Source organism: Geotrypetes seraphini, chromosome 3 (genome assembly GCF_902459505.1).
Source record: "Geotrypetes seraphini chromosome 3, aGeoSer1.1, whole genome shotgun sequence".
In the NCBI taxonomy this organism is placed as follows: domain Eukaryota; kingdom Metazoa; phylum Chordata; class Amphibia; order Gymnophiona; family Dermophiidae; genus Geotrypetes; species Geotrypetes seraphini.
This window is the reverse complement of record NC_047086.1, coordinates 198,868,720-199,157,077: the sequence shown is the minus strand read 5'-3', so window position 1 is coordinate 199,157,077 and position 288,358 is coordinate 198,868,720. Positions and strand designations below refer to the sequence as shown.

At 43.8% G+C, this 288,358-nt stretch overlaps 3 protein-coding genes across 5 annotated transcripts; 2 read left to right on the top strand and 1 right to left on the bottom strand.

The window, feature by feature from the left end:
• Positions 1–16,693: 16,693 nt before the first annotated feature.
• On the bottom strand, positions 16,694–35,495 carry LOC117357037 (aquaporin-2-like). Its single transcript, XM_033937164.1, has 4 exons — positions 35,042–35,495; positions 28,965–29,129; positions 19,814–19,894; positions 16,694–18,105 (listed from the first exon to the last, which is right to left on the bottom strand). Exons 1-4 carry the CDS (start codon positions 35,399–35,401, stop codon positions 17,890–17,892), a joined length of 822 nt encoding a protein of 273 aa, XP_033793055.1. The 5' UTR covers positions 35,402–35,495; the 3' UTR covers positions 16,694–17,889.
• Positions 35,496–61,103: 25,608 nt separating this feature from the next.
• FAIM2 (Fas apoptotic inhibitory molecule 2) lies at positions 61,104–207,030 on the top strand. Of its 3 annotated transcripts, none has more exons than XM_033937159.1 (12): positions 61,104–61,157; positions 105,303–105,495; positions 131,801–131,898; positions 133,227–133,291; positions 142,283–142,336; positions 152,484–152,534; positions 162,568–162,607; positions 165,667–165,704; positions 167,401–167,488; positions 177,038–177,133; positions 180,490–180,543; positions 201,112–207,030. In XM_033937159.1, exons 1-12 carry the CDS (start codon positions 61,107–61,109, stop codon positions 201,259–201,261), a joined length of 978 nt encoding a protein of 325 aa, XP_033793050.1. In that variant the 5' UTR covers positions 61,104–61,106; the 3' UTR covers positions 201,262–207,030. The 3 variants fall into 3 exon arrangements, with proteins under 3 accessions (XP_033793050.1, XP_033793052.1, XP_033793051.1); XM_033937161.1 differs by lacking the exon at positions 61,104–61,157 and adding an exon at positions 82,307–82,356; XM_033937160.1 differs by lacking the exon at positions 61,104–61,157 and adding an exon at positions 93,476–93,603.
• A 14,139-nt stretch (positions 207,031–221,169) lies between these two features.
• BCDIN3D (BCDIN3 domain containing RNA methyltransferase) lies at positions 221,170–244,838 on the top strand. The gene is made up of 2 exons (XM_033937162.1): positions 221,170–221,531; positions 243,002–244,838. The coding sequence occupies exons 1-2, from the start codon at positions 221,271–221,273 to the stop codon at positions 243,626–243,628; spliced, it is 888 nt and encodes a 295-aa protein (XP_033793053.1). The 5' UTR covers positions 221,170–221,270; the 3' UTR covers positions 243,629–244,838.
• Positions 244,839–288,358: the final 43,520 nt, after the last annotated feature.

Genomic DNA, 288,358 nt, shown 5'->3' with positions numbered 1-288,358 from the left:
TGATTGGAGAAAAGTGCTATAAATGGCTTGAATGGAGGGAGAGAGAGAGCTGACAGCTGGGAGGAGGAGAGAGTGGCTGGACCCTAGTTTTTGATTTGTTCACATTCCAACGTTTAGATATAAGTTAGTCATCACTACCATTCACTAGTATCTTGTTGTTTTCCTTTTTTTTTTTTCTTCTTTCTTTACTGAGGAAGGGAAAATTTGGTGTGAGTTATGAGTTGAGCCCCTCCAATCATTTTCAAAAGTTGGCTCTTCTGTTGCCTGTGTCACACAGCATAGGAAGAAGGCTTTTTCTGCAATTAAAACAGTGGGTTTCAGCTGTGGGAACCACCTTTTTTTTTAAATTAAATTCTCTTTAAGTATGTAATTAGCTATTTAGGAAATAGGTTCATTTTCTATGACCCAATTAAATGATATCATTGTCTTAGAAATAAGTGATTATGTTCTTAAGTTCTTATATCCTGTAATTTGCCAAGGTTGGGATCTAATTAAGAGGTATTTACAACACTATGTGTAGCTTGTTATGGACTAACTGCCCTTATTTATTTTGCCCCTCCTATTTCAATAACATGGCATCAAACTGAGACATCTTTACTCTTTCTTATTTACTTAGGCCCAAATTCTGTAACCAGCACGTAATGTTAGGCACCTATTTTGGAGGCGCCCATCTAGATAGGCGCCTATCTAAATTGAACAACAAGCCCAATTAAGCTTTTTAATCAGCAATAATTGAAACGTGGGCGCCTATCAAGAAAGAGTGATTCTGTAGCAAGGCGCCTCTAAAAATGTAGGCGGCCTTCAAAAAAATAGGTGCTATGCACATTAGGCGTGGGCGTGACTACGTGTTAGGTGCTTGGTTGCAGAATCGCTGCTCTTAAGCGTGCTTAAACACTCGCATGGCCGCCTAACTTTTAGCTGTGCCTAGAGTTGGCCTATTTATTGGGTGCCTCCAAAATAGGTGCCCAAATAGGTGCCGCTCAGCGCGATTCACTAAATGGCACCCAACTGTACTTGAATCGCGCTGAATAGTGCCTATATCGGCACCTAACTTTTAGGCGCTTCTTATAGAATTTGCTCCTTATTCTCTTTATTGATTTTCTTTTTCCTTATTTTACATGCTTGATGTTCAGCCAAACATTTTGTAGGCAAAAATAAGCAGAAATTGTAAACAAAACCAATAGGAACAGAAGGGAAAAATGTTCCAGAGGAACAATGTTCATTCACTCCAGGTTGAGAAGGAGGGGAATCCATAGACCAAAACAAAAGTGTCCTGAGCAAATAGAATGTTAGGAATTATTAGGAAAGGAATGGAAAATAACAATGGTGAAATCATACCTTGAATATTGTGTGCAACTCTGGTCACCACATCTCAAATAAGATATAGTGGAATTAGAAAAAGTATAGAGAAGGGCAACGAAAATGATTTAAGTGATTGGATAACTTCCCCATGAAGAAAGGTTAAAGAGGCTAGGGCTCTTCAGCTTGGAGAGGAGATGACTCAGGAGAGATACGTGGTGCGGATACAAGCAGGCACATGGTAAGCATTCCGATGAGGATGGCTGCTGGAGGAAGATTCTCGGGCCTCACTTCGCTTCAAGAAGTCTCTTAGTGCCCTCTTCCTTAGTTTGTGTGCCCGTGGAGACAGGCGAGCACAGTGCAAGCAAACACTGTTCCTCGTGCGCTGGGCCCAAGCAGCGAATGCACAGATCGTGAGGATCCAGTGTACTCATCCTTTTCCTGCAGCCCGGACATTTCTTACATGTTTCTGGCATCTTCAAGATGGTAAGTAGAAAAAGTCTTGATTGTAGACAAAATGGTGATGGAGAGCAGTGGAAAAATCCGACCGATGGGAGTAGGCGGAAACTAAAGACTGGGGATTAGGGGGAAGCAGGGGGAAATGGGTAGGGCTCAGGCATGCTCAGTGGGGCCCGGGCACTGCACGTGCTCAGAGAAAAAAAAAAATCTCTCTGAGCTATTGGAGAGCTTATCCGCAAATTGGGAGCTGTTGGGACAACACCCATATGTGGCTGACTCATCCTGCTTATCCTAGGAGAACTCCTCCTCTCCCTAAGAGATCCTCCTCTCCCTAAGAGATGCCTGTCCCATGCTTTCTTAAATTCAGACAGTCTGTGTATCTCCACCACCTCTACTGGGAGCCTATTCCATGCATTTACTACCCTTTCTGTAAAAAGTATTTCCTTAGATTATTCCTAAGCCTATTACCTCTTAACTTCATCCTATGCCCTCTCATTCTGGAGCACATTTCAAACGAAAGAGATTCACTTCATCCACATTTATCCCATGTAGGTATTTAAACATCTCTATCATATTTCTCCTCTCCCGCCTTTCCTCCAAAGTATACATATTGAGATCTTTAAGTCTGTCCTCATAGGCCTTATGATGAAGACCACTGAACATTTTAGTAGCCTTCCTCTGGACCGACTCCATCCTTTTTATATGTTTTTAAAGGTGAGGTCATCAGAATTGTATACCATATTCTAAATGAGGTCTCACCAGAGTCTTATATAGGGGCATCAATACCTCCTTTTTCCTACTGGCCATACCTCTCCCTATGCACCCAAGCATAATTCTAGCTTTCGCCAATGCCTTTTCAACTTGTTTGGCCACCTTAAGATCATCTATCACACCCAAGTCTTGCTCCTCTTTCATACACAAAAGTTCTTCACCCCCTAAACTGTACCATTCCCTTGGGTTTTTGCAGCCCAAATGCATGATCTTGTATTTCTTAGCATTAAATCTTAGCTGCCAAATTTCAGACCATTCTTAAAGCTTCACTAGGTCCTTCCTCAGATTATTCATACCATCAGGGGTGGCTACTCTATTGCAGATTTTGGTATCATCTGCAAAGAGGCAAATCTTACCTGACAACCCTCAAGCAATATAGCTTACGGCCAGTAGGGACAATGTTTTAGAAATATTTTTAAGCGATTTATTGAAAGGTATTTTAAAGAATATCAGCTAAAAAAAATTGCTGAAACACTACAGATATTCAGGGAATGTGTTGGATGTATAATCCACGAGTATGCAGAAGCTGTTAGCCAAGTGTGTGCTGAAATGTTTGAATGCTGATGAGAAACAACATCAAGTGGACACTTCCAAGTTAATTTTGCAGCATTTTTAGCAAGCTGGTGCCAACTTTTTGGAACGGCTAGTTACTGTTGATGAAACATAGTTACACCACTATGATCCTGAGAAAAAACAACAGTCCATGCAAGTATGGCCAGTAGGAAAAAGAAGATATTGATGCCTCTGTATAATACTCTGGTGAGACCTCATTTAGAATATTGTGTACAATTCTGGAGGCCAAACCTTCAAAAAGATATAGAAAAGATGGAGTCGGTCCAGAGGAAGGCTACTAAAATGGTGTGTGGTCTTCGTGATAAGGCATATGGGGCAGACTTAAAGATCTCAATCTGTATACTTTGGAGGAGAGGCGGGAGAGGGGAACTATGGTAGAGACGTTTAAATACCTACGTAATGTAAATGTGCGTGAGTCAAATCTCTTTCATTTGAAAGGAAACTCTGCAATGAGAGAGCATAGGATGAAGTTAAGATGTGATAGGCTCCGGAGTAATCTGAGCAAATACTTTTTTACAGAAAGGGTGGTAGATGCATGAAAGTCTCCCGGAAGAGGTGGTAGAAACAGAGATTGTGTCTGAATTCAAGAGGGCACATGAGGGCACATGAGATCTTTTGGAGAGAGAAAGAGATAATAGTTACTGTGGATGGGCAGATTAGATAGGCCATTTGGCCTGTATCTGCCATCATGTTTCTATGTTTCTAATCACGGTACTCAGGTTCTCCAAGGCCAAAGAAATTCAAGACTCAAAAGTCAACAGGAAAGGTCATAACCTTAGAAGGGCATAATAAAAAAAAATGTCTAAGTCCCTTTTTGGCCTAAGGCCCTAAATGCTGAAAGTAGCAGCAGGAAAATATCCATTCTCAAAAAAAACCCGGCCAAAATGAGTTGTTTTTGAGAATGGCCTACCTCTACATTCAAGAGTTTAATCGCCCAGACCACCACTACGTTTAACCTTAGAACACATTATCAACCCCAAAATTGCCCAAATCCCAAACGCCCAAAACAAGACCTTTTAGGCAAAGAAGGGGACAGCCCAGCCCATGTGCCTAAGGCCCCGCCCAAAGGAGGGGCCTAAGGCAACTGGGCCAATTCCGGTTGGACCAGGCACCTAAGGCCCCCTCCTATAGGCGGGGCCTTAGGTGCCTGACCCAATCAGGCCCTAGGCCCACCATTCGGAGAATGGCAGGCCTGCCGGCTGGTCGGGCTTGAAACCCATCCGTCCATCCAACTTACCATAAGTTGAGGGGGGTGTCTGGAGTTGGGGTGTCGGGAGGTTGCGGGGTTAGTGGGAGCCTTTTGGGGGCAATCGGGGGTTCGGGGAGTGGTCACGGGGGTGCACCATGGGCAGGAGGGCCTGGAATCTCTCCTGCTCATATTTGAGGGGGGGGTCGTGGGGACTACACCTTGGGAGTAGGGGAGTAGGGGAGCTCGCATCTTGGCGGGAGGGGATGGGCTCCCTCCTGCCAGTATTGTTGGAGTTTGGGGGTGAATTGCGATCGAGGCAGGAGAAATTGGCCATCTCTCCTGCCACGATCGCAATCCCCCCCACCGAACTGCTGTGAACCGCGGCAGGAGAGATTAGGCATCTCTCCTGCCGTAGTTCACGGCAGTTCAGGGAGGGATCGTGATAGTGGCAAGAGAGATTAGGCATCTCTCCTGCCGTGGTTTGTGGCAGTTCAGGCGGGGGATCGTGATCATGGCAGGAGAGATTAGGCATCTCTCCTGCCTCGATCGTTGCGGTGGGTGGTGGACAAGTTACCAGGGCTGCTGAGCTGATCGCGGGGGTAAATGGACAATACTCGGACTGGAAGAGCGTCACCAGTAGGGTGCCGCAGGGCTCTGTTCTTGGACCCATGCTCTTTAACATCTTTATAAATGATCTGGACATAGGTATGACGAGCGAGGTGATTAAATTTGCGGATGATACGAAGTTATTCAGAGTAGTAAAGACACAGGGGGATTGCGAAGATCTGCAACGTGACATAATCAAGCTCAAGGAATGGGCATCGACATGGCAGATGAGGTTCAACGTAGATAAGTGTAAAGTGATGCATGTCGGTAACAAAAAGGGCAAACAGAATGCTAGGAATGATAAAGAAGGGGATCACGAACAGATCAGAGAAGGTTATCATGCCGCTGTACTGGGCCATGGTACGCCCTCACCTAGAGTACTGCGTCCAGCACTGGTCTCCGTACATGAAGAAGGACACGGTACTACTTGAAAGGGTCCAGAGAAGAGCGACTTTGATGGTTAAGGGGCTGGAGGAGCTGCCATACAGCGAAAGATTAGAGAAACTGGGCCTCTTCTCCCTTGAACAGAGGAGATTGAGAGGGGACATGATCGAAACGTTCAAGGTACTGAAGGGGATAGACTTAGTAGATAAGGACAGGTTGTTCACCCTCTCCAAGGTAGGGAGAACAAGAGGGCACTCTCTAAAGTTGAAAGGGGATAGATTCCGTACAAACGTAAGGAAGTTCTTCTTCACCCAGAGAGTGGTAGAAAGCTGGAACGCTCTTCCAGAGGCTGTTATAGGAGAAAACACCCTCCAAGGATTCAAGACAAAGTTAGACAAGTTTCTGCTGAACAGGAACGTGCGCTGGTGGGGCTAGTCTCCGTTAGGGTGCTGGTCTTGGACCAGAGGGCCGCCGCGTGAGTGGACTGCTGGGCATGATGGACCACTGGTTCTACTCAGCAGTGGCAATTCTTATGTTCTTACCCCCTCATAGCATGGATTTGGCAGAAGTATTGGCATTCAATACAATTCTATAATAGAGGGGTACTTATCTTTGAGTGGTTCCCAGTGGTTATAGAATAGCATTGAGTTTTCAGCATCAATTTTTGAGTGCTATTTACATAATCTAGCCTTTAGGGCAGGGCATCCGGAAGTTTGCCTCCCACATTACGCCCCAGGTACATTTTGCTCCCGGAATTTTCACCCCCACATTTCACCCTCACACATTTTGCCCCCCAGCATTCACTGCTGTACTAAATTGCAATATTGTAATCATTACTGACCCAACATTAACCTCTCATTTTGCGAATGTTTGTTCATTTGAACATGGCATTATAATCTTTGTTCACTTGACCTAGAATTTTTGACCTATTCATAATAAAGCCAAAATTTTATTTTTCATATCAATGCCGCTCCCCTCCATTACAATGAAATTTTATTTTTCTTATATTGGGAGGAGTGGGGGCCATTGCCCCCCCCCCTCACATAACCAGGAGGGGTGCACTGGTAATACTGCAATGGGGGGGAGGGCAGGGAGGAGAATCAGATTCATCGTGGACAGTTCATCGCGCTGAAAAAGCCATGATGAAACTGTCTAAGACCCTCTACTATATATTTTTTTACTTTTATGATTTTGTTACTTGATTGTAGACTTTTTGATGAAAAATAAAATAAAATTTCATTATGAATCAAAAAATATTGGAAAAGATTTGAAATGCACATAATAAAAAAAAGCTGTGTAGCCATAAAAATTCACTTGGCATATTCAAATGAGCAAGGCCAACAAAAATGGTAATGATCATAATGCCAAAAACAAGGAAAAAACTGCAGAGCGGAATGTACAAGGTGCAGGAATCTTTATTGAAAGTCTATACAAAATTGTAATCTATAAAAATGGTTCTCGTATACATGAAGTAAGGACCCAACACGGTCCGTGTTTCAGAGAAACACTCTTTCCTCAGGGGTCCAGGATGTCTGATGTATCACATATAGAGAGTCATGCGGAGAACAACGTTGTAATATGAAATAATCAAAATTTTTGAATTGGAGACAAGAAAATCTCCTACTGGGTTAATGCACAGGCTGAGTACTGCTACTGAAAGTGAGAGGTGATGATAACGCTTAATGCTTATGATATTGCAATTTAGTACTGCAGTGAATATTGGGGGTGAAAGTTCCCAGGGGCAAAAGATCCCGGGAGCAAAATGTGTGGGGGCAAAAATTCTGGGGGCAAAATGTACCTGGGGTGAAATGTGGGGGGTGAAAAGTCCTACAACCTTAGGACAGTGTTTCCAAAACTGTGTACCACAGCGAACTCATAGGGGTGCTGCAGAGAAGATGCAAATGACCTGTCAGTTCAGCTCTCCATCTTCCTTCTCCCAGCAGGAAAACTCTTTCCCTTCCCCATGCTGCAATTTATAATCTCTGGGCCACTGGCAGCCTAAACGAGTTGCCTTCGATAACCTGGAAGTTCTCCTCTGCTGCAGTGTTCTGCCTCTGTGAAGGCACTGTGTTTAATCTGTCAACAATCTAAAGATCACAACTTGCAGTGTAGGGAGGGGAGAGATACCAGATCACGCAAGGAGAGAAATGCCAAATTCCCTAAATTCAGGGAGGGGGGGGAGGAAGGAAGGAGATGTGCCAGACCAGGAAAGGAAAGAGAAGAGAGAAATGGCTCTCATTTTCATGACGTCTTCCTACTAGAGGTCTGCAAGGGAACGGGGATCGTGGGAATCCCGCGGGTCCCACGGGGTTCCTGCGGGAATCCCCCTAACCCACGGGACTCCCATGGGGACCCCCCTCTGGCCCACGGGTCTCCCACAGGGACCCCCTCTGGCCAACGAGACTCCCACGGGGATGGAAGGCTTTGGAAGCAGGGTTCATCCATATAATATAATAGACATGTCAGCCTTAGTAAAAGAGGGGGTTTATAAGTTAATTACCTGAACAGAAAACAAAAAAAGGTTCCACCAAAGAGATTCCACAAGGAAAACAGCAGCGGAAACACAAAAGAAACTGTGGAATTGATGATCCTGTCAGAAGTAATTGCTGCTTTTTATGGGGACGGGCGGGGATGGAGGAAATTCCTTGCGGGGATGGGTGGGGACGGAGAGGATCCTGATGGGGACGGGTGGGAATGGAGAGGATCCTGGCGGGGACGGAGAGGATCCTGGCGGGGACGGGCGGGGATGGGTGGAATTTCTGTCCCCGTGCAACTCTCTACTTCCTACTCTGATTTAAGGCACGCTGTGCGTTCTGCCACAGACAGCTCTGCCTTCCTCTCAGCTGGCTCTGTGTTCCAACTGCTCGTCGATCTTAATACCGTTAGTAACTTTTTGCCTCCAGATTGGCATCGGGTTCCTGATGAAGGGACTGCTGGTCTCTGAAACCGAGCTTGATTGAACCTGATATCCAAGATGTACAGCGAATTTGTTGCCTGCTTTGATTACAGATCTTTGGATTAACTATCAAGCTAAGTCTGAGTTTACTATTTTTTGGAGTTGGCTGGGGAGGTTCTTCAAGTGGGACTCCTGCTTTCGTATGGCACCTGTGTGATTGATAAATAAATTTATATCACTACTTAAGTTATTTACATAATTAGTTGTTTTGAGCACACGAGAGGTGTCCAGTGATGGTATGCAGACACGGGTCGGTTAAGCTGTGTCTTACATGTTAAGCGCTGGAGATTCTTCTCCCTTCGCTGACCTTACACACTGAGAACACCCCGTTTCACATATTTTATTTAATTTATTAACTTTATTAAATTATCTGCTCAGGTGCTCTAGTAAGCGACTTTGTCCCCCCTTTAAGAACCTATTGACTTCAACTGCCTTTTGGAGTTACTTCACAGGATGTGCCATAGCAGCAGTGGCGTACCTAGCATATGTGACGCCCATCATTTTTTGGCACCCCCCCCCATCTGTACGAAAAACATGATTTTTAGTAACAAGCCACACGTCACACATGAGTACCTAGGAAAAGGCAGCATCTTACATATTGCAGTGAGCAGTACATCAATACACCCAATGCAAAACTAAACAAGCCAAACTAGTACAGATCAATCCTACATTGTCAATCCTAACGGAAAGCCATGTCTTTCGAACACACAGAACACAGAAAACACCTTCGCCTAGTATGGAATATGTCATCACAAACTAACCCCTCCCCCTTTTACAAAACTGTCAAAAAATGATGGGCCCCGGGTGTCACATATGCTAGGTACGCCACTGTAGCCACGGCGGTAACAGCTCTGAGGCTCATAGAATTCTGAGCATCAGAGCTGCTACCACCACGGCTGGCGCTAAAAAATGCTCCACAGTTTTGTAAAAGGGGGGATAAAATAGAAATACATAGACAAAGGTTAAATTGAACCAGCAAGAAGCTGGGCTTTAAACTAGGTAAGTTGGGAGAGGGTACCCACTCACATACCAGTGCAGTAAGGAACTATCTTGATGAGGTGAGTTGAAACTCCGAGGTAAGTACCCACACTGCAAATAGTTCTCTAGGGGTCACACCAACTCAGGTAGAAAAAGTATCAAAGGGACTTAGCAAACATAAAGTGTGGAGAGCTATGTATGTTAATGCACACAGTTTAGGCAATAAAATTCTGGAATTGGAGACTGAAATAAGGAATGCTGAACTAGACGTGGTAGCGATATCCGAAACTTGGTTAACGGACTCTCATGGGTGGGATATGGCTATACCGGGATATAACCTACTACGTCAGGACAGAGTGGGCAGGTTAGGTGGTGGGGTAGCACTATACATTAAAGAGGACATCAAAACCACCAGGATCACAGATGTCAAGTACACCGGGGAATCCCTCTAGGTAAACCTGACAAGAGGCAGAGAAAAGTGCCTGTATCTTGGTGTGGTATGCAGACCCCCAAGACAACTGGATGACATGGACGCAGACTTAATTGAAGACATTGAGAATATCACTCTACGGGGGGACACTGTACTACTAGGGGACTTCAATATGCCTGATGCAGACTGGAACACACTTTCAGCGACAACCAGCGCTAGCAGGAGGCTATTAAACTCTATAAAGGGAGCACGTCTCAAACAAATGGTAATGAAGCCTACTAGGGCCCAGGCGATCCTCGACCTGGTACTCACCAACGGGGAAAGTGTCTCAGAGATCTCGGTAGGAGATACGCTAGCCTCCAGCGACCACAACATAGTATGGTTCAGCCTGAAGAAAGGCTTCCCAAGATCAAGCACAAAAACAAAGGTACTTAATTTCCGAGGCACTGACTTCGCACGCATGGGAGATTTCATCCATCGGACGCTGCAGGACCAAGCTGAGACAGGTAATGTGGAAACTAGGTGGTCAACCCTGAAATCAGCCATACACGAAGCAACTGATCGCTACGTAAAATCAGTACATAAATGGCTAAGAAACAATAAACCCCAATGGTTCACCGCAGAGATCTCGTACCTTCTTAAGGAGAAGAAAAAAGCATTTCTTTCCTACAAACGTAAGGAGACAAGAGAAGCTAATATAGAATATAGGACCAGGTCTACAGCGGTCAAAACAGCAGTTAGGGAGGCCAAACTTCGTGTGGAAAAAAACTCTAGCAAAAACCATTAAGAAGGGGGACAAATCCTTCTTCAGGTATATTAGTGATAGGAAAAAGAACACAGACGGGATAGTATGCCATAGCAAACGGGAATTACGTGGAAGCAGATTCCGATAAAGCCGAACTACTGAATGAATACTTCTGCTCAGTCTTCACATGCGAGGCACCAGGACACGGTTAAGGGCTAATACAAGCGCGGAAGACCCGTTTCAGAATTTTGAGTTCACACCAGGTGACGTTTACAGCGAACTGACAAGACTAAAGGTGAACAAAGCCATGGGACTGGACAATCTGCACCCAAGAGTGCTCAAAGAGTTGTGTGATGTCCTGGCGGAACCGCTAGCCGTGCTCTTCAATTTCTCCCTAAGTACGGGGACAATACCCTTGAACTGGAAAACAGCCAACGTCATTCCTCTGCACACAAAGGGTTGCAGGGCAGAGGCTGCGAACTACAGACCGGTGAGTCTCACATCAATAGTGTGTAAACTCATGGAAACATTAATTAAGCGCAAATTAGACACAATCTTGAATGAGGGGAATCTACGGGATCCCAGTCAACATGGATTCACCATACGGGATCCCAGTCAACATGGATTCACCAAGGGTAGGTCCTGCCAATCCAATCTCATCAGCTTCTTTGACTGGGTGACAAGGAAGCTGGACTAGGGAGAGTCTATGGATGTCGTGTACCTGGACTTCAGTAAAGCTTTTGACAGCGTCCCACACCGCAGGCTATTGAGCAAGATGAAATCAATGGGGTTAGGAGAGACACTAACTGCATGGGTCCATGATTGGCTAAGTGGAAGGCTTCAAAGGGTGGTGGTTAACAGTACCCTCTCTAAAACATCGGAGGTGATCAGCGGAGTTCCACAGGGCTCAGTCCTGGATCCACTCCTTTTCAACATATTCATAGGGGATCTGACTCAGGGGCTTCAGGGTAAAATAACATTATTCGCCGATGACGCCAAACTATGTAACATAGTAAGTGAATGCAATTTGCAGGATAGTGGCACAAGACCTGCTTACATTGGAAAGATGGTCCTCGACCTGGCAGCTGGGCTTCAACACTAAGAAATGTAAGGTTATGCACCTCGGTAGCGGTAATCCTTGCAGAACTTACACCTTGAATGGAGAAACTTTAACTAGGACTTCGGCAGAACGAGATTTAGGAGTAATCATCAGTGCAGACATGAAAACTGCCAATCAAGTAGAGAAGGCCTCATCTAAGGCAAGGCAGATGATGGGATGTATCAATAGAAGTTTTGTCAGCAGGAAGCCTGAAGTCATAATGCCATTGTACAAAACTATGGTGAGACCTCATCTGGAATACTGTGTACAATTCTGGAGGCCACATTACCGTAAAGATGTGCTCAGAGTAGAATCGGTTCAGCGGATGGCCACCAGGATGATCTCGGGACTCAAGGGTCTCTCGTACGAAGAGAGACTAAACAAATTACAGCTCTACACTCTAGAGGAAAGTAGAGAGAGGGGAGGCATGATTGAGACATTTAAATACATCACAGGACGTATCGAGGTGGAAGATGATATCTTCTTTCTCAAAGGACCCTCGGCCACAAGAGGGCATCCGCTCAAACTCAGGGGCGGAAAATTTCATAGCGACATCAGGAAGTATTTCTTCACAGAAAGAGTGGTTGACCGTTGGAATAAGCTTCAGGTGCAGGTGATCGAGGCCAGCAGCGTGTTGGACTCTAAGAATAAATGGGATGCCTATGTGGGATCCCTACGAGGGTCGATCTGAAGAATTGGTCACTAGGTATAGACTTAAGAGGATGGGTCAGTAGAGTGGGCAGACTTGATGGGCTATAGCCCTTTTCTGCCGTCATCTTTCTATGTTTCTATACATAAAATGCAACACCACAGAAACAGTGACACAAGTCTCCTAAAGCAATAAATAAATAGAAAATTTTTTTTCTACCTTTGCCTTCTCTGGTTTCTGCTTTCCTCATCTTCTTGTTACTCTCTTTCTTCCATCCACGGTCTCTCTTCTCTCTGCGTCTTCCATTTGCTCTGTTACTGTGCCTCTCCCTTTCTCCCCCTTCCAAATTGGTCTGGCACCCATCTTCTTCCTTCCGCTTCCCCCATAGTCTGGCATCTCTGTCTTCTTCCTTGCCAGCATCTTCTCCCCTCTCTCTCTTCCCCATTTCCCTTCAGTGTCTTCTCCCCATTCTCTCTTCCCCATTTCCTTTCAGCGTCCTTCTCCCGCCCTCCCCCCGTCCTGTCAGCGTCCTTCTCCCCCCATTTTCCCCATGTCCTTTCAACGTCCTTCTCCACCCCTTTGTCTTCCCCATGTGCTTTCAGCGTCCTTCTCACCCCTCTGTTTTACCCATTTCCCTTAAGCGTCTTTTCCTCTCCACTCCACCTTTCCTCCCTTTCTCCCTTTCTGCCCCTTACCTTCGTGGCGCTTCCCTCCGCCCACCCAACCGACTGACAACAGGCCCGGTCCGACAAATCTCCCTGCCCTGTGGCCGCGAGTCTAAATTACCTTCTTACAACAGCCAGAGCATTGTAGTTGCATATAGCTGCCGTAAAGGTCGTCTCTGATGCAACTTCCGGTTGTGTCAGAGATGACCTTTAAGGCAGCCACACGCAGCTTCAATGCTCCAGCTGCTGTAAGAAGGTAATTTAGACTCGCGGCCACAGGGCAGGGAGGTTTGTCGGACTGGGTCTGCTGTCGGTTGGTCGGGCGGTCGGGGAAAGCGCCACAAAGGTAAGGGGACCTGGCCGGCTGTGCACTCCCCCCCCTAAGGCTGCACCTGGGCAGACCGCCTCCCCCACCCCCCCTTGATACGCCACTGCATAGCAGTAATAAAACAAAATAAAAGTTTTTGAACCTGGAGTTCTAGTGTGCTACTGATGACTCTGCTGGTCCTACCTCCTCTGATATAGTCTTGCTGTTTCTGAGAGGGTGGGATCAGCCAAACCTTCAGCAGCATGCATGAGTTCCAAGGTTCTGTGGCTTTCTTCTGTTTTATTATCGTGCTGCATATTATGGGAAGTGGAAGCAAGGGTGGTCACCAGAGGATTTTTACTCATGATCCTTGTTTTCTTCACCATTTATCATCACAGCTCATGCTACAGCACTTCATGAAAAAGATTTTTTATTGGAGACTCTTGATAAAGGCGTAATTGCCAAAACACTGTCAGTGTCGATTCTACAAGTTTACATTGTGCTGTTATCAAATAAAGTGCATTTTGGATAGTCCATTGCTGAGTGATCGACATCTGTTCTTCACGACTTTTGGATTTGGAGAATGATGTGGAGTTATGAATCTTACAAGTTATCTACACTTTTCTTGACACTTTTCATTTCAATGATATGAAATGAAATGAAAAGTGTCAAGAAAAGTGTGGAATAACTTGTTCAGCTTCATGGTTCCACATCATTAGTTGGGCTGAGAACTTTTCAGTGACTCCTTGTAGAGGGTTTGATAAGGGAAAGATATTGAAAATTAAAGGCAGATGCAGAAGAAGAGGCTGGATAGTAAAAACAGAGGGGTAAAATCTGAATAGATAAACAGGCAGAAAAATAAATAGCAAAATGCTGAAAGGGAAAAATCTATGCAAGAGATGGATACAGGGAAGGAAATGAAGAATACAGGAGATGAGAAAAGAAATGCTAAATGGACAGGAAATCATGCTCAGGGAGGAAAGCAGACACTAGAGAATGGAACCAATAAAACAAAATGCCAGCCAACAAAGGTAGAACATTTTTTATATTTAATTTAGCAATTGATGTATATCAGCATTTGGATAGTTACATTTGCTAAATTTATATTTTACACAGTAGAGGGAGAATGTTTCACTGTTCCTATTTTGCTGGTATTGCCTTTCATGCAAAGTCTGGCTTCTGTTTAATTTTTGCCTACGTAATTTTATTCTTAATTTTCGATTACTTACTGTGTACTTGGTGAGGTCTTTCTTTGTTCAATATGTGTGACTGAGGCTAGGTATTCTGTTAGCACTCAGGCTTGGATTCTCTATAGGACATCAATATCGGCAGCCGCCTAAAAAGTGACCTCTGATCGCGTGCCAATCACGCAATGGCGCCCTATAGAGAATCGCGCCTCCGCAAAAGATAGGCACCGGAAATGTAGGCCTGGGTTTTCCGGCCTACATTTCCAGCACCTATCTATGTTGTGAATTGTACCTACATAGGCACTTTAGGTTGCCTAACGCCACTTCCGGCATTAGCCATGCCCATAGTGGCATTCAGTGGCCTAATGCACCTACATAGGCATGATTTTGGTGCATATTATTTAGTCACTGGCAGGAGCTTTAACAGTAAGATAAACTCGGATATGTGAAAACTCAATAATGTTCCAATACACACTTTCACAAGAAAGATGCAAGAAATGTCATATACAACGTAAACAGTGCTGCTTTGGTTTAAATAGGATGTGTTTCAAAAAATGGAGGAAAAGCCTCAGACTGAAGCCCTCCCACCACCACAATGGTGGTCGGGTGATAACCTCACTGGCAAAAAACCTCCACTGCACTCCCAAAGTATAAAAACCTTAAGCAGGGCTGTCTGTGCAAGGTGATAGAAGAAAGAAACTTTCAACTTATCTTCAGTTGATCGGAGATGCGTTTTGGCGTCCCGTTTAAAAGTTTGATCGGATCGTTTTACACCCTGAGGCAGCAGACTCGTGAAACGCTGGCCACCGTCGGTGTACCGATCAACTGAAGATAAGTTGAAAGTTTCTTTCTTCTATCACCTTGCATAGACAGCCCTGCTTAAGGTTTTTATACTTTGGGAGTGCAATGGAGGTTTTTTGCCAGTGAGGTTATCACCCAACCACCTTGGACCACCATTGTGGTGGTGGGAGGGCTTCAGTCTGAGACTTTTCCTCCATTTTTTGAAACACATCTATTTAAACCAAAGCAGCACTGTTTACGTTGTATATGACATTTCTTGCATCTTTCTTGTTAAAGTGTGTATTGGAACATTAAGGAGCTTTAACAGTACCATTATTTGCCATTTTAAACAATGTTTTTTAATTAACTTAGGGACTGGAAGGGCACCTACCTAGGATTGCCAGATTTTCCAATCAAAAAATCCGGACCCCCTAGACCCGCCTAGTTCCGTCCCTCCCTGCCCTAATCCCACCCTAGCCACGCCCCCACTGCCTGTTCTTGTCCTAAGGGACCTTCAGTCACAAGGGGGCACCCGCTCAAACTCAGAGGAGGGAGATTTGGTGGTGACACCAGGAAGTATTTCTTTACAGAAAGGATCACTGGAACAAACTACCGGTGCAGGTGATCAAGGCCACTAGCGTGCTCGACTTTAAGAATAAATGGGACATCCAGTAGGATCTCTACGTGGGTCGAGAAGCACTCTGACTTAATGGGGTGGGACAGTAGAGTGGGCAGACTTGATGGGCTACAGCCCTTTTCTGCCGTTATCTTTCTATGTTTCTATGACAGGTGGGAAGTCCCTGCATGCGCAGATGCCACACGATGATGTCACGTGCGCACGACGTCTTCGCGTGGCATCTGTGCATGTGCGGACTTCCTCCCTGCCCTAAGCGATTTGAGGAGGCTTTTCAAAACCCAAAGTGCCGAGTTTTGAATCTGGTAACACTACGCCTACCAGCCTCTACATTTAGGTGCCATTTCTAGAATTTCCCCCTGAATGTCTCTGTAGGGATCTGCAATAGCTTCTCCATTAAGCATTGATATTCTTTGGCCCACATTAATAACTGTGCCCCTCGGTGACAAAACAACCTGTCTTAATGGCAATCCAAGTTGATAACTACACCTCTTAATTGGCTGCTCCTGCAAAAATGTTCATAGTATTGTGGATAAAGCCACTCTTTCTAAAGATTGCCTTCCAGATGAGAAAGCCTTTTAATACACCTGATCCTAAATGTTCCTCTGCTGGCGCCCTCATAGCAGTCGTATTAGACCAAGAGAACTCTGCAAGGACCCGCAACATTTATTTATTTATTCAATTTTCTATACTGTTCTCTCAGGGGAGCTCAGAATGGTTTAGGTCAGGGGTATCCAACCTGCGGCCCCATGAAGTATTTTGTGCGGCCCCAGTCGAGGATGATGCAGTGTTTTCCTCTGCTGCCCCTGGGTGTTTATCGTCTTGCCGGCTCCCTCCTCTGTCTTGCTGCAGTGTTTGCGCGGCCCCAGAAACATTTTTTTCGGCCAATGCGGCCCAGGGAAGCCAAAAGGTTGGACACCCCTGGTTTACGTGAATGTATTCAGGTACTCAAGCACTTTCCCCTGTCTGTCCCGGTGGGCTCACAATCTATCTAATGTCCTTGGGGCAATTAAGTGACTTGGCCAGGGTCACAAGGAGCCGTGTGGGTTTGAACCCACAACCTCAGGGTGCTCAGGCTGTAGCTTTAACCACTGCGCCACACTCTCTCACTCTCTGGGTCTCTTAGTCCTGGGTGTTTCCTATCTATCAGCACTGTGCATTTTCATACAGGTAAAGCATAAATGCTGACAAAAATATCAAGGAAAGCTATCAGCAGCCCAACCAGCAACCACAGAATACAGGATGGACCATTCAAAATCTACAGTTGTTTACCACTGCTTCTTGTACAAAGATGCCAATAGATTGGTTTTAGGTTTCCACAGCATGCTTGCAACTGGTTAGCTATCTGTGCTGTAAATTTAACAACCTGATTCAAAAGCTATTTCAATGTTAAACACTGGATAGAACACATTCTTAAAGTCTAAGAGGAATGCCTCTAATAATTTCTCATTTAAACAGTGTAGATATAACCAACTTAGTGATGGTGCTGCTGCCCACTTCCATATGCGAATGGGGACTTGTATACTGCCTTATTGTGGCTTTGGCATTCAAAACTGACATTCAAAGTGGTGGGCACTGGGGGATTAAGTGACCTGCTTAGGGTCATTAGAAGCAGCACTGGGATTTGATCTCACAACTGCTGGGTGCAGAGGCAGCAGCTCTACTAGTGAGCCACGCCTTCTTTCTGCAGGGTTGGGGTTTAATTCTCTGCTCAGGTCTTCCACTAAGTCAGAAGGGGATAATGGATGCTAAAGAAGCAGTATTCATCACCTCTTGAGTGATTTTTTCAAGCTCATGACTGCAGGATTCTAGAAGGTGCCCTGCTGCATTAATCCTGCCTGAGGACTACAAATACAGGGAAAGATCCCGGAGAGTTGTAAATGGAGGCTAAGGGTGCCAGAACCCAGCCCTGGTTCCAACTAAGCCAGAAACCCTAAGGAGCAGTAGGAATCCAGAAAATGTGGCTTGGCATAGATCAAAGGTATAAAATCTATGTCAAACAAGGAAAAATGTGAAAAGTACAAGACTGAGGCAGGTTTAATGGGCTCAGCCACTGATAATATCAGTATTTCTGGATTCCTACAGAACAGTCTAAATGACGCACTATCCACAAAGTACCACAGATAATTCTGATGCATATCATTTAAAGAGTTCACCATTTGGACTAGGAAAGGTGCTTCAGGCTTTTACTGTTATTCTGGACAGGGTTGGGGGAGAATGAAGCTCCATGGATTGTCTTCTGCGAGCATCTCTTTCATCCCACTCTTCCTCTTGTTCAAATGTTCCCCTCAGGATGGCTAGTCTCTCGGAAAAAGTCTTTGTGTTGGGGATCAAGATGTAGTTATAAATCAGAGATCCCAGGAGAGCACCACTCAGAGGTCCCACCCAGAACACCTATGGAGAAGGAAACAAAAAACATTGCAGATCTTTGGTTAAACACTACCCTGCCATGGAAATATATATCTCTTTGACTCAGTTAAAGCGGACATGGCCCAGCATTGAATATCTAGGCTTAATTCAGCCCACGGCTGTCTGTGGCTTAAAAACTGCTGACCACTGTGGACTGAATATTGGACTCTCATCTTTTTTCCTCAACTATTGAAAACATAATCACCTTTATTTAGAAATATACTAGCAGAACTGGGGAAAATCGGATACAGATCTCTCCCCTGCCTCCTATCCACTGATGCCACTGCTTCCTTTGCTCCTCTGTTCTCTCTAGCCACTGTCTTCTCTTGTCACTATCCTTCATAATACAGTCACTGCAATATTAGAGCAACTCCCCCTGCATACAGCTGTTGCTCTGACTTATCCCTCTAGGTGAGAAGAAGGCGATGGGTAGAGGGTGAGAGGAGGATGGCGAAAGTAGCAAGACAGACAGGAAGGCTAAGGGAAGCACTCAATGGCATTGCGTGGGGTTGGGAGTGAGGAGTGGACCTATCGGCAGTGGAGGAGAGGATTCTGGAGGGCTGTGGCTGGACAGCAATACAAGCAGGGTTTCCATGCCATTCTGTGTCCTGAGCCTGCCTGAAGCTAAAGAAGGCAAAGCAGGCTTTTGTACTCCCAAATTTCTGTCCCAGGCCCTAGCTTGTCTACAAATGGCCTTAGGATGTGGGAGAGAAGGATGGTATTCAGTTATATCAGTGTGGTAGGATGATGGGTAAGAGGTGTCTGCAGAAAATGGGAAGTATGGGAGGGGCATGATGATGGCAATTCAGTGGAACCGGTGTAGGACTTTCTTGGCAGGCATCAGGGAGTTAGAAAGAGGAGGCAGAGGTCAGCAGAGTCAGAAGAATTGAGCAGGAAGATGTGACAGGTCTTGAATAGAGGAAGATATTGGTGACACATGTGCAAAGAAGGGAAGAGGAATAAGAAAAGAAAGGATAGAAAGAAGATTGACTTAATGGACGGAAAGGGAGGAATCTGCTGAAGGAGCAGAGGTTGGGCTCATTGGCATGAAATAGGAGTAGGGTGACAAGGTTGGTCTTGGCAGCATTAGGAGAAGATTAGGGTTACCATATGTCTGGGAAAACCCAGACATGTCCTCTTTTTAGAGAACTGTCCGGGTGCCCAGATAGATTTCCAAAACCCAGAAGTTGTATCACATCTGCACATGCTCCGAGGCCCTCCAGATGTGGCCTGGACTCAGGGAAGAAGAGATGAAGTTTGTGTGGAGGCGGGGCTGTTGCAGAACGGTGGGGCTGGAGGTGGAACAGGGCAGGGCTACATGTCCTCTTTTTCGCATGAACAACTCTGGTAATCTTAGAGAAGATGGAATCTATGTGGTAGAGCAGGGAGAGAAAAGGCAACAACTGCCACTTTGGACAGGAGATGAAAAGTCTTAGCAAAGCACTCTCATGAGCCTTCTGAATTTTTCCCAGGTTTATGAAATCACTCACAATCCTCTTTATGAAAGATTTATGCATTTCTACTCATGGTTCTGAATTTCTAGGGGGTAGGAGTGAAGCAAAACTAGAGCTGGCCTGAAACTACCAACCGTAATGAAGAACTATCACTGTGATTTATTTTTCTGTGTCTCTTCTTCTCATTACAGTTCTTCTTCCAATAGTGAATTGCCTGAGGCTTGATGTTAAAGACCTACCCATTGATCATCTAGGTTCCCTGTTATCACTGCTGGAGCAAAGGATCGGGCAGGGTTCATAGAGCAGCCTGTGTAGTATATCTAGAAAAAAAATAAGAAGATTTCAGTTAATTGAGACAATTCTCCACCCCCCTCCTCCCCCACACAATTCTTATGTTCTCTCTGCTCCAACATGTGCAGTAGCTAATCCCTTTCACTTTTTCCTAGCCTGCTCTTTCCCTAACTTAAGATTTACTTGTTCTCTCCTTGTCACAAACCACTGAGGGCCACATTCTCTATGCTCCGACACCACGGTAAAAAAATATTGTGGTGGGAGTGATTTTTATTATACTGGCGATTCTCAAATTATCGCTGGTAAAGGGTAGGAGGAGCTGTGCTCAGAAAAAAAATTGCTAGCACAGCCCCTCCTCCTGCCTGCCTACCTGTCAAAAGAAAAAGAAATGCAGCCCTTGATTTCCCTGCCTGAACCGGCAAGCAGAGAGAGCAGGGGCTGCTTTTGTTTAATGGGCGTAGCTGTTGTGTGTTTACAGCACACATACAAGAACTGTGCCTATAAACTCCCCTCCCAACAGCAAGCTTCCTCCCACCAGCCCCCACCACATAAGCCTGGTGGTGTAATAACGGGCCATCCTCCTCCGAACCCCCCTTGTACCTTTTCTCAAAGACCGGAAGGAAGGATGCTCACTCTCTCCCGCCGGTAGGCCTGCCTCTTCAAAACAGTGGGTCTTCCCCTTCCTGGTGCATCCTGGGATGCACTGGAGAGGGGCCCTAAGGCCTGATTTGCCCAAGTGCCTCAGGTCCCTCCTAGGGGAAGGGCCTTAGGCCAATGGGCCAATCAGGGCCTTAGGCCCCTCCCCAGTGTATCCTAGGATGAACCGGGAAGGGGAAGGCCCATCATACTGAAGAGGTGGGCCTGGAGGTGGGAAGGAGTGAGCATCCCTCCTACTGATCTTCGGAAAAAGGTATGAGGGGGGACTGGAGAGGAGGACACCAGGTGGAGAGTTGACGGGGGAAAGCTTGCTGTCGGAGGGGATTTTGTATTATAGGTACAGCTTTTGTGTATGTGCTATGCACACACAACAGCTGCACCCATTATAAAATTCCTGTGCAGGAGGGAGTGGGCATCCCTCCTGACGATCTTCCGCATGGGGTGTGGGTGCATCAGCGAGGGGGTGGCAATACCGGTGGGGGGTGGAGGGAGTACTAGACCACCAGGCTTTTTGGGGACTCCATTTAGGAGGAATAGGGGTAATTTGTAGTTGTGGGTCTGAACTGCTTTATTTTCCTGACGGTGCCTGAGCCAATCAGCACTCAGGCACTGACAGGAAAGTAAGGCTATGCCAGCTTAGACCCTGCCAGTAAATATTGGCCCCAATTCCTCATAAATGGAAGGGTGTTCCTTTTTGAGAATCACCCGGAAAGGTCATTTTAATATTAATGACCTCATTATGCTACAGTTTTAATATTAATGATCTCATTGTAATACATTTGCATAGTACAATTGGAGACTGCTAGAAAGTACGGAAAAAACCACAGTGAGCCATTTTAATAATCAGGCAGTAAAATCTGTGCATTTAACAATGGTTTAGTGCCATTGTTAAATGCACAGTAACTTCAGAGCATCGGCTTCTAAACAACAATTTTCCATTTCCTGAAAGTATCCCTAACCCAGAAAGAGAGGTTCAGATTTGATAACCATTTTACCCTCAGATCCATATTAGAAGAAAAATCCATTTGAATCAGACCCTGAGAGCAGTGATGTAGTAAGGGTGGTTGGGGAGAGGGTGGACTGGCCCAGGCGCCATCTTGGTGAGGGCACAAGTACCTCTCCGTCCCTCCCTCACTATGCTACGCTCACTCACCCCCATACCTCTTTAAATCTTTGCCAGCATGAGCAACTTCTCAGGTCTTCTGCTCGTGATGGCCTGGCTCCCCTCTGAATCACTTCCAGGTCGCAAGGCCAGGAAGTGACATCAGAGGGAAGGCCAATGCCAGCGCAAGCAGCAGGCCGGAGAAGCTACTCACACTGGCAAAGATTTAACATGGTGCGGGGGGGGGGAGGGGTAAGGGAGCACACAAATGTGGCGTGGGGGCGGGGAATGAGGGTGAGGGGGCACCACAGCCCCAGGAGCTTCTCACCCTCGCTACACCACTGCAAAACAGCAAAGGCAAACAAAACAAAAAAGCATCCATGCCATTCTAGTTGGGCATACAACAGTCAGGCTGAATTTTCAGCTACAGTGCTTCTGCGTGGCTACAAATTCTAATGCAATTATTACTGACGTGATTAGTCGCAGGGGTGTCCAACCTGCGGCCCCGTGAAGTATTTTGTGCAGCCCCAGTCAAGGGCAATGCAGTGTTTTCCTCTGCTGCCCCCAGGTGTTTACCATCTTGCTGGCTCCCTCCTCTGTCTTGCTGCAGCATTTGCACGTTTGTGCAGCCCCAGAAACATTTTTTTTCGGCCAATGCGGCCCAGGGAAGCCAAAAGGTGCTTTAGGCCTAGATTCATTAAAGACAGCAACTCAATAGCTGTTGGCCGATTCTCAGACTGATTTTCCAACAGCGATTGAATCACTGTCGTTTGCATGCAAATGATGTGCAAAGCCCTAACAGTAGTAACAGGAGAAGCAGCCTCCTGTCACTGCTGTCAGGACTTCTGCTTTTCTTTTTAATGGAACAGATATTCTGCATGACTTAAACATGCACCATCAGTTCCATTAAACCCCCCCCCTCCCCGCGCTAGCACCCCTGAGCCACGGTCCCCCCGAACCACAAAAAGATGGCAGGAAGGATACTCTTTCCCTACTGCCAGGAAAGACCTCTCCCCTATCCCGCCACCCAAAAAAAAATAGCAGGAGATGCCTATTCCCTCCTTTCTGAAAAGACCTCATCCTCACCCCCTGAAGAAACAGGCAGGAGGGATGTCCACTCCTTTCTGCCACTGGAGACCCCCTCCCCTTCCAGGCCCCTGTGCCCCGTACCTTAAAGTTGGGAGCAGGAGGTACTGAAAACATTTCCTGCTCCTCTTCATGTGATGCACAGGGAGGGGCCTAAGGCCCTGATTGGCTCAGATGCATCGGGCTCCTCTCTTGGGAGGCGCCTGAGGCATCTGAGGCAATCAGGGACTTCCTTAAGAAGGAGCCTAAAGAAGACCCTGATTGGCCAATCAGGCCTTAATCAGCGACTTCCTAAGGCTGCTTCCTAAGGAATCCCTGATTGGTTCAGATTCCTCAGGCCCCTCCCAAGGGAGGAGCCCGAGGCATCTGATCCAATCAGGGCCTAAAGCCCAGTGTCGTCACAAAGAAAGGAGGAGCAGGAGGTGTTTTGAGTACCTCCTGCACCCAACTTTAAGGTATGGAGCATGGGGGCCTGGAGGGGGAGGGGGCCTTCAGTGGCAGGAGGGAGTGGGCATCCCTCCTGCCTTTTTCTTCAGGGGAGGAGGGTAGGGGGTAGGTCTTTCCTGGAAGGAGGGAGTGGATATCCCTCCTGTCATTTATTTTAGGGTGGGTTACTGCATTTGTCGTGGGGGCATGTGATTATTGGGGGTCATTGGTGGAGGGCACTGGTGGGGGATTTTTTTCCTTTTTTTTATGGGGCAGATATTTTGCGTGTGTACACGCAAAATATCTGTGCCAATGAAAAAACAAACAAACAAGCAGACCTGTCGGTAACATAGTTACCAACAGGTCTACAGCAATCAGGTTTTAGAATTGGTACAACCTGATGCTAAATAGCTAAGCAATGTAAGTCAATCAGTTGCTTGGCTATTTTGCAAGGGGTTTTACTAATTTGCATGGCCGGAACAATGCAATGGGTGATCGAGGGGTAAAACACACGGTGAGCCATTTTGTGAATCGAGTCGGTTAGCAGAGATCGTCGCTGAACCTGTGAAAACAGGTTTAGCAATGATCTCCGACTTTAATGAATCCTGCCCTAAATCACAGGACTGTTTAAAGACTCCTTTCTGTTTCCTGCTCTGTCTGTATGTGACCCTGGATGATTTGCTCAGGACACTTAGGGGGAAAGCTATCTATGTTGGCTACCATTAAGATTTGTTATTTTACTGTTAACCATTAATAACTAGGGGAGCAATATTCAATCAGTGGTGATCAGTGATTTTTTTTGGTCTGCTGGCAGAAATGTGCCTGCATAGTGCTTTAACCTTTTGGTCCTGCATCGCACAAGAGCATTTACGGTTATTCACCGCTGTTTCCAGATTTTATACAGTTGTTATCCATCAGGTTACTTTGTTCTGATATATGTTAGGACCCCTGAGGAAGGAGTGTTTCTTTGAAACACGGACCATGTTGTGTCCGGCCTTATCAGTCCTTTTGGAAACAAACTGTTTTATGTTTTTTATGATTGTCTAAATAAAGTCTTGGCATCCTGTATATCATCACCGCAATTTCTGTTTTTAGTTTCTCGTTTCGATTTTTTTTTTTTTTTTTAATTAAACATATTTTTATTGAAAGTGAAAGGTTGGATCTTTTATTTGTTGTTGCCTGCTTAGTGAATGCCAGGCCATGTCCAGGTACCTTTGTAAACACTGAGGTATGTGCAGATGGCCAGGACTTATCTGGTTAAGTGCTGATATTTAGCCATTAACTGGATAAATTGAAGCAGAATTTTACAATACACGAAAAGTAAATTTTGCAGTAACTGCCCCAACCCTCTGGAACTCCATACCACTATATCTCCGCAACGAGCCACGAATAGACAAATTTAAGACAGGACTTAAAACCTTTCTCTTCCGCGATGCATTTGATATCATTTAGAGTCTCACTTACCCCCTCTTTTGTAAACAATAAATAGCTCTGAAATTATGACCCCCCCTCTATGTTTTATCCAAACCCCACTGTCACCCTTTTCTATCTCCAATATGTAACTTTTAACCTTCCCTCCCTAGTACCCTCACTTTCCAGTTTGTCTTGTAATGTTATTTATGTTCACACAATACTGCTAAATTAATTATATATATACTTTTATTTTTTATTTTTTTATTTTTTTTTTAAATAATTTTTCTATCCTGTAATCTTATTGTAAACCAGCTAGATATTAATTTGATAGTTGGTATATCAAAATCAATAAAACTTGAAACTTGAAACCACGAAGATAAGACTGATACTTATGCAGATAAGTGCCAATTCCATCCCCCGGACTGCCACAAAATAGCCAGTTTCTCTTTGACTGGTCAGAGGGGATATTCAGTGGCACTGCCCGGGTAAAAGTGACTAAATTTCCCTGATTAGCCAGCTAAGCACCATTAACTGTGTAAGAGATATGATAGAGACATTTAAATATATCCATGGAATAAACTTTTGCAGAAGAGGTGAGTCTCTTTCAAATGAAAGGAATCTCAGAGGGCCTAAAAGTTAAAGGGGATAGACTCAAGAGCAGTAGCATAGTAAGGGTGAGCGGCGCTCGGGGGAGTGGTGCCCCTCCCCCCTCTTTCCCGCCCCCCCCACCATGCATGCTCCCCTTCCCTTTCCCCTTTTTAATTTCTCCAACGTGAGCAGAATGCCCCCGTTAGCATCGGCTCGCCCTTTAACATCACGTCCCAGGCGCAGGTCCCGGAAGTGACATCAGAGAGAGCACCAATGCCAATTCAGGCAGCAACCTTATCCCAGGGAAGTAAAAAAAGGTGTGGGGAAGGCAAGAGGCGTGTGCACTGCAAAGAGAGGAGCAGGGGGGGCGGAGAGGAGGAGGGTGCCGCGCCCTTATCAAGACGGCGCCCAGGGTGGACCACCCTCTCCCCCTCCCCCTCCCCCTCTTACTATGCCACTGCTCAGGAGTAGCCAAAGGAAATACTTTTTTTTTTTTTAACTGAATATGTGGTGGATGCAGGAACAACCTCCCAATGGAGATGGCAGATATAAAGATTTTTATCTTGAGTTCAAGAAAGAGAGGGACAAGCACATGGGATTTCTTAAGGAGAGGAAGAAATAGTAGATGGTATGGATGGGAAGACTGACTAGGCCATATGGCTTTTATCCAGGGCCGCCATCAGGGCAGTACTACCAGTCCTGCATTCAGGGGCCTGGAGCTGACAGGGGGCCCGGGCTCCCCAGGGTCCTAGGCAGTGTTCTAAGGCAGGGGCGCCAGTAGCTCGCCAAGGCAAAGTGAGTCGATCACCCAGGACTCACTTTGTCTTGGAGATCTAATCTATCGGGCAAATTGCAGCTCTACACTCTCGAAGAGCGTACGGAGAGGGGAGACATGATTGAGACATTTAAATACATCACAGGACAGGTCGAGGTGGAAGATGATGTCTTTCTTCTCAAGGGACCCTCGACCACAAGAGGACATCCGCTCAAACTCAGGGGAGGGAAGTTTCGTGGAGACGCCAGGAAGTACTTCTTTACGGAGAGAGTAATTGAGCATTGGAACAAGCTTCCAGTGCAGGTGGTCGAGGCACGCAGCATCCCAGACTTCAAGAACAAATGGGATACCTATGTGGGATCCCTACGAGGGTCATGCCAAGGGATAGGGTCACTAGGGTATGGACTTGAATGAGCAGGTCAGTAGAGTGACAGTATAATTACAATTATACTTTAGGGGGTCAGTAGACTTAAGAGGGTGGGCAAATGGTGTGGGCAGACTTGATGGGCTGTAGCCCTTATCTGCCGTCATCTTTCTATGTTTCTATGTTTCTATGATCAGTCTTCCTCTCCCCAACGCCAATTCTGCAGTCGGAGAGGAAGTTCGGGCCAGCCAATTGCTGCCTGGCTGGGCGGAACTTCCTCTCCGACGGCAGATTTGACGTCGGGGAGAGGAATGCTGGTCTGCCCGAAGTAGGGAGAGCATGTGTCGGCGTTGGCTTTGGGGCCTGTTATCCATTGGTGGGTCCTGTTCCCCGATGGCAGCAGCAGTGGCAGTGGCTTGGGGAACGGCAGGGAGAAAGAAAGAAAGGGGACAGGCAGGGAAACAGAAGGAAGGCAGGGAAACAGAAGGAAAGAAGAGAAACAGAAAAAAAGAAAGGGGGCATGAAGAGAGGAAGAAAAAGTTGGGGGAGGGAATGAGGTGTGGAGAAGAGGAAGCATACTGGCTGAAAGAAGGGAAGAAAGATTGGATGCACAGTCAGAAGAAGAAAGTGCAACCAGAGACTCATGAAATCACCAAAGAAGGAAAAATAATTTTATTTTAAATTTAGCAAAGTGGAGGCAGTATTACCACAGTTTTCAAAGGAATTTGCCCAAATAACTTAATAGTTAACTGGGTAAATTCCCAGAGATGAAAACTTCCCTTCACTTACTATGCACAGTTCTGAATTTATATCTGCTGTCTATATTTTACAATATGGTCCCCTTTTACTAAACCGCAATAGTGGTTTTTAGCGCAGGGAGCCTATGAGCGTCAAGAGCAGCGCTGGGCATTCAGCGCAGATCCCTGCGCTAAAAACTGCTATTGTGATTTAATAAAAAGGATGGAGGGTATATTTGTCTATTTTTGTATGGTTGTTACTGAGGTGACAATACATAGAGACATCTGCCTTGACCTCTTTGAAAAAAAACCAGAAAAGGAATGATAATTAACATTTTCTCAGCGTATAGTGTGCTTTATGTTTTTTAATTTTATTGTTGGTAGATCATTTTGACTTGGTCATTTTAAAGTAGCTCACAAGCTCAAAAAGTTTGGGCACCTCTGAGCTAGAGCGTTGAAACTGTGTATTTCTATTTTATCCCCCCTTTTACAAAACTGTGGACTGTTTTTTAGCGCCAGCCGTGGTGGTAGCAGCTCTGATGCTCAGAATTCTATGAGCGTCAGGGCTGTTACCACTGTGGCTAAAATCCACACTACAGTTTTGTAAGAGTGAGGGGTTAGTTTGTGATGACATATTCCATACTAGGCGAAGGTGTTTTCTGTGTTCTGTGTGTTCGAAAGACATGGTTTACTGTTAGGATTGACGGTGTAGGATTGATCTGTGCTGGTCTGGCTTGTTTAGTTTTACAATGGGTGTATTGATGTACTGCTCACTGCAATATGTAAGATGCTGCCTTTTCCTAGGTACTCATGTGTGACGTGTGGTTTGTTACTAAAAATCATGTTTTTCTTACAGATGGGGGGGGGGGGTGCCAAAAAATGATGGGCCCCGGGTGTTACATATGCTACGTACGCCACTGTATGTAAAGATACCAGAAAGCTGGCGTAGCAAAAACTTTAAGTAAATTGTTATTCTTCTAAGTTTTGAGTATTTAACCCTCCCACAATCTCACGGTCACTCGTTTCAAGTTTCAAGTTTATTGAGATTTTGATTTAAATGCAATATCAAATATTTTCAATGCATATAACAAAAATAAATTTGGGGAAATAAATAAAACCATTTGAACAATAAACATACAAACATATCAATAGATGATTAAAATTACATAAGGAGTATAAGGATAAACTACATTTGTTTAAAAATGCGTTCTCCGCGCCTGCTCATAAATTTGTTGACTGGAAGGATCCAGCAATGTGGCCAGATGTCATTCAGGACAAAGACAGAGAAAGAATTGTGCAATTTGGATTAATGATGGAAGATGATTTAAAGCAAATGGCACAGTCTATGAGTAAAGATCTTGACGGACGTTCTTTTTATGAATATCTCCTCTATGCCAAATCACCCAATGAACGTGAGAAGATTTTAAGGGACTGGCTTAGGTGGAGCATTAGCAGAAAAGTATGTGTGTATTTGGCCCATGGAAGAAGGGGGAGGGCGTCGGGGGGGGGGGGGGAAGGGGTGCGTGGGGGGCCCAATAGGATTGCTCAGTAAGGGGCCCAGAAATTTCTGATGGCGGCCCTGCTTTTATCTGCCACTAATTTCTATGTTTCTTTGTTTGTCCTGATTCACTTTACCTGCAAGATATTAGGGCTCCAATTTATTTTCATTACATGCCTTTTATTTTATTTTATAAAGCTTCTGTTATGGAAATTCAAAAATTTATTTTTCCAGTGCAGATGACAGGTAAGAAATACGTGATAATAACCAAACACTGACACATAAGATAGACATAAAAACTACAAATTCACAGCATTTAAGCAGGATAAGACAATTTAAAGATATAGAAAGCTAAATTACCACTAGCCACATCTCAGATACAGTTGAAAAGCACTGGAACGCTGGAAAGTGCGATGGCTATCAAAACACACTCCATTTTACCTTCATACTCACCCCTAGCAAGTGCCCCAGAGCAACTGACAGACCGATGGATATAGATGGGGAACCCACATGATCAATTCTACGATCATCAGTTGAAGCAAAAATACAGAGGATCAGCTGGAGGGTGAGAAACAGCTCCATAGTTGCAGCTTTTCCTGAAGTTGTGCCATTGTTCAACTGCAAGGCAAAGGAAACAAGGAAGTAAACGTTCTCGCCAGAATTCAGATTCCTGACCAACGGTCCTCCCTGTTCTCAGTCAGGTCAGTGGACCCACCATATATAAAGACAAACAACAAACCTCATAGCATACCCTGAAGAAAGCCATAGCATGATAGCTGAAACATCAGTTCTACCTACTCAGATGCGGCAAGACCCAGACAACATCAAAAGGCGACTCTTTAACTGTGAGCCTGCAGTTACATGCAAGGATGTGCATAATGGAATAGTGTGCATTTGCTAGGGGCAGAGCATGGGTGGGACACGGCCATGTCCTCAACTTATAGAATAACATAATTGTGTGTGCTGCTTGCCGCACCCATTTATGCTTGCCGTAGAACTAACATAAATAAGCATGCCTAGGTTTACATTCTGTAACTAAATCTAGGTATCCAGATACTGTTACAGAATAGGCATTATGGCCCTGATTCTATAAAAATAGTAACCAACCATACTTCTATTTGTCATCAAAAACAAAACAGGTACATATGTGTTCCAGGGGCACTGGAACAAATGCCTAAAGGAAAAAGAGCAACCAATAAAATGAAAAATGAGGAGGAAAATGCTTCAGATCCCAACCTCTAGCTTAACAGTGGCAGGTATAGAAGGATTGACCTCAAAGGCATAAAAAAATCTCCTCATATGAAAATTAAATTGATGCTCTGTGCAATACAAGTAAATCAACTGGAATTTCAAAGAGCAACAAATAACAGGCTTATCTGCGTTAGGAAAGGTCTGTCACACCGACGACAGCCAGTGTTTCACATTCACAGCCTGTGTCGTCAGAAACCACCTCAGTGGTGCCTTGCCACTTCACAAATGTGGCTGCAAGATGCCATTCAGAACGAAAAAGATACCTAAACTTATGCACTTAGATCAGCACACCTCGCCGATCTTGGTGTCCAACTCAATTATTTAAAAAGCTTAATCCGCCAATAGCAAGCAAGTAGCACCTCACAATTAGCGTAAATTAAAATTAATTGGATGGTAGGCAATTACTGTTAGATCAGTAGGTGCCTACCACTTTCAGGTAGGCGCCTAGTCAAAGGAGCATACTAGAAAGTAGGAGTGGTTGGGGAGATTCATGGGTGTGTGGCACAGTGGTTGAAGGAGTGTGTGGCGCAGTGGTTGAAGCAACAGCCTCAGCACCCTGGGGTTGTGGGTTCAAACCCCGCACTGCTCCTTGTGACCCTGGGCAAGTCACTTAATCCTCCATAGCCCCAGGTACATTAGATAGATTGTGAGCCCACCGGGACAGATAGGGAAAATGCTTGAGTACCTGATTGTAAAACCGCTTAGAAAACCTTGATAGGCAGTATATAAAATCCTAATAAACTTTAAACTTGCTTTTCATGTAGTTGCCTGTTTTGGACTTAGGCGCTGATATTTAGCCAAGAAAACCCTGACAAATAGAGTACGCCTACTGGTGCTTATGTCCACTTTAGGCGCTACTTAAGATTTCAGTTGTTGGCTCAACCCTCTGGAAGGGGCGGGGCTATGTGTCTTCTCTTTTCCCATGAAAAATATGGTAACCCTACTACATAAGGGAGATTGACATGTCTAGTACTCCCATTCTGTGCAAATCTCTCTCATGCCTATTCATCTGGAATTATCCTGTAAACCTGACACATTGGCGGTCCTCGAGAAATGGGAATGAATACCAAATGTGTAAGCTCTGTACCAAAAACACTATAAGGGGAATGGGACTTGATATACTGCTTTTCTGTGGTTACAATCTAAGCCAGGAGTGTCCAACCTTTTGGCTTCCCTGGGCCGCATTGGCCGGAAAAAAAATTTCTGGGGCCGCACAGACGCTGCAACAAGACAGAAGAGGGAGCCAGCAAGACGGTAAACACCTTGGGCAACAGAGGAAAACACTGTATCGTCTTCGACCGGGGCTGCACAAAATACTTCACTGGGCCACATGCGGCCCTCAGGCCGCAGGTTGGACACCCCTGGTCTAAGCAGTTTATATATTATATATAAGTATTTATTTTGTACCTGGTGCATTGGAGGGTTAAGTATGGTTACCAGAGGACTATCCAGGGTCCCAGACGTACTTTCCAAAACCCGGTACTATGTCCGGGTTTTGGAAAGCCTTGATGAGTTCCAGCTGCATCTGGAGGGCATCTGAGCATGCACGGATGATGTCACACACATCCATGCATGCTCCAGGCCCTCCAGACATGGCCGGAGTTTGTTGGGGGAGAGGAGGTTTGTGGGGGCAGGGAGGGGCTGGGGCAGAATGGGACAGGGCAGAACAGGGTGGGGCTGGAAGTGGAACAGGATTGGGCCATGTATCCGGATTTTTGCGGCCCGAAAAATGGTAAACCTAGGATTAAGTGACTTGCCAAGAATCACAAGGAACTACAGTGGGAATTATAAGCACATAAGCATTGCCTCTGCCGAGTCAGACCATAGGTCCATCACGCGGTGGCCCCTCAGGTCAATGACCTGTAAGTGATCTATTACTGTATACCGTATTTTCATGCAAATAACGCGCACCCGTATAAAACGCGCACACGGGTATAGCGCGCAGAAATCACGATGATATGTACAAAAACTTTGGTATACCGCGCTCACGGGTATACCGCGCATGCTGCCCGACGCTCCTTTCGCCCGCCCTGACTTTCCGTGCGCTGTCCCGACTCTCCGTTCACCCCCCCTGACTTCCGTGCACTGTCCCCCCTTGAAGGTCTGTCCCCATCCTGAAAGCCTAATGCCCCCCCCCCGACGTCCGATACATCCCTCCCCCCGAAGGACCGCCGACTCCCCAACAATATCGGGCCAGGAGGGAGCCCAAATCCTCCTGGCCACGGCGACCCCCTAACCCCACCCCGCACTACATTACGGGCAGGAGGGATCCCAGGCCCTCCTGCCCTCGACGCAAACCCCCCTCCCCCCCAACGACTGCCCCCCCCAAGAACCTCCGACCGCCCCCCCAGCCGACCCGCGATCCCCCTGGCGACCCCCACGACCCCCCCACCCCCCTTCCCCGTACCTTTGGTAGTTGGCCGGACAGACGGGAGCCAAACCCGCCTGTCCGGCAGGCAGCCAACGAAGGAATGAGGCCGGATTGGCCCATCCATCCTAAAGCTCCGCCTACTGGTGGGGCCTAAGGCGCGTGGGCCAATCAGAATAGGCCCTGGAGCCTTAGGTCCCACCTGGGGGCGCGGCCTGAGGCACATGGTCGGGTTGGGCCCATGTGCCTCAGGCCGCGTCCCCAGGTGGGACCTAAGGCTCCAGGGCCTATTCTGATTGGCCCACGCGCCTTAGGCCCCACCAGTAGGCGGAGCTTTAGGATGGATGGGCCAATCCGGCCTCATTCCTTCGTTGGCTGCCTGCCGGACAGGCGGGTTTGGCTCCCGTCTGTCCGGCCAACTACCAAAGGTACGGGGAAGGGGGGTGGGGAGGTCGTGGGGGTCGCCAGGGGGATCACGGATCGGCTGGGGGGGCGGTCGGAGGTTCTTGGGGGGGGCGGTCGTTGGGGGGGAGGGGGGTTTGCGTCGAGGGCAGGAGGGCCTGGGATCCCTCCTGCCCGTAATGTAGTGCGGGGTGGGGTTAGGGGGTCGCCGTGGCCAGGAGGGTTTGGGCTCCCTTCTGGCCCGATATTGTCGGGAAGTCGGCGGTCCTTCGGGGTGGGGGTGCGAGTGGTCCTGCCGGGGGGGGGGATGTATCGGACGTCGGGGAGTCGGCCGGGCAAGAGGGCTTGGGCTCCCTCTTGCTCCGATCGTGGATGCGGGTGCGGGTGGGAGTGCGTGCGAGCGGTCGTTCGGGGTGGGGGTGCGAGCGGTCCTGCTGGGGGGGTGAATCGGGCGTCGGGCGGGGTGGGAACTATGTTTTAAAACTTTTGTATACCGCGCTCACGCATATAACGCGCGAGGGGTATGCGCGGTAGGTAAAAACGCGTATAACGTGCGCGTTATATGCGTGAAAATACGGTAGTAACCTTCTAATTGTATCCCTCAATCCCCTTTTCCCTCAGGAACTTGTCCAATCCCATTTTGAAACCCAAAGTCGTACTCTGCTCTACCACCTCTTCTGGAAGCGCATTCCAGGTGTCCACAACCCTCTGAGTGAAGAAGAACTTCCTAGCATTTGTTCTGAACCTATCTCCCTTCAATTTTTTTGAGTGCCCTCTAGTTTTTGTTGCTCCTGCCAGTCTGAAGAATCTGTCCCTCTCTACCTTCTCTATACCCTTCATGATCTTATAAGTTTCTATCATATCCCCTCTAAGTCTCCGCTTTTCCAGGGTAAAGAACCCCAGCTTCTCCAGCCTCTCAGCATATGAAAGGTTTTCCATGCCTTTTATCATTTTTGTTGCTCTTCTCTGGACCCTCTCGAGTATCGCCTGGGTTCACCAGGTTCTCAGGCCAGTGCACTAACCACTAGGCTACTCTTCTCTCTGAAGTGTGAAACTACAATCCTAGAAACATGACAGCAGATAAAAGCCAAATGGCCCATCCAGTCTGCATGAGAGAGATTTACATGCACTACCTCCCCTATATGCAAACATATTTCATGCATATTCATTAGGGCTATCCTGAAAACCTAACTGGTCTGTGGTTTTCCAGGATTGCAATTCATAAAATGAGTCTGAAGGACATCAATATGCGTGCCCTAGAGCAGTGGCTCTCAAACCTGTCCTAGGGGGAACAACAGACAGTTAGCTTTTCAAGATATGCATAATAAATATACATGAAATAGATCAAGTCTTATGAATATTTATCATGGATATCCTCAAAACCTGACCGGTTGATGGTCTGCCAGGACAGGTTTGAGAATCACTGCCCTAGAGGGGAAAGAAATGAAGAGAATATGATAACTGACATTTGAGGGAAATCTACTTCAATGAAACAAAATTTTAGAACGGGAGAGGGGGGTCATAATATGAAGCTCCAAGGGCGTACACTCACAAACACTATTAGGAAATGTTTATTTCATGGAAAAGGGTGCTGGCTGGCTGACTGGAATACCTTCCCCAAGTTGCTGGTGGATGAAATTCAAAAAAGTGGCTCTCTAAATTGTGAGAGCATGGAATGGCAATTACGGTATCTTACACATCTGGCCAGCTCTTCTTTTGGTTAGTATTGGTGTAGGACGTTTCCTACATGAGTTATTTTAAATTACAGTAATTGACATCATATGTCATCACATGTAACACACTGTTTGCCTTCTGGTCAATTGCTGGATGTTTATTATTATAAAGAAATTGTAAATTTCAATAAAAATGATTGAACTAAAAAAAACCAAACAAACAGCCCCTTAAGTGGCCAGGTCTACCACATAAATGGGACCACATAAAATTCTGTCCTATTTATATACAGTATCCTATGGCTGCTTAATTGCAGAATAATGACTTAAGCAGCTACGAGGGTTCCTTAAAAAGTTTTCACACTTTCATATTTTCGCACTCAACCCAAAACATTCTTTTCTGACGGCATTAAGAAGTTAGTAGAACGCTGGGAAAAATGTATTGCAAACCAGGGTGATTATGTGGAAAAGTGATGTAATTTGCTTTTGAGATATTTAATAAATAGTGTTTACAAAAAATAAAAGTGCGGAAACATTTTGAAGATCCTTTGTATGTGAAAGCCAGTTTAAAATAATGGGATATTGAAAGCCAAAGCCTGCACATGCCCCAGCTTTGAAAATCTGAGAATAACACCGTTGGTGGTGAGCAAAATGCTCACTGCTAACAGTTGAACATTGACCCCCTTAATATTTTTATATACAATTTGCTTTCTTAGCTCTTGTTTTATCATTATTGATAAAGTGATCACTGATACTGGCACAGCATTGGGCAGTTTCCTGGTCCAATCTGCTATTATTTCTGCTGCCAAAACCATGGAAGATGCTGATAGAATACTTACAGTATTAATGGCCAAATTTCCTCGGACATTTGGAGGGGTGATCTCATGCAATATGGCAGCCCCTGCCACGGCTCCCAACAATTGGGCGGCCACGTAGAACGCAGCTCTCAGGAAGGAGATATGGGAGCCAATTAGAAATGCTAGGGTCACAGCTGGGTTGAGATGTGCTCCGCTGACGTGCCCCACAATCTGAACCAGGGTGCCTACAGCCAGGCCAAAGGCTAGCGCAATCTGCAGCATGCTCGGAGGTGCCGCTGGCCAGTTTAGGGCAGATCCTAGCCCAAACAGAATAAGCATTAGTGTGGCTAAAAATTCAGCAAAAACTGCTCGAGTGAAGGCAATTGAGCGAAGCTCCCACATTCCTAGGGACTGGGGAAGGAGAAGAGCTAGCAGTCTTCACCTCTTGGGGGTTCTGTGTTGTATTTCCATGTAGACGTCTGGGCTCATGTGTGTGTGTATATATATACCGAGAAACAAAGATACTTCCAATGTAGAGGAGGAGCTCCAGACTCAGGAAACCTGATGCTTCCCATTTAAGATGGAAAATGTTCCAGACCCTGAATTTCCTCACTCTCCCACCCCCTTTACAATCATAGACCTATAATAACTTGCAGAATAGACATTTATTAACAGCATTATACACTTCATCAACTGGCATTTAAATGCTGGGTTTCATAATCAGCACAAAGCCTTAGATATTTGTTCAACTGATAAACAAATATCTTAGAACTCTTTCTTCTGGCCTCATTTGTTTTAAGGCAGGGGTCCTAATCTAATGTCTGGGAGAGCTACAGAGTTGCCTGTTGTAAAATCATGAGAACCACACACGCCATAATAACACAGTTAGTAGATGTGCTGCAAAATCAGATCCTTTTAACATTTTGATTTTCTGTTCAGTGTTTTACATTTCCATTCTTTCACACTTTACATGTGGCACTGCTTAGGGTTGTGCACAAAACATTTCTTTTTCATTTCCAGTGGGATATTTCATGTCGTGTCATTTGAGTTATATATATAATTTTATGCAAGGAAACGTTTTTTCAGAACAAAAACCACTGCTACAAAGCAATAAATGTGAGGCCATATAACATGCTAAAATATTTGAGTGTTGTACTATAAGCCATTTCCAGCTAGTTTCTAAGGGCTCCTTTCACAAAGGTGCGCTAGCGTTTTTAGCACACGCACCGGATTAGCGCGCACTAGCTGAAAATCTACCACCTGCTCAAAAGGAGACGGTAGTGGCTAGCAAGCACGGCAATTTAGCACACGCTATTCCGCGCGTTAAGGCCCTAGCGCACCTTCGTAAAAGGAACCCTAACATATGCTACCGTATTATGCACCCGGCTAACACAGAAGAAAATTCTATAAAGGGGCATCTAATTGGAGCTTATTTTATAAGGAATAAAACCCTTTATAGCAGGGATCCTCAAATCCAGTCCTTGGGGTCTACATCCCAGCCTGGTTTTCAGGATTTTCACAATAAATATGTAAGTGATCTATTTGCATTATATAGAAGCAGTGAACAGACATAGATCTCATACATGATTAAATTGTCTCCTCTCAACAGACCCCCTTTCTTGCAGTTCCAGCGATTATTTTCTCCCCTGTTACCAGCCTCCCCCCTTGAAGATCCATTGATTCTCCATTCCCCTGCATGACCAACACCTCCACGGCTTCTTTTTCTTTTCTCTCCCCTACCACCACGGTACACTTTGCTTTTGGCCTGTTCACACAAGCCTGTTCTATCACCTTCCCTCTGCCGCTGAGGAAAGACCCCAAGCAAGCCTGTATGAAGCAGCACTGAAAGCAAAGTGCATCACGGTGGCAGGGGAGAGAAAAGAAAAGAAAAAGCCGAAAAAGTGCTCGTCATGTGGGGGAAGGGAGCCCGAACTCCCCCTCCCCCCCCCCCCACACAGATTTTCACTTACCACTCTGCCCAGTAGTCGGCCAATAGGTACACTGCTTCTGGGTGGGACTCAGATGAAAGTGGGTGGGCCTAAACTCACCCATGGCTACACCCCTGGATTCTTTGAGTTCACCGAAGCAGGGCCTGAAGCAGCACTCCGAATTTTGATTGGTTGAATAGTCAGGAAGCAGCCAGGAGTGAGCAGTGCACAGTGGTAAGAAGGAGGAGATGGAAGCAAGTAGCTAGCAGCCCGCAGTCAGGGCCTTCACTGAATACCCTGAAGGTCCTGACCTCATGAGAGGCTGCTGAGAACATTAAAAAGTCATGGGATAGGAGGCAATGTTCTGTTGTGGATTAGGAATTGGTTATTAGACAGAAAAAAGAGGGTAAGCTTAAATGGCCATTTTTCTCAATGGCGGAGGGTAAATAGTAGAGTACTACAGAGTTCTCTACCAGGACTGGTACAATTTAACATATTTATAAATTATCTGGAAATCAGAATGACAAGTGAAGATGACACAAAATTATTCAAGGTTGTTTAAACACATTCAGACTGTGAAAAATTGCAGGAGGACCTTAGGAAACTGGAAGACTGACCGTCCAAATGGCAGATGAAATTTAATGTGGACAAATGCAAAGTGATGCACATTGGAAAAACTAATCCAAATCATGGTTACCTAATGCTAGGGTCCTCCTTGGGAGTCAGCACCCAAGAAAAAAGATTTAGGTGTCATTGGAGACAATACGCTAAAATCTTCTGCCCAGTGTGGAGTGGCAGTCAAAAAGCAAACAGAATGCTAGGAATCATTAGGAAGGGGATAATAAGTAAGACCAAGATTACTATAATGCCTCTGTATCGCTCCATGGTGCGACCTCATCCTGAATATTACTTTCAGTTCTGGTCGCCATATCTCAAGAAAGATATAGTGAAATTAGAGAACGTTCACAGAAGAGTGACAAAAATGATAAAGGGGATGGAACTCTTCGCATATGAAGAAACGCTAAAGAGGTTAGGGTTCTTCATCTTGGAAAAGAGATGGCTGAGGGGAGATATGATTAAGGGCTACAAAATCCTGAATGGTGTTTGATATTTGATAAATAAAAAAATTGTGAATTGTGTAGAATGGGTAAAAAAGGCTAGGGGACACTCAATGAAGTTACAGAGAAATACATTTAAAACAAATAAGAGGAAATTTTTTTTCACTCAATGAATAGTTAAATTGTGGAACTCATTGCCAGAAGATGTAGTAACAGCATTTAGGTTGAAAAAGGGTTTGGAGAAGTTTCTGGAGGAAAAGTCCATGTTTCTATGTCTGCTATTGTGATACACATGGAGGATGCCACTGCTTGTCCTCAGATTGGTAGCATGGAATGCTGCTATTATTTGGGTTTCTGCCAGGCACTTGCAACCTGGATTGGCCACTGTTGGAAACAGTATACTGGGTCTGGTGTGTAAAGATTAAGGCTGCGGATGCAACCCCAGAAACGTAGAAAAAAGAAGCTGGAAGGGATTTCAAGAGTTCTTTTTTGTGTTGCCCAAATTGAAGGCTCAGTAACACCGCTGTGTTGTAATACAGGATTTAGATTCCATTATCCAGGCTCTGGTGCTTAGATAGTTGCAGCTGGGGATGTGTTGAAAGCAATGCTCACTATCAAGAAGTGTTACTACAATGGCTGGTTGTAGAGGGGAAGAATACTTAAAGTACGGTAGTTGTGAGGGTCTGTGGTGCCAGATCAGAGACTTGGTTTCAATTGAAGTAAAAGCCTAGAGAAATAGGAGGAACCTGCAGAGCCAAGAAAAAGATATTTAAAAAAAGAAGGAAATTTAGAGGACTTGAGCTGAATTTAAGCTAAACATTTATTTTTATTTGATTTGATTATTATGCATTTTACCTATGAGTATTATTTTCCTGCTTTTCTTCAACTTTCTGTACAAGTGGATACTTGATTTATAAAATGTTAAAATTTGATAAATAAAAAATTAAAAAAAAAATAAAAAGAAGGAAAAGTGTGAGAAGATATTTCATCTGGTTAATTGGTATATTTACAAATGTAATGAGCGAGATATTTCAGTTATCCAACTCCTTACAGGTATAAAGTCATTTATCTGTCAACATTAATCTTTCAAGAATACAATTTTATTTTTACCTCACCTGCGTATCAATGGATGATGACAGACCTGTTTCACGCTGCTTTAACGCTATCCCTTCCTTCTTCACACCCAAAGCCCAAATCTCAAGAGGATTATACAAGATTATATCAAAATTAGCTTAGCTGTGAATACACAAATCTAATTATCAAAAGATCAGCATATGTCTTGTAGAATGTACAAAATATCAAAAAATAATAAATTAAATATATGATGTGAAAAGTGCTCAGTGCCCTTTGTCTTCTGTACGAACGGTGCCGCTAAGAGAGCAAGTTTGGGACCATCATAACACTCCTCCGTCCCAATACAGAAATGTTACCACAGCAGCTACTAATAAAATTAAAAGAAGGTAGCACTTATCTTATGTTTGAAGTGGTTGATCTTGTTCCTTCATTATAGCTATGTAGCAGCCCGGCAGGAATTTTTTTTCGTTTTATACCTTTGCTATTGTGCTTCAAAGTGACTGGTGTGTGCTTATAAAATGTGCATAAAATAACTTCTCCTCTACTCAGATCCAAGTTTCACCCGGAAAGGGCTTCCTCAGAAGGAGGTTAAACTAAAATAAAAAAATATATAATAAGATTAGAACAAACACCCCACCACAGAACAAAACAAAACACAACCCCACTTCTTTATCTAATAAAGGGCTAGATTCACTAAACAAACCGTTCATGTACCGATCGGTTTGCGACCCCTTTGCGGCCTGATTTTACTCCGGACCGATTCACTTACCTCTCTGCCGATCCGATTCCGATCCGTACATGCAAATGAGGGGAACGGCATGCAAAGTAGGCAGGGACCTGATTCACTAAAGAATTCTAGCAAACAGACTGAGCTGGCCGATCAACACATGAAGCGACTGCTGGGGACCAGTCGCAAACATCCTTTCTGACTCTCCAGCTCTATTCCCGCCCTGCTCTCTGCTGCCCCAAATATTTATCTCTCTGCCCCGAATCTCTCCTGTCCCCCAAATCTCCTGCCCTTCCTCGCACTGTGAGCACGTGGTTTTAACCCACGAGTTTAAAGCGGGATAAAACTACGGGTTTGCTGGATTAGTAAAACTAAAATTAAAATTGTGGCTTTGACGGCTCTTAGATGCATGCGCAGACCATCTACAGATGGTCTGCGCATGCATCAGGATTGCTCTCTAGTGATCCGTGCGGTGGGTGTGGGGGGGGGAACGTATCAACGATCGTCCCCATTTGCATGCAGGCCTTTTGTGAATTCGTCGGCCTGCATGCAATCGGGCATGGATCGGACACGGAATCGGGGATAAGTGAATCTAGCCCAAAAACCTGATACACCCTCACATCAAAGTTTTAAAACCATATTCCCACCCTGCATCGCATTTAAAGTATGTTACTTTATTATATCTAACCAGCTAACTGCAAGGAAGGAAACCCACAGGAAACCTAAACCTCCAAGGGAAAAGTGAAAGGAGGGAACTTCTTCATCACTTACTGGACCGGAGCAAGCTAAACAAATCAAACAGCATAGACGCTGGAAAACGAAAGTTAACTGACAAAACCACCAGGACTGGATTTTAAAGGACTGCACATGCACAGAACCTAAACCCCCACCCACTTACTGCAATACAAATTTAGCACATCAGGGGGGGATCCACGCACAGCTGATCGTAAAGTCCACCAGCCAAACACAACAAACAACCACATGTACGCCATCACCCCATAAAAAAAAAAAGTAGTCAAACACTGCAGCCAAAACTGGTCACAGCAAACTCACTCTGCAATCCGAATTTAAATTTAAAACATGTTATCATTTAAATTTCAGCACCTACAATCATATTGTTGAGAATCCCCCTATCCAGATATTTCAGCTCCCTCTCCTGATTCTTAGTTATCCAGTGTTCTACTATGGGTGACTGAATGCGCCTATTCCTAATACAGCTCAAATGTTCCGATATCCGTATCTTGACGGAACGCTTTGTTTGTCCTATGTAATAAAGATTACAAGGACAAATAATACAGTAGACTATATGTGTGGAATTGCAGTTAGTAGAATGTGTGTAGTAGTAGTGGAATGTGGGACGGAGGAGTGTTATGATTGTCCCAAACTTGCTCTTTTAGTGGCACCGTTCGTGCAGGAGACAAAGGGCACTGAGCACTTTTCATATCATATATTTAATTTATTATTTTTTGATAGTATTTTGTACATTCTACAAGACATATGCTGATATTTTGATAATTACATTTTGAAGAGCATATTAATTAACCTTATATACTCCTATTGCTGTTTAATACACAAATCTATTCTTGAATTTTAACTCTTGACACTGGAACTGGGCTTCCTTGCTTTCACTGGGTTGGCCCAAAAGTTGTGCTGTGTGATGGTTTGTCTTATGGGAAGAAGACACCAGATCATATGCAAACAAAAGAAACATGTTTTATTTTATGAAGCATGCATTGCATAGGCCACACAAAACAATTCACTTTAAGTCTAATATTGAGCTGGTAGTAATCAGCATCTTGCTCTTTTAGTGGCACCGTTTGTGCAGGAGACAAACTGATGAAACTGAAAAACTGATTAAACTTCAGAACCAGAGGGGCGGCTGTATTGTCTTGCATGAAATTCAGTGCCAGGCTGTGAGCCCTACAGTTCAGGGAGGTATGATCCAGAATTCCAGCACTGCCTCAGTGGAAGATATTACAGATCGATAAAAGCCACAGAGCACCCGGTTGCCAATTCCTCATGGACAAGGTCATAGTCCAGAGACAAAGTTTGTTAGTGTCCAGATACAGAACAGTTTCTGCCCATCAGCTGATTGGAGGCACGACATCCAGGAAAAGACTTCTCTTGTTTGCTTCGTTTCTCCTCTAATTCACAGGAGAACACTCCAAGTTCAGACCCAAACTTGTCTGAGTCCTGTTTCCACAGGAGACACACAGGATTTGTCCAGAAGGGTACTGTTGGACACTGAAGAATAGTGAATAGGCTTCTTGTAGAATCTACAGGTGAGACAGCATGTCTTACCAAGATGATAAGAGCACAAGACACAGTTTATAACATAGCCTACAAAGCACACTCTCCTACACATCTTCACACAACAAGAGAGGCCCAGAGTTGGTAAATGACCTTGGCTGTGAACACACATCTTATAAACAAGTCCATAATGCTCCAGGAGAGAAAAGATGGTTCATGGCCTAGGTCAGGCCTCAAGCCTTTAAAAGGTAAAGCAGGGATACCCCCTACAAGTGAACCCTCCAAAACCCACCCAAAACCTACTCAACCCAACTGCACACTACACCATTATCCCTTATGCCTGCAGGTGCCGCCTATATGTAAGCAAAGTGGGATTAGGATGGGGTTTGGAAGGCTCACTTATGCCATCATTTGTAGTAGCTAGAGTGGAGTCCCATCTCTATAGTTCATCGCCCATCAAGCTACTCCAAAAACCTGTTTGCTGCTTCACTAGAACTGTCCAGAACATCTAAAGCTATCATATAGGTAGTCAGTGTGGACAACAAGTAAAACAGGTCTAGCCCCAAACGCTCAAATTGTGTCCTTGACTTATTCTAAAATGTTTGGTTATGGTAGAAAAATGTCTGGGTCATAAGCCTTTCCTAGTCTCACCCACACCATGCCTTTAACACGCCCGTTGAAATTTAGATAAACTGTGAATGAGCATCAAAGAAATCCGTCTAGAAAATATAAGTGGTTTTGAAAATAGTGAATTGGAAAGGTTTGGCAAGAAAAATGTACACAAGGGGACGTACACATATGGATCCAAAATTGGCTGGCGGATAGGAAGCAGAGGGAAGTAGTAAAAGGACACTACTCTGACTGGAAAGGGGTCACGAGTGGTGTCCCACAGGGGTCAGTGCTGGGACCGCTGCTGTTCAATATATTCATTAACGATCTGGAAACGGGCACGAAGTGCGAAGTTATCAAGTTCGCAGACGATACAAAACTCTCCAACAGGGTCAAAACTGTTGAGGAATGCAAAGAACTGCAGAGCGACTTGAACAAACTGTGTGAGTGGGCAAAAAGATGGCAGATGAGCTTCAATGTGGAGAAATGTAAGGTCTTGCACATGGGGAAAGGGAACCCCATGTACAGCTATACGATGGGAGGAAGGGTGATGGGGAAAGGCACCCTAGAAAAAGACCTGGGGGTTTTGGTGGATACAACAATGAAGCCAGCGGCGCAATGTGCAGCGGCCTCAAAGAAAGTGAACAGAATGCTGGGCATTATCAAAAAAGGTATTACTACCAGAACGAAGGAGGTTATCCTGCCATTGTATCGAGCAATGGTGCGACCACATCTGGAATACTGTGTCCAATACTGGTCACCGTACCTTAAGAAAGACATGGTGATACTTGAGAGGGTCCAGAGGAGAGCAACTAGGATGATAAAAGGAATAGAGAACCTTTCATATGCCAAAAGGTTAGACAAACTGGGGCTCTTTACCTTGGAAAAGCGGAGACTGAGAGGAGACATGATACAGACATAAAATCATGAGAGGCATAGAGAGGGTGGAGAGGGACAGATTCTTCAGACTAGCAGGGACAACAAAAACAAGAGGTAACTCGGAAAAACTGAGAGGGGACGGATTCAAAATGAATGCAAGGAAGTTTTTCTTCACTCAGAGGGTGGTGGACACCTGGAACACGCTTCCAAAGGAGGTAATAGGACAGAGTACAATACTGGGTTTCAAAAAGGGACTGGATGACTTCCTGGAAGCGAAGGGGATTGCAGGGTATAGATAGAAGGTTACTCTACAGGACAAAAGCGAAAAGCGTATGTGAGTTTTAGGGTAGGAGCACTATCAGGTCCTGGACCTGAGGGGCCGCCGCGTGAGCGGACTGCCGGGCACGATGGACCTCAGGTCTGACCCGACAGAGGCAAGTCTTATGTTCTTATGCCCCTTTATGTCACTTCTGAATTTTTTTTTAATGAGCCCCATAGCCATCCTACAAACACAACACATTAATTAACCTATAAACATTTGTTTGGCAGCTTGATCCCTAGTGGTGTTCCACAAGGTGATCACTAGAGTTCAACCAGGGCCATTTTGGACTCCATCACCTACCTGGCAAGAGTGTCTGGGGATTGTTTTTGCCAGCACCACAAGACCAAGGAAAGTGTCAATAAGTGTGGAGTACTCATGAGGGGGTACAATGAGGGGGTTTACAGGGGTCTCTGGGGCAGGATGGGGTGGGAAATATTCCATTTAAAGATGAGGGTTTGTCAAGGGATTTGTGGGGGGAGGGGGCAGTGACGGCAGCAGCGGCATGAGGGAGTGGGCATCCCTCTTGCCTATCTTCAGTTTAAAGATGGGAGATCAGGAGTGTAGAGGGTCCGGGTGGCTGAGGCAGGAGGGAGTAGGCTTCCCTTCTGGCAATTTTTTATTTTTAAGTTTGGGGACGTGCGCTTTCATTGGGGAGGGGTGTCCTAGCACAACTATTTTTTTAAATTGACACAGATGTTCTTCGTGTATAAACACATGCACATCTGTTTCCATTAAAGAAACAAAAAAACTACTCTTCCTGCTCTGAACAACTAAGCGGCAGGAGGCTGCTTCAGGGCTTACCTTGCCACTCAGCTGTTCAAGGTTTCCCCTGCTGGCTCTGCGTATGTGTCAGTCACCTTCTCCAATGGCTGATCATATGGGATTACAGAGGACCTCTGGAAAACTCATTTGCATGCAAAATTGTTTGAACACCGATCGCCGTTTTCAAATCGGCCTATTTACCGGCCCCACAGCGACCCGCAGGATTTTAACAGCGATTTTAGATCATCCAGGCAGTGGTGTAGTAAGGGAGAGTGATGCCCCTCACCCACCCTCTTCCCCTTCCCCCTGTCGCGTGTGCGCCCCTTTCCCTCTCCCCACACCTTTTTAACTTCTTCGGTGTGAGCAGCATGCTCACATCAGTGTCGGCTCGCCATTTGATGTCACTTCTTAGGCGCAGGTCCCAGAAGTGATATCAAAGTGCCAATGCTGACATGGGCAGCAACCTCGCGACAGGGAAGTAAAAAAGATATGGGGAAAGGCAAGGGGCACGCACACGCGGCAAGGAGAGGAGGGGTGCTGCGCCCTTAGCAAAACAGCGCCTGGGGCGGACTGCCCCCCCTCGCTCCTTCCCCCTTACTACACCACTGCATCCAGGCCTGAGTGTGGTGATTGAGACCCCGGGAAAAGTATCCTCCAGCCTAACAGATTATCCAGCCCCAGCCTACAGAACTTTTTTTTTTTTTGCATGTGTGAATCCTGGTCGCAGTCCCTGACTTAAGGAGCAAGCTGATGTCCGAGTCTGGTGTGAGTGAGACCAAGGTTACAATTAAAATAAATGACTTCTGCTAGGTGATATTAGGCATCTATAGCGCTTCAGACATCTATAGCGGTCTTTACCCTGTTGTATTCCAGAAGAGGTCATTATCTTCTCTCATCTCTAGACTAGACCTGAATATAGCACCTCTCTATATAGTGTCACAGGGTAGGCCTTGCGACTGAGTAGGGTAGTGAAAGGACATCTATGCCTAGGGATAGGCAAGGGAAAATACTCGCCCAAAGAGATAAAACACTACCCACAGCAACACCTCAGCCCAGAACTACAGCCAGACAAGGAAGGTTCAGTGAAGAGCAGGGAAGTACCTATTTGTTTTTGCCAGAGTTAGAGAAGGGAGAACAATGGGTGAGGGGAACTAAATGTACTCAGGATATTGTTCCTAGGGGGAGGATGCACCACACATCTCCTAACCTTCATGGGGAGACATAATTCCAGGCAACACCACTGCCACCAACAAGCTTATCACCGTGTGCTCTGGGCTCTTTCAGTCACTCCCGCTTGGGCGCGGCCCGGCCTAGGTGATACATGGTGACAATAGCAATCTCTCCTATATTCCCACCAAATGCCTTGGGAGTACACATGTACTGAGCATCAGATCTTCTCAGACTCTGCATGCATTTTAGAGATTTTATTGCAGAAATGTCAAACCAGCACTACATTGCATCAACAAAATAATAGTGTGCTTAAACATTAACTTTCATTATTGCTGTTTGATTTAATCTCTGATGCTGGGTTAGGACCTGTAAAGTTATATTCCTTTTACTAAAGATCAGAAAATGAAGATAAATGGGAGAGCGATTTCTTCTTAAGGAAATGTTGCGATGGCATAGCCAGTCAATTTGGCACTATTAAGACATTTGATCAAGAGATGCATTCGGGGTCAATTGCATAACTAATGGAGATGCAAAGAGGGGCATAATCAAAACTTTGAAACATCGAAAAACCTAACCTCCTAATAGCAGGGACATCCAAGTGCCGATAATCAAAATCAACTTTCTGGATGTTCAGCAGCACATCTAAGCTGCTGTGCATCCAGAGCTCAAAGTGGCATGTTGGGAAGTGTGTTATGGTCGGGAATTGGGCAGGCTTCCACCTGGATGTCCTGAAGCAATAATTGAAGCTTTTCCAGGACATCCTAGACGGAACTTACATGCTGAGACTTAGACTAAAGTACATAAGAACATAAGAATAGCCTTACTGGGTCAGACCCATGGTCCATCAAGCCCAGTAGCCCATTCTCATGGTGGCCAATCCAGGTCTCTAGTACCTGGCCAAAATCCAAGGAGTAGCAATATTCCATGCTACTGATACAGGGTAAGCAGTGGCTTCCCCCATGTCTTTCTCAATAACCCCAAAGGTGACCAAACTGATAAGATGACCCTGGAGGGTTTACGGCATGACCCTCTCTTACTCCCCTAGTAGTCACGACTCCCTCCCACTACCCAGAGATAGGTGGAATAAACCACATCGAGGGCTTGCCATCAGCTGATCGAGGCAGAGGAATCCCCATCATTTGAGCCAGTTTTGGGGATCCCTGCTGGCTCAGCTGATGGGGCAGGAATTTTTGAATATTTTCAAAAATAAAAACATCCACATGAAAAACACACAAAAACAAGTTTTGTAGACGTACCCAAAAACCATGTCTGATGGCAGCAGAGGAATCCCCATCAGCTGTGCCAATCTTCTCCAGAAATATTTATAGTCATTGTGGATATCCTGAAAATCTAAGTGCATTGGTGTCCACAGGGACTGGAGATTTTCTACCCCTTAATAGAAAGAGGGAAATAACTGTACAATAAGATGCTTGTTTTAGATCAACACAAATATAAGTAAATTCATGCAATGTAAACTTGAGCATTCCTAGTGATCCTTCCCCGCTTATGCACGAATTCTACTGCTTGTACCCAGACATGATTTGGTTGGATGGGCCATGTTCAAAAAATAAGATATAAGACTATTTCTTCATAAACACTGATCTCTGGTACCATAAATTTCATAATTCTATTCCCATAATCTAATTTTAGAGCCAGAGCATATTTAAATATCCATTAGACAGGGTAGTTGGGTATGTCTACAAAACTTGCTTTTGTGCATTTTTCACGTGGATGTTTTTATTTTTGAAAATGGCCAAAAAAGATAGATATCCTAAGGACCAAAACTTATGCATAGCTCATTTTCAAAAATAAAAAAAGAGACATCTGACAGTTTTGAAAATGGACATTTTTTCTGCTGGGTTTGTGAACGTCTTGCCCAAAATGTCCAACCTCAGACTTAAGACATCTTATCAAAAATGTTCCTCCACATCTCTTGGAACTTTTGTATTATCCCAACTTGTACTGAGTAGGATTTATTAATTTACCTTTTAAGCACCTGTAACTCTTTCCTGCCCAGCTCATTATTAGCTGAGTAATTACATAAAATATATTTGTATTTTTAGGTGGGTCTAGGTCACTTGTTCTCAATCTTTCTTCCATTGTGATACACCAAACACTAAGGGCCTCTTCTATCAAACTCCGCTAGCCCACCCCCACACTACTTAAGCCACCTCTGTGCTACTCTACTAGGCTTTGCTATGCCAAGTGCTGATGCTCTGGAGGCAGGTATGTACATTTTTATTCCAATTTTTATGGTGTTGTGTGTGTGTGTGTGTGGGGGGGGGACAGTGATCACTGGGGCAGTGTGTAGAGATCTGTACTTTGTGTCTGCAGTGGTTATCTGGTCACTTTGGATACCTTTTGGGCACATGGCCTAAGTCACAAAGTGCAAGTTCCGTCCAGGAAGCCTCGTTAAACTTTCGACTAAGTTTAGATCAGCCCACGTCCCGCAGTGCAGTACGACTAAGTTTAGATCAACCCACACCCTGCCCAAATCCCGCCCTCACCACTCCTCCTAAAACACCCCTTTTAGCTCTGGTCGTACAGCAGCACTGAAAAGGCCTAAGTCATTTTTAGATACGTCTAAAACCCGGTTTGATTATCAGCACTTGGACGACTTGTCTTACTGATTTTCCAAGTGCTGATTTAGGCTGGTTTTAAGATGTATTTCCGTTTCGATTATGAGCCCCTTACTATCTATTCCACCCTTTAGGCAGCTGTTTTTAGATATTTACAGAGACACTAGTTTCTATGTAATAGCTCCAGCTCTCTGAAGTCATTTAAGTCTCACTTGAAGGCCTATTATTTAAAAATGGCATTTGAACCTAGTTCCTAATAGTTTGTCATTTCGCAACTTTTTGCCATGTCTTGTGACTAGGGAGTCTTTATCTCTGCAATATTTTCTGAATAATTCTGAATAGGTAGTTAATTTCCTTGTAACTTTTTCATATTACTTGTGACCAGGTAGTCACTATCTTATGCTTATCTTTACTTTTCTTTTTCTTGTTCTTTCTGCATCCTATCCCCTTGTTCCTATCCTGCTTGTATTTCCCTTAAGATATTGTAAACCTTTCCTGCCCTTTTTGTCCTCCTGTATTTAGTTTGGTTAATTTGTTTGTGCATATTCCCCTTTTTATATTTTTATTTTAAATATTGTCCACTGTTTTTATTTATTGTCTACTGCTTTGATTTGACCTTTTTTTTTTTGTTGTTAAAAATGGCAGTACAGTATCATGTATATCAAATCAAATCCACCAGACCCTCAGCATTTGTCTTCATCTCCCTAAAACTCTAGAACAAAAAGCCAAACTTTTTTGTAAATTTTTTAAAAAAATGTTATAGCTCAAATGTAATATGACCTGGATTGGTTTCTGGGCTTTAAATAAGGATAATTTGCATTGATTCTATGTGATGTTAGACTAGGGTTTAAGATGGTCCAGTGGCATTTTAACTTAGCACACAGCCGTATGGAAATGATAAAAGCTAAGGATGATCATTAAGGAACTTTGGAGTGTGATATGGGCCTGGGTTCCCCTCTCTAAGGTTCACTACACCATCCACCAGGTTACTCCAGACACCTGTGTGCTGCTCTACTAAGCTTTCCCATACCAGGTGCTGCTATTCTAAAGACAGGTATGTACTGTTTCATTCAGATTTTTTTTGGATGGGACAGGGTTAGTGGGGGGGGGGGGGGAATCATTACTTACTCCATCCAGTGGTCATCTGTTCAGTTGGGTTCCTTTTTGGCACTTAGATGCTTTTAAAATAGCTCTAAATTTGGATGTCTAAATTCCGTCCTGGACATCTTGAGAAATGTTTGATTTATCGCCGCAAGATGTCCAAGTGTTAAGCATGCTCAAAGCTTGCCCATAACGCCCCCAACATGCTTCAAAAATTGGCGAGAAAAATGTCCAAGTGCCGATTTATGCTCCTTTTTTAGGCATCTTAATGTTCTGAAAATGCCTCTATTAGTGAAGTCTACCATATCAGCAGCCAACTGATCTGGCCTACAGTGGGGCATTCCATAAGACTCTATTAAAATCTAGCTGGCTGCACAGAGTAAATAAATAATTATTTCTTTCAAGTAAACTGAAGGTCTCTCCCTCATCCAAATTCAGGGCACATAGTTGGCTTCTGATAGACTGCCTGAAGCACTCTTTAATATCGTATGTGCAATGTAAGGAGATGAGAGTGTAACCGGCAAGCTGTGCCAGGGTTTTACAAACTCTGACAGACATAAATGTCAGGTGGAAATGAGGTGACCAGGCACATTATGTACCTACCGCATCAAAAGTTCAGAAGGAGTTCAAATGAAACTACAGATTCTTCCATGCTAAATGAATAGGTAAAATAAAAGACTGTAAGATCAATATTCTACATAACAGGCACATATAAGCATTACTTGCCCATCCTTATGTGAATGTTCAGTCACAATGTACATTTATGTAGAATTACTGAATCTGATGTCCTACATTTAAACAAATAAGTTATCTAATTAAGTCAGGACATCTAATTTTTTTCTTTTCTTTTAGAATCTATAATAATAAAACCCTAGCTGCGCATGCGCACTTAAAACTCCGTGCCTCCGCATGCGCAGTAGAATAGAAGGAGCCTGCGGCGGTTTACCCTACGCTCTCCCTCAACAACGCTGCAAGCCTGGAGCCACTGCGGTTCCCCTATCATGCTCCCTCAGCGAAGCTGTGAGCTCGGAGCCACTGGGGATCACCATGTCGGCGACTCCCCCCTCCCGCCCTCTCTGTCTGCTGAAAAAAACTAAAGAAACCAAAAGAAAAAAAAACAACATTCGCTAGCACAGAGGGTGAAAGGGGTGCTTCCGGTTGCGGCAGGAAAGGGCGTGGCTTCTCCCTTCTCCCCCCCCCAAGCAACATAAAAAACTCTCGATGCCCGCGGCTGTGACGCCCCCAAAATAAACTCCTCTGGAGCAAGGGGGGAGGGGGAGATCACTCCCAACTGTCCGAAGAAGGAACCGGCAGGTTAGATGGTCACCTGGGGGCAGGAGCATGGGAATCAATCATGAGACGAGGGTGGAGGACAAGGAGGAGAATGATATTTGGGTGATGCCTGATTGGGAATTGGGGCCTGGGTTGGTGAGGAGAAGAGAGACATAGGATAGCCACTAGAGAGAGAGGCTTTGGGTGGGTGAGAGAAGCAGGCATTTGGAGGGAAGGTAGGAGAGAGAGAGAGTACACGGATGGGGTGAGCCACCCCCCCCCTCTTCGAGCGAGGGCTAAAGGAGCCCTCCCCCCCTGCCCCGGAGAAAGTAAAAGTGCGAAGGAGTGCGGAAGTGCGTGCTGGGGCTTGGTTCGGCTTGCCATGGCCCAGCAGTTTGCGAGCTTCCTGTGGAGCAGAACAGGGTCCAGAGGGGAGACGAAACGCGTTTGCCCGTTGTGTAGCTGGGTAGGTGTGTGTGGGCAGCTGGCCACAGATGGATTGAGGAAAGGGCAAGGGATCCCATAGCTGGCACAGCTGGAAGGCGGCTTTAGTGAGGGTCTGGGCAGGGAGAGAAACAGAGAAAAAGATAGAAAGAAAGATAGCGGGAATGAGAGAGAAAGAAAGAAAGACAGCGGGAGGGAGAGAGACAGAAAGAAAGAAAATATAAAAAGAAAGAAATAAAGAAAGATAGACAGCGGGAAGGAGAGACAGAAAGAAAGATAGAAAGATAGACAGCAGGAGGGAGAGAGACAGAAAGAAAGGAAGAAAGAGACAGGGGGCAGGGAGAGACAGAAAGAAAGACAGACAGACATCTATTCTAGCACCTGTTAATGTAATGGGCTTAAACACTAGTTCAATATAATATTCAAGCATTTACTTGAAAAAGAAATCAGAAAAGACATAAAAATATAGGGAAAACCCTTAATACAGGAAATAAATATCTTTCATTAGTCTACAATATTGCTGGAGTCAAACATACATATAGAAAAAGGGGAAAACCCTAACTACAAGGCAGATGAATCCTATCCATCGACAGCTAGATTACATGTAAACCAAAGGGAACCATCATCACAGTTGGACCTCCGTCCCAAGACACCAAAAATTCCAAACAATTGATTGAGCTCAAGAAATAACAAATCACCTCTGGTTTACCCTGTTGCATGTAGGGACTAGTAGTTCTGATTTTCCCATTCCAGAAAAGCAAGACTACAAAAGTCCCTGCATGAAATGGGGTAAACTCATGACTGAATGAACCCTATCCTGTGAATCTGGATCCATTTGGCAGCCTTAAAATACCAGCACTGTCTGCATAACGTTTGGCCTGTCCTCCCACCTAGGGTTACCATATTTTTGACCTGAAAAAAAAAAGAGTGCACATGACATCGCCCCACCCCACCCTGGCCTCAGTCCCAGAAGCTGGTTTAGCAGGGCCGGTTACAAAGAATCTGGTGGCTTTTCCCCTCTTACCTCCTCGGCAGTGCAATTCTATTTTCTTCGGACTGCTAGCAGCTCAGCAGCGTGAGCCTGCTGCTGTTGAGCTGCACCCGGAGCCTTATCTCTGCAGCAACTTCCTATTCCTGCAGAGGTGGGACCTGCAGAGAGGCATCTTCTGGGGCAGGCCAACGCCAGAAAGCTCACATCACTGAGCTTTCAGCGGCCCAAAGAAAATTACAGTACCAAAGAGGTAAGAAGGGAAGAGCCACCGGATTCTTTGTAACCAGCCCTGCCAAACTTGGACAGACACCACAATTTTATAAACCTGTCAGGACACCCTGACAGTCCTCTAAAAAGAGGACATGTCCGTGTTTTCCTGGATGTATGGTTAACCTACTCCCACCCCCATCCTGGAACATTTGGCCCTCTTCTTTCTAAATGCCTAACTTTTGACTATAAGTTACGTACTATTTGGCCCAGAATTTTAGGGGGGGGGGTCACATATATTTAAGCAGCCAACTCTAAATATCAACATCTTCAAGTTTTTATATTATTCTGTCCTCACTGCATTTGATTCAAGAAGACAGAGAGTTAAACCTGAACTCAGTTTGGCATAACTTCCACATTATTGAACAAGTAACAGGAACTGGAAAATATATAACTTACTGAAGAAATTGAATCAAAAATTAAAGTCTCAGAATCCTTATTCCTTTCCTTGAGGAATCCTGAGAGCATATTTGCTAAGTTATTGGAGTATGACTGCTGAGCTGCTTACCCCAGTAGCACACAAATGCCCACACACAAGTCCTTCAAGCTAAAGAACCCAGAATCGCAGAACACCTCAAATACTGAGCAAAAAATAGTTCTTAGGAATATGATGTGTAAGAGAAAAGATTCCAAATTATGACTTTGTATTAAAATTTTTTTTTAAATATTGTTTTTATCAGGAGACCTCAGTGTGGATTGTATAAGTCAAACAAACCAGCTCATCATAGCGTCTTCCCTTGTGCATTTAATTGTGAGAAAGTGTAAGCATGTGAGGCAACAAACCCAATCCCTTAAACATAAATATAACTGCACAAGCCTAAAAATATCAAAGGACTTATCTTATATTAGAAAGTCGATCAAAATCATCATAGCTGTTTCAAAATCATTCTTCTGCTTGTCACTGGAACACAGTATTGGTTCTACTAAACTTCAGTTTCGGAAAATCCTTCTTCAGGAACCTCCTCTTATTGCGGCTTTTACAATTTTTCAATTTTTTCAGAGCAGCCATGACAGAAGATGTCATCGGTGCATGAACCGCTGAACTGAGCAGTCCTTGGCATGTTGCAAGTTCTACGGTGAGTGTTAGCAGTAATTTTGGGAGATCGAGAGCATACTCCACATATCCTGGCTTAGGAGTGAGGTTCATTCCTGTCATGTTATGTGCAAACCACACCCATTTGGAGAAATTGACCCCATAGAGACAGACCTCTAGTGGCTCTACCAGCTATAGAAGGTGACCTTCTTTGTTACCTTGTATTTTCGAGAATTGGGAAGTTTCCCATAACAGTATGATAATGGTAAAAGGCATCTATATAATGGTGCAAAAATTTACTGGCATAAATATTACAGCCCAAAGGAGTTTCTTGGTTTTGGCTGGCTAAGCCGTTTTACCTCTACCATACTATGTGCTTTGGCTGGCTAAATCAATACATCACAATTTATCAGTTGTACTGAGGGGTGAAGGGCATAAAAATACCTCTGGCCAAAAGGAGAGCTAAGGGTTCCCCTGATCCTGGAAAAGAAGGAGAGGACAAGCCTAGGGGTAAGATCTAGAAAGGCTATGGATCTATGGCAGTGTTTCTCAACTTGGTCCTGGAATACCCCCTTGCCAGTCAGGTTTTCAGGATATCCACAATGAATATACATAGACTTGATCTGCATACACTGCCTCCATTATATGCAAATTTCTTTCATGCATATTCATTGTGGATATCCTGAAAACCTGACTGGCAAGGGGGCATTCCAGGACCAAGTTGAGAAACATTGATCTCAGGGAAACGATGCCTATTGTCAGAACCTGCATCCAGTCTTCCACAACTTAGAGATAGCTGATCAGTGGTCAATAAGGAGACAGAGACTCTCTTTCCCTTGGTAACATTCCCAATGGTAGATGAGTTTCTCATGCCAAGGACAGAGAAAAAAGTGAATGGAACTATGACTGAATATTTTCACTCTGAAACCAGTCATAAATGTCCACTTTTTTCAGCTATTAAAAGAGGTCAGTAAACTGTGAGGTTCAGGACTGAAACCTGGACTACATTTTGTGGAAGTGGTTAATAGTGCAGTAAGAGATCCCTGGGGCTAACAATCTCCCAATCTTGCTGATCCCAGTTCTAAAAACCCAGGATTTGTGGCTCCAGTTTAAACAGAGACCCTCCCTGAAGTCTGTATCATAGGCCTCCCCAAAGGGCTTAAATACCTCATGAGGGACCACAGGGCCAAAGAGAACTACAAATGTATACCTGCTCTGAAAAAGTATAAATGTGTTTGTGTTCTATCCATGTATTTAAGTAACTCCATTCTCAGACAAATTGCTCCCCAATTCCAGACTTTGTTCCTTTCATCTTACCAACCTGTATGCCTGGAGTAAACCACCTCAGTCTGTATGCCACGCCCCTTCCCTTTTTCAAAAGTAAATTGAAAACCCTTTTTGAGACAGACTTTAGCTCATAACCCTACTCCCTACTGTCCTCTGCTCACCACGCTAGCCAACAGTTTAACTATCCCCTCTATCTGTGACCCTCTACCCTGGCATCCTGTTTATCTGCCTTGTCTGTTTAAATTGTAAACTCTGGCTCCTTCGTGAACCTGTACAGTGTGTGACCAGTCAGGCTTTGTGCCTGCCAAGGTCCCAATGAGTGCCGGGAGGAAAGGAGATAAGAGACCCAGAAAGGGGATAGCAAGGGGCCGGCCCAGTCACTATGTGAATTTCCCGGAGCCTACTAACCACCCAGAGTCAGGGGCTGGGAAGACTTGGCACACACATAGGGAACACAGTGGAACGAAGAGAACACAGAGTAACCGGTATCCAGGTCACTACCGGGGGAGCCATAGAGAGGAGCAGTTCCCTGCTGACTCAGGCAGAGCAGGGCGTGTCCCTCCCCTAGATAAACCAGCAGTCTGGAACAAGCAGTTAGGCAGGATAGGGAGAAAGTTGAAGTCTCTCTCCCATGATGACCTCCCTGGCTCAAGCAGGGGTGATGGCTGTACACCCATGGAGGTAGAAGAAGCTGGGACACCTCCAGAACTAACAGTGCCTGAAGGGGAGATTCCCATGGAACTTCAGGGAGAACTACCTGAGGAGGAGTTAGCTGAGTTTCCTGAACCCATGGAAGTAGGCTTGTTAATCAGGTGCAAGGACTAAGCCTAAAATGTGAGTTTTTGTTTTTGGAAATCTTTTGGACTCTTTGCATTGAGTTTGTTGAATAAGCTGAAAGTGCCTTTTTTGGGGGGAGATGTTTGCTAACACCCAGGGAAGGATTTTGAAGGCTGTGTTGGAGCTTTTGACAGGCAAACCTAGGGCACTCTCCTTTTCCCAGCAGTGCTCTAACAGCTGCTGGAGGCTTTGTTTCTTTGGAACTGTGAATATTGTGCAGCAAAGCAGAGGACTGTATTTTCTGTTACAACCTGCTGGGGAGCAGGCTGTGAAGGCCCTGAGAGGAAGAAGCTCTGAGGAGAGCAGTATCTCAGAGCAAATAACTGACTTTGACTGGAAAGAAAATCCTGAGTTTTTCTCAGTTTTCCTTTTGAGTATTGTTTTGTTGGATTTTGGCAAGTTGCATTATTTACTTTGTTTTGGCCTTAGATATTCTGACAATTAAATTTTCATTATTGCCAGGCTACCACTGTGTTGGTGGTTTTGGTTGATTTCAGTTCCTTTTTTGTAAATCCTGCAGGGTGACTCCAGTCCGGGTCACACGCTGGTACACTTTTTGTGTATAGCCACTGAGATCGCTGCTGAGCCCCGGCCTAGGGCTGTGGTGTGGCTACAAGTGCTGCATACATCTGGTGGTGTTCTAGAAATAATAGTAGTAGTAGTATTTTATAAAATATGCAAGTACATTGCAACTGCACCTCTGCTCTGCCCAGTGGCATAGCCAGGATGAGAGGTACCTGGAGTGGTGGCACCCTCTTCTCCACCCCCACCCCCACCTGCTCTTTCCCCATGTGCGCGCACACCCCTTCCCTTCCTCCATCCCTCTTTAATGTTCCCGGCGCGAACAGCATCACCAACTTGCTGCCTGCATTGGTGTCAGCTCTCCCTCTGACATCACTTCCTGGACCCGAGGAAGTGATGTCATAGAAAGAGCTGATGCTGGTGTAAGCAGCAGGTTGGGGTTGCTGTTCGCACCAGGAACATTAAAGAGGTACCGGGAAGGGAAGACCTCTGCTCTGCCCAGTGGCATAGCCAGGATGAGAGGTACCCGGAGTGGTGGCACCCTCTTCTCCACCCCCACCCGCTCTTTCCCCATGTGCACGCACACCCCTTCCCTTCCTCCATCCCTCTTTAATGTTCCCGGCGCGAACAGCATCACCAACTTTCTGCCTGCATTGGTGTCAGATCTCCCTCTGACATCACTTCCTGGACTCGAGGAAGTGATGTCAGAGGAAGAGCTGATGCTGGCGTAAGCAGCAGGTTGGGGTTGCTGTTCGCACCAGGAACATTAAAGAGGTACCGGGAAGGGAAGAGGCGCACGTGCGTGGTAGTAGGAGGGGTGGTGAAGGAGCAGAGGTGTTTAGGTGGACTGCCAGTCTGATTTTCAGTATATCCACAATGAATATGTATGAAAGAAATCTGCATATAATGGAGGCACTGTATGCAAATGAAGTTCATGCATATTTACTGTGAGTATTCTGAAAACCTAACCGGCAAGGTGGTACTCCAGGACCGAGTTGCAAAATACTGTCCCAACAGATTCCTTCTCAGCTTGGAGCATCGTTTATAATAGCGCTTAGGCCCAGATTCTCACTGGGATGCCGAAAGTTAGGCGGCGATAGGCGTCCTACCTGTTGAGGCCCTGCTGTTCAGGGGCCTACACTCGATATACCTCACACTCGATATACTGCTCTTGAATATTAGATATTTTAATAAATCAGTAACAGCTTGCAAGAATAAATCTTTCAGCATATAGAGTAACAGATCATATGATCATCAGGCCTGAGAACCCGTGGCTGTCCTATTTCCATGATCAGAGAAGCTGTCTTTATACAATTCTTGGTAGCCAAGGCCACGTTGGTACAAGTGATATGATTACTTTTTATTGGTTACTTACACAAATCATTACACTTATTTGTTCATTAATTGGTTTACAATATTTGTGTCATACTATACGTCCTGTTTACTGGAAAATCACTACCTTTTCCCATCAAATGTCATTTTAACCATCAGGTCAGCAATTTCAGGCCAAAGGTCCAGTAAGGGTCCGCCCATTACAGGATATTTCTTGCAAATAATGTATTTTTATATTCTTGGTCAGGACATGTCCTAATCCTTTTATGATATCATGGCAGATGTGGCACCAAAGAAATTTACCAACTGCACAGATGATATGGCCAAGGAAAGTAACTTCCTATTGACAATACTGCATTTTGTCAGCATTAATAGCGTAGCCTTTAGAAATCAAGAAGTGTAGGAGATCATCAATGAGACGCTGACAGAGAGGTTCTGTGTCAGCAGACAGAAGAATGTCATCGACATAAACAGAGAGGATTGGGAATCAGGAGGCATGGTATCCCAAAACCCCTGTAGGTCATGTAAATTGACTTGGGAAAAGATGCCAGGACTCTCATGGAGCCTCTGGGGAAGTCTTTTCCACATGTAGCAATCAGTACCAACAGTGAATGCAGTGAGGGGTCGTGAATCAGGGTGCAAGAGAATAGAGTAGAAGGCATTTTTTAAGACAATGACAGAAAACCAAGAATGTAAAGTATGAGAGGTGAGTAAGGTGACATGATTGGGGGCAACGGGAAACTCCTGCTGTATTAGGCAGTTAAGGCCTCGCAAATCATGTACTAAATGCCAGGTTTTCCCATCGGCTTTTTGGACAGGAAAAAGGGGCATATTCCAAGGGAACTCAGTGGGCTCAATGATGTCATTCTCCTAACTTAATTATTTTAATTAGTGCTAAATGCCATGGTAATTGTGTTGTTTAAAACCAATTAAAAAGTAATTACATAAAAAGAGCCATTACACAGCCTCAATGACCAATGCCTAGGTCCCTGGTGGCTAGCGGTGCATAGTGACTCCAAAGCCTGGAAGTGGGCATGGTTATTGGGTGGCACTAGAATTTGGCATCATTATGCACCACTGGCCGCTATTCTGACAGGACCCTAGGCACCAGGAATATAGGCTTGTGAAACCCTGGCCTACATTTCCGGCGCCAGCCCCTTAGTGCTCATTTTTTTCTGTGCCCAAATCTGGGTGCCGTTTACTGAATTTAGACCACATGCTTTATAACACCAAAGAACTATTATGATAAGGCATGCAGGGGATAACTTTTAAAGATTTTTCCTCATCTAAAGCCCATTGTATGTGCAGTAAATAGCTGCAAACACATCTGCATGCAGTCATTCCCAGGAGCGTCTGTAGGGAGAAGTGGAAACTGAATTGTGATACACGTCTCATATTATACACAGTGGTGTACCTAGGGTATGTGGCACCCGGGGCCCATCATTTTTTGATACCCCCCCATCTATATGAAAAATATGAATTTTAGTAACAATCCACATATCGCACAACAAGAGTCTACCTAGGAAAAGGCAGCATCTTAAACACTGCAGTGAGCACTAGAACACCAACACATACATTGTAAAACTAAACAAGCCAGATCCCGCACAATCAATTGATCCTGTAGTTAATGCCAACTGAAAACTATGTTGTTTTCATACACACAGAACAGAGATGCACCCTCGTCCAATATGGAATAATCACAAACTAAAAATAGAAATATGTAGACAAAAGTTAAACTGAACCGCCAAGAAACCAGACCCTGGATACAATGCAACACCACAAAAACAGTAACACATGTCCTCTAATACAGTGCAAAATATAAAGACAGTAGATGTAAATTTGAAAAAACTGATACATAACAATCACCACTTTACAAATTAACAAATAAAAATAAAACAAATAATGAGAAATAAAAAATACCATTTTATTGGACTAATCCCTGTAAGCTCGGTCCCCATCCCCGCAAACCACCTGATTCCTTCCACACAAGCCTTGAATTGTTTATATTAAAGTATAAAAATAAACAATATTCAGTACAATTGTCAATTTATAAATCAGCATCTTCTCCCCACTCTCTCTTCCCCATTTCCCTTCAGCGTCCTTAGCCCACTCTCTCTCCACTTTCCTTCAGCGCACGCACATAAAAACAAGCAATTTCATTCTATTCATTCATAGAAATTAAAGTCTAAATAATGCCAGTCACATAACAAAACATGATTTTACAAAAATAATTCCCTGCACAGTCAAGCCTGCAAGGATTACTAGATGTCTTTCAGCAGCTCCCCTCCTTCCCTCCCCCTTACCTTTGTGGCCAAGTCAAAATGATCTACCAACAATAAAATTTTAAAAACACAAAGCACGCTGTACACAGAGAAAATGTTAATTATCATTTATATTCCGCGGGTTTTCAAAGAGGTCAAGGCAGATGACTTTAGGCAATGTCACCTCAGTAACAACTATACAAAAATAGACAAATATTCCCCCTCCCTTTTTACTAAACCGCGAGAGTGGTTTTTAGCACAGGGAGCTGCGCTGAATGCCCCACGCTACTTTCGACGCTCATAGGCTCCCTGCGCTATAAAATGCTATTGCGGTTTAGTAAAAGGGAGCCATAGTGCAAATTGTAGACAGCATATATAAATTTTCAAAACGGACACATTTTGATCACTAAATTCAAAATAAAATCATTTTTCCTACCTTTGGTAATTTCATGAGTCTCTGGTTGCACTTTCTTCTTCTGACTGTGCATCCAATCTTTCTTCCCTTCTTTCAGCCTGTATGCTTCCTCTCCTCCTGATCTCATTCCCCTCTTCCCAACTTTTTCTTCCTCTCTTCCTGCCCTTTCTTTCTTTCTTTCTCTCTTCATGCCCCCTTTCTTTTTTTCTGTTTCTCTTCCTGCCCTCTTACTTTCATTCTCCTTGCCCTCGCCCAAGCCACTGCCAATGCCACTGCCATCGGGGAACAGGCCCCAAAGCCGCCGGCCGCCACCCCCCCCAGCTTTCCCTACTTCGGGCCGACCAGCATTCCTCTCCCCGATGTCAATTCTGCCATCGGAGAAGAAGGCTGATCAGCCCAAGATCACAATCGATTGGGGGAAATGTTGCCGGGTCCTGCCTTCGCACAAACTGAAAGTAGGCAGGACCCGGCAGCAAGAAGAGCAAATGGAAAGCTTCACTGACCTGTCTCCCGCCTTAGCCCGTAGCGAATTTATGCTTCGGGGATCTAACATGTGTATCACATAATTGTCCTTTTATAAAATCAAGCCGTACATGTGCATGAGAATGTATGTATGTATTTTATTTGGTTAGTTAGTTAACTTCTTATTCTGCCTTTTGCCTAGGGCAAAGTCACAAGGAGGATGACATAAAGGATGTGAAATATGCTGTGTAGAAGAAAAATGCATGCCTAATCAAATAGAAATACACTGAGTGCAGGAATGAAGCAAGAACTCTGGGCGGAATGATTGTAGATAAGTACACTGAGTACAAGAACAAGAAAGATGCAAGGTACACTGAGCACTCAAGTGGGGACAGAAGGAGTTACAATAAAGGTGAACCTTGGGTAAGGAATGTGCGGTTACAACAACTGGGGGCAAACAGTGAAAGTAATGAGGAGAAGTCACGGCAGAGCTCAGGAGAAGGGCAGCTGAACAGCCTCACTTTGATGACAAGGTGGGCCTTTGCTATGCTGCGAACCAGAAAGGAGCTTGTCAAGGTCAGAACCAGATATTTCTCTCCCCATCAGAGTAGTTTAGAGTGGTCAGGATTGTACCTTTTGTAGATCAGAGGGTTGTCTAAGAGTTTTCAGTGCCCTGCTTGAGATTTTCCTGGAATTTTACTATGGTTCTGCTGCTTTTTGTTTAGAGATTGTTGGGGGCATTTTTAGTATTTATACACTGCTTATAGCCTAAGTGGTTTACATTCAGACACTCAAGTATTTCTCCTTATCTGTCCCGGAGCTCTCAATCGTACCTGGGGCAACGGAGTGTTAAGTGTCTTGCCCAGGGTCATAAGGAGCAGCGCTGGGCTTGAACCTGCACCCTCAGATGTCTAGCATCTCTCCTTCCCTCCCACAACCCACCATGTTCAGTATCTCCTATTTCCCTTCACCCTGTCCTATTCAGATTTCCAAGTATTTCCTTTCTTCTGCTGCTGCTGTTGCTGCCACCACCTTCCTACTTCCTACCTCCAACTTCCAACTATGCAGGAATCACAGCACAAGGTTTTGAGAGTCTGAGTAGGCTCCAGGCCTGCATCATTTTGTCCCCACCCAATGCAAACTTCCTTTTGATGGCAGGACCAACCAGCTTTGAGTGTGCATAGGTACTCAAAGGTCTCTTGCTGTGCTGCTATTCTCTTGCCTCTCTTGCTGGCCATGCTGCTGCCCTCACCCCCAAATTCTGCTTTCCAGGATCAAAAGCACAGCAGGCCCCCCAAAAAGGAGGGAAAAAGGAGGAAAAAAAGTCAACTTAAACATAAGACAGGGGGGGGGGGGGCGGCAGTGATGAGGATTAATATTCATGTGTCCTGCCAGGATCTGTGCTCTGCCTCCCTCTCTCACTTTCTCCCCTGCCAGGCTCTGTACTCAGCTCCCCTCACTCCCTGCCAAGCTCTGCACCCAGCCTCCCCCTTCCCTGCCCTGTCAGGCTCTCCACCCTGTCCCCCCACCCTCCCTGCCAGTCTTTGCACCCAGGCCCCCTCCCTGCCTTGTACCCTGTCCCCCCCCCCAATGTTCTGTAGGCCTCCACCGGACCTGCCCTATATCTTGGTGGGCCAGAACAAGAGGGATTCCTCCTGACTCCTGCCCTGTCTCCCGTCCCAGCTGACTGTTAATTTTTTTTTTACCTCCCTCCTCCCACCTCTCCTCGCATACCTTTTAGAATCCCTGGTGTTCCAGTGGTATACTGCCCAGCGCTGAACTGCTCACTGAATGGCTGTCCTGAGTTCTCATGGGCTTGTGAGAACTCATGGTACACTGGGCTGTGAGAACTTGAGGCGGCCATTCAGGGAGGGGCTCAGCAAGGGGCAGGAGCGACGAAAGCTCACTCCTGCCCGGTATACCACTGGACCACTCGGGATTTAAAAAGGTACACGGGGGAGGCAGGAGGGAAGTACAAAAAAAATTGGCAGAGTCAACTGGGACAGGAGACGGAAGGGATCCCTTCTGTCTCGGCCCACCCCACTAGGCCATACAATCTGGGAGGGAGGCGGGTGGGTGATGACCCGAATATAAGACGAGACCCCCATTTATGGGCCATTTTTTTGCCCAAAAATCTCATTTTATATTTGAGTGTATACGGTAAACTAATGTAATCTTCAATTTCTGGGTTGCTCTATGCCTATCTAGGTTTAAGACTATTTATAAATCAAGAAGTTTACATTACTTTTAGGAGTTACAACAATGAAATATAAAATAAGCAGTATACTATGAGGTAGTTACTAGAGATAGGAGATATAGTAATCATTCATTAGAGGGAAACACTGAGCTGTCACTAGAATTCAGTACAGTGGTCTGAAGTCCAATACAATTGAGTTAGATACAAGTAGATTGCTGTGATTATGTTATGTACAGTAGAATTTAGGGAGGGATCACTTGTGGTTTCTGGAAGGGTGAAATGCTGTGTAGGTTGAGGTGGAAGAGCATACTTGTTATATTCTCTAAAATGAAAGTCTTCAGTTTCTTTCAAAATCTAGGGTAGTTAGGTTCTGTCTTTATAATTATTGGAAGATTATTACAGATCTTGGTGCTGAGGTATGGGAGTATCAGATTCTGCTCTTCCTATTGCTTAGACACTGGCTCTTTCCAAAATAGAAATAAGATTCACACCTTGCTTCCTCTTTAATAACGTATATTGAAAGGACACACCAGAAATCTTGTCAGCCTGGTTGTGATGAAGTCACCATGCAGAAAAATTGGCACTGGCCCTATGGGACTTTCTGGTGTCTTCAAGTGTGCCACAGAGATGATGCTTTTTTGATTCAAGAATGTGGTGAGATCCTCATGAAATGTTCGTGTTCCTCCTCTATTTATTCCAAAGCAAGAATGGCCTCCCATGATATGGGCTTGTCTGGCCATGGCTGCTGCAATTCTTCCAACATAAAAAGATTATAATTGTATCATTGGATTACCTTCATTATAATTGGCTAGTACAAAGATATCACCAGCTTAACTTGCTATGACTAATATTAGATAAAGGAAAACCAATGAGTTGGATAGTGATGATACTTTTATAAGGCTAACAAAGTGTAGAAATGCTGGAAAGATGTTGTTATGAAAATAAGGAGATATATGTAATAGGATGAGATATTTATTGTTGTGCATTACTGGGTATAATAAAATGTTTAAAGTGTTTGAGGAAGAAGGATGGGGGGAGGGACAGATTTCATGTCAGATTAATTGTATTATCAAAAAGGGATGTATAATTATATATAAATTTGGAAGGAATATTTTATTGATATGGAAAAGGGTGGGAGGTGGGGGGGAATAAAAACATGTATAATAATATTGTTTAAGAATGCCAAGTGTGTTATGTAAATTAATTGTAATAATACTGTACACTTGTTGAAAGAAATAAAAAGGAATAAAGATTTAAAAAAAAAAAAAAAGAAATGCTGAATAAGAGTGTGCACGTGGGAATTCCAAGTGTAGTGTGCATGTGAGCATTCCTAACTGTTCTGGAGAGTCAGTTAAGAAGAGTCAGTCGAGGTCTTTCCTTAGAGCTAGGTGGTTGCTGACGATTTGACTGGTGTAATGAGTAACTATTTGAGGATTAATGGGCAGTAAATGGAATTTTAAAGTTAATTTTAGTCTATGGAGTGTTGGCTTCAGAAAAAGGTAGCTGCTGCAAGTACACTTCTCCCTCCCTATTCACGGGGGTTAGCGGCAGAGCCAGCCCGCGAATAGGGAAAAATAGCGAATAACTTTTGGCCGGCTCTGACCCATCCCCGGACCTTACCTAGTGGTCTAGTGGTGATGCTGAGCAGGAGCGATCTTCCTACACTCCTGCCCCGTGCAGAGCCGTGCTGCTGAGTTCCTGGACTCCCTGTTGTAGTCTCGTGAGACCACGGGAACTCACAGCACGGCTCTGCACGAGGCAGGAGTGTAGAAAGATTGCTCCTGCCCCGCGTCACCGCTAGACCACCAGGTAAGATCCATGCTCCGATCACCCCCACGTCAGCTCCGATCTTCTCCCTCCACCTCTGAAAGCTCCCCTCTGCCTCCAATTGCCCCCCCCCATGCCGCCTCTGATCGCCTCCCTCCAAGTCCCAGGACCATTTTTTTTCGATGCCAATGAGCGATTCTCGGGGGGGGGGGGGATGGGGTGCCTGGGGAAAAAAACGTGGATAATCGAAACCGTGAACATTGAAACCGCGAATAGGTTGGGGGAAGTGTAATGCTAATAAGTGTGAGTTTCTGGTTTCTAAAGGAAAGGATTGATTGATTGATTGAAAGTTTATTTGAGCAAGAATTTAGCTTGAACTAACTGATAAAGATTTTAAGAGATTTTAGATTAAATTACTGATGTTTATTTTTGGCATTATTTGGTTTTAATGACTAAAGGTACTCAGAGGCTGCTCTGAGGGAACTGACTTGAGTTAATTAATTTTAGAAGCCTGACCATTGTGAATTTTCATTGCTGAAAAGTGGTAACTCAAGAACAGCCCTTGTAAAGAATTAATTTTGTTTAACAGTTTGCCCCCTGATATTGTATGGAATAAAAGGGGAGGTTGTTTTTGAATTGAGCTCTGATCAAGCTGAAGTTACAGGAGAAAACTGATATTTGTAGAAACATCAGAGAAGCAGTTAATAAATTAAACTCTCCTTTTACAGAGTTGCTCCTGATGTTATTTCTGTGAATTAATCCATTAGGGAAAAAACAGTTTTAAATTTAGAAGTGTCACGGAATCTTGAGGAGCACTGCTGCAATGGTGAGCTGGGCTGCAGTGGCTCTAGAAATCTGAGTGCCAGTGTTCCAGAGCTGCACTAGTAACATAGAGAAATTGAATTGCACTCAGTTTAATATATTTTGATAGTCTGGAGGGCTAGTGAGATTGCTGGCTGTTGTATTGAACAGAAGGTGCTTGAATGTGAGGAGCAGTTTACCTTATTGCACAAGGTGGGAGGTCTAGCATTGAGAACTTTATGTTAGTTAGAAGAACACGGCCTGTCTGCCTAAGAAGAACACTGATGAGGTAACACACACGGAGAGAGTGAGGGTTTTGCTTCCTTTTAAGGAAGAGTAATCCAGTTCCAATGCTAGCCAACGCAAGACAGCCTTCAAACAGAAAAGAGGTTTTCTTTAGTTTTATTATTTTTTTTTTCTATGTGTGCACACAGTGAGGCAATGTAATTTTTTTTTTTTGCTTACCTGGGACATTATACTTACCTGCTTGGAAGTATTAATAGTATTACCTTCAATACTCCTGATTGTTTTTCTTGAATAATTAATATGTTTAAGTTTATTTTGTACAATAAACTATTAGTTTATATATGTATTCAAAGTATTGGTCTCTTTCTTTACTGGTATTTTTGCTGGAGACTACACGTACCCTGAATCTCAAAACCTCGGTAGCAATCTGGTAGAAGTGAGCCTTGCCTTAGGGATTTTAACACCACACATTTTCTATTTCTGTGCGTTAAGACAGGGCTGCGCTGAAACTAAGGGGTCCTTTTATTAAGGTGCGGTAGACGATTTAGCTAACGCATTGTTGGCATTTAACGCGTGCTAAATCAGCTACCGCACCTTAGTAAAAGATGGGGTAAGTGGTGCTACACTTACATAAGTCACTTGGACTAATAAAGCTATGCTCCCCCCCCCCCCGCCATGCTGTACAAAAGAAAAGCTATCGGTAGTCCTAAAAGCCTGCATTATTAAACTCTTATCCAGAGCGCCCTCTATTATCGGTTCCTCAACCAGCTGTTCTCTACCTCAGTGGTTCCCAACCCTGTCCTGGAGGAACACCAGGCCAATTGGGTTTTCAGGCTAGCCCTAATGAATATGCATGAAGCAAATTTGCATGCCTATCACTTCCATCATATGCAAATCTCTCTCATGCATATTCATTAGGGCTAGCCTGAAAACCCGATTGGCCTGGTGTTCCTCCAGGACAGGGTTGGGAATCACTGCTCTACCTGATGTAACATTTACCCCATTCATATTTTACTCCTAGAAGAATTCTGCGCAGAAAATTCCAAATTCTGTGCAAAAATTTCCTAATTCTGTGTACAACCCTCGCCCCCCCCTTTTTCAAAACCGTAGTATGGTTTTTAGCATTGGCTGCAGCAGTACATAGGAACTCCATGAGTGTCGGAGCTGTTACCGCTGCAGCCAGCGTTAGAAACCATGCTACTGTTTTGTGAAAGGGGGGGGGAATTTGCAATGTCTGCAAGTTTATTTGATAACATTTAAATAATATTTTTGCTAATTATTATCCAGAATTTCATTACAATTCCGTATTTTCATTAAATTATACTAGAGAAAACAAAGGGCCATCCAGTTTTTCTCGCTTAGTGACTTTCTTCTAGCAGCACACCTTTGTAAAAGTCCACCTTAGTGAAGTTTGGTTGATTTGTTTTCATAGTACTTCATTTTATGTTGTTGAAAAACATTTCTAAAACTGACATATTTCAATAAATTCAGAATAAAAATACATTTTTCTATATTTTGTTCTTTGAGCAGTTTATTTTTCCATTCACTTAGGTCCCAGTCTCTTTTTCTGCTTTTTTGGGGTTTTTTTCATAACTGTCTTCTCAGGATTGCCTGTCCATTTTACATTTTGTCCCTATCTGTCCTGTCCAGCATCTGTCCCCCCTGGTCTCTATTCTGAGCTTCTCCCCTCTGTATCTCTCTCCATTCCCCTGCATTCACCATCCTTCTGTCAGAATCATCCCTTTTCAAGCAATGTCCCTGTGTCTAGCAGTCCTTAAACGCCCCTGTCTCAATGCACTCTCCCTATCAAGCATTCTTCTCCATGTCTGTCTCTCTTCATGCCCAGCATTGCTTCAATGTCCCTGTCTCTACACTCAGTCCCCATCTAGGATCTCTTCTCTATGTTTCTGTGCCTCTAGCTGTGCAGGATCTGCCACTCCTGAGCAGGGCCGGATTAATAAATAGGCCCAAGAGGCACGTGCCTAGAGCCCAAAGTTGTCAGGGGGGCCCGATGAAGAACCAAACAAGACTCCAATTTTTTTTTCCCTTTCGGCAGCGCTTGGCTCCCCAAGGAAAGATTGGCAGTGCTGTCCCCCCCCCCCCTGGAAAGTTTGTCAGCGCCGGGTCCCCCTGGTAAAGATCGTCAGCGCCAGGCCCCCCCCGGAAAGATCATCAGCGCCGCCTCCCCCCCCTGGAAAGATCAGCAGCGCCATGCCCCCCCCTGGGAAAAATCGAAGTTCCAACAACCGTTCTTGTAAGCGGTGCTCAGCAAATAGCTTCCCCTCTGACGCAGCTTCCTGTTTCTGCCTGGGCGGTGCGCATCAGAGGGCAGCTTTGGCCGAGTAGCAGCACCACATGGAACAGAACGGTTGCTACCGGATCAGCAATCCCAGCAATGCTGCCTTGCACTCTCCCGGCTGCACGCGCACTGATCGCTGGCTCAGACCATCCAGCTGGAGGCAGCGCGCGCGTGGCAGTAGCAACTGTTGCTGCTGCCCTCTGACTTAGCAGTAGCGCGGGTGCAGCTCCCGGTCACCTCGCTCGTTTTATACTTAGCCTCTTCCATCCTGGAGAGCCTTTAAACTGATGGCACCACCAGCAGGGTTGTCGTGGCAACAGAGGAATTGATCACCTAGGTGGGAGAGGAAGAGACTAGATTGCCTGTGGGGTAGGGTTCTTATGCCCACCCACTTGGATTTCTGGCTACCCAAAATTGGATGTCGGGAAGAGGGTGTAAAAGAGATGGGGAAGATGCTAGGTGGGGTAAAAAGAGAGAGAGAGAGAAATGGGGAGCAGGGGAAAATTCTGCATATGGATAGGAGGACAGGGAGAGGGGAAATGCACATGGATGGAAGGGAGAAAGTCTGCATATAGAGGGGGAGGAGAGCAGTATAGTTTACTGACCTGAAGAAAGAGGTTTTAATCTCAGAAAGCTAATTGAGAACTGCATTAATCTAATAAAATGGCGGGCACTGAATTTTCTTTCTGCCATGTCCCATGCCACCTACCCAAATGCAAAATATAAATTGCTGGGCTTCCCAAAGCCCTGCTAACTGAAGATCTCTTCCTCTAGGAAGGAAGGGTGGATTTGGTCAGAGATGTTTGGAGGTTGCATAGAAGAAAAACTGTACACTGGCACTGGTATAGCATCTTTGTTGTTTGTTTTTAATTTTAAAATAAAAGAAATAAAGTGGAATTGAAGAAGTAAATAAGAAAATGGGTACATAGGGGCGCTAGTGAGCTCTAGCACATATGGCAGCCTAGGGAAAGAGCTCCTGAGGAAAATAAGCTACAACTCGAAAATCATCGTGTTTTTCCTTCAAATTTGTTTATTATTTTTATCAAATCCTGTTCGTTATTATGGCTACATCGAAGCCGGGCAAACGCAAAAGTGTGGAGCCGGTTTCTCCTAATAAAAATAATCCTGGCAAACCTGAAGACGAGCAGGCCTCCATTTTGGAAGAGCTTCGAGGCATTAAAGATCTGCTAACCGACACCAATCGGGATATTGCCGAGATGAAAACCGATATCGCAAATCTAAACGGTGAATTCGCTAAAGCACTTACCAGAATTGAAGTTCTGGAAAACAAAGCTTCAGCCACAGATGAATCTCTTAAACTATTGCGCCGCCAGGCCTCACGCACTGCACATCTTGAACGTGCGTTGGAGGACGCGAACAACAGGGCGAGACGCAATGGGTTTCGTCTCCTTGGCCTTACGGAAGGCCGAGAATCGTGTGACCTGAGCGAATTTTTGGGTGCTCTCCTGCCGCAAATCCTGAAGCTGCCTGAATCAACTAAGCTGGATTTTGACAACGCATCCCGGGTACCGCATCAACGCAGCCACCCCACCCGCTACCCGCGCCCGATTGTGGCCTCTATGGTCCGCCATGCTCAGACCATGCTGATAATGCAGCATGCCAAGCTACATGGCCCAATCGTGTTTGAAGGCAGTAAGTTGCTTTTTGTTCCGGATCTATCACCAGAAACAGCAAAACGAAGAAAACAACTTTTAGCATACAGACCTGCATTGAAAGATCTGGGAGCAAAGTTTGGTATCCTGTTTCCGGCGCGCATGAGAGTCACTCTAAAGAACAAAACAACAGATTTTGCCAATCCAACAGAGCTGGCAGAATTTATTGAATCTGAGAAACCATCTGCTATTGATAAAACCTGATCTTGCTGTTGTGTGGTGTTTTGATACTCCATGCTATCTGTTCTATTCACATGTTCTTTTATACCTCATGTCTCACTGCCTTTATACTGTGTTGTTACATGACAGGAATATTTGTTATACTCTGGCTTGTCTAACATATCACTTCGATGATTTCTACTATCACTGTGTGTTTTTTCCTCTGTGGATCTCTTGTTCTGGGCTGTTAGTGCAGACCATTACCCCCATAGGGCATTGTTAGCTGTTGCTAACATGATGTTCATTACAGTCTGTATTTTTCTTGCTCTCAATCACAAACAGATTGTTGTTGCTGCACTGTATGCTTCAATCATTATAATAGGGATCATTATTTCATGCTTTGATATGCCTAATCTTTATCCTCTTGCATCATGTCTATAACATGTCTTTCTCTTAATGTCAAGGGGCTCAACAATCCGGTGAAAAAGACCAAAATATTACGTTATGTTGAAAAATTTACACCTGATGTCATTCTACTACAGGAAACACACTTGTCCTCGTTGGAATCCTCCAAACTCACACTGAAGTGGTGCTATCCTGTTTTATACTCGGCTGCAGTCAACAAAAAGGGTGGAGTAGCTACCTTTATTCGCCGAAGACCAGATTTTGCCATCTTATCTCACACTGCTGATGTGGAAGGCAGGAGGCTCAGAGTTCATCTTAAACTCAATGGAGATTTTATTTCCATATTCAACATCTATGCACCTAATGTAGACTGCCCTGCTTTCTTTGATGCTTTGGCTACTGAGATCTCATCGGTTGGAGATTCCCGTGTTATCATAGGCGGCGACTTCAATTTAATACTGAATCCGCTTATAGACCGAAAATCTACTGTGCCCTACCGGAAATCTAGATCATGGTTTAAACTCCAAGACCTACAGACTCAGTTTAAGTTGGGAGATCCCTGGAGGACCTTGCATCAGTCGGACACGGACTACACTTTTTTTTCTGCACCTCATGCATCTTATTCTAGAATAGATTTCTTTTTGATCAGCTATGTTCTAATGTCGAAAGTCACTACAGCGACGATAGGTGAGATAGCTGTATCGGACCATGCACCCATACTCCTTACTCTCCAAGATCTGGGCACTCCTATCAACAAAGGCGCATGGAGATTCAATTCTAATTTGGTGACCGACGACACTTTTTTGCTTGAAATTCGGAGTCACATCTCAAATTTCTTTGAATTAAATAATCCGGAGGATACCTCTTGGGTAACTACCTGGGACTGTTTCAAAGCCTTCATACGAGATATGATCATTTCCTACACGGCACGTCGGAAAAAACTTCTCACTGATCAAGAATCTACTTTACAAAAGAAACTGAAACAGGCGGAAAACTATCACATGCTTCATCTACGGGATGCAGACTCCTTGTCATCTCTGAGGAAATTACGTTTTGAGTATAATTTACTACTCAGTTCGGCTGCGGCCAAGGAGGTATTCATGAAAACGGCTCATTACTATTCAACGGTTAATAAATGTGGACATCAACTTGCTGAGTATGTGAAGGTCAGATCGGAACGGACTACGATTCCAGCTATAAAAGATGATATGGGCAATCTCTGGACTAATACTGATGACATCTGCTCCCAGTTCAGGAACTTTTATATTGATCTATACACTTCTGATGTGCCTGACCCTCTCTTGTTTGAGCCTTTTCTAGCTAATTTACCACATTCTACTATTACATCTAAGGACAATGACATGTTATCGGCACCTGTGCATGAATCACAGATAAGAGAAGCCTTACTTTCAATGGCTACAAAGAAAGCCCCTGGACCTGATGGTCTCACAGTTGAGTTTTACCTCGCATTTCAAGATCTGTTGATTCCGACTTTATCGAAATTTTTTGATTACCTCATTGCTACTGGAGATATCAGAGGAACATTCACTGAAGCCACAATAATAGTTCTATTGAAGCCAGAAAAGGATCCTTTGGATGTAAGGAGCTATAGACCTCTATCGCTGATTAATTTAGACGCGAAGATTTTTGCTAAAGTCTTGGCAATGCGGTTGCAAGCGGTACTACCCACAGTGATACATACTGATCAATGTGGCTTCATGTCTGGTCGCCTCTCCTCGGATAATACCAGACTCTTCTCTCACATTATCAATCAAGTTCAGCACTCTACGGACCCTTTGGTGGCTATGGCTTTAGATGCGGAAAAAGCCTTTGACCGTGCGGAATGGTCCTTTTTATTCCACGTGCTGCGTTGGTTTGGATTTCATATGGATTTTATAAAAATGGTTCGTATTCTCTATGCCAATCCATCAACCAACCTAAGGATCAATAACTCTTTATCGAGGGCTTTCCATCCGTCTCGAGGGACCAGACAGGGCTGCCCTCTTTCACCTTTATTGTTTAACTTAATTTTGGAACCACTGCTTATTGCTATCAGATCAAACGCACACATCATAGGTTTTCAATACGAGACCTTTCAGGTGAAACTTTCTGCGTACGCAGACGACATCTTGCTGTATTCAGAGCCTGAATCTCTCAGCAACATTTTTAACACCATTGAGTCATATGCTAGGGTTTCTGGATACAAGCTCAATATTTCAAAAACAGAACTCATGCCTCTTAACAGTGCTGTGTGTCATGACTCCCTGAAACATCATGGGGTCAAACTAACGTCTCAGAAACTGAAATACCTGGGATTGGTTTTTGGCCCAACTCTAGAGGATACAAGTAGCCTTAATGAGGATCTGTTGCTTCACACCGCCAAAACATTGACTGAGCGTTGGTCACCACTTAAATTGTCCTGGTGGGGCAGATTGGACACCATCAAAATGATTTTGACCCCTAAGATAAATTATATTCTCTCGATGATTCCGTTTTTATTCTCATCGGGTGTTTATACCCGACTGGAATCAATATTGGTCAAATTTCTTTGGAATCAAAAAACACCTCGCATCGCTCTAAAAAAACTGAAAATGTCCAAGGAATGTGGAGGTGTGAATTTTCCAAGCTATTACGAATACCACTTAGCATTCCTGTCCAGACAAGGCTCTAAATGGATAGTAGAGTGTCCAATACTGCGTCCTCCTGCATGGCTTCTTTTCGAAAGAGCCTTTCTTTCTGAATATCATCTGCGCCTCTTACCCTTTACAAATCCTTCTGCTAAAATCAAGCATAACGTAATCATCTCTTCCACCAGGAAAGCGATACAGATCTTGGATGAATCAGCTGACATTAGATGGAACTTGACGACCCACTCATCTATATGGAACAATCCACATATATTGATTCAGGGCCAATACATTGAATGGCAATCATGGATCAAACTGGGCGTATGGCATGTTCATCAACTAATAGAAGACTCCAAACCACTGTCATTCACTACCTTGCAAGCAAAACACAATATACCCGCGAATCATTTCTTCCGCTGGTTGCAACTACATCACTGTATCTCTTCTAGCCACTTACTTAAAACTCTGACACATGTTGCTCCTACACTGTGTCTTTGGTGTTCAACATACAGCGGTGAAAAGAAGGAGGCCTCTGCATGGTACCGTATTCTACGGAATCATAAATTCTCATCTTGTAGGTCACTACATGACGTTTGGAGTCATGATATTAATGTTGTATTTACACCTATTACTTGGGAACATATATGGTTAACTGCTAGAAAGTCTCTCAAATCCTCATCAATAGCACAAATGATGTTTTTCATCCTACATAGGGCGTATTGGACCCCACATAGACTGTCAAAAATTGACAGTAAACACTCGAATAAATGCTGGTCCTGTTCCATTAATGTGGGCACCCTTGATCACATGCTATATCACTGCCCGAATGTCAGGTCTTACTGGTCGCAAGTGTGGTCAATTATATGTGATATTTTACCTATTTCATCTGCACTTTCTTTTCCAATTGTTATATTTGGTTCAGTTGTGTTATCAGATGATCTTGATATCCACCAATCCAGGTTATTGTCCTGTCTATTACAATTGGCGATTAAACCTGTTCTAGCTAACTGGAAAGACTCTTCCACCTTGGACTCTAATATCTGGTGGAATACAGTATGTTTATTTGTCAAATTTGAAAAAGTTGCCGCTGAAAAATCGAACTCTATACCTACTTTTAACAAAATTTGGGGCCCTCTTCTGACTGAGATATGATTAACGTACTTTTGGGCATCTATACTTTCCCTTTTGCAACATATATCTACTTGATTTGTCAATATGTTTGTGATCAAGCATCTTATTTGTGATACAGTTCTGTAATGTTAGCTTTTCTTTCCTTTTTTCTCATTATTCATGCATATATGGTTCTTTTTAACTGTATTTTGCTTAAAATATAATAAAAGAAATTGAACTTAAAAAAAAAGAAAATGGGTACATAAATGGGGGCGTGGTGTGGCAGGGGGCCCTCATTTCCAAAAGGTTAAGAAAAAGAGGTACATTACTCACAATGGCTGTGCTTCAGAGCAAGTGGATGTGTCTGATGCACAATCTTGGCATCAGTGTGACATCATCAATATGCACCTAGAGGCCCTCATTTCCAAAAGGTTAAGAAAAGAAAAAGAGGTACATTACTCACAATGGCTGTGCTTCAGAGTGGTGGTCTGGGCAATTAAACGCCTGTAGAGGTAGGCCATTTTTGAAAAAACAACAACAAAGCACATTTTGGATGTTTTTTTTTTTTCAAGAATGGACATTGCCCTGCTGCCTACTTTGGGCACCTAGCACCTTAGGCCAAAAAGGGACTTAGACTTTTTTTTATTATGCCCCTCCACGCCAAGATTTTACCACACATTAATAAAGGGTCTCTTACTTTTTATCTGCAGGTTTCTAGCAATTCTCAAAGCAAAATTTTATATGTACTCTCACACTAAAATTTGCCATTAATATAAAGTATGTACAGTAATCTCTAAATCTGAATTTTTTTTCCAGTGGATTTTTTTTGGGGGGAGAGTTGAAACTGTAATATTTTATACATTTCCTCCCCAGTCTAAATATGTCCTCAAGAACACCTGTGGCATTGAGGGAGGGCAATTTTCATTCAGCAGATTAACAAAAGTTGGATGCTTGTAATTCATATAAATCACTTTAAAACTTGTCCTCTCTGGTCCTCAAAACAGACAGAAAGCAAAAAGAAGTGGGATAAGTAAAATTAGGAATCCAGACAACCTTTATTGTCAAAAAGCTTGATTGCAACATTTAATATATGCACAAGATCATCAAAAATAATGGTTGATGTAAAAAGGATCCCAAAAGATCTGTATTTTGGCATATAGTTCCTTCCTCAGGAGTCCCGTCTTCTTTGATATCTCATCAGACAGATTGAAACCAGTTTGTCCCGTATCTTTTCATGCTAAGGACAAACCCAATAATTCAGTATACAATTAAGTGGGAAGAGGACATAGACAAGACCTTTGAAACTGTTAAATGGAAATTTGCCTTTAAAAATCTACTACAAGTATCTATAGCTAGCATCATAAATGAAAATGGACATAAAGTCTTATATAAGTAGTATTACACTCTGGAACATTTTGTTTTGAATATATCATGTAGGATCTGTTTTATGCTGGATCTTACATATGTGATGAAGTGGGTAATTGCTAGAAGTAGAAAGGACACTGGGAAACAGCGATCACAACATGATCCGCTTCGATCTGGATGCAAGGGTGAAACATTGGTCTAGAACGACAGCCACGGCATTGAACTTCTGAAAAGGGAATTACGAAGAGATGAGACTCATGGTGGGGAAGAAGATTAAGAAGAGGATAAGCACTGTAAAAACGCTAGAGCAAGCTTGGTCCCTTTTTAAGGACACAGTCACCGAGGCGCAAAATCTATATATACCGCGTATCAACAAGGGATCCAAGAGGAAAAAGAACAAGGAACTGGCGTGGCCCACTATAGAGGTGAAGGAAGCAATCAGAGACAAGAAAACTTCATTTAAAGAATGGAAAAGGTCAAGAACAGACAAAAACTGGAATAAGCACAAACAACATCAACGCAGGTGCCATAAGGCGGTAAAAGGGGCCAAAAGAGACTACGAGGAAAAAATAGCCAAGGAGGCGAAAAACTTCAAGGTGTTGTTTCGATATATTAAGGGGAAACGACCCGTGAAGGAAGCGGTGGGACCGTTGGATGACCTTGGAATAAAGGGAGTGCTAAAGGAGGACAAAGCAATCGCCAACAAACTGAACACATTTTTTGCATCTGTATTTACCGAAGAGGATATACACAGCATACTGGAACCCATCAGGCTATATGCTGGAAACGAAGATGGGAAACTGACAGGGTTGACAGTCAATCTAGAAGAGGTATGCAGGCAGATTGATAGGCATAAGAGCGATAAATCCCCAGGACCAGATGGCATCCATCCGAGGGTCATCAAGGAACTGAAAGGGACTATAGCTGAACTGCTTCAACTAATGGCCAATCTGTTGATCAAATCGGGAAAGATTCCAGAAGACTGGAATGTGGCGAATGTTACGCCGATCTTCAAAAAAGATTTGAGGGGAGATCTGGGAAACTACAGACCGGTGAGTCTGACCTCGGTACCGGGAAAGATGGTAGAGGCGCTGATAAAGGACCGTATCACTGATCACTATGACAGACATGGTCTGATGAGAACCAGCCAGCACGGCTTCAGCAAAGGCAGATCATGTTTGACGAACTTGCTGCACTTCTTTGAGGGATTAAACAAGGGCGATCCGGTCAACATTGTATATCTGGATTTTCAGAAGGCGTTCGATAAGGTTCCACATGAATGACTACTTGAGAAAATTGTGAGCCATGGAATCGAGGGTGAAATACTCACGTGGATTAAAAACCGGCTGAAGCATAGGAAACAGAGAGTGGGGGTAAATGGACAATACTCGGACTGGAAGAGCGTCACCAGTGGGGTGCCGCAGGGCTCGGTGCTTGGACCGGTGCTCTTCAACATCTTTATAAACAATCTGGACATTGGTACGACGAGTGAGGTGATTAAATTTGCGGACGATACGAAGTTATTCAGAGTAGTGAAGACACAGGGGGATTGAGAAGATCTGCAACGTGACATAATTAAGCTCGAGAAATGGGCATCAACATGGCAAATGAGTTTCAACGTGGATAAGTGTAAAGTGATGCATGTTGGTAACAAAAATCTCATGCATGAATACAGGATGTCCGGGGCGGTACTTGGAGAGACCTCCCAGGAAAGAGACTTGGGAGTTCTGATCGACAAGTCGATGAAACCGTCTGCGCAATGTGTGGTGGCGGCGAAAAGGGCGAACAGAATGCTAGGAATGATAAAGAAGGGGATAACAAACAGATCAGAGAAGGTTATCATGCCGCTGTACCGGGTCATGGTGTGCCTCACCTGGAGTACTGCATCCAGCACTGGTCGCCATACATGAAGAAGGACACGGTACTACTCAAAAGGGTCCAGAGAAAAGCGACTAAAATGGTTAAGGGGCTGGAGGAGTTGCCGTACAGTGAGAGATTGGAGAAACTGGGCCTCTTCTCCCTTGAAAAGAGGAGACTGAGAGGGGACATGATCGAAACATTCAAAATACTGAAGGGGATAGACTTAGCAGATAAAGACAGATTGTTCACCTCTCCAAGGTAGGGAGAACGAGAGGGCACTCTCTAAAGTTGAAAGGGGATAGATTCTGTACGAATGTAAGTGGTGGAGAGTGGTGGAAAACTGGAACGCTCTTCCGGAGTCTGTTATAGGGGAAAACACACTCCAGTTGGACAAGTTCCTGCTAAACTGGAACGTACGCAGGTGAGGCTGGACTCATTTAGAGCACTGGTCTTTGACCTGGGGGCCGCCGCGTGAGCGGACTACTGGACACAATGGACCACTGGTCTGACCCAGCAGCAGCAATTCTTATGTTCTTATTTGGTGTTTCCTCAGTGGCCAATCCAGGTCAAAGTACCTGGCAGAAACCCAAATAGAGAATGTCGTGTCCAGTATATTCTGTATATCGCCTTATATTTCACTTGCTTACAGCTCATCACCACTGACCATCAATGTGAATATTTATAATACTCCATGCACTCTTCCTTCTCCAGAGTGTGGCCAAGCCACCATGTCTGTGCTTTTTTAAGTAGCAAATCTTTCTCCTCAGACATTTTATATACCCTCTTATATAGGCTGGAGAGTATGTTGCTCCTCACAGAGACATTTCTAATATCCTTCCAGTGCTCCATCCACATGACAAAATAATATAACTCAAATTCTGATATATAAGTATCCTCCTAATTCCCATTTACTACTACAGTATACCTAAATACACCGCCCTGTACAAAATCTACCAACTGATCCACTTCTTGATCTTCCAAACCTGCATTCAAACTCCTTACTTGCGTTTTAGTAAAAGAGTCCTCCAGTTAGGAGCAAAGTGGCAGTGCGAAATGCTATATCTGTATTCATGGGACTGGTAGAGTTATTTCTTTAAGCCTCATGGCCAGAATGTCAATGTTGCCTCATTTTGCCCTCTCGTGCTTTCATGCCAATGTTTCCAATTAAAAGAAATCAATTATTAACTTAAACCAGACAGCCTACCATTGAAATTATTTTCTTTATGAGGAACCCTTCAAGCAAATCAAAATACGTAGTATAATAAGAAATATGCAATTATGGGCTGTAAATAAGGTCTTTAATATTATTGTACATGAAGATAAAATCAATGTTAAAAGCACAGATGACAATAAATAAAAATTATATACTGGATAGTATGTTCGTGCAAAATTCCTGTAACTTTTTTGACGGTACTTCAAAATATGACTAATGTCCTAAAATGCCCTTGCTAAAAAGAGTTCTATAGTCTCCCTTTGAAGCATTTTCCTTCCTTAATAGCACAGCCTATAAAAGGTTCTATTGGTTGAACAAGGGAAGTTTCTTCTGTGCCTCTCTATCAATCTGTTGCTATGGAAACATGACCCGTAGCAGTGGTTGCTATGATTACTGGACCGCCAGGTTCTGGGCACTTAGGCCCTTGCTGTTGGAGGGGGGTCTGCATCAGGGGGGAAGTATAATCAGGTCTGAGGGATCAGAATCTGGGGTGGGAGATTGATCAAAGTGGGGAGAGTGTGATTGGGGGAGAATTCAGGATGAGCACTACAGCCCCTTAAAGCTCTGAACTAGGAGCATCAGGCCATGGCTTTGAGGCCAGTTGCTCCCAGGCCACTACAATAATATTATTCAAGCAGTGTTATTTATTTACCACAGTATTCAGCAATTGGCAGGACTGCTATACTGCAAGTTACTGACTCAGGTGGAAAAGCTTTCTAAATAGTTCTGAGGAGATTTATGCAATATTCAGTGGTATACAATATTTAGTGAAAGAGAACAAGTGGGGAGTAGGACTGAACACATCAACCTTGGAACCAACAGATTTTATTCATATAAACTCAAAACACAATTAAATACATGGGTCCAGGGTTTTGGGAAGTCCTGTCAGCCCAACTGATTAGTGATTCCTCTGCTGTGATCAGTTTATGGCAGGTTGTGGACTATTGTCAGGATCCTCCAGCAAAGATAGGCGCCAGGAATGTAGGCCTGGGTTTTCTGGTCCTACATTTCTGGTGCCTATCTCTGTGTGAATCACATCTACAGAGGCACGTTAGGCTGCCTAATGCCACTTCTGGCATTGGCCATGCCTACTTTGGCATTCAGCGGCCTAAAGCGTTTATTTAGACGCGAGTAGGCACCTCAACCTTGCCATATTTTGCCTTTTCTAATGGCATTCTTCAATTAACTTAGGCGTTGGTAAGTTTAGGCACCAGTAGTTTTAGAATTTCCCCCTTAGTGGCTAAATCCAAATATTCAGTGGTTATCTCTGCTTTATATTTGTGGTTGGTGGCTAAAATTTCAATTGTTACATCATGAGATAACCGGCAATTTTCAGCACTGAGCAGCTAAGTTTAGCAGCCAAATCAGGCTGTGTAAATAGAGGTCCTATCTTTGACTGCTATAAACGTAACCAGTCAGCACTGAATATTGACTTAACCGGTTAACACGTTAGCAACAAAAAAAAACCTAAGATATTCAATGCCAGTCACTGGAAACAACCCAGCATAGAGTATCCACAGTTGGTTTGACTATCGTCCACTGTATCTGTTTAATGTGGGTTTCTGCAGAGTTCAGTATTGTCACCACTATTTTCTAATCTATATGTATTTAAGTCCTATGGTTAAAGTGGTTAAAAATTGGGATTTCATATATGCTGATGATATCCAACTATGGGGGGTCTTTTACTGAAGATTAATTAAAGCATGTTATCCTCAGCAGGGTCCCTTAACAATAAGTTGGGACCTATGGCAGATAGCATGTGCTAATCTTTAATAAAAGACTCCCATAGTTGGAAGCTGGGGAAGAGCAAGGTCAAGCTTTAAAATCATTACGCCAATGTTTTTTCTGTACTCTGCTTAGGTATAAACAGAATATAAGTTTTTTAAATAAGTAAATATTTACAAGTAAAAGACCCTTATATAGTAGTTTTCATTAGCTGAGGCTATTTTGCTTGGAGATAAAATATGGTCTTTCATTATTTAAATTATTATACTGTATATATTCTCGCTTGGATACTATTTGGATGATTTTAAAGAAGTTCTAGGCTCCATTGGGCAATTAATATCATTTATTGATTGCTAACAGCTCTTTACCTAATTTGTTTGGGTGCCCAGCTTTGGGTGAATCCAGGGGACAGTGCTACAAAAGCCCTTTTCCACATGGATTTACCTATGGGAAAAGCAGGATTTACAACAGGATTTACCTATGGGAAAAGCATTATAAGATTACACTCCTAGGGCCATATTCTAAATATGGTGCCTAAAAAAATCAGCGCCCAGCAGAACGATGCTTAGCACGATTCTATAAAAGGTACCCAATAGCAGACATAGATGGTATAACATTTAGGTGCACACATTTAGGCTAAGGAAAATCAGGCCTAAATACCTGTGCCTAAGTTGTACGTGGATTGGGCATATTCTATAACAATGCACCTAATTTTTAGGAACACCTATAATCTACCCATTCTCCTCCCCCCCCCTAGCCACACCCTCTTTTGATTCATGCACCATTTTATAGAATGTGCCTACACAGTTGTGCACATAACTTCTAATGAGTGTCAATTTGTGTCAATTATTGGCTTGTTAAACAATTCAATTGCACTTGTAAATCAGAAATGTACACAGATTTGTGTGTGCGTTTTAGGATGCCATATACAGAATTTGGGCCTTAGAAAATAACTTGTTAGGAATTACCAAGTTGGATTTAATACATTATTTGATCTAAAGGTGCTATATTTCCTTAGCAATAGCTCTTTAAATAAAACTCCAGCACGGATATCTTGTATTATTGCTGTGTAAGATATACCACTTGAGATTGGTTTGTTACGATTATTGAATTATGAATGTGTGAATGGACAGTAGCCAGGTTTGAAGCCTTGATGACTGGTGCTTCAGCTAACAAATTTAAAACTTGTGCCAATTCAACACCTTTTTGTGCTTTTATTCATTATGATAATTTCACAACTAGCTCTAAGGTCCAGAGCATTTTTCTCTGAACTGAAGACGTGTGGCAAACTGGTACAGGAACAGCTGGAAGCACAACTTTTCCGAATAGATGCAATGCATGTTTTCTGTAATAGCTGGGCTCACATAGAGCTACACAGGATTAAAATCAGGCTCTTCTAGTGGTGTCTCACTGCATAAAGTCCATCCCAGAAGATTATCTATGTCATGACACATCTCTGTAATCTGCTATTCATTTCTCAGATTGCTGAGGTAAATTTTCAAGAGAGTGGTCAACAAAAAAAAAGTCATAAGGATACTTTATTTAACTTTAGGTGGATTTTTAGCCTGGTTATGCATTCAGGCATTAACATTTAAACATAAGCTACACTGCGATGATTGGGAGAAGAGCCGTACATTAGTGGGCTTACCGCTCTCTTAATGGTCTCTAAGCTTAAACAGCTCTGAGCACAGAAGAAAGTGTCTTTATGTATTGGTTTTCCTAAATAGGACTGGTGCGTGTATAGAATAGTGTGTGTGATTTCTTTTGAACAATTTTGTGCACCCGGTGTGTATGAAGTTACTTTCCCATATATATAATTTTTGATTAACATTTAAATTCCAGCAATTCTTTATACGAATAGTTTATTCATATAAAGTTTCTGCATCCTACCTCCTGTCTGCCCCAAATTCTTCCCTTAAATGTTAGCCAAATTACTTTTGACCATATAAGACATTATCCCCCCTGTTTACTAAGCTGTGATAGAAGTTTCTATCACAGCCTAGAACGCTAAATACTCCAACGCTCAAAGAATTCCTATGAGCGTCGGAGCATTTAGTATTCCAGGCTGCGGCAAAAACCTCTACCGTGGCTTAGTTAAAGAAGGCCTTTATGATCAAAATGTTACATCAAGATTAACAATAAATAATTAGGGTGGAAAAGATCATTTCTTAGTCAGGAGTGACATAAATGAGACGTCAGCAACCTTATATTTACTGATCATCTTTGATGCTTCTTCAATAACCATATCACCAAAGCCTTTTATATATTTTTTACACAGAGAGATAAAACAGATAAGATGACTTGGCTTTGGCAACATTACACATGCAGGTACGGTTTTATTAATTTATGTACTTACAAATAGAAATTCAAGTTTCCTTTTCATAATATAGTAGCCAGCCTGTGCTACATATATAGGAAAGCTGGCAGAAGCAGGCCATCTGCCGCGGCTTGCTCCAATCCCCTCCCTTGCTCTTTTTCCCACTGGAAGAAGTTATACACACCATCAGTAGCATATAAACTGTTATCCCTGAAAGGCGGGAACAGTTTTCAAAGGGAAAATCTCCAGGGCCAAACTAGCTATAGAAATTTCCTTCACAGTTGCAGAAAGAGATTAAAAATCATGGAAAACCTCAAGTAACCGTGATGTAAGGTGCTCGCAATGCAGCTCCAGCGAGTGTAGGGTTGGCTGCAGCTTTGGAAAGTATCCAGTTTGCTTCTGTCCTGGATGACCCCCCCTCCTCCTCCTTCCTGCAGACCAACCTCTCCACTTTTCACCTCGCTTGCTGCCTCTGACTGGTGTCTACTGTTGGCTTTAGCCCCGCCTGCTAACTGCCAGTCAATCACTCAGGTGACTTCACAAACCTACTTAAACCCCTGTCAGGGTGGCATGAGCCGCTGGCGCACAACGCATCCATCGTGTGACGAAGAAACACATGCCCCTCTTGCACCTCCTGAGGGCGCCTTGCCTATTCTTACTACCACTCTTCCTTTATACATTTGTTTCCTTTCTCTATTCCTCTCCCTATGGCTCCAATTCACTTTCTGCTTCTCATACTCATTCTCCCAGTCTCTTCTACTACATCCCATTAGCCTTCATTATTCCTCTCCTTCTCCTTTCTCCTCTCCAGCCATCTTATCTACCTTATTCTCTGCTCTCAAGCTCATTTTCTCCCTTTCATTCATCCACCTCCCCTTTGCATCGAGTTTCAAGTTTCTTTATTTTTGATATACCGTCTATCAAAATAAGTGTCTAAACGGTGTACAATATAAAAAATTGCAAAAAACCCCAAAACAATTAAAATAAATAAACAAAAGTAATATTTTATCAAATATTAAAAATCCTAGACGAATTTAGGTTAACGTATATGAAACAGAAGGAAAGTAGGGGAGGGAAAGATTGTTTAAAATACATTGAAGTAAAATTAATAAAAAAGGATGGTAAACGGGGAGTGGTAAAAAAATTAGGATGAGAATCACTTCAGAGGAAGCATTAGATGTTTCAAAGCTTCACTAAGGGCTCCTTTTACGAAGCCACATTAGTGGTTTTAGTGCATGCAGCTTTTTAACGCGCGCTAAACCCGCGCTACGCGGCTAGAACTAACACCAGCTCAATGCTGGCTTTAGCGTCTAGCGCAGTCGGTAGTTTAGCGCATGCTATTACGCACATTAAACCGCTAATGCAGCTTCGTAAAAGGAGCCCTAAAATCAAGGGATTAGAGTAAAGGCATCTTTAAAGAGGAAAGTTTTAAGTTTGGCTTTAAATTTTTCAAGCAAGTTCTCTAATCGAATGTCTAATGGGAGGGCATTCCACAGGGAATGCACTTTCCTACTCCTTCTCCTGCTCCCTGAAGGATATTAATCCCAACCCTGGCCCTCCACACCATCTGCTTAGGGATACCAGATGTCTGGGAAAACCTGGACATGTCCTCTTTTTAGAGGACTGTCCAGGTGCCTGGACGGACTTTCCAAAATTCAGTAGTTTGTCTGGGTTTTGGAAAGCCCCAATGAGCATAGGACACATCTGGAGGGCCTCTGAGCATGCACGGATGATGTCACACACATCTGCGTATGCTCCCGGCTCTCCAGAAGCAGCTGGAGCTTGTTGGGGAAGAAGAGAGGAGGTTTGTGGGGATGGAGCTGGGGAGGCGGAACGGGACAGGGCGGAAGGCTGAACTGGGAGAGGCTGGGGTGGAACAGGTGGAGCCAAAGGCAGAACTGGTTGGGACCAGGTGGCACAGGGCGGGGCCAGAAGAGGAACAGGGCAGGGCCATGTGTCCGGGGTTTTGCGGCCCAAAATATGGTAACCCTACATCTGCTTCCCCACATGTGTAACTGCCCCAACCTTATTCCTATTCCTCTAAAAAGAGGACATATCCAGGTTTTCCTAGACAACTGGTAACCCTAATCCGAACATGATGTAGTTTGTTGAATGAGAAACGTGTGTGGCGGTGAAATCCCCCGAGGTAGGACATTTGACCAAAACGCTGGGAGGATCAGTGTAACAGCTGTACCTGAAACGTCAGCATCAGGAGTTTTTGATCAAGAACGGTGCTGGGGTCTGGTTGGCTAGATAAGTGGAACCTTACACGTTTGAATCATTGTTGTCAAAAATCTTTATTATAAACATTTCTTGCTTGAGAATTTTTCAAAAGTTTTAAATAATATTTAACATATTTGGATATTTGAAGGAAGAATTATCGTTTTGAACAGTTAGAATAAAGTTCATTTTAAATAGGGAGGGTAGGGGAAGATGCAAATGATTATAATAGATCGGTGAAGTGGGTACTGGACTATCAGGAGCTATAAGAGGCCCCATGATCCCTTTCCAGTCTTAATTCTGATGCTTCTTTCCCTTCAGGTCCTAGTTTAAATATTGCTATAATTATTCAACAAAACAACAAAAATCTTTCTAAAAATGTTTTCTTAATATGGATTCAGGAATTTTATTTTTATACTTAGCTTCAGTTATTGTATAGTTTATTAATTATAGATAAAACACTAAGCACACTTTTTTCAGGATTTGATACTACCTGTTTGCTCATGATACAAAAACCCAAATAGTAGCAGCATTCCATGCTACCGTCCCATGTCTGCCTCAATGGCAGACTATGGACTTTTCCTTTAGGAAATTGTCCAAACCTTTTTAAAAATTAGCTACATGAACTGTTCTTACCACATCCTCTGGCAGCGTGTTCCAGAGCTTAACTATTCTCTGAGTGAAAAAATATGTTCTCCTATTGGTTTTAAAAGTATTACTCTGTAATTATGACCTATGACACTATGACCTTAACCATCTAGTACCAGTTAAGTTTATTCACAAAATTTTTCCTCCATTCTACATCTGTGTGAAATAGGCTTAAACTTATATATCACTATGCTCACAGTACCCCTCTCCTCAAGTCACTTCATTGGCCCCCTCTCTATTTCTGCATACAGTTCAAACTCCTCTTATTGAGTTACAAGTGCATTCACTTTGCAGCTCCTCAGTATCTCTCCTCTCTTATCTCTCCCTCTGCTCCTCCCTGGGAATTCTATTCTTTGGGTGTCTCTTATCCGTAACCTTCTCCTCTACTTAGGGTTACTAGATATCCGGGAAAACCCAGATGTGTCCTCTTTTTAGAGGACTGTCCGGATGCCCAGAGGGATTTCCAAAACCCGGGAGTTTGTCCAGGTTTTGGAAGGCCCTGAGCTTGGGGCTACATCTGGAGGGCCTCTGTGCATGCGCGGATGTCAACATGATGATGTCACATGCTTGTGCACATGATGTCATCGCATCGACATCCACATATGCGTGGAGGTCCTCCAGACGTGGCCCCGAGCTCGGGAAAAGAGACATGAGGTTCAAGTGGGAGCAGGGGCGGAGCGGAGTGGGGCTGGGGTGGGACAGGGCAGCGCCATGTGTCCTGTTTTTTAAAGAGGGAATCCGGTAACCCTACCTCCATCCCTTCTATCTTGCTGCACCATATGCCTGGAACAGACTGCCTGAGTCAGTATTCAAATCTAGGCTAAAAAATCCACTTTTTTGAGACTGCTTTTAACTCCTCTCATCAATGTCTGTTTTATCATTCCCTCTGTGAGAAATTCCCTAACCCCTATTTTTCCCCTTAGGGCTCCTTTTACAAAGGTGTGCTACGGGTTTTACCGCACGCACCGGATTAGCGCGCGCGCTAGCCAAAAATCTACCACCTGCTCAAAAGGAGGCGGTAGCGGCTAGCACACGCGGCATTTTAGTGCGCGCTATTCCGCACGCTAAGGCCCAAGCGCGCCTTTGTAAAAGGAGCCCTTAGTCTTTTTTTTATTAGATTGTAAGCTCTTTCAAGCAGGGATTGTCTCTTACATGTTTAATGTACAGCACTACATATGTCTGGCAGCACTATAGAAATGATAAGTAGTAGTAGTCAATCAAGCTGTAGATGTGTTTGCAAAAGTCATGATACTATCAGTGGCTTTATCAAATATCTTGTTTGCTTTCTTTTATTACATTTGATTATAAGAAGATAAAATGTTCTCTGTTCCCTTGAGAGCATAAAATATGTGATAGTGATATGACCATCATGCATGAAATTCTTGGCAATGGTATTTCTTTTTTGTTTGCATGGGAATGGATAGAACTGATAAAGAGCAGGAATTTCACATCTCAGGCACCAAAAAGGCAAAACACATGTAAGTCAACCTGCTAGCAAAACTGTCTAGTAACAGAAAACCTACGCGGGACTTTCAACTAAAAGTCATTTGGGCCCTTTCGCTAAAGTGTGGTAGATTTATGCACCATCTGCGCTTTAACAGCAAGAATTAATGAGGGGTTATTAAAAACAAACAAACATCCAAGTCAGAAGTGGGACGTCCTGCTTATAATATCCAAAAAAAAACCCACTGTCCATATCACAGCCATTTTTTAACAGGAAAAACGTCAGGATTTCCTGTTTGAAAATATGTGAGAAGGATGTTCTTGTGCTGAAAACGGCCAAAATGAACAGCCATTTTCCAAAATACGAATGCCACAAAAACTCCCAACATGCACAAAAACATCTCTTTGGCATCATTTCTTCAAAAATGGTCACACAAATGTCCTTACAGAGCAGAGGGGCAGCCTAGTGGCAGTGCAGTGGATTTTAAACAACAGGATCCAGGTATAAATCCCACCTTAATTCCATTATATATTATTGTGAGTACTCAAGGACAGATAAAAACTTACAGTACCTAAAGTTACACTACTATAATAGCCATCATTCTTACAGTGTTGTTGTTTTTTTGCAAAAAAGGACAGAATTGGGAAGGAAGCCATATACATTAACCTGTGGCAGATTTGAGTTTCAAATATAACACAGTCCATATAACATATTCTTTTGTGGATCCTTTCAAACTATCTTATAACCGACATGGTCTGTGTTTCGGCTATGACACTGAAGTCTGCATCAGGGGTGTGGGTAAACAATCCACTAGATGGCATCTATGGGAATACTGAGTCGGACAGTGAAAGAAACTTATTAACTTTCACGAAAGGTCTAGCCATAGGGTCCTTGAGCGATACGTTGGGTTTTTTTCATTCATAGATACGTTAGATTTATGACCACACAGGCTCTGCAGTATATATTGAACTTCAGGAGTTAATAAGTTTCTTTCTTCTACTCAGTATTCTCATAGATGCAAAGTGTTTCAACGCCATCTAGTGGATTGTTTACCCCACCCCCCTGACGCGGGCTTCAGATTCATAGCCGAAACATGGACCGTGTTGGGTATGATATATCATATGGACTGATATTTATTTGATATATATGTTGTATCTAATAAATGATTTGAAACTTAACACTGCCAAAGGTTGATGTGTACGGTTCCCTCCCTGCTTTCTTTCTTTTGTTGAAATTAACCGTGGGGTTGATGGCGCTGTTTTTTGTATTCACTTTTTTTTTCTTTTTTTGCCATTTTGATATGTACATCTGCTTCGCAAATTTGTGCCAATGTGTGATAAGTGCAAAGGCAGTGCAGGTGGGGTGCTTCCCATGTTCTTTGAAGCTCCAACACTAAAATATTCTCTACTGTATACTGGGACTTTGTACAGTTAGCATGGACGCACTTACAGAAGGTGGTATGTGCACTTGCTCTAATTGCCCACAAAGTGTGAAGAAATATTTTCTATGGTTTGTTTTAAATCTGCTACTTAGTAGCTTCATTGCATGCCCCTTAGTCCTAGTATTTTTGGAAAGAGTGAACAAGCGATTCACACCTACCCTTTCCACTCCGCTCATTATTTTATAGACCTCTGTCATATTACCCCTGAGGCATCTCTTCTCCAAGATGAAGAGCCTTTAGTCTTTCCTCATAGGGAAACCGTCCCATCCCTTTTATCATTTTGGTTGCCCTTCTCTGTACCTGTTCTAATTCCGCTATATCTTTGATGAGATACGGTGACAAGAATTGCATGCAGTATTTGAAGTGCGGCCATATCATAGAGCAATATAAAGGCATTATAACATTTGCATCTTTGTTTTCCATTCCTCTCCTGATAATCCTTAACACTCTATTTGCAAGTGTAGCCTTACTTTTCTCCAAGGAAGCAGGTTTCTCTGAGGAAAAGCACAATCTGTATTTTCTATTGCAGCAGCAAAACTGTGGAACAAATTGGCAGGTACTATGCGGTTACATAAAAACTGTGGTCAGTTCCGTAAGATACTTAAAACATATTTATTTGTAAAGGCATTTATGAGTTAGTTGTTATTAAGAAACATTTGTGTGTGTCGGCCTTGGCAGTGGGCGCAACCTTCTTCTTAAAATTTCCCTGTAAATGCCTTATTTCATATGCAAGTGATAAGTATGTCTTTTTAGATCCAGTCCAGTTAGAAGGTTTTCTGAAAGATAAACCGGTTCAAACAATATCCTAGATTTATTTGGTTATCTTTATTTATTTATTTTTTTAAAATTCTTTATTGAATTTCAAATTTTGATAGTGTAATACAAATATATAAATATGAGCATTATACATAACGCACTTAAAATACACAAAATTAATACATTACCAATCCTTTTCTCCCTCCATTCCTCACATAACTATTACACTGCACATGCATATATTATTACAATATTATAGTTAAATACCTTTAGCAATCCCAAATACCTTCCCTCCCCACCCCCCCCCCCCTCGGATGTGTAGGGAATCTATAAAAAGGGAGATACCTGACATTCATTGCAATTCAACATAAAAAAGTCAATGGGCTCCACACCTTATTGATATCATACTAGACCCCAAACACTCCGCATTCATTCTCTCATATTTATACGTGGAACAAATATTTGCCCACCAAAATGTGTAATTATTTGGTTATCTTTAAACAGGGAGGATAATTGAAGAAATGTATATGTTGCTATATAGAAGGTACTGCCGGCCAGTTAATGTGGGCTAGATCATTGAATGATTTTATTTTCCTTTTTGTAAATGTTTATGATGATACTTGTGGATTTTCCTGAGTTTGTTATATACATAATTTGTAACAAATGAATAATAATTAAAAAAAGAGAAACATTTGTGTATGGCGATGAAGAAACAATTGTTGAAATGAAATGTGTGGAATATTTGTCTGTGTAGAATGTAATGTTTGGTCTATATGGATTTTATGCATGTTGCTTATATAACTCACTTAGGCGTTAAGCGGGCAATAAATTTATAAAATAAATAATTTCCCTTCAAGACAAGTGTAGATTTCCCTCCTCACTACAAATATCAGATACAGAAGGTTTTCAAACAGGAAATAGTCAGGGAAATACCCGTAGGTCTGAAATCAGAGACAATCCTTGAAAATCAGGAATGTCTGGCAATCTGAACTCTGCCTCTGCATATCCCCAGTCTGCAACATTGTTCTGGATAGCAGGTATTGTGTTCCAGATAAGTGTCAGGTACTTGTGACGTGAACTGGCCTTCCTTGGAAACAGGATGCCAGGCTTGATGGGCCCTTGGTCTGAAAGTGCATATAAACTTTTCTTGGACAGTATTATCTACCCATTTCTGTTATGCTTGATCAGGCCATGACAGGCTCGGTGTCTGATACTGGCACTACCTTGTACAAGTGATACTTGAATCACTGACATACCATGTTAAAGTGATTATTAAAGCATACTTGTTATTATTCTGTTCTGCAATTAATAATATAGTCCACATGTATAAACTATGAGAAAACAAACCATGGTTACTCCTTTAGCTGTTTCCCAGACATGAAGAATAGTCTAGGATGCATCTCTTTCTGATGTTTCCTGTAATTACTGTAAATACCTGGTTAAATCATTCACCCTTAAGACTCATACATCTGAAATATGAAGGGTATTACACCACACTGAGTATCTGCTATCATGACCTTCCCCTGCCTTATTGCCAGTACCACATAGATACCTTCTAACAGTACTTGCATTGCATTGGTATACCTCCTTTCGCTTCAAGTATAGCTTCTCCTCCTATATCTGAGTCACTAGGGATATGAGTGAAGGAGCTTCTATGGCATGAAACTTTTGCCGCTGAATGATGTAGAACTCTCTTAATATTCCACAGATATCTAAAATCCATATACTCTTTATATCTTCAACTCTTTTATCCTAAGTGGATACAAAATGTTAAACTTCTGTACTTCAGCTGATCGTCTTTAATCTGGAACCAAAACTCAGTTAATATACCCATTGAAGACTTTGTCACACTATCTTCCATCCTTAGAGAAGAAATAAACCAGTAGAAAAATACATTCACTGCACATACAGATTTCACTATTCTGGCCAACAACATGAAACTGTGATCACTTAGCACATTGGTTCTTTCTTTTTTCCCTTAATTTATTCAAGAATTTTCCAATAAGAGTTTTTAGTAGCAGTAGCCTTGACCAGAAAGGTGTCAGGGAGCCTTTTCTCAGATTCTCAGACACTGGTGTTTCACTAAGAACAGTTCCTTCCTTTTTACCGAAGGTAGTTTTCAGTTTTCACATAAACCAAGTGCATCTCCCAGCCTTTTCACCCACTAGAGCAAGGAAGGAAGACAAAGTTCTAAAATCCTTGGATGCTCAAAGAGTCCTCTTTTAGTACTCGGAAGTAACAAATGAGTTTCAACTTTCCGATCATCTGTTCATGCTCCTGGGGGCTGCACGAAAAGGCAGGCTGGCATCCAAGTCAACCATTTCCAGATGGATTTGTATGGCGATTTCTTATATTGGGAGTGGAAAGCAATCTCCCGTGGCACTGAAAGCCCACTCCACAAGGGGCATTGTGTTGTCCTGAACAGAGGCGAGATCAGTCTCACCTGAAGAAATTTGTAGGGCAGCCACATGGTCCACCCTTCATACTTTTTATCAATTATTTAATTTTTTAATACATTATAAGATGAAAGCCAAAGAACCCTCCTCCCCCCCCCCACACACAAAATTAGACTACAAAGCATCATATTAGAGGAAAAAAAGCATAAATTCAACTCCACCATGGAGATAGAATACAGAAAATATGAACATTAAATCAATAAATAAAGACATTTAGATACTGATTCGTATTGGATGCCTACATTAGATGCCACTAGGTGCCCTAATTGAGGATATCTAGCGACGACTAATTTCAGAATCTGCGCTCAACTTTTTAAAATTGGCTTAATTGGCACGGTAATTGTCTGTGCCAATTTTCAACCAATAAAAAAAAAAATTAAAATAAGTAATTAAGAGTTCAGCACCAAACTCATAGGATACCTAGTGACACCTAAGTGGAAGGACCCTCTGATGCCTAACGACACCTACCTGGAAAGTAGGCATGGTTAGGGGCAGAAAATAGGCTTGGTTGACTTAGATGTCACTAAGCATCTGACTTAGTAAAGTCTGGCCTAATATATCGGCACCTACCTCTAGGACGTCTAGTGATGCCTAAGTATACCTACACAGAAGCCGCTAGGCGGGATTCTATAAGTGACTCCTAGCCTACAATGTAAGCGCATTTAGGCATTGTTTATATAACCTGGCCCTTACATTCTAGAGGCCAATATACCGTATCCCAAAACAGTTAGAACTAGCCCCTATAGCTACATCTTTAAAAAAGAAAAATAATAAAGCAGGAACAAATATATCTTATTTCCTAACTCCTTTTAAGTTGCAATACATCTATGAAAACATATGTTAAGGCCTATAATGGGCTGGGTTTTGTTGTTTGTTTGTTTTTTAACAAGGCCTGACAGTGGGCTGAAAGGGTTCAGGAGATGTAAGTGTCACATTTCCTTTCCTATATTAGAGCTGAGTCAGGGATGGTTCAGTAAGCAGGAGCTGTACACCTGTGATAATTTTTGCATCACCCTGCTTACTGTTACAGAGCTGGAACCATACTGAAAGTGATACCAAGGTACAGCATGACACACCACTGACCTTAACCTTCTTTGTACAGAGTCCTTATACCAGTTTATTAAAGGAAACCATTTTATTAAAGGAAATTGTAGTGCCAAATTTTGTAGCAAGGACTAATTTATATCTGTAATGTAAAGTTGTTGTACTGAATTTTCTGTGTTATGTATCTGGAATCTCATTGACCCTTTGTTCTGGTTCTGGTTACTATTAATGTGTTGTATATTCTTAAAAAATCAATAAAATTTCATGGAAAAAAATTGATTGCATAATACTCAAGAAAGACTAATTAAAATATCTTTGTTATACCAGGTTTAAAAAGTAAAAAATTGATATTTTCTCAAAACTAATGAGTAGAAAAGACCTTGTTGCTGCTACAGGCTGCCCAAAGATTCAATTATAGCAGCCGGGCCTGGGGAGGAGGTAGGTGTGGAGTCGGGAGAGCTGGCTAAACCTGGACAGACTCCCACATTTAAAAAAAACAAAAAACATCTGGGGACAGTCCTCGAAAAAGAGAACGTGTCTGAGTTTTCTGGGTCTGGTAACCCTAAGTGCAAAATCTACAGTACTTTAGTAAAAGGGCCTCTAAGTGACACACTCAGGAACAGAGATAACAGAAATTGAACAGAAGTGGCTAGTAATTACAAAGATGATAGACTGAGCTTTTAAGTACAACCACCTGCAAACCACAGAACATGGGGCTTGAACACTGCCCGTTCAGAAGCTGAAGCCCACATAAACCCTCTTGCATTTTTTTCCTGTTAAAAGGCATTGCTATTGGGGGGGTGGGGGGAGAGAGAGAATGTAGCAGTAGTCCTAAGGACATCCCTGCCTCCTCATACATATTGCCTCTTCATTCTTGTGCCCCTCCTCTCCTGAGCTCCTCTTTATTCTATGCTAGCTTTGTACTGGATTTTGCTGTGTTGTTTAATCTGCTCTCATGTGACTGTAGCATCATCCCTCTCCACCTCACCAGCCTACACAAAGCTGCAATTCCCCCCCTTCCCCCCTCCCCTCGCTTCTTCTGCAGTGTGTGAGTGGTACAGTCCTGCCTTGTGTGACTGGGAGCCTAGTGGATGTTGCTAGAACCTAAAGCATCAGAATAAGCTGCAGAGGGGGGATGTATTACAGCAAAAGCAAGTAGCAAGTGCAGTAACCAAAGTACACACACTTGGTTAGCACAAGTAGTGCAGCTTGCTAAACGGTCTTTGCACTCAACATGACTCAAGGAAAGGTAAGCCGGAGAAAACAAGATACCTAGTACTCTATATACCTGCCTGTTTGCATGGTTGTTTGTAATCGCCTCTGTGACATTTTTTTGTGTTTCTTGTGTGTCTGTTTGATGGCTGCCTAGTATGTTTTGCATATTTATGCAAGCTCTTGGAATACGGTGTTTTAGAGTAGAACAAGTATGCATTGCTTCAGAATACAATAAATGGAGGTGGGATATTGGTGGTAATGATCAGACTGGAAGGAATTTGGTCAGTTACATGTGACCTTGCTGTCACCAGAATAAGTTCTTGATTCATATATACAGGCGGCAAATTGCTTTAGATTGCATAAGGAGTGCCTGTGTGAGGGTGTCCATCCACACGTGAGCATCTGTGCAGATCTATGTTGCCATGGCAATAGTGCATGATAGGGATTCAGGGGCTGCTCCTTTCCTACGCTGCCAAGCTGGAGCTGGATTTCATGATGTGCAGGTACCTTACTTTTCACCTTACATGTACAGAGAGCCTCTGGAATGGTCTCTATCTTTACTCCCCCCTTTACCTTTTTTTCACCCCCCTTCTCTCCACTCCAGTCTCCCACACCATCACCTTTCACCTTCTTCCTTCCTTCTTGCATTCTCTTTTTTTTTTTTTTAAATTATTCCATCCCTGTGCCGCACACTCTATTTATCTCTCTATTTATTTTCTGAGATCCTGCTATAAGTGAGAAAGCATTTAAGAGGCTTTCACAAAGATGCTTAAATGAGTGAGTTATGTAAGTGTCACAGATGGACGAAGACAGGGCTAGTGTTAGACATGCTGGGGCCCATGGCAGAAATAGGTAGGGGGCTCCCCAATTCCTCTTCTTCCTGCCACCGCCTCCCATTTCCCCACTCATCAAATGCCCTCTCATCCAGCATCACTCCTTTTAAAAATCAGCTGCTCCAGGGGGACCTCCATGGGCCAGGATTTCCTTCCCTTCTCCCCATCCTGTTCCAAAGCTCCCTTCGCCTTTTAAAATGCAAAGGGGTTGCCAGCATGACAGTGATTCTCTAGTACTGCTCCTTTGCTGCGAACCAGGCCCACACCTATGTGAGGAGGTTTCCTAGAGAGGAGTTTAAGCCTGAGTGCCCCAACCTCACTGTGAAGCATTCTTTGAAGGTCATGGTTTGGCACTGCATGGCTGCCAGTGGTGTTGGACGTCTGCATTAACAGAATGGTCAATGGGACCAAGTACATCACAATAATGCTGACACAGTGCAGACAGGTGGTTAAGAACAGAGGGTAGCCCACCAAATACTGACAATCTTAACCAATTGTTAGTGTAGTCCTTAGTCACTTCTCTCTAAAACAGTGTTCTTCAACTTTTGACACCTATGGACCGGCGGAAATAAATTTATTATTTTGTGGACCGGCACTGGTCTGCGGACCGGCAGTTGAAAAACACTGGGCTAAGTCGTGGGTCAGACCCCACCCCCCATAATAGTACTAATTGTAACACCATTTTTTCCATTCATTTTTCATATATACATACGCACACAATATAATTGTATTAACCACAAAATTAAACTACACAAAGCACATTGTATGCTTCTCAATATTCATTCCTACCAGAACACAGATAACCCCATGAAAATATGGGACCAAAAACAAAAATTACTTATATATACAAACAAACACTAAGATGCAAGACTCTGCATGCAGTACAACCCCAGAGGAAAAGAAACAAATGCATTTCTTCCTGAACAGTGCAAATCAATCACTAAATTCAAAAATAAAAGCATTCCCCCTACTGTTGTTGTCTTCCTCCCTCCATGCTGTGCCTTGCTTTCTGGCCTGCTCCCGCCTGGCCGTTATGTCGCCCCCCCCCCCCCCCCGGTGTTATCTTTGGACCGGCTCCCTCTTCCTCAGTGCTGCAGTGCACAAAGCATGGGTAGCAGCTTCTCGCGCCTCTCATCTGGAAGCCTTCCCTCTGATGTTGCAATGTCAGAGAGAAGGCTTCCGGTTCAGGTACAGGACGCGTGTAGGAGCCTCTGCCCACGGCTTTGTGCACTGCAGCACTGAGGAAGAGGGAGCCGGCCTGAAGACAACGCCGCATCGATCCGTGGACCGGCTGGCGGCTGACGAACACTATCTCGGGCCCAAATGCACGTGCCAGCCCTGTGGACCGGCAGGAAATTTCTGTGGACCGGCACCGGTCCATGGACCGGTGGTTGAAGAACACTGCTCTAAAACACTAACTATTCTCTGTACTCTTTTTAAATCTCTAATCTTATAAAGCTATATGGTGCCTGTTTACATATTGCAGCTCCATATACACTGTAAAGAGACTATTGGTCTAATTCTAACATACACTTCATTATATATGTTTATGTACATATATATTCATTCTTTGTTTATGGACCTTCGGATATCAACTGGACCCTAAATAATGCCCAGCAATCTCGTCTTCATCAGTCCACTTTATTGTTTATTTACTCAAAACTCTAAAATTCATTTAATGTCATACTTATTCTTAATTTCATAACTCCATAACTATTTCTTCATTGTATTTCATTTTAGTTTACTTCATTTCCTTACTTAATGTTTTTTTCTTCTAATTTAATCTTATTAATTAGCTACTTAGCTTTCAGGTTAGCTCTCAAACGTTCATCAATGCCACCTCTCCATTGATGACCGTTTGAGAGCTAACCTAAGTAGCTAATTAATAAGATTAAAATAGAAGAAAAAGACATTAAGTAAGGAAATGAGGTAAACTAAAATGAAATACAATGAAGAAATAGTTATGGAGTTATGAAATTAAGAATAAGTATGACATTAAATGAATTGTATGTTAGTATATATATACATTATATATATATACTAACATTATATATATATATATATATATATATATATATATATATATTTCACAGATTGGTATTTAGTAATACATTTATAGGGGTATGGACCTTAACTATATAACAGTTCTTAAGAAATTGTTGCTGCCTTTGTTGTGTAGGACACAAAACATCAAGAAAAGCTTAAACTTTGCAGTTTCGGAAAAGGGCTCCACAGCTGTTAAAGAAAAACGTTAACATTTGGTATCTATCTGATTGTAAGACAAAATTAGCCATTAAAGTAGCTGGGATAGCACCTTCATCATCCAAATGATGATTCCTTTGGCAAGAGCCAGACTAGACTCAACAAGGGAATCATCTCTCTTCTACTTAACGCCATCTTTGTGGAATTCTATCCCTGAATATCTTTGGTACGCTTAAATACTTTATATATATATATATATATACACACTAGTTTTTAAGCCTGTTACATTAACGGGTGCTAGTAAAGCCTCCTTCCCTCACATGTCCCCTATTTTCAGCCCCTGCTCCAGCTCTAAACCCATTTTATCCCCCCCAGCACCCTTCTCCCATCTTTTCCCTTTCAGCCCCAGCTCCATTTCTCACCAGCAGCATTTCCCTCCCCACTCCACTTCCCTGTGCAGTAGCAGCAGAAGCATACCCTCCCCCTCCATTTTCCTGTGCAGCAGCAGCAGCATTTTCCTCCCCAACCCACTTCCCTGTACAGCAGCACCTCTTCCGTGCTCCCCCTGTACCTCTTCCCTGCTCCCCCGGTCCAGCAGCACCTCTTCCCTGCTCCCCCTGTCCCTCTTCTTTGCTCCCCCGGTCCAGCAGCACCTCTTCCTTGCTCCCCTGGTCCAGCAGCACCTCTTCCCTGCTCTCCCTCACTGCCTTCCAGACTTTGTCCCACCCCCACCCTCCGAAGCCAGCTTGCCTGCCTGCCTGCCATCCTCCTTTGCAGTAGAACTCTCTTCCCCCTCTTCCCCTCCCCCCCCCCCGCCAGCAGCACCTCTTCCCTGCTCCCTGGTCCCTCTTCACATATTTGTAAAATGGCCTAAAACAGAAGTCTGCCATATTGCATTGCAGTTACAAAATGATTTGCAGTGGATCTTTGTACCTGCCTGCCAGCCATCCCTCTGTGCAGTAGAACCTTCTCCCCCCCCCGCCACTATCGCCACCGTGCAGCCAACCCCACTGACCCTCTCACCGCGAGACGACCGTCAAACCTACTGGCTCCAGCAGCTGCTGTATCACACTAAAGACGCTGCTTCGTGGCCTTTCCATGCTCTGATTTCCTCTGCTGGCATCTCTGATGATGTCATCAGAGATGCGGCAGAGGAAATCAGAGCATGGGAAGGCCGCGAAGCAGCGTCTTTAGTGTGTTGCGGCCGCTGCTGGAGCCGGGAGGTATGTGCGTCTCGTGGTGGAAGGGTCAATGGGGGTTCGTGTGCGCCGGGAAATGGTGCACGGGGGGGGGGAGGGGGCGGCGACAGCGGCGATCTTACAGTGAGGAGGGAGGGAGTCGACGCACGCATGCGCACTTGCCACAGACCTACAGATCATGGAAAATGGAAAACGGAAGCACGCAGAGTGCGCATGCGCGCTTAGGGTTTTATTATATTAGATATCTCAAAACGTGTTTCTTTTTGTTTGCCTTTTCAAGAATCTAATCATTTGAGGAGAACACATGGATTGATTTGAATTGATTGAATTATGTTTCCCCAGCAGGTTTCAATTCAAAAACAGATTTCTCATGGTTTTTTTTATAGATCAGCATTTTAATTTACATGCATATACGTACACACATTTTTCACTACAATTTATTATTTTTCTTTTCTTTTCTTGATTGCATGTATCCCTAATGTTTTGGATAGCCTTGAGCTATTTTTTTTTTTTTGGAGTTCTTCATCATTGAAATTATTTTGTTAAGTTGGTTAAATATTTTACTCAATCACAGTCACATTATTTAATGATTGTGTATCATTTAAGGAATGATTTTTTTGTTGGCTACATTTAATTCAGGTACAGTTATTAATTTGGATTATTTCTCTTTTAATGTTGGTATCACTTCACTGTGTGACATAATTCTAGTGAGATTTAAGGCTCTTTTTACTAAGGTGCGCTATGCGTTTTAGCGCACGCTAAATGCTAATGCATCCATTATAAATCTATGGCTGTGTTAGCATTTAGTGCATGCTAAAACGCATAGCGCACCTTAGTAAAAGAGGGGATTAGTGCACATTCTCCCATAATCTCGGTTTCTTTCTAGTGGAATTGTGCTACATTCGTTGGTGTTCTTTTTTTTTTTTTTAACTTTTAATTTTTATTGAATTTAACATACTTTACAAGTATAACTACTTGGTTTAGAAATACAGAATCATGTTCCAAAAGAAAAACATCATTAAACATTACAATATTTAAAATAAATATTATTATGAAACTTAACTCTTCCTTAGACCTCAATTAGGAGGAGGAAAAAAGAAAACAAAGATATTATAGGGAGTAATATTACAATAATACAAAAAAAAAGGTAAAGTCTTAAACGCTACAACCCTGCATTTCCTTTAAGCTACACTCCCTCCACTAGATAAACCCTTGAGATCTAAAAAGGAACGTAGATGATCTGGTGTAAAGAACACATATTTCAGACCCTTAAACTAACACATTTACATGGATAAGCTAGCAAAAAAGTAGCACCTAGCTTCCTTGTCTCTTCTCTCATGCCCAAAAACATTTTTCGTCTTTCCTGGGTTGTTCTAGTTACATCATGGTATAACCATAAACGTTGACCACAAAAAAGTGATCCAGACTTTTTAAAGAATAACCTCATAACTGCATTAAGGTCTTGTTCAAAGATAAAGTTAACAATTAAAGTTCCTCTTTCTTTAACTTCCATAGATGATTCCTCTAATATTGCTGTTAGATTTTGCAAGTCTTTATCAGAGACCAAGTTCTCACCCTTAGGTATATCAGAATTTCTTAGGTGTTCGTTGGTGTTCTTAGAGGTAGCAGTAATAAAAATACTTTCCTTTTCAGCATACAATTGGAAATTTCTGCTGCACTGACAATTATCTACAGATTGCCTACTCAGTTTTGTTTTAATTTCATAAATTGTTTCACTTTTCCAGAATGGGATTTGCATAAATATTGACAGTATCGTTAAATTTGTCTTTATCTTCGGATTCATTGAATGCTTGTTTTCCCTCACACATAAGCACAATAAGATTGTAACTCATATGTTAGTGTTGTTTTTCTCTTTAAAAAATGATCTTTTACCGTTGGCAGTATTTAAGACCAGGCACAATTCTCAGTTTTGTTTACTTTTGTTGTGTAAGTCGGTTTAATTAACCCCCCTTTGTGACGTTATTACCTGATTCAGGGCTAGATATACTAAAGCCTACGATTGTTTAACAATCGTCACTAAACCGGTTTGATTGGTTTAGAAACTGATCGTATTTCTCAACCTGATACACTAAATAGGCTCACCGCGTAGTTTTCTGTGTAGTCCTACATTCTCCGATTCTGGCATGAAAATGAGGTCATTAATATTAAAACCAGGCATCCAATCGATGCCCTAACCTTGCATGCCAGAATCGGGTTGTAGGACTGACCCAGAAAAACCCAACAGGTCTGCTTGTTTTGGGGTTTTTTTCCCATTTATTTCTATGGGCACAAATGTGTGTGTTATACACACACACAATATCTGGCCCATAAAAAAAAATACTGTGCTACCCCCCCATGACTCCCTCCTGCTACCGCAACACCCCCCCCCCCAACTGACCCCCACCCCTAAGGTCCCCCTGAACCAAACCCTCATCTTCACTGCCTAAGGCCCTAATTGGCTCAGATGCAGAGATACAGAGGAAGGAGATACAGAGGAAGGAGCTTAAGGCCCTGATTGACTCAGATGTCTAGCTGATCAGGGCCTTAGACCCTTCCCCGTGCATCCTAGGATGCACCAGGAAGGGTTAGGCCCGCCATTTTGGAGTGGTGGGCCTTAGGAGCAGGAGGGACTGGGCATTCCTCCTGCTGTCACCTAATTTTCAGGTATGGGAGAGGTTTGAGGAGTTAGGGTGGTAGGAGGGAATGGGCATCCCTCCCGCCTATTTTATTTTTTTTTTTAGGAAGGGGAGTGGGGGGTGGAGTAGGGGGGTCAGTTTGGAGAGCCTTGCGGGGGGAGTACGGAGGGGGGTTTACAGTGGCAAGAGGGGGTGGGCATTTCTTCTGCTGATTTTGGCTGGCGCGGGGGTGGGGGTGTCGCAGTGGCAGGAGGGAGTGGGTATCCCTCCTGCCTCCATTCTGGTTCTGGGATAGGTCATCAGGGCCATCATCAGCCGGGGGGGGGGGGGGGGGCATCACAGCATTTTTTTTAATGGGGCAGATATTGTGCGTGTGTAACACATGCACAATATCTGCGCCATTAAAAAGAAAAAAGCTCTAATAGCTGAGTGGCAGGAGGCTGCTTTGGGGCTTCCCCAGCCGCTCAGCTGTTCAGACTTTCCCAAACTGGCTCTGTGCAAGTGTCCAAGTTGCTCTCAGAGCGAATGGTCTGAAGGGATTATGGCGAACCTTCGTGCAAATCATTTGCATGGAAACTTGGAACATTAATCGCTTTTCCATAATTGATCAAAAAATCAGCCACAGTGACTCGCACGGTCTTAGCGACCGTGTTTAGTGCATCTAGCCCTCAGGCTGAGTCCTCCCTTTGGTCCCGGTTTCATTCAGGCAGGATCGTGCCGCTCTAGTTGGCATTTTTTAGGCACAATGATGATAAGTTTAATTCTTCCAATCGATTGCTAAAGATTGTTTAACAATTTTTGACGCATTTTTGGAATTTGTTAATTTTGGTAAAAGCATTGTTAGACTATTGGTGCCTAAGTGATTCTACTGATTTCTTTACTAATACAAAAGTACAGTCAGATTAAGATATACATTTGATTTTTAGCAAATAAGTGGAAAGATTTTTTGCATTATGTTTGGCGATATGCTTTCAAATATTTATAGTACTTTTACGATATACTCGTACTTGACACTTTGGGCTCCTTTTACTAAGGTGCGCTAGCGGTTTTAGCGCACACTTAGTGCGCACTACAATGCCGCGCACACTAAACGCTAGCACCTCCATAGAGCTTGCGTTAGTATTTTTCATTTAGCGCATGGATAGCGCGTGCTAATCTTTAGCATGCGCTAAAAATGCTAGCGCACCTTAGTAAAAGGAGCCCTTTGTTCTCTTATACTGCCACATTTTTAAATTAGTTTTATCCACACATGTTTATACTTCTTCCTTTCATTTTGTTTTCCTTTTATTTACCACAGTATTATTTTATCTTCAACAAGATACTTTGGATTTTTCCAAGGCTTTTATCGTTAATTCTTCTTTTTGTTTTATTTCATTTTTTTTCTTTTTATTAAGTAGACTATTATTGTCATGATGATTTGTATTTTAAGAATCAGCATATTTTATCTCTCTATGGTTTAAATCAGGGGTGTCAAACTCAAATCACATAAGGGGTTGAAATCTAAAACACAGGCTAAGTAGCGGGCCAAACTTTTAATTAAGATTCTTATCCTCTCCTTTACTAACGCACAGCATGGGCCCCAGCAGCAGCAGCGGCAACTGCTCCGATGCTCACAGGACTTCTATGAGCATTGGATCAATCACCGCCACCTGTGGTGCCAAAACCACGCTACGTGCCAGCAAAGGAGGGTGTTAGTCTAAGTAGAATTATAGGGATACAATCTCTCCAACCCCACGCCGACTATGCTAGCGGGGTTAGTGCGTCGGACATTTCATCACACGCTAACCCCCGCGGCTGGCTAAAAAACTAACGCCTGCTCTATGCAGGCATTAGCAGCTAGCACGGCATTAGCAGCTAGCACGGCAGGCAGTTTAACGTGCGGTATTATGCGTGTTAAACCCCTACCACAACTTGATAAAAGGACCCCTATGTGCTACATACAAAATAAATAAAAGAGACTTTTCCTCTCTCTTTTAGGTCCTAGTTTACCCTTGCTGTCTAACCCCAGCTCTGACAGGATACACATTTCAAATCTGACATATTGTAATCACAAAATGGAAAATAAAATTATTTTTTCTACCTTTTATTCCCAGTTTCTCTTTCTGATTTTTTATAACTTCTAATTCAAGTTTCAAGTTTATTTGTTCTTGATGAATCGCCTATTCAAATTGCTAGGCGATGTACAGCAATAAAAACATATACTAATAAAATATACAAATAAAATTCTCCTTCCAGTGTCTGCTGTCCATTTTTTTCTCCTCTTCTCTCTTGCTCCAGTCCCTGTCTCCAACATATTGATTTTTACCTTTCAACTTTTCTCGTTTTTTTCTTTTCTGCCTCTGTCCACTCAAATCTCGCCCTCTTTCTCATCATTCTCCTTCTTTTTAAATTTTCAGCTACCTATCAATTTTCCATCTTCTCTTATTCCGTAGCTCTCCTATTTCCTATCTCATTCCTTTCCCAGCCTCCTATGTCCTTCTATCTCTCCTCCTCTCTCCTCTTGGTCCAACATTTTGCTTCCTCTCTTTTCTGTTGTTGTTCTTCCCTCCCCTTGATGCTGAACAGAGATGGAAGGAAAAAAAATGAGATGCTGCATCTCTCTCTCCTTTCCACCCCCAGGCCTAACATTTCTCCCTCTTTTCCATCTCCAGATCCAACTTCTCTCCTTTCTCTTCCCAACTGCCCCCCATCCCATTTCTGCCCTTGTCTGCCTGCCTCCCTTCCCCACCATGTCTCTCTTTCTCTCTCTTCAAGTATTTTTTTCCCTCTTCCTCCACTTCACCCCAGGTCCAACCTCTCTCCCTTCAACTCTCTCTCTTCATAGCCCAGCATGTCTTTACCTCCAGCACCGGTCCCTCTCTCCTCACAGCCCAGCATGTGTTCCCTCCCGCGCAGGTCCAATGTCGCCGCCAAGCCGAAAAACTTATTGGCTTCGGTAATTCAGCAATGTTGTACGTGGCTCTCCTTCCTGCTTTTCGGCTGCTGCGGTCTGTCTCCAATGACGTGCAACTTCCTGTTTCTGCCCGGGTGGACCATGGCAGAAGGAAAGCAGGAAGGGGATCCATGGACAACACTGCCGAATCGCTGCCAAGACCGGCAGACTTTCCAGTGTGACGGTGACATCAGACCAGCGCAGAAGGGAAGACACGCTGGGCTGTGAGAAGGGGAAGTTCGGGAGCATTGCTGTGGGCCACATAAAAAAGTCAGGCGGGCCTTGTGTTTGACACATGTGATTTAAATGTTGGTCTTATTTACAGTCGCGTGATTTTTAATGTTCATATTTATTTATACATTGTTTTTATGCCATTATGTTTTGTATTGTTGTTATGTTATGCTATTGTAATTGTTGTTTACCTTATTTTAGACCCCTGAAGAAGGTGTCTACACTGAAACACAGCCCGTGTAGAATTTAGGGTTCCTAAAAAAATTTCATGTCCATTCCTGAATTTGGATGGTCCTTTGTGCTCTGTTTGTTTTCTGGTGTAGTTTGTATCTTGACCCTCTCATACACTGATGAGCACGTGGACAGATAGGAGTGGAGAGACCCGGGAAAAGCTGTTAGTTATTTGACTAAGAATTATGTTGGCGGTGCTGTACATAAAACGCTTTATCGTAAATGCATAAAGGCAATTTAATACAAATTAAATATAACAAGCTACATTTTCTCCTTGTGGCCTATTAACTAAGCCTGCACTTAATGCATATTAATAAATGAGGCGCTTAGAATCATATAAATAGTACCTAGATAGGCGGCATCTTTCAGTGCGGAACTTAAAATGTTTTAATTGGCTTAATTGGCATGATACTTGAAAACACCATTAAAATCCAATTCAAAAATGATTCATTTAAGTTCCGCGTTGAAATCAGGAAGGTGCCTACTGGCGCCTACACAAAAAGTAGGTGTGATCAGGGGACGGAATTTGGGCGAGGAAAGCACTAGCCACTGGTATTTTAGGCCAGGAAAACCTTAGCCTAATATACCGGCACCTAAGTTGCAGACGCCTACCGGCACCTAACTCAATTTAGGCACTGGTAGGCGTGATTCTATACATGGTGCCTAAATTTGTCATGCAGTAAGGCACCATTTCCCTAAGCGCCTACTAATATAGGTGCCATTTATAGAATTGGGGCCTTAGATTGTAAATCCTACCTAAAGTATATGATTGTAACTATCCTTACACTCAGATTTTTGAAAGAACATAAGAATTGCCACTGATGGGTCAGACCAGTGGTCCATCGTGCCCAGCAGTCCGCTCACGCGGTGGCCCTTAGGTCAAAGACCAGTGCCCTAACTGAGTCTTGCCTTACCTGCGTACGTTCTGGATCAAAGCTGCCATCAAAATCTGGTTACAAATATATGATTTTAGATGCCAGGTCAAAGAAAGAACAAAATCCATCAAGAGAATTCCACAGGACAAGCAGGGAGGCAGGAACAAAAGAAAAAACTGTAAAACCAATGATCTTGATCCAAATTTTATTCAGAAGATTTGGATGTACAGGGTGTAGTCCATTAAAAGCACATTCAAAAATACACAGTTGTGCTATAGACCTGACAAGGTCTGTGTTTCGGTCAGAAATTACCTTCTTCTGGGGTTCGGAGCACTTTGTACCACAAAGAATGATATGCTGATAAGTAAAACAGAATACTGTGTATGGTTGAGCGTTGCCGAATAAGCGTGACCGCCTAGTCTGCAGAAAGATGCAGGACTTCAGCATTACTGTAATGATTTTACAAGCAGAACACTAGCTTCATTTGTCAGCTGGAGCGACATGATGTATGCGCACACCCAGCATTGTGCTGTTTTTGAGGGTTTTTTGGAACTGTATTTATTTGGTTTTGCTTTAATGTCTGACATATTACAGGTTTCTGTCAGTAACAAACCTCAGAATCCAGAGGGGCAAAAAGGAAATGGAACCAATGAGGAAACAAAATGCATGCCATCTGCTCCACCTACCTATGAGGAAGCTACCTTGGGAACAGAGGTGAAAGCGGGAGTGTATCCCCTGCCACCATCTACTGCACCTCATCAGCCCAGCTGGGCTTATGTTGACCCAAGTAAGTTCAAAGATGGATTACTGTAAAAAAAAGACCATAGCAAGGAAGAATTTCCTTTTTTTAAATGACCATTTGACTGTAAGCAAAGTATTATGATTGTTTTGTTAGACCACTTGAGTACATGAAGTGGAAGAATAGCCTAATCATTAATGCAGTTGGCTTTAAACTGGGGAAGCTAGGATTCAAATCTTTGTGATCTTGGGCAAGTCAATTAACTCTGTTGCTTTAGGTACAAACCTATGGCTCAATAGTTGCACTCTCATATACCAGGCAGGAAACTTACATTCTACTCACCAAGCACAATTAATAGTCCCTACTTTTCGTTAGATTCACTATAAGCGTATTAGGAAATCTTTGTTTTCAGTAGTTGGTTCTGCTATTTGGAGCTCCTTACCCTTTGCCCTGAGCATGGAGAGCTCATTTTCTTGACTTAAAGCACAGCTGAAAGTATTTTTTTATGAGAAGACATATGGCTCCTGTATGATGCCCTGCTTTGTGGCACACAGATGCCTCACTTTTTTTTCCTGCTTCTGTCTACGGATATGTAACTGTTCCTCTTTTTTCTATTTTAAAAATATTACTATTTGTGATTTAATAGTTTCTTGATATACCGTCAGTCATATACAGTATATCTTAATGGTTTACAATAGTTGTATAGTATTTATGATAGATTTATCAAGAATAAAGTGATACGTGAATATTGAGCCATCAGCATTTCTGTAAAACTGTAGGCTGCCTACAATCGGGACCACATGGGAGTGGTCTAAGAGATCTGGCTAATTGGAATCTTAGGCCACTCCCAGCGCATCCCAGAATGCACTGCAAGAGGGGCCTAAGATTCCAATTGCCCAGGTGCCTAAGGCCCCTCCTACAGGAGGGGCCTTAAGCGCTTTGGCCAATCAGGGCCTAAGGCCCCTTCCTGGTGTATCCCACAATGCACCGGGAAGGGGCAGGCCTGTCATTCGAGTGAAGGCGGGCCAGCCGGCTAGAGGTAGGAAGGAAGGATACCTCGCCAATACCTCCTACAGGAGGGGCCTTAAGCGCTTTGGCCAATCAGGGCCTAAGGCCCCTTCCTGGTGTATCCCACAATGCACCGGGAAGGGGCAGGCCTGTCATTCGAGTGAAGGCGGGCCAGCCGGCTAGAGGTAGGAAGGAAGGATACCACGCCAATTTTTAAAAAAGGATCGAGAGGGGAACCGGGCAACTATAGGCCTGTGAGTCTTACGTCTGTCCCCGGCAAGATGGTTGAAGCACTGATCAAGGATAGCATAGTCTGGCACTTGGACGCACACGACTTGATGAAACCCAGTCAACATGGATTCAGGAAAGGGAAATCATGTTTGACGAATTTACTCCAATTTTTTGAGACTGTGAACGAGCAAATTGATAGTGGGAAGCCGGTGGACATAATATACTTGGACTTCCAGAAAGCGTTCGACAAAGTTCCACATGAAAGACTTCTCGGGAAACTACAAAGCCATGGCATAGAGGGGGATATACAAAGGTGGATAGGCAAATGGCTGGAAAACCGAAAGCAGAGAGTGGGCATAAATGGGAAGTTCTCCGACTGGGAGAAAGTGACTAGTGGTGTACCACAGGGCTCGGTACTTGGGCCGATCCTTTTTAATATTTATATCAATGACCTGGAGGAAGGAACAACCAGTGAGATCATCAAGTTTGCAGATGATACAAAACTATGCCGGGCAATCAGATCGCAGGAGGATAGAGAGGAACTCCAGAGCGACTTGTGTCGGTTAGAAACATGGGCGGAGAAATGGCAGATGAAGTTCAATGTGGAGAAATGCAAGGTAATGCATTTAGGCAATAAGAATGCGGAATACGAGTATACAATGTCAGGTGCAACTCTGGGGAAGAGTGAACAAGAAAAGGACCTGGGTGTACTGATAGATAGGACCCTGAAGCCGTCGGCACAATGCGCGGCAGCGGCGAAGAAGGCAAATAGAATGTTGGGCATGATAAAGAAAGGAATCTCGAGTAGATCGGAGAAAGTTATAATGCCGCTTTATAGGGCAATGGTCAGACCACACTTGGAATACTGCGTCCAACATTGGTCTCCCTACCTAAAGAAGGATATAAAACTGCTGGAGAGGGTGCAGAGACGAGCGACAAAACTGGTGAAGGGTATGGAGAAACTGGAATACGAGGATAGACTTATAACACTAGGATTGTTCTCCCTAGAGAAAAGGAGACTGCGTGGGGATATGATCGAGACCTTCAAAATACTGAAAGGAATCGACAAAATAGAGCAGAGAAGATTATTTACATTGTCCAATTTGACACGGACTAGAGGACATGAAATGAAGCTAAGGGGGGACAGGTTCAGGACTAATGTCAGGAAGTTCTGCTTCACTCAGAGAGTGGTTGACGCCTGGAATGCCCTCCCAGAGGAGATTATTGCGGAATCGACCGTCCTAGGCTTCAAGAGCAAACTAGATGCATATCTCCTTAAGAGAGGCATATAAAGATATGATGGACTATAAATTACGCCAGGGTACACCTGGCAGGGCCTCCGCGTGCGCGGATCGCCGGACTTGATGGACCAAAGGTCTGATCCGGAGATGGCAGTTCTTATGTTCTTATGTTCTTATGTTCTCTGGTCGGCCATCAGCATAAGGTGTGGAGGAGGGGGGTTGGGGAGTCCAGCAGGGGATGGAGGAGAGGGGGACCAGGGGGCTACTTTACGGCATGGGGATGTGTCCAGCAGGATGGACTGGGCATCCCTCCTGCCAGCAAAGTTTGCAGCAACCCAATTCTCTAACCAGTGTCTGTGACAAGGACGCCAGTTAGAAAATCATGGTGTTAGGTGGGCAATTCTATATAGGACGCCCGTGTGTTATTCTCAAAAGCCACTTAGGCGGCATCTGAGACTTGGCGTCCTGTACAGAATCTGGCTCATGCATCCTAAATAGCTCTAGCAATGTGTACTGTATTCGTCCTATTTACTCTCATCCTAGATAATTCTAGTTACACTCATCCTAATTTATTTTAGTTCTGTTTAATATAGTCATCATATCTTAAACATTTCTGGAAAGATCTACTATGTGCATACATGTCCTGTCCTGTCCTTCTATCATGTTCCTAGTATGGGGGGGGGGAGAAGCCTGCTATTTTCCTCTATGTTGCTTCCTCCCTCTGTTGGCTCACAGTTTCAGTTGAAGTAGTCTGAGAAAAGGATAATCTTTATCCCTTTCTTGATTTTATGGTGTCGTTTTCTAGCTTTACTTCCATCGGTAGGGTGTTCCACCATGTTGGAGCCATTACAGAGAACATTCTTGCCCTGGTGCTTTTGTACTTGATGTCTTTGAAAGAGGATATTTGTAGTAGAGACTCCTGGCTCGAGTGTAGGGCGTGAGGTAGAGTATGGTTATGTAGTCTGACTGCAAGATATTGCGGTTCGGAGAGCTGAACGGTTTTGTGTGACAGCAATAAGGTCTTGAATTTCACCCTGCTTTCAATCAGGAGCCAGTGTAACTCTTTCAGAAGCAGGGGAAATACTCTTCAATCATCAAATATAACACGCATATTCAATGCTGAGCAGGACCCGCAGCAATGAGAAAAATGTCAGTATATCCACATTTTCTGAAAATCCAAGATGATTCGGCTGAAAACAAAAGGATGTCGGTAAACATCCCAGCAACCATATCTCAAAGGTGGGTGATCAGGGTGGGGTTTAATGAAAAATAGCAGTGGCTTCCCCCATGTCTATAAGAATACAGATTACTCACTAACCCAGCAAAATTCCATACCTTGGCAACAGCAATAGCAAATGCTTGGTAATATGAGAAACAAAATTTGCTATGACTATACTTTTTTCCTGAAACATATGTTTTGCTGACTACACTTCTCTTGCTGCCCCCCGAGTGCCATGTGGCTGCCGGAAGCAATTGCCCCTGTGCCTTGCAGTGGCTGCTTCTGGGTCAGCCACTCTTTTACTCTGTGCAGCAGGAAGGAGTTGGGGCCAGGCCCAGGAGACATTGCCACAGTCCATATGAATCAGGTTCACAATTCGGACTTTGAGTACCCCTAGGAACATTTCCAAAACTTACTGGATGGAACTTAGATGTTCAAGTGCCACAAAGTTACTCAAACTGACTAGATGACCACTGGATTAAGGTATGAAACCCCCCCTCCCCCCCACACACACACACTCTCCCACTGCTGAATAATCCTCTCCCATCCCCCAAAAAAATCTTAATAATGAAAGAGTGCATACTTGTCTCTAGAACTGCAGCACTTGGTATGGGAAAGCCTACTAGAGAGCATCACACAGGTGTCTTAAGTAACCAGGTGAGTGGGCCAGTGAACCACAGACAGGAGGACCAAGGCCCATAAGCCACTCTTAAACACTAAATGTATGGTGTTAAGTATGAGCCCACCAAAATCCTACTCTACTGCCATATAGGTGCCATCTGCAGCCATGAGGGCTATTAGGATGGTAGACAGGTGGGTCTAGTAGGTTTGGCGTGGTGGTGGGGGAGTTTTGGAAGGCTCAGCATATATGGTATATGGTGAGCATATAAGGGGTATATGGTGAGATGTACCTCTGACACTTTTTATGTGAAGCTCACAGCAGTGCCCTCTAAGGTGGCCCACTACTCTGTTGGCATGTCTATGTGGCCAGACCATCACAACGATGGCCCCTCTCCTTGCTTGGTTGTGCTTCACTTTCCCTGACCAGCATAGCCTTAAATCTGCAGATTCTGGCATTCCAACTCTGGAAATTGGCAACCCTGAAACTGTGCATTGTAATATTCTGAACCTCAAGACGAATGTTTATGGACCTGGGATTGGGGAGGACAGAGCTTTCCAGAGTGCCAGTGCACTTATGTGCCTTTCCTGCCTTTAAACACAGAGCTTGAAATTGTCCATAAATCATCCACATTCCGAAGAACTGGCTATGACACACAGAAGTGATGACAGCTCTCTCTCTCTCTGCCCCGACTCGCCACCCTGACTCTCCTGCCCTTCCCCTCAGTGTGAGCCCGTGGTTTTAACCCACAGGTTTAAAATGGGTTAAAACCACGGGCTCTCGAAGTTTTCCTTATCTGCAATTTTGCATATGGAGAAACTGAATGAGCCTCACCTTTGCAGCTCACAAGCGATTTTCAGTGCAGGTTCTCTTTTGTTCAGGGCAGTGCCTGTATCTTGGGCACTTTCAAGCTGAGCGCTTGCAAGAACATAAGAACATAAGAATTGCCGCTGCTGAGTCAGACCAGTGGTCCATCATGCCCAGCGGTCCGCTCACGCGGCGGCCCTCTGGTCTAAGACCAGCACCCTGAGACTAGCCCTACCAGCGCACGTTCTTGTTCAACAGAAACTTGTCTAACTTTGCCTTGAATCCTTGGAGGGTGTTTTCCCCTATAACAGCCTCTGGAAGGGCTGAAGCTAGCAAGAGAGGGAGGACAGAGACGAGGCGGAGGCTGGACAAGCTTTTGTTTGATCCTCCCCATTCCCTGCAAAGTCTTGGCTGGGCCCCCCTTTCAGAAGCGGAGAAGAGATGCTCCAAGTATCGCGGGGTTTAAAAAAAAAGTTTCATGCTCTGAAAGCATGCACACACCATCTACAGCGATCCCGTGCGGTCGACTGGGGGCATGACTCCGAGCGCCCCCATTTTCATGAGGATGCATCATGAATTGGGCGGCCGGCAATCTCACAGATCGGATCGCTAACAGATCGGATCCGTGAGGTTAGTGAATCTAATCCTAAGTTTGCTTTATGCACAGGTGAAGGATAGATCCCTAGGTAGGAGAACTAACCCCTGATATAGATTGGAATTTGGCACTGCTTCTATTGCCTTCAGTGTTTGGTCCCTTAGCTTTGTTTGCTCTTCTCTGACTAAGGTTTAAGATCCAGCCTCCTAATAACCAGACCTTCTGCCTCAGAGGGACAGCTGTGGGTCAGACTGACCTTTCTAAAGAGTTACTTCAAAAATAGGAACAGTGTCTACTTTCAGGCTCCAGGGGATAGCTGATTAACAGACTGCCAGCCCCTGTATTATTCTTTAAAACTCCTGGGAGTGCTAATAGACAAAGGCTGTACAATGCAGCCACAAATCAACAATACAATAAAAAAATCATTTGCAGTCATGAGAAACCTGAGGCAAATCAGAAAATTCTTCGACATAAAACAATTCCAACTCTGGTACAATCCCTAATCTTAGGTCTAATAGACTACTGCAACATATTATATCTCCCATGCACACCCTCCAAGGATTCAAGACAAAGTTAGACAAGTTGCTGTTGAACAAGAACGTGCGCTGGTAGGGCTAGTCTCAGTTGGGGTGCTGGTCTTGGACCAGAGGGCCGCCGCGTGAGCGGACTGCTGGACATGTGCTGGACATGCTGACTGGTCTGACTCAGCAGCGGCAATTCTTATGTTCTTAAGTTCACAGCAACCATGATAAAACAATTACAAACAATACAAAACACAGCCCTAAGACTGGTCTACTCACTGAAGAAATATGACCACATCACAGAGGCATACCACGACTCACATTGGCTCCCAATACAAGCGAGAATACACTTCAAATTTTACTGCCTACTATTTAAAGCAATAAACAGAGACAGCCCAGCCTATTGGAACAATTGACTAAGTCAATCCACCTCAACCAGACATAGGAGAACCCACGCACCATTCACACACCCTCCAACCAAAAACGTTAAAAAAAAAAAACTGTACGACAACCTCCTAGCCACTCGAGCTGCAAAACTCGACCCACAACTCTACAACCCATTGACCATGACCACAGACTACAAAACCTTCAAAAAAGAAATAAAAACCCTTCATAAAACATAAAACCGAACTAACACCTGCATCACCTGCAACTACTACATATGAACTTCTAATATCATGTCAACTCAGATGTAATCCTTAACAACTCTAAGAAATGTACAAACTACTCCCTAAATACTTCTAGTCTCTGGACAAACCATTTGTAATCCGCCTTGAACCGCAAGGTAATGGCGGAATAGAAATCCCTAATGTAATGTACTCCTTCCTTCATCATTTGAGCAGAGAGTTAGGACTCCAGTTTCCCACTCATTGCTTATCTTTATCCTCAGACATCTCCACCCTCCCACCCCTCACCTCCTTTCCTGGTGAGGAGAATACCTGATTCCTCCCTTATTCATGGATTTTATACTTCCTCTAAAAACTCACATTTGAATTCTATTGGACCACAGTCCTGCTGTTACAATTTGACATCTGATTACTGGAGCAGATGCCAGATGAGTCAATATTCCATGTGCTTTCACTGGCAAGAAACAGATCCTGGCCCGTTAAATTGCCTGTTCAGGGCTAACCAGAAATTGTGTCGCTGAAAATGTTTGGTTAGTGTGCAACGTGAAATCAGCTATTTGGGGGGCATTCTAGAGACCAGTCAGCCCTTGACCATTTAAGTGGCAATATTCAACACGTAACCAGCCAAGGGAACCACATAAAAAGAGCACATAAAAATTTCAATCCTACCCCCTCCCCCCCCCCCTTTAACTAAGCCACGGTAGAGGTTTCTATCAAGGCCCGGGGTGCTAAGTGCTCCAACGCTGCTATGACACTCATTGGAATTCCTATGTGCATCAGAGCATTTAGCACCCCGGGCCTTGGTAGAAACCTCTACCGCGGCTTAGTAAAAGAGGGCCTTTATGCGGTAACCCATAGCTGGTTAGGTGCTGAATATTGCACTTAACCGGCTATGTTTTAGCCAAGTCCATAAACCCAGAAATTCAATGCCCAAGCCGAGACATAGCCCGGCATTGAGTTTCCGGCATAATGTTGGTGGCAGACAGCAAAACGCTGAGCTCCACCAGCTGAATATTGATCCCGGAATGTTCTGTCTGCAAGTGCAGTCACAAAGCATTTATGTAGCCTGTTATGTTATTAGGAGCACAACTTTTAAGCTTCTAAATTCATAATAAATTTTCATAAGTTTGGCAGAATATAGGGAACAAATTTCAGATCCTAACTTAGGAGCCTGTATTTAGAAGTTCAGGGTCGATATGCAAAATAATTTAATCAGCCAGAAATGGCTTCTGGCCATTTAAATTGCTTGTTTGGGGTTAATTGGTCATATTCAGAGGGTACTTAACCGGTTAGTCCCACTGAAAATGTCTGGTTAGCATCCAACTGGAAACTTGCTGTTTTTAGGGCATTCCGGGGCGAAGTCAGCACTGGGCCAATATAGCACAAAAAGGATAGCAGAACAGAGGCTGCGAATTACAGACCGGTAAGTCTTAAATCGATAGTGTGTAAACTCATGGAAACACTACTTAAACGCAAGCTGGACATGATCTTGGAGGAGGAGAATCTGAGGGATCCCAATCAACATGGGGTGATCGTCAGTGATCGTCAGTGAGGACATGAAGGCTGCCAATCAAGTGGAGCAAGCTTCTTCCAAGGCAAAACAAATCATAGGTTGCATACGCAGGGGTTTCGTCAGCCGTAAGCCTGAAGTCATTATGCCTTTGTATAAATCCATGGTGAGACCGCACCTGGAATACAGTGTGCAATTCTGGAGGCCACATTACCGTAAGGATGTGCTGAGGCTGGAATCGGTCCAGAGAATGGCCACCTGGATGGTCTCGGGACTGAAGGATCTCCCGTACGAAGAACGGTTAGATAAATTACAGCTATACTCGCTCGAGGAGCGCAGAGAGAGGGGAGACATGATCGAGACGTTCAAGTATCTCACGGGCCGCATCGAGGTAGAAGAAGATATCTTCTTTTTCAGGGGTCCCATGGCAACAAGAGGACACCCGTGGAAAATCAGAGGCGGGAAACTGCACGGTGACACCAGGAAATTCTTTTTCACCGAAAGGGTGGTGGATCGCTGGAATGGTCTTCCACTTCAGGTGATTGAGGCCAACAGCGTGCCTGATTTTAAGGCCAAATGGGATCGACACGTGGGTTCTATTCGCAGAGTAAAGGCAGGGGAGGGTCATTAGGGTGGGCAGACTGGATGGGCCTTGGCCCTTATCTGCCGTCGATTTCTATGTTTCTATGGATTCACTAGGGGCAGGTCATGCCAATCCAATCTCATCGATTTCTTTGATTGGGTAACAAGGAAGTTGGACTCCGGGGAGTCTCTGGACGTAGTGTACTTGGATTTTAGTAAGGCTTTTGACAGTGTCCCACACCGTAGGCTTCTAAACAAGATGAAATCAATGGAGTTAGGTGAGACACTAACTACATGGGTCAATGATTGGCTGAGTGGTAGACTTCAGAGGGTGGTAGTCAACGGCACCTTCTCCGAAACATCGGAAGTGACCAGCGGAGTGCTGCAGGGCTCAGTCCTGGGTCCACTGCTTTTTAACATATTCATAAGGGACTTGACACGAGGGCTTCAGGGTAAAGTAACATTATTCGCCGATGACGCCAAAATATGTAATACAGTAAGGGGAAGTAATGTGCAGGATTATATGACGCAGGACCTGCTTGCGTTGGAGAGCTGGTCCTCGGCATGGCAGTTGGGCTTCAACACTAAGAAATGTAAGGTCATGCACCTCGGTAGCAGGAATCCGTGCAAAACTTACACCTTAAATGGAGAAACATTAGCTAGGACGACAATAGAACGAGACTTGGGAGTGATTATCAGTGCAGACATGAAGGCTGCAAATCAGGTAGAAAAAGCATCATCCAAGGCAAGACAAATGATGGGATGTATCAATAGAAGCTTCATCAGCAGGAAACCTGAGGTCATAATGCCACTGTACAGAACCATGGTGAGACCTCATCTGGAGTTCTGTGGGCAGTTCTGGAGGCCACATTACTGCAAAGATGTGCTTAGAGTCGAGTCGGTTCAGCGGATGGCCACTAGAAATATCACGGGGCTCAAGGGTCTCTCGTACGAAGAGAGACTGAACAAATTGCAGCTCTACACTCTGGAGGAACGCAGGGAGAGAGGGGACATGATAGAGATGTTTAAGTACATCACAGGTCGTGTCGAGGTGGAAGATGACATCTTCCTACTCAGGGGACCCTCGGCCACTAGAGGGCATCCGCTCAAACTCAGAGGAGGGAAATTTAAGGGTGACGCCAGGAAGTACTTCTTCACGGAAAGAGTGGTGGGTCGCTGGAACAAGCTTCCGGAGCAGGTGACCAAGGCCACTAGCGTGCTTGACTTTAAGAATAAATGGGACATCTACGTGGGATCCCTACAGAGGCCTAGTAAGGGGGTGGGTCAGTAGAGTGGGCAGACTTGGTGGGCTGTAGCACTTTTCTGCCGTCATCTTTCTATGTTTCTAAATAGGATCGCATAAAAGTCATTCCTATCTTTTATATGGGTCACCACAGTCGGTTAAGTGCACTAAACCATTTATGTTTTCGCCAGCTCCATAAACCTGGAAATTCAATACTGGAGCCCGAGCATGGCCCAGATTGAATTTCTGGGCACACCAGTGACAGTCAGCAAAAAGCTGATCATTGCCAGCTACTTATCACCCTCAGTTTTGTTTTGAATCTCTGACATATACTTCCCTGACCCCCTTCCTGACCAGATAACCTAATGTGGTTATCATTGCAACAGGAACAGGACCATACACCAAGTCTCCTTCCAAAATCCTGCAGTCATGTGCCCTGGATTCAGCAATCTTCTGTCACCCCTAAGCAGAGACCATATCTGCCTCCTACCCCTTGTGGTTGTAGATACTTCCTACACAGCACCATCAATTCCAACCAACGTGATCATTACCCTTATTACCTTGTTACCACATACAGTAATCAATTTGCTCCAGATTTTCAAAATCTGTTAATCCAGCCTTTATAAATTTATAAATCTAGACAGGTCTGTGCAGGCTATGAGGTAAAACCGGGTCCACTTGTGCTAAAAAATCTGGAACCAGTTGATACCCAATGTATTAGCAGCATCATTACCTATACCCTCATCATCATTATTGCTGCCATCAATTGTGATGCTCAATTGTCATCAGTACAGCCCCCATCATCCTGTCCTTACTGACTTTGCCTGCACAATCCTGAGGACCGTCTAAGCCAAGGTTTCTTCTCCTCCTTCAGTCTTCTGGCCAGCCTCGATCAGAAAGAAATGACATGGGGTGAGAAGTCATGGCTTGCATATTTTTGTTGTTTTCTGGAAAGAGAGAGAAGAGGGTTGGCTGTGAATCTTGACGTTCGCTAATAATGACAGAACAAGGCAAGGTCACATGCAGATGGTTGAGTACCAAAATCTTTTGTCAGCCAAGGGTAGTATTCCATCGCTTTGTAACATAGTCATGAAGAAATGTTGCTATTCTGGTTCCTTTCTCCTTTACTCTTTTTCTTTCTCATTATACTTCTGTATCTATTTCATCTTTCTGTCTCAGCTTTTTATCTTCCACCATTTCTCTTTCTCTCTCTCTCTCTCTCTCTGCCAGATTCTGGTGACATTAACAAAATCTCAGGTGACCTAATAATGAGTACAGAAGAAGCCTTATGGGAGGCTGCCGGATGGAAACAGCATTATCACATTCATTGTTAGATTCAGATGTTACTTAATTGTGTTCTAGTTGTATGTTTTTGTGCTTCAGTATTGTCAGGCATACCTGTGGGAGCTTGCACTGGAAAGAAAAAGGCATTTGCCAGGGCTTTGGTTGATTCTACAGAGCTAACAAGTACATTTTGCTCAGTATTTTCAGTCTTTTTATTTGCGGTTTTCCACTTTCCAAGAATACATGATGGACCCCCAGTTTCCCAAACCAGGCCTTTATGCTCTGCAGTCCTCATTTCTCCAGTCTTGTTGAATGTCTATCTTTGAGTGCATTGATTAGAAATTTGGGGATAAAAGCATACAGTATATCTTTGCTTATAACAAGTGTTGTGGTTACCCGGGTCTTGTCACATCTGAAAAAAGCCACAGCATGATGGCTAAAACATCCGGCCCACCCACTTAGACATGGCAAGTCCCAGACAACTGCAACAATCATGACACCAGCTATGGAAGCCTAAGAAAATATAATGATAACATTTAGATCTGGCTGCCATGGCAAGGGTCTAGAGTGAAGTTCCTGACTGGTCTTTCAAATATAATGGTTATGGTAGCAGACTGGATGGTAGTTAACTGGTTAAAACCAACCACAAACAAAACTGAAGAATTTGATGCCTAGTCCTGTGCTTTAGTTAACTTATCACTTTGTCATCTAAAGTTAAGAGCCTGGGAATTGCGACCTACTCAAAGTTAAAAGTGAAGGCTCAAGTGATGGAAGTCATCAGAAAAAAACTTATTTTCAACTGTGTATGGTGAAACAGCTCTGGGTGTTCCTTGGGCAAGATAATTTTAGGACAGTAATACAAACCTAGGTTAAAGTTAAGTCATCTGGACTAATGTATACTGGCTTTCCAGTAAAGGTTACGTGACATCTGAAGAGATGCTGATGATAAGACCTGTTGAGGGGAAGAAAACATCACTGGTGAGTATATTACCTGTGGGGAAGTTGCATTCAAACTTTGAAAAAGGTAGACGGGTTGAAACTGCAGTTACTCTGCTTATTTAGCAAAGGCAGTTTACATTACATTACATTGATGTCTTCTATCCCACCAATACCTTTCAGTTCTAGGCTGTTTACAACAAGAAATTAGCCTGGGCATTCCCAGGGAGATTACACGGTTGATAGCTATAGTATGTGTCGGGATCTGGGAATGGTCGAATGGAGAATAGTTTAGCATTTAAAGTCTCTGTTAATGTTTCATACAATATAAAGATGTTTCAGAATATAGTTTAGCTTAGCATTTAAAGTTGCTGTTTTGGAGTTTACTATAACATCAATTTAGAGCAAAGCTAGCAGTTAAATAAAGGTTTTGTTTGTATTTAAGTCCCTAGCTTCCACACATTCTAGACTTCTGCCCACTTAAATCATACTCTGCAGGCTATCCAGTGGGCAGTGCCACTGAATATTCCTGGAGATCACTGATGTCAAGTCCAAGCAGAGCCTGGGGAGAAGCTATCAGTTATGTGGCCATGGGCCATATTCAGTGTTAGTGTTCACGTATCTAATTGGCAAGATAGGACTGCATAAAAAACAGTCCTAACTTTCACTGCTTAGCTATGCAGGTGCAAGCACTGAATATCAGCTAGTAGCAGTTTAATTTCCAGAACATCAATCATGTTTCCCTCTTTCTAGGCTCCCTGATCCCTCCACTCCAATCCACAAGCCTCTCCCCCAATTACAATCCCCTCTCTCTTCTGACCTCCCCCAAAGAGCATTGGAAACCCTTCACCCCATTCTAATCCCGTTTCAAAAATAAAGGCCCCCTGATCCGATCTTCCCAACTTCTTCCTCAAGAGCCTTGCTATCTCCAACATGGTCCCTCCCACCCTCTTTCAAATCAGTGGTGGTCCAGAGGTTGTAGGCGCAGGAGTGATCCCAATTTGCTCCTGTCCATCATGGATCCTTTGACAAAATGGCTGCTGTGACCTCTAGCAGTAGTTTCATGTGATGGACAGGAGTGAGTGTGGATCACTCTTGCCCCAACAACTCCTAAACCACCACTGATTTGAAAGGTAAGCTTTGTGGTGGTGGTGGGACTATATATGGAAGGACCTTGGGAGGTGAAAGGAAGGAGATCTGATTGAGGGGACAATCAATTTTGGGGAGACTGAGAAGGAGGATTGGATCATGTGTGGGGGTGAGGGTTTGGGAGGGTGGCAGTGCTTCGAGGGTTGTTAGGAGATAACCTAATACTTAGTCTGCTACCTGATTAGCTAACCAAGCAACGCTTAGAATATCTCACTTGGCTGCCTCTGAGCACATCCAGAGCTCTTACACAGTCCAAATATTCATTGTCAGTTCCTGCATAGGTGCTGGTACTGAATATTAAGGCGTAATTAAGGTTTACTCAACAGCATTAAAAAAAAAAACAAAAAAAAAAACACTGGCCACCACCAGCTGAATATTGACCAGATATTATTTTTAGGTCTTTTTAAAAATAAATGACTCTATAGACAAAGTACAGCAAAGAATAGCATATAACTAGTAATCTTAAGGGACTTTAGTTTATATACACCTCCACTGGCAACTTAATTAATACCTCACTAATAGTAAGGTGCAGACAGCATTCTAACAGTGAGATGAGGGCTATCCAATCTTTTTTTTACTGGGTACCACCGTATTTTTCACTCCATAAGATGCACATGACCATAAGACGCACCCACCTCTAGAGGAGGAAAAACTAAGAAAAAAAATTCTGAACAAAATGGTGTGCCCTGTACCCTGTCCCTCCTCTGGTAGTCTAGTGGTAGGCTGGGACAGGGTACAGGGCACATCTAGTGGTGGGCACGTCTAATGGTAGGCAGCCCCATGCCAGCCCATCCCAAGCCACCCTGCCTGCCCCAAACAAGCCAGCCAGCCCCAAGCCAGCCCCAGGCCCGCCCTCCGCAAACCATTCAGCCAGCTCCAGGCCAGCCAGCCAGCAACAAGCCAACCAGCCAGCTCCAGGTCAACCAGCCAGCCCCAGGCAAACCAGCCAGCCCCAAACCAGCCAACCAGCTCCAGGCCAACCAGCCAGTCCCAGGCAAGCCTCCCGTACCTTTTTAAATTTATCAAAAAGTTCCATCCAGCTTCCCTCCCTCCCTGCATGCCTCGGCAGCCTTCGCTCTTCCGGGCTTCTCATTTCCCGGCTAGCGGTGAAACAAGTCAGCAGCGTGGCCATCAGGAGCAAGCTTTACGCTCTCCTGCTCAGTCCTGCACTGCTTTCTGAATGGCTGCCTTAGATTCTCGCGAGACTCGCAAGAACTTATGGCAGCCATTCAGAAAGCATTGTGGGGCTGAGCAGGAGAACGTAAAGCTTGCTCCTGATGGCCGCGCTGCTGATTTGTTTCGCCGCTGGGGGAATGAGCTGGCTGGACACTGGACCACCAGGTAAAACAGAAGCAACGGTGATGGCAGGCAGGCAGACGGGTGGTCGGACGGTATGGGGGAGTTTAAAAGGTGGGGGTTTAATAAAATGTGGTGCGATTGCAGCGGGCATGTGGGTGGGTTTAAAAAGGAGGTGCGGTGGCTGGCGTGTTTTATAATGGTACGGGGGGGGGGGGTAACAAAATTTGTACCTTCGCTTCATAAGGCGCACCGAGATTTCCATCCACTTTTGGGTGGAAAAAAAGTGCATCCTATGGAGCGAAAAATATGGTATTTGATTCTCTCTTTGTTGGAGAGTGGTCATATGTCGAGTTGCCAGATTTTACGATTGTAAAATCCAGACACCCTAGACCTGCCCCCAGGCCCATTCATCTCCGCCATAGCTCCGCCCCCTGCTGCCTGCTTTGATTCGGCGGATTGCCTCCTGCCCAACACAATTGAGAGGAGGGTTTCCAAAACCCCTAGACATGTCCTGAAAAGGAGAACATGTCTGGAGAAATCCGGACATCTGGTATTCCTAGTCATATGTGTATACTTGGAGTAAAGAGCTTCTAGAGCTAAGGAAATGAATTTGATCCCTTGAAGCTAGAATAGTAGACTTGGAGGAGCTGAGGCAGCAAAATATATTGAGGAGATTTACAGGGACATAGTAGACAAGTCTGACAATCTCTGTTTTGTCATGGAGAAGAAAGGTCACCTGAAAGGACAGGAAGTGACCCTGTAGCCAGTACCTACCTTCCAGGGGATGCAATATCCTCTCACACCAAGGATGTGTCTCCATCAGCTTCTGCCCAGGAGGAAAAGGTTAGAATGACCATTTTAGTTAGAGATTCAGTTATTAGGCATGTAGATAGCTGGGCGGCTAATTGATGTGAGAATTGCTTGGTCCCTTACTTGCCCGATGTATAGGTGTCAGATCTCATGCATCGCCTAGATATGATTTTAGACAGTGCTGGGAAGGTGTCAGCTGAGCATCAACAGCATAGGAAAATGTAGCAGAAGGATTTTTGAAGCCAAATTTAGGCTTTTAGTTGAAAGCCAGAGCCTCCAGGGTAGCATTTTCAGAAATATTCCCCTTTACACATATAGTATCCAAGGCAGGCAGAGCTCCGAAGCTTTAATGCATGTTAGGAACTGGGCAGCATTTTGGGGAAGAGGGAGCCTGTTCTGAAAAGATGGGCTCCACCTTGATCAAGATGAAACCAAGCTACTGGCGCTATCATTAAAGCAGGTAGAGCAGTGTTTGAACTAGAATTTGAGGAAAAGCTGACAGTTTTTTAGAAGCAAATAGTTCAGAGTGAGGCACCTTTGAAGGATACTATCAAAGCAGGAAAGTTAGGGCATTTCACTAAAGAGGTTCCAACAAAGGCAAAAAGTAAGCCAGGAGTAAAGAATGCAATTATGTCTGTCATTTGCTAAACAGCTTCTATATTCAAACTAACAATGTACTTTGAAATGTCTCAATACAAATGTCAAAAGCCTAAAAAATAAGATGGGATAGTTAGAGCATATTCAGTAACACTAAATGGAGATAGATATTTCAGAAACCTGGTGGAAAGAGGACAACTAATGGGATTCTGTCTTACCATCATACAAATTATATTACAGTGATAGGGTGGATCAAATTGGGAGGGGGTAGTGTTATATGTTAAAGAGAGAATTAAGTCTAATAACAAAAATTCATCAGAAAATAGAAACATATGTGTAAAAGGAAACAGTACTGGCAGGGCTGTACTATTCTCCACCAGACCAGAATGAAAGTGGTCACAGGGATGAAGCAGGAAACTACAGGCCGGTGATCCTCACTTCGGTTATTGGAAAAATAATGGAAGTGTTGCTGAAAGAAAGGATAGTGTACTTCCTTGAATCTAATGGGTTACAGGATCTGAGGCAACATGGCTTTACAAAAGGTAAATCATTCCAAATGAACCTGATTGAATTTTTTGATTGGGTGACCAGAGAGCTGGATTGAAGACTTGATGTAATTTACTTAGATTTCAGCAAAGCCTTTGATACAGTTCCTCATAGGAGGCTGTTGAAGGGCTGAAGTTAGGACCCAAAGTAGTGAATTGGGTTAGAAACTGGCTGTCGGACAGACGCCAGAGAGTGGTGGTTAATGGAAGTTGCTTGGAGAAAGGAAAAGTGAGTAGTGGAGTCCCTCAGGGTTCAGTGCTGGGGCCGATCCTGTTCAATATGTTTGTGAGTGTCATTGCTGAAGGTTTAGAAGGAAAAGTGTGCCTTTTTGCAGATGATACCAAGATTTGTAACAGAGTAGACACCGAAGAGGGAGTGGAAAATATGAAAAAGGATCTGCACAAGTTAGAGGAATGGTCTAATGCCTGGCAACTAAAATTCAATGCAAAGAAATGCAGAGTAATGCATTTGGGGATTAATAATCAGAAGGAACTGTATATGCTGGGAGGTGAAAAGCTGATATGCATGGACAGGGAGAGGGACCTTGGGGTGATAGTGTCCAAAGATCTAAAGGCGAAAAAACAATGTGACAAGGCAGTGGCTGCTGCCAGAAGGATGCTGGGCTGTATAAAGAGAGGCGTAGCCAGTAGAAGGAAGAAGGAATTGATGCCCCTGTACAGGTTATTGGTAAGGCCCCACTTGGAGTATTGTGTTCAGTTTTGGAGACCGTGTCTGGCGAAGGACTTAAGAAGACTTGAAGTGGTCCAGAGGAGGGCGACGAAAATGATAGGAGGCTTGCGCCAGAAGACGTATGAGGAGAGACTGAAAGCCCTGAATATATATAGCCTAGAGGAAAGGAGGGACAGGGGAGAAATGATTCAGATGTTCAAATACTCGAAGGGTATTAACGTAGAACAAAATCTTTTCCAGAGAAAGGAAAATGGTAAAACATAATTTGAGGTTGAGGGGTGGTAGATTCAAGAGCAATGTTAAGAAATTCTACTTTACGGAGAGGGTGATGGATGCCTGGAATGTGCTCCCAAGAGAGGTGATGGAGAGGAAAACGGTGACTGAGTTCAAAGAAGTGTGGGATGAACACAGAGGATCTAGAATCAGAAAATAATATTAAATACTGAACTAAGGCATTACTGGGCAGACTTGCACAGTCTGTGTCTGTATATGGCTGTTTGGGGGAGGATGGGCTGGAGAGGGCTTCAATGGCTGGGAGGGTTTAGATGGGATGGAGTAGGTTTTAATGGAGATTTCGGCAGTTGGAACCCAAGCACAGTACCGGGTAGAGCTTTGGATTGTTGCCCAGAAATAGCTAAGAAAAAAATTTTTAAAAATTTAAATTAAATCAGGTTGGCCAGACTGGATGGACCATTCGGGTCTTTATCTGCCGTCATCTACTATGTTACTATGAAATGCTAACAGATATTCTGTTACATCTACACAGGAATCTGTACATTAGGTGTTCAATCCCCAGCCGTGAACTGGCTTTGTAGAAGTGTGTCACACAGCTTTCAGCACCTCCCTCATTTCTAGTTGAGTGGAATGCTCCCTTCAGTTTTTCTTTCTACAAGCGAGCTGTGCAGAGGTGTTTCTGATATGCTTTGTTTAGTTTTTATTATTTTCAGTTGTATGTTTCATTTTTGAGGCTTTGGTGCTCTAAGACCCCTCCTTATTTGGGGGTTCTCTGCCTAAGAAAGGATGCAGGTTCTGCAAAGACAATAATTAAGATCAATTCAATATCATAATAAGCCCTACAATTAAAATCCTGGAAGTAGTTCTTAATCAGTGCTTGACCAAGAAAAATCAGATAAGACGCAGTGGTTCAAAAGGGTTATTATACCTTATGGAAATTACGTACCACCAGATCCTACTTCAATGCTGCCGCTTTTATAATTTTAGTTCAGACACTACTTCTGAATATACTGGACTATTGCAATATTGTATATTTGACAAGTACTAAGAAAAATTTGGCTAGATTGACCCTGGTTCAGAATACAGCAGTAAGAATGATTTATGGTCTGAGGAAGTATGGCCACGTTACCCCTCAAGTTACCACTGTGAGCTGCATTGGCTTCCTGTAGAGACCCAGGTGATCTTTAAGTTGGGATGCTTATACTATAAAGTTGCTTTTGGTTTTGCCCCATTATATCTTGTCGACAGATTTGTTATTGTGGCGCATGAGAATAGTGGAAAATCTCATGCCCTATTTACGTTCCCTTCAGCCAAGGGTTGCAAAAGTAAGAAACATCATGGGTATTGTCTTTCCTACCAAGCAGCTTACTATGACAAAGATTTCCGTCCATTATTAATTAGATCTACGTCTTACGAACATTTCACAATACTCTTGAAAACTTTTCTTTTTTCCAAATTCCTGATCAATTAGATTTCTGTATATCATACTATTTCTGTATTTTTTCATAGCATAATCTTTTGTTAACCGCATTGAACTTATGGCTATGCGGTCTAGACATTTGCTATTATGTTATGTTATGTTGTAAATACTATCCCACTTTTTACTTTATTGGGTACAAGATCATTTGTCAAAGAGTATGGGTACATTATTGTTAGCCACACTATTCTCTCTTTGTTTGTCTACTGTTTATACAGTGCTTTGTATATACATTTGTAATGTTTTTATTGGTTAAATAAAAGCTATTAGAAATTTAAAAAAAAAAAAAAATTGCGGAGATACATACCATAGCCATTGCATACCTTCCAGCTTGCACAAGTTTAGCAAGTTAAGATGGCGACGGAATCCAACATCAGAGTCTATACCTGATTTAAAAGTGTTTACGTGCCAAAAAAGTACCCAAACTGATCAGATGACCACTACAGGGATTAAGTTATGATCCCCCCCACACATACACACAATCCCCCAATTGTCACTAACTCTCTCTCACCCTCCAAAATCTGAATGAAACAGTACATACCTGTCTCTAGAACAGCAGCATCTGGTACAGAAAATCCTAACAAAGTACCACACAGGTGTCTTAAGTAGCCTAGTGAGTGGGCTAGTGAGCCATAGAAAGGAGGACCCAGGTCCATAAGCCACTCTAACCACTACATTTATGGTGGAAAGTGTGAGCTCACCAAAACTCTACTATACTGCTATATACTATACTACTATACTGAACTTTGCCACATCTTCCAAAGAAAACTGAAAGCCCATCTGTTCGATACTTAATCTCCTTTTCCCTCTCTTCTCTCCCTTTCCCTTCCTCCTTTCTCCCCTCTTTTTCTCTCCTCTTCCTCTCCCTCTTACCTATCCACCTCCTCTCTCTCCCTCCTCTTTCTCTCCCCTCTTACCTCTCTTTACAGTCGCCTTGAGCCTCTATAGGTATGAGCGATACACAAATAGAAGATTAGATTAGATTAGATTAGATATAGGTGCCATTGGGGTGGTAGACAGGTGGGTAGAAAGGTGAATAATGAATTTTGCTGAATCCTGGTGAAAACCAGACAATAATGGTAAATTACATGTATATATAACAGAAGGTTAAGATATGTGGTATATTCTGAACTTGTAATTAGTACACTTTATTGGGAAGGTTTATGAATGTGTGCTGATAGAAGTAGCGAATATATATAAGAACACTTTGTAAGTTCCGTTCTGGACATCTTGGAAATTGTTTGGTTATTACTGCAAGATTCTAGGTGCTAAGCCCACCCATATCATGCCTCCAACATGCACCCTTGAACTTTAGATGCACAGTAGCTAAGAAGCCTAGAAAGACATCTTGAAAGTCAACTGTGAAAATCAGTACTTGGATGTTTTGACGAGCAAAATGTCCAAGTGCCGATTTATGCCTGCTTTTGGATGTCTATTTTTTTTTTTTAAATGAGCCCCAAAATGCTCACAATTTCAGCTTTTAGAAGTTGATCCATAGATCTTGACACCTTAATGGGTGCTGAGTTTGTGACTTCATACCTTTTCACTTCCTCATATTAAATCAAACTGACAAGGCCCTCTGCTTCTTATTCCTCAGTAAGCTCTGAAGAGGCTCCAAAGAGGCATGCTCTGCCCCTTTGGTCAGACCCTTTGGGCATGCGCCTATAACCTAGCACCAGTGGCTGTGTTCTGCAATGGGGTAGAGATCTTGTACCACTCCTTCAGGGCCCCAGATAATGTCACAGGAAGAGGGCTCTCTCTGTGGCTGTGCCTGACAACTCCACAAGGAACGTCTATCAGACAAATGCTGATGGAACCCACGAGGGAAAAAGTGATGTTGGATCTGGTGCTCACAAATGGTGAAAGTGTCTCTAATGTCCGAGTGGGGACCCACCTGGGAAGTAGTGATCATCATATAGTTTGGTTCCATTTAACAGCCAAAGAGGAGGATGGCCACACAAAACTCAAAAGTCCTGGATTTCAAACGTGTGGACTTTAGTAGCATTGGAGAATACTTGAAGAAATAGCTGATTGGATGGGGGATTCATAAGGGAAGTGGAAAAACAGTGGTCCAAGTTGAAAGGTGCAATAAATAGAGCTACTGACCTTTATGTGAAGAAAATAAATAAAAACAAGAGAAAAAGGAAACCAATATGGCTCTCCAAATTAGTGGCAGAAAAAATAAAGGCAAAAGAACTGGCGTTCATGAAGTATAAAAAAATTCAAGAAGAGGAGTACAGAAAGGAATATCAGATGAAACTGAAAGAAGTCAAGGGAGAGATACTTACAATGAAAACAATTGCCCAGAAAATTAAGTCCCCATCCATCTCCATGCATTTCCCACATAAGAATGAATCAGAAACGCTGTCAACCTGACTTTTCCCTCCCACAGCCCTACTACTTTAAATATACACAAGTCAACATATGAGTATTTTAGTTGGAAGAGGCTATAATTACTCCCTAGTAAGGTCTTCTGAGCATGCAGTAGGTTCCAATGCAACAGAGCTATCCTTGAAAAAGCCTTCTTCCCTGTCTTGGCTTTGCTTATTTCTCTAATAGAACAAATAGCTAATTGACATTTCTAACTCCAAAGCACTGGTCTTGTGAAGGAGTGCAATATAATATTTTCATATAAATATGCTACACCTACACCCCTCAGAGCTATGAAGGCAATAATAAGCTTTTTAAACTTAATTTATAATAATATTGGAAACCACAAAGCACACTATATAACCTGCAAAGGGGTAACCTTAACACACCTTCTCCCCTGTCATTATCTTGCTGAACTAAAGAACATAAGAGCTGCCCTCCTGGGTCAGACTATGGGGCTCATAATCGAAAAAGAAAAACGTCAAAAAACTGGCCTAAGTCGGCACTTGGACGAACATTTCCCAAATGCGTCCAAGTGCCGATACTAAAAATGGGTTTTGGACATATTTCTAAACGACCTAGGCCTTAATAGTGCCGCTGAAGCTCTCCTTTACTTCCCAGCGCAGCGATTCACGAAGGCAGCCTCGGGGCTTTGCTGAGTCGCGGCTGCCTCTGATGATGCAATTTCCACTTTCCTCAGAGGCGGCGCGACCCAACAAAGGACCCGAGACTGCCTTCCGGAATCGCTGCGCTGGGAAGTAAGGAGAGCTGCTGGGAGGGGAGAAAGCCACTATTGGAGTCTGGGAAGCTGCTGGGCAAGGGGAAACAGGGACAGCTGCTACTGGAGAGGGAGAAGGAAAGATGTTGCTGGGAGGGGAGGAGGGAAAGGAATCTGGGAAGCTGCTGGGCAAGGGAATAAAAGGGACAGCTGCTACTGGACCTGGAGGGAAGGAGAAGGAGAGATGCTGCTGGGAGGGGAGGAGGGAAAGGAGTCTGGGAAGCTGCTGGGCAAGGGAAAAAAAAGGACAGCTGCTACTGGAGAGGGAGAAGGAGAGATTCTGCTGGGAGGGGAGGAGGGAAAGGAGTCTGGGAAGCTGCTGGGCAAAGGAAAAAAGGGACAGGGAGGGGAGGAAGGGAAGAGAGTTACTGCTGGACAGGAGGAGGAGGGAAGGGAGAATGAAAAAAGGAAGGAAACAGCTGGCAGAGAGATTAGAGGAGGGGAAGGGGAGACACAGGCATGAGAAAGTAGAGATATTGATGATAGGAAGGGGTCAGCAGAAAAATAAGCAGAGAGGGACAACGATGATAGATCTGGTGTAGGAGAGATAAAAATGAAGAGAGCAGTGAAGCTGGAATGAGGGGCACAAGCTGGATAGAAAAGGGGAGAGGGGCATAGAAAGAAGACAGATACCATATGGAAGGGGGAGAGGACATACAGTGGATGGAAGGGGCAGATGCTGGATTGAAGAGACAGAGAGGGCAGACGCTGGAAGGAAGAGAGTGAAAAGAAGATTGAAAGCAGAAACCAGAGACGACAAAAGGTAGAAAAAAATAATTTTATTTCTATTTTGTGATTAGAATATATCAGATTTGAAATATATATCCTGCTAGAGCTGGTGTTAGACATAACTGGGGACTGCAAAACCTAGGCAGTGCTTCTTTAGCTTCCAGCTAGCTCAGGGCGCTCTCTGACCAGGGGGCAGTTGCCCTAGTTGCACTCCCCTAAAACTATTCCTGTTATATGTAACTGCAGTATTCTGTTAGCATGATATTTCTGTGTAGCATTCTGTAATAATTTGGCTTGTTCAGTTTTCTTGATAGTAGAGGGGATATATGTGAAGGGGAGGGGAGACAGGGGTTTTGTTGATCCTTCTCTGAATTATTTGTATTTATAAAATGACAATTGTACAGAATATTGTTTCTTTTTATACTTTAATAAAATACATTCAATATAAAATCATAACAGGCTTGTGTGGATGGGATCAGATGATTTGTGGGGACCAAGCTCGCGGAGATGGGGCGGAAACGGGGTTTTTAAATTTTAGTCCTAGTAGTTTGCCGGTCCACAAAATAATTCTTTTTTTTTCTGCCGGTCCACGGGTGTAAAAAGGTTGAAGAACACTGACTTAGACCATCTAAAACATGGTTTAAGTCACAAAAACCCACCTAAACTCACCAGATAATCACTGAAACCAGATAAGCACCCCACACACTACCCCAGTGATCACCGACCCCCCCCCCACCCCCATAAAAATATTAATCACACCTTTAAAATTCAGCCTCCAGACCATCATCACCTGGCCACCTGGCATAGGAAAGCCTAGTTGTCCAGCATAGAGACAGCTTAAGTCATCTTGGGGGTGGGTTAGGGACCCATGGAGAGGAGGACCCATGCCCTTAAGCCCCTGTAATCACTGCATTGATACATAAACATGTGCACTCCCCTATACACCCCAAAACCCTTTTTTACTGGCATATAAGTGGTTCCTGCAGCCATAAGGGCTATTGGGGTGGTAGATAAGTGGGTCTAGGGGATTCTGGAGGTAGTTTGAGGGGCTCACGATAACCTATAAGGGAGCTGTAGTGAGGAGAAGACATGGCACCCTTTTTGTGAAGTTCACAGCAGTGCCCTGTAAGGTACCCCCACTATTTAGGTGGCATGTCTGGGTGTGCACTTCATCACTTTGCAGACCCCTCCCACGTCCAACAGGGCTTGTTCTAGGCGTTTTGGACTTAGACGGAAAGTTGGACGAAAATGTGGTATAAAGATGGACGATTCGAAAAGAAAAAAAGGTTGGATGTATTTTTTGAAAATGTGTCTTAAGCTGTTTTTTTTACTTTGGACAACTTGCGAGATGGACGTAAACGGACTTAGACGTCCCTTTCGATTATGCCCCTCCACGGATCCATCTAGCCCAGTATCTTGTTTCTAAGTGACCAGCCCAGGTCCCCAAAAGTAGCTAGATTCTATGCTACTTAATCTCAGGGATAAGCTGTGGTCTTTCCCAGGTCTACCTATATAAAGGTTTATGGACTTTTCCTTCAGGAATTTCTCCAAGCCTCTTCTAAACCTAGTTACATTAACTATTTTTACCACTTGCTCCAGCAATGAGTTCCACAGTTTAAGTATATATTGAGTGAAAAAATATTTTATCCTTTTTGTTCTAAATGTGCTCCATTATTCATGGAGTGTCTCCCTACCCATTCCACTCTGTTTATATGATTTTATAGACCTCTACCATGTCTTCCCTCAGCCGTCTCTTCTCCAAATTGAAGAACCCTAATCTCATTCCTCATATGAAAGTTGTTTCATCATCTTAATCATTTTAGTCACCCTTCTTTGTACCTTTTCCAGTTCTAACACATCTTTTTTAGAGATGTGGCAACCAGAATTGCATAACATATTCAAGGTGTGATTTCACCATGGAGTGAAATGGAGGCATTATGATATTCTTTGCTTTATTTTCTATTCCTTTCCTAATAATTCCTAACATTCTGTTTGTTTGTTTTTGTTTTTTTTACTGCTGCTGCACACAGAGCAAAAGATTTCACCTAAATGCTTTCCCCCTATGGTGACTTTTAATATAGCTAGGATTATTCTTCCCAATGTGCATCACTTTGCTCTTGTCCATATTAAATTTCATCTGCTGGAAGTACTTGGTCTGGTAGATGCTCCGTGTAGAGGTGTCAGGCACTGCTGCAGATAGAGCCGTCTTCCTGTGACATCATCTGGAGCCCTGAGGGAGTGGCACAAATTCTCCACCTAAACCCGACCAAGAACAAACGGAGCCCTGCTCACTCTCTTCTAAATGCTCTTATTTCAAAATTCCAAACCTTACAGAGATCGAAACTCTCATTAAATCTATAAATATAAAAGGCTCCCAGGCTGATTCAATACCACCTTTCCTCCTTAAGCGTTACTTTAAGATTTTTGGTCCAGCAATCCTTACACTGTTTAGTGAAAGTTTGAAACAAGGTATTATGCCTAAAGCCTGGAAAGAATCAATCATTCATCCCATTGTTAAAGACCAAAAAATTAGCATTGAAGATATGTCAAATTATAGGCCAATAGCTAACATGCGTAATAGCACGCGCTAAACTGCTGGCCGTGCGAGCCGCTACCGCCTCCTCTTGAGCAGGCGGTAGTTTTTTGACCAGCGCGGGGTTTACGTGTGATGAAAAGTCACGCGCGTTAAACCCGCTAGCGCGGCTTTGTAAAAGGAGCCCTAGAGGTTCAGTGTGCTAATGTGATTTCCCTAACAGTGGAGTCTTGAACTGCTTATTTGTGAATCACAATGGTCAACGCTCTGATCATTAGGCATTGTTCTCCAGCCTTTGCATGCTGCCAATGTGTAGCCTCTTGAGTATACCCCCAGCTTTTACACCATGCAGAGTGGTACAGTACTGAATAGGTGTTTATACTCTTTATGTGTTTGGATTTAGCTCACCCAATTTCAATAGTAGCTCAAGGTAAGTTAAATTCAAGTAAAATAAGTATTTTCCTGACCCCTTGAGGGCTTATAATCTAAGTTTACAACTGAGGCAACGGAGAGTTAAGTGGCTTGCCCAAGATCACAAGGAGCAGCAGTGGGATTTGAATCATGCTTCCTTCAGTGTCGGCCCAGGGCTCCAGCTACTTGGCTGCTCCCCCACTCGAATCAGGATCTCATTATCTCTCTCTGAACTTGAAGGTTATAGCAGTATTGTGAGAACTCAGGCTCTTGGAGATTGAAGAATTTCATTCATACCCTTTTTTCAGGCACCAGTCCATCCTATGGAGGGTACTTTGGAGACACAGAGATGTTGACAGCCTTCAGCTGGGATGACAGGAATATCCGGAGAATATTCATCAGAAAGGTGTGGGCTAGGGATGCAATACCTATCACCATCCTAACCTTCTCATCTTCAAAGCTCTATAACTGCAGAAATGGTAGCTAGCCATCACAATGCTTCCCAGAGGGTGGGCACCCAGGTAGTTGTAGCATAGTAAGAAATACAGGATTTTACCCAGATCCTGTTATTTAGGAAGATCTATAGAAGTATTAGAATATTTTATTATTATTATTGAAATTATACTCATTAAACAATCACAAACTAATTGTAACAAAAGAAATATCAAAAATATAACACAGGAATACATATTCATCCACAATTAAAGTATTTTGAGACTCTAATGCTGTAGGTGAATTTGTGGAAATAAGGCTCAATAAACACTTTTCCCCTCTTCTACAAAGTCGCACTAGCGGCAACAGCCCCGAATCCCTTTAAATCTCTATGGGCTTCGGGGCCGTTACTACGCGGCAGCCTCTAGCATGGCTTTGTAGAGGAGGGGGTTTGTAGGTGATTCATTGAGTTGGGTCCAATGGAAAGGTATTGCTGACAAACTTTTGAGAGTTGTCCTCTCTTCATCAGGTCAATGAAGAAACAATATAATTACACTGAGTTGAAAATCATACAAACTTGTTTAGGTGTAGGCTATCTGCATATGTTATTACAGCTGGAAAGGGATGGTGGGATAGAAAGAAGTGAATTTGAAAATCTGCTGATGCTAATAGAATAGAGTAAACATGATCCCAAAGTTACAAGACCCTAATAGTCTGGGAATCAAAGAACCATTTATGGTAGGACCCCAGAAACATTCAGTAGAGATGCAAATTAATCTCAAAATGTAGAAAAATAGAAGCTGGTACCTGACATTTTAGGTGGGCAGTATACATATCTCTCCCTCCCTCCAGCAGGTCCAGCATCTTTTTCATCATTGGCAATGATGAAATCAGACTGCTACTTTCCAGCTTTCCCTTTGCCACCCTGGGCTAGTCAGAAACAGTCTGGTTTCATCGCTGCCTATGAAAAATATGCATTTGTTTGAAGAGAGAGAGAGAGATACCTGACCCATACGGAGGGAGAGGGGTTAAGGAAGGGTTAAAGAGATATTGATCTATGGGGTGTGAGAAATGAGAGGCACATCTGAATGGCTGTAAGACTGGGTGGGCCTGAACAAAAAGTGTGTGTGGGGAAGGGGGGGTTATGTCCATCCAAGTCCACCTGTAACTATGGCCTTGGCTGGTACAGAGCCTGAAACTGAAATCTGACCATTTCTATAGTGCTTCACTGAGTAGACCTATGTTTATATTGTACATACACAAAGTATCATGATTCACATTTAGTTTGGTCTCTCCTTTTAGGTTTATGCTATCCTTATGATCCAGCTTTCTGTCACCCTGGGTATCGTGGCTCTTTTTACCTTCTGGTAGGTCATCAACACTTCTAAAGAAAATGCTCTTTTGGTCTTTCTTGGACATTTCAGTAATGTGCTCTCCAGAAACAGAATATCAGCACCCAAGAACATTGCCCTTTCTAAGCAGTCCTTTTACTAAACTACAGCAAAAAATGGCCTTAGGACACCCCATATGTGGGTCTTTCCCACGCATTAAGGCCATTTTTACTGCAGCCATAAAAAATAGCCATCTTTTGCCATTAGCATGTCATATTGTGAGCCTTTGGGACAGTAAGGGAATTTCTAAGTACCTATTTTACTTATAATTTTAATGCACCCTATTGTCTATTTTTCTGTAAACCGCTTAGAATCCTAACGGAGTTTAGCGGTATATAAGAAATAAATTACATTACATTAAAACAATTAACTTGTGAACTACAGAATGACACGGGGACAAATTTTTCCCCATCCCTGCGGGAATTCATTTTCCTGTCCCATCCCCGTGAGTTCTTTCCGGGTTGGGCCCATGTGCCTAAGGCCCTGCTCACAGGAAGGCCTATTCTGGTTGGCCCAGGCGCCTCAGGCCCCATCTGTGGGCGGGGTTTGAGCCACCTGGGCCAATCTGGCCCTAAGGCCAGCCATTCAAGGGGCACCTGTCCGGCCAACGATTTTAAGGTACGGGGGGATTAGGGGTGGGGGGATCCAGAGGTTGGCAGGGGATCTTACGGGTCGGCGGGGGGGGGCCGATCCGGGGTTCAGGGGGGGCGATCGTGGGAGGGGGGGTGCGTCGAGGGCCTGGGATCCCTCCTGCCCGTATTTTAGTGGGGATAAGGGTAGGGGGTTCACCTGGGCAGGAGGGGTTGGGCTCCCTCCTGCCTGATATTGTAGGGGGGGTCACGTGGCCAGGAGGGCTTAGGCTCCCTCCTGGCCCGATCGTAATTGGCGGAGGGGGAGGGGGGGTTTGGGGGTGTTGCCGGGGCAAGAGGGCTTGGGCTTCCTTTTGCCCCAATTGTAGTCGGGGTTCGGGGTGTCGCCGGGGCAAGAGGGCTTGGGCTCCCTCTTGCCCCGATCGTTGTAGGGGGGGGGGTGGATTCTGTAACCGGTGTTGTTTTTGACAGACTGGTTCCTCCTTCGCCTAAAAGCCCTTGTTTTGGGTATTTGGGACTTAAGCTTTTTTTAGGTTGATGATATGGTGTAAGTGTAGACGTATTGGTGGTCCGAGCGTTTAAACAGCTGAATGTAGAGGCAGGCCATTATCAAAAAAACCTCTTTTTGGACGTTTTTTTTTTTTTATAATGGACATTTTCCCTACTTCTACTTTCAACGTTTAAGGTCTTAGGCCAAAAGGGGACTTAGATGGGTTTTTTTTTAATTATGTCCCTCCACGCATTTTTAACTTGCAGTAAGCATGCGTTATTGCTTACTGCAGTTTAGTAAAAGGGCTCCTGTGTCAGGAGACAGGTGATTAGCAAATTAGGTACAATACCTGGTTGTCCTGCCACCCTGATGTCTTGAATGTCCTGTCCTAAACTAATGCTTCTCGTTCCATTTCTTGCTGTGTTCAAGTCCACATTTGAAGATCCACCATTTTGGGATTGCTTTTAAGTCCAAAATCCCCAACACTCTCACGTTAAACATGTATTATGCCCTGTAATGTGTAGAGATTACTAGAAAGTATTTATCTCACAGCTAGGGATACTGGGTTTAATATTCAATAATGACAGCCATTTAAATGCTGGTTATGGCATTTAAAATAATATATATGTTCAGCACTGCTAGAAGTATAGTCAGTGGTGCTGAATCTGTGCAATGCAGTCAGCGCCATCATTGCTACACCTTAAGTTCGGGCCTTCTGAGTAGCAGACCTAGTCTAAATTCATAGTTTATGCAGATACCCCCTGATATTCAAAGCTATTTAACTGAATTAAAGAAGGCTTAGATATGCACGTAGGATCTTTCGGAGAGAGAATGAGATAATGGTTACTGCAGATAGGCAGACTAGATGGGCCATTTGGCCTCTATCTGCCATCATGTTTCTATAGCCAGAAATAGCTGATGACTGGTTAAATAATGTTTAACTGGCTAGCTACAAATATTCAGCACAAGATAACCGGTTATTTCTGCTGAATATTTGCAGTTAGATGCTAAAAGTTAGCTGGCTATATGATGTGATAGTCTAACAAAAAACAAGAGAGGCATCTTTTCAACCAATGATCAAGTCTTTATTTAAACCAGTGATCCTGACAAGGATCCAAGTTTCAGCGTATAGAAGATGCCTTCATCAGGGGACACAGCTTCAAGTCTCACTACGGAAAGCAACCGAGCAACACCACATTCAGCCGTGTGCCGGCTCAAGATGCCCTGATCATTGGTTGAAAAGACGCCTCCCTTGCCTTTTGTTAGACTGTCTATATCTCAAGGCAAGGTGTTATTCTTGGTGCCTGTCTATATGATGTGATAACCAGCAATATTGTGTGATATGTTTAGCAGGCAAATCAGACTGCCTAAATAGCATTTCTATCTTTGCCTGTTGTAACTTAACTGATCAGCTTTGAATATCGACTGAACCAGTTAAGGTAAAGCTGGTCAACCCTCCCCCCCTCCCCCCCGCGGATATTCAAATATTAGTCACTGGAAATGACCCAAAAAAAAACAAAAGACTCCCAAGCCCCAAGGCGTAAACTGTGATCAGGGGTAGAGACCGCCCGCAGTGAGAATGAAGGAACTGAAGTGTTCCGCTCAAACTAACCTAAGAAAATATATAACTTAGAATTGTGTAGAGAGCCCTCAGTCACACAGCCACCCCCAAATGGAGGCAACGGCTGTCACTGGCTTACACCAAAAAGGTGTCCACTGTGAAACATCCTTGGGCTCTCTGTGAATTTAGTGAATTGTAACACAAAAAGTGCTTAAAGTGCTTACTTAATCATCACTCACGGTGAGTAGTCTCTACCCCTGATCCAGGGGGGCTAACAAAAAACAAGTGTCCAAATTCAACCAGCAATATCAAAAGAAGATACTTAGCTTCTTCAAAAGGGCAATCAGCATATCACCACCACACGTCCTACGGGCCATTTTCTTCTATTGCCTTCACGCAGCAGCCGTAAGATTGACCGGCTCCTGCCTAGCGTCAGCTGTTCCTGAAGAAGGGGGAGTACTCCCCCGAAACGGAGTCCCGTAGGACGTGTGGTGATATGCTGATTGCCCTTTTGAAGAAGCTAAGTATCTTCTTTTGATATTGCTGGTTGAATTTGGACACTTGTTTTTTGTTAGCCCCCCTGGATCAGGGGTAGAGACTACTCACCGTGAGTGATGATTAAGTAAGCACTTTAAGCACTTTTTGTGTTACAATTCACTAAATTCACAGAGAGCCCAAGGATGTTTCACAGTGGACACCTTTTTGGTGTAAGCCAGTGACAGCCGTTGCCTCCGTTTGGGGGTGGCTGTGTGACTGAGGGCTCTCTACACAATTCTAAGTTATATATTTTCTTAGGTTAGTTTGAGCGGAACACTTCAGTTCCTTCATTCTCACTGCGGGCGGTCTCTACCCCTGATCACAGTTTACGCCTTGGGGCTTGGGAGTCTTTTGTTTTTTTAGTTTTTTCAGCTCCCATTTTTTCGGGTTTTTCTAGCTTCACTGGAAATGACCCAGCATTGAATATCCAGATTCACTGCTGACTGTGGGACTTAGACGGGCTGTCTCCCGTGATCTGAATATCAGGCCCATAGTGGGTGAATACAGATGCTATTTGAATAAACTTTGTGGCCCCACACTTACTCCACCATACCAACTACACAGATACCACTGAACCATTTAAAAGGATTTTCAGCATGATATTGTCGATACAGCAGACGGAAATCTGCCTCTGGTGAGCTTAGCAAAAACAGAAGCTGGTACCTGTAATGTAGCCAGATCTGACATTTTGGTTGGGCCCAGAATTAATTTGGGTGGGTAGGAAACATCTGTCTCCCTTCCTCTGCCCCCCCCCTGCAGGTCTGGCATCTATTTCTTCCCACTCCACATGCGGATCTAGTAGCTCCTGCCCGCCCTGTCCCTGGTAACCTTATAACTTCCTTTGAATTTGGCCCCATTTTGATTGCACACTAGACATGACAGGTACAAGTCAAGGGTGTTGGAATCTGACATTGTTTTGCTGCACTGGGCACAATTTCTGAAGCCACTGGGCGCAGGATTTTCAAAGCTCTGGCAACCCGGTTAAAAATCTCAGGTTGTTTAACCAGTCTGCTCAGCAGAAACAGCAGGCAAATTAAATGCACACTATTTCTTCTGAGTAGCCCAGTAAAAGGGAGAGGAACTGTGCCTGGCATCTTTGCAGAAGAGCTAAGTGGTAGGCACAGCTCTGCGCAGGCCCAGTACAATTCCTGATCACCAGAGCTCATGAGTTTATTAAAATGGGCTTTTTTGTTTTGTTTAAACACCCAATATGGATGCATCTGTTATATGAGTGTGTGTCCCGTACCTATAAGCTGTGTTCTGACCATAGGCGCAGAACATATATACACATAACAGATGCCAAATCATTGCCGACAGCTCCAGACCTGCAAGAAAATTTGACCTAATAAGAGGTGGGCATTCCTTCCGGAGCATTACAAGAAGTGCTTATTTTAATATTAATGAGCTCCTTGCAATGCATTTGCCTAGGGTTCTCGGTGGCTGCCACCATGATTTGAGCATCGGAAGTGTTTATGAGCAACTTGAAAAACTGAAGGTGGACAAAGCGATGGGACCAGACGGGATCCATCCCAGGATACTAAGGGAGCTCAGAGAGGTTCTGGCGAGTCCTATTAAAGACTTGTTCAACAAATCTCTGGAGACGGGAGTGATTCCTGGGGATTGGAGGAGAGCGGATGTGGTCCCTATTCATAAAAATGGTCACAGGGATGAAGCAGGAAACTACAGGCCAGTGAGCCTAACTTCAGTTGTTGGAAAAATAATGGAAGTGTTGCTGAAAGAAAGGATAGTGTACTTCCTTGAATCTAATGGGTTACAGGATCCAAGGCAACATGGCTTTACAAAAGGTAAATCGTGCCAAACGAACCTGATTGAATTTTTTGATTGGGTAACCAGAGAGCTGAATCGAGGACATATGCTAGATGTAATTTACTTGGATTTCAGCAAAGCCTTTGATACAGTTTCTCATAGGAGGCTGTTGAACAAACTTGAAGGGCTGAAGTTAGGACCCAAAGTGGTGAACTGGGTCAGAAACTGGCTGTCGGACAGACGCCAGAGAGTGGTGGTTAATGGAAGTCGCTCGAAGGAAGGAAAGGTGACTAGTGGAGTCCCTCAGGGTTCGGTGCTGGGGCCAATCCTGTTCAATATGTTTGTGAGTGACATTGCTGAAGGGTTAGAAGGAAAAGTGTGCCTTTTTGCAGATGATACCAAGATTTGTAACAGAGTAGACACCGAAGAGGGAGTGGAAAATATGAAAAAGGATCTGCAAAAGTTAGAGGAATGGTCTAATGCCTGGCAACTAAAATTCAATGCAAAGAAATGCAGAGTAATGCATTTGGGGATTAATAATAGGAAGGAACCGTCTATGCTGGGAGGAGAGAAGCTGATATGCACGGACGGGGAGAGGGACCTTGGGGTTATAGTGTCCAAAGATCTAAAGGCGAAAAAACAGTGTGACAAGGCTGTGGCTGCTGCCAGAAGGATGCTGGGCTGTATAAAGAGAGGCGTAGTCAGTAGAAGGAAGGTGTTGATGCCCCTGTACAGGTCATTGGTGAGGCCCCTCTTGGAGTATTGTGTTCAGTTTTGGAGACCATATCTGGCGAAAGACGTAAGAAGACTTGAGGCGGTCCAGAGGAGGGCGACGAAAATGATAGGAGGCTTGTGCCAGAAGACTTATGAGGAGAGACTGGAAGCCCTGAATATGTATACCCTAGAGCGGGGGTCGGCAACCTGCGGCTCCAGAGCCGCATGCGGCTCTTTTCCACCTTTGCTGCGGCTCCGGTAGTGTGTCACGCAGGCATGCAGTTACAAGTCCGGCGTCGCGGCGGGAAATAGCCATGCTGAGCAGTGAGCTCAGCACATACACAGATGAAAGCCTTGCTTGCTGATTGGTCCGGCGGTCCCGCCCCGCCGTGCCGCCGGACCAATCAGCAAGCAAGGCTTTCATCTGTGTAGTGCTGAGCTCACTGCTCAGCATGGCTATTTCCCGCCGCGACGCTGGACTTGTAAGGTGCACGCTGAAAAAGAAATCCTGGCCGGGGTCGGTGTCATGCTCCGGAGCTCTACAGCCTTCCTATCTCCCTCTCCCTTCTACCTGCTTCCGGCCACATCCCCTGCTCCGCGGCTCTCTTCGGCAACTCAGCAGCAGCTTCTGACGTCGGGGCCTACCCTCTGCGAGTCCCGCTTGTTTCAACTTCCTTTTTCCACAAAGGCGGGACTCGTAGAGGGAAGGCCTCGATGTCGGTAGCTTGTCTTGATCACCGCTGCTGACAAGTTGCTGAAGAGAGCCGCGGAGCAGGGGGGTGTTGCCAGGTGCAGGTAGAAGGGAGAGGGCCAGATGCAGGACTCGTGGGTGAGGGAGAAGAAGAGAGAGAGAAAGAGAGAGGGGAGGGAAACAAAAGGAAATATTTAATACTGGGCTGGGCCGGAGTGGAGGGAGGGTAGAAAGATTCTGGCTACAGGGTGCATTAACAAAGGAAAAGGGGGGAAAGCTGAAAATAGAGATAGTGACACAAAGAAGAGAAAGGGTAAGCAGGACCTACTGAATAAGGATAGAGATACAGAGGGGACATGAAGAGGAGGTGAAATAGAGACATAGAAGTAATGCTGAAAAAGTGTGGGGGGGGGGAGATAACGACATTGAAAGGGCAAATGGTGAACATGGGGTAAAGACAAGGACAGAGACAAATGAAGATTCTGAAAAAGTGGTGAGATAGGGATATAGGTGAGATGGACACAAAGAAGGGTGATGCTGGAAAATAGGTGGAATGGTAATTCTGACAGACACAGAAGGGAAATGCTGGATCAAGGAGAGATGGGGCTCAGGCTGGATGGAATGAGGAGAAATGCCTTGTTGGCCCGGAACTTCCTCTCCTACGTCAGAATTGACATCAGGGAGCGGAATGCTGGTCAGCGCAACACTTCTGCAGGGAAAGCTTGGGACGGCGGTGGCTTGGGGGCTGTTCCCCGATTGCGGTGGCAGCAAACCGAGTGGCTTGGGGGACGGCACGGAGACAGAAAGAAGGGGGAACAGGGACACAGAAAGAAAAAGTTGGGGGAAAGAATGAGGTCTGGAGGAGAGGAAACATACAGGAGGCTGAAAGAAAGGAAGAAAGATTGGATGCACAGTCAGAAGAAGAAAGTGCAACCAGAGACTCATGAAATCACCAAATAGCAAAGGTAGGAAAAATGATTTTATTTTCAATTTAGTGATCCTGTATATAGCATTAAGATAAGAAACAATATATTCAGTGTTAGATTTGTTTTATAATGGTTTTGCGGCTCCAAGTTTTTTTTTCTTTTCGAAAACGGGTCCAAGTGGCTCTTTATGTCTTAAAGGTTGCAGACCCCTGCCCTAGAGGAAAGGAGAGACAGGGGAGATATGATTCAGATGTTCAAATACTTGAAGGGTAGAGAAAGGAAAATGGTAAAACCAGAGGACATAATTTGAGGTTGAGGGTGGTAGATTCAAGGGCAATGTTAGGAAATTCTACTTTACGGAGAGGGTAGTGGATGCCTGGAATGCGCTCCCGAGAGAGGTGGTGGAGAGTCTGTGACTGAGTTCAAAGAAGCGTGGGATGAACACAGAAGATTTAGAATCAGAAAATAATATTAAATATTGAACTAGGCCAGTTACTGGGCAGACTTGCACAGTCTGTGTCTGTGTATGGCCGTTTGGTGGAGGATGGGCAGGGGATGTCTTCAATGGCTGGGAGGGTGTAGATGGGCTGGAGTAAGTCTTAACAGAGATTTCGGCAGTTGGAACCCAAGCACAGTACCGGGTAAAGCTTTGGATTCTTGCCCAGAAATAGCTAAGAAGAAAAAAAAATAAAAATAAAAATTTAAATTGAATCAGGTTGGGCAGACTGGATGGACCATTCGGGTCTTTATCTGCCGTCTTCTACTATGTTACTATGTTACTATGACCTGCCTTACAAGTAAGACTGGCTACAGTCATGCATGGTAAACTTTTGAGAATCTCCCCCTGGGTTTCTTCTGCCATCGGGACATCAGAAGAAAATTATCTATAGCAAAATCAAATAGCTTGATTTTAATAGTGTCAAACCATGATGCAGTGGTAATGGTGCAGGCTACAGCATGCAAAAATGAAGGAAACTTTAAACCCTTAGCTAGGATGTCTCTCATTTGTGAAGTTTCCTTCATTTTTTTTGAATGGCCAGAGTTTTCAAAACAAAAACTGAGGTGGCCTAACATGAAAACTTAAATTTTGAAGATGTTTTTCTGATGCTTATGACCAATGGAAAAAGTGTCAGACCTTGTGGGAAAACTGAAACAGGGGCTGGCCCTAAACAGTGAACTGACAGCGGAACTCCTTCACCTGCTCAACAGGGCATTTTGAGCACTTGTGAGCAACTGGTCTCCAGTTTGTCCTAGGAGAACGACATTCATTCATATCTCATTTCTAATAGCTATTTAGGGAGAAACCAAGATGTGGGAAACTATGTTCCCTGTAAGCTGAGCACATGAACAATTGCTCTTACAATCTAGGAGTATCGCTCACAGATTTTACATGGTTGCTCACAAAAATACTTGCAAATCTGGAAAATTATTGGTTTTTAGAACTTGTTACTCACACCCCAAATACATTTTAGAACTTGTCTCTCTCAGGAGAAACAATTTGCATGCACTCATCCAATCCTTTAAGGGAGCATTGGTGGGGAAACAGTAGTCCAGATGTTAATGGCTTTCAATATAGCTGGTGATGTGGAAATGAGTTGTCCTGAAGCCGTGACTGCTGATTCTTCTCTTCATAACAGTTTCTCTGAGTTCTAAATTTTTTTGTTAACTCTGCTCTCTCTTGATTCTTGCAGTGAACCAGTGAAAGGATATGTCCAGGCCAACCCAGCATGGTACCTTGCTTCCTAGTGAGTATCTGTCCTTTGACATTCATTTCTTAGGTCAACCCCTTTTTAAGCTGGGACCACTTGGGATTCAAATGACTGCAGGAGAGCTGCCAGATATCTTCTCATTCAGGGCCACAACACTGCTGGTCAGAATGTGGTAATGCCATTCATCATATCCAGCCCCCCCTTTAAACCCTTCATTTGTGTATCATCAAAGTGCTGTGTGTTTCCATATGCATGCTCTTCTTTTGAGAGATGCCTTATCCTTCCAGTATATAGCATCCTTCAAGTATGTGCATCCTACCCCCAGTGGCTTCAGAATTTGTTCCTCACATTCACTTCCCCTTTTCTGACCTAAGCTTGGATAGAGAAGCAGAGACTAGTGGGGAAAAGTAGAAAAACATTGGGGGGCCATCCTAGAGGTCTCCAGGGCTGCCATTGAAGAGCACTGGTGTAACAGGAGAATGATAGTACCCAAACCTTTGAGAGTTTTGAAAAAGTTTTGGACAAGTTTCTGAAGGATAAGTCCACTAACAATTATTAGCCATATACCCCTGATTCTATAGATGGTGCCCAAGTTAGGCATGGATTTCTACATGTGGCTTCTGAAAAGGATTTAGGTCCCAATTCCTGCCCCATACTTTCTCTGTCTCTGTCATTTGGAAGTCAGGTACCTGGGGACACATCTTAAAGACCAGAAATCGTCTTCCAAAACATGTCCAAATTTTATTATGAGTTTCACATCTTTTATACGAATCAGGTTTGCCAGCATGTGTCAGCATGTGACGTAAATACAAACCATATATGGAAGGTCACATGAAACTTTAAACACATCAGCATTTTTCCTATCTGGAGATTGAAGTCCACAGAGGGTCAGAAAAAGCCTTAACCAGCAGAGCTTCTAATCTAAATCTGTCTGTAAATACGTCTTAACAAAACAATTGAATTCACTTTACAACATCTCTGTTTAAACATTCCTGTCCTTATACCGTCTTCAAAGAAGGGAAAGATAAACAGGGCCTACCTTTGCATCTTTAAACAACATATGCCTAAGGACACTTACTAAAGTTCTGATACGTGTCCGTTCAATTCCCCTCTTACGTCATGTAAATGACGTCATAAATACACAGCATGAGCTGGAAGGGAGTGATACTCTAGATATGTCTCTCAAGGAGGGGTTTTTTAGGAGCTGTAATACGAATAACACAGTACATGAGCAGTCAAGATAAGAGTGCAAATAATAAGAGATTATAACAATAAAAAGGTTTTTTTTTTTCCAACACTGCATTCAACTAAAGTGCTGATCCCAAGAATTAGATAAATCAGAGTTACATTTGAACTCAGCAAAGAGGTCTGCTAATTTCTGAATGTCCATAGGAGGACCTATATTGTCAGAAAGAACAGTACAACAGCATAGAATACTGAGGAGAATTTAACAGAATTCTCAGCTAGAATCATATCTAGGGCCATATGATTTTGAGAACCATCTGAGAAGTGGAGCCTAATTGATCAGTAATACCTTGCAAGGCGTCCCTAGAATAGTTCACAAAGCGTTGCTGATTATAATAATTTTAATTAATCTGATCAACATTCTTATTAATAGTAATAAAGGGAATAAGGAACTCAAACCCAGCCTTAACCTGAGCTCGGGCCTTAAATTCATCTGGGACCCCTCTTGGGACCCCTATAATATACATGTGATCAGATTTATATCAAGACAAATAAAAGGAAAAACCATGTGAATAGGAAGGATGCCTTTCAGAAAGAATATGCAGAAGCATAGTAACCTTAACTAAAGTGCACTGGCCTCCTATCCACTGGCTGGGTAGCTTAACAGGGAGCCAAAAGTCTCCATAAAGCCAGTAAATATCAAATCTGATGCAGCAACAATAGGGCATACCTATGAGCCAAGACAGAACAATAACCTGGGGGTAAATTACCTACAAAACTACTCTGTGTCAGATTAGAAACATGACATGTGTAATTGCCCTTATAGATGGTAACGGCAATATCAAGCTTTTGCTGTCCTGGCAACAAAGGGTATTTAGAACACTGCAGTGCACAAAGGGGATAGGTAAATAACCCAAAAAAGCATGGTTGGATACCAGGAGGGAGGTCCAGATGTATGGTTCCTAGATGGGGTCTAGCTTGAGCACATATGTAACAATTACTCTTATTATGTTGATCAGCAGTGAATTTCATCCATTCTAACCAAAGGTTACATTCTGAAAACCCTACCTCAACAGCCACAATATCTTCAAAAGTGGGATTGGCAATAGCCAATAGCGGGCACAATCCAACATGTTTGCAACCTATCCTTGAAAACTGGTGAGGTACCAGAGGACTGGAAAGTGGCAAATGTCACACCTATCTTCAAGAAGGGATCGAGGGGTGACCCCGGGAACTACAGGCCGGTGAGCCTGACTTCAATTATAGGGAAGATGGTGGAAGCTATGATCAAGGACGGCATTTGCGAACACATCGAGAGGAATGGCCTACTGAGAACAAGCCAGCACGGATTCTGCAAGGGAAGATCATGCCTAACGAACCTTCTGTACTTCTTTGAGGGAATAAGCAGTCGGGTGGACAATGGGGAGCCCATAGACATCATTTACCTCGATTTTCAAAAGGCTTTAAAAACCAACCAGGTCGTGCATGTGAAAGACCGGAGGGCTAGGGCTTCGATAGGAAGGCAGGACTTAAATGGGAAGCCAAGGTGGCAAGGGAGCCCCTTCTGATGATTCTGACAGGTCGTGACCTGTTTGGGCCGCCGCGGGAGCGGACTGCTGGGCAGGATGGACCTGTGGTCTGACCCGGCGGAGGCATTGCTTATGTTCTTATGTTCTTAATAGCCATCATGTCAGTAAGTTTATTGAATGTAGGGGCCAGTGGGTTAGTATTTTTTGGGGCCCCCACAAAATGGCGGGAGAGGATGAGTGGAGGTAGATAGATCCCATAAGAAAACTGATGGGTCGGATAGCTAGACCCACCCTTAAACCACATGTCCATAATGTACATACCTTCATCAGTAGGTCTAGGGTTGTCAATAGTAAGAGAAAGCTTAATAATTTGTGCAGGAACACTTTTCCTATAACAGTGTCCAACCTTATGAAGGGTCATACAAGTAAGCAGTGATTTACCATTTTGGTCCACTGTTTTTCAGAGTATTTTCTAGTTTATAAACCCAGTCAGTATAAATATTCCACCCTACCACTCCCCAGAATGCACACTTAACCCCCAACGTGAGTCAGTAACATATATATATATGTCCTTAGTTTTAGGAATCTCTGAGGACCAATGGCACAGCCTTGGGATATCAATTGATGAACAGTCCGCAATGTCACAGGAGAAGGTGGCAACTTGCACACTGCTGGAATTATACCATAAGGTAGCATACTATCGGTCTTTTCTGGATTCCAATTGAAGGACAGCCTTTGCGAGGGAGTAGTCCAGCTTGACGTCGTGTTCGCAAAGAGGTGTCGGGGGTGCTGTTTACAGCAGGAGTGTCATTTACAGATGGGTATGGGCAGAAAGTGTCGTGGACCCAGAACACATCATCCCTGTAGACCCAGTTAGAAATGATCCATACAGGGAGAAAAACTAGCAGCAGCGGTGCCAGTAAGAGAATGATAAAGTTGGTAGAATGCTGCAATGAAATCATCATGTTGTTACACTGGAGGAGGTGAAATCTGCGCAGGGAAGACTTGCTTCTGGGGTTTTAGGTTAACCCTCTTCAAGCGACTTGCGTGGATCCAAACAGGAAACTCCTCAGTGAGTGCAGCGGGCCTAGTCACAGCGATCACAGTAGTGGGAAGGCCAAAGGGGAAATCCGTCTGCTTCCGAACCTTGGAAAGCTTCTGGACAATCACCAGGCTGGAAATAATGGGTAGGAATCTGTGGAGAGAAAGGAGAAGTGCAAGACACGTTTCTTTGAACAAGCCCTAATATTTCAATTAGCTTTTGGACGTATTTCTCCTGTATCAAGGGAAAATCTACCCATGGGGGCGGGGAAAGGTCATCCCGTGAGAATCTCAAAGGGAGAACAGCCAGATGTCTGTGCATACTTGAAAAGAGATACTTGAAAAGAAATGCTTGAAAAGCATTCCAAATATCATTCAGCAGCTGTACTCCAATGTGATCCAAATAAGAGATAGAAAACAAGAGAAACCATGTTGCCTGTACTGAATGTGGCAACATGTAACAATACCAATTCATGTATTTGATATAGCTATGGCAAAAGAGAGACAATACTCAGTTACTTAAGGTTCTTAATTGAACAATCCAAAAATATATGTTTTTGCGTGCTGCATATAACTATTATGCACTTCAGAGAGACCATACTGATGTACTGAATGTATTCAGAAATGTATGGATCATATGTAGGGAACACCACGAAATAAATGCTGTATAAAATAAAGCTTTTTCTTATAACCCCTAACTAAACTATATTCAGAATATAAAAGCTAAAAGTAAAAGAACATTGCGCAGTTAGGCTAGTAAGAAGTGGAAAAAGAGCTCTAGAAATGGCCAATATTATGTATCCTGGGGTACCCACTAAACTAAAACAAGTAGACATGACACAGACAAAACATAAAGTTTTAAGCGTGGAGCTATTACTCCATCTGTCAAGTGTGCAGGGCTGAATTTAACTCTGCAAATAAACACATTGATATAAAAAAATCAAAACAACAAATAATGTATATCATAACCATCTCATATTTGAAAAAAGGCATAAAGCTAATGTCTCTTTGGAGCGTCTCTATCTCTGCAGTGATAAAGAGGACCCGTGGAAAACACTAGAAATATCTGTGCCAAAACTGATCTGGGATGGCTATGTATAAATCCGGAAAAAACATTTTAAATTAGCAACATCCTAATTTCAGCTAAAACAATAGAAAGGAATTGTATTTTCCAATTTATTTTCAATTCACAACCGTGTCAGCTGTAATTATTGAGCTATATATATATGTATCAAGGAGCAAAAGGTCAAGAATGAAAATATCACTAGCAAGAAGTTAAAATGTCGAGCGAGCACTACGATAACCAATACCATGATATTGGGCAATGAATAAGGGAGAGCTAGCAGCTGGTATCCAGGGTTTCCCCTCTTTGCACCAAAGTCCGTCCAAAAGGGCGGCTTTGGGCACCTGCCAAACGCCAGGCATCAAATTCAGAGGAAGCTGTGAAAAAAGAGAGGAAGAGAATCCTGTTCACCCGTGAGACCCAAAAGCCCATTTAAAAGAAGGGCTTGTACATCGTGAAAAGTATGAAGGGTAATGGGGTGACTGACCTAGGGTCAGAGAAGTAACCATCTCTACCACCATAGCACAAGCAGCCAGGGCTTTCTTGAACAGGAGTGACTATAAAAAAAAGGCAACAGAGCGTAACTTACCGCCATGTTCTCCCTTCATGGTGTTACAATAGTCCCAAACAAAGAGATAAAACATGTGGGCATAAGCAGGAAAACCCAAACTTGAGCTAGAAACCAAAGTACATCTTAAATGTCCAACATTTCATAAGTCCATCTGATAAGAGCAGTCATTTCAGAAACCAGGGTCTGTCTCAAAATCTGGTCATAGAAGGAACAAGCAGAGATCCATTGCGGCAGTGACCAATCATAGCAAGAAAAGTAAGCATGTCTTTCTTGGTAGCTGGGCGGGGCAGACCCAGAACAGCAGCAATGCAGAAAGTGCAGATTTTCCTCTGACCATGAGACAGGACAAAACCCAGGTATTTCACTTCAGATGTACACCAGTGCAGTTTATTTCGTGACACCTTGTGACCACACACAGCCAACCATTATAAAAGGTGCAAACTATCAGCCTGACAGGTCTCCTGAATTATGAAACACAAAAAGTTGTACAAAATGAGAATAGGACCATGAGGGGCAGTGCATGACTTGTAGAATAGCCCGAAGGACATTCCACACTAGGTATACTGTTGCTTAAAGGTGAAGGCAAAAAAAGAGCTGAAAAGCCTCACCAACAGGGACTAAAAATAAAACATTCTTTAGGACAATGACAGAAAAAAATCATTGGCTGCTGGTGGAATGGTGGAAGAAACATAAGTGCAATGAGAATTACCAAAACACTAACAGCCCTAAAATCTAGGACGAAACGGGGAATGCCATCAGCTTTGACAACAAGAGCGATGGGCGTATTATAAGAAGAGATGGTGGTTTTGATAATGCCGGAGAAAAGTCAAGAGACAAGCAGTGGAATCTCACCTTACTGCTTGATAAAACCAAGAATGAGTAACTTCAAAGAAACACTATAGGGGGTCAGTGGAAGCCCAAACAGAGAAGTCTGGGGGAAGGGACAAAAACATTCATGCACAGACCCTGATAATGAAAGCAAAGAACAGATTAGCTTTGCTCTGCACAAGAAAGAAAACCTCTAAAACGGAATTTTTTCTTTTTCTTGTTTCTTTTTTTTTTTGTTTTGTTTTTATGATCCAGCACAGAACACAAAGGAAGCAGCCGTAGAAGAAACGCACAAAATTAGTCAGGATCAAAAGGAAGACAAGAAATAGTGCTTGTGTACAAACTACAAGGGAAAGATCTTAGACTGATTCAAACAGCGCTTTCAATTCATTCCATATAACAGCACGTCCTACCTCAGTATTAAACATTGGTGACACAGAAAGATGGGAGCTGAAGGAAAAATGTCATACACACACAGCCGTACAAGTCTCATTTGTCTAGGAGTAACCTAAGTGCCTTATGACTCATTACAAAGCCCAATATAACAATGCAAAAATATTCGCTTATCTTACCTTATAAGCGAGGTACAGTAATAAGAGACAATAAAATCTTATACTCTATAAAAGTTTTAACCTTACAAATGACAGAGTGGGCAGGGGGGTTCTATAAATAATTTCATTCTTCCCGAAAGAATGGCAGCTGCTTATATTTATGAGGGGTGCTTACCGAAAGTACCCCGAGATTTTTCCCAAAAAAACTCCATAATAGAACCCAAAGCTTGAACTTAAAATAAGGGGTGGGTACAGGTCACCACTACCCAGTGAGTATTAAAGAACAGAAAAAATTCAGAAATACTCACAAAATATTGGTGATATCATCTGCCCATCGCGGACGTGCCCCCAACTGAAAAGGATTTAGGTCCCAATTCCTGCCCCATACTTTCTCTGTCTCTGTCATTTGGAAGTCAGGTACCTGGGGACACATCTTAAAGACCAGAAATCGTCTTCCAAAACATGTCCAAATTTTATTATGAGTTTCACATCTTTTATACGAATCAGGTTTGCCAGCATGTGTCAGCATGTGACGTAAATACAAACCATATATGGAAGGTCACATGAAACTTTAAACACATCAGCATTTTTCCTATCTGGAGATTGAAGTCCACAGAGGGTCAGAAAAAGCCTTAACCAGCAGAGCTTCTAATCTAAATCTGTCTGTAAATACGTCTTAACAAAACAATTGAATTCACTTTACAACATCTCTGTTTAAACATTCCTGTCCTTATACCGTCTTCAAAGAAGGGAAAGATAAACAGGGCCTACCTTTGCATCTTTAAACAACATATGCCTAAGGACACTTACTAAAGTTCTGATACGTGTCCGTTCAGCTTCCATTTCTGCAAGTAACTTAATAGGTTAATTGCCTCTTAATTTGTGCTCTGGATCTCAATCAATTGACCTAAACAAGCATTAATTGGAGCCTATTAGTAGTTACACACAGAAATGCCTTATGCCTTATGCTTTTTTAGTTCCAGCACACTAAACAGAGCAAATGTTTTTCGTGGCACATTATAACTGAAATTATAAAATTGCAAAACCAACAAAAAAATTAAATTTAAGTATTATTTATTTAAAGCTATGTATGGGTAAATGTAATAATGGTGAAACAAAAGTAGATAAAATAGAATTGCTAGTTAATGCAATGGATGTGCTTGTTTTTGAGTGCAAATTAACTCAAAATGCGACTCGATAGTCGAGAAGCAAACATGCATTTTACTATCCACCATCTGCAGTTGCCGTTCTCTTTTTTTCAATTGAATTTCTGTCAGAGATGAAAATCCAAGTTTGCAAAAATAAGAAAATCCAAACAGCCTTGATTGCTTTGTTGCTCAAGTTAGGATAACTACTGAATAAAAAATAAAAATAAAATTACTTGCCGTTATTCACATCAAAGAATAAAGCTTGTCTGGGCGGTTGTATCCTTACGCACACAGACCTCATAACATTGAGACTCTTGCATACACGTCGTACATGTCATCTATTCTAGTGTATACTTATGAAGGGAATTTAAAAAAATTCCGTAAACTTCTGAAATCTCTTGTGGCACACCTGGAATCTCTTCAGGGCACACCACTGTGCTGTGGCACTCAGTTTGAGAGACACTGTTCTACAAGATGGGCCAAAAGTAGGTATATAGTATACATTATTTCTCCCTGTATAACCTTTGTGCCTAATTTCCATTGTGCTTAACTTCAAAGTGGGTGTGACTATGGGAGGGGCATGCCTGGATATCGGGCACAGGGTATCGAATACTACCATTATTGCATGTAATTTCTGAGACTTCAACACCAGCATTTACGTCAGCTTTTTGGCTGGTGTAAATTCTCGCACCTAAAGTTAATCGTGCGAATGCGGACCTAAACTAATATTCTGTAAAGGCAGTTTCATGCGGAACTATTACTACAGAATTTCGCACTTAGGCGCCAAGATGATACATGCTGACTTGGGGCAACCTTTACTGTATTCTCCCCACCTACCTTTTTGTGGGTACAACCAAAGTGGTTTACTTATATTATATGCAAGTACTTTCTCTGTTCCTAGTGGGCTTACAGTCTGAGTTTTGTTCCTGAGGCAACGGCGGGTTAAGTTACTCTCTCAGAGTCACAAGGAGCTGCAGTGGGTCTGAATTGGGTTGAAGGTGAAGGAGTGATGACTCTTGAGTGCTGAACGCCGGTTATGGAGGCGTTCGATGGTCTGGTTTGTTTTATTTGGTTTATTGATGTCTGCTATTGAGGCATCTTGTATGACTTCTGGAATTTTATATTTTGATGTATGTGTGGGTTTGGCACTGGCCTCAAATTGAGATTCGTCATTGATGCGACGTGTATGTTATATATAATTTGATTTGATATGCAAGTATGTAATTTGTTATAGTGTGTCTCTGAAGTGTTTTGTTCGATAAATGCAAATCTTTTATTTTGTATGTTAATATGTAACTCGCCCTGGATAAAGGCGGATGAGAAATAAACAAACAAACAAACCTAGTTCCCTGGGTTATCAACCTACTCCACTAACCATTAGGCGACTGTAATAATAATAATAATAATAATAACTTTATTTTTCTATACCGCCATAGTCTTGCGACTTCTAGGCGGTTCACAATGAAGAAAAGCTGTACAGTCAGCGAATTACAATGTATATAAATAGATAAGATAAGAGGACATTGAGCAGTCAATGATTACAAGGTGCAAATTGGTTAGAAGAAAAATATACATAGGTTACAAAATAAGAATTAACTTGTTTTCATATTAGAGTCTTTCTCCTAGTCTCTGGGAATGAACAGTGAATGAATCTTCTCATTTGGGAATGCTGAGCACAGCTTCCAAACAACCCAGATATGCTGGAGACATAGGCCCACTTGGTCTGACCCAGTGTGACATGTCTCATGTTCTTATGAACTTGAAAGAATGATCATGTTTATGATTATGCCTGGATATAAGAAATTAGACTCTCAGCACCTCCCTTTCTCTCTTGGTACCCATGAAGGGAAGGAACAGTTGGTGCAACCGGCTAATGTCATCAGAGGTTTCCTAGTAAATTCTGCCTGCAACTCCCATGCTATTTTTCTGGACCCAGTCCCCAAATTCCAATATCAGCATATCAAATGATGGAAACAGCTCTGAGACGCTGGAAATTTTATATCAGATTCAAAAGATACATTTTATTCAATAGATTCTTACAGGATGCAATGCCTTTTACTGGACCAAGGTAAGAAACATCTATTGGAGATGGCTGTGCTCTCCAGACAAGACATGTCCCTTCTTCAGATGTCTTTTGACACCCATGTGGTCTGTAAAGCTCCTGCATGCCACCATCATTAGCTAAATCTTTTGCTGCAGCCATTCTCCATCTAGTACAACCAGTGACAGGTTCACTAACTAGCTTTTTCTTTCTCTTCCCTCTCTAGTGTTGTTTTCTTTACGACCTACTTGATTTTGGCCTGCTGTACAAATGTCAGGTAAAGTCCTTTTCCTTAATAAGCTAATTGACGGCACATAGCTAGAGTTTTATTATTGGGGGGAGTGTGGTTCTATTACTTCCAGCACTACAAGGTCACAGCAGTCATGTCTGGTGCATTACCATAATGCAACCATATCTTGATGTAATAATGCAGATGTATCTCAGTAATATAATATAGTCCAGGTAATGTAGCTGCGTCTCAGCACTGTAATGTCGTGTAGGTAAAGCGACAGAGTTCAGTTAATGCAGCCATGTCTCAATAATGTAATAGAGTGCAGCTGTATATGGTCGTTTGGTGAAGGATGGGCTGGGGAGGGCTTCAGTGACTAGGAGTGTGTAGATGGACTGGAGTGAGCTTTGACGGAGACTTCAGTAGTTGGAACCTAAAGACGGTACTGGGCAGAGCTTTGAATTCTTGCCCAGAAATAGCTACGAAGAAGGAGAAACCCCCCCCCCCCCCCCAATAAATGTTTAGATTGAATCAGGTTGGGCAGATTAGATGGCCCATTTGTGTCTTTATCTGCCATCATCTACTATGTTACTTTGCTACTATGTATTGTAGCTATATCTCAGTAACGTAATTTCTAGTGCAAAAGGTATATGAGTCTTGAATCAGTGGGTTATTCTCTAGTTGCGAGTTGTATAGACAGCATCATCTACATTTGTATGTCTCTTGGCTCCACCTCCTACACCACTGGGCAATGCTTTAACTGCTCAGTTTTTCTTTCTATACACGAGTTGAAAGATGTCTGATCTGTTTTTATTTGGATTTGGAAGCTTCTCGGTGCTCCAGAGGTCCCCAGTGTAACTGGGGCAGCTCTGCCTGGGAGAAGAAACTGACTCTCTTAGCAGAAGTCCGTAGTTGGAAGGGCAACCTTTTTACAGGGCATCTACCTAACTGGCCTCCATTAACAATGATGGCTCAAGGACCGTTCCCTTGGTAGCAAGGCTTGCTCTTGGTTGGTACCAGAGCTTAAGTGCAGGCTGTGTGGCCCCGTGTTGGTCCTGAGGACTCTATCGGGTGCTGGCTGCATTCTGCCCCCCCTTCCAAAGATGCATGAGGAGCTGTAGGGGTCTGTGGTCTCAGACTACCAGGGTCTAACTGGCAGCCCAAAGACACAAGCATTTTGAATATCTTTACATGCTTGTCTGAAGCAGAAGTCTTTTTCATTCTCCAGCTGCTGTTTCAACAGATGCAGGCACAGCATCAGATCAGCTATGAGTACAGTTCATTGGAGTCTATGGGAGACATGGGCGGGGGGGGGGGGGGGGGGTCCTCTGCAGTTTTAGAAGTTTCTGGGGCTAGAATTTGGATCCCTCTCCTCCAAAAAACCCTTTTCTAAATTTTTGGTGCTTTAATATAGCTCTTCTGGGTTGTTGTTTTTTGTGCCAAACAGCTGCTGTGGTCGTCATCTTGGATTTCCTGATTTGGGTTTATGTAGGGATGGAGATCTGATAAGTTCTGATCCAGGGCATCAGAACACTGGCAGGGTTAGCATGCAGGCGGTTCTGAAAGCAGGCTGGGTCGGCACACCGACCTAGGCCCTGTGTGCGGATCGAGGCCTGTGTGTGGATCTAGGCCTGGGTTTGGTTCTGAGGCCCTGTTTCTCATTTCCTCTCCTTCTCCCTCATGACACGTATACATTCTAAGCAAGGACAAGGGTTGCACCTTGAGCAGAAGGCTGAGGCATCCCTGACTCTGGCCACATATTAACCTGACATACATTTACCCTTTTTCTCTTATCTTGTTTAAGCATCCCTTATATGGGCAACAATCAGACTTTGCCTGAGCAGGCATTGACTTAAGAGCTTAAGGAGTATGCATTATAACCTTTGGACTGTCACATGCTATAGTAAGATTTGAGACATATCAGAAATGTACACATTGGAATTCACTTTATTGTAACTGTTATTATGTATTCATATGTCACGTGATATAGTAACTTTACAATCACATGAAACAGATAAACAAAGTATTGTCTTGATCTAATCCTCACTGTAAATGCATTATGACATTATAACCTTGTAGAGCATTAGCTAAGTCATTAATGGAACTATGATTTTCAATAAAAGGGGGAGAGACCATCCATTTAGGTCGCCTCATCCCACTCTGAGTCTTGTGTGTGCAGCATCATTCCTACAGGTTTAGAAGTCTCTATCTGCCTCAAAACACCTTGGTTTTGGTTAAAATAGATATAGAAGGATTCCCCAGGCTGTTTTAACTTGGAATCATGTCAGATTTGCACTTGTTGGCCAGCCGAGGAGCATCCATGTTTCATGTGCTGTGGGGTACTTGAGAGGAGGCAAGAGCGCTGGGCTTAGCCCCTCTGGTTCCTCTAGGGTGACAGAGTCACAGGTGCCTTGGTTTTGGGGTCAAAAATCCTTCGTAGAGCTCTTGGATAGCGACTCAGTCAGTTTGGCGAAGCACAGATGCGCAGATGCTGCTGGGCCCACAAGAAGACTAGGTAGGTCCCTATAGGGGTCCATTGGGGCATCCTGTACAGGGCTTTACTCATAATTTTGTGAATTTAATGTTCACAGCCTGTCTGAATTATTAAGGTCTGTCTGCACAGTCTGCGGTCTCGCCAGGGGTTGCACTGGGGTTTTCCCTCTCAGAGTGCAGTTTGCCCACTTCAGGTTCATCTGCAGGAACCAGAGGTCCAGTTGGAGAAAGATTGGGATGACTGGGGGTCAGAGTCAATGTCTTTAATCCTTCAGTCTGAATCCTGAGTTTTTGAGAGTTCAGGATCTCAGACAGGGACTACCAATCAAGAGTCTGTGGCAGCCCTGGACCATGGGAAGGACTGCTTTTTTAAGACGTTGGCTTTGCTAGAGGTCATTACAGAATCTTTGTGGGAATTGAAGCATCAACCCCTGCAGACCTCTGATACTCGGCTTTCTGTCATGAGAAGCTCTAAGGCTCAGACCACATTTTTACCTTCGCATCCTGATATTACAAGTTGCTGGCAGAGCATTGGGAGCCCTTTGCGGGTGACCAGGACTATGATGAAGTAATATCCGATGGTTTCTCATTTTCAGCAGCTGTTTGTCCAGCTTAAAGTGATTTTAGAGGATGCACAAGACTGAAGGGTGGATTTAGTTCTCAAAAGGCAGTTTGAGACCTTGACTTTGGAACTAAAAGCAGCAGCTTTGGCTTCTTTTGTTGCACAAGCCTTCCATACCAGATTGTATCAGGCTCAGTTAGCAGAGAATGACACCTACCCCAGTTGCTGCTTTCGGAAGTGAATTATGTAGCAGATGCTCTAGTCTATATGATGTTTTCGGGGTCATGAGCAAGGTTTTTACTTATTTTATGTCCCCCCACAGAATGCTCTGAATCAGGCAATTGGCAGGAAATTCAGCTTTCAAGGTCACTTTGAGCAGGTTACACTTCTAGGGCCAAATGCTCTTTGGCAAGGGGCTGGATGGCCTTATGGCCAGTGTGGCAGATCGTCACTCTGTCTTTTCCAGATAGTATATCACATGCCTTTGGGGGGGGGGGGGTCAAGTCATGGTACTTTTCAGTTCTCAGCAGGGATCTCTGCTCATAGATTGTTTCAAGGATCTCAGCAGAGATTTAGAGATTCCAGGCAAACTCAGCCCTCTGGGTTGCAACTCACAGAAGCCTCCAAGAAATCACAATGACACCATGCCATCTGCCGAACCCCCTCAGATAGGAGGGAGGTTGTCGGCTTACTGGGAGCCATGAGCGAGGATTTGCAAGGATCACTGGATGTTGGTCATCAGTCAAGAGGGCTGCAAGATCAAGCTTTTCCATCCCATGCTAGACCTCTTTGTGGTCTCTCCGACTAGATAGCCAGAGAAGGAGGTCAAGATTCGAGCAATGGTACAACAGCTACTGGATATTCGGGCCAAAGAATCCATACTGACCAAAGAAACGAGCTTGGCCAGATACTCCATGTACTTTATCTTGCCCATGAAAGTCGCAGATGACTGGAGACCAATCCTGGATCTGAAATTGATTAATGCAGCACTGAAAGTGCCCCAATTCTGGAAGGAGACCATTCATTCAGTCATAGCTGCAGGGGCTCCGGGGAACTTTCTAGCCTCACTGGATTTAATGGAGGCTTACTTACTTACATATTCCCACATTTCCAGCTCAAAAGAAATTCATGAGATTTTATGTTCTCGGAAGACATTTCCAATTCTCAGCACTCCCATTCAGTCTGGCAACAGCACCTCACACTTTCACCAAGATAATAGTCATGGTAGCAGCACACCTACGGAAGGTGAGGATCCCGGTGCATCCCTACTTGGACAATTGGCTGATCAGAGCCCTGTCCAAGACTGCCAATAAGAATGCAGTATAAGTAATATGTGCAGCAATCCTTTGTACTGTTATACTATCACTCGTGTTCTCCCAAAACAGTACTTCACAGCATGTTTATTTATAGCTTTTTACTTATTAATTGGTCTTCAGAAGTGCCAGTATTAGCCAATTATTTGAGTGGCCAAATACTATGTGGCACTAGCCTCCTCATCAGACCGTTGTGTTTTATATAAGGTGCTTTAGTGCATTAGTACTTCAATACTTCAGCATTGAAGTACTGAAGTATTGAAGCACTAAAACAACTTATATAAAACACAATGGTCTGATGAGGAGGCTAGTGCCACATAGTATTTGGCCATTCAAATAATTGGCTAATACTGGCACTTCTGAAGACCAATGAATAAGTAAAAAGCTATAAATAAACAAGCTGTGAAATACTGTTTTTGGAGAACACGAATAAGAATGCAGTGGCACAAATTATCCACCTACTGCAAGACCTAGAGTGGATTATCAGTTTTCAGAAGAGCCGACACAATCCCTAGATTACTTGGGGGTCCACTTTAACATGGTAGAAGGCCTTGTTTTTCTTCCAGAGCCATGCAAACTGAAACTCAGGTGCCAGATTTCAGAGATCCTGATGATGCCAGCTCCTACAGCTTGGCACTATCTACAAGTGTTGGGGTCGATGGTAGTGACCACAGAGGTGGCTCCTTGGATGAAAGTTCATCTGTGCCTTCTCCAAGACACGCTCGTGGCCTGTTAGTCTCCACAGACAGATTTTCTCCAGATGCCATTGACCTGGGCAGCGGTGGCACGTCAGAGTTTGTGGTGGTGGCTCCAGTTGGAGTCATTGCCAAAAGGCTTGCCTCTCTGCATATCCTCTTGGGTGATCCTGAAGACAGATGTTTGTCTTTTCGGTCCATAAACAGATGGGAGCTGTGAGCCATTTGTCTAGCGCTGAAGACATTGGAGAACACTCTGGAAGGCAAAGCGGTCAGGGTCTTCTCTGACATTGCCACAGCTGAGGCATACGTCATCAGACAGGGAGGCACCAAAAATGCCCCATTGAGACTGGAGGCCCAGTTATTTCATTGGGCAGAAATCCACCTACAAGCTTTAACAGCAGCACATATAGCAGGCCTGGACAATGTACGGGCAATCTATCTCAGCCTGGTACCCTAGACCTGGGAGAATGGTCTTTGTCCCAGAAAGCCTTTGGCAGCATTGTACATTGATGGAGATGTCCGAAGTTCAATCTAATGGCGTCAGCAGCTAACAAAAATATTCCCTTGTTTCTTCAGCTGAAGATTCTAGTCTGAAAACATCTGCATGGATGCTATAGTTGAGCCATGGCCAGAGATGCATGGACAGAATCCTGGGCAGCTCCGCCCAAAGAGATTTGTAAGGCGGCTACATGGTCCACCCTCCATACTTTCACAGAGTTTTACAGGGTGGATTTTGCGGCACAAATGGACACTGCATTTGTTTCCTTGATGCTGACAGCAGGCTCATCTGTCCCGCCCTAGACTCAGCAGACTACTTTGGTAGTCCCACTGGTTCAAGACTCATATGCCTTTTGCACTAGAAGGGGAAATTAGGTTCTTTTTTCTAGTAGACAGGCATTTGAGTCTTGAAGGCCCACCCTGTCAGATTACATTTCGCCTGCTTACTGTCTCAGGCATGTATGTATTTCCAGATGTTTGGTTTTCTCCTGCTAGACAGGCCAGAAGAGTGATGAGTCAACTCTTTATTGCAAAAAGGCATGTAGAGACTTTTAGAGCTACATAAGTTTTAGAGCAGGTTGCACTAAGGTAGGTGGCTTGTTTGTTTCCATCTTGTTATATGTTCCTATTGGCATTGATTGGTTGCATTTTAATCGTTGCAGTGCAGAGCACAATTGGCTTGGTTGAGGAGTTTCCCTCTATATCGCCTTTTTATTTCTCCTCTTATAGTGATTGTCAACTACTTTGGTACAAAATGAGGAGCTAGAGCAGTGTCCAGTGGTGCAGGAGGTGGAGCCGAGAGAAAAAAAAAATGTAGATGATGCCTTCTACACAGCGCACAGCTAGAGAAAGAATAACTTACTGGTTCGTATGCCTTTCTACGAGAAAGAAGATTATCGAGGTAAGAACCTAGGCCCACATTCTGTGACCAGTGACTAAAGTTAGGCACCTATTTCAGAGGCACCTATCTAAATTGAATAACAAGCCCAATTAAGCTTTTTAATCAGCAGTGATTGAAACATAGACGCCTATCGAGAAAGTGTGATTCTGTAACAAGGTACCTCTAAAACTTTAGCGGCCTTCAAAAAAAATAGGTGCTATGTATGTTAGGCGTGGGCGTGGCTTCATGCTAGGCGCCTTTGCACAGAATCACTGCTCTTAAGTGTGCTTAAGCGCTCGCATGGGCGCCTAACTTTTAGTCGTGCCTCGAGCTTTCCTATTTATTGGGCGCCTCCAAAATAGGAGCCCAAATAGGTGCTGCTCAGTGCGAGTCACTAAACAGCACCCGATTTTACTTGAATCACGCTAAACAGTGCCCTCTATATCTATATATTTGCCCTCTAATCTTCCCGTAGTGAAGGTAGTGCAGCTGTATCCCAATAATGAAATAGAGTGCAGGTAATCCAACTGTGTCTCAATAATGTGTAGGCAATGCAGCTGTAGCCCAGTAATATAATACAATAGGTAATGCAGCTGTGTCTCGGTAATGTAATATGATGCAGTAATGTAATATGATGCAGCTGTGTAATTTAATAGCATGCAAATAATGCAGTTTTGTCTCTAATGTGCAGATAATGCAGCTGTATCAAAGTAATAAAGTATAGGTATTGCAACTGTATCCCAGTAATTTCGTAGAGTGCAGATAATGATGTGTCTCAATAATGTGCAGGCAATGCAGCTTTGTCTCAGTACTGTAATATACTCTACAGGCGATGCTGCAGTGCCTAAGCAATGTAATACAGTGTAGATCAGGGCTGCCCAAGTCCGGTCCTCGAGATCTACTGGCAGGCCATGTTTTCAGGATATCCACAATGAATATGCAAGAGAGAGATTTGCCTGCACTGCCTTCTTGGGATGCAAATCTCTCTCATTGATGATTGTGGATATCCTGAAAGCCTGGCCTGCCAGTACCGTATTTTCGCGGATATAACGCGCACCATTGTAAAACGCGCACAGGGGTATAGCGCGCAGAAATCACGATGATATGTACAAAAACTTTTCTATACCGCGCTCAGGCATATAACGCGCATGCTGCCCGACTCTCCTCTGGCCACCCCGACTCTCCTTTCGCTCTCCCCGACTCTCATCTGGTTGCCCCGACTCACCCTGACTTTCGGTGCACTGCCCCGACTCTCCTCTGGTTGCCCCGACTCACCGTTCACCCGCCCTGACTTTCGGTGCACTGCCCCGCCTCTCCGTGCCTGTCCCCCTTGAAGTCCTGTCCCCCCTTGAAGGTCTGCCTGTCCCCCCTTGAAGGTCTGCCTGTCCCCCCTTGAAGTCCTGTCCCCATCCTGAAAGCCTGATGCCCCCCCTCGACGTCCGATTCTTCTCCCCCCTCGGCAGGACCACTCGCACCCCCACCCCGAAGGACCGCCGACTCCCCGACAATATTGGGCCAGGAGGGAGCCCAAATCCTCCTGGCCACGGCGACCCCCTAACCCCACCCCGCACTACATTACGGGCAGGAGGGATCCCAGGCCCCCCTGCCCTCGACGCAAACCCCCCCCCCCCAACGACCGCCCCCCCCCAAGAACCTCCGCCCGTCCCCCAGCCGACCCGCGACCCCCCTGGCCGACCCCCACGACACCCCCACCCGCCTTCCCCGTACTTTGTGTAGTTGGGCCAGAAGGGAGCCCAAACCCTCCTGGCCACGGCGACCCCCTAACCCCACCCCGCACTACATTACGGGCAGGAGGGATCCCAGGCCCTCCTGCCCTCGACGCAAACCCCCCTCCCTCCAACGACCGCCCCCCCCAAGAACCTCCGACCGACCCGCGACCCCCCTGGCCGACCCCCCCACCCCCCTTCCCCGTACCTTTGGAAGTTGGCCGGACAGACGGGAGCCAAACCCGCCTGTCCGGCAGGCAGCCAACGAAGGAATGAGGCCGGATTGGCCCATCCGTCCTAAAGCTCCGCCTACTGGTGGGGCCTAAGGCGCGTGGGCCAATCAGAATAGGCCCTGGAGCCTTAGGTCCCACCTGGGGGCACGGCCTGAGACACATGGTCGGGTTTGGCCCATGTGCCTCAGGCCGCGCCCCCAGGTGGGACCTAAGGCTCCAGGGCCTATTCTGATTGGCCCACGCGCCTTAGGCCCCACCAGTAGGCGGAGCTTTAGGACGGATGGGCCAATCCGGCCTCATTCCTTCGTTGGCTGCCTGCCGGACAGGCGGGTTTGGCTCCCGTCTGTCCGGCCAACTTCCAAAGGTACGGGGAAGGGGGGTGGGGGGGTCGGCCAGGGGGGTCGCGGGTCGGTCGGAGGTTCTTGGGGGGGGGCGGTCGTTGGAGGGAGGGGGGTTTGCGTCGAGGGCAGGAGGGCCTGGGATCCCTCCTGCCCGTAATGTAGTGCGGGGTGGGGTTAGGGGGTCGCCGTGGCCAGGAGGGTTTGGGCTCCCTTCTGGCCCAACTACACAAAGTACGGGGAAGGCGGGTGGGGGTGTCGTGGGGGTCGGCCAGGGGGGTCGCGGGTCGGCTGGGGGACGGGCGGAGGTTCTTGGGGGGGGCGGTCGTTGGGGGGAGGGGGTTTGCGTCGAGGGCAGGAGGGCCTGGGATCCCTCCTGCCCGTAATGTAGTGCGGGGTGGGGTTAGGGGGTCGCCGTGGCCAGGAGGGTTTGGGCTCCCTCCTGGCCCGATATTGTTGGGGAGTCGGCGGTCCTTCGGGGTGAGGGTGCGAGTGGTCCTGCCGGGGGGGGATGTATCGGACGTCGGGGAGTCGGCCGGGCAAGAGGGCTTGGGCTCCCTCTTGCTCCGATCGTGGATGCGGGTGCGGGTGGGAGCGCGTGCGAGCGGTCGTTCGGGGTGGGGGTGCGAGCGGTCCTGCTGGGGGGGTGAATCGGGCGTCGGGCGGGGTGGGAACTATGTTTAAAAACTTTTGTATACCGCGCTCAGGCATATAACGCGCGAGGGGTATGCGCGGTACGTAAAATCACGTATAACGCGCGCGTTATATCCGCGAAAATACGGTAGATCTCGAGGACCGGACTTGGGAAGCCCTGGCGTAGATAATACAACTGACTCAATGTAATACAGTGCAGGCCTTTCAGCAGTGCAATACTGTGTAAATAATGCAGCTGTTTCTGAGCACTGTAATACATTGCAGGCATTGTAGTGCCTCGACAATGTAAAACAGTGCATATATTGTAACAGTACTTCAGTAATGTAATGCAACGTAGATAATTTAGCTCTGTCTCAGCTCTGTAACAGAATGCAGGTAATGCAGCTGTGTCAGCAATATAATACCGTGTAGATAATTCAGCAGGATTTGAATTGTCCAATGTAATGCAGAATAATGCAAATGTGTTCTGTAATTCTATGTGGACTGATCAGTGACTATACTAACCAAATTTCTGGAATGGTAATAAGCAGTTTAATTTCCTATATTTATATGTAATTAGAAGATGAAAGCCAAGGTCAAGATATCAGCTTTTTTCATTTGCCCAGTGATCAAGCAGCTTTTAAGAAAGATGTCTTCCATACTCTGGAGTAGCAGCCCTTACCCCGTTCATTGCTTTATTTTACAGGAGACACTTCCCATGGAACCTGATCCTTCTGATCATCTTTGTAAGTCATGCTTGCAAGCAGTAAAAAAAAATGTTCTATTTGCTCAAGGGTGATTTTTCCAATGAAAGAAAGAGATAGCAGGTTGAGAGGAAGAGAAATCCGCGGCAGCAATGTTGCAGCAAACTTTTCTTCTACCACATTTCACTTTTTTTTCCAATGGTATGGACCTGTTTTCATCACCTTTCTCCTCCTCTCCCTGCCCTCCCAGTCACTGACTCTCCTCCTACACCCTGCTTCCACCAGTCTCTGTCACCAACAAGCTTTCCTACAGCTCTCTCTTTCTTTCCCAGCCCATCCTCAATAGTTACGACCACCTTTCTCTGCCACCATGCTCTTCACCACCACATTCTCTCTCTTCGCCTGCCCTTATTCCAGCTCTCTTTAAGCATGCTTTTTGTCTCCTCCCCTGCTGGACAGTGGCTCTTCAGGTGCCAGGGCCATAGCTGGCTTGCTTTTCTCTGTCCTAGTGAAGCAGCTCTTTATGTTCAACTCCATTTGATAACTGCCATATGCGGTGGCTCACCTGCCCCCTGGGCCAGAATCAGTTTCAGGTTGAACTTTTCTGAATTCAGCATCTCTCCTGATCTTAGAGCACAGTTGACCTACATTTACTTCTAGCGGGAAGCTCTGGCAGCAGCTGGACAACAACTGTGTAACTCTGAGCAAATAAATTTTAGGCATGCTGATTTGGGGTTATCCCTGACGCAGAGCCCCTACTAATCCTCAAATCCCGTGCCCCTGATTCAACAGCCTCCAATCCCATCAAAACAGAAGCCCCACCCACAATTCAAAGCCCAGTCTTCCCTGCACTTCTCTTCACTTATAGGATTTACTCAGTGAAGATCTTGTGGTACTACCATTGGGGGTCAGCCTATCATATACAGGCAACAGCAGGCTGACCCCTAGTGGTAGTACTACAAGACTACTGCTTGAGATCTGTGCTGTCATTATGACACCTTGAGCCAACAGGGAATGAGCGGAAAGGAGAACGCTCTAGACAGTAGGGATCTCCAGGTAATTCACAAGCTTGTTTAAAGAATAAAACATAATGTGTTAATTTTTGAAGCATTTGTATCACATCTCCATTAACTCTTTAGCAGAAAGATCCCTCATTCACATTGCTAAGTATAGGAAATGGCCATTTGTCTATACAGTTATGAACAGACACTGGGATAAGATCTGAGTTGCAGAGATGAGACCATTTAGTTGTAGTATAGGGACACCTCTCAGCTCCATGAATTCCAGACTGTATTGGCCTAATTTATAAGCTGAAATAGCTTTTTACATTTTTTAGTTACTGCATAGAGAACACAGGGTTTGTAGCTGTCCCTGACATAACTAGCAGTGAATAGTGAAAGAATGCTATGAGGCTCATAATAAAATTTTTAAAAAATTTTCAAAACATGACCTAAATCAGTACTTGGACGATCAAAAAGACAGATTGTCCAAGTACCAATAATCAAAGCTAGTTTTAGACTATCTAAAACCAGCTTAGGCCTTTACCCTGCATTTTTAGAGGAGGGGAAAGGGTGGGAGGTGGGCCAACCTAGACTTAGTCGTACTGCAAGTATATCCAAAAGTCTAGGAAGATCACCCAGTCAGAACAAATACGTTTTGACTTAGACCAAGTCAAAACAGGTATAAGTTCCGAATAGGGGCCGGCAACCTGCCCACACCCCACCGCAACAATCGTGGCAGGAGAGATGTCTAATCTCTCCTGCCGCGATTGCGATCCCCCCCGAATGGCCGTGAACCAGCAGGAGAGATCCCAAGCCCTCCTGACGACACCTGCGAACTCCCAACAATATCGGCAAGAATGAGCACAGGCCCTCCTGCTGAAGATGCAGCCCCTGAACCCCTGACAGGAGGGATCCCAGGCCCCCCTGCCAAAGATGGCCCCCCACCCCCCACGAACCCTCCCCAACCCCCCATCCCCTGACAACACCGACAGGAGGGATCCCAGGCACTCCTGCTGATGACGCCCCCCCCCTGCGATACCCGTGAATCCCACACCCCCAGACAACACCGGCAGGAGGGATCCCAGGCCCTCCTGTCGAAGATGGCCTGCCACCCCCTGTGAACCCCCATCCCTTGACAATTCTGGCAGGAGGGAACGCAGGCCCTCCTTCCGAAGATGGCCCCCAACCCCCCTGCGAACCCCTCACCCCCTGACAACACCGGCAGGATGGATTCCAGGCCCTCCTGTCGAAGATGGCCCCCACCCCCCGTGAACTCCCCACCCCTGACAATACTTGCAGGAGGGAGCCCAGGCCCTCCTGCTGAAGATGGTCCCCCGCAACCCCCCAATTCTGGTTGGCCCAGTTGCCTAAGGCCCCTCCTATGGGCGGGGCCTTAGGCACCTGGGCCAATCAGGTCCTAGGCATCTCTCTGGTGTATCAGACAAGGGAAGGGGCAGGACCGCCATTCTAAGGATGATGGGCCTGCCGGCCAGATGGACTAAGGCCCCATCCGGCCAATGTTACAGTTAGTGTGGGAGGGGGGTCCGGGGTGATGGTGGGGTCTGGGGCCATGTTCAGCAGGAAGGCCTGGGCTCCCTCCTACCGGTATTGTTGGGAGTGGGGGGCTGTCTTTGGAAGGAGGGCCTGGCATCCCTCCTGCTGGTGTTGTCAGGGGGTGGGGGGTTCATGGGGGGCTGTCTTTGGCAGGAGGGCCTGGGATCCCTCCTGCCGGTGTTGTCGGGGAGGGGGTTCGGGGATTCACGGGGGTTTGGGAGACTCTAACTCACCTCTGTTTGGGACTTGGCTAGATTTACCCATTGAAAATAAACTGATGCCAAGTAGCTAAATTTTTCCACTCAAAATATGGGCGACCTCAAAGGTTTTCCCTATGGAGGGCAAACTTACCTGACTAACCACAGGACACAAACGGCAGCCCTAAATCTAGACGGTCAAATGCCGACTGCATAGATTTAGGAAAATATTAGCTATAATCTGGTTGCCAAAATTTGGCCAGATGAGTAAAGTAATTAACTTTTTTTTTTTTTTTTTTTTAATAGTCAGCAAACTGTAATGAATAACTATTGTGTGCTTCCTTTACAGACCCTGTCCATGGCATACCTTACAGGAATGCTGTCCAGGTAATAATTGGCATTTCATACTTTTCTTTTACATCATCAATTCCCTGAGGACTATCCATTGAGTTTGCAGTGAAACCATGCCCAAATTCCATCCCTCCTCTCTCTCCTCTTCATATTTAAACCCAGTATATCACATTTAAGAACCTAAGAATTGCCATACTGGTACAGACCAAAGATCCATCAAGCCCAGTATACTGTTTCCAACAGTAGCCCACCCAGGTCCCAAGCACCTAGCTAGATCCCAAATGGCAAAACAGATTCCATGCTGCTCATCCTAGAAATAAGCAGTAGATTTCTCCAAGCCATCACAATAATAGCCTATGAAATTCTCTTTTAGGAAATTATCCAAACCTTTTTTAAACCCCGCTAAGCTAACTTATTTTACCACATTCTCTGGTAACGAATTCCAGAGTTTAATTACATGTTGTGTGAAGAAATATTTTCTCCGGTTTGTTTTAAATCTACTACTTAGTAACTTCATCGCATGTCTTCTAGTCCTAGTATTTTTGGAAAGAGTGAACAAGCGATTCACAACTACCCTTTCCACTCCACTCAGTATTTTATAGACCTCTATCATATCACACCTGAGCTATCTCTTCTCTAAGCTGAAGAGCCCAATCTGCTTTAGCCTTTCCCCATAGGAAAGTCATCCCATCCCTTTTATAATTTTTTGTCACCCTTCTCTGTACCTTTTCTAATTCCGCTATATCTTTTTTGAGATATGGTGACCAGAACTGTACACAGTATTTGAGGTGTGGCCGCATTATAACATTTTCATCTTTGTTTTCCATTCCTTTCCTGATAATTCCTAACATTCTATTTGCTTTCTTAGCAGCAGCCACACATTGAGCTGAGGGCTTCAACGTATCCTCAAAAATGACACCTAGATCTTTTTCCTGGGCAGTGACTCCTAACATAGAACTCAGCATCACATAGCTATAGTTTGGGTTCCTCTTTCCCACATGCATCACTTTGCACTTGCTCACATCTGCCATTTTGATGCCCAGTCTTCCAGTCTAACAAGGTCTTCTTGCCCTCCCCACCACATCCTAGTTTTTAAACTGGTGAGTCAGGAATGAAAATTATTAAGTGCAGGAGTCCTTGAAGTCTCAGTCTGTCTAGCAGGAGGAACTTTACAGTAAGAAATGGGACAGGAGCTTTGGCTGTGGATGAGTTTATAGCTCTTGTAGTCTCAGTCTTTCCCAGCAGGAAGTGCTATAGGGAATGGGGCAGGAGCTTTGGATGAGTTCATAGATTATGTAGACTCAGTCTTTTCCAGCAGGAGGTGCTGTAAATGGTGCAAAGTGCTGGCTAATGAAGATCTCACAGCTCCTGCAATCCCAGCCTCTGTCAGCAGAAAGTGCTGGGAGGGAGGGGAATAGTACTGGAGCATTGACTGTGCAGGAAGTCATAGCTCCAGCTGTTTCTGCCTTACCCAGAAGAAGGTGCTGTAAAGAAAATGACAGAAACACCGCCTGTGAGGGGGCTAATTGTTGTGCAGCTTTGTAGCCTGCCTCTATTTACCACTTCCTGATTCACAGGAGTATATGTATGTCTGTAGTTTGTTTTTCAAATTGATCTGATCTGTGTATGTGTATATACTTGTATTTATCTCTTTATCTCTATTCTTATGCACCACTTTCTCCTTACTAGCAATATCGCTTGTAATTAATTTTGATTTCTTTGGAATTTGCAGTTATTACAATACTAAGTCGGTGTTGCTGTGTTTGGGAATCACAGCCATGGTCTGCCTCGCAGTCATCATTTTCAGTTTTCAGAGCAAGGTAGGAATGCCAGGTCCAAGGCCGAAACACGGGCCAAGGTAGAGAAGTCGAGAGAGAGATGGAAAGCGGGAGGAGAAAGGATGATGGCATAAGTGCGAGAAAGTTGGTGCCAGAAATGAGTCTTAAAGGGGCCGCTTATGGGGAAACAGCTAGAGGCAAGTGAATGAAGTAGTGAAAGCATTAAATTCTTTCCAACATAAATTTATAGAAGGTGTGTGTATGTTTGGGGGGAGTAGAGGGTGTAGATGAAGTGTAAAGTTGTTTTTGTTTGGATGTGTATGGGTGTAGAAGCATGTATGTAATGTTTTAATTATGTATGTATCATTGTTATCCGCATAGATGGTTGATATGCAGGCTAAAAGTGTTTTAAATAAATAAATAAATAAATGTGAGTTGTAGGCCTGTATTGGGGGGGGGGGGTAGGCTTTGGGTTGTATGTGGTGTGGGATTGATTCTGTGTGTGTTAGATATGGTAGGTGTACAGGAATGTGTATGTATATGTGTGAATGTGACTGGGTGTGGGGAGTAGGGGGATACATAAATAGAGGTATGTGCGTGGTGTGTATAGGTATGCATGTGGTAGGTGAGTAAGCATACAGATAGTTACAGTGGTTATATATGTGAGGATGTGTGGCTGTATGCCTATGGGCATATGTGGGGGTGTAAAAGTGTATAGGATGCATGGATAGGTATAGGTGTAGGAATATCAGATTGTGAGTTTGCATGGATGTATGAATGTATCTTAGATGTGTAGGTGTCCAAATGTATGGTCTGGTGTTTGTATGTATAATGTACAGTGTAGATGGGTGGCAAGCAAGTGGGGATTTAAGGGGAATTGTGATGGATGTGTATATGTGGCTATTGGGATTTATGTATGTGGGCATGTTGGGGGGAGAGGGTAAGTGTGCAGGTGGCTGCAGGTGAGTATTGGTTGTACATCTCAGTATGTTTATGGGTGTATTAGTATGTGTGATGTATGGGGTGTTTGTGGGTTGGGGGAGTTGGCAGGAGTATTTATGGGGTATGTGTTTGTATGTGAGCATATATGGAGTCTATATGAGAATTGTGGGTAGTGGGTGTCTGAATGTGTGTTGGGGTGGGGGTGGATATGTATAGGTATGGAAAGGTGAGTGAGGTGGATCAAAAATGCCTTTGGTACTATTCTAGGCTAGTTGCTTCAGTTAATTTTATTTTTCCATCTCTCTGTTGGTGTTGCAAAGGGCAGGAAGGGTGATGGGGCTTTTGGAATGGAGCACTGGTCAGCATTCTAACACTTCTAACAGCTTCTCACAGTTTGCCCATTTCAAGCAATGACAATTTTTGGGAGGTTCACTTCTCTGAGTCAATTTGAACTTGTTTGAAGTAGTTACATTTGTTCTTCTATTTCCGATTTGGGGAATTTCTTTCTCTTTGTTTGGAGTGATTATGTCTACAGACAGATGGGCAGGCAAAAATCAATCCATGTTATATAATTATAACTTCTAGTGCAATAGGCGTGCTATTCTGGACAGTAAAGTATTCTCCCCCATACTCACGAGCCGTGCAGAAGGAATCCATTTCAGGTTTTCAAATCCTCCTCCTTCTCCAGAGGGCTCTGCTGCCCGTCAGTTTTTCTTTCTACAAGCAACACACATTTCTGATCTGCTCTGTACATTTATTATTTTCTTTTTTTCCCAATAATATTTTATTGAAAATTTTTGAAGAAAACACAACACAAACAATCAATATAATATAATACAATACAATAAAGTCAAAGGGTGTCATAACATACGATACAAATTAAATACAATAGCATTCAATCTGTGAATTTAAGTAAACAATTCCATATCTTATTAAACTGTCTCAAACTAACACGCTTAATCGCATAAATTTTTTCACATTTGCTATATAAACATAAAGTATTCCACCATGTATTATATTCCAGTTTAGAAAGATCCTTCCAATTAATTAAAATTGTTTTAATGGTAATCATTAAGTTATTCAACAATTTTGTTTCAGAGGAGCTTAATGAAGACCGTAAACCTAAACCCCCCAAAATAATTACATTACATTACATTAGAGATTTCTATTCCGCCATTACCTTGCGGTTCACGGCGGATTACAAAAGAGTTATAGAAGGTGGGTTACAAAAGAAGATCTCTGGTCATTTCCAGAGTGAGTAAAGAGTAGATCAGGTTGATTCAGGGGGTCAGAAAGAAGATGGGAGGAAGGAAGGTACTTGTAGTGTTAATTATTGAATAATTATTGAATAATCCCCGACAACATGGATTTACTAAGGGGAGATCCTGCCAATCCAACCTGATCAGCTTCTTTGACTGGGTAACGGGGAAGCTGGATATTGGGGAGTCCCTGGACATCGTGTACCTGGACTTTAGCAAAGCATTCGATAGCGTACCACACCGCAGGTTACTGAGCAAGATGAGTTCTATAGGATTAGGTAACACATTGACGAAATGGGTTGGGAGCTGGCTTGGAGGTAGGCTCCAAAGGGTGGTGGTGAACGGCACCCCCTCCGAAATGACGGAGGTGATTAGTGGAGTACCACAGGGCTCAGTCTTGGGCCCAATCCTATTCAACATCTTTATAAGAGACTTGGCAGAAGGGCTTCGAGGTAAAATAACATTATTCGCCGATGACGCCAAACTGAGTAATGTAGTGGGCAAATGCACAACAGACGAAGATTCAGTGCCCGACAACATGATGCACGACCTACTCCTACTGGAGCGATGGTCTAGGACATGGCAACTTAACTTCAATGCCAAAAAATGCAAAGTTATGCACCTGGGCAGCCAGAATCCATGCAAGTCTTATACCCTTAATGGCGAGATCCTAGCAAAAACGGTAGCAGAACGAGACTTGGGGGTAATCGTCAGTGAGGACATGAAGTCTGCCAATCAAGTGGAGCAGGCTTCGTCCAAGGCAAGACAAATCATGGGCTGCATACGAAGGGGTTTCGTCAGTCGTAAGGCGGAAGTCATTATGCCATTGTATAGATCCATGGTGAGGCCCCACCTGGAATACTGTGTGCAATTCTGGAGGCCGCATTATCGCAAGGATGTGCTGAGACTGGAGTCGGTGCAAAGAATGGCCACCCGGATGGTCTCGGGACTCAAAGATCTACCATACGAAAAACGGCTTGACAAATTACAGCTATACTCGCTCGAGGAGCGCAGAGAGAGGGGGGACATGATCGAGACGTTCAAGTATCTTACGGGCCGCATCGAGGCGGAGGAAGATATCTTCTTTTTCAAGGGTCCCACGACAACAAGAGGGCATCCATTGAAAATCAGGGGCGGGAAACTACGAGGTGACACCAGGAAATTCTTTTTCACCGAAAGAGTGGTTGATCGCTGGAATAGTCTTCCACTACAGGTGATTGAGGCCAGCAGCGTGCCTGATTTTAAGGCCAAATGGGATCGGCACATGGGATCTATTCACAGGGCAAAGGTAGGGGAGGGACATTAAGGTGGGCAGACTAGATGGGCCGTGGGCCCTTATCTGCCGTCTATTTCTATGTTTCTATGTTTCTAAGTTAATGGCTCTGATATAGAAAGCAAATCTGAAATTGTTGACCAGATCTTATTCCAATAATCAGACACATAAGGACATTCAAACAACATATTTTCAGTATTTTATGCGGGTTTTGCAGCTATCAGTTCACCAGAGGTCCCCAGTGCAGGGGAAAACTCTGCCTGCATAGTGAAAAAGCAGACCTGGGTTGCAGCCAGCAGGTTAATCCCTTGAGAACCTGTTTGGCCAGCCTGCAGAAAACTTTGTAGAGCTCGGGGTCTGTATCCATAGTAGCTTAGCTCGCCTACTGAATCGCAGGGGCTTGAGTGCAGGCTGTTAAGCATCATCAGGGGGGCTCAATGGGGCTCTTCAGGGTGCCAGCTGCGATTTTGCCTCCCTCCTTCATGTGCACTGTTCCGCAGAGGTTGAGGATCAGTTCAAGTTTGGTCCAACTGGCAACCCAAAGATCTCAGTGTTTGGAGGACTGGCTGATTGAGGCAAGGATTCTTTTCCCAGATCCAGCTACTGCTTAGAGCTGACAAGTCAGAAAATCACTCAAAAGATGTAATGATGAGATTCATACTTCTAGAACAAACACACATAGAATTCAAAAATATGCTCAGAGACACGAAGGCAAAAACAAAGAGCGACAGCCCCAAGAGAAAATTGCCTCACCACCCAATCATTGCATATTATAGATCAAGTGAAAGCAAAATTTGTTGCTGTAAACTAGCATAGAGCGAATTTTCTTATACTTTAAGCTGTTACAAGCAAAACACTTAAGGCTCCTTTTACAAAGGCGCGCTAGCGGTTTTAGTGCACGCTTAGCATGCGCTAAAATGCCACATGCGCTAGCCGCTACCACCTCCTTTTAAGCAGGCAGTAATTTTTCAGCTAGCGCATGCTAATCCGGTGCATGCGCTAAAAACGCTAGCGCACCTTTGTAAAAGGAGCCCTTAGCTTGATCAGAGGTTCCGACGGGGCCCGTTTCGATCCTGCGTCAGGGAACCAAGTAGAGCACTTAACAAACTGTCAAAAAATGTGGTGGAGTCTCAGAAATTCATGTTTCATTCATATATACAAGCCTCCTCCACTTATTACACCTTTTGAATAATTTTCTGACTTGTGTATGCTTCCCTTTAATCATTCTTCTTAGTAGAGTACCAGTTTTCTGGTTTTCCCCATATACCACTGGACGTAGATTGCTTAGAGTTGAGGCAGGCTGCAGCACCTTCAGAGTACATGAGTAGGCTATTACAGCATATGGGAAAAATGGTGGGGTGTTCCAAAAAAACTATTTTTAAAGATGCTACCACATTCTGTAAAATCCTCTAAAATCCTGTTTTCTGAGGATATTTTTACAAAATGTAATACTTTTAGTAAAGTTGTTTTTGAGCTGTTTTTTGGTACCAAAATGCTGCTGCAGTGGCCATCTTGGATTTCCTTTCTTTTTTTTCCAAAGTTCTCCAGATCTTTCAAATCACCATGTTTTGCCTCAAGGATGGCAAAGATGGAGTCTTCAAGCTCTTTTACCTCTAATTCATGCAATGTTTGCACTGGTTGGATGCCAGAAGAGTGCCCTTGTGCCAGGTGCCGCACAGCACATAAGGGGGGGAGTGGGAGCATTGAGCTTAACCTCCCCTTTGGACTCTAGGGCTGAGGAACTTTTGGAGGGCCTTTGTGCCAGGAGAAATTCCCTCCCTGAGCCATGGAACAGTGGTGTACCTAAGCATCAGAGTGTGGAAGCTGCAGAGCTCAAGAGACAGAAGGTGGAGTTACCTAAAGGAGATTCAGTGCTGCCTACTAAAGCCTTTCTCCTGAATTTTTTAATTTGATGTGGAGAGCTTATTCGGATAGCTGGGATCCTCATATGAGGTTTGGCAGTGAGCCAGGGGTCACACAAGGGGAGCTTGGGCTCCCAGGGCACATCAGTGTCATTGGCTGACCAGGATCCTGTGGACCTTTCTGTGAGCATGGCCATGGGCCTTGATTTTCCTTTGGGAAAATCTGGTAACCCTATCAATATATATAGCCTATTGCAGGTTTCATAACCACAAGTCTGGCTTCCACCAGACATCTTAAGCAGAATTCTTATATCCAAAGTACAACTTGTCTTACCTTAGCTGACTTCTCATTACTTCCATTCACACAAGCAAAGGAAATCCAAACTTCAGAGCCACTTCCCTCTTTCCAGGACTCTGCCTCAGTCTCTCTCCTAGAGACCTTGCCTTGGGGCCTCTGCTCTCATCGGGGCACCTCTCCCAGGGGATTTCCCCTCTCAGACTTCACTCTGGAACATATATACTCCTCCCTCCTGAATCCTACCCCTCTTGTTTCATGCAGGACCTGTTCTAGCAGATTAGCGCCACTTGCTGAAGGACAGCCTAACTGCCACTTCAATGAACCAGCACCCTCTACTGTTCACTGGTGTAACAGCGGTATTAGTGAGGGAGAATCTCTCTTACGTGATGGGACACATACCCCATCACACTAAGGTAACCAAGCGCATGTCCCTGCCAAGTGAGGGAGCATAGTACTAAAGGATATGCAGGATCACAGAGTGGATGTGGTCCTAAAAAGGTAGTTTGAAGCTTTGGCCAAAGGGTTCAAAGTAACAGCAGCAGCCTCTTGTGGCACATGCTTGTCATACCAAGATTCATGGGCTCACTCTGGCAGAGGGTAAGACTTTACTCCAGCTGATGCTAGCAGGGGTGGCTTATGTGGGCGATGCTTTCTACAGCATCATCAGAGTCATGAGGAAAGACTCAGCTTATTTAATTTCAGCCCGCAGAATGCTCTAGATCAGGCAATGGGTGGGAGATTACATCTCCAAAGCTACTCTCAGCAGACTCCTTTTCAGAGGACAGATGTTGTTCGGATTCCTTCTGCATGACTCGTGAGCATGGGGAGAATACCCTACTGTCCAGAATGACATACCTATCTACTAGAAAAGATATTAGCAAGATATGAATCTAATCTCTTTATTTCATTTGTTGTAAAGCATAAAAGCTCTTGGCTATTTAAATCACCTGTCCAGGGCTAACTAGGTGTTATCAGTGGCATTTAAGCAGATAGTGCCACTGAAAACACTAATTTAGCACTCGAGCCAAAACTGGCTATTAAGGGAGCATTCCAAGGGCTGAGTCGGTGCTCAGCTGGTTAAGTGCTGATCTTTGGTACTTAACCAGTTAAGATAACCAGAACCACATAAAACACAATCCTATATTTTTTCGGTTCTTCTTAGCTGGTTAAGTGCCAAATTTCACACTTAACTGGCTATGTTTTTGCTGGCTCCATATATAGGGTTAGCATATGGCTCCAGAAAAAAGAAGGATGGATAGAGACATCATTGAAAGTAAAACCCAGATGTCTCTATCTGTCCTCCTTATTTCCTTTGCTTTCAATGGAAGTAAAACCTGGATATCTCAATCCGTCCTCTTTTTTTCTGGAACCACATGGTAACCCTATCCATATATCTGGAAATTAAATGCTGGATACCAGACATGGCCTGGGATTGAAAATTTCTGGGTTTAAAGCCAATGGCCAGTTGGGAAAATACTGCCATCTGAATATCGAGCCCTTGGTGCATAGAAAGATTGAGCTTTTATAACCATTGATTAGGGCAGAGTTTCAATAGACTGGAGGAAGAACTGCAATGTATGTGCATATTTTATAAACTATGTGGGTGCACAGGTGAATGGCAAGACTGTAACTGGCTACTTGCATTTACATGCCCCTTGCACACAATATCAGCTCATTTTCAGATTGTAGGCAGGCCGGCTAACACCCATGGCTGGCTCTGAACATAAATATTCAATATTGGGCTGTTTCCAGAGGCTGGCATTGAATATCTGGTTTATTTGTGGCTGACATAACCAGCTAAGTCAATATTCAGCACTTGCTGGTTAAGTTTATATTGGCCAAAGATAGGACCGCTATTTGCGTGGCCTGATTTGGCTGCTAAACTTGGCAAGATAGCGGTGAAAATTGCCAGTTATTGGGCATTATAACTGGTTAACCTAGCCTCTAACCAGGAATATTCAGCTGAGATAACCAGTTATATTGCACTGAATATTCTCATTTAGCCAGTTAAAAGCGCTATTTAACCAGTCACTATAATTTCTGACCAGTTAAATAGTGCTGAATAGAGGGCGGAATAATGTATAGACACTGTCACTTATATACATAAATGTACATTTACTTGAGAAAATGCCAGGAGGGTTCCTATTCTATAAGGGCTGCATAAATGGCATTGCACATAAATGCAAGGGGAGTACGCGTGGGTGTAGTATGGATGGGGCTCCCACTTTCATACACATCCTTGCCGTATTTAAGGACAGAGAGGGAAAAATGCTTGAGTACCTGATTGTAAAAACCGCTTAGATAACCTTGATAGGCGGTCTATAAAATCCTAATAAACTTGAAACTTGAAGTCCTCCAATTATGGTGCCTCTTAAGTGTAAGGCCCTTTCAGAAATTGTCTGTCTCCCCCCATTGATCTGGCAATCAACTTTTTCTCTTCCCTCCCCCCCCTGTGGTTTTTAGCATCTCTTTCTTCTCCTTTTCTCCTCTTAGATCTAGTATCTCTGTCTCCTTCCCCTCCCATGCTCTGGTATCTCTCTTCTTTCCTTTCCTCATTCCTCCCCTCCCTCCAGTGGTCTGACATCTATCTCTCTTTGTCCTCTCCCTTTTATTTTCTTGTCTTCTCAAATTATTTTTGCCTCTGTCTAGATTAAATTCTTTACTATCCAGTCCTCAATTTCCCTCTTCTCACTATAGCTTGTCACTTCTTTCCCTTACCCCCTCTAGTATTTCACTTACTCTATCCTCTTCCCCCATCCAGTATGTACCCTTTTTCTTTATCCATCCTTTTCTTCCATCCAGCATCTTCCCCCTCTCTCCTCTCCACTTCCATCAAGTTTCTGCCCCCTCTCCTTCCTATTTCTTTCTAGCATCTGCTCTCCTCCCACTTCCATCCAGCATCTGCTCCCCTCTCTCCCCTACCCACTTCGTCTAGTGTCTGCTCTACACTCTCTCCTCTGTATGGATCTGTTCCCCTTTCTCCCCTCCCCACCTCTGTCCAGCATCTGCTTCCCTCCCCTCTAGTAACCAATGTTTGACCCCTTCTCTCTCTCCATTCACCCCACTTCCATCAGCATCTGTCCCTTCTCTTTCCCGCCACCTGACTTCCATCAGCATTTGTCCCCTTCTCTCTCACTTCACTCCACTTTCATCAGAATCTGCCACCTTCTCTCCCTCCATCACAGTTCCATCAGCATTTGCCTCCCTCTTTATCCCTATTGCCATCCACTATCATGTCCTCTTCTCTCTTTCTCCCTCCACCCCAATTCCATCCAGTATCCTGCCCCCTCACCTCTCCGCTGCTGCTGCTGTTTTCCTGAACCAGCAGCAGTAAACTTAAATGCAACCATCAAAGGATTTCCTGCACTTTTCCGTGGCTGCTGGCTGTGCTCTGGCGCAAGGAAGTGATGTCCGAGGGGGTGGACCAGCAGTCAAAGGGAGGTACCTGAAAGTTCAACAATGGCTGCATTTAAGTTTACTGCCACTGCTGCTGGATTGGGAAAGCAGCAAAGGCAGAGAAGGGCGGGATGTCCCGGTGTGCTGACTGTGCACCCCTTTAGTGCTTATTTATGGGGCCGAATGCCCCCTCTGCCCTCCCCTTGGTACACCACTGCTCCAGGGAACCTGCCTGTCCCTAGGAATTTTAAACACAATATTGAAGCACCACCACCCACTGGCAGCAATGCAATTGGAATACTCTTGCTCGGCTTAGAGGGAGAAGTACTTAGAATAGGCACATTTTTGGATTTCTCACATCAGTACTCTCTTATAAAATTACCCCTTATGAATGTTGAACAATTGGGAGAGCATCTGAAATAAGGATCGTTAAGGGCTAAAAGAAACACACTGGTAGAGCAAGACAGGGGAAGATGGATTAGGGTAAGCGTGAGGAGTCTGTGAGGTAATGCCTGGCAGCTGACATTTCCAGACTTCACTTTGCATCCTTTCTGTCCACAGTTTGACTTCACTTCATACCAGGGTGTTATCTTTGTGCTACTCATGGTGCTGTTCTTTGGTGGTATCATCCTGAGCATCCTTCTCCCCTTCCAGTATGTAAGTACTTCGAATCTGTGGCTGTACTGCAATTACACAATGCCCACTTGGTTAAAAAGCAGGACTTGCCCACAATTTATTAACTCTGGACACTTGATAACCCTCTTCCTAGCCATGACCTTCATCTCCATAAATTTCAGATGTTGATATTAAAAGGAGTATACTTTTGAAGTCTATGGAGGTGAGTGACATGGGGAAGAGATATTGTCATCCTCTCAATATCTCTTCCCCTTATCACTTACCTCAATAAACTTCAATGACCTACTAATTTTAATCAAACATACAAACCGAGACAAGTGTGGTGAAACCAGTTAAACTGATATCATTAATAAAGGGGATTGTAGACTTCAAACACCCATCACTGATTGGTGTTACAATGGGGTATGAATATCATCACAAGTCTACGGAACTCCCAAACAGGCTATTGATATTTACAAAAAATGCTGAAAATTACATCAACCCAGACTATAATGTAGCAAAAGTCAAGCTAAGTACTTTTGCTACATTATAGTCTGGACGATTTTACGTGCCACTCTGCTTGTTTCAAGCCATTTTCAGGTTTTATGCTCAAAGACACGTACATTGTTTTGCTCATATTTTTATGTTTGTACCCTATATCATCCAGACCCCCTGAGGAAGGCGTTGAGCGCCCTTTCTAAAATAGTGCTTAGAGTACCTGATTAGATTGTAAAATTGACTGTGAACCCCTCAGATGGCTGTGCCAATGGGCGGTATATTGAATACATAATTAACATGGACATTCCCGCACCCAAATTTGGGTGCAAGGACTTAACACCTGCTGATATCTGTTGGGCATGCAACCCTGCAAAACACTGCTCCTAAATTTTTGGAACATCCCTGACCCACCCCTGCTGCTCCCAAGATCATACCCCCTTTTGAGTTGCACGCAAGACACTTTGAACACACAACATTATAGTATTGTGTGTAAGCAGACATGCGTTTAAGTCCAAATTAGTGCCAATTAAAAATCAATAATTGAATGTTAATGGCTCATTAACTAATCTGCACATGTATCTGCACTGGGCGTTCAAACTGGGGTGGCCTACATAGAATCCAGGGGGGTTGTGTCCAAGGGTTACACAAAAAAAAATAAATTTATTTTCCCTGGTTTTCTCACCATTTCTTTTTACACGTTCAGGAACATTCAGAGTTTCTTATGGGAGGTTCTTCCTAAACTGCACTATAAGGTGAAACAGAAACTTGCTTTAAGATAGTCTTTGTGAGTGGTTACAGTAGCATTGAATGAATACCGTCTCTATAAGTTAAAGTAGATGGTGGTGCCTAATGAGCAAACTTTTCTAAAGTCACAGCCAGTGGTTAAATTTTCCCAAAATTACCAAAATATTCAATCTATCCACTGAATACTAACAGTGTCACCAAACTAGTGCAAAAACTTATACGTGTTACACTCATCTACTATTGGTGGAAAAAAGCCTCAGATCTGGAGCTACAGCACCCTCTAGTGTCAGCATGTGATGACGCACAATGCTCCTGAATGAATCATCGGCAAAAATCACCTACCTTCCTATTATATCTAAAATATCTTTCTTTACTACTTTTCTTTTAAAATTTTTGCTACTTTTCTTTCGTAAAAGCAAGTATTCAATAAAGTGTGTCCAAGGTTAGTCAGAACACCCCTAATGCACCCGTTCTTTTTCCACATTAACATTTCCTTTGCGGTTGCACGTGAGAGAAGTTAGTTGCTCACTTTACAGAATAGGGGCATAAGTCAGTTTCACACCCAACTGCTAATTAGTGCCAGTTAGGGTTTATTAACAGGGGAGAGTGTGGCGCAGTGGTTACAGCTACAACCTCAAACCCACACTGCTCCCTGTGACCCTGGGTAAGTCACTTAATCCCCCCATTGCCCCAGGTACATTAGATAGATTGTGAGCCCACCAGGACAGACAGGGAAAAATGCTTGTGTACCTGAATAAATTAACATAAACCATTCTGAGCTCCCTTGGGACAACAGTATAGAAAATTGACTAAATAAATTATTATTACTTAGGTTTAATTAAATGCCAACTTAGTGCCAATTATCTAATTATCTGGGGGCATGGGATGAGCACAATAATAATAATAATAATAATAATTTATTTATATCACCGCCATACCGGGAAAGTTCTAAGCGGCTCACAACAGGAAAATAGTACATGCAATTCTAATAAATACATCAAGGTAAAATACAAACGTATAATTAAAATGTGTAAAGTTAAAAGACATGTTAAAAAAGCAGAGAAACATGATACCAATCTATCGAACAGTTGTGTCTTTAGCAGTTTTCTAAAATCTAAATAGGAGAAAGCTTCTAACATCATTTTGCCAAGCCATGTATTCAATTTGGCAGCCTGAAATGAGAACGTTCTCTCTTGTAATGACAGGATTTTATGGAAGGATATATAAACAGATGTATTCTCTGTGGATCTCTGGTTGGAGGGTGAATAGTGTTGAACAAACTAAGGCCAGCACTTGGTTGGCTTGCACAATCTATGTCCTATATATGGTGATTTGGTTTAAGGTAGGCTGGGGAGGGCTTCGATGGAAGCTCCAGTGATTTGGAATGAAGCAGCGCTCGGTAGACTCTATGGTCTGGATAGGCTGGCGTGAGCGACGGCAACTCCAGTAATGGGAACTAAAGACAGTACCAGGCAGACTTTTATAATCTATGGCTCAGAAATGTTAAAAGAAAAGAAAGACAATTTAACCATGAATATATCATTCGTGTGACTCTTGGGCAGACTGGATGGACTGTTCAGGACTTTATCTGCTGTCATTTACCGTGTTATGCATGTGACTGACCCTATTCTATAATTGCGTACCTAATTTTCGGTACCATTGGGGGATATTGTGCATGCTACATTGTGGCTTCTGCTAGTGGTGTCCAACGTGCAGCCCCCAAAGTCCTCCGTTGCGATCCTCAAACAGTTGGATGAAATGCTCTTGAAATCCTGTAAATGCATTAATTTCAATCTTGCCCACTTGATATGGCTTAAGTGTCTCATTTATGGAATTTGCTACTGTTAACAATCCAAAGGAAAGTGAGTTTTTAAAATATCTCTTTGAAGTGTTGTAGAATAAATATTAGTATTCATTTTTAATGTTTAACACCCAGTCTGAGCAAACAAGTCAAGGTGGTTTTAAAAATTGGTAATATGTGTAAACTTGAAAATTTTTTGGTGGCCCTCAGAGCTTTCTTGTATTCACACTGCGGCCCTACTTGAAAATGTTGGCAACAATGCTGGAGGTTCTATTACCATCCCTCAGTGTTTGAGGGTTCCGGTCCTGCTGAGTATCTATCTTACTAACATCTCCCATCTTTCTCTTTGATTCAGGTACCGTGGCTGCATGCAATTTATGCTGTTCTTGGAGCAATTGTATTCACTATGGTAAGTTCCTTCCTACCAGAAAAGGTAACAATGATAGGAGACACGTATAAGTGTATAACATGTATATAAGTGACTGCGGTCTATAGCACCAGTCAAAATAGATTGTCATATCTAGGTCATTGCATGGCACATAAGGTCTTTGCAGGCACAATGCAACCAACAAAAGATTTCTGAATCTAAGGAGCTTCTATCCGATTTGCTCATTATTTGGCCTGTTCTTAGAACCTGCACCAGGTAAGACTTAAGACATTCATATCTATAACCTAGAGGAGTGATTTTCACTTTTTGTAGTGGGAGCCACATTGGCGAAAAAATTTCAGTGTGAAAGCCAGGGCCAGTGCTGCATAAAGAAGATGGTTCCCAGAGCACTTGGGTCCCTCTGTAGTGATGTAGCCAGTCCAGCTGCTGAGGTGCACTCAGAGCAATATGTGTAAATAAAATGACTCCAGACTCTCTCTGTCTCTAAGCCCAATTTGCCACCTCAAACCCACATTTGTTCTAAAACTCTTTTCTCCCAATACACATTCTCCCTCAACCATGTTTCAATGAGTCTCAGTTCCCAAATTCTCTTCCCAGTCAGCCGCCATCATCCTTTCCCTGGTTCCTTCCAGTTTAATGCCCCTGATCTTTCCCAGAACTTTTTCTGCAGGCACTCTCTCTGGGACTGCTGCTCTGTTTTCTTCCTGCATCATGTGGCTCTTGGTGAGCTTGATCTGCGAGTTGTCCAAAATTTCTTCACTATTTGCAGTCTTGCAAGATTTGTGTGGCAGTTTGTACACTACATAAATTCAGACTCACTGAGAGTTGCCAAGTCCTAAAAGAAAACAAAGCAGTTGCTTTGGAGACAGTGACAATAGCAAGACTCTGGACAAATTGAGGAGATGTATGTTTTGAGAAAGGAGAGTTGGGAAGCCACACCTAGGGTTAGCAGGGACCATCATAGGCCTCCAGGCCTTGAAATAAATTGCAAAATACAAAAAGTGGAAGGGTCACAAATAACAGGATGAGAGCAGGAATCCAGGATAAAACCATTTTATTAAAATGGATGAGGAAGCAAAATGCAGATTGAATGAATATACTAGGGATCCTAGGAAAATAAAGGCACATGGGTTGTATTACAAAATTTAGTATTTAAACTAATATATGTGTAAAATTGTGAGGTAAGATATTATGATGATCAACACACCGTGTTGTGCATAAAAGCATGAATTATGCGAAAAAAAAAAAAAAAAAGTGATGGAGTGTGAAATGTAAATCTAAATCTACAATAAGGATATAAACTGAATTGTTAATCAGAAATGAACATTTTAAATTTTAAAATGTGTTATTAGATGTGACGCTTATAAGTGGCAAATTTAAGCCAGAGATTAAACCGACTGAACCATGATGAAGTAAGATTAGAAAAACCAGAAAGTAAAACCAGAGTGTAAAATACCCTTATATCCTGTGCTGCACTATGTTAAATCTAAAAGCAGATATACAATATTACAATGGTACCATGTTCTAAAATCTTAAAAATAAATCAAAAGAAACTTGTAATGAGTGTGTAATAAAATGAAAATGCCTGAAACTTGAACACTATCCAAAGATATGGACACCCATATTTGAAAGCAACACTTAGGGCTCCTTTTACAAAGCCGCGCTAGGGCCTTAACGCGTGCTAAATTGCCGCACACGCTAGCCGCTACCGCCTCCTTTTGAGCAGGCGGTAGATTTCCGGCTAGCGCGCGCTAATCCGGTGCGTGCGACAAAACCGCTAGCGGGGCTTTGTAAAAGGACCCCTTAGACGGGGTGCAAATTTAAGGATCTAAAAAAATGTACCAGTGTATTGATTGAAAAAGTGCTAGTGAGCTGTCAGCCTTGCTCAAAACACTGAATATCCAATAAAAACCTCCTTTTGCAAAGCTGCGGTAGTCTCTGCTGCTCCGGTAATTGCTCGATGAACATAGGGATTTAATAGGTATCAAAGTATTTGTCTCAAAGCAGCCGCTACTTATGCTTTGTAAAAAAGGGGGGGGGGGGGGGAGGGTTACCTATTATCAAAAACTGCAAGTGAGCATGGGCTGGACTGAGGTAAACAAAAATTAAAAGTATGTTACTTTAGAAACCAAAAATAAAAGGTATAATAATGTGCTGACCAGTCACAAAAATATCACATAAACCATAAAAGCACTTTAAATGCTGAAAACTGCCAGACTCGTCACTGCATTGTTACGGGAGATTAATGCACTATTGTGCGTGTTTGTTCAGCTTTTAATTCACAAACGGTAAGGTCTGTTTCACTTCTTGAAATAGCTATAAATGAATCTTTTTTAAAAAAAAAATCCTGCTCTATCCATCCTTTTAAATGGGTTACAATGACATCTAATGGTTTGATATCCTCGTATAATCACACTTGCCCCTTCTTGTACTAACGCGTCTATAGACTAACATGCATGCGTTAGCGTTTAGCATGCGCTAATCAGTTAGCGCACCTCAGTAAAAGAGGGCCCAGGTTTCATTTTGATATTGGCTACAAACCAACAAAATAATTGGGCACCACACAATTAAAACCACTCTCCCTTCATTCTTCATGCTTTGACCACTCACTGCTGGCGTTAAACCTGGATATTGAACGTTGGGCCATTTCAGGCAACTGGCGTTGAATATCCAACGTTTTTTTGGTCGCTAAACATGTAACTAAATAAGCCGATATTCAGCGTATATATGCAGATAAGGAGCATGTGTGTAGAACAGTTTACTTGAGGCATATTTCTTTTCCAGAGATTTAATACATGGTTGCGCTGCCTAATTACAGCTTAATAATAATAATTAAGATGTCATGCCCGCCTTTCCAAATGATGCTTAAAGCAATTTACAGCATTATTTGAATTCAAGTACAAGAAATCCCTGCTCCAAACAGCATACATTCTAAATGGCTGCCTGAGGCAGTGCGAGATAGAGGAAGATTTTCAAGCCACCTAACTTGTGTGGCAGGTATGTATGTGTATTAGTGCAGCGTTTGCACCCTGTGGCTTCTGAAGCCGTTCCCTTTGTTAACATTTACTTTTTTGAGTTATGCTATGGTGAAATTGTGGCAAAGTATTTAGTATTGAATTACTGGAGGTTGTTTGTTTTTTGTTTTTTTAAATTGTGTTCTATCCATTTTTATTTTTTTTTTACTTTCTGAGTATTCAAAAACTTTTACAAGCAAAACAAACACATGTCCAGAAAAATGGAGTAATATAAAGAAAAATCAATCCACAAAATATTTCAAAAAGGAAATTAATAATTAGCCTCTCTTATACCCCAATTATTGAAATCCATCAAGAATTATCCACAGAGAGATACAATTGAGGTAATAGCAAAAACAAAAACCTCAGGTGCCAAATAATCTATACAGGGGGTTCTCTAGCCAGATTTTAGATGTAGAGGATCATAGAAAATATATCGCAATTTTGAACACCTCGTGGGCAAAAAGCCAGAAAACACTATAATATTTGACTCATACTGTACACAATATTGCTCTATTCCTGAAAAACGATTAAGAACTAACCCCTCAGAAGTGGCCACTAACCAGTTAAATAGCGTTTTTGCGGCTAACCACAAATATTCAGCAGGAGAATAACCAGTTATCTTCGCTGAATATGCATGGTTACTGCCTACTGCTAAACCAACTATGTCACACAACTTAACTGCTTAGGTGTAGATATTCAGCGCCAGACCGGATAAGATTAGTGGTTAAATTGGACCACATAAGTCCGATTTAACTGCAATAATTTACCCTGAATATTTAACTGCAATAATTTACGCTGAATATCGGCTTAACTAGTTACATGTTTAGCGACCAAAAAAACGTTGGATATTCAACGCCAGTTGCCTGAAATGGCCCAACTTTCAATATCCAGGTTTAACGCCAGCAGTGAGCGGTCAAAGCACCGCCTAACACATGCTGAATATGTATTTGGTCTATCACCAAAATACCTCTCCCCCCACTTCACTATGTATTGCACCAATAAGAAATCCCGCAGAATTCAGCTGTTCGCCTTCCCCTCCATAAAATTATGCCAGCTCAAAAGATTCCTCGACAAAACCTTTGCCTTCCAGGCGGCTAAGCTGAACCCTTGGCTAGCCCAAATGATGCTCGAGGCCCCGACCTACCTCGACTTCAGAAAACTTCTCAAAACATTCCTTTTCCGCGAACAGGACCCTTAACCCTTATTCCCCTCCAACAAACCAACTCCCGCCCCACCCCCTCCTTCCTCTCCCCCTCCCCTCCCTTGGTTCCCTTCTCCCTCCCTCGTTTCTTCCAATCCAACTATGATAAACTTCTGCTAAAACCCCAATACTTCCTTCCTCGTTGCTTGTAATTCCGACAAAATGTTGTAAATCCGTGTTCAGATCAGATCCTAATTTAATTGATGTGAACTGCCTAGAACTCTTTGGGTATGGCGGTATACAAGAACTTAATAATAATAATATTGGCTCCTTATTAGATTCCGATACAAAGAACACTATGAGAGCAGCACAGATTTTCACTAATTCCTGATTTGTTTCCAAAAACTCAGCTATACGGTATTTAAGCTATCTGGTGAAACTGTCTCCAAATTCACGTTTGTTTGTGCTTCTACTAATTTCATGAATTGCTGTTTCTTTAATGGAAGATAATAAATCTTATTTATAGGCAGTGAAGATTCACTAGCCCCTTCTTTTATAGCGCTAACATGTTAGTATATGGATGCGTTAGCTTTTAGCACGCGCTAATTCGATTAGAGCTAATTGGTTAGCGCACCTTAGTAAAAGAGGGGATAGGCATTTTCAATATTCCTTGCATATATTTTTTAAACGGTTCTTTTGATGTTTGCATGTAAAGAATTCTCAACTTGTTCCAGCTTATACTGAATGCCTGCAGTCTTTAACCAACTTTGTTTTCACCACCTTTAAATCTTTAACATCTTCTAAGACTTTGATTTTTCCTAGACTCTTTTTAACTGATGTTTCAGTCTTTGAAACCTGTGTATTTATGGTCTCAGCATTCTTTTCCATTATGTCCATTTTATTATTCACAATTTTGGTCAGCTTGGTGATTGCTTGGAAAGAATCAGCTGCTTGGGACCTACTAGGTTTTTGTGCCCCAAATTGGCCACTTGGATATTGGACTCAGTGGACCTCTAGTCTGACCTTGTACAGCATATCTTATGTTCCTTCACTAGCCAGTCTTGCCTGGTTAATGCCCTTTGAAATCGTTATTTATTTTATATGCAGAATTGGGTTTCTTCTAGTGCATAAAACCTTTGGTGATATCTAGTAAAGCAAGTTAAAATTTCTTACCAACTATTTTAAGGCAGGGCCCAGTGAATCCCCATTGGGTGAGAAAGATTCTGGAGTTACATAAACAGTTTTTATTTTTATGGGCTCTGAGGATGCGGGAAGGGTGGGCGGGAAGTGCTTCAAGACCCTACATCAACATCTGCTTAGAATCTACTTTCCCATGGCTATGCACTGGTCTGTGAAGGGGTAGTTTAAGAAGAGATAAGTACAACACACGGTAATGTATCACAAAAAATTCAGCTTTACTGATAATGTCAGACAAGTTTAACAGCGCACAGTACCTTCTTGGAAGATCCTCGCAGTTCAGTGAAATGATCCAGATAACTAGTCTATTTTCTTTTTGAAGTATGTTCACATACAATCAGACCAACTTGCATTCTTCCTTTCACCAACATAAAACTTCTCTTTAGTCTCTGTGACAGCTCCACATGGGTTTCACCTGCAGACTTGGCTCCAGTTCCGTACCAACGGGCTCTTCACTGTATTTTGCAATAGATATTGATCCTGGGGAAAGAGCTCCCAAATCTCATATTCTTTTGGATCCTCATATTGAAAGGTACACCAAAAGACTTTCCGGCACCCAGAAGATCTTATTCTGCTCTGGAACTCTTCAGGGTGATCCCTGGTTCTTTTTCCCTTCTCTCTTGGGGTTTAAATTGTAAACCACCTCATAGACCCTGAAGCTCTTTCTTCAGAGAGACAGACCCTGAGCAGTTTTCCTCTTTTCTTATAGATGTATCTCCTTTTCTTTTGAGACAGTGTCTCCACATGGGTGGTTTTGTACATACTGTGATAATTAATTTCACTTCTAAGTCAGGGTATGTGGTATTTGATCTCGGTCTCTAGACCTTCTGGAGTTCATAAGATGTTACATGTATAGGCAATTTATCCAGGTGTGCCTGGAAATTCTTCCGAATGAAGCCTGTAGCACAAAAAAGGGGGGGAGGGGAATATTTCTATATTTTTCTTCTACATTTTCTTGTTCTCAGTCTGCATTTCTTGGTACTTGAAGATCTTTTCTTTCTCTACATGATTCACTGAGTATTTGCTACAATTGACACTGTTCTTGTGTTTTTCTCTTTAACCATTATCTCTGATTTCCTGGTACTCAACAGTAATTCCACTCCTGGAAGGGTATAAAGACAGAACCATTTCTACAGGGATATTAGTGACACCTGAGTCACACTATGGTCTCTTTTCTCATTAATAACAATGGAGTTTTGTTCTTCCTTTTCCCACATGCCAAATTCATATGACTTCTTACAGCAGTTCTGTCTTCTTCTATTGTATCAAATAACAATGCACTACTGTTCCCTCTTAAGTTGATATTTGGCATGCAATATCAGAATTAAAGCACCTTTATGTCTCCCTTCTCTCTAGAAATGTTCAGATAAAAGATTGTCTCTGTTGTTTCCAGTGATATGTGCCATAAGTTATTAATCTTCCTCCTTAACACTGCTTTAAAAACATCCGTAAACTATGTGAATACATCTCTTTTAACGTTAATTTTTTAAATAATGAAACAACACCAAGCAGCCTTCAGTAGAGAAATATGAAAAGATTAGAGGGGCAAAATAAAAAAAAACGTCTAAGTCCCCTTTTGGCCTAAGTCCCTAAACGTTCAACCCAGAAGCAGGGAAAGTGTCCATAACCAAAACATACGTCCATGTTTTGATTATGGCCTTCCTCTGCCTAAACGCCCAATCTCCACTACGTCTAAAAGTACCCCCACAGCACGTCTACACTTTTTAACCATAATGAAAAAAAACCCACAAAACGTCCAACAGAAGGGCTTTTAGGCGAAGGAGGAGCCAGTCCTTCGCCTAAAAGCTGGATTCTGTAACCGGTGTCTGTCAAAAACAACACCGGTTACAGAATCCTCCCCCCCCAACAAAGATCCAGGCAGGAGGGTGCCCACCCGGGCCATGTGCCTATGGCCCCGCCCACAGGAGGGGCCTAAGGCTCCTGGGCCTATTCTGATTGGCCCAGGCGCCTTACGCCCCACCAGGAGGCGGGGCTTTGGTGCCCCTGGGCCAATCCAGCCCCATTCTTCGTTGAGCTGCATGCCGGACGGACGGGTTTGGTACCCGTCTGTCCAGCCAACCTAAAATAGGTACAGGGAAGGAGGGGTGGGGTGGGGAGTCAGCCGGGGGGGGTCGCGGGTCGGCTGGGGGGGGCCGATCGGGGGTTCTTGGGAGGGCGGACGTTGGGGGGGAGGGGGTGTGTCGAGAGCAGGAGGGCCTGGGATCCCTCCTGCCCATACTGTAGTGGGGGGTGGGGGTAGGGGGGTCGCCTGGGCCAGGAGGGCTTGGGCTCCCTCCTGGCTTGAATGAGTCGGGGGTGCCGCGGGTGCCTGGGGCAAGAGGGCTTGGGCTCCCTCTTGCCCTGATCGTGTTGGGAGGGGGGGTCGCGGCTGCCGTAGGGCAAGAGGGCTTGGGCTCCCTCTTGTCCCGATGTTGTGTTTGGGGGGGGGGAGTGATTCATCGCGGCAGGAGAGATGCATCTCCCCTACCGCGATGCCATCACTCCTCTACCTGAACTGCCGCGGGTCGGGTAGAAGAGTGATGGCATCGCGGTAGGGGAGATGAGGCATCTCTCCTGCCACGATGGTTAGGTTGCCGGGCCGCTGAACTGATGGCGCCAGCGGCCATCAGCTCAGCTGCCCGTTTTTCGGCACTTAGACCTGGTTTTATTTCGTCTAAGTGAAACAGGTCTAAGTGCCGATTAAATTGTTTTGGTTATACCTGTTGTACGTCTAGGAGTAGGTCGGCCCACCTCCCGCCCACTGCCCGCCCTTTCCCCTCCTCTAAACACACCTCTTTTCTCTCTGTACGTTTAGTGGCAGGGAAAGGCCTAAGTTGGCTTTTGATACGTCTAAAAACCAGCTTTGGTTATGGGTACTTGGACGATCAGGCTTTTTGATCGTCCAAGTAGCCACTTAGGACACTTTTTAGACTTTTTTTTTTTTTTTTTATTATGAATCCCTTAGTGTCTAGCATCATAGTTGGTAGGCTTGTACCTCTTAACATATACATGTATCAGGGTTTAGCTTCATTAAATGTTTTTGATATGGAATTCATTGCAATTATAATTTTGAGAACATATACCATGAAATTGTGAATAACAGGTATAAACTAAAGAATCAACATTAAGGATTTTTTTAAATAATATTGACAAGTGAGGAATAACTAATCAAGTCAATACCACCCTGAGTGAATCTCTTCATAAAGGTGGTTAATAAAGCCCAATAAATAAATAATTAAACTACTAAAGGGTCCAGGAGCAATGAAAATAACTTCATTTTGTTAGACTAGCATTCAAAAACTTTGGACATCTAACGAAGGTTTCATTTACAAAATATTTTATTGTGAGTTTGATGCATAGATGCGAGTACTAGCTAAACATAGCTCTGAAAGACTACTTCTTACGCAGTAAATTGGCTTCTTTCATCTTTTAATATATTTAAACCACTTAAGGCTCCATTTACAAAGGTGCATTAGGGCCTTAATGCACAGAATAGCGCACGCTAAAATGCCATGCGCGCTAGTCGCTACCGCCTCCTCTTGAGCAGGCGGTAGTTTTTCAGGTAGTGCGCGCTAATCTGGTGCTGAATGCGCTAAAAATGCTAGCGCACCTTTGTAAAAGGAACCCTTAATTCTGACTGTTTTCCTATTGATTACAGCTACTTCTGAGCTCTTGGAGGACCTAGCTAAATAATATACTCCTTTCTGTGCATGGAAGTTTTTATTACAATAATTCCCCTCTTGCTGTGTTTTGTATATAAATTACCGTATTTTCACGCAAATAACGCGCACCCGTATAAAACGCGCACACGGGTATAGCGCGCAGAAATCACGCTGATATGTACAAAAACTTTGGTATACCGCGCTCACGGGTATACCGCGCATGCTGCCCGACGCTCCTTTCGCCCGCCCTGACTTTCCGTGCGCTGTCCTGACTCTCCGTTCACCCCCCCTGACTTCCGTGCACTGTCCCCCCTTGAAGGTCTGTCCCCATCCTGAAAGCCTGATGCCCCCCCCCCGACGTCCGATACATCCCTCCCCCCGAAGGACCGCCGATTCCCCAACAATATCGGGCCAGGAGGGAGCCCAAATCCTCCTGGCCACGGCGACCCCCTAACCCCACCCCGCACTACATTACGGGCAGGAGGGATCCCAGGCCCTCCTGCCCTCGACGCAAACCCCCCTCCCCCCAACGACCGCCCCCCCAGCCGACCCGCGACCACCCTGGCGACCCCCACGACCCCCCCACCCCCCTTCCCCGTACCTTTGGTAGTTGGGCCAGAAGGGAGCCCAAACCCTCCTGGCCACGGTGACCCCCTAACCCCACCCCGCACTACATTACGGGCAGGAGGGATCCCAGGCCCTCCTGCCCTCGACGCAAACCCCCCCCCCCCCCAACGACCGCCCCCCCCAAGAACCTCCGACCGCCCCCCCAGCCGACCCGCGACCCCCCTGGCGACCCCCACGACCCCCCCACCCCCCTTCCCCGTACCTTTGGTAGTTGGCCGGACAGACGGGAGCCAAACCCGCCTGTCCGGCAGGCAGCCAACGAAGGAATGAGGCCGGATTGGCCCATCCATCCTAAAGCTCCGCCTACTGGTGGGGCCTAAGGCGCGTGGGCCAATCAGAATAGGCCCTGGAGCCTTAGGTCCCACCTGGGGGCGCGGCCTGAGGCACATGGTCGGGTTGGGCCCATGTGCCTCAGGCCGCGCCCCCAGGTGGGACCTAAGGCTCCAGGGCCTATTCTGATTGGCCCACGCGCCTTACGCCCCACCAGTAGGCGGAGCTTTAGGATGGATGGGCCAATCCGGCCTCATTCCTTCGTTGGCTGCCTGCCGGACAGGCGGGTTTGGCTCCCGTCTGTCCGGCCAACTACCAAAGGTACGGGGAAGGGGGGTGGGGGGGTCGTGGGGGGCGCCAGGGGGATCGCGGGTCGGCTGGGGGGCGGTCGGAGGTTCTTGGGGGGGGACGGTCGTTGGGGGGGGGGGGGGTTTGCGTCGAGGGCAGGAGGGCCTGGGATCCCTCCTGCCCGTAATGTAGTGCGGGGTGGGGTTAGGGGGTCGCCGTGGCCAGGAGGGTTTGGGCTCCCTTCTGGCCCGATATTGTCGGGAAGTCGGCGGTCCTTCGGGGTGGGGGTGCGAGTGGTCCTGCCGGGGGGGGGGGATGTTTCGGACGTCGGGGAGTCGGCCGGGCAAGAGGGCTTGGGCTCCCTCTTGCTCCGATCGTGGATGCGGATGCGGGTGGGAGCGCGTGCGAGCGGTCGTTCGGGGTGGGGGTGCGAGTGGTCCTGCCGGGGGGGGGGATGTATCGGACGTCGGGGAGTCGGCCGGGCAAGAGGGCTTGGGCTCCCTCTTGCTCCGATCGTGGATGCGGGTGCGGGTGGGAGCGCGTGCGAGCGGTCGTTCGGGGTGGGGGTGCGAGTGGTCCTGCCGGGGGGGGGGGGATGTATCGGACGTCGGGGAGTCGGCCGGGCAAGAGGGCTTGGGCTCCCTCTTGCTCCGATCGTGGATGCGGGTGCGGGTGGGAGCGCGTGCGAGTGGTCGTTCGGGGTGGGGGTGCGAGTGGTCCTGCTGGGGGGGTGAATCGGGCGTCGGGCGGGGTGGGAACTATGTTTTAAAACTTTTGTATACCGCGCTAACGCATATAACGCGCGAGGGGTATGCGCGGTAGGTAAAAACGCGTATAACGCGCGCGTTATATGCGTGAAAATACGGTACATACAAAGCCAGCTAAACCATTGGATTAGGTGGCTCTGGCCCAGGGTGTTGGCATTTAAGGATGCCAGAATACCCAGCCTTCCACCTCACCTGGTCTACTTGCTAAGACTTTTCTTTGATTCCTTCCCTCTTCCCCTGGTCCAGTGGGACCAGCATTGCTCCCTCACTCCTCTGCAGTTTTGTAAAGTTTATGTCAGGCACTAGAGATAGCAGCAACAGATGACAGACTGCCTTCAGCCAGCCCCTGGGTTTTTCCTCTGCTATGTTCTCCAATGCAATTTTCTGTGGGTGGGATGTGGCAGAGGGCAGACCTAGGAGCTGGCCGAAGGCAGCCTGTCATGCTGCTGTAGATAGTGATTGATGTAAATGTTACAGGACCATGGGTGAGATGTGTGAGGGAGTAGCATTTGACACTGGGAGGTGGACAGAGGAGGGGGAAAGAGGGATGGATCGGGGGGAGGGGAGGTTTGAGATGCCAGCCGAAGGAAGGGAGAGATGCCGACTTGCAAGGGAGGGGATTCCAGAAGCGATGTGATGGGGGCGCTGCCAAAGCATGTTGGCCCAGGGCAGCACTATCCCTTGAGCTGGCCCTGAGTACATATTACAAGATCATCAGGAATGTTTCTTTCAGGAGGGCTCACATCCTGCCTCATTTAGAGTCTTCTATGACCCTTTTACCCTGATATTATTTCTCCTTACATTCTTTTCCATATCATCCAGCTTAACGAGATTTTTAACTTCACTACTGGGCATCTTGGTTTTATCTCCTTTTACTGAAATGTGTGATTAGTATCTCGTGTAATTTTTTTGTCCTTGCCCTTAGGTCTGCTTGTATCCTGCTTTAGCTGACCGATAAACTAGGAATGACCAAGCTTAATTTATTAAAGAACTATATTTTCTACAAGAGCACACACATGACAGCACACACTGATGGTACATGAAAAACCCCCCAAGACATTTCAGGCCAAATAGTCAGCCAGCCGTGATCAGCATTTTGCTGACCACCACTGGCATTATTCTTGGAAATTCAGTCCTGGGCCCTGGCTTTAGCATTGAATTTCTGAGTATATGGAACAGGCAAAACATAACCATAAACATAAACTGACTGTGGCGAACTGCATAAAAATAGAACTGACTTTTATGTGGTCCTTTTTATGAGGATTCTTCAAAAAATTTCCTCACTTTCATATTTTTGCAGATGAAATGTTGTGGTGGCCATGTTAGTCCACTTTCCAAGGTAGTATAAAGAAATAAAACAACGGAAATAAGGTGATACCTTTTTTATTGGACTAACTCAATGTATTTTATGATGAGGTTTTGAAGGTAACCCTTGAAGAGGAAGGGTTACCTTTGAAAGCTCATCATAAAATGTATTGAGTTAGTTCAATAAAAAAAGGTATCACCTTATTTTCTTTGTTTCTTGTTTTATTTATTTACTACCGTATTTTCATGGGAAATGGTTAGAGAGGGAGAAGTGGTAAGAGGATGTGTCATAGAATGTCATGTGACCAGTCAGGCAAGCCGGCTCACTTTGCAGGTAGCGATTTGCTTTTGAGATATTTAATAAATAGTGTTTAAAAAAATTAAAGTGTGGAACCTTTTTGAAGATCCCTCATATGTACTCTAGTTACCTCGGCCATTTAATAGCTGAATATCGACCCTTCTTATTTTATTACAATTCTTATAATCCTCTACTTCCTTGGTCAGGTTCACAAGAAGACCTGGACAATTCCAGGGAAGTACACTATCAATTCCAAGAAAAAAAAAAAACCCAGAACAAAAAAAAAAAAAAAAAATAAAAAAAAAAAAATATATATATATACATTGATCCATATCCTCATCCTCAATTTCCAAAGTCAAAAGACTCTCCTTTGCTAACCAAGAACTTATAAAATAGGAACATTATAAAATCCTTTGTAAAGGCAATATGGGCAGATATTAAGGGGTCCTTTTATTAAGTTGCAATAACCAATTTAGCGCACGCTAAATGCTAAGGTGCCCATAGAATATAATGCATGCCTTAGCATATAGTATGTGCTAATCTTTAATGCACGCTAAATCAGTTAGTGCACCTTAATAAAAGGACCCCTTAATGAACAGCAATGGGCAACAAGTTCCACAGAAAAGGATGCTTTGGATTTAAGTTTTAATACCCTAGGAAAGCTTAATATCATAACCAGCCAAGTGCTGACACCAACCCCAGAATGCCCCCCAAACAGCTGGTTTCACGTTGGGCACTAACCAGACATTTTCAGCAGCACTATTCAGTTGTGACACTAAATATGAGCAGTTAGTACCGCGCAAGTGATTTAATTGGCCAGGAGCCATTTCTAGCTGCTTAAATCTCTTTTGAACATTGACCCCTTCATGCTTTTTCTACTTGTGTTCATTTGTCAATAGCATGAAATGACATAGGGAATCCCTACTCCACACGTAAATAGTGGCATTTGCACATTCAGATGGGCCATTGTCTAGATCAAGGGTGGGCAACTCCGGTCCTCAAGGGCCGGAATCCAGGATTTCCCCAATGAATATGCATTGAAAACAGTGCATGCAAATAGATCTCATGCATATTCATTGGGGAAATCCTGAAAACCCGACTGGATTCCGGCCCTTGAGGACCGGAGTTGCCTACCCCTGGTCTAGATTCTCTATATGGCACCGAAAAATCAGTGCAAATAAAATTTAATGCTAAGCACTATTTATAAACGACGCTCAAATTTGGGCACCATTTAATGCTGGGATCCATGCCCAATTTTAGGCATGAGGATTTAGACCAAGTAAAATGTGGAATAAATTCTTGCAACTAAATTTTGTGTGGATCTTTCTTATTTTATAAAACTGCACATAAATTCCAGGAACATCCCTGATTTGCCCATGTCCCTTCCATGGCCACGCCCCCTTTTTTGACCTAAGCTGAGCCCGGCATCTAAAAATATGTGTATTAATATTAATTGATGCCAATTAGTGCCCGCAATTGATTATTACAGCCAAATTATAGGCACTAACACACAGATTCTCTAACCAGCGCCAAAGTCGGCAGCCGCCTTAAAAGCAGCTACCAATTGCATGTCAACCACGCGATGGTGCCTTTTAGAGAATCATACCTCAAAAATCTAAATAGTCCAGGGTTTGCCATCAGCTTATGGTGGCAGGGGAATCCCTGATAAGCTCAGTCGGCAGGACCCCCCAAAGCTGGCTCAGCTGATTGGGGGATTCCCCTGCTGCTATCAGCTGAACTGGCAGGGAGATCCCCATTTTCTCTCTCTCTCTCATCCACTGATCCCCCCAGCCCCCTCCAAAGAGAACCCCGCCCACTGACCCTGACACCCCATACTCACGGCACCCCTCCATACTCCCTGATATTACCCCAGCCCCCCTCCCAACACCCCATACACCCTACCAACACCCCTCCAGGATCTACACATATCCCTCCACAACCCCCCATACCTTTGAATGAAACATCAGGTGGTAACCCCACTCCCTCCTGCCGATAGGGCGGACTCTTCAAAATGGTGGCCCTTTCCCACTGGGAGGGGACTAAAGCTCTGATTGACTTAGGACCTTAGACTCCTCCCAGTGCTTCCTAAGATACAGGATTTCATCCAAAGGCACAGGTTGTGTGTGGAGAAGTCAAGAGGGGTGTTGGGGGAGTGTTTGGGGTGTCGATGGGGAATGTCAGGCTTAGCGGGAAGGGGCTCTCTTGTGAGGGGATTGGGGGGGATCGGTGGGTGGGAAGGACAGAGAGGAAATGGGGAGCTCCCTGCCAATTCCTTTGCCGTGATCAGCTGATGGAAAGCTGTGCACTGTTTTTGGGGTCCCCTGGCAAAGATAGGCACCAGAAATGTAGGCAAGAGTTTTCCGGGCCTACATTTCTAGCACCTGTCTCTGCCTATGTAGGTGCTTTAGGCCACCAAATGCCACTTCTGACATTAGCCATGCCTACTTTGGTGTTTGGCAGCCTAAAGTGCCTACGAAGGTGAGATTCTGGTGCCTTTTATTTAGGTGCTGATAGACACTTTATTTTTTACCATTTTAAATGCTGCTTCTCAATTAACTTAGGCGCCTAAGTTTTGGTGCCATTTATAGAATATCCCCCTAATTGGCTTGTTATACAATTAAATTGTATACATGTCCAAATTTCTGCTCGTAATTATTAGCCTCATCTATAGAATTAGGCCATACGTGTGCACAGTGATTTTAGATTTCAGGAGACATGCCCAGAAAGTGGAATAGAAACAGGCCCTATGTAGAATTGTCCATCCCCTGTGAAACTCTCTGAGATTCCAGCAACCATTGTGTATGAATGTCCTGAATCTAGAGCGTCATCGCCAACTGCTGTGGTACATTATATTACTTGGCAGTAGTCTAAGTTATCTTAACAATGTAAATAAACCATCCAATCTCATCAAAATATTTTGCTGTTTGCAGTTAGTGACGTATTCTAAGCATGAATGTTTCTGAATTCCTTCTCCAGCTCATTAAAAACCTACTTTTGTATCTTGTTTCTTAAGCAATTCAAAAAACCATTTTCTTAGCTATTATATTTTAGTGGCTCCATATTTCCTCATTAAAGTAAGGCCTGCTTACGTAACTCATGGTTATATAAAAATTGCAAACTCTCTCTTGGTTGATAATTTGTGCAATGGTGCATACCAGGGGTCATAACTGGAACCTGTTTGTCAGCAAGAATTTTCCAGTCACAGACTGGCCGTGGATGCTATATACTAGACTAAACAGAAACATTTTGTACATTTATGGGCTTATTTATTAAACTGCACTAGTTATTTAACATGGTTTTATGTGCATAATGCATGTTTAAACAAGCTAACATGCAGGACAGACTGCAAATGTGTATTAAATACTGCGTTAAACACCTAGGCAATGCTCTTCCAGTCCTTGAGGGCCTCCAGTAGCGTAGCAAGAGTGAGCGGCACCCGGAGCACCCGGAGTTGCTCCTCCCCTGACCCCCCCACACCCCGCTGCATGCAAGCGCCCCTTCCCCATACCTTTTTAACCTTGGTGCGAGCAGCCACCCACTTGCTGCCCACATCCGCTTCAGCACATTCTCTGATGTCACTTTTTAGGCGCAGGTCCCAGAAGTGATGTCAGAGAGAGCGCCGAAGCTGACGCGGCCAAGTTGGTGGCTGCTCGCAGCGAAGTTAAAAAGGTATGGGGGAAGAGAAGAGGTGCCCACACACTGCAGGGGAGGAGTTGGAGAAAGGATGGCAGAGAGGAGAGGGGCTGGTACCCCAAGCAAGAAGGCGCCTAGGGCAGGCCACCCCCCCTTACTATGCCACTGAGGGCCTCCAGCAGTTCATAAGAGCATGAGAACATTAAGAGATAGCCATACTGGGTCAGACCAGTGGTCCATCTAGCATAGTATCCTGTTTTCAAGTGGCCAATCCAGATCACAAGTACCTGGCAGAAATCCAGATAGTAACAACATTCCATGCTACTGATCCCAAAGTAAACAGGGACTTCCCCCATGTCTGTCTCAATAGGGATGGGACTAAAGAATGAGATAAATCATTTTGGAGGCACTATATTTCCATCTGTCAACTTGGATATTTAGTTGATTATTAGAAATAAGCAATGCAAATGTAAAGCTTTATTTCCTTTCTGTATCAATGCTGGTGCTGTGGATTTAATCTTTAAGTATATGACTAATATTTTTAAGTGATTTAAAAGGTGACAATATGATAACTCAGTAGAGTGATTGGTGAAAAAATAACACAGATTGTAAGCATGTGAAAAAAAGACAAAAAAAATCTAATAAGTAATGGTATAGTTTTTATCTTAAGTAGCATAGAGAGGTTTTTGGGACCAATGATTGAAATTTGGAACTAGTAAGTCTCAGAGTAATCTTAGATCAATTCCATTTTACTAGATTCTGAGCAGGTTTCTGAGGTCCTTTTTTCCTCTCTTAGATCAGATGTTTACCGTTGTGTTAGAGTCTGGAGCTAGTTGGGGCTTCTTTTTTCTCCTGTTTATTAGGGTTGTATGGTACTGGATATCCTATTCCCCAGATTGGCCAGTGACTAGCTATGTCATGTGACATAGCTGGTCACCGCCATTGTTCATGGGCTGGCTGGCTAAAGCTAGCAGCTAGATAAACCTATCTAAAAGGCAGATCTTTGGCCACTAGGCCTTAGCAAGTCAGCCACTGAATAATGGCTTGGCTGACTAAGTCCGCAGTGTCAAACCTTGACCCAGGTATTCAATGCCAGAGGCCAGATATTGCTCCAGCAATGAATATCTAGGATCACTGTAGACCATAAGAGGTAGCTGGGCTGCCTCTTGTGATCTCAATATTGAGTGGATTGTATTTTCTACCAGTTGCACTGGTATGCCAACAAGAAAAGTAGGCACCTACTTTTCATTACAAAACAGGCTTGAAATAGGTGCTTATGAGGGTAATTCTATATCAGGGAGCTTACTACAGTCACTGGTTACTGTATTTCAAGCCTATTCTATAGGGAAAAGTAGGTGCCTGCTTTTCTTTATAAACTATTAGAATACACATGCATTAAGAAATGATCACTTACAACAGCCCTTTAGCTGATGTAAATGGCTACACCTTTATTTGAATTAACACTGTCAGCTATATTGACGTGCTGTTTTTCATTATTGTTAGTTTGGAACACGACAAATAGAAGCTTACTATAATTTCTGAGTGATATTTTCTAATGATGGCGTGACTCCTGATGAAGGCATGACCACCGAAACACAGCACTGTTGAGCCTGATCCTTTGTGCCATTGTAACCTGTAGTTGAGTGAGCTTTGAATGGTACTAGTGTACACTTTGGGGATGATACTATAAGTGGTGCCTAGGTTAGGCTTCGCTAGGTACCTAGATTGAGGATGCTTAGCCGAGTTCCATGAAGAACTCAAAACAGATTAATGAGCTTAATTGGCGTTGTAATTGACACCATTAAAAACAAATTAAAACCAAGAGTTCTGAACAAAACTTGGAGCAGTGCCTATCAATGCTTACCTGAAAAATGGGCATAATTATGGGTGAGAATGACTTAGGTATGGTATGACTTAGGCACCAGTAAATTAGACCAGGGTTTATACTGGCACCTAACATTATGGGTGGTGAATGACTTAGGCATGGTATGACTTAGGCACCAGTAAATTAGACCAGGGTTTATATTGGCACCTAACATTATGACGCCTACTGGCACCTAAGTCAAGTTAGGTGCCGGAAGGCACAATTCTGTAAATGGTGCCTAACAATTGATCGACAACCATGCTGCTTGGCGCCACTTATAGAATCAGTCCCTTTCTCACTATTTTATTTCCCAGAAGCCTTTGTGAGGATTCTTTCCTTCTTCTTGTGTGCTCATTTGCACCTAAATGTTAACATATGCACCTATATTAGAATTCTATAATTTGCATGTGTACCAGCGTGTTCTGCTGAAACTCCAAAAGAAAACAGCAGAGGACAGTCCAGCAGTGGCCAAAAATGACAACTGAAGACTTTAATTGAACCAAGCAGAAGCAGATGCGTCCAAAGGCTACTACTTTTGGAAGCTGGTTTTTTTTTTTGTTTTTTTTTAATCTTCTGTGTGCTTAATCTGAAAACTGTGGAATTTGAATTGTACTACAGGTATTGTCCCTGATAGTATGAAGGAGGCTATTATTACTCCAATTTGTAAAAAAAAAAAAAAGGGCCAACAAAATCAAGTTGATTATCAAAATTTTAGGCCTAGTTCAAATTTTTTATTTAAATTTGAAAAGACACAGAAAAAAGCCATTTTGGTTCAGTTAAATTATTTTATTGAGGAAAATAGTGTTTTTCATCCATGTCAAAATCACAATACTGAATAATTACTGTTGGATATTGTTGATGATATCTTGGTAAAGATGGAAAAAGGGATGGATGTCTTGTGGATCCAACATAATTTAACAGCCGCTTTTGACACAGTCTCTCATTCTAAGTTATTGGCTAGACTCAGTGAAATTGGTGTAGGATCCACGGTACTAAAATAATTCATGGCCTAATTTTCTAATCATTCCTATTCTGTGTACTGGCAAATTGAATTATCTTCAAAGGGTAAATTGAAATCTGGAGTCCCTCAGGGATACTCATTATTCCCAATTCTTTTTAACCTGTACCTTGTGCCTCTGGCTAAGTTTCTCAACACTTGGGGAATCAATTTCCATTTTTTCGCTGATGATATCCAATTAGTTTTCTTAGATGATAATCAAGAATCAGCCATAGAAGATCTTAATAGTAAATAAAGTCAACTAGGTAGCTGACTGTCTGACCATAATTTGGTACTTAATATTAAAAAAACATCAGCAATATCAGATTTCCCATGAGCAAAAAAAAATGTTGAGAGTTTTTCCAGAAATTCAGAGCACCAGGGTTAAGCTCTCTTCTAATGTAACTGCCTTGGGTGTTCACTGTGATTCCAGCTTATGCTTCAGTTCTCAAATTAATCATATTGTGAAGTCACGCTTTTACCAATTACATATGTTGCACCATTTAAAACAGATTACACAAATTACACTGGATGCATGTAGACCAGTGCATTAAGTTTAATCTGTTGTGCATAGTATTTAAAGTGAATATATAAATTAATAGAGAGATTAAAAGTTTTTTTTTGAGCCGGTGATGATAGTACCACGTAAAGCTCACTGCAATGAAAATATATTGAGGCGGTGGAGTGGTGGGGCTGAGGCTCAAAAATCAAGAAAAGTTCAATAGAAGGAATTTTTTTGGAGGTAGTTTGGAGAAAGTTAGTATTTAAAGCTTGGCATATAAAATCTCCAATGTATCTGGCAAATAAGTTAACTAATAAGTTAACTACCCACAGAGATCCTTGCACTCCTCTTAAAAGGAGCTATTTTAGTTTCCTTGTCTCAGTCAAGTTTAATTATTCTCAATAAAAAGTCAAACTTTTTCATATGTGAGCCTTGCTTTGTGGAACTCCTTGTTTGACAAGAATTTTAATGACTTTGTCATGTCCCCCCCCCTTTTATGCTTCCATAAATAACTATAGCCCTGGCTTCCAGTCTCAGCCTTCTCATGCGTCCCCTCTGCAGATCAGAATTAATATGCATTGACAAAGCAGTGCATTGGAGGGGTGGGGTCTTTGCACTTGAAGCAAAGCTGAAGTCAAGGTTGATCATGTACACTGATAGAGTTGAATGTAGGAGTCTCATTACTGTAATAACGAGATATTGCAAGGTAGGGTTGAGATGCACTGGCAAACCCATGTCTGTGTGCCACAAGGTAGAGATGAGGTCATGGTCAAGCCTGTGTGAGACACTACTGAACAAATAGAAAATGGAAACATTTTCTTCAATATTAGAGCTTTTTTGTCAATTTTATATTTCACTTTGAAACAGGAACCTCAGGATGCATTTGTAACTGAGCATAAAGCTAAGACTAGATCTCCCCCACCCCAAAGCACCTCATCAAAACCTAGTGTGCCATGTACTTTTTTAAAGCTATCTTGAATAGTTTTACTTAACCTCTTTTTTTGTTTCTTTCTATCTCCAGTTCCTGGCATTAGACACTCAGTTGCTCATAGGGAATCGACACTACTCTCTGAGTCCAGAAGAATATATTTTTGGAGCGCTCAACATCTACCTGGACGTTGTCTACATTTTTTCCTTTTTCCTGCAAATATTTGGCTCTAGGAATGACTAAGTGCAGCATCATCCTAGCCTGAAGGAAACCACAAGAACTGAAAAGAAATTATACCTTTTAAAACTAATCAGGCCCCATTCAATTCCTCACCGATTTTCTCAGCATGGATTTTGTAGCTTGTGTATATACATACATATATTTATGCTATGAAGCATCTGGCTTTTATAAATGCAGAGAGTAAACTGGGCAGTAGCTGTTAGGCTTCTTCTAAATTTGGAACAGTGTTTTTTTCTGAACCATGTTGGACACCGTATCAGGTTCTCTTCAGTTGAGCTGGCACAAGAACAGTTGTGCAGGCTCCAGATCTGCCCTCCTACCAATTGAAAGTAGAACTTCAAGGGGGTTTGGTAAGTGAAAGGGGCAATGAATACAGAGAGAGAACTTTAGACACTTTACACAAAGACAATGGACTTGAATGAACAAAACTATGCACTCGCCGAACACACTACTAGTCACTGCATGCAAAAATACAAGTGCAAACCCAAACCTAAACACAGCTGCAAACCCAAACCTAAACACAGAAAACTCAAACTATCAGTGCAGGATACAAATCACTTCCATGATATTAACCAACAGCAGTAATCCCAGCCTCAAGACACAACTACAACCCCAATCCATTTCCTTCCAAAATAGTCACCAATTGTAACCCCAGCCTCAAGCTACTAATCACTAGCTGAAATTCCAACTTATCAATATGGGCCCAAATTTAATCCCAGATGAAAAATACCAACTATTAGCTACACTCCCTACATTTACCAACTCTAAAATACCATCCCCAGTTGCAACTCTAATCCCAGTCCCTACCTGGAGCACTGTGTTCCGTTTTGGAGGCCATATCTGACTAAGGATGTAAAAAGAATTGAAGCAGTCCAGAGAAAAGCGTCGAAAATAGTATGGGGTTTGCGCCAAAAGAAATACAAGAAGAGACTGGAAGACCTGAATATGTATACTCTAGAGGAGAGGAGGGACAGGGGAGATACGATACAGACATTTAAATACTTGAAAGGTATTACTATAGAAAATATTTTCAAGAGAAAGGAAAATGGTAAAACTAGATAGCATAAATTAAGGTTGCAGGGTGGCAAACTTAGGAGAAATGTTAGGAAATTATTTTTCACAGAGAGGGCGGTGATAGAATTCAAAAACATGGGATGAACACAAAGGGACCTCTAATTAGACAATGAATGATATAAAACAATCTAAGGCCAGTACTGGGCAATCCCCCATGCTCTGTGCCCCATATATGGTGATTTGGTTTAGGATGAGTTGGGGAGGGCTTTGATAGAAGCTCCAGTGACAGGATGGTTAGGATAGGCTGGAGTGAGCTTTGATGACAACTCCAACAGTGGGAGCATAAAGATAGTATTGGGCAGACTTCTATGGTCTATTGCCCAGAAATATTAAAGAAAAAAGACAATTTAACCAGGAATGTATAATGAGTGTGACCATTGGGCAGAGTGGATGGACAGTTCAAGTCTTTATCTGCTGTCATTTACTATGTTATCATCCATATTTGTATCTTTAAATGAATCACAATAGGCCCAGGTTTGGATGGTAGACTGGAGCTCAAATCTATTTCATCATGATGGTACGTGCATGTTATCTTTGCATCTCAGAATCCTCCATTATATCTATAGTGTTATTGTTTATTCAGTTAATTCTGCCTATAGAACATGTATATAAATCTGGGGCTTGCATTTTGCTCTGAGAAACAACCTATAGTTATTTCCTGCTCATCATTTCAAGAGCAATCTACACTTGGTCCGTCTGTGACAGATTTTCTAGAGTTACATTTATAGTTTTAAAACAGGGTGATAAGTTGGCCTCAGTAAGTCTACATATTCAAAGTAGTCAGCTGTTAGCACTTGGATTTCGGTTTTGTTGTTTTGTATTTGGCTTGATACTCTGAACTGGATTCTCTTTCTTACTGTTGAAAATTTGGCAGCTGCTTGTGAAATGCAGATCCTGAGCTGTTGAAAATGAGCCTTTCAAGGTCAAAGTTTTAAAGGCTATCTTGGAAGTAAAGATGCAAGAAACAAACCATCAAAAGATCAACATAACCCACAGAGTGATATGGTAGCCATCATGGATCAACCTCAACATCACAGCTGCAGTTCTGATACGAGCATGTTGGAAACATGGGGGCAAAATAGAAATTCTTCTTACATTAACCTGTCCTAGGAGCTTTGGAATTTGTAATCTGCGTAACCCTCATAGTCTGTGCACTAGAGAAGGGTTAATGTTCTGGATCACTCAGTTCTGGATTTGCACTTCAAATCCCCCTCTAGAAATAGAGGATTGGAATTGTTTTAGGGTCTTTTTTTTTCCATCATGAATCCAAAATTGAATAAGCTCATAATTGGGGGAAAAATAAATTGGGCGAGAGGCACCTATCTTCTTAGGCACGATTCTACAAGATAGGTGCTTATCGCATGATGCCTAACACTAAAGTAGGTATGTTTAGCAGTGCAGAGTGACAGACTCCACTAGACACGATTCTCTGAGGGACTTAGCCGCCTATAATGTAGGTCTTTAAAACCCTGGCCTACATTACAGATGCCTAAATTTTAAGTTAGATGCCGCTATGCGTGATTCTGTAATTGGCGCCTAAGAGTGACTGACATTTGATAGGTGCCATATTTATAGGCACCTATCTTTATAGGCACCAATTGCAGAATCCGGCCCTAAATGATTTCTTTATCCCGATTCTCCCGTCGTCTTTGTGTATCTTCCTGTCAAATTTTCCTTTCTCTGCAATATCCTAACCTCATATCCACTGATATCATCAGATCAGGACAGAAGAGGCTTTGTTGTTTCATTCTGTTGGCAGTGCCAGCTTGGACGGTCAGCAGATATATCTGAAACTTGAAGAACCCAATCCACCAGGAAATATGTAAAAAGAAGATGCCTCCTATAGATATGGTTTTATTTGTAATCTCCTGGAGAATGCATTCCATGAAGCGGGGTAGTAGGAGGGTCAGCCAGTGAACCTGCAGAAGTTCAAACCTTCCTCTTCAACTACACATAGAACTAAAACACTGGGTAGACAAGAGATGAAGGTGAAACGTTGGGTTGAGAAATGAGTAACCAGAATACAGCATATGAACATCTTTAGCTCAGCTAAAAATTATATTTAAAATGTATACTGCTCTGGACAAGTTGTCTCGTAGGGAAAATCAACACCAAAAACAGACTGCTCCAAAAACTTTGGGCACTACCTACTGAAAAAAAAACTCAACGCTTAAACACACATTCATACAGATCGTCTTAGAAACGGAAACATGACAGCAGATAAAGGCCAAATGGCCCATCTAGTCTGCCCGTCCACAGTAACCATTATCTCTTTCTCCGAGAGATCCCACGCGCCTATCCTACATGAAGGTACACAGAGCTCACACCTCCCCTCTGGTGCTCAAAAAACTTAACTTTAGAAAAAATATCATTAAATTTTATCCAAACGCTTTAATCTTGCCAATCCACTTTCAGTTCAATGCCAGGAGTGGCTGTCACTCAAAGGTTTGAGTGAGTTTAGTCTGGAAGTGGAGGTTTCCTATATATGAAAGATGCTAAAAGTAAGTAGTAAAAGTTTTATTCAGCTATGGCTGTAGGACATTTTGTGAAGTGATACCATCCTGGAAAGTAACCTGAATGCAGAGAATGTATAATTTCCTTGAATCAGCAGCATTTACAGCCGCGAAACGCTGTCATCGTTGGAGAGGAGAAAGTGTGTGAAGACTTCTTTTGGGCAGTTCTGAGTAATAGTTATCATTATCACAATTACAGCAAGTAGATATCGATTAGCAACATATGATTTAAATGACTGAAAGTTAAACAGCTATAATGGTTTTGAACTAAACTGAAAGTAGATTGCTAAACATGATGGATCCTGGATGCAGGAATTCAAATTGAAATTAAACCAGGAAAAACAAAATTCTTCCTTGTGTCATCACAAAATATCATTTTTGAACCAATAACTAAGATCAATTCAATGTCATACACAATAAGCCCTACAATTAAAATCTTGGAAATTGTTCTTGAGCAGTGCTTGACCATGAAAAATCAGATTGACACAGTGGTTCAAAAGGGATACTATACCTTATGGAAACTACATACCATCAGATCCTACTTCGATGACGCTGCTTTCACAATTCTAGTTCAGACACTACTTCTGAATATACTGGACTATTGTAATATTGTATACTTGACAAGTACTAAGAAAAATTTGGCTACATTGACCCTGGTTCAGCATACAACAGTAAGAATGATTTATGGTCTGAGGAAGTATGACCATGTAACCCTCTATTATTGCGAGCTGCATTGGCTTCCGGTCGAGGCCCGGATGATCTTTAAGTTAGGATGCTTATATTATAAAGTTGCTTTTGGTGTTGCCCCATTATATCTTGTTGACAGATTTGTTATTGATGGCTCAAAAGAATAGTAGAAAATCTCATGCCCTATTTACGTTCCCTTCAGCCATTATTAATTAGATCCACGTCTTATGAACATTTTAGAAAACTCTTGAAAACTTTTCTTTTTTCTAAATTTCTGATCAATTAGATTAGATTTCTGTATATTATATCATTCCATAATCTTTTGTTGACCGCATTGAACTCATGGCTATGCGGTCAGTCTATTGAAGAGTTTGGATACAATTTAAAGATTTCAACACGTTAAGTTTTTTGAGCACAGAGGGGAGGTGTTTGTGCCAATGACTGAATTAGGGAACTTGGAACTCTGTCCACATTACTACTGTTGAATCTCTGAGGCTTATCATTCCCTTTTGGTGAGCTCTGTGTATCTTCGTATAGGATAAGAAGACCTGTATGAATGTTTGTTTAAGCGTTAAGTGATTTTTTTCAGTAGGTGGTGCCCAAAGTTTTTGGAGCAGTGTGTTTTTGGTGCCGCTCTGGACAGCCATACTGCGGGCTGAGAGGATTTAATAAATGAATAAAAGAAAAAACTGCTGAATAAACCCAGTGTAAGAATCGGATATGAAGGTGAAGTTTTGAGATCTTTGGCTGGACAATGAGGCTACAGCATCATCGAATGTCATGATTAGAATAGGATTCTCTCACTTTCCTTTCTAAGCCTATTCCACCCCACCACAAGGGATCACTAATGAAAGCTTATGCTCCAGTATAGGCAATTCCACACGCTCATAAATACTGAACGCTGCTCTTTTCCATTATCATGTGTGGTACAAGAAAAGAGAAGATGCAGCCCCCTCTCCACTCCTTCCATTTACCCACTGGGAAAATTTCTGTATATAGATTGAATTTATTGATTCTTCTGAGAGTGTGTCAGTATTCTGTAGATAACGTGATTAGTCCAAAGATGTGTAACATTAAACAGTTTAACATTTTGTAGCATTGACTCATTTACTACCATCTTTTATAATCTTGTTAATCTTGTTTATTATATTAAATTATGCAGATTGGTTCCAACAAAGCTTGTGCCTCGATTTCTGAAAATTTATTTCCCAAAAGTACAGCACTGAAAGAAAAACCTTGAGGAAAGTCCAAAACTCTGTTCTTTCTACCAGCTTTTTTTCTAGCTCTACAAACTTCAGCATTCTGTGTGGGGTCAGCATCTGCTTGTGCATTGCAGAGTAGACTAGATTTAAAGGCTTTCTTCTCCTGTGCCAGCTTTTCAGATTCTGGTATCTTAGAATGTGATTCAATCAGCATTGGCTCGTCATGCTCATCCAACTTTGTAACAATTTTGTATTTTCTCTACAATGTTAATAAATGGTGGCACAGTTAAAAGGCCTAAAATGTTGAACTTCAGTCTTTGTGTTGTTTTAAAAAGAGCATGATACAAAGTAAAGGAATTTATAAAATAGCTCTCCATAGGTATTGTTTCCGGTGATAAAATAAAGCAATGTACATCAGACAATTATGTTCATTTATTTGAACAGCTTCCAAAAGAATGTAATATTAAAAACCAATACTTTTTATGCTAAGAAGTATATCAAATAAGTCAAAAGCAAATTCCAACCAAGATTACCATATATATTTGAATATAAACTGGCCCAAATATAAACTGAGGTAACCTTTTTTCCCCCAAAAAAGGAAGAAAAAAGGTTGACTCGAATATAAACCAGGGGGGAGGGAGGAGGTGTTAATATTCAAGTACAGTGCCTTACCTTTTCAGGTGCCAACCAGACAAATCTGAATTTAGGATGGGAAAACTCAGAAGGGTTTTGGGATTTACAAAACCTCTAGAACACTGATTTCTAAATCTATCCTGTGCAGCCTCTAACAAGTCAGCTTTTCAGGATATTCACACTAAATACAAATAAGTTTGTATACTTACCTCAATTGCATGCAACTTTATCTTATGTGTTCTCATTGTGGATACCCTGAAAACACAACTGGAGGGGGATTCCCCAGGACAGGTTTGGGAAGCACTGCTCTACAGCGTATTTAAAAAAAATCTAGGTATGAATACTGCTTTTTCCAAGAGATTGTTTGATTTTAAAGTTCAAGAACAGCAGCATCTTTTGGATAATTCAAAATTGCAGTGTGTTTTGGAGCATTGGTGTACCAAGGGGGAGGCGGTAAGGGCGGTCCACCCCAAGTGCAGACTATAAAGGGGTGCTCCCAGGGCCAACATTAGGCGAGGCAAACAGGGCAGCTACCCTGGACCCCCCCAGCTCCAGGGGCCCCCATGGTCTAGGAACCTCTTCCCATTTGCGGCTGCAACAGCAGCAGCCTTCACAACTCACCGCTCTAGCCAGCATCAGGCCTTTCCCTCTATTGCAGTGGTCTCAAACTCAAACCCTTTGCAGGGCCACATTTTGGATTTGTAGGTATTTGGAGGGCCGCAGAAAAAATAGTTAATGACTTATTAAAGAAATGACAATTTTGCATGAGGTAAAACTCTTCATAGTTTATAAATCTTTCCTTTTGGCCAAGTCTCCAATAATAATATTGTCATTTATAGCTAAAGAGACATATGATCAAGAAACTGTTTTATTTTACTTTTGTGATTATGATAAACATACCGAGGGCCTCAAAATAGTACCTGGCGGGCCGCATGTGGCCCCCGGGCCGCGAGTTTGAGACCACTGCTCTATTGGGTCCTGCCTTTGCAGGAAGCAAGAAGTAGGCGGGACCAGCAGTGAAGGCCTAACACTGACCAGAGCAGCAAGTTGTGCCGCTGCCAACAGTGAAAGGCAAGTTTTCGGGGGGTGGGGGGTTAACAAATGTAAAAATCCCTAGAGGGGATGTGATGCAATTACATTACAATTTATTACAATTAAATGTATGAAATGTTATAATCACGGTCAGATGATTCAATAGGTTTCCTCTTCAATTCACACCAACACAGAGATTAAACATTTAAATAATTGTATTTATCTGTTGCAACTAAAAACAATGACAGTTAAGGGTGAAAAAACTAAATAGGTATGCCCAACAATTATTATCAGATGTTGTTTAAACAAGGCAAATTAAATTTAAAGATAAATGAATAGCAAAGCTAATTTACCATTCATATGTGATCAAATTTACATTAATTATATCAATAGAATTATGATAATATTCAAACTTCAAACAAATATGGCATGCATTTCAGCTTAATACCAACTTTGCTCCAGGTTATCCAGAACCACAGGCAAGTATTTGACTAGGTGATTCTTTTAAAACCAGACAGTGTTTCTCAGTCCTAAAGTTCAATAAAATACAAAAGAAGTGTATTTATGTGTGCACCCAAAAATAAAGTATTAAAAAACCTGTTGTTACTGATATTGCCGCATTCTTGCATTGGGTACTGCTAAGTTGTCCTGTCACCTGTCTGGAATCAGCAGCTCCTCTGAAGATCTGGATGTTCGTTACTATCTGCAACCAAATGAAAGGAAGTAAAAACCCTAACCTCCCTAGATGAATGCAGGCTAAAGTCAGTGTCTTCTTAGGCTAAGGCCACGTATTTCTAACTAAATGTGGAAAAGAACAGATAATACTTTTAGCCCTAAGCTGACCCTTCCAGGAAAACCAAAACAAAATGTTCCTGATAAGACACCAGCTCACAAAGTTTCAACACACAATATCTGAGCAACCTCAATCTGTACATCCAAGTATTTTTGATTCTGAAATAATAAAACTCTTCGGTAATTACCTCGGTCTCACAACTTCCTCACATAGAGCCTATTAGTATAGGAATACTGACTGGACACAGCTCTGAAGCACAGAACTTCTTAGAATTCTAAGGCAAAAGATCATTCTTAAGGTTTAAGACCTTCAGTTCTCAAAAGAACATTTAGTTTTCTTTTTTTTTAAATCTTTATTGATTTTCATATATCAACAGTGCAATACAGAAGTATATAAACATATACAAGAAAAGCACATTCATCTTACAGACATACATGAGCATTTAAACCCACCACCCATCCAATAACTAGTCAACAAAAGCATAAATACATAGATTCTTTCAATAACCTTTCCCTATTTAAAGTAGTAACGTAATCCCGCTTTCCTCCCACCCACCTGGATGTATGTATTCAAAGGGCTAAAATGAAGTTAAAAGTATCCCTCCCCCCACCCTCACCCTTCAGAACATTTAGGCCCTGATTCTGTATAGGACGCCCAGGAGAGGTGTCCTATACAGAATCGGGCCTACACTAACCCCGATTCTGTAACTGGTGTCCATGTTACAGACGCCGGTTAGAGAATCGGGTTAGATTAGACGAGGCCACTACACTTATCGCGGCAAGGGATAAGTATAGCGGCCGCCTGTCCGATTGCCGTCAGGAGGGTGGCGAACCCCTCCTGCCAGAACGCCGCCCCCCCAAACTCCCAATCGCCAGCAGGAGGGTGCCCAACCCCTCCTGACGGAACGCCGTCCCCCCAAACTCCCAATCGCCGGCAGGAGGGGTTGGGCACAGCAGACACAGAGAACACACATAAGCAACAGGCATAGCAGATTTAAAATCAAGAAAAGGACTTCACAGTAACACCGAGGATGCTACACAGATTCCTACACAAGGAGAAGCCACTTCAGACAACAGACCATCAAGTGGAGAGCAATGGATGTAGCAGACAGAAACAGGATGTTGAGCTACCCAGTTTTCTGTACATTTTGCCACCTCTGGGAGGTGGTCTTATGTATGCACTCGATGCAAGGAACTAGAGGGCCAGAAGAAGCAAGTCAGACTCCTGGAAGGCAGAATACTAGAAGTAGAAGCACTTCGAGCAGTGGAAGAGGAGGACAGAGAGCAGAAAACTTCATGACAGAGGAAAACGTTGAGGAAGAAGTCAGGGAGTTAGAGAAGTTCATCGAACAGGCATACAGGGAGGCCATGGAAAAATCACCAACAACAGTGGAGCTGCCAAGATACACCTACAGTGAGTGAGGACCACCTGGAAGACAACCACAAGGAAGATGAGTCCGGTGCAAGCCAACACCAGGATGAGGAAGATGGAAGTGCACAGAGGACACAGGCCTACGGCTGGAGAGATGGACATACACCAGGGACATGGACCTGCGCTAGAGAGGTGAAAGAAGATAGAGAGGACAGCAAACATCATGGGGGACTCCATCATCAGACAAGTCGACAGCCACATAGCGGGAGGAAGACAGGATCAGCAGGTGACCTGCCTATCGGGAACCAAGGTAGAAGATATAGTGAGCCACATCGACAGGATCATCGACAGCATGGAAGAGGAAGATATGGCGGTGGTGATCCACGTGGGGACAAACAAAGTGAGCAGGGAAGGACTGAAGTACCAGTTCTGGATGCTAGGAGGGAAGCTGAAGACCAGAACGCCGAGGGTAGCGTTCTCGGAGATCCTGCCGGTATCCAGGGCCGATGAGAAGAGGCAGACAAAGCTGCAGTCAATGCATGGATGAGGCACTGGTGTGAGGAAGAAGGATTCCACTTCGTGCGCAAGTAGACGACGTTCTGGGGGAAGAGCAAGCTATTCAGGAAGGATGGATTCCACCTCAGCGGAGATGGAACGAGGCTACTTGCAAGCAACATCAAGAGATAAATTGAGAAGTTTTTAAAATAGGAAGAAGAGGAAAGCTGACAGTTGACCAAGAGTTGATAGTTCGGGAACCGGTATACCCAGAGGATACTGTGCAGGAAGATAGCGGGGAAGACTCACCGGATCATAGGCAAGATAGAAATCCTGGCAGATCAAAAGGGACACAAGAGGGAAGGAAATGCAAGAAAGTAACAGGCTGCAAACTCAAGTGTATGTACACGAACACAAGGAGCCTAAGGAATAAGATGGGGGAATTGAAGGCTATGGCACAAAAAGATAACCTTGATATCACTGGCATCACGGAAACATGGTGGATCGAGGAAAACGTCTGGGACACTGTGCTACTGGGATACAAGCTATATCGCAGAGACAGTGGGTCAAAAAGATGGGAGGTATTGCCTTATACTTCAAAGAGGGAACTGAGTCTACCGGAGAGAACATGCCGGAAACGAAAAATAAGGTAGAGTCTCAATGGGTCAAAATTTGGAACGGAAACAAAGATCAGCATCTACTACCGACCCCCAGGGCAGTCCGAAGAAATTGATGGAGAAATGACGGACAAGATTAAACGCAACTGCAAGGGAGGCAACGCAATTATCGTGGGTGACTTCAATTATCTGTGGATAGATTGGAACCTAGGCACTTCTAGCTGCAGTAGGGAGACCAAGCTCCTGGATGCTGTAGGCGACTGCTTTCTGGAACAACTTATCAAGGAAAATACGAGAGGAAATGCAATTCTGGATTTAATTCTAAATGGACTACAAGGACCAGTGCAAGGTGTAGAAGTAGAAGGGATGCTGGGAAGCAGTGATCACAATATGATCCGCTTCAACCTGGACAAAGGGGCAAAACATCGACCCAGAAAGACAGCCACAGCACTGAACTTCGAAAAGGGAATTAAGAAGGCATGAGATTCATGGTGGGGAAGAAAATTAAGAAGAGGATAAGCACTGTAAAAACTCTAGAGCAAGCATGGTCCCTTTTTAAGGACACAGTCACCGAGGCGCAAAATCTATATATACCACATATCAACAAGGGATCCAAGAGGAAAAAGAACAAGGAACTGACGTGGCTCACTGTAATGGTGAAGGAAGCGATCAGAGACAAGAAGACTTCATTTAAGGAATGGAAAAGGTCAAAAATGGATGAAAACTGGAAAAAGGAAATGAAGACGGGAAACTGACAGGGTTGACGGTCAGTCTAGAAGAGGTATGCAGGCAGATTGATAGGCTTAAAAACGATACATCCCTGGGACCTGGGACAAACCCAGGTCTATTTCGGGTCTTACCCACAATAAACCCGGATCCGTTCCTGGTTTTGTCCCAGGGAGCAGGAATGTGCACAAGCCACCTAGGTGCAGGAGAGCGGATCAGGTGACTGACCAATTAATTAATCAAGCTGACTCTAGCTCTGACTGGGAAATGGAAATAACAGCAAAAGGACAGAATAAGTGTGAAAGTTTCACTCTAGGCAAACCTCATCCTGACACTGTTAAATACCTCAGGAAATTTGAACAGCCAGTTAAAACCAGGGCTAGAAAGTATCCCGTTTGTGAAAGCAGGAAGCAAGTCAGTAGGTGGAAAACCCTTCCCCCACAGTCTCAGAAGGGGAGTGGTTTTCCACCAGATATAATGAGCCTGCTGGGAACAGAGAGGGGGAGGCAGCCAAGGGAAGCCAGACTCATGAGGCACCCGGGAGAGGAATACCCAGGAGGGTATGAAGCTGGAGAGAGCCAGACTCTCTCAGACTGGCCCATGCTAGAAGCAGATGATGCAGCTCATATCAGGGAGCCTTGGGAGCAGCCAGAGGAGGAAGCAATGGACACCCAGGCAAGCCAGGCATGCACTGAAACTCAGCCATTGCCTATGGAAATATAGTGAGTTTAAACCTGGATGTTTTCTCATGCTGTTCATTCCTCTGTGCTGCTAGGGAATCTGAAAGTTTAGAAACTTCAGTTTTAAAACTCTCCCTGAAAGCTTAAATGCAGAAGTTTTCTTTAAAGCCCTGAATTATATAACGTGGTATGAGTGTTTGTACTTCCTGGCTGATTGCCAAGCTGAGCCAGCACGTTGTTTTCTCTCAGCTGTGGCTAATCCCAAGTGCACTATTGCAGAGAAGGGAAACGTACATGTGCTATTGAAGATTTGTGATATATCAATGATTTTTGGAACATACAAATGAACTGTTGGGAAAAAAGGATATTGATTTAAAACACTGTTGCTCTGGTGAAGAGAACTGAGACCCATAAGCTTGCGAGCCCAGAAGCAGGGACCGTTTGTAATTGCAGTGTTATTCAAGTTTTGTTTTTGGAACCTTTATGAGTTTGATGTCATGTGCTGTGACTGCATACTGCACTGCAAAGCTGATGTCTGAAAGTTTTTGAATTATGTTACCATTACTGAAATAAAGCTATTTTTGGTTTTTCACATTCTGACTGAAACCTGTATTCCTTGCATGCATGCCTAAAAGTAAGACTTGGAGGATCCCTTAGTAGCAAGGGACACGTGGGACTGGAGTTTTGGTCATTTTCCTGGGGCTTGCAACATCGGCAAGAACCCAGGGTGTGACAGACCGGATGGCATCCATCCAAGGGTAATCAAGGAACTGAAAGGGGCTATAGCTGAACTGCTTCAACTAATAGCCAATCTGTCAATCAAATCAGAAAGGATTCCGGAAAACTGGAAAGTGGTGAATGTTACCCCGATCTTCAAGAAAGGTTCGAGGGGAGATCCGTGAAACTACAGATCGGTGAGTCTGAGCTCGGTACCAGGAAAGATAGTAAAGGCGCTGATAAAGGACCGCATCATTGATCACCTTGACGGACACAATCTGATGAGGACCAGTCAGCAAGGCTTCAGCAAAGAAAGATCTTACTTGACGAACTTGCTGCACTTCTTCGAAGGAGTAAACAGAAAGATAGATAAGGGTAACCTGGTCGACATTGTATATCTGAACTTTCAGAAGGCGTTCGACAAGGTTCTGCATGAACGACTACTTCGAAAAATTGCGAGCCATTGAATCGAGGGCGAAATACATAGATTTAAAACTGGCTTGTGGATAGGAAACAGAGTGGGGGTAAATGGACAATACTTGGACTGAAAAAGCATCATGAATGGAGTGCCGCATGGTTCGGAGCTTGGACCCATGCTCTTCAACATAAGAACTGCCGCTGCTGGGTCAGACCAGTGGTCCATCATGCCCAGCAGTCGGCTCACGTGGCGGCCCTCTGGTCAAAGACCAGCACCCTACCAGCGCCCATTCTTGTTCAGCAGGAACTTGTCTAATTTTGTCTTGAATCCCTATAACAGCCTCCGGAAGAGCATTCCAGCTTTCTACCACGCTCTCCTGCTCGGCCCCGTGCTACTTTCCGAATGGTTGCCGTAAGTTCTCGCGAGTCCTGCGAGAACCTATTGCAGCCATTCGGTGGGGACCAGTCGCTCACGACCTTTCCAGCTCTCTGCCGACTTCTCCTGCATTTCTGTCCCGACTCACCTGTCCTGCTCAGCCGCGACTCTCCTGCCCTGCTCAGCCCCGACTCTCCTTCCTTCATGCCCCCCCTATACTCTCCTGCTCTGCCTCCCTTCCCTGCAGTGCAAGCCAATGGTTTTAACCCGCTTTAAACCCGCGGGTTCGCACTACAGGGAAGGGTGGCAGAGAGCAGGAGTCGGGGCAAATTTAAAAAAGTTAAAAAAAACCAAGACACCAAACACATGCACAGACCATCTACAGCAGGGGTAGGGAACTCCGGTCCTCGAGAGCCGTATTCCAGTTGGGTTTTCAGGATTTCCCCAATGAATATGCATTCAAAGCAGTGCATGCAAATAGATCTCATGCATATTCATTGGGGAAATCCTGAAAACCCGACTAGAATACGGCTCTCGACCGGAGTTCTCTACCCCTGATCTACAGGCAAAGTAGATCTGTGCATGCGTCAGGATCACTACCTAGCGATCCATGTCAGTGGATGGGGGCATGCCTCCGATCACCCCCATTTGCATGAAGATGGTTGGTGAATCAGTCAGCCTACCTCCAATCGCCCACGGATCAGACACAGATATTCAGGTTAGCGAATCTAGGCCTTAGTAGCTTCATTATATGCCCCCTAATACTAGTATTTTTGGAAAGAATAAACAATCTAATCTAATCTGTTATTTGTGTGTCACTCGATATCTAATTAGGCTCAAGGCAATTTACATCAAGAAGGAATTATATTAGAACATGAAAGGAACAAGTAGGACGGGAAGAATTCAGAGGGAATACAGATCTCATCCTTGAATTTGGTGCCTCCAAGTGAGCTCAAATAGGATAGGGGAAAGCGGGGAGCCTGTGAAACTCCACAGAAGGCCTTCCAGCTGTTAAAGAGGATCCCATCCTTTTTGACAACGTATTCTCTGTTCTGAAGAAAATCCATGGTGAGGCCCCATCTGGAATACTGTGTGCAATTCTGGAGGCCACATTATCGCAAAGATGTGCTGAGATTGGAGTTGGTTCAGAGAATGGCCACCCGGATGGTCTCGGGACTTAAAGATCTCCCGTACGAAGAACGGTTAGACAAACTGCAGCTATACTCGCTCGAGGAGCGCAGAGAGAGGGGGGACATGATCGAGACGTTCAAGTATCTCACGGGCCGCATCAAAGCGTAAGAAGATATCTTCTTTTTCAAGGGACCCACGGCAACAAGAGGGCATCCGTGGAAAATCAGAGGCGGGAAACTATGAGGTGACACCAGGAAATTCTTTTTCACTGAAAGGGTGGTTGATCGTTGGAATACTCTTCCACTGCAGGTGATTGAGGCCAGTAGTGTGCCTGATTTTAAGGCCAAATGGGATCGACACGTGGGTTCTATTCACTAGGCAAAGATAGGGGAGGGTCATTAGGGTGGGCAGACTAGATGGGCCGTGGCCCTTATCTGCCGTCTATTTCTATGTTTCACCTTAGAATGGTTTCTCTGTCACTCCTATCTCAGACAGTTTCGTTAGGAGAAGATGGTGGTCAACAGAGTCGAAAGCGGTGGTCAACAGAGTCGAAGACGGCAGAGATGTCGAATTGAAGAAGTATTTTTTGATTTTACTGAGCAGGGTAAGGATGAGGAATTCTTTTATCATGATGACCTTTTTTGTTGTTGTTGTGGTAGGGTACTGTGGAACATTTATTGGCTTTTTCAACATGGTTGAACTCATGTGAGCAGCATTTGCATTTTTCTATGGAGTTTTTCTAAGAAAGTTCATTATTTAGATCTTATTATCAAACAGGATGTGAATAGGTTCATCACTAGTTCATTTGTGAAACCTATATACAGTAATACCTTATTAAATTGTAGTAGTTGTCATCCAAAGAAACTACGGGACAGTTTACTTTTTCACAATTCATTAGGATTCACAGGAATTGCTCCAATTTAAATTATTTTAATCATCATGCTAAGGGATTACAGAGTAAGTTGTTAGTAAGAGATCATTTTCTCTTTTTTCACAGTTTGCTGTGTTCAACAGTGGGGTTTTGTTTAGTTGGCAGACCCAAACACTAGCCCCAGAAATCTTTTCCTCATAGATAATAATGGATTGGACTCACAGAACCGTAGGTGCTGTGCCTGCTTCAACTGAAAACAGCAGCTGGGGAATAGAGACTTCTGCCTCAGACAAGCATGTCAAAGTAATCCAAATGCTTGTTTCTTTGGGCTGACAGTCAGATCCTAAGAGAGCCTGAGATCCTAGACCCCCATAGCTCCTCATGCATCTTTCCAGGGGGCATCTTTCTAGCTAAGGTACTAACAAAAAGCGATGCTACCAGGGGAACAGTCCCTGAGCTACTGAAAGTATTAATGAAGGCTGGCCAGGTAAGTGCCCTTGAGAAAGGATGCCCTCACCACAACAGACTTCTGCCAAGATAGTCTGTGTCTCTTATCAGGCATAGCTGCCCCAGTAACACTGGGGACCTCTAGAATATCGAAATGCCTCTAAATCTAGATTAAAAACCAGAAAATAATACAGCAAGATCAGAGCAGATCAGAAAGACACCTTCCAACTTGTGTGTAGAAGGAAAAACTGAGGAGCTAGAGCACTGCTCAGGGGTGCAGGAGGCGGAGCTGGGAGATAAAGAAATGTAGATGATGCCTTCTACACAACTCGTGACTAGATGAGAATAACCTACTGGTCAAGATTCAAATGCCTTTTATACTAGAACAGTGTTTCTCAACTCGGTCCTGGAGTACCCCCTTGCCAGTCAGGTTTTCAGGATATCCACATTGAATTTGCATAAACTTGATTTGCATACACTGCCTCCATTATATGAAAATGTCTTTCATGCATATTCATTGTGGATATCTTAAAAACCTGACTGGCAAGGGGGTACTCCAGGACTGAGTTGAGAAACACTGTACTAGAACATTCATTCTACCAAAAATACTTTCTATTATGAAACTGATTTAACTGTTCATGAGAATGGATGGTAATGCGCAATACCCAAGTCAATGCTGTGGCATGCTGAACAGCTAATTGGTCTGAATCCCAGGGTGCGTTTCAAACATATGATGGTACTTTATTAACACTGACTTCCTTCAATTAACTGACTGTTACTTGAAATTAAAAGGGATTATGTTCAGATAATAGGTGCACAGCAATCTCTGGATAATCAGTTTACATAATGAAAAAGAATTATGGATATTAATAAAATTATTGGTAACAGGTACTCAAGCCCATAATTTAGCTTGCTGGAGACATACTGGAGATTATATTCGATCATCATTTGAGTTTTAGATCAGATCACATATAGTATTTAATAAAATTTATGTGGGTATGTCAAATAGATCATTTAGAACCAGCATAAATGTAATGTAAAATGTGGTAGAAAATGTGCTAGCATCATCAGAAAATATTGTGATCAAGATAATGCTGGATTTGAATCCCAAAGAAGAATTTAAGTGGATTAGAGAATGATTATTATTTTTTTTATTTTGCTAAATTACAGGATAATCCATGTAAATTAAAGAGATTTTTTATATTTCACTATTGCAATGCCTTCAAGTCTTTCATCTTCCATTTACCTAAACAAGCAGCTTACATAATGAAGGGAAATTATCTTGTTCCTGGCTATAAAAGAGGGTGGTGCACATTAAAAATTGTTCATTCTCAAGAGCTGTAGAAACTGGCTTGGTTCCAGCCCTGATGGCCTCCTACAACTTTTTCAAACCTATGTATTTTCTACTTTATTTTTTAAAGAAAAAAAATCTGTTTTCTATTCTTTGTCTTATTCTTAACTATGAACATTAATAGGAATTTCAACCTTTGGTTCAATCCGTGATACCTTGCATAAAATCATCTGATAACCTTACATATAGGGCTCCTTTAATCAAGGCGCGCTACGGGAGTTAGCGCATCAGACATTTCATCACGCACTAACCCCAGCGGCAGCCTAAAATCCTAAAGCATCGTCAATGGAGGCGTTAGGTACTAGCACGGCAGGCGGTTTAACGCGTGGTATTCCGCGCGTTAAACCGCTATCGCGCCTTTGTAAAAGGACCCCAAATTCTAGTTCTGCTTTCCTTATGAGAAACAGAATTTGAATACCCAACATGCAATGATTCCAAGCCAGGACTGTTGGGCCTCCAGTAATCTCTTGGTGTATCAATGAATGAAAGGTTGATCTCTAGGATCTTACTACTGGTGATGACACTATGCCCAGGGAAAGAGCATGTGAGCTTCCCAGCCAGAGATGCACATTTGGTGCCTCCCTGGCAAATGACATATGTCACCACTGTAGCATTATCAGAGAAGACTCTGACCGCCTTACCTTCTAGATAGTTCTGCAATTTCATCAGAGCCAACCGAATGACATATAGTTCTAGGCTGTTGATCAATCACTTCCTCTGAGAAGGACGTCCATGCCCCCGAATCGGACTATGGTTGCAATGAACTCACCAACCGAGAAGACTGGCATCTGTCAATGCTGCATATGCTTTTCACGTACTTATAAGCAGTATATCAAGCACCAATAAACTTGATGATCACAAATGGCTTTACCCCAAAAATTGTTGGTCACTATTTAATTAATATAAAGAAACACAAAAAAGTATAAAAAGCAAATAAGTAAAATAAGAAAAAACATTATTGTAGGTTTGTGTATGCAATCTAGTTAATTTGAAGGGTTTTTTAAGGATCGATGAACGAAACCCCCCTCCATAAGTTCAATTTATTTGATATTCCACAAATATAAAACCGAGGTTAAAATCTCAGCAGTTTACAATTTAAAAAGGGGGGGGAGGGGAGAAAAACACAAACGAGTAAAGGATATACCAACCGGACAAACAAGTCTTGAAACATTAGGTGAGGTAGGGAGGGTAAGTTACAAATGAGCAGTGGGAAAGGGACAGGATAAGAACATATAAGGAAAGGGTAAAAATATAACCATTTTTGATTGCTGTTAGCCAAGTGAGATTGTAATGATCTTTGGTGTGGATTTCTGAGATCCTTTTTGCCTTGATTTAAGTGCTCCAGCAGTGCTTTAAACCTTTTTGAGTGCCTTGAGCAAGAGCCCACAGACGCGTTTACCCTGGATACTGAAGGCTTGAGCCAGCATGGAGTGGTGGCTCCATCCTCTGTCCCTCTTCAGTACCAAACCTCTTCGGATTGTTTCCTGAGTGGTCATAATGTACATTTAATAGACAACCCCTGCTTAGAAGAACTTACAATAAGGACATATCAGGGTTGGGGAATTTCTGGTAGAAGGAATGACACAATGGGTATAGGTATCTGACCATGAGTAGGAGTTAAGAGTTTAACAAAAAAAAAAGAATAATCTAACAAGTCTGCAGTGAAAAATCAAACAACAAAAACAAGGAAAAAAACTGGAGATATGATGTACAGGGTACAAAATCTTTATTGGAAAAAATGCAATGTAGCAATCAAGAAAAAGGGTGGTTCGCTTTTATGAAGAAACAGAACCCGACATGGTCCGTGTTTCAGAAAACACTCCTTCCTTAGGGGTCCAGGTTATGATTCATAAAAGTAGAGAACCTTATTTAAAATCAAATAACACAGGTAATCCATCAATGGCAGACAACGTAGTGCTTCTGTCTGCCATTGACGGATTACCTTTGTTATTTGATTTTAAATAAGGTTCTCTACATTTATGAATCATAACAACTTGGATCCCTGAGTAAGGAGTGTTTTCCGAAACACGGACTGTGTCAGATCCTGTTTCTTCATAAAAGAGAACCACCCTTTTTTGGGGATTGCTACATTGCATTTTTTCCAATAAAGATTTTGTACCCTGTACATTGTATCTACAGTTTAAGAGTTGAAAGCAGCTTCAAAGAAATGGGCTTTTAAGTTTGGATTTGAAAACTGCTAGAGATGGAGCATAACCAGTCTGTTCCAGGCATGTAGTGTGGAAAGAAAGAATGGACAAAGTCTGGATGGAGTAGAAGAGGAATTAAAGCAGGGGATGGCCTCAAGCTCCAAAAATACTTGTGCAAGCTGGCTAACAGGTACCACCAGGGATCGGCCTGTCAGCTGCAGATAGGAATCAGCGCTGAAACCAAGGTGAAAGCTCCAAGCACTGAAAATACCAAATAAAATAAGAAAAAAGGAGAACAGAACAGAAACACTACTTCAGGCTCACATCCAGAAGGGTAAACCTGCAGGTGGCAGTAGAGCTCCCAGTAAAGTAGGAGAACCATAGAAAAAAATCCGGAATAGATTTCCTTCTGCACATGGCTCACAGCCATGTGGAGATAACCTGCTTGTACAGAATCACACCTATTGCACTGGAAAAATATTTAGGTTACTTTTCCAGTGTAAAATAATAATGTGCAAAGTTAAAGCAATCATGAGATTAAATAATCTGGTGTGTTTGCGATTTATATGTTTCTATTTTACTACTTGAAGGTCAGCAGTCTGTAAACCGGTCCTATTGGCGCATGCGTACTGCGTGAAAACAGGGATCGAGCGGAAGGAACATTTCTATCACGGAACAGAAATACAGTGTGTAAGGTTTCTCGGGAAACAGTGGCAGTGCACCAGCGTAACAATGGCTGCATTTACAAATAGCGCGTCCGTAGAAGCTGAAGAAACTGGCGAAGACCTAGAATTGGAGGACGATTTCTTACTAACAAGTCACCCTGACCCCGGAGCGGCTCCGTTCGGGAACTTCCCACATTATTACAGTTTCAACCCGCCGGCAGCCCGTCTAAATTTGTTGCCACCTGCGCTGCTCCGAAGCCTTTTCTCGGCAAAAAGTTGTCTGCGAGACTCGCCACTACTTGCACTGGACGTGGGCTGCAATTCGGGGGTAAGGAGGTGGGGAAAGGCTTTCTCTGAGCATGCTGGGACTGGTAGTTCCATTTGTTCTCCTACACAGGATTGGACCGGAAGTGAAGGTGGGAAGAGGGCAGAGAACGCAACAAAGCTTGCGTGGACTACAGTTCCCGCCATGCCAGAGTAGCTAGATGTTTCCTAAGGAGAAAAGTGTTTATGCCTGGGACTTGTAATACAAATGTTTGTTCTTTTTCGGTGCCTGATATAGTATGCAACTGAGTTCTAGTTCGTTGGATAATAATAATAATAATTTTATTTCTTATATACCAGTACTAATAACTTACATATAATCTGTACGAATTTACCTAATGCGATGTACTATATCTCAAACTGTGTGCCAAGGCACATTAGTGTGCCTCCTGAGATTTCAGGTGTGCCGCGGTACACTGGGAAGGAGGAGAGGCACCAGTTGACTGCCTACAGGACATACCTCTGGTGGCGAGAGGCATGTCCTATAGTCAATCGGTGGGCGCCAGCACCTATCCTTCTCTCTGGCACCCCCACTGGCGTCTCAGGGCTGGCCTGGAGGGCCTTCACACCCATCGACATGTGTGTGATGTCATCACGGCAATATCTGCACACTTCCAGGTGCCTTGAGCCATGGCCACTACCTTTAGTGTGCCGCGGCTCGAGAAAGTTTGTGGGACACTGACCTAATGAAACAAAATGATGGCAGGAAATGCCTATGGCAGGGTTTCTCATATTTCAGTTTCAAGTTTATTTAGATTTGCTAGAACTACAGTATAAAATTGGATAGAAAAGTAGAGGCAAGGAGCAGGAAGGACAGTACTATAGTGCTGAAAGGCGTAGGCAGCACTGTACATGCAATATTCAATAGAAATACAATCTAATAAGGACATCTCAGGGTTGGGGAGTTTCTGGTAGAAGGTATGATACAATGGGTATAGGTATCTGATAGTTAAAAGCAGCTTCAAAGAAGTGGGCTTTTAGTTTGGATTTGAATACTGCTAGAGACAGAGCATGACATATTGACTCTAGCAGTCTGTTCCAGGTACATGGTGTGGCAAGAAAGAAGGGATGGAGTCTGGAGTTGGCGGTGGAGGTAAAGGGTTACAGATAAAAGGGACTTGCCTGATGAACGGAGTTCACGGGGGGGGGGGGGGGGGGGCATGTATCTATATGTCTGGGTTTCCCTGGACATGCCCTCTTTTCAGTGGTCCATTGGGGTGGCTCTTCTTTTGCCCTTTTTTTTGTCTGGGTTTTGCTGTTTGAGGGCACAGTGGCAGTAACCTACTGAAAATTAAAAATCTGCTCTGGAGTCCGGACTCTGCTGCAGCAGTCAGTGAAGCGCAGACGCACAGCATGTGCCAGGTCAGCTGTCATCATGCTGGGCCAGTTACCTGATCTACAGGCACATGCTGTGCATCAAGCTGAAGCTTCCTCTCTCCCACCTTGGACACAGACACGGTGCACTGTATGTTGAGGCTGAGGTGGATGAATTAGGAAACATTTAAAAAAAGATTGAAGAGAAGCTAACCTGGAGTTGGAACTCACCAGGAGGAAGGATGGCAGGTAAGCTAATTTAGTGTTAAAATGGAAATGCTCTAGTGATATTTACATCTTGAAACATAGATCTTTGCAAACTCTATTCCAAGATATCCCAAATTTAACTGCTGGAGAGGATCCTGAGAAACATCATGTTGTTGCCTCCCTGAGCTTGTGACTCTGGCCTGGATGCACTAAAAAGGATCTGAAAGACCGTGTGAGTCTCTCTGATCCAATTTTTTTGCCGATTCAAAAAGTTATTGATGCACTAAAAAGTTTGTTTGCAAATAATTCACACAGAGATTCATCATAATCCCCAATTCTCCCATCCGACTGATGGCTGTGAGAGCGACTCTCATATGTGCGCAGAGCTGGAAGGTAAAGCCGAACAACTGAGAGGCAGGAGAAGCCCCGAAAGCAGCCTCTTGCCACTCAGCTGTTTGGGACAGGAAACCTTTTTAAAAAAATGAGCACAGATGCTGTGCGTTATGTACACTATCTGCCTCATTAAAAAAAAAAAAAAAGAGCACTCCCCGCTCACCGATGACGTCCCTCCCCGACACACCAGCAATCGGAACTGACCCCACCCACCCACCCCGGCGGCAGCGAGAACGGCAGGAGAAATGCCCACTTCCTAGTACCATGCCGATCCCACTTGTGTGAGAAAAAATGGCAGGAGGGATGCACACTCCCTCCTGCCATGGCGACTCCCCCCTCCCTCCCGCAAGAGAAAATTGGCAGGAGGGAAGCCCCCTCCCCCGAATAAAAAGACAGGAGGGATGCCCACTCCCTCCTGCCACCAGATGCTCCCCCAAACCCCCAGAAACTCCACCCCCCGTACCTTTTCTGTTGTACGCAGGAGGGAAGCATTATCCCTGCACCTTTGTGGCCTGCCGATCGAAAATGGTGGGCCTTCCCTCCTCGGTGCATCATGTGATGTACGGGAAGAGGCCTAAGACCCTGAATGGCTCATACGTCTTTGGCCCCTCCTCATACATCACATGGGATGCAGAGGGAGAGCCCAAGCCCCTGATTGGGAGAGGCCTTATGTATCTGAACCAGTCAGGGCCTTGGGCCCCTCCCCGTGCATCACATGATGCACTGAGGGGGGAAGACCCACCATTTTGGATCAGCGGGCCATGAAGGTGGAGAGATCGTGCTTCCCTCCTGCGTCCAACAGAAAAGGTTGGGGGGTCTGTTTCAGGTGCCAGTTTGTCGGGGGGGCTGTCATCAGTGGGAGGAGTGTGTGCTTTTTTTTTTCCTTAATAGGGCAGATATTGTGCATTTATAACATGCACAGCATCTGTACCCATTAAAAATAAAGATTTGCTTTTTTGGATCGCTGAAAGCATCAGGAAGCCATGTTAGGGCATCAATCGCACTACTAGTTTACATATCATTTCAATATTAATGAGCTTATTTGCATGGTCGGATCGAAGAATGAGCGATCGTGCAGAACACCACATGAGTGAGCTGTTTTTTGCATTGGGTCGGCAAATGTGATCGTCGCTAAAGCCGTTAAAACAGGTTTAGGAATGATTGCTGGCTTTAGTGCATCTGGGCCTCTGTGCTGTAAATAAGCCTCCTGCATCAGCTGTTGGATTTCTGTTACATACTGGGGAAAGTTGAGTTATTTAAATAAACTGGCTGGAGGGGGAAAGAAAAGAAATGAAAACTGAAGTTCTGTGGGGTTTCCTAAAAAATTTACAAGAGAACAAAACTAATGGGCAAGTCTAGTCAAAAACCATTGATGTTATCTTTTTATTTGCTCGCTTTTGTTTAAAGTACAACATACATTTTCATACAGCACAATTTTATCTCAGCTGCGAGAGACAGTTTTGTGTGATGCCTTCTATTTCACAAAATTGAACATTGGCATTCATTTTTTTGAGAGAATGGTAAACTGAGGCATTGGGATGAAGTCCTGATGGGCTGATTTCCACAAATCTGGAAGAGTACTATGGGGAAATCAGGCTGAGGGAGCTAGTGGCTGCTGTATACATTATGCTAGTCAGGAGTAGGCAATTCCGGTCCCTGAGAGCCGGAGCCAGGTCAGGTTTTCAGGATATCCACAATGAATATGTATGAGATGGATTTGCATGCACTGCCTCCTTGAGATGCTATGACCTCTGCTAACTTCTTTTTCAGGTCCTTTGATTTCTTGATATTTCTGTATGATTTGCCCTTCAGCAATCTCAAGCTGTCACTTTGCATCTCCCATAGATAACAAATCCAGCTTGGTTCTTGTCTCTGCACTTAGGCTGTTTTCTAAGTGCTGTGTTTCATCCTGCATGGTTGACTTTACCGTAACACCTCTCTATCCTTTTCATTCTCCTTGTATTTTTGCAGTTCCTGCATTTTCATTTTTAATTCTCGTATCTGGTCTTCTTTAAGTTTATGTCAATTGTTAACTTCTTGCTTTCTGTCTCTAGGTCTCTTATGCAAGTTGCTCACCTCCAGCGCTTTAGAACAAGATACAACAAGGTGCTGTTTTTGGCTAAGCCATAGCACCCCCTCCCCCATTTCCAAGAACTGAGTGTACAGGGTGAAATTATTTATTACATTCTACTGCGACTATCGAATTTGCAGACAGCAAGGTCTCTGAGATCACCCCATGGACAGAGTGAAATACACATTGATTAATCATATGAGCTCAGCTTTTACATAGGGCCTGGTCTTCGAGAGACTAAAATTACCTCAAATGGTAGAAATCTTAGTCAGAGTGAACATTAATCACCTTGTGTTGAAATGATTGGGCTTGCAGGAAACAAGGGGAGATGGGAAGTGATGGGGAAATGGGGACAATCTTCTATAATAATAAAATGCTAAGCGCGCATGCGCACTCTTACCGCCGTGTTCCTTGATCTGTAGGTCAGTGGTCAGCAGGAGTGCGCATGCGCGACATCAGGCCTCCAGGACGTCTTCGGTTCCGCGGGCCTCTCAAGCAGCGTGGTGGCAGGGATGGCGGAAACGTTAATGAGGCGGCTGTCGGCTTCAGGTGTGCGCGGTGACTCTCGGCGCCTGCAGGCCGAGGCGGCTGTCGGCTTCAGGCGCGCGCAGCGGCTGTCGGCACCTGCAGGCCGCGGTGGCTTGAGGCGGCTGTCGGTGGAGGGCAGACGCGAACGGAGGTAAGGGGTGCTGCTGGACAGGGGAAGAGGTGCTGATGGACAGAGGGGGCAGAAAAAAGAAGGGAGACCTGCTAGATGGGGGGAAGCAGGAAAGAGGTGCTGCTGGACAGGGGGGGAAGAAAAAGGAAGGGAGGACTACTGTTGGACAGGGGGAGCAGGAAAGAGGTGCTGTGGGGGAGGTAAAACAAAGGGAGAAGGGCTGCTGCTGGATAAGGAGAGCAGTGAAGGGGTGGTGGTGGACACAGGGGAGGTAAAAGGAAGGGAGAATGGACAGGGGGAGCAGGCAAGGGGTGGTGGTAGACAGCCAAGGAAAAAGAAAGACAAATACAGAAAGCGGCTAAGGAGAGAGAGAGAGAGAAAGAAATAAAGACAGACACACACACATATATTCTAGCACCCATTAATGTAACGGGCTATAAGACTAGTTAAATTATAAGAACATAAGAAATAGCCTTACTGGGTCAGACCAACGGTCCTTCAAGCCCAGTAGTCCATTCTCATGTTGGCCAATCCAGGTAATTAGTACCTGTTTAAAACTCAGAGTAGCAACATTCCATGCTACCGATCCATAGCAAGCAGTGGCTTCCCCCATGTCTTTTTCAATAACAGACTATGGACTTTTCCTCCAGGAAATTGTCCAAACCCTTCTTAAAACCAACTATGCTATCTGCTCTTACTACAACCTCTGGCAATGCTTTCCAGAGCTTAAGTATTCTCTGAGTGAAAAAAATATTTCCTTCTGTTGGTTTTAAAAGTATTTCCCTATAAGTACATCGAGCGTCCCCTAGTCTTTGTAATTTTTGACAGAGGGAAAAATCGATCCACTTGTACCCATTCTACTCCATTCAGGATTTTGTAGACTTCAATCATATCTCCCCTCAGCCATCTCTTTTCCAAGCTGAAGAGCCCTAACCTTTTTAGTTTTTCCTCATATGAGAGGAGTTCCATTCCCTTTATCATTGCTATTCTTTGACTCTTTTCTAATGTCGCTATATCTTTCTTGAGATAAAGAGATCAGAATTGAATGCAATACTCCAGATGAGGTCGCACTATGGAGCGGTACAAAGGCATAATAACATTTAGACCTTCTAACCAACCCTTTTTTTGAACAATTCCTAGCATCTTGTTTGCTTTTTTGGCCGCCGCCACACATTGGGCAGAAGGTTTCATCTTATTGTCTACAATGACACCCAGATCCTTTTCTTGGGCGCTAACCCCCAAATTGGACCCTAGCATCCAGTAACTGATTTGGATTATTCTTCCCAATGTGTATCAATTTGCATTTGTCCAGATTAAATTTCATCTGCCACTTGGACACCCAGTCTTCCAATTTCCTAAGGTCTTCCTGCAGTTTTTCACAATCTGCATGTGTTTTAACAACTTTGAACAGTTTAGTGTCATCTGCAAATTTAATCACCTCACTCATCGTTTCAATTTCTAGTTTATTTATAAATAAGTTACCTTATTTTTCGCTCCATAAGACGCACTCCCCCCCCCCAAAAAAAAAGGGGGTGGAAAAGTCAGTGTGTCTTATGGAGCAAATGTAAATACCGCCCCCCCCAGTACCTTCCGTTTCCATCAGGGCTGTACACTGCATTTGCATCCGACACCCTCGTATCCGGCTCCATCAGCCGCAGGCGCCGGCTGCTCCCCATCGCTGGTCTTGGTGGCAACATTGAAAGACTGCGCCCTCGACAGTATGCAGGACACCCCCGCAAGATGTCTCCGTGGAACGCACACCCTCCAAGCTCCTCGCGATACGTCGCTCTCAATCCGGCAAGCCAAACGCTAATCTCCCCATCACTGACCTCCATCAAATCGTCACACTTTCTAATACCAGCAGACAACTCCCCAGCCGCGCTCTTCTCCCAGCCGGTTAGTAGCTGCCTGTCTCCGCTTACCCTTTAACCACAACGGAGCCTCGGTCCACGAGGGAGACTTGCATGCTGCTACTGCACAAAGCCCTGCCCATGTTTCAGCTCAGGGTTGGGCCCTGAAACAGCCCGCCTTCTCTCCTTGGCCTTCGGCCGTTGAGCCCTTCCTGCCTCTGCCTCCTTGCCTTCGGCTGCTTCAGGACCTGTCACTGGCGATTGAGCTGACCTTGCAGAGATCTGCCAAGCTGCTTAATTAACTGATTTCATTTACTCCCCGTTTATTTTTATTTATTTCTTTTTTCTTCTTCTTACATTTGTTTTTGTTTTTATTTTATACATTTTTTTCTTATGTTTCTGATTCTCTTCCTGCTCTCTTCTTCTTCTCCTTCTTTATTCGATCTTAATATTGCCTATTCTTTTTCCCTTATTTGCACATAGGGCTCCTTTTACTAAGATGCGCTAGCGTTTTTGGCGCGCACTATGCACCAAAAACTAACGCCAGCTTAATGCTGGCATTAGTGTCTAAAGAACACAAAAATAGAACCCAAAAATGTATAGGGAGGAAAAATATATAACTGCTGCAAAACCTCCCCAACCCCAAGAAAACCAACTGACAAGGGGGAGAGACAAGAAGTAACCTCAATCTAAGTTAATCAGCAAATTACACATAAGAAAGGGAACATTTATTCATGGTTAACATTCAAAGATAAAGATTCTGAGCATATTACTACTTCCACTCACTCTTTCACTGATTTGGATTCGGGCTCCAGTAGTGGCGCAGAAGATCTTAGACTTAGATCAAAGTCTCCGGTTTTTTTACCTCGGGGAGGGAGGGGCAGACAACGGAGGCAAAGGGGAAATCGCCCCACCAGCAGGGGACCCAACAGAGCACAATATTCCGACCCAAATCAGACGTCTCGACCACAGACGAGGTCATCGGGCCCGACCAACCAATAGTGCATAACTTATCCGGGGTTTCCTTATCCCCGGACCAATTAGGGGTATTAAACAAGGGACTATCTTTTGTTCCATCATGTCGTTATGACCCCTTTACCACTCGGAGCAATATTGAACGCTTTATACGATCTCTCCAGATTAGACTGTTTTTTCATAAACAGCCTCACATCACGGATCAGTCTATACTTAGAGCCCCTTCCAAGTGGGTCCCTCCAGGCCCATTAGATCCGGCCCTTCACACTTTTCGTGAACTAATTCTTAAAGATCTAGATAACTTGGAAAAATCTCTGAGTAATACACATAGTTATTCCAATCTCACCAAAAGTGAACGGGCTGCTCTTATGTCTCTTAGCCATAATGACCGGTGTGTGATTAAGTCTGCTGATAAAGGCGGCTCGATTGTCATTTTGAATGATCAACAATATGTCACAGAGATCAATAAACATTTATCAAACACTCGATTTTACTCTACTCTTTCAGGTGATCCCACAGATTCCCTCATTTCCACTATCGCACAGTTAGTGGATAAAGCATACGATGAGGGTCAACTCACCAAGGCGGAAACTAAATTTCTCAAACTCACATCTCCCCGCCGCCCCACCTTTTATATCGTCCCCAAGGTCCACAAGAAGGTCTGTCCTCCTCCAGGCAGACCCATCGTGTCCCTTCGGGGCACGGTTCTGGAGCCCTTATCCAAATTCATAGATTGGTTTCTCAAACCGTTAGTAACCCGTGCACCTTCTTATCTCAAAGACACTACTCATTTCCTTACATGCATTTCTCAGTTGACAGATATTCAAGATTCGCACATACTTGTTACCATGGACCTTGAGTCCCTTTACTCTAATATACCTCAGTCAGCTGCTCTCGAACTCATTTCCAGAACATTCATGCAGGATGTTCATCATGACAGGATTAGGGCAGATTTTCTTATTCAGTTAACACAACTAGTATTAAACCATAACTATTTTCAGTTTGACCAGCAATTTTTCCTCCAGACACACGGGGTTGCAATGGGCACAGCCGCTGCCCCCAGCATTGCCAACCTATATGTTTCACGGTTTGAGGAACGTCATTTATATTCCTCAGCCTGGTACACATACATCAAAGTATGGTATAGGTTCATAGACGATGTTTTTTGCATCTGGACGGGACCTATAGAACTATTAACTCATTTCGTTGATTGGTTAAACTCATTGGACTCCAATCTGAGATTCACTATGGAGTCCAATTCATCCCATATATCTTTTTTGGATGTATGGGTCACTAAGTCAGAACACATTCTGACCACCACAGTGTACAGAAAATCTGTTGAAGTCAACAACTACCTCAGTTACACTAGTTGTCATCCCACAAAACTAAAACAGTCTTTACCGGTCAGCCAGTTCCTCCGTGTTCGTAGGATTTGTTCTGACACCAAAGAGTTTCGTTTTCAAGCGAGGAAACTTTACGCCAGATTCAAGGAGAGAGGGTATCCTCATAATGTTCTACAGAACGCTTACACTAGGGCCCTTTTCGCTAATAGGGAACTCCTCCTCTCGGCGACTCCTACTCAAGAAGCGGAGGGCACCACATGCATACTGACTTTTTCCAATCATGCTGCCCGTGTGGCCCAGAGCATCCGGAAACATTGGCCTATTCTTCAGCTTCACCCGGTCTTCCAAGATTTTCCCCGTATAGCGTATTCCCGGGCTAAGAACTTAGGAGATTACCTGGTTCATTCTAGATACAGCAAGAACAGGGGCTTTACTATGCGGGAAGGCCGCCATTCCAGATGCAGTGACATTTGTGACATTTGTCACACCACCATTCAGGGCAATCAGTGGCAACATCCTCACACTGGCAGATTATACACTCTAAAGTCAGACACTACTTGTAAATCCATGTGGGCTATTTATGTTATCATCTGCCCCTGCACCATGATCTATGTGGGTCGCACACAGAGAACTGTCAGAACCCGATTGATAGAACATCGGTCACGGATCAACACTCAATCACTGAATTCTCCTATGGTCCCCCATTGTATCCAGCATGGCCATACTTTCCGAGACCTACGCTGGTTCATCATTGAATGTCTGTTTGCTGACTATTTGGGTAACAAAACTAAGTGGTTACAGAGAAGAGAACAATACTGGATTTTTGAATTACAGACCCTGACTCCTAATGGACACAACGATTACATAGAATGGCAACTTACATACTAGCCTTTTTTGCGATCTGTTTTTTGCTTAACTTTTCTTCGTACACACAGTATAATCCCATTCGTATCTTTTGTGGGACTTACTTTGTTGATACGTTGTCATTTTTTACTCCTTTTGGTATTCAGGGAATTTCCACTTCTTCCCTCAAGAAATTGGTCATCTGACTTTTTCATCCAATAATACTAGTGGCTGCAGTTTAAATCTGGAGGCGTTTTCCTCTGTTAGGTGCCATTTTCTGCCTTACTTTCCAAGCCACGCCGGAGGAATCACCAGTCTCATTACAGTCCAGTTGTTCCTGAGGAAGGGGGTGTGCACCCCCGAAACGGAGTCCCGTTGGACGGATGATGTCACACATCGGCTGGCTGTTCTACAGTTTAAAGAAGCTAAGTACTTCCATTTATTGACTGGCTTGGTTCTGATTTGGACAGATTTGGACACTTTCCTTCCTTGTTTGGCCCCCCTGGCAAGGAGTAGAGACAAGAATTTCTTAACCTCATAGTGTGTTTTTTTGATTTCTAGAATCTTTTTTCACACGTAGCACTTTTTGGGGGTGCACTTGATTTATTCTCACTTACAGGAAGAACCCGGGGATGTTTCACAGTTTACACTCTTTCTGAGTGTCAGCCGGTGACAGCCTTTCCCTTAGTGGGTGGCTGTGTTACTGAGGGTTCTCCTGTTTCACACTATGTGTAATTTGCTGATTAACTTAGATTGAGGTTACTTCTTGTCTCTCCCCCTTGTCAGTTGGTTTTCTTGGGGTTGGGGAGGTTTTGCAGCAGGCATTAGTGTCTAGCACGCGCGCTAAAACCTCTAGCACAGCTTAGTAAAAGGAGCCCATAGTTTCCATCATTACTGTCCAGGCACCTCAGCATAGCTTGTGATCCCTATGTGGGACCAATAGGGAGATTCTGTGTGCAGGATTGCCACATTGTTTAACCAATTTCTATGTTAATAATTTCTCCTTGTATTCTTTTGTACACCACCATGAACCGAAAGGCATATGCGCGGTATATAAATAAAGAATTATGTTATATTATCAGTGCACCATGAGCCTGGGTCCTGCTGCGGCCCGAGATCGGTGGCTGCCACCTTCCTACAGCGACCAGTCGAGGACGCTCTGGGTTGTGAGGAGCATTGGAGGTGACCCTGCTGATCTCCAGCCTGGAAGGTGATTGCTTTGCCTTGGAATCCTTCGCTTTCCACTCGTGTTCTTCTCCGTTGGGCCCTGCATCTTCCCGGCACTGGAAGCCGGGAATCTCTGAGCAACCGCAATGGGGCTCTATCAAGTTCATCCTGGGACTGAAAGAGCGGAGTCTGCCCGAGCGCCTGAGGAGGAGCAAGAAGCCTGTGAATCGGATCCACAGCGATCGCTGCTTCTCAGAGCTGGTATGAAGGCGGCATGGCAACCAATGCTCCAGGAGCTCCTGACTTTGCTTAGTAGCGGGTTATATTGCTTATAGCTGGGCTTTAATTGGTAGCCAGAAGTATTATCAGAAAGCAGGGCTATTTTAAGGTTCTTCTCCAGGCATGGAATTGTTTGGCCAAACTTGGGAAGAGGTACAATAACTGCTTTATATTACAAAAAAGTGTGGGCACCCCTGCATTAGGGTTGATTAGAACATAAGAACATAAGCAGTGCCTCCGCCGGGTCAGACCATAGGTCCATCCTGCCCGGCAGTCCGCTCCCGCGGCGGCCCAAACAGGTCACGACCTGTCTGAATCACCAGAAGAGGCTCCCTTGCCACCTTGGTTTCTCATTGAAGTCCTATCTTCCCATCGAAGTCCTAACCCTCCGGTCTTGCACATGCACGACCTGTTGGGTTTCTATACTTATTACCTGGTTAGTTTTCTATATTTGTGTTACATCCCAGCTCCTCCCTCAGTATCCCACGATCCCTTTATCCCTCAGGAATCCGTCCAATCCCTGTTTGAATCCCTGTACCGTACTCTGCCTGATCACTTCCTCCGGTAGCGCATTCCAAGTGTCCACGACACCTTTGTGTGAAAAAAAACTTCCTTGCATTTGTTTTGAACCTATCTCCCTTCAGTTTCTCCGAATGCCCCCTCGTACTTGTTGTCCCCTTCAGTCTGAAGAATCTGTCCCTATCCACCCTCTCTATGCCCCTCATGATCTTGAAGGTCTCTATCATATCTCCCCTGAGCCTCCTTTTTTCTAAAGAGAAGAGCCCCAGCCTATCCAACCTCTCGGCGTATGGGCAGTGTTCCAGCCCTTTTACCAGTTTCGTTGCTCTCCTTTGGACTCTCTCAAGTACCGCCATGTCCTTCTTGAGGTGCGGCGACCAATACTGAACGCAGTATTCCAGATGTGGACGCACCATCGCTTGATACAATGGCATGATGACTTCCCACGTCCTGGTTGTTATGCCCCTCTTTATGATGCCCAGCATCCTGTTGGCTTTTTTCGAGGCTGCTGCGCACTGTGCAGATGGCTTCAGTGATGCATCCACCAGCATACCCAAGTCTCTCTCAAGTCTGCTGTCTCCCAACAATGCCCCCCCAATTTGTAGTTGAACAAAGGGTTCTTTTTCCCTATATGCATGACCTTGCATTTTTCCACGTTAAAGCGCATTTGCCATTTGTTTGCCCAGTCTTCCAGCTTGTCCAGGTCCCTTTGCAGGTCCTCACACTCCTCCCTGGACCTAACTCTACCGCACAGTTTGGTATTGTCTGCAAATTTTATAACCTCGCACTTTGCCTCCTTTTCCAGGTCATTGATAAATATGTTGAAGAGTAACGGCCCCAGCACCGATCCCCAGCACACCGCTTGTGACTCCCCACCAGTCAGAATATTGGCCCTTCACTCCGACCCTCTGCAGTCTACCCGACAACCAGTGCTTGATCCATCTGTGCACATCCCCTCCCACCCCGTGGTTCCACAGCTTCCTAAGCAGCCTTTCATGTGGCACCTTGTCAAAAGCCTTTTGAAAATCGAGGTAAATGATGTCTATGGGTTCCCCATTGTCCACCCGATTGCTTATTCCCTCAAAGAAGTACAGAAGGTTCGTTAGGCACGACCTTCCCTTACAGAATCCATGCTGGCTTGTTCTCAGTAGGCCATTCCTCTCGATGTGCTCGCAAATGCCGTCCTTGATCATAGCTTCCACCATCTTCCCTATAATTGAAGTCAGGCATCTCCTGTTGGTCCAGCATATCCTGGTAGGGCAGGGAGGAAAGGGGTCTGGGTGCAGAGCCTGGTAGGGAGTGAGAGGGCAGGGAGTGCAGAGCCTGGTATATATTAGTACACAATTTGGTTCAGAATGGGTTTTTTTTTTCTTGTTTCCCTCCTCTAAATTTAGGGTGTGTCTTATGGAGCGAAAAATACGGCAAATAGCACCAGTCCCAGTACAGATCCCTGTGGCACCCCACTGTTTACTCTCCTCCATTGAGAAAAATTGCCATTTAACCCTACCCTCTATTTTCTATCTAATAATCAATACCTATCCCATGACTCTTTCATTTTCTCAAGAGCCTCTCATGAGGAACTTTGTCAAAAGCTTTCTGAAAATCTAGATATACTACATCAACTGGCTCACCTTTATCCAAATGTTTATTCACACATTCAAAGAAGTCAAGCAAATTGTATATTGTATAGTGAGGCAAGATATCACTCGACTGAACCCATGCTAACTCTGTCTCATTAAATCATGTTTGTCTAGGTGTTTCACAATTTTATTTTTTATAACTGTTTCCAAAGGAAGACTCTGGTGCTCAAATGTCTTTTATTGATATGACGTGACTCGACACAACTGTGTTTCGTCCCCAACTGGGCCTGCCTCAGGAATCTATTACATAGTAACATAGTAGATGACGGCAGATAAAGACCCGAATGGTCCATCCAGTCTGCCCAATCTGATTCAATTTAAATTATTATTATTTTTTTTTTCTTCTTAGCTATTTCTGGGCGAGAATCCAAAGCTTTACCCGGTACTGTGCTTGGGTTCCAACTGCCGAAATCTCTGTTAAGACTTACTCCAGCCCATCTACACCCTCCCCTGCCCATCCTCCTCCAAACGGCCATGCACGGACACAGACCGTACAAGTCTGCCCAGTAACTGGCCTAGTTCAATCTTTAATATTATTTTCTGATTCTAAATCTTCTGTGTTCATCCCACGCTTCTTTGAACTCAGTCACAGTTTTACTCTCCACCACCTCTCTCGGGAGCGCATTCCAGGCATCCACCACCCTCTCCGTAAAGTAGAATTTCCTAACATTGCCCCTGAATCTACCACCCCTCAACCTCAAATTGAGGATGATGTAATACTTACTATTTTCCTATGAATGTCATACCACATTACATTTGAAAAGTAACAATAGGCTCTGTGAGCAGGCGTAGCAATCCGTGAAAGAAAGGCTGGCCCTGTTTCTGAAAGCACAATTTCCTCAAAGTGAGCGAAACTGGAGCTTCATTTTGTGCATCATGTGGTCATTGATCAGAGTGCTCATTTTAATATTGATGAGTTTGTTGTAATATACAATTATCAGAGGCTGATGATTGGTCCTGTATGTTGACTTTGGGCAGGTAAGCACCTGCATGCATGCAGTATGGGCGCTGCATAACAATTTAAAGTGATAGTGTACATGGCAGTGTCTGTACCAGGTTCCGTTGATGATGTCACCCACATGTGAGAATATATTTCTGCTGTCCTTGGAGAACACATACTTTGCTTTTCCTCAGCTTGAATGCCATTTATCACTACCCTTTATCATCTCCCACTCAACCTGTATCTAACCCAGTCATTCACTATAGGGCTTTTACAGAGTTTCAAGTTTAATAAGATTTGTTATCTACGCAATATCATATATTTCAATGCATATTACAATTTTCCAATGCATACAATAAAAAAAAATGGTGGACAAAATATGACATTGCATACGAATCATGTATGTTCTAATACAAACTGATACTTTTTTATGTTTTAAATTTTTTTGCAATTAAAGATGCATAAGCCCCTGATGTGATAATGAGAATTGTCCACAGGGTGGCAGTATAACCTCACAAATAGGAATCAATTTCCATGTTACAGTCTTCCCTTGGGACTTCAATTCAAAAACTAGCTGTACAAACTTCTGGATCATCATTAGAAACTTCTAAATTACAACAGAAATTTGGGAAATTAGAGTCCAAAGTCCTGGACCAAGAGAAAAAAAATTAGAAAGTATAGGAGCACAAAATCAGCTCCTAATGAGAGAAAATGGTTATATTAACAATAAATTGGAGATATTGGAGAACGCAACACGGAGACAGAACCTCAGATTGATTAATTTTCCTAAAGTTCCTACATCTTCTGCTTTAGATTTGTTCAAGAGATACCTTTCTGAGGTTTTAAAGGTGCCTGAGTCTTCATATTCTCCTATCTCAAAGATTTACTATCTCCCTTTGGGAAAGAAAAAATTGAGTGAAGATCAATTTGATCCAGGAACTGAAGCTCTAAACGTAACAGAAATTTTGGAAAAATCTGATTCTGAACTAGTTCAAACAGCTACCTTGTTTGTTCAGTTGGCATTAGACTCTGATAGAGAATGGTTATTTAAGATGTTCTTTAAAGCTAAGGATAAATTGTTTATGACCCATAGAATTAGAATGTATCCTGATGTGTCCAGAATAATAGAAAAAAAAGAAGCAATTCCTGTTACTACGACCCCAAGTCTTAAAACTGGGAGCATCTTTTGTTTTAAGATTTCCCTGTAAGTGTTTGTTAAACTTCCAAGGAGATAGATACATTTTTTTTTTTTAAATCTTCACAGCTATCCAGATTTACTGTAAATAAAGGGCAGATTTTGACTAGTACACTTGTTAATATCCAAGAATGAAGCTCAAATAGATAGACCAGGCCAACCTTCAGGATTCCTCATTTTCCTTTTCTTTGATTATTAACTTAATTTGATAATTCCATTCATTTCAGATTTTCTTCCTTCATAGATAGAGGACTAATTTATGGTCTAGGTATAATAAGATGTTTTCTTAATTTCATTTGAAAATTTCCTTTAAAATGTTTCTTTACCTAGACTGTTTATTTCTGTATATGATGTATTTTTGGATCATGCTAAATTTGAAATTTAAGTAACCCCCCCCCCCAAATAAGCCCTAGTTGCCGGCAGCAGCACTTCCCCCGCACCCCTCCTCCCCTCCCCGCAGCTGGACCCCCACCGACACTTCATCTCTCCCTCCCATTAGAACGCTGCCAACTGTGAGATCGATAGACCTTGCAAACGGCAGTGTCAGCAGCAATCTAAGGCTGCTTTGCAGCCTTCTCCCGCCGGGGCGTTCTGTGTGCTGCGTTGCTGATAACATTATCAGTGATGTAGCAGAGGAATGCCCCAGTGGGAGAAGGCCGTGAAGCAGCCTGATTAGATTGCTGCCGTTTGCAAGGTATATCGGTCTCGCAGTCGGCGGCATTCTAATGGGAGAGAGAGATGGAAGTGGCAGCGGGGGTTCGGCTGCACGGGGGGTAGAAAGATGCTGCACAGGAGGATGGGAGGAAGGAGGGATTGAAGCTGTGCAAGGGTTCTGTTGCACAAGGGATGGGAGGGAAGGATAGAAAGATGCAGAGAAAAGGCATAAGGGAATGGGTAAGAAGGGAGGCAAGATGCTGTACATGTGGGGGAGAGAAAGGAAAGAGGAAGAATTGGGGTGGAAGAGAGGAAGGGAGAGATGATCATTGTACATGAAAAAATAAGGCCTACCCCGAAAATAGGACCTAGTGCGTTTTTTGGGGGCCCAAAATTAATATGACAGTGTCTTATTTTTGGGGAAACATGGTACACACTGCTTTTCATGGAAATAAAATTCCCAACTTTACAATTATATTCTGTGCCCCTGATCACATTGTTATTCTGTGGCTGGATAACGGGCCAAAAAAATCCAGTTCCTCTTTGAGATTACCATAGGGGAATAAACGAATTAGGCAGGTAGAGGCTGGCATCAAGTTTAAAATTTCTCTCTGTCCTATAGTAATTGATGGAACATAAGGAGACCTGCCCTATAAGTCATGTCCTTATCCCCGTACCACTGTAAGCCTGACTGCTTTAAATAGCATGGACTGAGGGGCTGCTCAACAAAGGACAGCTTCTCTTCTCTTGTATCATCACCCAGTATGGAGAGGGAGGGATTTTAAATGAAAACTCAGCTACAGGTTCTTCAGGAGGGGTGGGGTGCCTGTGAGGAGATCAGGAATGAAAAGGAAAGTGATGAAGAGTTGGAACAAGAGATTTAAGTAAGGAAATGTAGGGTGATAAAAGAAAGTGGGTAGGGAAAGAAAATGAGGGGATATGAGTGATAATTGAGAAGATTGAAGAGGCTGTGGTTGTCCTCAGCTGCAAACTGCTCACTTATGAGCAGTGCTAAGGCTCAGTCCATCTGCTTCCCCTCGCATCAGGACATTACTAAGATGTTAACAGACCATTGGGAAGCCCCGGAGGGACCCCTTCAGGTGGCAAGGCCCTTGGAAAAGCTTTACCCAGTGGATGTGGATTATAAACAACTATTTATCCCACCAAAGGTGGATTCTCTGATGGCGTAGGTAAACTAGTGTACCTCTCTCCCCAGTGAAGGCGGAGTGGTATTAAAAGATACTCAAGACCACAGACTAGATTTTGACCTCAATAAACAATTTGAGGCTGCGGCAGTGGCATTCTACATAGCACAAGCCTGCCACTCCAAGTTGTGCTATGATCTGGAACCTGAAGCCAAGAGGGCAGCGGATCCTGATGTCCAGAATGGATTATGTAGCAGATGCTTTTTATGGTATATTCAGAGTATTGAGCAAAGTTTCTGCCTTTGCTATCTCTGCCCAAAGAATGCTGTGGATTAGACAGTGGGCAGGGGGACTCTTCCTCCAAGGCAACACTTAGAAAGTTATCTTTCAAGGGACAATTGCTTTTTGGGAAAGGTATAGATGATCTCATGCAAGTATGCAAGATCGCAAACCAAAGTCTTTACCCGACAGTAGACTGAGAACCCTGAGGGTGTCAGGTCAGGGTACTTTTCGCAGCTCTAGCTGTTTTCGCCAGTACAAGGCATGAAGCAGAGATTTGGGGGTTCCAGATACCATCAGTGATCAGGATCCTGCCCCATTACCACTCCAAAAAACAGTTATGACAACAGCTGGACTTCCAAAAGCCAATGAGAGGTTTATTGTCTATTGGGCAGTGTGGGCAGGGATCATTTCAGACATCTGGGCACTGGAGATTATTCAGGAGGGGTATAAGGTTGAGATCTTTTGTACCCTCCCAGATCTTTCTGTGAACGCTCCTGCAGGGAGACCAGTAAAAGCAGTCATTTTGAGCAACAATGCAGAGGATTCTAGATCTAGCAGCCATAGAGCTTGTGTCAGACGAATAATTGGACTGTAGCAGATACTCCATATACTTTATAGTGCCCAAAAGAGACTCAGGAGACTGGAGACCGAGTCTGGATCTCAAGTCAGTCAATGCGACTCTCAAAATACCACACTTCTGCATGGAGACAGTGCAGTCAGTCATTGCCTCAGTGGTGCTGGGGGAATTTCTCACCTTTCTGGATTTGACATAGGCATATCTGCACATTCCCATCTTTCCAGAGCACAGGAGGTTCTTACAGTTCCATGTTCTGGAGCAGCACTTCCAGTTCTTGGCCATACTGTTTGGCTTGGCCACGGCACCATGCACCTTCACTGAGGTAGTGGTGGTAGCAGCAGCACACTTCCGCAAGATGGGGTTACAGGTGCACCCGTATCTGGACGATTGGCTGATAAGAGTTCAATCTGAAGCCGAAGGAAGGATAGCAGTGCAATGGGTTGTTCAGCTCCTGCAAGACCAGGGCTGGATGGTCAACTTTTGGAAAAGCCACCTGGAGCCGATACAGTGCCTGGAGTATCTAGGGACCCTGTTCAGCACAAAGGAGAACAATGTTTTTCTACCAGAAGCACAGATGGTGAAACAGCCCCAACAGCTTGGCATTACCTGCAGGTAACTACTGTAGATGTGGTCCCTTGGACAAGAGCATATCTACGTCCTCTCCAGATGGTGCTTCTTTCCTGCTGGTGTCCGCAAAGGGATGCATTGCTGATGCATGTACCTTGGACAGCAGAGGTGGACAAGGTTTGACATCTAAGACTTGATCAACATTATGATGATTTTATATAGCATGTATGGCATATTAAGCATGAGGAATATGTATATTAATGTATATGTATGCATTACAGAAATATGCAGCAGACTATGTGAACCCTTGAGAAAGCCAGCAATTCTGGCGAAACGAGTCCCATCGGGCTATGGCTGCCTGCAACATTTGAGATAAGTAAATTGAAGATACATTTGAACAGTAATTCAAATGAATATAGTTTTAAGAGAAGACTCAGTGGAGAAGATCTTATAAAAATTAATATTTAAAGGAATAAAGAATCATAATAAATATAAAAGAAATAGAATAAAAAAGGAAGGGGGAGGTTTTGAATGAGACATGGAGACTTGGCTGAGTTTTATTCCCTGATACCAAACAAGTTTCTGAGATCCTTTTCCTCCCCTTTTTTACACCTTATATTTGAACAGTGGGATTTTTTTGTTACACTGGTCCCCCTCCCAGAAGAAGTGGTCATTCAACCAGTTGGAATTGAGAGCTATCCAACGGTGCTGCAGGTGTTTGGACGCAAGCTGTAGAACAAGATTGCAAGTTTCCTCAGACAATGCAACGGCGATAACTTTTATCAATCAGAAGAGGGGCACCAACTTGTTTCGGTGGGCGGAGATCCACCTATTGGATCTCTTGGCAGCACATGTAGTGGGAGTGGACAGTGTACAAATGGATTTCCTTAGCCAAAAACCCCTATATCTCGGGGAATGAGCACTCATTCCAGAAGCGTTCAACAGCATCGTGAGCCGTTGGGGATGACAGACATTCGATTCAATGGGGTCAGTAGCCAACAAGAAAGCAGTGCGTTTTTTTCAGCTGAAGATTCAAGCCAGGAAGCGACAGCTTGGACGCCCTGGTACCCATGATAGGCAGAGTCCTGCGAAGAATACAGTCACATTTGGGTCTATTTGTTCTAGTCGTGCCAGACTGGCTCAGGCATCCAATGATACAAAGATCAGAGGGACCGGCGTCTTGGACTACCGTGCCACCCGGAACTACTCATGCAGGGCCTGATTGCTCTGGAGGATCTCTGGAGGTTTATTTTATAGTCTCTTTACCCCCTTTGCCCTCTCCTACTCACACTGGCCCTGTGGTGTAAACAAAATAAACAAAAAAGACTTTTCTTCTCTCTGTTAAATCCTAGCTCACATTTGCGGTCTAACACCAGCTCTGGAAGGATACACATTTCAAATCTGACATATTGTAATCACAAAACAGAAAATAAAATTATTTTTCCTACCTTTTGTTGTCTGGTCATTTTTCAAATCATGTTGGTCCCAGGCTCTGGTTGTCTTCTGATCAGGCTCTCCTTCTTTCTTCTTTTTCCGTGCTAACCATCCATCTTCCATCTCTGTCCTCCCCTTCTGTTTACCTTTCCTCTCCCAGAGGTCTGACATCTTTCCGTTTTTTCATCTCCATCCCCCCACAGCTGCAGCGAAGGACCCCACCATCCACAGATCCACCATCTCTCCTTTTCTCAACTACCCTTTCATCCAACATCTCTCTTCTGTGTCCCTGTCCTTATGCTCCCTCCATGCCCAGCATCTTATCTCTGTTTCATGTCTCTCCCCATATCCAGCTTCTTCTTTCTCTCTTCCTTACCTCCTATATCCCCTTCTCCGGGTACAGGCTTTCTCCTACTATCTCTCCTGCCATCCTGCACCCTGCCCACCTACTTTGGAGCAGTATCTGTTCCTCTTGTACTCTTCCCCTTGTGGTCTTGCATTTCTCTCTCCATTAGTCCAGTACCTCTTCTCTGCTTTCCTCCCCCTCTTTTTGGTTTGGTCTCTCTCTTCCCTTCACTTCACCCCAAGTCTGGCATCTCCCCTCCCCTCTCTTAGTCCTTCCTCCTCCCTCTGCACAGGGCTGCCTCCCCGCTGCAAAGGCACTCTTCCTCCTCCTCCCTCTACACAGGCCTGCCTCCCCGCCACGAAGGCCTTAACCCCCTCCCCACCGTGAAGGCCTGCTCCCCCTGCAAGCCTGCATGTTCCCCCAGCTTCCTCGCTTTTACCTTAAGCTAATATGGCAGCCTGCAGGATCGCCAGTGCTATAGCGAACCCTGCATCTGCCGACGTCCTCAGCGTCACGTTTCCTCTGCTGCAATCCTGACCATGATGTCAGAGGAGGGACGGGACCGTAGCAGAGAGAACGTGCTGCTGAGGACGACGGCAGCTGCAGGGATCGCTGTAGCACCAGTGATCCTGCAGTCTACCGTATTAGTTTAAGATAAGAGCGGGGAAACGGGGGGAACAAGCAGGCCTTTCAGACTACCTCAAGCAGGAGCAGCAGCGGATGGCCCAGCAAGAGACAGCACTGCCGCTCCTGTTTTAGGAAGGCACGGGGGGAAGGGTTGGTCATCGAATCGGGAGGACAATTTTTTAAAAAAATTGAATCGATTCACCTGTTTCAAATAGGTGAATCGATTCGAATCGGGCAGCACTGCTGAGTGGGGAAAATACCTCCTTATTCACTTGGCCAGATGTTCTTTCAACTTTAGTTTTGTACTGTGAATATGTATATGTTAAAAAGCAGAACTGTGGTGGCAGAATGGATAGGTCTGGTTCCTGTTGTTATAAACTCTGTGATATTGATAAAAGCATGCTACCCTTCTGTATTGCAGTAAGAACTGGCTCTCTTCTGTTTTCAGGAGCTGAGCATTGCCCTGTACCGCCACCTGAACCTGCAAGAGAATGACATTGTGAATTTGGGGGCTCTTCATACACCAGGGGACCTGCGCTTTCTCTGCTGTGACATTGATGGTGCTTTGATTGAAAGAGCTGAGAAATCCAATCCTTTCCCTGGCTCTGTCTTCTACAAGGTGCTAGATGTGATGGACTCAGCCGCTCGTCTGGTCATCTTGCAGCACTTCCTGAATGGCTTTGGCCGCTCTACCTTTGACATTGGGTTCTGCATGTCGGTGACAATGTGGATTCATTTGAACCATGGGGACAAGGGCCTGGTTGAGTTCTTGGGTTGGCTAGCATCCCTCTGCAACTACTTGCTTGTTGAGCCCCAACCCTGGAAATGCTACCGGGCAGCTGCCCGCCGCCTACGCAAGCTTGGCCGGAATGACTTTGACCACTTTCGGCATCTCACCATAAGTGGTGACATGACCAAGAGAATCACCAGAATCTTAACAACAGATGGGACCATGGAGCTGGTACAGTGCTTTGGGAACACCAGCTGGGACCGTAGTCTCCTGCTATTTAAATCGAAAAGTCTCAAGGTGTTGGCTGAAAATGAGCTCCAACAGCAAAGAAATGAGAGACCATAATGGCGAGTATCATTGAGTCACAAGGCAAAGCGAATGGATAAAATAGGCTAGCTCCATCCATGCATATTTTTTTTTTTTATTAAAACTGATCTGGTGATCTTTGAGCTTCTTTCAACCTATATTCTAGTTCCATAGTAATCCAGAGGGAAGACAAATGATGACACTGACCTCATAGTAGGGTTACCATATTTTGTTTTGAAAAATCCTGGATTCATGGGCCATGCCACGTTCCGCCTTGTTCTGCCCTAGCCCCACCCCATTCTACTGCCAGCCATGTCCTGCCTATAGCCCTTCCCTGTTCTGTCCCCAGCCCTACCCCGTACCCAGAAAGCTTTGTCTTTTCATTCCTGACCTCTGGGCTGTGTCCCAGGGCCTCCAAGCATGTCATCTACTCATGCTCAGAGGACCTTCAGATGCAGCCGGAGCTTTACAAAACCCGGACAAACCGCTGTGTTTTAGAATGTCCATCTGGGCACCTGGACAGTCCTCTGAAAAGAGGACATGTCTGGGTTTACCCCAGACATCTGGTAACCCTACCCCATAGCCAAGGTGCAAAAATGAAAAGCTGTTCTTTTCTGACACCAAACATAGGGGCCCCTTTTACTAAATCATTTTAGGACTTTCCTACGCAGTAAACTCATTTCTAATTTTTTATATATATATATATATAACTGTTTATTGGCAGTGGTGAAGAAAATGCATACAGAAGACCAACACATTTGAGTAAGGTCACACATTTTCAAAATAAAAACAGTGCATACAGATACTCATACAAGTTACATGAAAAACAACACTATCATCTTTCAATGTCATTCATGAAAAATATTTTCACCCCCCTCCTCTATTTCAATGTAAATAAGTAAACCATACAATATTATGTCCATATATATAATTCGATAAATTAATTCCAATATACAACCACTCCCCCCCCCCCCCCCCCCCCCCCCGGATGTGTAACTGATATCTAGAAATAAAAGAATAATGAACTGTTCAATTAGAATCAATAAAATTAGTTAATGGGCCCCATGTAAGATTGAACCACTTATTACTTTTTGATCAGAAAATGTTTTCTCATATTGGTAACATAAGCATAACAAATTTTTTAAATTGCAGTATTTATGCTTTTTTTCCTCTTTCGTTTTTTTCAGGTCATAGAAACATAGATAGAAACATAGAATATGACGGCAGAAAAGGACCATAGCCCATCAAGTCTGCCCACGCTAATGGCCCACCCTCCGAACTTCACCCCGCTAGAGATCCCACATGCATATCCCATTTCTTTTAAAATTTAGCACGCTGCTGGCCTTAATCACCTGCAGTGGAAGTTCATTCCAATGTTCGACCACCCTTTCGGTGAAGAAATACTTCCTGGCGTTGACATGAAATTGCCTGCCCTTGATTTTCAGCGGATGTCCTCTTGTGGTCGAAGGTCCTTTAAGAAAGAAGATATCGTCTTCCACCTCGATGCGGCCCGTGATATATTTAAGCGTCTCAATCATGTCCCCCCTCTCTCTACGTTCCTCGAGCGAGTATAGCTGCAATTTATTCAGTCTTTCCTCATATGAGAGGTTCTTTAGTCCCGAGACCATCCTGGTGGCCATTCGTTGAACCGACTCAATTCTCCACACATCTTTTTGATAATGTGGTCTCCAGAATTGAACACAATATTCCAGATGAGGTCTCACCATGGAATATAAATGTTCAATTCTGGAGACCACATTATCAAAAAGATGTGCGGAGAATTAGTCGGTTCAACGAATGGCCACCAGGTCTTCCACTAATGTTTGCGTTAGCATACGTTACCTGAAAAAAAAGAGATCAGGCAGCGGGGGCGGGGCTAGAGCGGGATTGGGGGTGTGATGGGTGAGGATGGGAGGAACAGGGCGGGGCTCAACAATTTTTCCAAAATCTAGGAGCCAGCAGCAGTTGTTTCTCCTGCCCCATCTTTCAATATTGTCCCCAATAAAAGGGGGTGGAGGTAAATCCCCTTCCAGATGAGAAACAACTCTTTTCCTATTTTGTGTCTGTGGACAAAGAAACTTTAGTAAATCAGTTTAATGCCTCTGCAAATCACTGACCAAAGCCAGTAGTCTCCCTTTCTGAAGCATGCTGTCAGCTGTATAACAGCTCCCTCTTTGTTTCAAGTCATCAAAACCTAGGTCTTCACTAGTCTCTCTCTTGCTTACAGATATCCCCCCTCCCCACGGATTTCATCCAGTCTCTCTCTCAATTCCCCTCCCCCCTCCCTCAGCCTTTACCCCTCTCTCTCACTGCTGCTTTAATCCTCTCACCTGCAGGCTGCTTTTGCATGCTTCCTAGTACCATGATTCGGCCCTCTGTAATCTTGGGGCTGCATGATATAGGAAGTTTGGGCTGGTCTCGCAGTTTCAAGTCCCGTGAAACTCCTGAGCTTCCTGCACTGCATGGCAGAAGCATAGTGCTCCCCCACCCCAAAAAACAAACGAACAACAAAAATCATTAAAATTTGAAGCAGGGAGGGGAGCAATAAATCCCAGGTGCTAGTGTACAATTTCTAGGCAACCTGGCGCCTGGGATTTGTTGAGCCCTGTGCTAAGCTTTAATAAAAAGGCTTTTAGCCAGTTAGTGCAGGTTTTCACTCAGCCACACATAGATGTACTAATTCTACTTGGGACAAAACTTGACTGGTTTAGAGCTAGCTGAATTTTCAGCAAACAAATATGCTAGTTATCTTCCACTGAAACTTTATTAAATGATCACTTATCTTTGCTTTTCATCGGCATTCTAGTCCCTGTATAAGAAAGGAGCTATAAACAGATCATTGAAAAAAAGAAAAGAAAGGTTTCGTAACTGCATACAGGTCAGTTAGATGCACTTGAACATAAGCTGTGGGAGAGAAGAAAAATTGGGATACATTTTTTTAATAGTGTTTATGTGAAAGGTCCCAGCAGTGCCTGTTATAAGCACATATCATAAAGGCAACCTAGGGTTATGTGCCTTTGAAAAAAATTTAACCAACATATATATCAATAAGAAGATCTTGTAAAAGCTTGTAGCAATAATTTATCTCAATGCACTCGCAGACCTCAGTGATACCATCTGTATGCCACTAAACTTTAGATCATACAGACATAGTCGGTATCCCTAATCGTCATCGGTCATGTTATTATTTTGCAATACTTTTTAAATTATTTTCAATAAATATATTTAAGTAATAAATTACTCATCTTATCTCCTGCTACGCGGGTGGGGGTACGCACTCCGACGTAGTCTACGTTTCGCCCATACGGGCTTTATCAAGGAAATCCCCCTGCAACATGAAATATATATATTAAAGAGATTAGTAGAATTCTATTTAGAATTTAAGATTGAAGTTAAATAATCATTCAAAAAACAGTTAGTAGATATCTCATTACTAGCAGTTCATGCTCCCCGCGTTGTAAGTTTAAATCGGGAAACATGGCCGCGGCGTTTTGGCATTTAAATAGCCCAACCCCTTTCATCCGGGGCATTGATTTAGCTGAAACGTAATGACCTCACAAAAACGTGAGAAAATCCCCTTAAGTTTTACCGGCCTATACTATCGTCATCCATTCTATGTCGGCATTCAGACCCATAGGAATTACTGTATTCAATTGAAAAATCCACTTTTGTTCCATATAGTTTAGTTTTTCTTTAAGATCGCCGCCCTCCCACCCTACATGAACCTGATCAATGACACGCCATTTAGGTCCGTGATCTTATGTTTCTTCTCCCTCCAATGTTGAACAAGGAGGGCTTCCATATTCCCAGTATTAATTCTAGATTTATGTTCAGTTAGACGAACATAGATCTTGCGACTAGTCCTGCCTATATATAACAGCTGGCATGGACATTGAATCATATAAATCACTAAAGAGCTTTGGCATGAAGTATTGGATCTAGCCCTATATATCTTATTAGTCCGTGGATGTTTCCAAGTCGGACCTAACATTATATGTTCGCACCATTGACATTGATTGCAAGCTACATGGTCATAAAGAATAGAATCTTCTCGTTCATTATTTTTATTTTTTATCTCAAAACGATGATATGCCAATATTTCACCTAAAGTTCTTCCCCTCCTATAGGAGGCGATTGGTAAGTTTCTAAACTGTGGATCTAACTGTAATATCGGCCAATAACGTTTAATTATGTCAAAAAAAGCAGCACTTAAAGAGGTAAAAGGGAGAACTAAAATCAAAAAATCATCTTCAGTTTCCTCACTCTTTTGTTCTTTTCTTTTATCAAAAGGGACCGTTGGGCATATTTAGCTCGAATATATGCCCTTTGGATCGATTTAATAGGATAACCCCTCTCATAAAATCGGCCGCTTAATATTCTAGCTTGCATTTCAAAGTCTTCTTGGGAAGAACAAAGTTTCCTAAGTCGCAAAAATTGGCTTACTGGAATATTAAATTTCAAAAAATAGGGGTGAAACTCAAAAAGTGGAGAAAATGATTCCTATCCACCTCTTTTCTATAAAGAGTAGTTCTTATTTGTTGGTTTTCATCTCGCTCTATTAGAACATCCAAAAAGGATATGGAGTTCCTATGGTATGTCATCGTAAAAGATAGATGTGGGTTTAAAGAGTTAAGCTGAATCAAAAAAGCTTTCAATTCAGTTTCAGTCCCGTCCCAAAACAGCAGAATATCATCTAAATATCTCTTCCAGAGCAAAGCATGCTGAAACTCCAAAGTTGGATAAACCAAAGATTTTTCAAAACTCATTACATAGAGACTTGCCACCGAGGGGGCAAGAGTCGCCCCCATTGCCACCCCCTGGATTTGATTGTAAAACTCGCCATCGTACCAAAAGAAGTTTTTATTGATGACCAGGCGAGCAAGATCTAATAGCCAGTCTCCATTAAATCTTCCCAGTTCACTCTGCTTAAGAATTATTGCTACAAGCTTTTACAAGATCTTCTTATTGATATATATGTTGGTTGACTTGAAGGAAGATTAGAAAACCTATAGAGTCAGTGGTTAGGTTGTATTTGAAAAAAATTGACATACACAACTTGCCCTAATACCACATTTTGTTCTGGAGATAGAGTAAATAGTGTATTTGTGTACCAACATTGTTTATAAAATAAGTTTCTGTTTCCCAAGCTATACTTTGGAAATGCTTACATGTCGTCTATGTAAAAAATACAGCTTGCCTTCCATCACTTGTTTGTACCAGGTCTTTAGTGATGATCTACCTCACTTTGTCTGTTAGTAAACACATCGCATAAATCTTGCAACTCTGTCTGTTTTTTTGAGTAATGCTTATTGTTCATTTCATACAAACTTAAAATGTTTACTTAAAGTAACACCTCCGCCCAAAAATGAAATTCAAAAAAGATATTTAATCAGTTCTTGAAGGAAGCAAATTTCTTCTCAATCTGTTGCCCGACAGTTTCAATTATACTGTCATATCAAGCATGATTCTTATTTAGGGAGAAAGGACTTCAGACAGGTTTTCTGGTTGCATACAAATCAGCTGAAACAGCTGTTCAGCTGAATGAAACCATAGTATAATCTAGTGCTGCCCGATTCACGATTTGAATCGGTTCACCGATTCACGATTTGAATCGGTTCACCGATTCACTTCGGGTGACTCGATTCGAATCGATACAAAACAAAAATCAGCTTCTCGATTCGGCTGACCCTCCCCCTTGCCCCCTAATGCAGGAGCGGCAGTGCTGCTCTTGCTGGCCGGCCGCTGCCGCACCTGCTTTAGAGGGCGAGGAAGTGCTGCTGTCCAGTTTCTCCCCCTGGCCTCCCGCTCCCCCCCCCTTGGTACTGTTTACCTTTGAAGAGCAGCCTGCAGACAAGATCGCAGTGCTAGCGATCTGTGCACTGCTTCTGAGCTGTTTCTTCCGCCGCGATCCTGCCTCTGACATCAGAGGAAGGGCGGGACCGCGGCAGAGGAAATAGCTCCGAAGCAGTGCAAAGATCGCTAGCACTGCGATCTTGTCTGCAGACTGCTCTTCAAAGGTAAACGGTGCAGGGAGGCCAGAGGGGAAGCCGGGCACCAGTGGGAGGCCAGGGGAACACGTAGGCCTTCCAGGAGGGTGAGCAGTCCTTCGGGGTAGGGGTGGGTCAGGCCTTCAGGGGGGACAAGCAGGCAGGCAGGCCTTCAGTGGTGGGATGCAAGACTTCAAAGGGGAGGACAGGCCTTCAGGGGGACAGGCAGGCCTTTAGTGGTGGGGTGCAGGCCTTCAGGGAGAGGTGCAGGCCTTTGGGGGGGGTGGAAACAGACCTTCAGGGGAGGGGAGGCCCTGGTGTAGAAGTACACGGAGGGAGGGAGGGAGGGAAGGGGGTTCAAAGAGACGTGCATATGCCGCACTTTGGGGGGGGAAGAAATAATGGGTCTTAAAATAGAGGAGAGAGAGAGAGATGATGGACAATGGGATTTAGGGAGGGAAGGAACAGAAAGAGAGAGAAGTTGGACACAAGAGATGGTGTGGAGGGGGGATATAGATGCTGGATAGGAGGGTAGTTGGGAAAAGAAGGGGAGAGATGGTGGACCCTGGGGTGGGGGGGGGGGCAGGAGGGAGAGATGGTAGATGAAAGGGTAGCAAAGGAAAGGTGGATCTGTGGAGGGAGATGAAAAAAAGGAAAGATGCCAGACCTCCGGGGAGGGAAGGGAAATGAAAGGGGAGGACAGAGATGGCAGATGGAGGGTTAGCACAAAGAAAGAAGGAGACCATGGCAAGCAAGTTATCAGAAGACAACGTGTATCCTGCCAGAGCTGGTGTTAGACTGCAAACGTGAGCTAGGATTTAACAGAGAGAGGAAAAGTCTTTTTTGTTTATTTTGTTTACACCACAGTGCCAGTGTGGTTAGGAGAAGGCACAGGGGGTGAAGAGGCTATAAAATAAACCCACCACGATGTTTGAAAAAAAAAAAAAAAAAAAAAACTTAACAAAAAAACCCAATAACACCCAATTGGACAGGAAAATCGAATCGAAAAACCAATTCAATAGGTTGAATTGAATCAAATTTTTTTTCCTGAATTGGGCAGCACTAGTATAATCACTGGTCCTCTCCCCAAACAATTCTAATGTGCAAATTTAGCAACCTTAAAAATTCTTAAATTGCTGCATTAGTCATATTCAAACACCAGTATCAAAATCAGAATTCTAGGCCACTTATCTTAATGCTTTAGCATTGATTCTGACGGGCCCGTTTCACCCTCTGGCTTCTTCAGAGAATCGTTTGAAAATCAGGACTGAAAACCTCCCAGTCCACTTATTATTATTTTTTTTTTTAATTTATTCAATTTTCTATACTGTTCTCCCAAGGGAGTTCAGAACGGTTTACATGCAATTTATTCAGGTACTCAAGCAGTTTTCCCTCTCTGTCCTGGCGGGCTCATAATCTATCTAACGTACCTGGGGCAATGGGGGGATTAAGTGACTTTCCCAGGGTCACAAGGAGCAGCATGGTTTGAACCCACAACCTCAGGGTGCTGAGGCTGTAGCTTTTAACCACTGCACCACACTCTCCCCCTTATAATGCAGTCATAAGTGCAATTCAAAGTGACACCAACTTTTAAATCTTAACAAGCACTAATCCTTCTTGACAGCTACTGCTATGCCACAAATAACAGTAGCAGACATGAAAACTTTAATGTTGATTCCATCAATTATATTGATTCAGAAGGCATATTAAGGTGTACACTGTACAACAGTACAAAAGGAAGTGGGAACAGACAATGAACACTCCACTGAAGATCATTGATGTAAAACCAACTTGTTTATTTCATAAAAGGACACAAGCAGAAGCTGTGGATCCGACACAACACAGTGTTTCGGCATCTAAGGAATGACTGCATCAGGGGTCACTGTGGCGTATATGTTCACAGATGACAGGCTTTCAGTGATTTTGGTTACTCTGGCATGTTAGTTGGACAGAGCTTTGTTTTATCCCAGACCTAACCTTATTCAACATCAATCAGTAATATCATTTTCTTCTCAGTAAAGTGCCAAATAATTTAATTGGAAAAACAAATATGCCAGAAAATGACATATTAAAACGTTTAAAACAATAAGTGATGCTACATAATTGTTGCAGAATTTGCAAACTTGCTGCAGAATATAGAAATATCTGCAGGAAACTGGGGCCCGTGACTAAAAGTAAAAATTAGCTTATAGCCATACAAAAGCACAGGTCTGTCTTAACCACGAGATGGCAATGCTGCTCCTTCACAGAACCACCCTTCAAGCACATCTTTTCTCATTGTAGAGATGGCAGAATTGGTATTAAATGTCAGCCTCTGTATTATTTAATAACCGAAAGGTAACCTAAAGCTGAAATTTATTTTTATCCTTATTTTGGTTCCAGGGGTACATGTTACCATTCTTGTAGTCTTTTTTTGTCCCTTTTAAATTTCTCATATTTCACTATTCTTAATTCTTTCTTAAAACTATTCCAAATTCTTCTTAATGTATAATCATCATATAGCACCTCAAAACAAAATTCATAATGCAGGTTACCATTCTCCATGATTTTCTAGGAACTGCTAATGCACAAAATTTAAAGTCCTCAAGAGAATGTCCACTTTGGATAAAATGGTCCACCAAAGACTTGTCCTTAACCGGTCATTCTAGCACTTCTATGAGGGGTGTTCAATAATTTATCTACCCGAGTATGAACAAAAGTAGCAAGTGTGTTGAAACAAGTCTGTGCATGTTGAGTCATGTCTCAAGGTTACTCATGTACAGTTGTGGCTCAGTGTGAGTCTAACATTCCAAGAGACAGGATGTCAGGAGAGTCCTCTTGTGAATGAAGGAAGAAACTGTTAGATTTAGAGCACCGTTAAGTGATAAAATTTCTCGCCAAAGGAGATCCATGAACATATGACTGCAGTTTATGGTGAGTCTGCCCCATCATCCTACAAAGTAAAATTTTGGAGCAAGCAATTTAAGTGGAGTAGAGTCCATTGAAGATTACCCTCACTCTGGACAGCTGGTGGAAGCAACTTCCACAGAAATGTACAAGAAAGTTGAGGATTTAATTTTGTCAGACATGAATTAAGGTTTCCTGAATAGCTGAAGAAATGGGCATCTCGGCAGGTACAGTTTGGAAAATAATTCAAGAAAAGTTGGACATGTCCAAAGTTAGTGCAAGATGACGCAATGTCCAAAGTTAGTGCAAGCTGACGCAATGTCAGAATGCCACGAGGCTCCAGTGCTGTCAGGAGAACTTGGAGATGCTCCATGAAGATCAAGTGAATTTTTTTCATCATTTTGTGAATGGAGATGAGACTCGGGTCTATCACAGAGATCCTGAGTCCAAAACAGAGTCAATGCAGTGGAAGCACAAATCATCAACCAAACCAAAAAAATTCAAGACAGAAAAATCTACAGGCAAAGTAATGGCAACTTGTCATCTGGGATGATGAAGGACTTTGTCTTGTGTGGAATGAACTCCAGAAGCAAATCATAACTGGGGAGAGTTACACCAATACAATCATCGCTTTGCGGGAGTCAATCAAGGAGAAAAGACATGGAAAACTCACAGCAGGCGTGCTGCTTCTTCATGACAACGCGCTGGTACACGTGTCATGACAGTCACAGGCTCCCATCTGAGAATGTGGGTTTCAGCAGCTGAACCATCCACCCTAAAGTCCTGACCTGGCTCCCTCGGATTATTTCCTGTTCCGAGTTTTGAAGGAGTCTCTCTGTGGACAGCAGTTTTCAAGCGATGAAGGCATCATGGAAGCTGTGATTTCCTGGTTTGAAGATCAAATAGAAAAATTATTTTCAAAGGGGTTAGTCATTGCAGGAAAAGTGGATGAAGTGTATGGAACTATCAAGGGACTTCATTGCAAAACAAAATTTTTTTGAGAACTCTTTTCTGTCCTACTGAGTTAGACAAATTATTGAACGCCCCTCATGTGTTCCATAATTCTGATGTTGAATATTTACTTCGTTTTGCCCACAGGGAATAGACCACATGGGCATACAGCAACATAATAATAATAACAGTTTATATACCGCAATACCGTGAAGTTCTATGCGGTTTACAAAAGATTAAGAGAAGGTACAAAATGATTGAACATAGGAGAAGAGAGCGAGAGAGGGTAAAAGGTCTAGAAAACCGATATTGAGGAGAGGGAGAAGTATGGGTCAGTTGTCTAGATCAGTGATTCCCAACCCTGTCCTGGAGGAACACCAGGCCAATCAGGTTTTCAGGCTAGCCCTAATGAATATGCATGAGAGAGATTTGCATATGATGGAAGTGATAGGCATGCAAATTTGCTTCATGCATATTCATTAGGGCTAGCCTGAAAACCCAATTGGCCTGGTGTTCCTCCAGGACAGGGTTGGGAACCACTGGTCTAGATACAACAGGAACAGATATGCTTTTAGGCGCTTCCTGAATTCCATATGAGTGGTGGGGGAGAGCAATTGTTCAATAGTTTTACAGTCTGAGAAGTGCCGTAAACTTCTCCCTAATGGTTGGACGGATGAAACATTTAGGGCTCCTTTTACAAAGGTGTGTTAGGGCCTTAATGCGCGGAATAGCATGTGCTAAAATGCCGTGCGCGCTAGCTGCTACCGCCTCCTCTTGAGCAGGCGGTAGTGCTAATCCGGTGCGTGAGCTTAAAAACGCTAGCGCACCTTTGTAAAAAGAGCCCTCAGTATTCATGTTGACAACTGCAAACTGCCACATTGCTAATGCCAAATGAATTAATTTTCCTACTTGAACAGTTCTCTAATGGGTGAACATATTTCAGAGAATCCAGATACAAACTTTGCTTAATACATTGCCATCCCAAGTAATCTTAAGTCCCCACAATTATCTGTGGGTGCAGACATATTGTCTGTTACTCCAACTTTCAAGGGATCCAGTTCCACTGACAGTACATGTCCTATGAATTCTACAAACTTGCAGTTGAGGTGGTTTAAATGAATACATTTTTGTCTGCATCTAAGATGGCTTCAAGGTTTTGATCATCCTCCACTTGAGCCTGCTCAAACTTATCTCCACAGACATCCACAATATAGGGCACAACTCTCAGGCCAGACACTGCATCGTGAAGGCACCTCTTAAATTCTTCTGGTGCTATGGATATTCCAAGGGGAAGTCTGCACCACCTATATTTCCCAGAGACTCTCAAGCATAGTCAGTTTGTAGGACCACATGCCAGAATCCACTCTTGGCGTCAAACTAAACTAAACTTTGAATTTATAGACCGGTCATCTTCATAAAAAATGGAGCTTGACTCGGTTAACAATCATAAAGTGAACCAGCAATGATAAGATAGAAGAATTAGAAATAAAAGTGAAGATAGCCAAAAGGCAAAAAGTTAACAGTAAAGAAAAATTAAACAGGACGAGTTGCTAGACACTTAGAAAATAAGAATGCTTTCACGTAGGAAAGATGAAACCTTAACATTGTGTAAATCTGGGAGAATATCTATGGTTGACATAGGCCCTTTTTTACAAAGGTGCGCTAAGCGTTTTAGCACGGATTTAGCATGTGCTAAATTAACGCATGCGTTAACCGCTAACACGTCCATAGGATAACATGCACGCGTTAGCATTTAGCACGTGTTTAGCGCACGCTAAAAAGCTTAGCGCACCTTTGTAAAAGAGGGGGTTACTGTAATAATTTTGACCACAAGAAATGTTGATGTCAACTCAAAACGGCTGCTGCATCTTAACCAGAATCATGGGATCCTCTAATTGTTGTAACTCTGTTTTAATCTTCTCCTTGATGGTGACTGTAATGTAATGTAAATGTAATGTAATGTAATTTATTTCTTATATACCGCTACATCCGTTAGGTTCTAAGCGGTTTACAGAAAATATACATTAAGATTAGAAATAAGACTGGCAGTCATCACAAAGGTGGCTAGACTGGTTGGATAGCAGGGTCTACTTCTACTTGCAGCTACGCCTCCAATACACTATATCTAGTGGAGAGTTCTAGAAAATGGTCACATACCTGGGTGCTTGTCCATTTAGGCTTGGATGCATTAAACTCACCGTGTGTCTAACGATCGTCACTAAATCAGTTGAACCGGTTTAGCGTCAACCTTATTTTACCTACTGATGTATACAATAGCTCACCGCGGGCTTTTCTGTGTATTCATTGCAGCCTCTGACCCTGCTATGCAAATGACCTCATTAGTATTAAATGAGGTCATTAATATTAAAACAAGCAACCCAATCAATGCTTTAACATCACTTAAGCATGCACTAACTCTAGCGACCACTACAAACAACCTCAAATTACCGACAGGTCTGCCAAACAACCCCCAACCAAAAGAGAGGCAAGAGGGATGCCTACTTCCTCCTATCTCAGAAACCTGACCCCCCCCCCATCCCAACCCCCCCTCTTCTGTGAAGATCGTTGGCAGGAGGGATGCCCACCCCTTTTTGCCTCAGCCACCTGGATCCTCTATCTTTAAATTACAGAGTGGGAGGAAAGATGCCCACTGCTCCTACTGCTAGGTGTCCCCCCCCCCCACGGAACAGACTCCCCGATGCCATGACCCTCCCCTCACACCTGACCCCTGTACTTTAAAAAGAAATTGTCAGGAGCGATGCCCACTCCCCCCTCCTGTCTTGGCCTCCCAGCTCCCCATCCCACCCCTGTACTTTAAACGAAGAAGACAGCAGGAGAGATGCCCAGTCCCCCCTGCCGGCAGTCCCGTCTCTTTAGAAATGGTGGGCCTTCCCAGTGCATCCTGGGATGTATTGGGAGAGGCCTAAGACCTTGATTGCCTCAGATACCTAAGGCCTGTTAGCTGGCTTCTAGCAGCTTGAAGTCCTAGCACAATTGTGACTTAGAATGCGACAGCTGGTGCACATTTTCCTCAATGATCATGTCTTTCATGTGCTTAAAGGCAACCTCATTTGCACAACATATTGTGATGGCATCCTTCAGTGAGTCTTTTCTTCTCCGAGGACAAGCAGGCAGTATATTTTCACATATGGGGTGACAGCATCCACGGAGCCCAGCACGGACATGTACTAAAGTATACTGTCTCTTTAAAAAATCTTTAGCACTTCCTCGGTCTGAGTCAGATGTATCTTTGTTCACATTGGTATTGACTTCTTCTTTACAAGATCAGCTCAAATGCCTACTGGAACAGGAACTGGACTCTCAACTACCGTTGATATCTCAACATTAGAAAATTGAGTTGTCATCACCTCAGATTATCTGAACAGGCTGATCAAGTTCTGGTGTTGCCTCATGGCATGCATCAATTTGTAGTTCTGTTTTGTTTGTTTTTTACTAATTTCTCTGGGAAAATCAGATGATCTACAAATCAATGCATGCTAAGGAAGAATGCAGACTGAATCAGCCTGTCAACTTGAGGATCAACAACCCTTATTCAAAGGGATTTCAGAAACTCATGCACAACATCACCTTTACAGAAAAATTGTCCTCCTCCATTGAAAGGTATCAGCTGGTATTAAGAGCTGGGTTTGGCCCAGTGGTTGTGCCATGCAGAAGATTCCCAGTGCATAGTAACTTAGGGCTCCTTTTACTAAGGGGTGCTAGTGTTTTTAGCGCAAGCTACATTGTCGCGCACGCTAACCTCACGCTAAATGCCAAAAACTAACGCCAGCTCAATGGTGGCGTTAGCGTCTAGTGCGCGCAATGCAGCACGTGCTAAAACCACTAGCGCACCTTAGTAAAAGGAGCCCTTAGTAAATGTCGACAGATAAAGACTGCACGGTCATCGGTCCATTCTGTCTGCTCAACAAGGTGGCCAGAGTTGAATCTGGCACTTCTTCATGATTAAACACTGGTATATGTCATCTAAATAACAACACAAGTGGGATTTGAACCTGGGTTCTCCTAATGCTGAACCATTAGGTTACCCCTCTGCACAATCTGTTCAATCCATGAGTCAGGTCTTCCCCTCCTCTGGTTGGCTGGTGGGATGTAGTAGAAGCTATGCATAGAGTCATCCCCCCCCCCCCCAGCAGGTCCTCATCCCAATATACCCTTAATGTTCCCTCACTAAAAATAATTGGCACTCGCCATGCATTTATCTTTTCAGTAACAGCACCCTCTAATTTGAACTCACTTCCATTACATTTAAGAGCAGAACAAAATTTGGCTAAATTCAAGAGCAGCTTATAATGCTTTCTTTTTAAAGATGCAAATTTCATGGTGACACCAGAAAGTATTTCTTCACAGAGAGAGTGGTTGATCATTGGAACAAGCTTCCAGTGCAGGTGATCGAGGCAGATAGCGTGCCAGACTTTAAGAATAAATGGGATACCCATGTGGGATCCCTACCAGGGTCAAGATAAGGAAATTGGGTCATTAGGGCATAGACAGGGGTTGGGTAAGCAGAGTGGGCAGACTTGATGGGCTGTAGCCCTTTTCTGCCATCATCTTCTATGTTTCTATGATTGATGTATTCCACGCCCTCCTAATTTATCTTCATCTTTTATCAATTTTAAAACATTTCCCAATCCTTTCCCTTTGTTTTTTTATTTTTTTTTGAATTGTAATTTTTCCCCTTCTATCCTTTTTGTTCTACCCTTCTCCCCCCCCCCCAAGTAAGTCTGATTTCGTACTGTTTTTGTCTTTTGTTTATTTTTTATTTTAACTGTACAACGCTTTGAAATGTTATGTTAAGTATTTTATCAAATTTTTAATAAACTATAAATTAGAGTCATTCTTTAAGGAAGACACAAAAATGGCATTCTATGGTGGGGGAAAGAGGGGCACACTGATAGCGGGGAAATTGCTGGGCCAGGGGGATTAGCATTGCAGGAACTGCTGGTTCTGGATGGTGGGGGGCTGATGGCGGTGGCTGTGATGGAGAAAGGATGCTATTGGGAGTGAGGGAGGGCAAACAACCACCTGCATTGGTACCTGTATTACAAAACTTTCAATTACAAAAAATTATTTTCACTCATATTTTACTAGTGTTTAAGCTTGTTACATTAACGGGTGCTAGAGTAGATATCTGTCTGTCTGTTGTTCTTTTTTTCTTTGTCTCTCTCTCCTTGGATGCTGTCTGTCTGTCTGTCATTCTTGCTGTCCGTGTCTCTCCCTGGCCTCCTGTCTGTCTTTCTTTCTTTCTTTCTTTCTGTCTGTCTCCTTGGCCCACTGCCTGTATTTCTCTGTTGCGCCATGCCTGCCTGACTCTCCATGGCCCCCTTCTGTTTCCCCCCCTCCCAGAGCAAATCATGATTGCTGTCTGCACCCAGCACACCCCTCCCCCCAAAGCAGCCCCCTTTCCCTCTCTCTGTCTCTCCGTGGCCCCTTTCTGTCTTTCCCCCCCCCCACACACAGAGCAAAGCTGTCTGCTCCCCAGTACACCCCTCCCCCCAAAGTAGCCCCCTTTCCCTCTCCCTGACTGTCTCTCCGTGGCCCCCTTCTGTCTTCTCCCCCAGAGCAAAGCTGTCTGCCCCCCAGCACACCCCTCCCCCTTTCAGCAATATTGGTTATAAAACTTAAAATGAACAGACCAAAGAACAGAACCTTGAAGTACATCACTGGTAACATCCCTCTCATCAGAGCGCTCTCCATTAACCACTATTCTCTATCACACGGGTGTCAAAGTCGGTCCGCGAGGGCTGCAATCCAGTCGGGTTTTCAGGATTTCCCCAATGAATATGCATGAGATGTATTAGCATACATTGAAAGCAGAGCATGCAAATAGATCTCATGCATATTCATTAGGGAAATCCTGAAAACCCAGCAGGATCGTGGCCCTCGAGGACCGACTTTAACACCCCTGCTATATCATCTTCCACTCAACCAGTTCTTGACCCAGCCCATCACTATGGAACCCATCCTGAGGGCACTCAGTTTATTTATTAGACATCTGTGTGGAACACTGTCAAAGGCTTTGCTAAAATCTAAATACACCACATCTAGCACACTCCCTCTATCCAATTCTCTGGTTACCAAGTCAAAGAAATTGATCAGATTTGTCTGTCAAGACCTACCTCTAGTGAATCCATGTTGCCTCTGGTCCTGTAATCCATCGGATTCCAAAAACTTCACCATTCTCTGTTTTAAAAGTGTTTCCATTCATTTGCTTACCACAGAAGGCAGACTTACTGGCCTGTAATTCCCTACTTCTTCCTTACTTCCACTTTTGTGTAGAAGGACCACAACCACCCTTCTCCAGTACTCCAGTACTACTCCTGACTCTAGAGAAGCATTGAAAAGGTCTGTCAGCAGAGCCACCAGAGCTTCCCTAAGTTCTTTGAGCTCCTCAGTAACACAACCTTCTGAAAATAGATAATGGTCTACTACTCCTTCATCCCTATTTGCGTTTGTCTTCTGCAGTCCCTCTCCCGGCATTTCAGCCATGAACACAGAACAGAAATATTTGTTAAGTAATTCAGCCTTTTCTTTATCAGCTTCTACATATTCCTCCCTTTCTCTTCTGAGTCTCACAATGTCACTTTTGCACTTCTTGTCTTCTCATTTTAACATGTCAGCTATTTTTTCTTCCATTTACATCTTTGCTTTCCTGACTACTCGACCAGCCTCTCTTAACTTTTCCAGATATTTTTGCCTATCTTCCTCTTTCTGCAATTCTTTTGTAGTTTATGAAAGCTGACCTCTTATTCCTTACTTTCTCATCTACTACTTTTGAGAACCAAAGCGGCCTTCTTTTCCTCTTACTTTTACTTACTTGCTTAACAAAAAGGTTTGTCGCCCTTTCAGTTTTGCCCACTGCATTTCTACTCCTTCCAGACGTTCCCATCCAGACAATTCCTTGATGTAATTCCCCATCCGTTCAAAATTTGTTTTTTTTTAAAGTCTTGAACCTTTACTTTTGAATGAACCCTCTCTATACACATCTTAATATTAAACCATATCATGCAGTGATCACTGGATGCCAGATGATCACCTACTTTAACATCAGAAACATTTCCCCTTTTGTAAGTACTAAGTCCAGTATGACCCCATCACGCGTGGGTTCCATTACCAACTGCTGGAATAGTTTTCCTTCTAGAAGACCCCACTTGGAAAAGAGGCAGCTGAGGGGAGATATGAATGAAGTCTACAAAATCCTGAATGGTACCAGTGGATCAATTTTTCACTCCATCAAAAATTACAAAGACTAGGGGACACTCGATGAAGTTACAGGGAAATACTTTTAAAACCAATAGGAGGAATTTTTTTTTTCACTCAAGAGAATAGTTAAGCTCTGGAAAGCATTGGAAGAGGTGGTGGTAACATAACATAACATTGTGCTTATTGACCGCGTAACCAGAAGTTCAACACAGTTTACAAAAAGTAAACATGTTACATGAAATAAGATGATTCGTTAAACAGTCAAATATTTAGAAAAAAGATAGGTCTTCAATTGTTTTCTAAAATGGCTATAGGAATGGGTAGTAAGCAACAATATTCGGAATTCATTGTCATGAAGAGCTGCCTGAGATGCCAAAGTATGATTCAGAAATTTCTTACTCCTGCAACCCTGGACAGATGGAAAATTAAACAAAGGATGAGTTCTTCTACTGTCTGTATGATGCTAAAGAAAATCTATTGACTAAGTAAGAATGAGCTGTACCATAAACAGCCTTGTAACAGAAACAGCCTAGTTTAAATAACATCCTGGCCTCCATTGGCAGCCAACGCAATTTGCAATAAAAGGGTGTAACATGATCAAATTTCTTCAGGCCATAAATCATTCTGACCGCTGTATTCTGTATTATTGTATGTCTTGGTAACAGTGGATAGTGTAGCTGGTTTTAAGAAAGCTTTGGACAATTTCCTTGAGGAAAAGTCCATAGTTTGTTATTGAGAAAGACATGGGGGAAACCATGGCTTGCCCTGGATCGGTAGCATAGAATGTTGCTACTCCTTGGGTTTTGGCCAGGTACTAGAGACCTGGATTGACCACCATGAGAATGGCTACTGGGCTTGATGGACCGTTGGTCTGACCCAGTAAGGCTATTCTTATGTTCTTAAACCTCCCCTTTTTTAGATATATTCTGAATGTCTACTATTAAATCTCTGTCCACTTCTTCTGTCTGTGAAGGAGGCCTCTATTAGCACACCAATGTAAATATATTTACAATTCCCTCTTTCCAAATTGATCCACAGTGCCTCTTCCTTGTGGTGTAGATCCTGCAATTGTGTGGTTTTAATATGATCTTTAACATATAACACTACTCCCCCTCCTTTTTTCCTACCCTGTTATTCCTGAACAGGGTGAGCAGTCAGAAGTGATATTTAGCAGCACTGCCTGGTTTAGTGCTGCTGAATATTAGCAGTTAGATGGCCCCAGGGAATTTAAGCAGGCATAGGGTTACCAGACTTTTTTGTCTGGAGAAACCCGAACACATGGCCACGCCCAGTCCTCCCCCTAGCCATGCCTGTTCCACCTCTAGCCCTGTCCCCGCAAAGCCTTGTCTTTGTTTTTCAACTTCTGGGCTGCGTCTAGAACAGTAGTCTCAAACCCGAGGCCCGGGGACCACATGTGGCCCACCAGGTACTATTTTGAGGCTCTCGGTATGTTTATCATAATCACAAAAGTAAAATAAAACAGTTTCTTGATCATATGTCTCTTTAGCTATAACTGACAATATTATTATTAAGACTTAGCCAAAAGGAAAGATTTATAAACTATAAAGAGTTTTTACCTCATGCAAAATTGTCGTTTTTCTGAGGCCCTCCAAGTACCTACAAATCCAAAATGTGGCCCTGCAAAGGGTTTGAGTTTGAGACCACTGGTCTAGAGGGTCTCCAAGCATGCGTGGATGCAAGTGGCGTCATTCACACATGCTCAGAAGCCCTCCAGACACAGCCACGAGGTTGGGCTTTCCAAAACTTGGACAAACTACCAGGTTTTGGAAAGTCTGTTTGGGCACCCAGACAGTCCTCTAAAAAGAGGACATATCTGGGTTTTCCTGGATATCTGGTAACTCTAGGCAGGCAGATGCCTTTCCTGCCTGCTTAAATTTCATTGAATAGTAACATAGTAGATGACGGCAGATAAAGACCCGAATGGTCCATCCAGTCTACCCAACCTGATTCAATTTAAATTTTTTAATTTTTTTTCTTAGCTATTTCTGGGCAAGAATCCAAAGCTCTACCCGGTACTGTGCTTGGGTTCCAACTGCCGAAATCTCTGTTAAGACTTACTCTAGCCCATCTACACCCTCCCAGCCATTGAAGCCCTCCCCAGCCTATCTTCCACCAAACGGCTATACACAGACACAGACCGTGCAAGTCTGCCCAGTAACTGGCCTAGTTCAATATTTAATCTTATTTTCTGATTCTAGATCCTTTGTGTTCATCCCACGCTTCTTTGAACTCAGTCACAGTTTTACTCTCCACCACCTCAATCGGGAGCGCATTCCAGGCATTCACCACCCTCTCCGTAAAGTAGAATTTCCTAACATTGCCTTTGAATCTACCACCCCTCAACCTCAAATTATGTCGGTTTGATTGAAACTACTAGTTCATAGATACAACAGAGGCAAAGCCAGAACTGGCCCAGCCTGTCCTTGATGGCCTAGGACAGGCTTGTCCAAGTTCAGTCCTTGATGGCTGTAATCAGACCAGATTTTCAGGATAGCCTTAATAAATATGCATGAGAGATCTAAACAAAAGGGATGTTATGGGTATGCCAATCTTTCTCATGCATATTCATTAGGAATACCCTGAAAACCTGGCCAATTTGTGATCCTTGAGGACTGAACTTGGACAAACCTGACAACTGGTCAGTCCAGTACATGAGTACCCAATCTGGAACTGTGTCCTGTGCACATGCCTCCTACACCCCCTCCCCCCCCCCCCCCCCCCCCCCCCACTGCACCCGGTGCGCCACAGCCACCCCCAGAGACAATGAACAGGGAGTGATTTTTTCACTCCTGTCTCCCTTGCGCCCTATGTGGCCACACAGCCCTCAGAATAGCCCTGATCCAGTATGGTGTACTTAATGTATATTGTACAGTGGTTCTTTCCCAAAAGATGCTTGCACAGGGGTGATCTTGGCTGAGTCTCTCATGTCGCTAAATTACAAGGTGACAAAACCTGTGACACTTTTCTTGAAAACATGTTTTTGCCAAGATCAGGTTCCAGGACTGGGGTTTTCATCTGGAAACTGGGTGTGGGGCTGAATAATAACAAAAAAATTCAACCATTAAGCAAACAAAACAGTTTTGTGCAGGCTGAGCTGGGAGCTTGTTTCTACAAGCTGACACAGCAGAACACTGAAACTCTACTGCTTACTTAGGACTTAATGTGTATGTGTGTGGATCGGGAACAAGTTCCTTCTTGCATGGAATTTCAATAAGTGGAAAAGAAAGGAATAATATGGAATTTACAAAGAGTAAAGAGAGACTGGTGTCTTCTGTAGGAACAGAGGGAGATATGGAATTCCATAGATGCAAAGAGGGAATAAGAAAAGGGGGGAAGAAAGAAAGTGAGGAGTAGAAAGTTGTGCGGGGATAGAAATCAAACTCATCCTCACTGGAATCGAATCCACCCCATCTGTCCCCGCTGGAATTGAATCTGTCTCTGTCCGTTACCACAAGTAATCTATTATTCAGTCCCTGCCCAACCCCATAAACTTCAGAAGTAGTTATTTGATTTAATTATGCTACTGAATTAGAGGCTTTGGCAGAGACACTATTAATTTGGAAATATTAATTGGGAAAAATATATTCTTTGTAAGTGGGTCTCTGCTAGAGCGTCTAATGTAAATATAGAGGACCCTCAAGCTATGTCAGCTGAAGACTTCCTCTGAAGGTGGTCAAAAATCCCTTTTACCAAGCTTGGCAGGCAGCAGCAACGTCCCTAAGCCACAGATGCTGGCACCTCAGTGACTCAAGAATGCTGGCAACTGCTACGCTTGGTAGAAGGGAGTTCTGGTCACCTTTGGAGGAGGTCCTTAGCTGGCAGTGCTTGGGGATTTCCACCAGCTAGGGTCAGCAAGTGCTTCAACAATGGAGAAATAAAACCAGAAATGTATTTCCTTTTTTGTTGAACACAGTATAAAGACATCTGCTATATACATTTCCTAAAGCTAATGTATTTCATTCAATACATTCCTTTTTATACTTTTGTTGTCTGAAGATTTATTTTTCCATCAAGTTGGTTCCAGTTTCTCTTTTTTCTGCTTTCCTATGTTCTGCAAATTCTTCTTTGGTTGCTGTCTATTGGTTCCTCATACCATGATCCAGCATTTCTCCCTCTCTCTTCTCTCCCTCCCTCCCATTGTACAGCATTCTCCCTCTCTTCTGTCCTGGATCAATCTCTCTCCCCCCCCCCCCCTTCTCTATCCCTGCACAGCATTTCTTCCACTCTCTCCTCCACCCTCATGTGCAAAATGTCTCCCTCTCACTGTCCACCATCTCTCTTTTTCTCATCCCCTCTCTCCCCCCTGGAAACTCTCTACACCTATGCCGACGATATCCTCATCCTCCTCGAGACTGATTCGAACCTCACTAATCTCTCTGAGAACATATCCGCATGTATAATGAACCTCCATTCCTGGGCACATTCTGTACAAATGAAATTAAATGAGTCCAAAACAAAATTACTTTAGCTCGGCTCAATGTTAGATCATTTACCCACCTCCATCCCATTATATTCCGGCTCCACTCTTCAGCTTGAGTTTTCAAGCAAAGTCCTTGGCATCATCATAGACTTCTCTCTCTCCTTAAATGACCACCTCAACTTCTTGATAAAAAAAATGCTTCTTTAGTCTTCATATGCTGAGGAAAGTGAGATCGTACTTTCATCATTCTCACTTCACCGTCCTTGTTCAATCCACCATCCTCTCTAGACTGGATTATTGCAACTCCATCTATTTAAGCCTAACTAAAAAAAAAACTCCATAGATTTCAGCTAATCCAGAACGCCACAGCCAAGCTTATTTTCGCAAAAGGCAAGTTCGACCACGTCTCCCTACTCCTGTCCAAACTTCACTGGCTCCCAGTTCACTCCAGAGTCCTCTTTAAATGTGCCTGTTTAGCCTTCAAGATCCTACATGGCATCCTCCCTCCTGTTATCCCACTCTTCTGGAATTCCTTTAACCCTAATTCCACTAGATCCTCACAAAAACTGAAACTATCATTCCCCTTTACAAAAGGTATATCCCGCATAGGAAAATTAGGAACATCCCTCCCCTTTAGAACCACAGAACTCTGGAATAACCTCACATCCCCGCTCAGAGTTTCAAGTTCCCTCCAATCCTTCCGCAAACACCTGAAAACTTGGCTCTTTTCAAAATCAAACACTTCCCGCTTTTTGGTTCCCTGTCCCTCTTTATCTTCCTAGCTCCTTTCCTATAACTCTTCATTGTAGCTCCTTTTCAACCTAACTTTGTAAACCGTGCCGAGCTCTACGCTTGTGGAGATGGCGCGGTATACAAACCTAAGGTTTAGTTTAGTTTTAGTTTAGAAAGAGAGGGGGGATCCAGGGTGCATCTCTCTTACCCGCTCTACTGTCACATCTGACATTTCTCCCTCTCTCATCTTCCTGTGCAGCATCTTTCACCCCTGCCCTCCAGCCCAACATTTCTCCTTCTCTCACCCCTATCCAGCACCATACCGTATTTCTCCCTCCATTCCCTCCACCATCATGTCCAACATTCCTCCCCCTTGCATCCCTTTCCATCTGCCCCAATGTCCCTCTCTACCACCACATCCAACATTTCTTCCTCTCATCTCTCTCTTCCCCATGCATCTCAACCTCACTTCTGTCCTACCAACATGTCCAATAATTCTCTCTCCTTCCCTATGCCCAACAATTCTCCTCTTTCTTCTTTTCCCCATACACCATCTCTCTTTCCCTCTCATTCAGACACCCATGCCGAACAATTCTCCCTTTTTATTCCCTCCCCACCTCCCCATCTTTTTCTCTCCCTCCTTCCTTCCATCCTATGTCCCAAGTTTGTGCCCTCCTTCCTTCCAAGTTCATGCCCCCTCCTTCCCTTCTGCATCTCAATGTGTTCCCTTCCTCCCTCCTTCCATTCTATGTCGCCAGTTCGTGCTCCCTTAGTTCTGTGTCCCAAGTTCGTGCACCCCTCTCACATTGTGTGTACCTGTCTCCTGGTGGCCTCCTCCTCCTCCTTCCATCCAGGCAGCCTATGTCCTTAGTGCCCTCAGTGCCTCCTTCCTATGTCCCCCTCACTGCCTCAGTGCCTCCTTCCTATGTCCTTAGTGCCCTCAGTGCCTCCTTCCTATGTCCTTAGTGCCCCCAGTGCCTCCTTCCTATGTCCTCCTCACTGCCTTCCAGACTTTGTCCCACCCCACCCACCAAGCCAGCCTGCCTACCTTCCTCCCTGCCGCACCAAAGCCAGCCTGGTTGCCTGCCTAACTCCTTCCCTCCCTGCCATGCAAAAAAAAAAAAAAGCCTCCCTCTTTCCTTTCACCCCCTCCCCCGGTCCGCTGCCGGTGCTGCTGATTGCCAGCCTCTCTCCTTACCTCCCTGCTGCTGCTTTCCCACATGCTCTTGATGCTGATGGCACAAGTTCTCCCCACTTCCATTATCTGCCCTTTTCTCTCTCTCTCTCTCTCTCCCTTCTCCCCACTTCCATCAGCTGTCCACCTAACCTCTCCCTCTAGTTGGCCCATCCCTCACCTTCACGGGTCACCTTTCCGATGTTTACTTTGTCAAACGGGCCCTGGCATTGACGGCTGCAAATATTATCTTGCAAGTGGTGCTTGGCCCAAAGCTTCCCCTCTGACGTGAGCCTCCAAGGAGGAAACAGCATCTTTCCTCACCTCTCACCCATCCCCTTGTGCCTTCCCTCTACAGCATCTTTCTATCCCTCCCTCTTATCCCCCCCAAAGCAGAACTCTTGAGCAGTATCTGTCTATCCCTCCCAGGGCCCCCTGAAGCAGAACTTGAGCAGCATATTTATTCCCCACCCCTCCCGAAGCAGAACCTTTGCATTTTGCATGGCATTTTTCTATCCCTCCCTCCCATCCCCCGGTGCAGTAGAACCCAAGATTTTTCTAACCCTCTCTCCCTTCCATCCCCTGTGCAGTAGAACCCTTGAGCAGCATCTTTCCATTCCCCCCTGCCACCACCGTGCTGCCGAACCCCACTGACCCTCCCATCTGACTCTCCCACCGCGAGATGATCACAAACCTCCCGGTTCCAGCAGCGTCGGCAGCTGCAGCACTCTAAACACGTTGCTTCGCAGCCTACTACTGCCCGTGATTCCCTCTGCCGTGTCACTGATGATGTCATCAGTGATGCAGCAGAGGAAATCAGGGTGGTAGAAGGCCGCGAAGCAGTGTATTTAGAGGCTGCCGACGCTGCTAAAGCCAGGAGGTTTATGGTGGGAGGTTTGGATGGGAGGGAGAGAAGGGAGTGTCAATGGGGGTTCAGCTGTGCTGGGGGGGGCGGCGACAAACACGAGGGTGGGGTGAAATGCGAGGACCCAAACTGCCCTAAAACTCCACACCGGCAGGCCTCCCTGACCATTTTGGGCCCTAGGCATGTGCCTTCTGGGCCCTAGGCATGTGCCTTCTGGGCCTATCCTTTAATCCAACCCTGGGAGGGAGGCTTTTTTTTTTTCGGCAGGGAGGGACAGGAAGCGATCGCCTGTCCCATTGTCCCTGAAAATGGGACATTTCAGCGTCCCGAAGTTGTGTGTGGGGACAACGGGACAGAGGGTCTAAAAATGGGACGGTCCTGTTCAAAACGGGATGTATGATCACCTTAATAACGTGAACATTTATTTTTTTCATCAAAACAGGACATCTATTAATTGTCAGTCCTGCCCCCCAATCCCACCCTAGCTCTGCCCTAGACCCGTCCCCAATCCCACCCCCAATTTCTTCCATTCGTTTTTCATGTACACATAATATCTTATTAATTCAGGATTGGCTGGCCAGGAACTTCCTCTCTGACATCAGAATTGATGTCGGGAAGAAGGTTTGTGGGCCGGTGCCTGGACCTTACTTTGCTTTAGTTGCAGCGGTCGGTGGTCAACAGCAGACCGGGGGGAGGTGTGTGTTTAAAGTGGTGGTAGGCAGCAGCAGCGGGGGCTAGTCCGGCAGGGGGCAGGCTTCAGCTTTGTCGCTGGAGGGAGGGGAAGTGATCGCCATGGACCAGCTTTGTTGCTCCCCCAAGGCCACCAGAACTGCTCTCTCCCTTCGCAATCGCCTCCTCCCCCCACTGACCAGCCCTGTCCTTACCCTTGCGCCGCTGGTGTTGAAAGTGCCTGCCGCCGGTTCTCTGCTGGGCTGCTGATGGGCCTTGAGCATCTGTGCATCCTCAAGGCCTTCTGGCTCTCACCCTCTCCGAGATGAGATCTCAGAGAGGGTGAGAGCCAGAAGGCCTTGAGGATACACAGATGCTCAAGGCCCAGCAGCAGCCCAGCAGAAAACCAGCGGCAGGCACTTTCAACACCAGCAGCGCACGGGTAAGGACAGGGCTGGTCAGTGGGGGGAGGAGGCGATTGCGAAGGGAGAGAGCAGTTCTGGTAGCCTTGGGGGAGCAACAAAGCCGGTTCCCGGGGTTGGGGGTCAGGTGGGTGTCAGCTCAGATTGGAGAGATGTACCTACCGGTATTCAGTCAGTGGAACAAATCATCTGAGTTGCCATTATGGCCTATGGGGAAAGTTGCTTTGATATACGAGCACTTTGGATTGCGAGCATGAATTATGCTCGCAAACCAAGGTACCACTGTATATGCAAATTATATATACTACTCTACATATTAAGAATTCATCCAGATTCCTCTGTACAGAATAACTCTTTATTTAAACATGGCTGACATTGACATCAGTGGCTTAGTAAGGGTGAATGGCGCCCCTCTCCCGTCCTCTTCCCTGCCCCTCCTGCTGCACGCGCGTGTGCTCCTTCCCCGTACCTTTTTAACTTTGGTGCAAGCAGCCACCAATTTGCTGCCTGCGTCAGCTTTGGTGCTTTCTCTGATATCACTTCCTAGGCGCGGGTCCTGGAAGTGACGTCAGAGACAGCACCAAAGCTGACGAAGGCAGCAAGTTGATAGCTGCTCGGACCAAAGTTAAAAAAGTACAGGGGAAGGGGAGAGCGCATGGCAAGGGGAGAAGTGGAAAGGGGGGCGGAGAGGAGAAAGGATGACAGCCCAGAGCAAGACCACGCCTGGCGCGGACCACCCCCTTGCATCCCCCTTACTATGCCATTGATTGACATCAAGACAAGAATATCTTAACCCAGAACATAAGAGTGCTTCAATACAACAGACAAAATCGTAGTAACAACCTTTGAAAAATTATGAGTACCATAACCTTTCCCCCCTCCTAAAATTTAACAACAAACTCTTGCAGAACTACCAAGTTATCATTTTCTAGAAGGGAGACATAGGCCAGTGCTGGATTTCCGACAGCCCCCCCGAAAGAGAGAGTAAAAACCCTATAAAAAAAGTCCAAAAAGAAATAGGGTAAACAAGATGGCTCTTTACTAAGGGATGCGTCTTCAAAATACTTTATTATGTATACAAAAAAACAACAACATGGATCCACATTTTGGTAGTATTATGCCTTCATCAGGTGTAAACAATTAGTAAGTCATGCAAGTTTGACAAGTTTCTTCTGCTTCAGGGCATCTCCACTGCTATCGGGAGCTGCCCCAACTGAAACTCAGCATCCCGCGGCAGGGGAGAGAGACCGGGTCAGTGTGGGAGACCAGCTCCGTCTCTCGACACCCCCCGCAGCCTCAAACTTACTTTCTTCTGCTTCAGGGCAGCTCCACTGCTTTCGGAAGCTGGCCCAACTGAAACTCAGCGTCCCGCGGCAGGGGAGAGAGACCGGGTCGGCGTGGGAGACCAGCTCCACTTCCCAATGTCCCCTGCAGCTTCGAACTAAACTTAACACTGGAAACCAACATAACTATTGTCACAGGAAGGAATCATAATAATCTGCAAACATGATCTCCTATTGATCCTATTAATTTATTTAATAAGCAATAACATTAAGGATGTTAACTCACTCCATCCACAACTTCACTCTGGATACTACCCTGATGCACCTATTAGGCTTCTAATCAACCAACAGGAAGAAAGAATAAATCATATTAAAGTAATCACAAGTAACGGAAGACAACATCGTACCCTTAAAAAAAGGACAAGGGAAGTAAAACCTATCAGAACCACCACACTCACCAGACCCATCATATCCATTTCTGTTCCCTGCGCTTACCTCAACACTAGATCGGTAAGGAACAAAGCTTTCTTAATCAAAGATTGGATCATCAGCAAGCAAATAGCCTGTCTCTTTCTAATGGAAACATGGCTATTGTCTGAAGAGGATCCAATATTAAATGACCTTCTTCCAGATAAGTTTAAAATTCACATGCTAAATTGCGAGGACAGAAGAGAGGGAGGATTAGCAGTTATCCTTAAGGAAGAACTTGAACTTAGTAGATTCCAAAATAACCAACCAGTTAGAAATACTAGCTTGCAAAATTAGTAATAAGGAAATAGAAGAATCCCTCTCTTGTATTCTATTTTATGTCCCACCAAAAAGCTGGTCAAAAGCCAGAGAGGACTTCTATGAATTCGTTCTACATAATTCATTACTCCTTCATATAATATTATAGCAGAAGACATAAACCTACATTTAGAGGACGAGGACAATCCAGATGCGAAAGACTTTAAAAACTTCCTAGCTTCGCTCAATTATAATCTCCCTTTACCCACACAAACACATGAAAAAAGCCATCAGTTAGATGTGGTAGCTATGTCCACAAAGGAGACCCTAGATCCTTTCATCTCTCTATCCGACGGTACCTGGTGTCATGATATCTGTTCCAATCATTTCACTTACTACTTTAACCTAATCTGGAATCATCTAAAATCTAAAACACACTCAAAGATAAAAAAAGAACATCTCACAAGGAGTCATATCAATCCAGAGGAATACTGGGCACATTACGAATTACGAGAGGAAATAGGAGAAGGGGATGATTTTTGGGATCATTGGACAAAAACAAGCACATCCATTTTAGATAAAATTGCCCCTAAACAAAACAGTAAAAACTGCTCAAATAAATATAATAAATGGTTCGACTCAGAACTATTAAAAATGAAACAATTAGTAAGACGACTAGAAAGGATCTGGAAAAAACAGGAGAAATATCAGACTAGAACAATTGGAGATCCAACATAAAGAGCTACAAACAATTGATAAAAGAAAAACGAAAAGCATTCTATTCATCCAAAATTAACACATCCAATACCAGTTTGAAAGGAATTAACACAAAAGAACTGTTCAACTTGGTTTCAAATGATCTAGCATAGCATTTTGATTCAAAAATTATAAATCTAAGAAACAACTGTTCGACAAACAACATATGTACACAACAAATAGCGAACATACACGGAAATGAAATACCAGCGGATATGATTTGGAACTCCTTTCAGGATCTAGAATGGAATAATTACATCAAACTATATAACAAGTACACTAAATCACACTTCATTCTGGATCCCTGTCCCCCTGACATTATAAAAGTAGCCCCATTAGACTTTAAACTAACATTGTGGAACTATCTGACCAATAATTTTAAAAATGGAAAATTCCTAACTAATAACGGTCACATTATAATTACCCCAATTCCAAAAAATCGTAAACAATCCTTAGCATCAGTAACCAACTATAGACCAGTAGCATCCATTCCACTCTTCGTAAAAATCATGGAAAGTCTGGTACATACCCAATTGATGGATTACCTTGATCAGTTCTCTCTCTTTTACATGAAACCCAATCTGGCTTCAGACCTCTGTTTAGCACTGAGACAGTGATTGCGGCGACCCTGGATTACTTATGCTCCTTATTTAGCGAGAGCCATAACGCCCTGATCATGCAATTTGACATGAGTTCGGCCTTTGACTTGATGGATCATGAGAAATTGTTACAATTGGCATCAGAGATGAGGTATTCGACTGGTTCCGAGGTTTTCTTATGTCCCGCACCTATCAAGTACGTTTCCATTACAACCTCTCTAATACCTGGAGAAACCCATCTGTCGTTCCACAGGGGTCACCATTATCCCCACTGCTTTTCAATGTTTACATGTCATCACTAGGCGCGCAACAGGCCCAGCTGGGTATAAAATTATTCAGTTACGCAGATGACTTTACAATCATTATCCCATTCACTTCTTCTCTCTTTGAAGCTACCCCAATGGCAACAGAAGCAGTAAACTTGATGGAACAATGGATAACAGAATTCAGACTGAAGCTTAATTCAGAAAAAACTAAATTCTTCGTAGCCTCGCCACACCCACTTGTCACTACAACATCACTATGCATCAACAAACTCAGCTACCCTATTCAACCTACAATGAAGGTTATGGGGGTAATGCTGAACCAAGGCCTAACCATAAAAGACCAAGTGGACTCCCTAGTCAGAAAGGGTTTTTTCACTCTCTGGAAGCTTAGGTCCATTAGAGCATACTTTGACGCTTCATCATTCAGAATTCTGGTACAATCCCTAATACTAAGCCATCTCGATTATTGTAACATCGCCCATCTGGCAATCTACCAGAAGAACATGCAGAGACTGCAACTGGTACAGAATGCGGCAGTCAAGTTGATCTTTGGGTTGAAGAAGTCCGATCACATAACCCCTTCCTACCGACTCCTACACTGGTTGCCAATGGAGGCACGTGCAAAGTTCAAGATGGGATGCTTTTGCTTTAAGGTACTATCCAGTTTAGCCCCTAAATATATAACTGACCTCTTCTCCTTCTCAACCAATAGACATAAGAAAAGTACACACCTGAAGTTTGTCTCCCCATCGGTTAGAGGATGTAAATTTAAAAGACACCATCAACATCTTCTCTCTTATCAAACAGCCTTATGGGGCAAAGACCTGGAAAACTAATTACACACGCAAATAACTATGGTGAATTTAGGAAACACCTAAAAACATACCTGTTCTTGAAGTACCTAGGTAGCTGATCTGCACAATCTCTCCCCTCACAATCTCCCATCTCAATCTCTCCCATAACAACGGATCCCTTAAACTGTTAGCCACTAATCTCCAACTATGTAAGTTCCACTCAATTTGTAGCATCTTTCTAATAATTGTAAACCGCATAGAACGCGGTATATAAACTGTTATTATTATTAGGAAATCCGGAAAGAATGGGGACACTGAGAAAGTCAATAAAATATTGTCTGTTTATATGAATGCTTTGATATTGTGTTCTTAAAGCTGGAGTGAGAAGGGGACCTGAGCAGTTGGGAGTAGGAAGAAGCAGCTTGTCTCTCGCTGGTTAATAGTTTTGTGGCAGAGAATTTTTCTAAGCAGCTGGCTACCTCTATCCATATAGTTCTAGTGATCAGTGTCATAGAACCCAGAATGTAAAAGGGGGGGGGGGGTAAAGGGGGAATTTCTATTCATCCTATTTGCCTCCTGTACACATAACCAGCCATAGTGTACCACAGGAGGCCAGGGGTTACACAATTAGCAATTAACTATTACAGTGTAGTAAAGTTTTCTTTTTAATGATGCTTTTCAGAGTTAAATTCAGCGATAAACTTCAGATCCACAGTTACAAACCAACCTTTCTTAGGCAGCCACCCTACCCTCCCTAACATTTTTACCCATTTTATGTTACTTTCCTATCATAATTGTAGTTCCACCCTCTTTCCTCAATTTTCCAGTGAGTGATCTTTATGTTTTGGTACAGTTTGTGTTTTTATCTTAACTTTTAATGTAAATCACTTAGAAATGTTTATAAGCGTTCTATCAAATTTTAAATAAAACTTGGAAACTTGGAAATTCCAGACATCTGAGCCTTAGGATTCTAGTAGTTGATATTGTCACCATTCTCTGAAAGCAATTGAATACCAACAGAAAATCATTCTAAGCATGCGGACAAAGCTCAGGAGGCTGATAAAGCAGTCCAGAAATCCACATGGACAATAGATTTATTGTTAGACTGTATTTATAAGGCACTTTAAATCAGATTGTAGTCACTCTGATCATACCCTGGGATTTACATAATAGCGAGTAACCCTATATTAGGGTCAGTGCTAGGATATTGGGTGCCCTAGGCAAATCTCTAGCTTTGCACGCCCCCTTAATTCATTACTGTTCCTAGCCTATCTGTTCCCCCCTCCAAGATTTTGTTAATTAAACTCAGCAATCATGATCACCTCATAACAGTTCTAGTTTATGTAGAGAATGTTGCTTCTCCTAATACTACACTGCCTAAAAATCAGACCACAGAACTGGCTGAGTTTCAACTCTAAGGGCAGGGTGTGTTTTCAGCAGGAGAGATGAAAATCTATAGTTCTAAGGGAATCGTCTTGATAGTTGTTTAAGTTAATGTCACTGCTGGATGTAGAAACAAAATAATTTAGGGGACCAGGTAGAGGACTACTTTGAGAAGAGGTCAAGTTGAGATGTCTAGCCAATGGACAAAGGACATTTTGTTTCTTTTCTGCTGGAATGAATGTGGGATAAAGTGGCAGGAATTTGCAAGTACTCCACACTTTGCTGGAGAAAGTTGTGGGGAGCAATGAGGAGAGGGGTGGAGCAGGTAGGTAGTTCATCCTTCATCTCTGGCTGGTTATTTCTCATCAAATGAAAGGTGAAGTGCCAGCAGGAGAAGAGCATAGAACCAGCAGGAACTAGTTCAATGTTTAATCAAAATTCCAGAGGGTTGGTTTTTTGTTTTTTTTGTTTTTGCCTGAGGGAGCTTCTGCCTTTCACAGGCAGCAACCTGGGTTGGGCCAGAAAAGCAGTGGTGCCAGGTGAACACTAGCTCAGCAGTTCATGGATTAACACAGCTTTGGAAAATGCTAAGTTTCCCATGCAGATTCATAGACCGTATACCTCTGCCATGCTGTGGATGCCAATTAGTAATAATGGATGATGATATTCTACTGTGGGCATCAGTGTTTTGAGCAAAACTGTATTTTGCATTTAGTTTTATAGCTGCGTGTTAGAAAGAGAGATGTGGGACTAAATTACAGGCACCTAAATGTGAGGCTCACTAATACCGGGTATGCTATAACTGTACACTTAGCATCCCTTACCAGAGCTGCCAAGAGAAAATCCGGGTCCCGGTACAAAGAAGGTGTATAGGTCCTTATACAAAATTCTACACACATGTATATGTATATATTATTATTTATTTCTAACAATCGTGATGTTTCTTGGGCTTCATAGGGCCTGGAGCGATGAATCAGCTGCACCCCCCTCTCCTCCGGCCTGCCCCTTACTAATCAGCTAGCACAGCACAGCTGAATATGCCAGTGTTGCTATCGTAAAACATGGGAAAAATGTGGATTTGATTGTCCCTTTAAGGGTCCTGCGGAATTCATACCAAAACTAATATCCTGAATTTGGGCTTCTCCTTTTCTCCACCCCCCCACCCGCACACACACACATAACACACTCAGAGTCAGGGCAGGAGTATTAAATGCCTTTGTTAACTTAGAGCAGTGGTTCCCAAACCTGTCCTGGGGGACCCCCGGCCACTCAGGTTTTCAAGATATCCCTAATGAATATGCATGAGAGAGATTTGCATATAATGGAAGTGATTGTAATTCTGTATTGTTTTTTCTTTTAAGTATTCTTATTTATTGTATTGTCACCCAACAAATGTAATTTTAAACTGAACATCGCTTAGAAGTATGATTAAGCGATTAATCAAAAAAATTATTAAACTTGAAACTTGAAATCTCTCTCATGCATATTCATTAGGGATATCTTGAAAACCTGACTGGCTGGGGGTCCCGCAGGACAGGTTTGGGAACCACTGACTTAGAGGCTCCTTGGATCCCCCTCTGCCCCCAAGATAAACTCAACAATTATAATTATCTTGACAACATCCCTCTCAGAATAGTTCTACAAAAATGTACTTTCAAATATTAAAGTTTGTTGATATGCAATTTATGATTTATGACACATATCTGAGTATGTATCTGAACCACAATCACAAGAAGCTGCAGTGCAATTTGAACCCGATTCCCCTGGTTCTCAGCCTGCTAACCATTAGGTTACTCCTAATGTTATAACAAGTCACTTATATGAAGAGTCCTAAAAGGCAATTATTTGATCCCAATTTAATAAAGGTGACAAAGGTACTTATCGGCCTTTATAAATAGGGGTCCTATAACAACTCCCAGTAGTGCAAAAATACTCTTGCATAAATGTACACCTGCTCTAAATATATATATATGTCTGCATGTCCTCTGTATGTGTACATGCATTTGATGTAAAATGCATGCATCATTGCAACTCTGCCCTTTTTCTGCCCCAGGAATGCCTACGTGTGACAAGCTTATAAACACATGCCATCCTGTCAACATTTACATTTATATGTATGTATTTGGACTCACAATTTTATAAGAACTTTTTTCCATGTGTAAAACATGCTTTACTAACAGAAAAAGCTTTACAAAATTGCCTGGATAAATGACTAATCTAATCTAATCTAATCCTTAGGTTTGTATACTGCATCATCTCCACATTCGTAGAGCTCGACGCGGTTTACAGTAGGAGAAATAGGAAGGAACAACAACAGAGGGTTAGAGGTAGAAGTGTGAAGAAAATTTAGAGGACTTGGGATGCCAAGATATAAGAGTTTCCTTGATTCCTAAGTTGGAGGGAGACTTACATTTTTTGAGAAAAGCCAGGTTTTTAGATGTTTGCGGAAAACTTGGAGAGAGCTCAAGTTCCGAACAGGGGAGGTAAGGTTGTTCCAGAGCTCAGTGATTTTGAAGTGGAGGGAGGTCCCTAGCTTCCCTGTGTGGGAAATGCCTTTTAGCGAGGGGAAGGATAGTTTTAATTTGTGGGAGGATCTGGTGGTATTAGGGTTTGAGGAATTCCAAGAAAGAGGGATAAAGGGAGGGAGGAGACCATATAGGATTTTGAAAGTTAAACAGGCGCATTTATAGTGGACCCAGGCGATTATCGGAAGCCAGTGGAGCTTGGCCAGGAGTGGGGAGACATGGTCAAATTTACTTTTAGTGAAGATGAGCTATTTTGAAATTGTCTGTCCTTCCTGAAGGTAACTGTGCGCACTGATGGTTTTTTGAATTTGTGTGTCTGGCAAGACCTGTGGGTTCACTATGACTGCAATTGCTCTAGATCAGTACTTCTCAACCTTTATTTTTTTAAAAATTTTGTGGTACACTTGTGAATTGCGTGAATCCTGATCAAGTACAATCAAATTCATGGCAAAAACATCCATTCACACAGTTTATCCAACTTTAGGTTTTCTGGACACCCTAATGGACCGTGTTTGGTCCCTCCTCAACTACATCATACTCTTTTTGGGGTTGTTTATACCTTTGTTGAATATATCTGTGATCTTCTGTTCCACTTTGTTTTTGGTTTGGCTTTTGCATTCTTGTGGGACATATTGTTCTTCATTCTTTTGGTTTTCTTGGTACCTTCACACCTACATGTAACACTGGAAGAGTGGTTGCCCCATCCCTTATGCGCAGAGGCAATGTAAAACATCAAAGAGGGGTAAAAGGATCATGGATTTGATATACAGTACTGCCTTTCTGTGGTACAACCAAAATGTAGGAGGGACTTCACCAGGACTATCAACAGTCAGGCCAATCATGATAGTAGAAGCACCACCACACACGATATCATGCCAGAGGTGTCACCAGCAATATCACAATAACCCCAAAATCAAATGCAACAGTGCTTAAAAGATACCAAAAACTGCATATAGGAAAAACATAATACCGAGGGCAAGGCCCAGAACTTGGATTCTCTTATTAATGATTAATAATTAATTTATATGGAAACTCTCAGTATGAGGTTATAAGCTCAGAAGAGCGAGTTCAGAAGAACCCACTCTATTGCTCTACATCAGTGGTTCCCAAACCTGTCCTGGGGGACCCCCAGCCAGTCAGGTTTTCAAGATATCCCTAATGAATATGCATGAGAGAAATTTGCATATAATGGAAGTGACAGGTATGCAAATCTCTCTCATGCATATTCATTAGGGATATCTTGAAAACCTGACTGGCTGGGGGTCCCTCAGGACAGGTTTGGGAAACACTGCTCTACATTATAACCACCGGCATAATCACAATGGACTAATCCACACACAATCATTGGGTTCTCCACTAAGGGCTCCTTTTACAAAGCCGTGCTAGTGGTTTTAGCGCATGCTAGTCAAAAATCTACCGCCTGCTCAAAAGGAAGTGGTAGCGGCTAGCGCGCGTGGCAATTTAGCATGCTAAACATAAATAAATAATAAGAGAGTCCAAGTTCAAAGGAGTCACCCCCGATCCGTAAGCCAGAACAGGAGGAAAAAAACACTTAGCTTGAAAATCACCAGCAGCAGAGGCACCGATGTCAGGGATAACAGCAGAAAGTAATGTATTATCAGCACTCAGGGCAACAGTAATACAGATGCATCACTTTGACCACAGATATCACCAACTGTCAGAGAAGCAAGAGTAGCAGGGAGATCACCAGCACTGGGGGACAGTACTAGTGCCTTTGGAACCGCTGCATGAGGAGTACCACACACACCATCTACACTTCTCACCCCAGAAGCATCACATGGATTTATTTATCTATTTAATCAAATCTATACATACACATTAAGGGCTCCTTTTACAAAGCCGCACTAGGGCCTTAATGCGCGGAATAGCGTGTGCTAGCTACTACCGCCTCCTTTTCAGCAGGCAGTAGATTTTCGGCTACCGCGCACTAACCCTGTGTGTGTGCTAAAACGCTTAGCGCACCTTCGTAAAAGGAGCCCCAAGTGAAGCTAATCTGTGGTAAACAAAATAAACATATGCAGTACAATAACTGGAGATTTTGATAAAATATTATTTAAAATAAACACCTGAATCCGTCATTTACCTTATAACCAAAAACACATCTAAACAAGTGTGTTTCAAGTGCTTGTGAAAAAAATTATTTTTTTTTTTTCTGCATGTACTCGTAAGACATCTGAAAAGATATTTTAATTCAGGGCTGCCCAAATCCGGTCCTCGAGATCTACTGGCATGCCAGGTTTTCAGGATATCCACAATGAATACGCATGAGAGAGATTTGTCTGCACTGCCTTCTTGGTATGCAAATATCTCTTCATGCATATTCATTGTGGATATCCTGAAAACCTGGCCTGCTAGTAGATCTCGAGGACCGGACTTGGGCAGCCCTGTTCTAATTCAAGAAAGCAGCAACAGAAAGCCTCACCTTATGCACCAGCAGTATAGACAACTGCAAATTAGCTGAGCTGAACGTAATAAGTAACAAGACCTCACTGACAGAAAGCATGGGGAGCCTTCGTGTAGAGCAGGGGTATCAAAGTCCCTCCTCGAGGGCCGCAATCCAGTCGGGTTTTCTGGATTTCCCCAATGAATATGCATGAGATCTATTTGCATGCACTGCTTTCATTGTATGCTAATAGATCTCAGGCATATTCATTGGGGAAATCCTGAAAACCCGACTGGATTGCGGCCTTCAAGGAGGGACTTTGACACCCGTGGTGTAGAGCTTTAAACACCAGATACCAGGCAGCGAAATATAACAGGGAGCCAGTGGGGATCCTCCATTTTATCAGCTGCTCTAAATGTGACATTCCTGACTCCCTTTCTAAATCCTTGCACACATTTTCTGAGGCACTGTCTCCTTTCTTTCCTGGTCATGGTCTCCTGCATTGCCTTCTTGCTCTCCTCCTTTCTGAATTGCTTGACTGTGTGTTATATCTTCAACCTGGACATGAAATCACTCAAGAGAAAGCATAGTAAGAATATGCCCTTGATTCTAGTTTCCTTACATTTGAGCTCTATTTAATGTTTTTTGAAATGCTATGAAAATGTGCCTATGAGGACAGACACACACTTATTCAGACCTGTCTAAACACAAATCTAGTTAACCAAGAGTATAGTGAATACTTTAAAATTTGGCGGTCAGTACAGCCAAGCCAGCTGCCTGATTCGAAAGCACCAGCAGCTGGGCTGTAGCTACTGAGCTTCTAGTATAAATACAGTTAAAATTTTATTTGACTAAATAAATTTTGATCATCTTATAGAAGGTCACTTATAGGTGGTTCTTGAATTTTCCAGGTCAGGTAGTTGAGGGTGTATGGCCCTCACACCTAGGGAGAAGGCTTTGCTTTTAATACACCTAGTCTGGACAGATTTCTGGGTGGGGCTGTGAGCAACTGGAATCCCAGAGCCTGAAAATTACTCATCCTTCTCCTCATCCCTCTAGTCTTCTATCCCAAATACCATCTCCACCCAGTCCAGCCCCTGCCTCAGGCGGCTCCTCTCAGCTCTCTTCCCTTTCTCAGCTATTTGGTGTGTCACCTCCTGCCCAAAGCTGTCTTGTTTCCAATACTGTGCCACCCAAGAAATGCCATTAAAATTGCCAGATCTCTTTTTAGGCAGATTCTTTACCTCTCGCTATTTCAGTGCTGTTACTCTTAAACACAGCTTTACCAATGCACCAGATTCCTGCCCTGTAACGCTTTCTTGCTATCCTTCCATTGACCCCCACGTGGCTCAGCCAATGCACAATTTTGCCCTGCAGCACTATCTGCATTGCTGTCCTGGCATGCAGCATCAAGTTTGACGTTTCAAGTTTAATTAATTTTAATGTACCGACCATCGACGTGCACCTGGCTGGTTTACAATGCTAAAAATGAAAGGTTAAAATAAATTTTTGTAGGGGGGAGGGGGAATGTGAACATTAAATCCCCTGCTATTCCAGGATTGAAACCCCATATGCCATTCTTCCAGTGGACCTTAAAGCTATCTCACTCTATGCTGCTCTCTATGGAATTTTACACACAATATTCTGCCAATATACCTCAGTTCTTCCTTGCCATACCTTGCTAGTGTAGTCCTGAAACCTCCACCTAAGTAAGCCAATGTGTCTCACTCTTGACCTAAGGCACCCTGCTGGTACATAAGAACAGCTTTACTGGGTAAGATCAATGGTCCATCAAGCCCAGTAGCCCGTTCTCATGGTGGCCAATCCAGGTCCCTAGTACCTGGCCAAAACCCAAGGAGTAGCAACATTCCATGCTACCGATCCAGGGCAAGCAGTGCTTCCCCATGTCTTTCTCAAGAACAGACTATGGACTTTTCCTCCAGGAACTTATCCAAACCTTTCCTAAAACCAGCTACGCTATCCGCCACCACGGCCTTTATTTTCCAACAGAAATTATGAACCACTTAACTTGCAACCTTTGTCTTCCAAAGCTAGCCAGGATTTGAACACAGAGGTGATGAAGCTTTGCCTATAGCTGCATTAGCAGAAGTAACATTTGATTTCAGAGGCACACTCATGGGTTCTAAGAACCAGTTGTGAACACTGACACGCTGCACACTCCAATGGCTTTAATTCCTGCAGACCTCAAGTGCACAGGGCTTGTCCGTTGTTTGCTGGTACATTCTACACCCAAGGTAGCTCATTCATTCAGAATGTTTAGTTTACATAAAGGAAAAGATAATCTTTAATCAACAGAATTATGTACTGCAGATCCTTGTGTCAACTCAAAATCTATACACACACCCCTATATATCTTAACGTATGCATATATTTATTTCTGTCTTTATACATGCATCGTATCTGATGATCTTGAGATGGCCAAAAAGGTAAAACAGGAGACAGCCAAATCCAAAAAGTTACTTGGGTGCATAGGGAGAGGAATGTTTAGCAGGAAAAAGGAGGTGTTAGTGCCTTTGTAAAAGTCTCTGATGAGGCCCCATTTAGAGTACTATGTGCAATTCTGGAGACTGCACCTTCAGAAAAATGTAAACAGGATGGATTGCATACAGAAGTCGGCTACGAAACTACTCAACTCTACATCATAAAGTGTATGGGGGATTGACATATAGACCTCAATATGTATACTCTGGAAGAAGGGTGGGAGAGAGTGGATATGATAGAGATGTTTAAATATCTCCATGGTATTAATGTACAGGAGATGAGTCTCTTTCGATTGAAAGAAAACTCTGGAATAAGAAAGCATAAAATGAAGTTAAAAGGTTTTAAGCTCAGGAATAATCTAAGGAAATATCTTTTTTTTTTTTTTTTTAACATAAAGGGTGGTGGATATGTGAAACAGCCTCCCAGTGGAGATGGTGGAGACATCTGAATTCAAGAAAGTTTGGGACAGGCACATGGATATCTTAGATCAGTGGTTCCCAAACCTGTCCAGGGGGTCCCCCAGCCAGCCAGGTTTTCAAGATATCCCTAATGAATATGCATGAGAGAGTGAGAGAGATTTGCATACCTGTCACTTCCATTATATGCAAATGGGAAGGGGTAAAACGCGGACCTGACGGACCTCGCGGATCTAAACCCGCACGTCCTTAAAAATCTTAAAAATCTGAGGTCCGTGCCGCCTTTAGTTAGTTTCTGGCTCTGACAGACCTCAGTGACAATTTAGCGCTGACGGATCCGTCTCAGCATAGGGAAGGGAAAGTATTAGGATCCGTCAGCGCTAAAATGTCACCGAGGTCTGTCAGAGCCAGAGACTAGTGCTGGAGCGGCTCTAATTGTCATCTATGAGTCCAGAATTAATGAAGCTCTATAAATTTGGAAGCTCCGTCTGTAAATAACTCGTGCCCCGTTTACAGCAGAATAAAACACACCTCATTGAAACTAAGTTCAAAATAATGCACCCACCATTTTATCTGTCATTGCCTATTTTTACAAGAAACTTCACATATTCAGAAAAAATAAAATAAAAAATAAACTCGCTTTAAACCAAGCACAAATAACGAAAAATGCTCCAGGTGGAAAACAAAGCAGTTCAGCTTTAATGTTCAAGAAACAGAGTCTGGATGCAATTGCAATACACCCAGGAGTCATTGCACATTTTGGACTAAAATGTTGGTGTAATGGGTTCAGAGTTGGCCAAATATGACGTGTTTCCCGCCTCCCAATATTGCATTACTACTTTTCTTATAACGCCCTGAAATACCCACTGCAAATCTAGTTAATAATCCCCTCCCCCCCCTCAATTTGGCTGAGTAGATATTTTCTACCTAATCTGACCATATCTGTCACGTTCACATAATTAAGGCCATAACAGGCCCTGAAGAAGACAGCAGCTCCACCAAACATGCTAATGAGGGGGAAACGCTGCACCTATTGGTCAAATTTCAAGTTTCAAGTTTATTAAAATTTGATAAATCGCTTATTACATACTAAGCGAGTAACATTAAAATATAAGATAGGTCGGAAGTTTGCAGCACTGTATTCCCCCCCACCCGACCTGCCAAATCATTATCACCTTCCATTAATAGTAATTTAACCCTTTTCTCTTTATTCACATTTAATTAAGCCCGCTGTCATGGTAATGATGTCCATAAAATCCGAAGCCCGACTGACCCCAGTGGATGGCGCTAGCTCACGATGGTTCCTATTCAAAGCGATCCCTTTCACATTCAAGTACAGAGGGATAATCTGCAACTCAATGGGAGAAAAACAACAGTTTACTCTATTGACATGTGAAAACGAAAGGGCTTGAAAAAGAGCAACTGCAGAAAAGGCAGAGCCTGGAAGAGAAGGAAATCCTGAGAGAACTTTTCCCCCAGATCTTTTTCAGGTGCCCGGGACCAGATCAAACATCGTAGTTAATTTCAAACTGCACCAAAAGATTAGAAACGCAGATAAAGGCCAAATGGCCCGTCCAGTCTGCCCATCCACTGTCCCCTCCTCTTTCTAAGAGACTCCAGAAAAGTACACCCATGGGCTGCCCTCGATTTTCAGAATAGTTTCTGGCCTGTAAATGCAACAATCAGACCTCGGTGACAATTTAGCGCTGACAGATCCGTCTCAGCATAGGGAGGGAAAAGTATTAGGATCCGTCAGCACTACAATGTCATTGAGGTCTGTCAGAGCCGCGGACCTCAGATTTTTAAATTTACTGGGGCTGCAGGAAACCAGTGTAAAGGATTAGTTTTAGAGTCGCTCCAGCACTAGTCTCTGGTTCTGAGAGACCTCGGTGACATTTTAGCGCTGACGGATCCTAATACTTTTCCTTCCCTTTGCAGCGCTAAATTGTCACAAGCGGCACGGACCTGAGATTTACCACAAGCGGCACGGACCTGAGATTTTTAAGGACGTGCGGGTTTAGATCCGCGAGGTCCGTCAGGTCCATGAGGTCCGCGTTTTACCTCTTCCCTATGCAAATCTCTCTCATGCATATTCATTAGGGATATCTTGAAAACCTGACTGGCTGGGGGTGCCCCAGGACAGGTTTGGGAACCACTGTCTTAGATAGAGGAGGAAATAGTGGATGGTTGGATGGGCCATTTGATCTTTATCTGCCATCATATCCACAAAACATACATTCACTTATATTTTAACATTCTCACATTCACACTCATATTGCACATAGGAAGTCTTCATCATTCATCCATGTGGACTTTCATGCATGCAGCCATTTGTGCACACAGGAGTGAGGTGCATTGGCAGAAGGGTGTGTGTGAGTATGGTATGTGTGTCAGAGAAGGGAGTTAGTGGATCCCAGTACTGAAATAGCAGGGGCCACTGCTGTGCAGTTCTGAAGTACACTGGCAGAGGTCTCAGTAATGAACTGAGACAGGAAGGTGTGCTGCAGGGCAGGACTGAGGTACACTGGTAGAACTGCATTGGGGGAGGGAGGTCGCACTGCTAGGTCATTAGAGGACATGTCCCCATGCAAACAGGCACATGTAAATATGCTTACATGCATAAGAGCTAACTTTTTAAAATCATTGGGGGGTGCTATATTGTTTAGTGAGGAAAAGGGACATCCAAGTCTGTACTTGCACATTTCCCCAAGTATTTTACAAAAAGGTCACTGACCTTGGAGACTTTTGTAAAATATCCATAAGGACATGGGGGAAATACATGTGTTGTTTGCAGTACAAATATTTTACAAAGAAATTTAAAGAGCAGCATCACTTTGGGTTTTCAATGTGCAAAAGCTGGTACTTCAAATGTATGTGATGATTATGTTTCCTGTACATCTAATTGCCAGTACTTACTTGTAAAGCAGAAATTGTCTCTTACATGTTTAATGTACAGTGTTGCATACATGTAGTAGCACTACAGAAATTATAAGTATTAGAAAACCCAATAGTAACTACCTCTCCCTGGACACAGTCAGAGTATGCTTGATTTGGGGGTGTTCAAGCACCCACAGAGCTGGGTCCTATGCATACATGCATCCTGAATCCATGACAGACAAAACTCCTATATGTCTTCAGCAAGAAATCTAGTGGTGGGGAAAGAGGTGGAAATGTCTGTACGCTGAATCTTGTGAATTGTGATTGACTGGAAATAAGATCAAAGATGAGCACAAGGTAAGTGAACTGAAATCCAGGGAAAATTATTTATACATCAGTGGAAGAGTCTACAACTAGATGCTAGAAAGTAAGAATGCTAGAAAATCAGTCAGAGCCAGTGGGTCTACAGCTAAGCAACCGATTCTAAGTATGGAGAAGATTCTGCCTTTCAGTCTCTTGTCACCACCTTAACCTCCATTTTTCATTGAAATAGAATGAGTTTAGGGGGATCGGGGCAGGATAGAGCTTTCAGTCCCTGCCTGAATCTCTCCTTTGGGATCTTTTTACACTGACAGGTGTGCCTGTCGTGTACTGACATGTCGTCCTAGATATTTACTGTACTGTACAAGCAAAGGTAGGAAGCTTCACCAATGAATACAAGAGCCTGGGAGCCCCCGTAGAAGGAGGGGGAGGAATGCGCTGGCAGAGGCTCTTTTGGGTAAATCTCAGGCTCGCATCATGACTTTTTTTCTCTCTCTCTCTCGTCTGGGAAGGGGCAGGGATGAGCTGAGCATAGATGTGGCCTTATATGGTAAAAACGCGCGCCTTCACCTGCAGAATTGACCGAACATGTCTGAGGTGATGGCTTGCTCAGCTTCCCTCCCCACACCCTCCTCAGGCACAGGATGGCTCTCACTTTCCATTCCTGCAGCAAGACACACCCCTGATCCTGTTTTATTCTCATGTCCTACAATTAAATTTCCTTTTGCTGTGCAAAGAAAAGTCACAATGCACACACACACTGGAAGACACCATATTCATGCATATACAGTTCTTCATAGTTATGTGTATAAATTCACATGCACTCAGTTCAAACACAGTATGTACCTATCTGAGCAAACTGCTTATGCAAAGTCATACACCATATACAGCAGCAAAACATGGTAGTGTTACAGGTCTTATGACAAAGTGTGCTCCTGGACATGCCATTCTGTGACACAAGTTATACTGAATTCACTGGAATTCATTGTTCACACAAAGAATATCAAGAAAATACACTGTGGTAATGCTAATGCAAAAATGTCATGCTAATGTTTTATGTCTTCCATGTCCCTCCTGCACAAACATGCACATATTGCATCCATACATATTATACCAGTAACTGCAAAAATGCACATTTTTTTTCTGTATGTGTAAATTCACTGTACACACACACAGGTATACACCTAAAAGAATAGTCTGTGACAGAAGATATAAACCACAAACGTCCTCTAATCTGTCATATCCTTTCCTCTTCTTTCTTCAACTATACAATTTAAATCCTTAAGTCTCTTCAGACTCCACACCATTTTGGTAATCCTTCTCTGGATTGTCTCTTACCTGGGTATATTCTTCTGGAGGTACGGCCTCCATAACAAGACACACAATAATACCAAAGATGGTTCAAAAATCACCTGTACTGGGGTATTATCGCTTCCTTTTTTCCATTCAGTGTACATCCACAGGGCAGGGTTGCTCTTCATTTCCAGAGCAATGTGGAAACATTTAGTTTTTACTATTTGATGGTGTTCATTTCATACTTCAAAATCTTCCAATATAGAGGCTTCTCTCCAGCAATGTGATATTATCCTCAGACTGAGTGAGCATGGGAAATATGCATGCATTCACTTAAATCTGAGGATATTGTTGCACTACTAGAATAGTGATATTAGGATAGGGAGAGAAGCCACAGTGGAAAGGAAGTACTGTACTTATAGGTTAGGAGAGGAGTAAGGAAATGTAGCACCTGCACAAATAATGCTTAGGGACTGCATCAGCAGAAATCTGTCACTGATCACACCTGTTTAATTCAGCATTCCTTTTTGTCCCGGCCAGGTCAGTCCAAATGAATAGGTTTGTCCCTCCTGCCAGCAGATGGCGACAAAGTAACACAAATGTTGCTTGACCTCTGTATATAGGCTGCTGGAACAAGGAAGACAACCAATATTTTTCTGTCTCCAGCAGAAGGAGCAGGTAATGCTGCAGGGAAGAAGAAAAGGAAGTGAAGAGGCCTAGCTTACTCCTTAGATGAGTCCTCCTAAACTCAGGGGCCAGAATGCAGCCCCCCTCCCCCACCCCCGCCAATCTAAAATTAGTTTCCAGGACTGCAGTCCTGAGTTATTGTATTTAAATAAAGATTCTGAGCAGTTTACAAAACATACATGTATTTTCTCCAATAAATTTGCATATCATACAGCCTAACATTAGGCCTTATAACATTTGTAGAAACACAAATAAGACTTTCAAGATCTAAAGTGCTTTGGTAGTGAATTCCACAAAGTTGGATCCACACAAGACTATGCTTTTTTCATAGTTTTGGTTTAATGAACTTCCTTCTCAGCCAAAATCTGTAATAAGACCACTGTTAAGAAGGATAATAGTAGCGAATGCAAATTTGAGAGATGGAGGAGGAAAGATGGCTACTTACTTCTGTAAACTGACCTGGAAGCTGGGGCTCATCTTGCACATTTGGTCCAGCAGTCACCCTAGATACAGTGTGAAAGTAGTCATGTTGAAGAGTTCCTTCTACCAAGCTGGCCTGAATGCCAGATGAACTCAAGCCAGTGATGTC

Excerpts from the sequence above, each read along its gene's own strand:
- BCDIN3D (XM_033937162.1), top strand. The coding sequence starts at position 221,271 with ATGGCTGCATTTACAAATAGCGCGTCCGTAGAAGCTGAAGAAACTGGC. Across the intron at positions 221,532-243,001 it reads ACGTGGGCTGCAATTCGGGG|GAGCTGAGCATTGCCCTGTA; the intron begins GTAAGGAGGTGG and ends TTCTGTTTTCAG.
- LOC117357037 (XM_033937164.1), bottom strand. The coding sequence starts at position 35,401 with ATGTGGGAGCTTCGCTCAATTGCCTTCACTCGAGCAGTTTTTGCTGAA. Across the intron at positions 19,895-28,964 it reads CTCTGGGGCACTTGCTAGGG|ATATACTACACAGGCTGCTC; the intron begins GTGAGTATGAAG and ends TTTTTTTTCTAG. Across the intron at positions 18,106-19,813 it reads GGAACCTAGATGATCAATGG|GTGTTCTGGGTGGGACCTCT; the intron begins GTAGGTCTTTAA and ends CCTTCTCCATAG.
- FAIM2 (XM_033937159.1), top strand. The coding sequence starts at position 61,107 with ATGACAAGGTGGGCCTTTGCTATGCTGCGAACCAGAAAGGAGCTTGTC. Across the intron at positions 142,337-152,483 it reads GCATGGTACCTTGCTTCCTA|TGTTGTTTTCTTTACGACCT; the intron begins GTGAGTATCTGT and ends TTCCCTCTCTAG. Across the intron at positions 180,544-201,111 it reads GAGCAATTGTATTCACTATG|TTCCTGGCATTAGACACTCA; the intron begins GTAAGTTCCTTC and ends TTCTATCTCCAG.